The 288,358-nt window shown below is 45.0% G+C and overlaps 4 protein-coding genes, 2 long non-coding RNA genes and 1 pseudogene across 18 annotated transcripts in view; 6 read left to right on the forward strand and 1 right to left on the reverse strand.

Moving 5' to 3' along the window:
* The first annotated feature begins 12,277 nt into the window (after positions 1-12,277).
* PPP2R5A (protein phosphatase 2 regulatory subunit B'alpha) lies at positions 12,278-77,426 on the forward strand. The gene is made up of 13 exons (XM_032318520.1): positions 12,278-13,169; positions 46,724-46,920; positions 49,170-49,271; positions 63,230-63,322; positions 66,957-67,087; positions 68,136-68,195; positions 69,053-69,161; positions 69,686-69,739; positions 73,076-73,126; positions 73,632-73,751; positions 73,834-73,961; positions 74,628-74,729; positions 76,225-77,426. The coding sequence occupies exons 1-13, from the start codon at positions 12,989-12,991 to the stop codon at positions 76,355-76,357; spliced, it is 1,461 nt and encodes a 486-aa protein (XP_032174411.1). The 5' UTR covers positions 12,278-12,988; the 3' UTR covers positions 76,358-77,426.
* On the reverse strand, positions 74,729-241,455 carry PACC1 (proton activated chloride channel 1). 12 transcript variants are annotated; one of them, XM_032318525.1, is made up of 15 exons: positions 241,354-241,455; positions 231,095-231,195; positions 219,946-220,093; positions 196,239-196,414; positions 183,843-183,974; positions 153,499-153,670; positions 132,157-132,358; positions 125,223-125,396; positions 112,523-112,619; positions 91,646-91,855; positions 90,035-90,186; positions 85,241-85,383; positions 84,197-84,341; positions 81,614-81,721; positions 79,028-79,986 (listed from the first exon to the last, which is right to left on the reverse strand). In XM_032318525.1, exons 8-15 carry the CDS (start codon positions 125,250-125,252, stop codon positions 79,825-79,827), a joined length of 1,047 nt encoding a protein of 348 aa, XP_032174416.1. In that variant the 5' UTR covers positions 125,253-125,396; positions 132,157-132,358; positions 153,499-153,670; positions 183,843-183,974; positions 196,239-196,414; positions 219,946-220,093; positions 231,095-231,195; positions 241,354-241,455; the 3' UTR covers positions 79,028-79,824. The 12 variants fall into 12 exon arrangements, with proteins under 12 accessions (XP_032174413.1, XP_032174412.1, XP_032174414.1 ...); XM_032318524.1 differs by lacking the exons at positions 153,499-153,670; positions 183,843-183,974; positions 196,239-196,414; ... (1 more) ...; positions 231,095-231,195; positions 241,354-241,455 and adding exons at positions 130,056-130,227; positions 146,159-146,270; XM_032318531.1 differs by lacking the exons at positions 153,499-153,670; positions 183,843-183,974; positions 196,239-196,414; ... (1 more) ...; positions 231,095-231,195; positions 241,354-241,455 and adding an exon at positions 153,436-153,450.
* Positions 102,432-102,694, forward strand: LOC116576360 (annotated as a pseudogene).
* Positions 123,050-133,351, forward strand: NENF (neudesin neurotrophic factor). Its single transcript, XM_032318533.1, has 4 exons — positions 123,050-123,302; positions 131,051-131,111; positions 131,863-131,966; positions 132,838-133,351. Exons 1-4 carry the CDS (start codon positions 123,126-123,128, stop codon positions 133,012-133,014), a joined length of 519 nt encoding a protein of 172 aa, XP_032174424.1. The 5' UTR covers positions 123,050-123,125; the 3' UTR covers positions 133,015-133,351.
* LOC116576362 lies at positions 136,084-139,864 on the forward strand. The gene is made up of 3 exons (XR_004280120.1): positions 136,084-136,200; positions 136,988-137,165; positions 139,095-139,864. It is a non-coding gene; the product is annotated as an uncharacterized LOC116576362 (long non-coding RNA).
* LOC116576363 lies at positions 217,645-236,498 on the forward strand. The gene is made up of 3 exons (XR_004280121.1): positions 217,645-217,769; positions 235,953-236,029; positions 236,469-236,498. It is a non-coding gene; the product is annotated as an uncharacterized LOC116576363 (long non-coding RNA).
* A 46,792-nt stretch (positions 241,456-288,247) lies between the features above and the next one.
* Positions 288,248-288,358, forward strand: part of ATF3 (activating transcription factor 3) — a 12,822-nt gene continuing 12,711 nt past the window's right edge. For both annotated transcript variants that reach the window (XM_032318570.1, XM_032318569.1), the window contains exon 1: positions 288,248-288,358. This exon is cut by the window's right edge. The gene's annotated coding sequence lies outside the window, so the exon portion shown is untranslated.

Genomic DNA, 288,358 nt, shown 5'->3' on the forward strand with positions numbered 1-288,358 from the left:
CACAGTTTCCTGCTTATTTGCATGTCTAGTAATTTTTTATTGGATATTGGACATGGTATTTCTACATGGTTGAGTGTCTGGATAGTTAAGTTACCTGCAGATTAGTTTGATTTTTGGGGGGAATTTTGTAAGCATTGTTAGGGAAAGTCTACTTCCTTTCTCCCCAGGGATATAAAGAATTGCATTTCCTTTTCCTTTTCTTTTCTTTCTTTTTTAAGGGTTGGCTGTTTATTTGCTGGCTGGTTCAAATGCAAGTTGCAAAAGATTACCTCTTTATCTAGGTTTCTTCTTTTGTAAGTGTCCATGTATCAGCTCAAACTCATCATTTCTAACATAGAGAGACCCTACTTCTTCACTCCAAAATTTTAAAAAAGTCCAGTTTTCATGTATATAAATATATTATTTATACACAAACTGTGTAGAGAATAATGTAATAAACATCCAATCCAATATCTAGTGTATATGTTTATGTGTGTGTGTATAGATATATATATTACAGATACAGTTAAAGCCCTCAGTGTACTGCTCCCAATTGTATTCCTCTTCCTACCCTCCTCTTAGGAAGTAACAAGATCTCTGAATTTGGTGTTTTTAATTCCTATGAATTTTTCATATATAAAATGTTACTTATTATTTAGGAATATAGATATACACACATATGTATACATATATATACACACACATATGTATATTTATATAAAGTTTTAGGTGCATGTGTCTGTACATATATAACTCTATATAAATATACTCTCAATTAAAAGCCTTCAGGACAAACAAAAACTAGAAGAATTTGCAAACACTAAAGCAGACCTACAGGAAATATTTTTCTTTCTATTTTCAATGACAGCCTAGCTGGATATAGTATTCTTGGCTGCAAATATACTCTCTAGATATCCTTAAATAATAAATACTGTTTTCCATGTTTTTAAGCTTCATTCATTCATCCATCAAGAATTATAGTTTTTTCTGAGCTTCTCTCTCTGGATACAGCAGACAAAACAAAGAGACCCTCAATAGAATGCTATTTACCAGGGGCTGAGAAGTCTCTTAGAATTACCTTAGGGGACCAAGTAGACAATACAACTGCTTGACCCAATATACAGCCTTGGTCATCTTGGAAAAGGAGCAATTCTGGCTGAAGCAAGGGTTTGCTCTTTGGTTCTATTCCTGAACACATAGCAGAATTTGGGGGAGAAAAGAAGCTTAAAAGGAAGAACTAACTGTACAACAGCTACTGATGTGACTTCCACCACAACTGCCATCATCAGATCTGCCCCACATGCCATTATCAGCACTGTGGTGTTTTCACTGCATTCTTTCTCAAAGTAAACACACTTGTTCCTGATTTTTAGATGAAGAAACGAAGGCTACAAAGACCTTAATCATGCCTTTCTACTGAACACCAACCCATATTCCAAGTGTTAATGAGCATCTTCACTTGGAGAGTCCACAGTCATGTTAAACCCAACAAGTCTGATATTTCTCTTTGCTTATAGCCTCTCCTCCCTTCATTCCTCTGAGTTGACAACTGGGGGTTAAACATATATCCAGGTCTGGCCAATCACTCCCCTACTCCAAAATCTTTCAACAGCTTCTCACTACCTAAAGAATACAAACTCCTTACCCGGGCAGTCAAAGTCTCCTATAATGGGACCCCAAAACTGTGCTCCACTTTATCTCCTGTTACTTTGCTATACCCCAGCCAAATTAATCTGTTTTCTGTTCTTCAAATATGCCACACATATTCCCATCTTAGCAGCCTTGTTCATGCTGACCCCCACTGGACTGTTCTCCACTTTTCCTCTACATATCTACCCATTGAAATTCTATGCATTCTTCAAGGTTAATTTTAAATGGCCTGTTTCTCCTTCTTACCTGTTCTTCATTCCCTATCAGAATATTATCTTTCCTCCTTTAGTTCTTTCTTTTTTTTTTTTTTTTTAAGATTTATTTATTTATTTTAGAGAGATTGTGAGAGCCAGTGTGGGGGGCAAAGGGAAAGAATCGTCTTCTTATAGACGCCTCACTGAGTGTGGAGTCCTATGTGGGGCTCGATCCCTTGTCCATGAGATCATGACTTGAGCCAAAACCAAGAGTTGGACACTTAACCGACTGTGCCACCCATGCTTCCTTCCCTCTTTTAGTTCTCATTGAATTTTGTTGTACATTTCTTATCTTAACTTATACTGTGACTCTCTGTGTTTAACTTTTCTTCTTCCTGAAACTGTAAATCCCAAGAGAACAAAAGCTTTGCCCTCATCACCTTAATTTTTCTATCACATGGCATATACTTCTTAGCATCTATAAGGAAATAGTGCTATAAATAATTGAATTGATGTAGTACTTTCTCTCTTTTGAAGATTAGTACTCAAACAGTTCATGTTGAAATATGGAGTCCAACATGGGCAAGGACTAGAATTGTATCTTACACAGGTTATGGTTATTCTCCAGTCCTATTCCATATCCTTGATCCAAAGTAAGCTGGGAAATACAATCAGTATAATTCAGAGTGAGGGAGTTAGTCTTAGCGACGGAGGGCAAGAAAAGGCCTTAGCCAGTCAGGAAGTGGGTAAAGCTTACACAGGACTTGCTTGAAACTGGGAGGAAATCCTCAGTTAGTTGATAGATTTTTGCTTCCTCCATAAAGGCACTGTGAAGAGATTATGTCACAGTTTCTGTGAAAGATGGTTAGGATTAAGGACACCGGTGAGCAGGTGAGTGTGTGTAGAGGAGGGCATGTGTGTGCACATATGGTATGCTCAGAGGGGGTCATCGAGCCCAATTTGTGAATGGTGAGAGATGCCTTGTTCCTGATCTTTGGCCCACTGTCACAGCAGTTACAAGAGGCAGCACTGGGCCCTTGTTCTCTCCTGTTCAGTCCTACTGACCATTTGGCACTGGAATCTAGAGACAATTGATGGCGATACATCTTTTACCCATTTGTTTCTGTCATTTAATTTTTTTCTTACAGAGGAAAAAGAAGCTCATGTTATTTGTGTAATTTCTTTCTTTGCTCTGGCCTACTCCAGGATGTCAGCCCAGGCTAATCTTCATCTTTTCCTAAACTAATATATAACATGTCATCACCTCTTTTAAAAAATAAAGATCTAGCTCCCTAGCCTCGATGATATGAAAAAACTCCATTAATTCAACATATGCAGCTGCAGATTCATCTTCATCTGCAGTTTCCTCTTTCCTGACTTCCTCTGACACTCTTTTCTTCCCCCTCCCACAAAAGAAAACTGGCTCAGCCTTTGGACTTTTTGTTTAAGGTCCCCAGTTCCTCTGGTGACCCAATTCAAAACTTTGCCATCATTCGTAATTCTTCCCTTTGACTTGCCAACTCCCTTTAATCAACTCTTTCTAATGTTTCTTTTGTAAGGTCTCTCATATCTATTCCCAAGGCCATTTTTAGTCTAAGCCAGTGATCATCAGGGAATGGAAGATAGGTAAGAACAGGGTTGGGGGGAGGGTTGTATTGGGAATTTGTGGGGAATTTTTTCAAAATTCAGTATAGTTTGAGTAAGCTTCCCAGGTGATGTTGACAGATTGCTTAGTACCAACCAGGCAAGTCTTTATCACCTGGACACCTGTGCTTACCTCCAACTGATCTCTTTGGCTTCTACTTCCCCCACCCAGTGTTCTGGGTGAAAACACTATTTTCAACATGGTATCTATTCTTCAACCATTCTTCGTTTTCCCCACTGACCTCAGGATCAGGTCCAGACTTGTTGATATGCCATCATCAGATGCCACCTTCTTTCTCTGCAGCTTTCTCAAATATGGGTACCTTGGGGTGTTTTTCATTTTCTTTCCTTCTCATTCTACACACTCTGCCCAGAACAAGATTATTACTGATGACTCTCAGATCTCTATGTTCAGCTAGATCTCTTTCCTTCCAGACGGCACTAACTGCTCACTATATGTCTCTCAAAATCAAAGTCCAACTTATTATGTCCATTATATTCCTCCCCTTTGTCTCACTAAATGGCCTGAGTGTCCGTGAGTCACTCAATCTAGATACTCATGAGGCATTCTTTTCTCCTCTGTCCCTTACCTTCCCCCCTCCCCCAATAGATCACCATGTCCTTTTCTTTATTTATAATATCTCCCAAGTCTTAGCTTTCCATTCTACCTCAGAAGCCTTCTTCAGGTTCTCATTATTCCTCTTCTGGCCACTGGTCTACCTATCTCTGGCCTTGCCTTCTGTAATCAGTTCATCTCCACACTGTCAAAAATGTAATTTTACTAGAATGCAAATGTGATCATTTCACTCACCTTTTAAATGTCCTTCAGTGTATCTCTACTGACTTGAGAACAGACCCAATAACTGCATACAAAGCCCTTCACGACCTGTCCTGCCCCCATCTTCTGCCTACTGTATAAGGCTCACACCAAATTCTCTTCAGCTTCCTGATGCATCCCCTTCTCTCAGGGCTTTGCACTTTACATATTCTATTCCCATTTTTTGTAACAGTTTCCCCTTTGTTTCTTTTCCTAACTAACTCCTTAGAGTTCTTCAGTTCTCAAATCTAGAACTTCATACTCTAGAAAGCTTTCTTGCTCCCAATCCCATACATTCTGCACTTCTCTATGCTTATCTCTATCACAATATTTATTATATTATCTATGCTAATTTGTGTTTTTTTTGTTTGTTTTTGTTTTTGGTTCTGGTTCTCTTTCCAGAATCTCTGAAGAAAAAAGCCTGTATTGTGGTTTTTTTCCCCTTTCTATTCCCATAACCTAGACCAGAAAATAGTCCAAAATAAGCACTGAGCGTGTGTCAAGTGTGCGAATCAATGTAGCTTTTCCAGCATTCTCTCCCACCACACCGCCAGAAATCAGCTTCTCCAGCCAACACATCTAACCTCCCGTGTACCTGCCTATGCTCCTCCCTGCCTGCCTTCATACCAGTCCTCCCTTGGGCACTGGTGGACGGTGATACCGAGTAGTGTTAGAGAGGGGAGGCGAGCTGGGAAACGTCCAATGGAGGTTGGACATTTTGAGTTGAGAGACATGCAATAAGCAGTTGAATAGTGCTCTACTTTCCTACTTCCCTGTTTATTTAAGTAATTATGCCCAATCTTCCAGGTCCAGCTTAAATCCCAACTCCTCAACCTCAGCACAAATACCACCTGGGAGCTCCTTCAAGTTTATTCTCAGCTTTCATCAAATATTGTCCTCAGTGAGAAGTCACTCTTCCTGGAGAGATGCCTCATCTTGTCCCCTAAGAGCTCATGCTCCCTTAGGGGTGATAGCACAATATTTAGCTATGGGCATTGTTCATAATAGGCCTGATAAATAGATGTCATTTCTTATTTGGTTTATAGGGTGACCAACTGTCCTGGTTTACCCAGAACCTAGGGGGCTCCTGGGACAAGGGATTTTCAGCTCTAGAACTTGGAAAGTCCCTAGTGAACGAGGACCAGTTGGTCACCCTGTTCGTTAGCTAAACAGCTGTGTACTTCTGTGTGTGCAATTCCATGGTGTTTCTTCTGCTGCATATTCCCTGCTCTGTTTTCATCATTGAACATTAATTAGTATGAGTTCTCCCCACCGACAGTGAGCTTCATGTAGGCAGACTTTGTCTCATTCACGGCTATTCTCTAAGCGCCTGGAGCAGACACACATTATAGGAAGTTAATGGGTATTATTTGAACTAATGAATAGGAAATATTAAGCACCATTATATCTCTTAATAACCCCATTTTCATTCTTGGTAATGGGATTTTGTAGTTCCATAGATACTAAATTGTTACAGTGCTTGGCAATCTTATGGTAGTGATAGTCCAATCCATTTGGTATAATTTGTGTGTGTGTGTGTGAATGGCTTTGTATAGAGTAAATAAAGAGAGCTTGAATTTCCAGTGATTTTTACAAAAGAATAGAGGCCCCCAGAGATGGTAGAATACAAAAAGTTGTTCCTGAACATGACAAGAACCACTAGGACCAAATTCTCAGGGGATCAGAGAGGAGTGTCACACAGATAAGAGAGACTTTAAGAGAGGATCTTGTCTGATCTCTTTCTGCTGAGTTCTTCAAATGAATAGTACCTCCTACACAGTAGGTGTTAAATTTATGGTGGTGATTACATTAATACACAGCTACAGATATTCATATATTTTTTAAAAGCAATATCCTTAGGTGTAGAACTCAATGCTTAGGATCTGAAAACATTGGAGCATTTTCAGTTCAATAGTAACTGAAAATCCCATACTACTCATATTGCTTCTTCAAATCATAGATACCACCTGACACTGAAGAAATAATTGGTTGTTCAATTTTTTTTCAAATTGGTTGTTTTGCAAGTGGGAGCCCAAACAGCAAGCCAATAAGAGAAAACACATTGCTGACATGTAGGATCTAGATAAGGACTTTTATTTTAAGATAGGGACTGCCTCAACACCTTGATGCTTCTTGCAGGTAGATAGAAAGGGAAGACCACTCAGAGATTTATATAAAATCCACATATAAGTGGAACATTAAGAAAACATACAGTATTTTTATAAGCACTGCTTTGTGAAATTTATCCAGAGGAAAGTCATATGTTGAATTTAATCTCTGCTTTTTCTTTAACTATCCACCTCCAGGTCAAATTCTGACACAAGGTGTGGGATAGTTGATTCTGTTGCAATGGAATGTTTTCTTGGTAACATATTGTTTGAAATAAGTAAATTCATTAACTGAGATATGAAAAACTTCTTAGTGATAAATGTGGGGAAACTAATTTCTTGAATGGCAAGTATTCTTTTTTGTTTGTTTTTGGTCTTATCCATGGAAACTGTTTTGTTTAAAGACTCACTTTAAGCATGAATTTTTATGTTAAATTTTCTCTGGTTTACCCCTCCCAAACCAAACTCTGATCTTCATTCCACTGTTTTCACACAAAACCATGAAGAACATATATGATGTAGTCTTTGATCGTTTGTTTGTGTTGCCCCTCCTCACTAAATTGTAAGGTCCATGCTTTATTTATCTTCCCATTCTTAGTGTCTGGCATATTGCCTGGTACCTAGCAGGCACTTGAAAAATGAATTCAGGGTTGAAATAAAGTGTGGAGAGCTTGCTAACGTCAGGCTTTCTAGTCCCACTCTGCAAGGACAAGAGGATATGGCATGAGCTGAGCCTCTTGAAATTATATCCTGGTTCCTTATCCAGGTAAAGGATTGGGTACACAGGGGGTTTTCAGACACGTATAATTATACCCTGCTTAAATAAAGCAAAAGACCTTGTAGCTATAGAAGAGAGAGTCCATGGTAATCATAACATGTAAGTATACCAGCAGGTTTTGTGGGATTAATAATACCTTCTGCAAACCCTATATACTCCTCTAAGATAAATCTCCAATCTAACACATCTCTACTGACACTGCCTTGTCTAAGCTCCTGGTTGACCAACACAGTAGCCGGTACAATAGACTACAGTGAGCTGATTTAAAAATGATAAGATCAACCAGAAACAATTTATAATTAAAAAGCAAAAGTGGTGGCAATTGAAAACCACAACAACTGATCTTGCCCTGTGAACAAAGGACCCTTCCTGAAAATTGCAGGAATTCCAATCATCTCAATGAGCACTTGTGCCTGCACAAGGGCCACAAAGAGAACACAGAGTTATTAGAGTCCTTGAAAACATCTAGGAAAGTGCTAAGTTTAGTTTATGAAAACCAAATTTCAATAAACTTTGATAACTTGCATAGTAAGTTAGTAGTCAGAAGATTTCATTGTACATGGAAACAGAAATCTCCTGTAAGATATATTTTAAAAAGGACTTTCCAGTTTGAACCAGTTTGAGGCACATGAGAAGGTCCTTCTCAGTCTACCTAGAGTCAGGTACCAACTTGACCAAACCTGTACTGGTCAACTGTTGAGATTCCTTCAACTTTCTAGTTCTGTTGATGCAGAGTATTGCAAATATAAATATGTCATGTGAGTGAGTGAATTAATGAATAAAATAATGAGTGAATGAATAGATATGCACAAACCTCTAAGAACTCTAGAAGGTTCATTTAAGTCTGGAGCAATGTGAAATACCTAAAAATCATGAGCATCTGGTTGAGCTTCTTAAAATGTGAATTTATGAAATCTTAAGGAAGTAAACATATTATCTCTCTGAAAGAAGCACATGTAAGAATCTGGTAGCATTGGTTGCCTCTGAGGAGGGGAACTGGGTATTGGGAGACAGGGATGGGAGTGAGACTTTTTCCTGACCCTTTTACTCCTTTTAAACTTTACGTAATGAGTGCATTTTTATATAAAGGGGCAAGGTCTTAAAAATAAACATTTTATGACAAATCAGATACTATCCTGATTTAGGTTCTAACAAAGAGGTAGTGAGAGTCAAATTTTTAAGAAAAATATATAGGACAAATTTTACTTTTGTAAATTTGGGAACATACCACCACTATTTGATTCTGCAGATAAAGCACATTTGTCTGGGGCTCTGTTAGATCACAGTCTGGGAATCATGGCTCCTAAGGAAAGAGAATGTTGACAGCCAAAACCTCGCTTGGATATGTTCTAGAGAATTTCACAGTGATTTGGAAAGAACACTCTCTTTGAGGCACTCTTTAAAACTATTAAAGAACCATGATTTTGGTATTGTGGATGTTGTTGTTTCATGAATTGCTCATTTTCCTCAGCAAGCTAGGCATTATGAATAAAAGAATGAGATCAGTAAGTGTACTTCTGTTTATGAACTAAGGAAATCAAGTCATGTGAGGACAAACCAATCCAAAGAATTTGCCAGTGATGAAGGCTTGGCCTCTGAGTCACTGTACAGCAAGGGTCTTCACAGATGGAAAGAGGCAGGAGATCTATGACATGGAATCATCAACAGTCTTCCTGCATCGGAGGCACAAATAGATTTGTACTGCAACTTGTCTCCTGATAGATGATTCTTAGTAACCAAGTCTGTTTAGGACACAGATACCTTATTTACTTAAGACAGTGCATAAAAAATCATTTGTGTATAAAATTATCACGTGTATAGTGAAAGCTATAAAGCTTCCACTTTCCCAAGCTTTTTCTTTCACGTGTCACATTTAAAACTCATGCTAACCCCGTAAGGAAGAATGTTCACTTTTTTCCTGATGTACACATGTAGAAACCAAGGCTCTTGAGAGAGTGAGTGACTTGGCAGGATCATAGTGCTCGTGAGTAATAAAGTCAGGCCTTTTATTCTTGGGCTATTGTTCGTCCCACCGCCCCCAAGATGTTTGGAGACTTGAATCTGGAATGTCATCCTTTTCTCTTTTCATCTCTTTTCTCTTTTCAGGTTTTGACTCACTCTTTCTTTAAAATTATGTTCAAAATTCTTCCCCAAGGGGCCATTTCAGAAAGCCTAAGTAGCTTTCCTTTTCCACGTCTCTCAACAACTTGTTTCTGGTATCTATTTTCTAGTATCCATTATTATATTCTAGTATGAATTTTAGCTTTATTCCATTGGTTTGCTTTCTGCTATTTATTCCCCCTTCTTAGCCCATTAAATCCTCTTTATTATTAATTATAGTACCTCTGACTTCTAGTTATTTACAATCTTTTAAAGTAATATCCAGAGAATAGTAGTTTCAAACATTTGTATGCATAAGAATGATCTGGGGAGGTTATTAAAGATGGATTTCTCATTGCTTTTCCCATAGGTTCTCATTCTGTATGTCTGGGATCAGATCCAGGAATCTATATGTTATTTTATACAGTTTTATTTGTGAGCGTGAGAGAGCACACCTGTGCAGCGGGAGGGACAAAGATAGATCACAGAGAGGGAAAGAGGGAGAAGAGAAGCAGATTCCCTGCTGAGTGAGGAGCCCAACATGGAGCCTAAGATCATGACCTGAGCCAAAAGCAAGAGTTGGTTGGGATGCTTGGCAAACTGAGCCACCCAGCCATCCCAGAATCTGCATTTTAAATAAGCACCTCAGAGGATTCTGGTGACCACAGAGGATGCAGGTGACCACACTTTCAGACACCTTGCTCTGGAGAACTAAAAACTAGGTTATATACTGTATGTCTATCCTGTGCTCTGTAGGGGATATGGAGGTATAGAAAGACTAACATCTTGATCTCTTGATGTTTATAAACTTTTGGGGGGAGGGGAAGAGCATCGTGTCATCTCCAGTGGTGTGTGATGACAGGCCACGTGGGTGATGTAGACAATAAATGCTTTGGAAATGTAAAGAAGGGAGATACCACTTCTAGCCAGATTATCATAAATGGCTTCATAAAAGATAGGGATTGAGTTGGAGCTTGAAGAAAAGATAGGTTTCAACTGGATGGAGAAAAGGGATTGTTTCAAAATGTTGGAAGAGTAAAGACAGAGGGTTAAGGGAGTACAACTACTTCTAGGGGATCAGTATATGGAATGATGTGTTTGACCTGAAAAAAGTTTACTCAGGGACATGGTGAGATTTATGCCTTGAAAGATAGGTAGGAGTTAGCTTGAGGAAGAGTCTTGAATTTGGACTCTACTTGCAGATATTGGGTAGTTCTTCAAACATGTGAATAATATAATATACCAATGGAGTTTTTAAAAGACTAATCTGGTAGTAAAGTTCAAAGCCCTGAAGTATGTTTAGGGTCAATTGTGCAAATTGTGAGAGGGCCTGGCCTGAACATTTTCGAAACTAGATTCAATATAGTCTAGAGCTTGACTGGATTGTCAAAGCTGCTGTTGAGATTTGAACCTTCCTGAGTGGGAGAACTGCACACAGCTTCGCCACTTTTGAATGTGAGGAAGATGTTTTGAGGTAAGTGGTTTGGTTCTGGATCTAGAATCCAACTTCCTACCCAACGTTGGAATCTTCTGTACATATGCACAGGTACTTTTGCATAAACATATGAAACCTACTTTTATCAAGTGGAAAGCAAAATGTCTGGAGCTCCTGGGAGAAGGCATGGAGATTTGGGCCCACCCGCGCAAAACCCACTAAGCCAAAGGGAGACACCGTTGTGCTTAGTTATTCAATTTTTAAAATTTTCTAGGCTTAAATTTACGCTTAAAATTTTTTTATGCTGCTACTCTGCAAAGGTTTATCAATTTTTATGAAAGTGACAAATCAATTTATGAATTTCGCTGAGCACTAATACTCTGGGTAGTGAGAGTCTTATAATAGTTTGGAGAGAGAACATTTGGTTCCTTTTGCGCACTCCTCAAACAACTCACTTATTTTTACTAAACATGACACGCAAAGCCTGCGCGCGCGCACCCACACCCACCCGATAACCAGTCCTTGTCCTTCAGAAGTCTGTAATCTCCGAGGAAGAGATCACTATGAGTAAACGGCAACCCCCGAATCCACAAGCCACTGATCAGCAAATCTGTACTCGTTCTGCTGCAGAAGCGAAGGCCTCTGGCTGAAGAACGGGTGGGGCTTAGTGGGATGCTAACTTGGGCACGAGAAACCTCTTCCAGCATGGTGCGGCCACGGAGAACTCTTTGAAGCAGTAGGTGCTCGACTGCCCACACTAGGCGCGAGAAGTTCTCCGAACCACAGTGCCTGAACCACTCAAGAACTACAAACTCATTCCGCAACTACTAATTGCGCGGTTTAGTACCAGTGGAGGTGCCAAGGCCCGCCCAGGAATCCAGCGCCCAACTCCAAACCCGCGGACTCCCTCCCTCGCCTTCCCCAGGGTCCCTCCGCCCGTCCATGCAACCGCTCTTTTCCCAGCCCCGACTCCTGCTCCACCCATTTTAGTGACGTAACACCTGGCGCTCTTTCCCGCCCCAGACCTTCAGCCCCATCAGTCGCTGCAGTTCCTCATTGGCCAGGAGATGGGACAAGAACGGGAAAGGGTCCTCGCTTTGCTCTCTAACTGTCCCCTCTAGGTTCTAGCTCTTCTCATAGACGGTCAGGAGAGCAAACACAACCTGCCCCGTGGCGCAGGCGTGCAAGTGCGATTCCTGGAGGCGGGGCACTTCCCTTCTCTACCAGAAGAATTCATCGCGCTGTTGTGACGTAGCGGCGCACCGCTCGCCGTCCTCACTCCCGATTGGCTGTGGCAGAAGTCCGTCACACAACCTCGCCCCATTTCTCAGCCTAACCTCTCCCCTTAACAGACAGTGAAGGAGGCCACGCCTCACCCCGTTCCTGCCGCTTAGCTCTGCGATTGGCTGAGAGAATAGGCATGTTTTCCCACCTCTTACTCCCTCCCGAACGTCCGAGAGGCTGGCGGGACCCTGCGGAAGTTGTCAGTCAATCTCCTCTTTCCCCACCCCTCGCGCGGCCCCTCCTCTGGGCCGCGCGCTCTAGCGCGCGCGCACACGGGCACACACACACTATCCCCCCTCCCTGCGTGCACCCTCCACCTTCTCAAGTTGTAGCGGTCGCCCGCTGGGGTTCTCCGTGGGCGGCGGAAGGGCGCGCGGGGGAGGGGGCTCGGACAGCTCGGCGGTGTGAGGAGCGAGGGTGTGCGCGCCCAGAGCCGGGGCGGCGGGTTACCGCCCCGGGATATGAGGGTCCGGCGCTGACAGGGAAGAGCGGGCACCGCGGCGGCGGCTCGGAAGGGACCCGCGATGGCAGCGCCTCGGGAGGAGGCTCCAAGCAGGGCGGGTTGTGCTGGCAGCGGACAGTGAGGGGCCGGCCGGCCGGCTCGCGAACTGGGCTGAAGAGAAGAGAGGCGCGCTCGGCGTCCGCACCCCCGCGCCCTCGCCTCAGTTGTCCAAACTTCAGGCTCTCTTCCACCCGCCCTCCGCGCCCGAAGTCAACAACTTCTTCACCCCCCTCCGCCCCCGCCCTTGCCTCCGTCAGCCCCGGGAGGTGGCCGCGCGGCGGGGACCAGGAACCCCCGGCACTGAGATGTGGCCGTGAGGCGGCGGCGGGCGGCGAGGAGAAGCTCGGCGGCGCCCGGGAGCCGGAGGGCGGCGCGGCCGGGGGGACGGGGCGAAGGGGCGCGAGCTCTCCGCGCCTCTCCCCCCCCACCTCCTCCTCCTGCGGCTGCCCGTTCCGTGCACGCAGCAGCCGGAGCTGCCAAGCGCCAGGGCCGCGGCGATGTCGTCGTCGTCGCCGCCGGTGGGGGCTGCCAGCGCCGCCATCTCGGCCTCGGAGAAAGTGGACGGCTTCACCCGGAAATCGGTGCGCAAGGCGCAGAGGCAGAAGCGCTCCCAGGGCTCGTCGCAGTTCCGCAGCCAGGGCAGCCAGGCGGAGCTGCACCCCTTGCCCCAGCTCAAAGGTAACCTCCGCGGGTGCGGCTCCGGGAGGGAGCGCAGGGGCTCGCCCCCGCGCCTCCAGAGCCATTTCCTCCAGGGGGTTCCTTCTGCCGCGCTGGGGCTTGCAGTGTGAGTCGTGTTTCCCACGTTGCTTCCCCCCGCCCCCGCCCGAATCAAACAGGTTTGCTCTTCAGAGTTTCGCTGCTTTTCTTTTCCCCGATTCACCTGAACTCTTCCCATCCTAGAAGATGCCAGCACTCCTCCCCACCTGCGCGCTCGCTCACCTGCCCTCGATGATGGCAGCTCTCCTCCTGCTCCCCGCCAGGTAGTTCTTCCCTCCTGCTCTGGGCTGGTCTTTCCCGGTTTGGCTTGAACAACCTGCCCTGCCTTCCGACCCGTGCCTGCCCGAGACCCTCTTCTACTTTGCACACACTTCGAGCTCTTCCTTTACTTTCCCAGTTATCCAGCGTCAGCTCTCACCCTCTCCTCGCCTCCCCTTCCCACGGATTGTTCCCAGGTGTCACGCAGACCGGGGTCTGTTTGCGAGCCTCAGGCAGACAGTGCTTAGGAGTTAGCTTGTCTTCAGATTTATTTATAAAGGAACAAGCGTAGCTTAGTTACTGGGTCGTTAGGCTTAAATGGTATAGTTGACTTAAAGAATAGGATGACTTAAAGTGCTTTATTGCCAGAGCAGATACACACGGTAAATTTGGAGGAGTGTAAGAGAGTTAGTATCGCTTTGCAGTGGCCTGGGAACTTAGTTCGCGAAGCAGGGGTTCCAGGGGCTATGTAGGTTGTACAGTAATTCAGATTCGTCTCCGTGCCTAATGCCGTGCAGGAGAACTTGGCTCACTTACTTTTCCCACAAGGTTTCGAGGATTTTTAATAAAATGTTTCCTGGTGGTGTAGTTTATTCTTTGTGCATTACTCTTTTAATTTTACAATTTTCATGTCTTCGCTTTTGATGAGATAGAAATCGTCTTAGAGCAAGGTGATAATGCTTCTAGACATTTAAATCAATTCTTACACCCAAGAAACCTGATGGAAATCAGATCATCTGTTTTACAAGGCATGGAAATTAAAGATCCCATACTAAAATAGGTAAACGTTGAGATTTTTTTCAATCCATTTCATCTCCTTCAAGATTAATCTGGTTCCTGTTTGTCTTTGGACCTATGCATCCAGCCTTAGTTTGGCTATAGGAGTCTAAAGAAAACCCCAGATCAAATCACAGTTGACCTACAATGGATCTGGAACCCCATTCAGACCCTATACTGCCCTGCCTCTTGGGGTGCTTCTAAATCCAGGACCTCCCACAGCCAGAATCCAGCTCGCTTTTGAAAGGTTTTAAGATATGTGTAGCTTGTGTTGCTGCATTTATCATTTGTTGTTCAGCATGCAAAAATGGTTAAAATTTACGTATCAGGGTCAATGGTAAACCACAATGATAGGCATTGCCAAGATTTGAATACTTGAGTGATGTCATAGCTATAAAAGAATATCATCTTACCTGTTAGGATGTTGGATTGCTATTCATGGATTTCAAAGTGTAAATTTAATTAAAAACGTTTTTATGTCATTGATTTTTTTTCCATTAAATTGTGAAATTGTTTATAATTGAAGGTTTGCTGCTAGCATTTTTCATATTTGCTTTTTAGTAAGGTATCGTGGATCCTTAGTACTGTTTTCCTCATTAATATACTTTCTTTTATTTAATAAAAGTAATTGCATATTAAATATGGTTAGTAGATCAAGCTAGGAGATGCAGCTTTAACACAGTTTTTAAAAGCTTGACAAAAATATGCCGAGTCAGTAATCCTCTAAATTATATGGTGCATAGTTCAACAAGTTGAAGTTGCCATTGAATGTTTTATTTGTAATATTTATTTGGTCACTAGTATAGAAAAAATAAAACTGGAACTTTAGATTCATTCTGTATATTTAACATTAAAATACAGTATTCTTTAAAAGGAAGATTAGGTATTCAAGATAATTTATGCAAATTGGTAAGACCCTTACTTGGATTGCCCACTAATAAGAGCTACTTTTACTGCAAATGCCAAAGTGCTTGAAAAGTGCTTTTTTAAAAAATTCAGTTGCTTCACATGGTACTTTGGCAGTGTACTTGATACCACAGAGTTGTGTGCTTCTTCTGTCTGTAGTAGTTTTTTCCATTTGTGGTCTTAACAAAAACCAGTGGAAAGCCCTTTAGTGTGTGTATGAAAGAGAATTTTTCTTCCTGCTCTGAAATACAATCCTCCTGTGGAGAGATTCAGATATTTGTGGGCAACCAAGATCTTTCAAGTGTTTATACTAACCTGCTTATGTTACACTTTGTCCACATGGATCTAAACTGGAAAGGTGCCAGCTATTTTCCTCAAAGCATACTATGGGTAAGGATTAACAAAATAATCCAACTTTTTCATCTGTAAGAAGTTTATTTGTGCAAAATCATTTAGTAAGTAGGTTGCAGGATTTTAATAGGGAAAATGTTCAGAGAAAACTATTTTGTTATAGAAAATATTTAATAAAAATAAGACTTGTTAAAAGAATTTTTTAAAAACAAACATATCATGTGGGTCCTGAAAATTAAACCGCCTCATTGTATAGCTTAAAAATTTTCTTTCAAAGCACCTTTAAATTTTCTTGTTATGTGAATTTTATAAGCTCCCCCTGAGAGTGAGGTACTAGAAAATAAAAGTAGAAGCATTTGATAAACCATTTTTTTCTGTTTTTAAATTTAAGCTAGTATAGGACTTAATTTTTCTACCTTAAATTTTTCCTCTAGTATCCAACAGTTAGGAAATGTCCAACATTAAAAAAAAATCTGTTATTCACAGTAGAAGTTTATCAGCCTGTTTTAACCTATTTTGTTTAAGTCTCTGGAAGGATTTATTTGGTAAAGTAGTAGATGCCTTACATTTATATAATTCTTAGCATTTATAAATTGGTTCATACTTTCTTTAATTATAAAACAGTATTGTGTATAGTAAGTTTAATAGTCCAAAGAGGTGTAACTCCTAATCCCCGATATCCCTTGCTTTTTCACACCTACTAAGTAATGCTGTTGCATGACATGCCATAGCTTGGTGTGTTTTTACAAACATTTTATTTCATTGGGGCATCCCAGCAACTTTGCAAAACCAGTATCGTTCATATTTTATTGATGAGAAAGTTGAGGCTTAAACAATTTAGTTTCAGGCCTGTGGTTATTTATCTGGTGTTGCAACTGTTACGGGTACTCAGGTCAACTAATTTCAGTATTTTTGCTGTTAACCTATTTTATAAAAATTTGAATCAATATGATAGAGTTGGGTCATTGGGGTCAGTCCTGGGTCAAAGGTAAATTTTTACTCTTTTCTGGCTTTTCCTTATCTGTAAAATGGGGATAATACCTTCTATCTCCCTAGGATTGTGGGGATTAAGTGAAATAATGTAATTAAAGTATCTAAAAATAGGCAAAGAATGTTAGCTTCCATTCTCTTTGATATTTCAGAGTCCGGATTAAAAATATTTTTTTAATGAAGGATTCACATAAATGGTAAACTTTCCTAGTGAACTTAAAGATTTTATTTATAACCAGTTTTAAGATTTGATTTATGTGAAATAAGGTGAAGCTATATCATTTTTCAGCATAAGTATGGAAGTGGAAATAGGGTAGAGTGAAGAATGTTTAAAATATTAAAAGCTGTAGTTAGACGATTTTTACCAAGCAAAGTAATTGAGTTAACCAATAGAAATGTATAGATGTGCATTTTTCCTGAGAAACAGCCGGTAAATAGCAAAAAACAGAATGAAATCTGCTTTGAGATGAAGTGAAGAACCTCCTGCTAAGTATCACTCAGATTCTTTGTTGGTATATTCTTAGAAACTGGGTTCCACTGGAGGAATCCAGGCCAGTAACAGAGATGCTGATTTGAAGTGCCTTGCTTACCTTTAGGAAAAAAATGTTTTTCCCTTGAGATACGTGGTCTTTTAGGGTAACTGGAACAGGAACACTGACATGATCTGAAGTTTCTTAACTATTTTAACTTTCTTGTGGTGGGGGAAATATTGACTCAACTTTTAAGGTTTATGGGTCTTCTCAAAGTTAATACCATTTTCTCTAAATCCCAGATCCCTATTTGTAGTTGGATTGGCATTAAAGGAGAGTTGAAATTCCTCTGAATATATCAAGAAAAATGTTCGCAAAGGGATATAACACATTTTTGTCGTTTTAGGGCTACTTTCTGAAAGTAATGCCAAATTTCTTCTGGAATATTATTTTTTAATAGAAAAATTTTTTAGGATATACTTTCTAGAGAAATTGATAACATAATATCCATTGCTGGCCTCTACATGAAGGAAAAATTTTCTAATTAAGTGTAACATCTTCAGAATTCCTATTTAGGGTCAGATTTCTTTTTCCCCCAATTTTATTACCTCCTCTGATCCTTAATTGAATTTTGGATTATTTTATGAAGTGTCTAATTGAGTAAAGTGATATTGCAGTAAAATGTATTTAGTTAAAATAGTGTGATCTTTGGAGTAGAGTGCTATCCTGTAAGTAGTAAACTTGAATTGTTTTTCTACATCAGCTTAATCATTTTTATTTGTAAGAGTCACATTTTGTCTAGATAAAATCACAAAGATGAATTAGTTCTTAATGAGTTTTTGTCTCTCTTTGGCTGACAAAGGCAAGTTTATCAACAAAAATAATATATTTGGAAATAGATTTTTGTGCTTTGTTTTTGAAATTTAACTTTTTTAAACTGTAAGAAGCTGGTAATGGAGACTAGCTTATTTTTATTTTTGTGTGTAGCACTCAGGTTCTCAGTTGTGGCTGTACACTTGGAGAACTTTAAAAAATATCAGTGCCAAGGCCCACCCTCAAGAGAGTCTAAATTAATTGGCCTAAGATAGGATAGAGGCATTTGTATTTTTAAAAGCTCCCAGGGTGATTCTAACGTGTAGCCAGGGTTGAGAATCACTAATTTAGCATTATCTGTCTATTGATTTAATTCATTAATTGAGACTTTGTCCTTTTCTCTCTGATACTCATGGCTCATTACCCAGCCTATTAACATTTCCTGCCCTCACTTCACCTCCTGCTATTTACTTTTCACTCTCTCAACTTTGCTGCCCCCTGTGGCTAATCAGATGCCTTCCTGAAGGGATGTTAGTTATATTCTGGAGTTTTAGGTATAATGAGATGATGATTCTATAGGATGTTTCTGTAGTTATCATAATTAAAACTCAACTGTTAATCATTTTATACTAGGTCTATTTTTCTTTTCTCTGATTTTAGAGCTGGGGCTGAGTAAAATGAAAGTGAGAACATATCATAGAGGGTTTTTAATTCCATCATTCAGGGTAACATGGTTCCAGCCATTTTGGAGTACAGAACTGGTATTTGCTATACACTAAAGGCATTCTTATGCTTCTTTAAAATTTAGAACTAATATTACTGGTGTATACGTTGAATATTAGGTATTAAACAAATGAACTATTATTCTTGAATTTAACTGTTTTTTTGGTCGTGCCTTGTCCTTGTTTGGCAGCAAGAAATTTTTTTGCACAGTATTTTTACGTCTATCATCTTAATCTTGATTACAGCTTTTTGTTGAAGGTAAAGCATCAAGCACCTGGTACCACTTATAGTTCATGTTCCTATTTTGTTTTTGGTCTTTCTGCTATCCAATTTGAATAAGACTGGTATTTATTGATGTATTGTTTTGAGTCTGTGTTCAGTTGTTATGGAGTAATGTTCTCTGTCCAGAATGAAAGACTTTGAAAGCAGAAGTCATCTGTGTTTTCATATCCCATTGTGGTACCAGATACAGTATTTTGTGCATAGTAAATGTAGTTATGTAGTTAGAACAACTGTTTTGTCGGAGAGAGATTACCTGTTAGCTGTCTTTTGACTGTCTTCCCTTAACACCCCTTCCGCCACCTAATTACTGATGGTGCTTCTTTCAGCAACGTTTGTTCAGTGATGTTTGATGCTGTCTATCAGCAGATTGGTTCTCTTCTATTTTGTTTTTTATTTTAATGTATTTGTGCCTAAGTCTAGTTCAGGTTTTTAAGTAAATAAATTCTGGGCTTTTGATACCATGACAGTAAATACTAAATGTAGAATTAAAATGAAGGATTGTTTGCTCTTGTATTTTACGGTTTGCAAATGACTGGTTTGTGACATGTAATGTTATTGATAGGTTTTTGCTAGGAAACGTGTTGTGTAAGGTTTGTGTGGAAAAGCAGTACTGGGTTGACTCACAACCTGGACATGTGTATACAAACATTAAATGAACTCAAATAATTAGTTTGCAGTAATTTCTAAAATTGAGTTGCAGTCTTTTATAAGGATGTCCTTGAAGGAGATGAAAGGAACAGATTTTAAATATGTAATTACTTTTAATGCATTATTGTGTAACAAGGAACCTAAATGCTTTGCTGAAAGACTTTTACATGAACAGAGTAGGTTTATACAAAATAAACTCTACATGTCTGAGCAGGATATTGACTAATAAGCAGTTTCAGACTTACTTTTTAATGTATATATTTGAAGTCTTCCCTGAAGGAGTTTGTTTATGTGGGCTTTTTGAATGACCCGAGCCGAAGGCAGATGTGAATTTTAGAAATCCTGCAATTTTGATCAGAAATTCTAAAGAAATATATTATGATTTTTGGAGGACTAATTTGCTGAATATGATAGGCTCACATGATAGAATTCAGAGAACCTGTTTCTAACTTGGACACTGAAGGCAAGGGATTTCTTGGGAACACACTCCTCCTACTGGAATGGTGATGCTAATTGCAGCTACTATAACCTTACCATGATGTTATAACTAGTTGAGCCTTCTAGTGGTGAATAGGACCACAGAAGTTATTGTAGTTTTAGCCTCCACTGGGAATCAGTTTTACTCTTGTTCAAAATAAATAGCTTGTCATTTCATCAGAGAAACTTTCTTTAATGTAGGGAGAAAATACAGGGTTTTTAAGCTCCTAGATATTTTCTCAGGTTTTGCTTTGTTAATGAATAAACTGTATGGACAGTACCTAAAAAAGGTTAAATGTCTGAAACAGGAATTTTTTAATGACTGGACTTAAAACTCATAGTTCAGAAGTGTCAAGTTTTAAATATGGCTTCAAAAATTATACATTTTTTCTTTTAAGTGGTTTTGCCTTTGTTTCACACTCATTGGTAAAAGTTAATCTAGAATAACAGCTGTTATCACAAGTTAGTGATTATTTGAGCACATTGTTAATCCCATGCCTTTAAATTAATAAAGTGAAAAAGATACAGTCTTTATTGTAAACTCTGAATTTTGATTTGGCAAAACAGAGTGCTTCAGACAGACCTTTCTAATGATAAACATCTGCTAGAGCCATAAGTAATCATAATTTCTGTAGGAATATGTATCTGCCTTTTTAAAAAATATTATTTATTTGAGAGAGAGACAGAGAGACAGAGGGAGAGAGAATTCCAGGCAGACTCCCTGCTGGGTGGGGAGCCTGACGCAGGGCTTGATCCCACCACCCAAGACCATGACCTGAGCCAAAACCAGGAGTCATGTTTAACCAATGGAGCCATTCAGGCACCGGTGTATCTGCTTTAAAAACAACAACAAAAAAACAAAAAAAAATTTACACATTCATTCTTTTAATTGGCCAGAGGAAAAATTTTGTTTGCCTGCTGTTAAAACTAGATACATACTTTGCCTTCAAAATTTGGTGCAGAAATATTTTTCCTCTCTTTGGTGTTCATAGAGCTTAAAATTTAGAGATTAAAGCTTTACTTAATATAGTGAATAAAATGACTTTTTGAAATTAAATGTCTCTAGGAACTTGTAGTTTGGTGGGGAATATAGACATGTAAGGCAGTTTTAATTACTGCCATGTTTTGTGATAAGAGTAAGCAGTAGGCGGCTAGGGTAAAATATGGGGGACCTGATCCGGTTTTGGTATGTAAGGAGAGAGATCAGGGAAAGTTTCCTGGAGAAAGCAACAGGTACACTGGGACCTAAACAAGATGTTCAGCTGAGACAGATGGGGTCTGAGAGATCCACCTAATGGGCAGTATGAGTGTAGTATATTTGGGGAAGTGCCAACAGTCTTCGTGGCTGTAATAAAGGATACTGTAATAGAGAACTGATGAGAGAAGAGACTGAAGCAACAATTAGGGTCTATACCATAGTCTTGATACCATGTGCTGTGTTTACTCCTGATGGTAGCATGAAGAGTGTACTGGGAGATGCAAGTAAGGAACACTAGTTAGGATGCTGGCACAGTAATTCAGACAAGAGATGAAGGTGGCCTTGTCTAAGGCAGGACTTGGTGAGAGGGAGAAACCAATGATGGTACATTTCTAACTAGGGCAACTAGAGGCATGATAGCAATTTACTGAAAGGGAAAAAGAGAAGAAGATCAGATTTGGGTGAAATTTTTTTTTTTAAGATTTTATTTATTTTATTTGACAGATAGAGATCACAAGTAGGCAGAGAGGCAGGCAGAGAGAGAGAGAGAGAGAGAAGGAAGCAGGCTCCCTGCCGAGCAGAGAGCCTGTTGCGGGGCTCGATCCCAGGACCCTGGGATCATGACCCGAGCCGAAGGCAGAGGCTTTAACCCACTGAGCCACCCAGGTGCCCCGAAAATGTTGTTTTTTTTTTCTTTTTGTTGGACAGATTGAAGTGCCTGTGGGAAATCAAAGTGCATCTGTCTAGTAGGAAGTTAGATATTTGGGTCTGGAACTAAATAGACCTATGGGTCTGGAACTAAATAGACCTATGCTAAGGAGAACAATTTAGGAGTCTTTAGATTAAAGAGGGCATTTGAAATGATTCAAGTAGAAGCAACCACTGAAAATGTGTGGAAAGGAAAGAGGCCAAGGAATATCATCATTTAGATGATGATCAAAGGAAAGAGGGTAATCTCAAGGCAAGAGAGAGAGCTTGAGTGAAAGCCAAGGGAAGAGAGGTAAGAGGAGAGACAAGGCAGTCATCGCAAGAGCACCTTTAAAAATGGGGGAGGGGCACTTGGGTGGCTCAGTTGCTTAAGTGTCTGCTTCAGTTTAGTCATGATCCCAGGGTCCTAGGATTATGTACCTCATCAGGCTCCCTGTTCAGCAGGGAATCTGCTTCTCTCTCTGCCCCCCCCCCCCACTCCTGCTTGTGTATGCACATGCACTCTCTTTCTCCCTCACAAAAAAATAAAATCTTTTTAAAAATTGGGGGAGGGGGACTAGAGCTGTTGACAGTCATACAAGAGCTTAAAAGTTCCATGGGCTTGGTAGTCTAAGTAACATTGGTGACTTAAGAGGCATTCCAGAGGATTGATAGACCTGAAATTTTTGTAAAGTAAGGAATGAATGGAAATTGTTAAAAAGTCAAGTCAGTAAGTATGGACATCTCTTTCAGGAAGCTTGGCAATTAGAAAAAAAATTCATCATTAGCTGTGAGGTGCAGAATGGATTGTATTTGGGATATATCTTAGATTGGACTTGTTAATTATTTGAGGGGAGGAGGAGAAGGAAAGGTAGGAATCAAGGGTGACTTCCAGGTGTTCTAGCTTGGACCACTGAGTGAGTAGGTCTACCACCACTGAGAAGGAACACATTAAAGAAGCAACCAGATTTAGAGGGAAAATCCAGAATTGGATTTTGGAAATTTGAAGTTTGAGATACCTCTTGGAGACCCAAGTAAGAATATCAAATAGATTTTTGGAAGCATGAATCATGGAGTGTCCATTTGGTAATTTCTGTGACTTCTAAAAATTAATTAGAAGATTTTCAAGTTTGCCTGTTAGAAAATGATCATAGTTGTGACTTTGGCTACTTGGTCTTCTGGGCAGATTGGTATTATCTGTTCACTATTCAGTGGAATGTTTGTGTACACCACATGGTGTATGTGTGAGGGAGATCACAAAATATGTTGGGACAAGAGCAAGTGCAAATAAGGTTGGAGTTACTTATTTCCTGTTTTCTGCCTTTAGAGTGTAAGTTAAGTGCTCCAAGACCTGAGATCTGTATCTTCTTCCCCAGCATTTAAGTAGTCAGTTCTTGGTCTTACTACTTATTGGATAAAATAATGAAACAAAACCTATTAAATTGACTTAAAGAAAAACACCATTTTGTGTCATGCAGTGATTCATGATTTTATACTGACTTAAAACTGAGTCACATAATGTTTGCATACAACCCTAAATTTAGCATTTTGTTGATAAAGAAACCAAAAGAGGTAGGTTATATGTTTGTGCAAGTTATATATAGCTCAGTATCTTTTCAGTTGGTTTTTTTATTCTTCTATAATATCAAACTGAAGATGTGTATTGCCTGCACTAAAGCAATAATAATACCAAATTTCTAACAGTACAAAGGAGAATTCATAGTAATTGAACCTCTTCAAGGTATGGATTTCTTTTAGGTCCTGGGCAAGTAGACCATTATTGAACATTTTTCTAAGAATATTCAGTGTAGAGGATTTTTATTTCTTAAATTGTGCTGATATAAAAATACTTCATTGATCTTCTTTGGTGTCTCCCTTTTAGCACAGTTCCTCCCTTTTTTAAGTAATGTCAAATTTTCATTGGAGAACATTTAACATTTGTTTTATGAATGAGTACTGAGACAGAAGATGAAGTGAACTTTTCATCACTCAGCACTTTTGTGAGAGCTAGAGTTATATTTTGGAGTTAAAGTTATAATCTATAATTAGCAGTTTTAATGAGTTATGGAATATCAAGAACTGATCAGACTTTCTACTTATTTCTGCCTCTCTTTTGGAAATGCTGTGTATATTTCAGTTTCTCTTTACATAAGCTCTGTACACAGTTTCGGAAAACTTGTATTTGTGGCCACATTAGCGTAGTCTTTGTGATCATTATTTCCCAATTTGAGGGAGGAAATAAATTGAGGCAAAATAACTGAGACTTGGATATAAAAGTCAGTTGGACTGATTCATCTATCACTTTACTGATTTTTTTTTAAATCTATTTATTTGACAGAGAGAGAGAGATCACAAGTAGGCAGAGAGGCAGGCGGAGAGAGAGGAGGAAGCAGTCTCCCCACCGAGCAGAGAGCCCCAATTCGGGGCTCGATCCCAGGACCTTGAGACCATGACCTGAGCTGAAGGCAGAGGCTTTAACCCACTGAGCCACCCAGGCACCCCTCACTTTACTGATTTTTACTCTGCTGTAAAATCTCCAGAAAAACAAATTGGACGATGTCATCTCTTTAAGTAGTTTTCCACATACATTTGTCCTTCCAGTGAATGAACTGGCCTAAATTTGAATCCAAAATGGAAACAAAATAGTAAATGTAACAGTGCACCTTTTAAGGGGCATTTAGTTTTAATAGTCATATTTCCTTCAGAGGAAATTTCTATCATACACCTAGGAAACTTAAAAATAACCCAGCTTTAACCTAGCTACCAAATACCCAGGCACTGATTTTGGTATTTCATATATTTTGATATCCTGTTTTTAATTTGGACCAACATGGATGACCTTAGACATAACATTTTGATATTTTGAGAATTGCTTCTTCTTCTTTTTTTTTTTTTTTAAAGATCTAGAAAAGTTAGCTTCTCCTGTGGAATAGGAATGACTATTTTAGGATACAATACTTGCTGTGAGTCATGAGTGAGTTTCAGTTTTCATGGTTTTCTAAAATAAACTCACTTAAAGACTATGCCATAAGAAATGTCATATTCTTAACTACCCTATTTCCTTTATAATGGCTTTATTATTTTTATAAAAACTTACAGACTTCACTGTTAAAATCAAGTCAAAAAAGAGTCGTACAAGGATAGAAAATAAAAACTCCCAGAGGAAAAGTTTCTTGAATTTTGAGAATCTTTCTATTTTTTTCCATTAAGTGGGATCATATAATGTATGCCGTTCTGCATGTAACCCGTTACTTACTTTAATTGAATATTATAAATAGCATACTTCTGAGAGGAAAAAATTAAAATTGATTTAGATTTGTTTCTGAGTGAAGTTTATATTTCTGGAAGTACTAAGTAGAATTATTTTAAACCTTGATTAGAAAAATTCCTTATGTTAGGAGGGGGTAGGGAAAGGGTGGTTGGGTTATGGACATTGGGGAAGGTATGTGCTATGGTGAGTGCTGTGAAGTGTGTACCCCTGTACACACACAGACCTGTACCCCTGGGGCTAATAATACATTATATGTTAATAAAAAATTAAAAAAATTTAAAAATTCCTCATAGTAAAAGGAGAGGAAATAATTTCTAAGAACACTGCTGTTTGATTTTAGGGAGGTTGTACATGGATCTTTTAGAAAACCTGATTAAAGAAATGCATCATCTTCTCAGAAAATATTGTATACAATATTGTGTATATAATTTTAGGGTTCTTGGATTCACCACCACCACCACTACCCTGAAGCCCATCTGTGGTCTGATGATGGAAGGAAGTCAGTGTTTGTAGACCTTGAGGCCTGTTCTAGAGACTTGAACAACGTTGTTAAGTTGTTAATCCCTTCCCTTAACACGGTAGCAGGTGTTTCTACAGGGAAGAGTAGTTGCCAGATGGATCCTCATCACAGTCATCAAAACTGAAAATAGCTATAGAGGCATTGATCTGTAAAGATTTGCTTAATACTTCTTGTTCCCCAAAAATTCCAAATGAGAAACAAAATGCTTCTAAAAGCCTGTTTAATTTAATGAATAACAGGCTTTATATTCAAATTGAATTAATAAGCAAAAAACAAAAAAGCAAAAAATGTTTCATAATTTATCACATAGGAAAAAACAGAAACCAAAAAACAAATTGAATTAAACAGATGACATAGATATTCCTTTTATAGGCATATCTGAAAGATATTGCCTGCTTGGTTCCAAACCACCCCAATTAAGCAAATATCACAATAAAGTGAGTCAAATGAACTTTTTATTTCCCAGTGCATGAAAAAGTTATATTAACACTGTACTATAGTCTTTAAAGTGTGCAGTAGCATTATGTCAAATAAAAAAAGTACTTACCTTAATTTAAAAATACTTATTGCTTAAAAATGCTAGTCATCAGCCTTCAGAAAGTCGTAGTCACTGATTGTAGGTCACTGTAACAAATAAAATAATGAAAAAGTTTGAAATATTCCAAGAATTACCGAAGTATGACATAGAGACATGAAGTGAGCAAATGCTGTCAGAAAAATGGTGCCGGTAGACTTACTCAGTGCAGCGTTGCCACAAAGCTTCAATTTGTAAAAAAAAAAAAAAAATTCAGTATCTGCGAAGTGCAATGAAATGAGTTTATATGCCTGTACTCTCTCAAGAGCCTGTTTTTCTGTATTCTCCTTCCAAAAGTCCAAGTTTCTACAATCCAAGGAATTCATATAATAAGCCCCATTAGCTCATCTTTCTTGTTCTTTTCTACTTTATCAGAAGTTGTTTTCAAAGACAAAAGATAACAAGTTAATTTTTTTGAGATTAAAAAACAGTGCCTTATCCTTTTAAAATATAATAGTTGTGGATGTATTCACATTTGAATAGTGATGGAATAAAGCATAGAAATATTCTTTAAAGTTTGGATAGTATTTTAGCAGTTTTCTTAAAACAATATTTGTATATTAGGATTCACTATCAAATTGGTAGGGTGCATGTATGCAGATTTCCTAAAAGGTTATCCCTCCACAGTTCTTTTCCAACCATTTTTCAATTTTCATGAAATCATAAATCCTTAACAAAGTTCTGTTTGCATTGCTGTGAATCACTTGTTAATAAATGTTTCTATTGTTCCTTTATAATAGTTTGATCCTCTAAAGTTTCAAATAAAAGCTGATTTTAGAGTCTTAGTTATTAATGTTCTAGGAGTATTGCCAAAAAAAGCTACATGTCCTATATTCTGTGCCAGTTTCTTAAATTAGAATCTTGGATTGCATCCTCAGCGTGTCACTGTAGTGGTATTGCTGGGTTGCTATGATACAGTGCTTGTTCTATAATTTGTAGCATGAATCCTATATGAGATCCTACTTTAGATTTCAAAAATGTGAGTACCAGTAATTGGAAATATGACACGTTTTTCCTTTAAGGAAAATTATACCTATAAAATTTATTTCTGTTACAAATTATACTTAATCCTTTATTTATTCTTAGATCTAAAATAAAGTTTTAACAATGAACATTTTGAAGTAATTTGGTTATCCTTAAGTTTAGTTTATCACATTGACTTTTATGAAAACGGGCAAGAAAAAAAAGGTTTTATGATAACGAATGCATTAAAATTTCATTCTTTTTCTATAGGGTATTTGAGGTCTTAAGAGAAATGAATAGATTTTCTGGTACCATGAATTTGAGACTATACCAGCAAAACTACATTACAAGGGAAAACTTCAAATTATCTTACTTTATGGAATTTATTCTTTTTTATTCAGTGAACTGTTCTTAAAACCAACCCTACGTAGCCCTATTGATAAAATATTATTCTTTTTCCTTTTATGTGGTGGTTTTTGTGTTTTCATTTATATGTTCCATAGAAATTAGTATAGATGGCATAAAGACAAAACGGGTATCCTAGGCATGTGTTGTGTATACATTTGTGGCAGAATGAAGTTTTTATAATTATTGGTTAGTGGCATTTGACCTTTAAATCATAACTGATCTTTAAACTTTTACTTGATTTTAATGCTTTAAACTTTTAATGTTTTACATATTTGATATGGAAGTGTTTTAGAGACCAGGACTGAACTAAAATTTGTTAAAAGCTTTATTGAGATATAATTCATAAACCATATGATTCACCCATTTAAAGTGTACAATTCAGTGGCTTTTAGTATATGTACAGATATGTACAACCATCACTATAGTCAATTTTAGAACATTTTCATAACCTCAAAAAGAAATGCCATACCATTTAAGTATTACTCCTCATCTCATCCATCGCCTTCCCTAAGCAATCATTAATCTACTTTCTGTTTCTATAGAGTTCCCTGTTCTGGACATTTTATATGAATGGAATCATATATAGTCTTTTGTAAGTTTTTTATACCACCGGCTTCTTTTCACCTAGCATAATATTTTCAGGGTTTGTTCATGTGGTAGATGTTTCAGTACTTCATTCCTGTTATGACTAAGTGATCCATTGTATGGCTTTAGCACCACATTTTATTTGTTCATTCATCAGTTGATGGACATTTGAGTTTCCAACTTTTGGTTATTATGAATAATGTTACTATAAACATTTGTGTACAAGTTTTTTTTTTTAATATTTTATTTATTTATTTGACAGAGATCACAAGTAGGCAGAGAGGCAGGCAGAAAGAGAGAGAGAAGAGGAAGCAGGCTCCCTGCAGAGCAGAGAGCCCAACATGGGGCTCGATCCCAGGACCCTGGGATCATGACCTGAGCCGAAGGCAGAGGCTTTAACCCACTGAGCCACCCAGGCACCCCTGTGTACAAGTTTTTATGTAGGCATATGTTTTAATTTCTCTTGAGTACATACCTAGAAGTAGAATTGCTGGGTCATATGTAATTCTTTGTTCGTTCATTTGTTTAAGATTTTATTTATTTGAGTGAGAGAATGCCATGAGCAAGTGGGACGGATAGAGGAGAGGGAGAAGCAGAGTCCCCACTGAGCGAGGATGCAGGACTTGTTGCTAGAACCCTAGGATCATGATCTGAGCTGAAGGCAGATACTTAACCAACTGAACCACCCAGGTACCCTATAATTCTGTGTTTAATTGCTTGAGAACTGCCACAGTTTGCCACCATAGCCACAACATTTACATTTGTAACCAGTTTATGATCTCTGCCTACCCCCCGCAACACTTGTTATTCTGACTTTTTTAATTACAGTTATCTTAATGAATATGAAGTATGAAATTTTTGTGATTATGATTTGCATTTCTCTAATGACTAACGATGTCAAGCATCTTTTAATGTGCTTTTTGGTCTTTGGTGTATCTTCCTTGTAGAATTGGCACTTCAGATCCTTTGTCCATTTTAAATCGAATTGTCTTTTTTCAAGTTGTAATAATTTTTAATATATTTTAATACAAGTCCCTTTGTCTTCATTTTTTTTTTTAAAGATTTTTTATTTATTTATTTGACAGAAAGAGAAATCACAAGTAGGCGGAGAGTCAGGCAGAGAGAGAGAGAGAAGCAGGCTCCCGCTGAGCAAAGAGCCCGATGCGGGGCTCAGATCCCAGGACACTGAGATCATGACCTGAGCCGAAGGCAGCGGCTTAATCCACTGAGCCACCCAGGCGCCCCTGTCTTCATTTTTTTAATGGTATTCTTTGAAGTGCATGTTTTTAGTTGTTTTTTTTTTTCTCATGTGAACGTTTTTAGTTTTGATAAAAAGTCCAAATTATGTTTTTTTTCTTGTTCCTCATGCTTTTGTTTTCATATCTAAGACTCTTTTCCAAATCTGAGATTAAGGTTTACTTTTATTTTTTCTTCTAAGAATTACTTAGGTTAGCCCTTGCATTTTTAGTTCATTTTGAGTTCATTTTTGTATGGGATATGATGTAACAGTTCAATTATATTCTTTTGCGTGTAACTATTCAGATGTCCTAGCACATTTGTTTAAAAGCCTGTGCTTTCTCCATTAAATGGTCTTGATGCCCTTGTTGAAATCAGTTGGCACATGGTTTTATTTCTGGGCTCCCAATTCTGTCCCACTGATCTATATTCTCTTGTTTCATCAGGACAACACTGTTTTGATTACTGTTGCTTTGTAGTACATTTTGAAATGGAGAAGTATGAGTCTTCTTACTTTGTTCTTCTTTTTCAAGACTGTTTTGGCTATTCTAGATCATTTGAAAATGCAAAAGTTAGGTTATTTATTTGACGTTTTTATTTGTTCTTCTGTAGGTATTTACAGCTACAAATTCCCTTCTAATCCGCTTTAGCTACATCCCATTTGTTTTGGTATATTGTGTCTTCATTTTCATTTGTCCCAAAGTATTTCCTGATTTTCCTTTGATACGTTCTTTGATACCTTATTTAGGAGTGTCTGTGGTTTAATTTCTACATATTTGTGAGTTTCCTAGTTTGTTTTCTGTTACTGATTTATAATATCATTCTACCATGGTCAGAGGACACACTTTGTAGTATTTATGTTTTTAAATTTTTTGAGGTTGATTTTATGACCTGGCATATGGTCTGTCCTGAAGACTTCCATGTGCACTTGAGAATATATATTCTGCTGATGTTGGGTGGAGTATTCTATAGTAAATATAAATTCTATGGTGTTCTATAGAATTGTGTTAGGTCTAGTTGATTTACAGTGTTAAATCTTATATTCCCTTGATCTTCTGTCTAGTTCTATCCATTATTAAAAATGAGATATTGAAGTCTCCAACTGTTATTGTTGAAGTATCCATTTCTTTCTTCACTTTTGTTTTTGCTTCATATATTTTGGAACTCGGTGCACATATTTTTTTAATTGTCACATCTTACTCATGAACTAACCCTTTTATCATAAAATGATTATCTCTAATAAATTTTTTGTTGTTTTAAAATCTGTTTATCTGATAGAGGTATACCACTCTAGACTTGTGTTTGTTTGCATGATACATCACTTCCCATCATTTTACTTTCAGTCTATTTGTGTCTTTGAATCTATGGCTTATATTTTGGAGCATATAGTTAGGTCTCTTTAAATTCAGTCCTTTTGATTGGATTGTTTAACCCATTTATATTTAATGTTATTTGTTGATATAGTGGGATTTATGCCTGCCATTTTACTTTCCTTTTTCTGTGTCTCATGTCTTTGGGCTATATTTTCCTTTTCTGCTTTCTTTAGTATTAGGTGAATATTTTTCAAAGCAGCATTTAAGTTTGTTTAATGATTTTTTTTTTAAACTATATCTTTTTGAGTTTATTTTTTGTGGTTGTTTTTGGGCTTATCCTATACATATTAATAGAATCAACTTCAGATTTATATTAGCTTAGTGCTGGTGAGATAGAGAAACATTGCTTTTATATTCCTTTATTTCCTTTTCCCCCTTTTTAAGGCATATTGTTATTTAGTTATATTTATTAGTGTTCTATACCCAATAGTACATTGTTGTAGTTATTACTTTACCATCAGTAGTTATTTCTTTAACCCAGTACAGGTTTGCTCCCACCCACCTCCTTTGTGCTGCTATTGGCAAATGTATTACGTTTCTATATGGTAATGATCTAACATCATTTTATATTTATATTTATGCATACATATAATGTGTATATGTATATCTGTAAGTATATGTATAATATATCCATATCCATATCTATCTGTAAATATATATATAAATATATCTGTATATATATGTGTATCTGTACATGTATGTATATATTACTTTATATAGTAGGATTTTTTTTTAATCCTTTAAGAGAAAAAAAATAAATGCATTAATACTGCCTTTTATAATTACATAATTAACTTTAGTGGAGCTGTTTTTTGTGTATGGATTTGAATTACTTTTGGTGGTCACTTGCTTTCAGCCTGATGGAATTCTTTTAGTGTTTCTTGTAAGGTAGACTTTGTAGCCTCTCAGTTTTTGTTTATTGGGAATGTCTTTATTTCACCTTAATTTTTGAATGATAACTTTGATGGATATAGGATTTTTGGTGACAAGTTTTTTTGTTTTATTTTGGGGGGTTTTTGGTTTGTTTTGAGCAGTTTGAGTATGTTAGTTTGTTTTCTAGCTTCTGCTATTTCTGCAGAGAAGTCAGCTGTTAATCTTAGCTCTTGTGAGTAATTAGTTGTTTTTCTTTTCCTGCTTTCAAGATTTTCTCCTTGTCTTTTGACTTTCAGCACTTTTATTATGGTGTAGCTGGGAATCTCCTTGAATTTTTCTTTGTTAGAGTTTGTTGAGCTTTCTGGGTATGTAGTTTAGTGTTACTCAGTAAATTTGGGAAGTTTTCAGTCTTCACTTTTTTTCTCCTTGTCCTTTTGTACTCCTCTTATGTGCATGTGGTATGCTATATGGTGTCGCACAAATCTCTGAAGTTCTGTTCATTTTTCTTCACCTTTTTTACTCTAATCAGATTTCATAATCTCTTTTAGTTTATCTTCAAACTTCCCTAATTTTTTCTTCTGACATTTCACATCTACTGTTGAGTCCTAGAGAGTTTCTCATTTTGTTATTGTACTTTTTAATGCAGAATTTTCATGTTTCTCTTTGGTTTGTTGTTGTTAATTCAGTCTCTTTACCTATATCCTCTATTTGATGTGACATTATCACATCTTCTTTACTTCATTAGTTATGGTTACCTTTAGTTCTTTGAATATATATAATGGCCACTTTGAAGTCATTTTCTATTAGTTGCTCTCACAGGCAGTTTCTGTTGCCTCCTTTTTTTTTTTCCTTTGTATATGGGACATAGTTTCCTGTTTCTTTCTTTCTTTTTTTTTTTTTTAATTTATTTATTTTCAGAAAAACAGTATTCATTATTTTTTCACCACACCCAGTGCTCCATGCAATCCGTGCCCTCTATAATACCCACCACCTGGTACTCCAACCTCCCACCCTCCGCCACTTCAAACCCCTCAGATTGTTTTTCAGAGTCCATAGTCTCTCTTGATTCACCTCCCCTTCCAATTTACCCCAGCTCCCTTCTCTTCTCTAACACCCCTAGTTTCCTGTTTCTTTGTGTATCTTATAATCTTTTTTGTTGTAAACTGAACATTTTAGATAATGTATTTTATTTTATTTTTTTAAAGATTTTATTTATTTATTTGACAGAGATCACAAGTAGGCAGAGAGGCAGGCAGAGAGAGAGAGAGAGAAGGAAGCAGGCTCCCTGCCGAGCAGAGAGCCCAATGTGGGACTCGATCCCAGGACCCTGAGATCATGACCTGAGCCGAAGGCAGAGGTTTAACCCACGGAGCCACCCAGGCACCCTTAGATAATGTATTTTAATGTATTATAGCAACACAATACTGGGTACTGGTCCTACCCCTCAGAGGTGGTGTTATTTGTTTGTTTAGTGACTGGTTTAATGTTGTTCTTCAGAGAGGTGCAGCTTTAGGCATGCCAGTAGGCACTCTGAAATGACAGATGCTTTGGACAGGGCTCTCTTTATGTTTTCCTAACTACACCCCCAACTTTAAATTCCAGTGACTTCCACCTTGTTTAATTGTTTTCAACAATGCTCTGGGGCATAAATTGTTGTTCTGATTTTTTCTGACTAATCCAGTCAAATTCAGGCTCCTTTGAAGGAATAGTTCCTGAGGTCAGTGTTTGATACTTGTTCTGACACCAGGAGGGCTTCTCTAAGCTGTTTCCTTCCCAGGTAGTCTCCTGCAAACTAGCTGGTTAAAACCTGTTTCCTCATTGAATCTACACATTTTCCGATTGCCTTTCACCACAACTCCCACTTTTTTTTGAGAGCACCCTAAACTTTGAACTTCTCTGTGCTCTGTTAAAAAAGAAAAGTCAGTTCCTTTGGGAAGAAACTTAATAGCTGTTTTATGGCTTGCTTCCCCAGGCAAAATTTCTGAGTTAGGGCTCCAGAGTTGGGTGATGATAGGGATAATGGCATGTTTCTCCCTGGGTGACACCCTGCTCCAGGAGCTGAGCAGGAGATGGAAAGGCAGCGATAGCTTGAGATCTTTTTGGATCTTTTGGCTTACCTCTTCCATTATGGAACCACCACCTTTATAGATCAGGACTAAGGTAATGGCAGCCCCAGTATTCTCAGTGGTGCTGTACCAAGTAGAGCCTCTGTCCCATGAGCTGGGCAAAAGAAGGGAGTCCCTCTTAACTCCATTGACCCAGAGCTTAGTCTCAGAAATAGATCGCTGTGGGCAGGGTGAGAAATGCCAAAATGATGTTCCTTACTTGAAGAAAGCTATCTGACAGGGAGCTAATGGTAAGAGGGATCCTTGTGTTCTTGGCTAGTGGAGTGGAGTTTCTGTTTAGCTAAGCTGGGAGGAGAGAGGCAGGTAGCTTTGTTCAAAAACACACATTCTTATTATTATTTTATTTTATTTTATTTTTTATTTCCAGCATAACAGTATTCATTATTTTTGCACCACACCCCGTGCTCCATGCAATCCGTGCCCTCTATAATACCCACCACCTGGTACCCCAACCTCCCACCCCCCGTCCCTTCAAAACCCTCAGATTGTTTTTCAGAGTCCATAGTCTCTCATGGTTCACCTCCCCTTCCAATTTCCCCCAACTCCCTTCTCCACTCTAAGTCCCCATGTCCTCCATGCTATTTGTTATGCTCCACAAATAAGTGAAACCATATGATAATTGACTCTCTCTGCTTGACTTATTTCACTCAGCATAATCTCTTCCAGTCCCGTCCATGTTGCTACAAAAGTTGGGTATTCATCCTTTCTGATGGAGGCATAATACTCTATCCCCAGGGGTACAGGTCTGTGAATCACCAGGTTTACACACTTCACAGCACTCACCAAAGCACATACCCTCCCCAATGTCCATAATCCCACCCCCTTCACCCAAACCCCCTCCCCCCAGCACCCTCAGTTTGTTTGTGAGATTAAAAGTCACTTATGGTTTGTCTCCCTCCCAATCCCATCTTGTTTCATTTATTCTTCTCCTACTCACTTAAGTCCCCATGTTGCATCACCACTTCCTCATATCAGGGAGATCATATGATAGTTGTCTTTCTCTGCTTGACTTATTTCGCTAAGCATGATACGCTCTAGTTCCATCCATGTTGTCGCAAATGGCAAGATTTCATTTCTTTTGATGGCTGCATAGTATTCCATTGTGTATATATACCACATCTTCTTGATCCATTCATCTGTTGATGGACATCTAGGTTCTTTCCATAGTTTGGCTATTGTGGACATTGCTGCTATAAACATTCGGGTGCATGTGCCCCTTTGGATCACTACGTTTGTATCCTTAGGGTAAATACCCAATAGTGCAATTGCTGGGTCATAGGGCAGTTCTATTTTCAACATTTTGAGGAACCTCCATGCTGTTTTCCAGAGTGGCTGCACCAGCTTGCATTCCCACCAACAGTGTAGGAGGGTTCCCCTTTCTCCGCATCCTCGCCAGCATCTGTCATTTCCTGACTTGTTCATTTTAGCCATTCTGACTGGTGTGAGGTGATATCTCATTGTGGTTTTGATTTGTATTTCCCTGATGCCGAGTGATATGGAGCACTTTTTCATGTGTCTGTTGGCCATCTGGATGTCTTCTTTGCAGAAATGTCTGTTCATGTCCTCTGCCCATTTCTTGATTGGATTATTTGTTCTTTGGGTGTTGAGTTTGCTAAGTTCTTTATAGATTCTGGACACTAGTCCTTTATCTGATATGTCGTTGGCAAATATCTTCTCCCATTCTGTCAGTTGTCTTTTGATTTTGTTAACTGTTTCCTTTGCTGTGCAAAAGCTTTTGATCTTGATGAAATCCCAATAGTTCATTTTTGCCCTTGCTTCCCTTGCCTTTTGCGTTGTTCCTAGGAAGATGTTGCTGCGGCAGAGGTCAAAGAGGTTGCTGCCTGTGTTCTCCTCAAGGATTTTGATGGATTCCTTTCGCACATTGAGGTCCTTCATCCATTTTGAGTCTATTTTTGTGTGTAGTGTAAGGAAATGGTCCAATTTCATTTTTCTGCATGTGGCTGTCCAATTTTCCCAGCACCATTTATTGAAGAGGCTGTCTTTTTTCCATTGGACATTCTTTCCTGCTTTGTCGAAGATTAGTTGACCATAGAGTTGAGGGTCTATTTCTGGGCTCTCTATTCTGTTCCATTGATCTATGTGTCTGTTTTTGTGCCAGTACCATGCTGTCTTGATGACGACAGCTTTGTAATAGAGCTTGAAGTCCGGAATTGTGATGCCACCAACGTTGGCTTTCTTTTTCAATATCCCTTTGGCTATTCGAGGTCTTTTCTGGTTCCATATAAATTTTAGCATTATTTGTTCCATTTCTTTGAAAAAGATGGATGGTACTTTGATAGGAATTGCATTAAATGTGTAGATTGCTTTAGGTAGCATAGACATTTTCACAATATTTATTCTTCCAATCCAGGAGCATGGAACATTTTTCCATTTCTTTGTGTCTTCCTCAGTTTCTTTCATGAGTACTTTATAGTTTTCTGAGTATAGATTCTGTGTCTCTTTGGTTAGGTTTATTCCTAGGTATCTTATGGTTTTGGGTGCAATTGTAAATGGGATTGACTCCTTAATTTCTCTTTCTTCTGTCTTGCTGTTGGTGTAGAGAAATGCAACTGATTTCTGTGCATTGATTTTATATCCTGACACTTTACTGAATTCCTGTATAAGTTCTAGCAGTTTTGGAGTGGAGTCTTTTGGGTTTTCCACATATAGTATCATATCATCTGCGAAGAGTGATAATTTGACTTCTTCTTTGCCGATTTGGATGCCTTTAATTTCCTTTTGTTGTCTGATTGCTGAGGCTAGGACCTCTAGTACTATGTTGAATAGCAGTCCATTATCACCATTCTTATTATTCTTAACAAATTTTCATAAGTATTCTTAGATGTTTCCTCATTTGCTGTTTGTCTTAGGACCATTTCCAGAGGCTTTCAAAGTTTGTGTTAAAAATAATTTTCATCTGGGGTGCCTGGGTGGCTCAGTGGGTTAAAGCCTCTGCCTTCCGCTCAGGTCATGATCCCAAGGACCTGGGCTCGAGCCCCACATCGGGCTCTCCGCTCCGCAGGGAGCCTTCTTCCCTTCCTCTCTCTGCCTGCCTCTCTGCCTACTTGTGATCTCTGTCAAATAAATAAATAAAATCTTAATAATAATAATAATAATTTTCATCTGTTTCTCTGGGCAGCAGTTCTGATGGAGCTTTTTACCTTGTCTTGCTAGAAGTTGTACTTCCTGTGGTTAAAATTTTAGCTTGTTTTGTAGTAATAATTAGTACCTTACTCTTACCTAGGTATTTATAGCTTTCAAGTATATAATCATGCCAATAAATTTGAAAAAGGAATTAGGAAAATCCCTTGAAATAAATAGCTTTCTGGAACTGACACAAAAAGAACAAAAATCTGGGCAATTCCTATAACTATTTAATTAAATTATTAAAAACCCTATCAAGGACATTTTAAGAAAATGAAGTTAAAAACCAATATCCCTTAGATATAAAAATGTTATACAGAATACTGATAAATTGAATTTAGCCACTATAAATAGGATAATACATCATGATTACAAAGGATTCATGCCAGAATCCAAGGTTGATTTTATATTAAAAAATGACTTTCTGGGTGCTGGATGGCTCAGTCAGTTAAGCTTCTGACTCTTTGTTTTGGTTCAGGTCATGATCTTGGGGTTCTGAGATCGAGCTCCAGACCAGACTCACAGACAGCATGAAGTCTACTTGGGATTTTTCTGTCTCTGTCCCTCCCCCCATCAATGCATGTGCGTGTGTCCTCACTCTCAAAAAAATTTTTTTAAAAGACATGCTGTATAAGCAGTTTTATCATCACTTAACTTAAATAGAAAAATAGAAATTCCTTCTCTATTAATTCCTTTCTCTCTAGTACTTTAATGTTTAAATTACAGCCACCTCATTAACCCTGATCTCCACTTCTGGCTCAGTAAGGCTGCTTGCATTATGAGGCTTCTCCTTATGGTACAGTCTGGAAAGTGCTAACAGAGACCTGGTATGACTGCAGGCCTTCTCTGTTTTCCTTCTCTCAGGGATCATAGTCCCATATTGCCTGTTTTCAAGCATCTGAGAGCAGTTATTTCACATATTTTGTCCAGTTTTTAATAGTTTACAGGAGGAATACTTGTCTGCTGGAAGCATAAATGTTCCCTACACTTTCTGTCATTCTTCCACAGTAGGTATAATGTGATAGTATGGCATTTCATACATAAATTCGTATATATGGTTTTTACATACTTATATTTTTCTGCTTTCCAGTGTGGTTGAATGTATTTTCATATTTATTGGTCATTTATGTTTCATGTCTCCTTTTCTATAGACTTGTCTTTTTCTTATTGATTTATAGATGTTCTTTTGTGCATTCTGGATGCCAATCCAGAGTTGATTATAAAATGAAATATTTTATAGTTTTCCTATTCACATTTGGTCTTTTAGTTCTCTGGTTGGAATTAATTTTTATAAATGGTGTGAGGGAGGGATCTAATTTTTTTCCTTATGAATTATCAGTGGTCCTAGCATAATTTTTTGAATGAAAATTCACTACTGACATTTTTAAAAACGCAACTCTATTATGTATTAACCTTCTGTATATGCACACTAGGATGTCGCAAGTTACCTTATTTTTTCTTTTCCAATGGTATTTTTGTCTATCCCTGTCCCAAAGCATGTAGTTTTAATTAGTATATATAGTAAGATTAAGTCTTTTCTTCTTCATCTTAAAAATCATCTTGACTTTTCATCTTTCCTGAAGAATTTTAAGAGCAACTCTTCAAGTTCCAACAAAACACCCTCTTGATTAATTGCATCGTGTTGCAATCCAAATTTCATTCCCTATATATTCATTGGAGAAGACACTGAGTCTTCTCTTTCATGAATAATGGTATATCTCTGTTATTTATATCTTTTATATATTTCATAAAAGTTTTGTAACTTTTTTCATAAGAGTCTTTCTTGTCTTTTTGTTAGACCTCTCAAATTACTTACCCTGGAACTCAGTCACCATATTTGAGAAAGCTCAGGGCACATGGAGAGGCCACATGTGGGGCTTCTAGCACTAGCCCCAGTTGGACTTTCAGTCAAAAGCCTGAATTAACTATCAGACATGAATGATTTAGCCTTCACAGGATTCCACCTCTTAGCTTTTCTTAAAGCCTCTAACTGAGGCTTTAAGACATCATGGAGCAGAGATAAGTTGTTCTTTCTGTGTGTTCTCTGAATTTCCGACCCAAAGAAACTGTGATAATAACTATTGTTTTAAGCCACTAAATTTGGGATAATGTGTTACTAAGCATTAGAAAATTAAAACAAATATCATTCTGATTATGATTTGGCTGCTTCTTTAGGCCTGCCTAAGGAATACATAACTGGAATATTCTAATAAAGTAGACTGAGGAATGATTTTTCATCCTAAATTAATAAACTGGCATTTATTACTATGTCATGAACTTGGTTAATTTATATTAACTGTGTATGATAAAAAGAAACCATGTATTAGAGCGTATAAGACAGAGGAATGGACTCAGACATTATTTAGTGGTACAGTCTTCCTAAATAAGTTTCATAAACTGACACCAAAGAGTATAGTGTAAAACTTCCTTACCACATTTTCATAAAGATTCTAAATCTTCAAAAAATTTTTCACAAAATTTGCTAATATCAGGTGAATTAGTATAATCAACCAGACTATATACTCAACTACGTAAGTATTATTTTTCTGAAACAGTTTATCCTATGAACCTTAAGGCCTCATGTGACCCTGGTTCTTTTGAGGAAGAACCAATCTTGAAAGTCGCATAGCCTCACTTTTATGACCTAGAGTTGAAAGTTGGATAGCTTCACTAATGCAGTACTGAGTTTGTTCCCTAGAGGCAAGTCACCCAAGTCCAGCCCACATTCATAAAAGATTAAATTAAACGTTTTGAAGGGAAGAGTGTCAGATAATTGTGGACAAAATTTAAAACTAGTACACTTGCTAAGTATGAAATTAGAACCAAGGAAGTTTTACAAATAATGGTATTAGGCTAATATATCCTATTTCTCTCATAGGGGATATAGTCATGTTTAAAGACCATCAATGATTCTGGTAGACTTGAAATCTCTTGGCTAAAGTTTTTTTCTCATTGGTTAGTGTTTAAGGTGGATGCTGTCTTGTGTTTGCTTCTGAAGAGGTTAAAAAATAATGAGAGAGTGCATTCCAAGCTGTGCATATAAAACAGGAAATTTCCAAATGTTTGCATAAATGGAACATGGGATATAAAAGGGGGAGTAATGGGAAATGAACTTGGAAGGGTGATGCCTCTCAGTTTCTCCTCCTCTCTTTTCACCTTCAACTTTCGTTATCTTTACATTACATTTTTAAAGTTGGTAGCATTTTCTACACCACAATTAAGTTTTCTGTAAATTGTGATGGTAAAAGTCAGAAGTCAGTGAGCATGGCTTCTGTCGTGTGACTGTTTAGGCTTCACAACCATATAATGTATTTACATTTCCTTATATAGTCTTTTTAGTATTTTCTGGAGTTTCTAATTGTGTTTCTTTTTCTTGTGCTTTTGACGTACTCTCAAGGTTTTCTTCCATATAATAAGATATCCTATTGATTGGTCCTCCTGTTGGCATCAGGAAGCCATGGAGCTTCTTCTAAATAGCTCAGTTGCTCTGTAGGACTTTACTGCTTTTCCCGATTGATTTCCCTATTTCTGGATCTTGTTTCTTTCTCTTTTTCCTTTATTGCTGCATCATGTCCTCAGGTAATTTCTGAAGAAAGGTTGTGAGGGTGCTAATTTTTCCAAGTATTTGCATGTCTGAAAATGCCCTTTTTGAATCATTACATTTTATTTGATAGTTGGCTAGTTACAAAATTCTAGACTGGCATTCAAATTCAAATGTATAGCCCCATTATCTTCTGGCATCACTCTTGCTGATAAGAAATCTAATGGATATCTGCCTCTGGTTCTTTTGTGAGGTTTATTTTTTTTTTTTTTAATCTAATGGATATCTGCCTCTGGTTCTTTTGTGAGGTTTATATTTTTTATTTTATTTTTTTTTTGAAAGCTTTTAGTCTTTATTCCCGGGCATCTGAAATTTCGAAGTGATATGCTAAATTAACCCTTTTGGGTCTTTTTTTTTTTTTCCCTGTTTATTTAGCTTTCTTTCATGTTTCAAGGTCTTCCTTTAATGCCTGTGATCCTTTACTTTCTATTAATATTAGTGAACATTCTCTTTGTTATTTTAGTGTTACACATACACACACACCTATATTCTTTCTGTTTAGTCTTATTTAGAGTGAAGGGGAAGAGATAAATTTGTCATTTCTAATAAGCATCATGACTCTCTAAGTGGGTAAGGATTTAGAATACAGCTATTAGAGGAACAGTTGATATTTCAAAGACTATAGTCTTATACTTGTTCTTGCATTCTAAGTGATTTGAATCCCATTTTTGTTACAGATTTGTATTGTGATATTGGACATACATGGTGTGGGCTCTAATGTACTTATTGTAAAGCAGTGGCTGTCAGACTTTTTCACTGCAAACTATAATAAATGCATTTCATAAACACATTGTACTCATATAGATGCAACACATTAATTGTGTTAAAGATTTATTTGAGAAAGAGAGCGAAGAGTACATATGTGGGAGTGGAGGGAGAGGCAGTGAGAGAGAACCGTCAAGCATATTCCCCCTGCACAGGAGCCTGGGGGTGGGGGTGGGGTGCTTGATCTCAGGGACCCATGAGATCCTGATCTGAGCCAAAACCAAGAGTCAAATATTTAACCAACTGAGCCACCCAGGAGCCCCGCAACATGTTGATATTTTATATATATTTTAAAATTCTGGTCATGACCCACTAAAATGACTTACTACCCACCAGTGGATTGCAATTCCCACCTTGAGAAACAGTTCTATAGAGCAGTTCCTTAAAATGTGAGCCAGATACATATTCACACTGCGTAATGAAAAACAAATTAGAGATAAGTAGGGAAACCTAATAGGACTTTTGTGAGGTTTCTGTGGGGTTTTGTTTGTTTTAAGATTTATTTTAGAGAGCAAGTGTGAGGGAGCATGTACAGGCTGGAGGGGCAGAGGGAGGGAATGCATCTCAAGTCAACTCCCCACACAGGGTCTTACAACTCTGAGATCATGACCTGAGCTGAAACCATGACTTGGGTGCTCAACCAGCTGCACCACCCAGGCGCCCCAGGGCTTTTGTGAGTTTAAAAGGTTGTGTTAATCTTCAAAGATGAAATGTCTCACTTTCCTAGCATTGTCTTGGTTCTCCTGCCTAAGACAATGCAGGGATTTCTACAGTAGTGAGAATTTTTTAGTGGTATCAAATTTTAGTCTTGAAAAAATAGAACAGTTAAGATACATTTGAAAAACTCACCTTCAAGTTTAAACCAATTATGTATTTTGCAAAGCAAGGCTGCACATCTGTTTTTTAGATAATTCTTTGTGCAGTTTTTCTTGTATTTTCCATTGTTCCCATGTTGGGGATTTAGTAATGTTTTCTAGAAGAGCACTTTAATAAATTCTTAGCTCTGATGCTGTTGAAGAGATAATGTAAATTGGTATTTCAGATCATAATATTTTTAAGTTGTAATCAAATTTCCTTGAGGAATTTTAAAGACTTAAGGCGTTTAAAATTGTTGAATATGATACACTGTGATAATAATTACTGGTAAAAATTGCCGGTCTAAATTACTCTCAAGTAAATACTTAGGGAGGTCAAAATATATTTCTAGGTTTATGACAGGACTGGGTTTTTCTCTTCATTTAAATGGCAGTCACTAGGATTTTAAATACTCATCCTTTATTTGTTCCTGATTTATTTATACATTTTAGAAGAAATTAACAATCCATTTGATTTAGATACACGTCATCATTTCAAGAAGACATGATTTAAACTGCTCCAGCAAAAATTTGAGGTCTCTTCTGGTAATTAATTTTAAGGTGACTAAGCAAATACTGTGTTATACTCAGGGGATGATGCAAAACAATTACACTGTCTGTATCCACCATTCCACTTGCTGTATGATGAGGTACTATAGGTGTTCTTATTTTTTCTTGTGAACTTACATGTTTCCATGGGTGATTTTATTTTTAAACCACTAAGTGAACTTCTGGTAGAAAACACCAGTGGATTTTTCAGATAGAGAATCCCTGGCAAAGAAGCTTTCACCATAGGAACTGGAACGGACAGTATCCACATTGAAAATGGCAAATGGGGGACACCTGGGTGGCTCAGTCAGTTAAGCCTCTGCCTTTGGTTCAGGTCATGATCTTAGGGTCCTGGGATCAAGCCCCGCATCAGGCTCTCTGCTCAGGAGGGAGCCTGCTTCACTGCCTGCTTGTGATCTCTCTCTGTTAAATAAATAAATAAAATCTTAAAAAAAAAAAAAAAAAAGAAAAGAAAATGGCAAACGGATAATTAACATTAGCCCACTAAAAACGACCAAGTCAGAACAATATGTGACATTACTGCCTAAATATTAGACTTGGCCAAACTGAAATATCATTGAGATTAACAGACTTCATTTGCAAGTATTCTTATAATGGTGAAGTATGAAGTGGCCAATGTAGATTTTCTCAGTCCTTTCTATATTTAACAAAGAGAATTATTATGCCTTCTTTTTCTCACAAGTTGTTATTCATATTTATGAAATATAGCCAGAATATTGTCTGATCTTTTTTCAAACTATTGAAATGTATTTTTTGCTTTTCTTTTTTTTCTTATGAGAAAATTCAGAATAAATTGTGTTTCAGAAGGGTACCTAAGAGTTGGGACATAATAACATCTACAAGTGCAAAATACTTCATAACTTCTTGATGAAAACCATAATTATCTTTTCTCCCTAGGATAACCATTATAGAAATGTTTTTGACCTATATAAAAATGTTGGATGTCATGGACCTAGTAGTTTCTAATCTCTTGAAGACAGGAAATTATCTCTAGCTTTCAGAACTAAGGATTGTTTTGAAAGTTAAATTAGCACATATGAAATACTTATTTTTGTGTTTGGCGTGTTTGGCATGAAGGACACACTAATGTTAGCAGTGGTTTTATATTTTATTATGTAGCACAACAAACTGCTTAGTAAGAATGTGTACTTATAGGAAGGGTTAGGTGGAAAAAGATTTTTCTATTCTTTAATACCTAAAAATAATTGAGGATTGGAAATGTCTATTTTAGGGGCACCTGGGTGCCTCAGTTGGTTAAGTGTCTGCCTTCAGCTCAGATCCTGGTCACAGGATCCTGGGATTGAGTCCAGAGTCACCTCTCTCTCTCTCGCTCAAATAAGTAAAATTTTAAAAAAAAGAAAAAAGAAAAGACAGGTCTGTTTTCACTCAGAGACAAAGGAGTTGCAATGTTAACAGATTTCTAAATATTTTTAATGTTTGGGAAGACAGGTGTGTCCTGTCCCATCTGAGCATTAGGTAATGCTAAAATAAAGTTCTGGAGGAGAAAAAATAAATTAAATCTTTAGGTTCAGAAATGAATTACTGAATAGAGAAGCTATGAAAAACATGAATTTCTTTCTAGAGAAGACTCTCAGAGTTAGGTGCCCAGAAAATGAAACTTTTTTTTCTTTGTATGGAACATATTCCTGAATCTTCAATTTACCAATCCTAGAAATCATTTTATGTCTTCTGACATATTAGAGGCTTCTGGCCTGTGCTGTAAAAGAAGAATGCCTTCCATTTGTATTCGGTTTTGAATTATATGCGCTCAGTTTCATGATCATTATCTCATTAATCTATTTAAATCTACCATCAATAAAAATGGTTTTAAAAATCGTCATTGATAAAAATGGTCATTGTTATACATTCTTAAGCATGGATATGATGTAATAATTTACTATCCCTGCCACTTTCAATATCCAGCACCAAGTTGAACTTATTCTATAGCCTGTTTTTTAGTGCATAATCTTTATTCCTCAAATTTAAGAGTTTTTTTCAAGCATCAAATGTATATTTGTTGACTCTTTATATACCTTACACTAGATGTAAAAGAAATAAAAAGGAGCCTTGTTCAGTGAATGATCCTTGCCTTTGAGGAACCTGAAATCTTTTGGTGTGTAAAAAAAAGAAGTATTTGTTAAATACAAGCTTGAAGATAATGCATACTCAGCAGTATGTTTGAGACTGTGAGTACTGTCTGTAGATGTTCAGAGAAGGGAGGGATCACTGTATCCTTACTTACTGTATCCTGACTTACTATATCCTGACTGTATCCTGACTTACTTAAGGGAAATTTTGTGGAGAATGTGAGATTTCTTATCCTTAGAGGGTTAGTAGGATTTGGAAACATAGGGGAGGAAATCTGGTAAGGTATTTCAGGTAGGGAAAAGAGTTAGAGCAAATGCATGGCCTTTGGAGAACAAGAAAAGCAGTGATTTCATGCTGGGTGGGTAGCAGGAGGAAGAAGAGAATTAGGTCTAAAATGGACTCTTGTATGAGTTTGTATTGCTTTTAGCATAAAGAAAAAATAGCTTAAAAATATTTTAAAACTGTTAGAACTGAGTTAGTTTGTAAAGGTATGGCACTTATTTCCTCTATATTCCCCATCACTATAATGGAATTTAATTATGTATGAAAATCTAATATATGTTATAATAAAGATACAAGATTAAATAATGAGGATATAGATATCTTTATAAACAGAAAAAGGTATTACTAACTGAGAAAACTTGTGGGAATTTTCTGTACAGTATGAGTTGAGAAGGATTCTTATAGCTCAAATAAAATAATCATCCCTTCTCTAGTTATAACACATATCCAATCTAATAAGTTTAGCATAATTGGGAAGCTTACAAAAAGCAGAGGTATTCATCTTATGCTTCTTCAAACTAAGTATCAGTGTAGTAGATATCTACATGACTTTTTAAAATTTAATTTCAATTGTCAATAAATTCAAATAATTGAGCTAATTGAAGGTCCTTGTTTACAGACATGAAAGTTCAAAATTGAAGTTGTTATTTTTCAGATGTTGGAAACAAAAGGATTTAATACATTTGTTAGAATCAAATCAATATAGTGTGCCCATAGTTTTGTAATAAGTAGAGGGTAAAACAATAAACATTTACTGAATGTCTATTATGTGCCAGGCACTGTGCTAGATGTGAGGTGGTGGGGAGGGAGAGAGAGACCCAGAGATAGAGATAAAGATCACACTTGTTTTTGTCTGTAGAGGCCTCATAGTTTAGGAGTGTTATACTTGTAAAACAATAATTGCCACATAATGTAGCACAATAAATGTTATAGTAGAGATACACACCTAAGATACACTTAGATAAAAGTGGATTAACCAATTAGCCTTAGTGTCTTAGAGTTTCTGAGGGGAATATGTTTCTGCTGAAATGTAATAAATGGGTAGAGTTCCCAGGGTAGGAATGTGGGGGAAAGGGCATTCCAGGCAGAAGAAACTGTAAAATATTCACAAGTTGCAGGGAATATGGTTTAACCAAAGTGAGGGTACATGCTGGAAAGTGTTAAGAGATGATTGTTGACAGTAGACAGACAGCTGAATTTTGTATACAATCCTGAGGAGTTTGAGCTTCAATTTGTAAATTTTGGAGGATCATTATTGAGTGTGACCAGATTGATTTCTCCTTTTAGCAAGATTTTAGCTTTTAAGATTGTTTAGAAGATAAATCAGGAGTTGTAGTAGTTATGGAAACAGGCAAGAGGAGCAGTTAGGATATCACTTTTGTATGCTAGATGATGATGAAGGGCATTAAAATGGCAGTGGGAATGACAAGAAAAGGATAGAGTGAGATATGTTAAACAGAATCAGTAACATTTAATTGTTGATTATGGGTAATGAAAAAGGAGTAAAAGTCCATTATGTTTTCTGGTTTCTGGCATGAATGATGAGATTAGATGGATGAATTTTTCAGTAGATTTTTATTTTCCCCACTAGATTTTTGAGAGAAGCTTTATGTGTATGAACAGCTTCTAATAAATTAATAAACATATTAACGGTAGTTTCTGAGTAGGTTATTTCTAAGTTTTTCTTTATTTTTATTTATAGATGCTACTTCCAATGAACAACAAGAGCTTTTCTGTCAGAAGTTGCAGCAGTGTTGTGTACTGTTTGATTTCATGGACTCTGTTTCAGACTTGAAGAGCAAAGAAATTAAAAGAGCAACACTGAATGAGCTGGTTGAGTATGTTTCAACTAATCGTGGTGTAATTGTTGAATCAGCATATTCTGATATAGTAAAAATGGTAAGATTTATATAAATTCAAGTAAGATCTAAGGTGTAATTATGAATTACTGAGACTGATTTTTAATAAATGTGCAATAATCAGGGTACTCAAAATGTTTTTAAAATAGTCCATTTGAAAGATTATCCATTCATTCCAAAGATGCTATCATTGCTTATAATAGTTTGAAAATTCAGTAGCCACAGAGGCTGGTGGCTGCCGTATTGTATAGTGCAGATCCAGGGCTTAGGAGAAAGATGTAGGCTTAAGATTACACAGACTGATAGATAATTAATATATAGGGCTGAATTGTCACTAAAGGAGAATGTCTAAAGTGCAAAGAGAAGAACAATGAAAAACTATGGAATTCTCTACATTCCAGATGTTGGGTAAAGGAGTCAGATCTAAAAAATTATATTTAGAATATTTTAATATACTTATAATGTCTGTAACACTTGAATTTCAATAAAAACTCAGGACCTTTAAAAAGTTAAATAACATTAAGTATGAAATCTCTGAAAAATAAATTACTGCTAACTTCATTAAAGTAAGGTTGTTTAGGATATTATTTATTAATAATTCAACCTTATTCTCCAGCAAATGGTAGAAATTTGTTTAGGATGTGATGTTTGTATTTTGGCGCATAGTAACAAAATACAAAAAATTTAGCTGGAGTAATTAGAGAGTCACTGAGTACATAATTGAAGCTTAACTGTTACCCGAGTATAGAAGGTTATAGCAAGTATAATTTGTACTTGTCTTCATTTCCTTCCCCTTGACTAATATATGTTCTGGGGGAAGAACAAAATGTAGTTAAATTTGGCCCTATTATACTAGTTGAGTTTTCTTTCATCTTCCTGAACTAGAAAATACTGGGTTTTTTTTTAATTGAAAATAAAAGCCTTAAAGAATTTTTAAAAGATCAGCTGTAGAGAGAACATTAATCAAAATAAAATTGGCTTCTGAAACTCTCACAGACAGTGAAAAGTGACAGTTTGAAAATGGAAGTATTGAATACTGATAAACTTGGTTTTTGTTTTGTGTTTATCATTAAAATATGTTCAGGGGAAAACTATTTCCATTTTACTGATTTCAAATGGTTTATGTTCATGAATTTTGAAAATATAGGAAAAAGGTACTTTTACTTTTATCTCTGTAAAAGTACTGACTTGAAGGGGCGCCTGGCTGGCTCAGTTGCTTGCACCACCAAACAGCTCTTTTCTCATCCCTTATTCCCTAAACCGTTTATTTCAGGTGACCAACTCCTTAATAGTATGGCCTTAAATGTTTACTAAACCAGTGGTCTCTCAGTCTGTTCCTCATTCTTCAAAGAATTTTGAGTTGGCACCACAGTCTAACCTTTGCTGGTGAAAAAGATGTGAAGTTTATGTTGGTGCTGAGACAATGTGAATGATGAAATTGTAAATACTGTATTTCATTGAATCTGAAATGAAGAATCTCACATCCTGACTTCAGAAGGATAAGCCTTAGGGCGCCTGGGTGGCTCAGTGGGTTAAGCCGCTGCCTTCGGCTCAGGTCATGATCTCAGAGTCCTGGGATCGAGTGCCGCATCGGGCTCTCTGCTCAGCGGAGAGCCTGCTTCCCTCTCTCTCTCTGCCTGCCTCTCCATCTACTTGTGATTTCTCTCTGTCAAATAAATAAATAAAAATCTTTAAAAAAAAAAAAAGAAAAAGAAAGAGTAGATGAACTATGTTAAATTAAATCCCCAGTGGGGTATTATAAACTATGTCTGTAATAGCAGTGAAAGTAATCTGCCCTGCCCTCCCATCCCTCTCCTTAGTGTGGTGTGTATGTATAGGAATAGAGATCTTTTATCAAATTTTTAGATTATAAGGTAAGTAAATGGCTGGATTAGAATATGGAGGGAATTGCAGAAAACTGAAAAGGATCAAGTTAGAGAAAGGTAGAGTTAGGAATTTTATGCTTTTTCCTCCATAATCCTCTCCCTTCCTTTTTTTTTCTTTTTTTTGTTTCCTGTTAAGCAAAACTTGTAAAGAACAACTTGTAATTTAAGGAAGGAGGAATCCAGAGGAAATCTTTAAATCTTTAGTAGGTTGACATCTGAAGAAGTGTCCTAGTTATGGGATAGAGAAAAAAGAAATGCCTACCTTCTTCATGTCTTGATGAGGTTTCTAGGTTTTGAACTAGGCTTATAGTCACAACTCTTAAAGTTATCTTTAAAATATTTTCATTTACATTGTTTAATTATACAATGAAGAATATAAACCTGAATTTCTTTTTCTTCACAGATCAGTGCTAACATCTTTCGTACTCTTCCTCCAAGTGATAATCCAGATTTTGATCCAGAAGAGGATGAACCCACACTTGAGGCCTCTTGGCCTCACATACAAGTATGAAACATATTATATATTGACAATTTTTGCATTTATGATGTTCTGCTGAAATCATGGTGGTTCTCTTTTAAATCTATTTAAAATACTTGACTTTTAGTATGTGTTCTTACCATTTTTTCCCCAAAATGTTTTTACTTTTTTTATTGTGATAAAGTACACTTTTACCATTTAAACCATTTTAAAGTGTACTCTTCAGTGGCATTAAGTACATTCACAATGCTGTGCAACCATCACCATTTCTAGTTCTAGAATTTTTTCATCACCCCAAGTGGAAACCCCCTTTACATTAGCAGTCACTTTCCATTCCCCTAACCCCACAGTCCTTGACAACTACTAATCTACTTTCTTTCACTATGGATGTGCCTGTTATGAATATTTAATGTAAGTAAAATCCTATAGTATGTGGCCTTTTGTGTCTGGGTTCTTTTATTTAACATAATATTTTCAAGGTTCAACAATGTTGTTGCATGTCTCCATCCCTCATTCCTTTTAATGAATGAATTACATTTCATTTTCTGAATATACCACATTTTGTTTATCCATTAATCATTTGATGGATGTTTTGGGTTATTGTAACAAGAGCTATTATAATATTCACGTAGCAGTCATGCACCAATTTTTGTTTTAAGGTGTTCCCCATAAATTTTGATATGTTGTGCTTTTGTTTTCATTCACCTGAAGTACTTTCTAATTTTCCCGTGATTTCTTCATTTTTTAGGAATATGTTTAATTTCTACATATTTGTGACTACCACATTCTTTCTGTTACTGATTTCTAATTATTTCAGTGTAGTTGGAGAATATACTTTGAATGTTTTCAATCCTTTAAGTTCATTGAGGATTGTATTAGGGCCTCATAGACAGTATATTCTGGAGAATGTTTCATGTGTGCTTGAGAAGAATGCGTGTTCCGGGGCTGTTTGGTGGAATGTTCTATAGAAAACTGTCAAGTCTAATTGGTTCATAACGTTGTTCAAGTCTTCCATTTCCTTGTTGGTCTATTATTGAAAGTAAGAGATTGAAGTTTCCAGCTATTGTTGTTGAATTATATATTTCCTTCCAATTCTGTCAGGTTTTTCTTCATGTATTTTGGGACCCTGTTGTTAGCTACTTATGTTTATAATTGTTATATTATCTATCTGGATGGTCCTTATCATTGTAACTCCAGAAAGTTTCTCAAGTTCATTTGTCTGATATTAGTATAGGCACTTCACCTCTCTTTTGGTTACTGTTTGCATAATATATATTTTTCATCTTTTTACTTTTAATGTGTTTCTTTGAATCTAAATTGTGTCTCGTAAAAGTTGGATCATGTTTTTTTAATCAGTTTCAACAATCTATGCCTTTTGATTTGGAGTGTTTAATCCATTTACATTTAATGTAATTACAGATAAGGTAGGATTTACATCTGCCATTTTGTTATTTTCTGTATGTTTTATGCCTTTTTATTTCTCTATTCTCTGTTACTGCTTTTTGTATTAAACAGGTATTTTCTAAGGTACCATTTTAACCATTTTAATTTTTTTTTTTTTTTAAAGATCCCAGGATCCTGGGATCATTACCTGAGCAAAAGGCAGATGCTTAACCGACTGAGCCACCCAGGCATCCCTACCTTTGGTTTTTCTTAACTTTACTTTTTATTTTTTTAGTAGTTAACCCAGGGATTACAGTTAGCATCTTAAAACAATCTAGTTTGGTTAATACTAACTTAATTTCAATAATATACAAAATTTTGATCCTATATACCTCCATTGCCTCCCCCACTTCCTTTGTAGTATTATTTGTGGTTTTATTGTCATACAAATTAGATCTTTTTTAAAGATTTATTTATTTATTTAAGAGAGACACAGTGGAGGGTGGGGGGCAGATGGAAAGGAGAAGCAGACTCCACTGAGTAGGGATCCAGATACAGGGCTCAGTTTCACTACTCCGAGATCATGACCTGAGCTGAAACCAAGAGTCAGATGCTTAACTGACTAAGCCATACAGGTGCCCCACAAAGTAGATCTTTATACGTGCCCACCATGTACCATTTTGTAATTATTGCTTTATGTGGCTGTCTTGTAGAGCAGTAGAATAAATGAGTTATAAATAAAATACATTTATAGTGTCTATTTATGTATAGTTGACCCTTGCACAACACATAACACCAGTTTAAACTGTATGGGTCTACTTAAATGCAGATTTTATTTGATAAATACAGTACAGTGCTCTAAGTGTATTATCTCCCCTTTATGATATCTTAAACAATTTTAACTCCAGTATAGTTAATATACAGTGTTATATTAGTTTCAGCTTGTATCAGGTACATAGTATAGTGATTTACCAATTCTGTACATTCCTCAGTGATCACTGTGATAAGTATACTCTTAGTCCCCTTCATCTGTTTTCACCCATTCCACCGCCCCCCCCGCAACCTGCCCTGTGGTAACTATGGGTTTGTTCTCTATAATTAAGGGTCTGTTTTTTGGTTTGTCTCGTTTCTGCTTTGTTCTATTTTCTTTTTTTAGATTCTACATATGAGTGAAGTTATATGGTATTTGTCTTTCTCTGACTTATTTCACTTAGTACTATACTCTCTAGATTCATTCATATTGTTGCAAATGGCAAGATTTCATTCTTCCTTATGGCTGAGTAATATGCCATTTTGTATGTAGGGGGGTGGATATATAATATTCCTTTGTGTGTATATATACGCACATACCACATCTCTTTTATCCATATTCATTTATCAGTGGACACTTGGGCTACTTCCATAATTTGGCTGTTGTAAATTATGCTGCAGTAAACATAGGGTGCATATATCTTTTTGAATTAGTGTTTTTGTATTCTTTGTGTAAATACCCAGTAGTGTAATTATTGGATTGTAGAGTAGTTCTGTTTTTAATTTTTTGAGGAACCTCCCTACTGTGTTCCACAGTTCCTGCACTAGTTTGCATTCCCCCTTATGATGTATTTTTTTTTTAAGACTTTATTTAGAGAACCCGATGTGGGGCTCCATCCCATGATGTATTTTTTTAATGAATTTTTTTCAGATTTTTATTTATTTGAAAAAGAGAGCACAAGCGGGGGGGTGGGGCAGAGGAAGAGGGAGAAGCAGGGATCCCCCCACCCCCCACATGGGGCTCAGTCCCAGGGTCCTGGGATCATGACCTGAGCTGAAAGCAGACTCTTGAGCAACTGAGTCCCCCACCCCCAGGCGCTCCTGGATAATCTATTGATCTACCTTTACATTCACTTATTCTTTCTTATGCCAGCTTACAGTGTTTTGGGTTGGTTTTGTGGGTCTGCAAGTTCACTGAAGTCCTCACTGTGCCATTCATTAGTGTCTATCTGGAGCACTTCTATTTAGTTGAGACTGAGGGAGGGATAGTCTTTCTGACTTAATGCCATTGTGTGACAGTTCACACTTCAGATGTAATTGGAAAATTGGTAATAAAAACTTATTACAGGGGCACCTGGGTTAAAGTTAAAGTTAAAGCTTTAACTTTAAAGCTTAAACTTAGTTAAACTTTCTGCCTTCAGCTTGGGTCATGATCCCAGGGTCCTGGGATCGAGCCCCTCGTTGGGCTCTCTGCTTGGCGGGGAGCCTGCTTCCTTTCCTCTCTCTCTGCCTGACTCTGCCTACTTGTGATCTCTGTCAAATAAATAAGAAAAATCTTAAAAAAAAAAAAAACATACTACATAGGTAGGACCAATTCTTCCATTAAGCCTCCCCTATTTCTGTCTGGCACTAATTGGGTCATTCAAACTTACCCTCAAATATGTGGCTTTAATGTAATGTTATTTCGGGTTCACCTAGTAGAATCACACTGGCACTACTTTAGTTTATGCTTTAGTAACTAGAACTCTTTAGGCAGAATTCAGGGTAGATCATCTTATACTGCTTAGAAACTGTTACAAAGATTCCATTATAGCCATAAAATATTGTACTCACATGTGTATAGTGTTTCTTTTGCACATGTTTTTATAAATCTAGTCTTTGTGATCATTGATTTTTGTTCTCCAGTTGTCTAGGTAAGATATACTCTGAGAATATCCAAATGACACTTATTTTTAAGCAAGGCTCTGAGGGAGACAGTAAAAGTTCAAAGGACTCTTGCCTTTAATGCTTCAAATAAATTTTATATTTTAAAAATAATGTTAATGACCTGAAATCTGCAGGCAAGCACAGTATGTTTTTCTAGAGAATTTAATGAAGGTTACACATAACCAATGGTACTCATTTATAAGACTGCTGATCATGATTAGCAAATTATATTATAGCAATACCAATAACTATTGAACACTTACATGTTTCAGAGATAGTGACAACTGCTTTATATATATTATCTCATTTAATCCTTTTGGTGACACCATAATACTCACATTTTAGGGTAGGGGGGTTGGTGAAGGGCAGTAAGGAAGGCACTTGATGTAATGAGTATTGGGTGTTATATGCAGATGATGAATCCTAAATTCTACCCCTGAAACTAATAAAACACTGTATGTTAACTAAATTGAATTTAAATAAAAATTTTTAAAAATATTTTTCATATTTTATAGAAAAGCTTATATGAAGCTAAAAGAGATTAAGAATTCTGCCCAAGATTATGTAAGTAATAAAGAGCCAAATTAGGTTTACAACTCAATTATTACTTCAGAGTACTTGCTCTTGATTTTTAAAAGCTTTAGTGCCTCTGTTATAGTCTGGCCCTAAAGTAAATACACACCAATTCTTTTTATTTTTTATTATTTTTTATTTTTTTATTTTTTAAAAGATTTTATTTATTTATTTGAGAGACAGTGAGAGAGAACATGAGCGAGGAGAAGATCAGAGGGAGAAGCAGACTCCCCAAAGAGCTGGGAGCCCGATGCGGGACTCGATCCCGGGACTCCAGGATCATGACCTGAGCCGAAGACAGTCGTCCAACCAACTGAGCCACCCAGGCGCCCCCACACCAATTCTTAATGAGGCTTAGTTCATACCTTTTTAGCTTCATTGTAACACTAGTAAATTAGATCTTCCAAATAATTCAGCTAGCCATACTTTTTCTTTATTAGCCCTCATAAGTGAATTTTTAATGATATGCCTTAGTTAAGTGTGACAGAAATTTACACTGTATACATTGTAATACATAATTGTAATACATTGTATTACAATTTTTCATTGTATATATACAAATTCTAACAAGTATTATTACAAAGAGAATTATTACAAAGCATGGTGAAATAGAAATTATTCTGGTGATAGACCTCTACTTAAATCCAGTTTTTATACTTTTCTACCTGTGTGACCTGGTTAAGCTGCTTAACTTCTCTGCATCTCCCTTTATAATACTGGAATAAAACAGGATTGTATAAGGATTGAATGGGATAATGTATGCACAGAAACTAGCACAGTTTTTTAAACTATACTGTTTGTTTTCTGTTCTGTTTTCTTAAAAGATAAGTACTTCTGGTATGTGGGAAGAAGTGTATTTTTTTGTTTTGAAGTGTGTTTTTATTGTTACCTTTATGCTGATACCTTTATATGATATATGATACCCTTGGTTCTTTCTCTTATTGTTAATTTATTGGTTCCCTAGCATGGACAATACTGAAATTATCAAGTAGTCTCTTCTTCCACTTCCTACTTACCTAATCTCTAATGTAAAGTAATAATCCATTTACTCTCACAGTAAATACTTATATAGCAATTTAAAGCTTCTACTTTCCATACACTCTTCTTCATTCCCTTCCTCAACTTTATATTTGTATTATTATGTAATACTTAACATGGTTAGAACATGTAATTCTTGTATACTACTATTCTGTTACCTTTATGCCCATTGCTTTTGATTAGTTCTAGAGGTAATATATTTAATTTTACCATCAATCCTTATGTCAGAATTCCTCTAATCATTTTTTGGTAATTTGGAGTTCATTATTTTTTTTTTTAAGTCTTTATTTATTTAAGTAATCTCTACACCCAGTGTGGGGGGTCACACTCACAAACCCTGAGAGCAAGAGTAACATGCTCTTCCAGCTTAGCCATCCAGGCACCTCTGGAGCACATTCTTTAGTAGAGGAACTCATGAAAATATTATTCCCTGAGTTTTTGCATGTACAACAGCAGTTTGTGTGTAGCTTTAATTTTTAAAGATCAACCTGATTTGATATAAAATTGTTGATTCATATTTCCTTAGGTACCGTAAATATCTTATTCCGTTGTCTACTGATTTCAGTCTGATTTTCTGTCTCTTATATAAAGACAGGGTTTTTTTTTTTTTTTTTTTGCTTAGATGCCTAAAGAATATTTTTCCTTTAATGGCCCAACTGCTTTACTGGCCATACATTAGTGTCAATTTTTCTAGATAAATTTTCTCAGTTGAATAGTACTCTTTTACTATAAAAACACACTTAAAAAAATTTTTTTTAAAACTTTATTTATTTATTTGATAGGCAGCGGTGTGGGGCTGGATCCCAGAACTCTGGGATCATGACCTGAGATGAAGGCAGAGGCTTTAACCCACTGAGCCACCCAGGTGCCTCTAAAAACTCACTTTTATTTTTATTTCTGAAAAGTTTTCTTCAGTAATAATTTTTAATATTTCTTTTGTTGCACTGCTTTTTTTTTCTTCTTTGGGGGTGGCAGCTATTCATGTGTTGGCTCTTCTTTGGCTCTCTGTGTCTTTTACTCTCTCTAAAAGTCTTTTTTTCTTTTTTAATTTTTTTTTTCCCCTGTTGGACTGTTGTTCATCTTATTTCCATTCCCTTTTTCCTTTTTCGGTTACTCTAGTTGTAAAGCACACTGACAGTGAGTATTAGAGACAGGTGAGAGGAAGGGAGTGGGTATTATATTAGTCAACCAACAATGCCTGCCGCAGGCTAGGATCATTGGAGGGAAGAGTCTGTCTTGGGTAAAATGAGAAAATGATATGTTTTTATGTTTTTAATGACAACAGGATGGATAATGACCAACATAAGCTCTTTTCTTCATAGTTCCTAGGAGGTAGAGAGAAACTCTGCTTTACATGTGGGTGCTAGCTGTTGCTTCCAATTACATTGTTGATTTTTATTTTGCCAGGACTTGTATTTTTAGTGGTCATTGCATTTTATTTATTTATTTATTTATTAAAGATATTTATTTATTCACTTGACAGAGGTCACAAGTAGGCAGAGAAGCAGGCTTTCTGCTGAGCAGAGAGCCCAATGCAGGGCTCGATCCTAGGACCCCGAGATCATGACCTAAGCCGAAGTCAGAGGCTTTAACCCACTGAGCCACCCAGGTGCCCCTCCATTTTATTTTAAAAGACAAAGAAAGAAATTTATATTCTACACTCTTTGGGACGCTTTAAGCAATAGTCTACCTCTTTTATTTATTTATTCTGTCTAGTATATATATGTCTAAATAAAGTGAAAGAGGAATCCTGGGATTAGCAAAAGCTGATAAAATTTTTAAGATTTATCAGCACATTAGAGCTTATAGAACTAGAAAATCTGAACTGGAAAACTTTTTTAATAGCATCATACACCAGTTCATGTAAAATTTGGGACCATAGTTGATACAAAATTAATGATACTATATTTAATAATGCAAAGGTTTTAAAGATGTGAAATTCTCATGAGCTGATTATATCTTTTTTAATCACATGTAGTTGGATAGTCTGAAAAAGTTTCCTCAGTCTTTGAATTTCTGAAATTAGTATCTCCATTAAGATATTTTTATATGCTCATGGAAATTAACAGTGAAAATTTAGCCAAACAAACAATATGCTTTCTATTTTTCACTGGTATGATTTGAACTTTCATTTGAATTCCCTGAAACTAGCAGTTTAACATTTTAGGAGGTAGGTAGTGAGTTGCTTTCAAAATATGATTTTTAAAAAATGGTTTTCTCCCAAGACAGAATACACAGAGAAACACAAATTTTTGTATATCCATGACCCCAGTGAAAAGACTCTGCCCTAGATATATATGTTTATAGTTAATCTTTCTCATAACTAAAATTTGGTGTACAGTTTTAAAATTTGGCAATTAAATGGTCTAGGGGAATCAGAAACTATTGAATCCTGAGTGAGCTGATTTATAGAATCTGTCAGAATATAGTTGCTACATCATTATTTAATCATCTTTTTTTAGGGTGGAATATTAAAGCTGCTCTGATAAATGAGATTATAGACAATTGTAGCACTGAGGAAATTTGCTCAATGAAAGTTTTTCTTTTGTTAATGTACTTTAAATCAGTTCACCCAGAATTTTTTGTTCTATATTAAAAGTTTACATTTTACATTTAGCTTGTCAGATACTTGATTTTAGAAATTGATTTGATGGGATGAAAAACAAACATTACATTAATGAGGGGAATAATAAGCAATTTAAAAACCTTTCAAAATTTTGTTTTCCCAACCCTGTTCATGAATTTCCTAAAAATGTGCTAATTTATAGTTTTTCTTTTTACTTTTTTTCCACTCTGTAATGGAAATACTAATGAGCAATGGAAAAATGGAATAAATGAAATAAAGAAACAAAGAAAAAAGGAACAAAAGAGAAACTGTTCTACTGTTCTAGTAGTAGGTGACTGGTCATCTTTTAATTTACAGAATGTATTAATATATGGTAATTACTAATTAAGAGTTATAAATTATTTTTTATTTCTTTTCTAAGGATTATTGCTTTGTATTTATTGAGGACAAACAAGATTGTAATTCTCTGTATACTGACTTTTAGATAATTAGGGAGGCGTGGCTGCTGTATTAGTCTGGAATACAGGCAGATTATGTAGTATTTAAATTTTCTTTTATTAGTTATTTTCTTTAGTGGCACAGATACTTAGATGTAATTATTTTATGTAGGGTACTGACTAAAACATAGACCTTTCTTTTTTTAGGAATAACCTGTATTTTAGGTACTAGAAACTTCTTTGTGACCTCTACAATTAGAAATTTATACTGGGAACATAAACATTTTACAGTGTACGCCTCTTCACATTCACGTAGCCCTCAGATTGTGTTCAGGCACTTAATATGAAATATCTCATTTAGTTCAGTGTATGTTAAGTCTTACATGAATTCTTTCATATATTAAATCAGTTTTAAAACCTATTTAAATTGGGATGCTTGGGTGGCTCAGTGGATTAATAAGCCTCTGCTTTATGCTCATGCATGATCCCAGAGTCCTGGGATCGAGCCTGCATCAGGCTCCTTGCGCAGCAGGAAGCCTGCTTCTCCCTCTGCCTGCTGCTCCCCGGCTTGTGCTCTTTCTCTTTCTCTCTGACAAAAAAATAAAATCTTTAAAAAATTTTTTAATTAGTTTTCTCTTAATAGAGTTTGTAAAACATTGGGCCACCATATTCCTTGAAGAGAGCCTTTTGTTTATATACAGTTTATTAACGTTTCTTAGAAAACTTTTTGCCTCTCTGGGCCAAACATTTCCAGTTCCTTCAGCTTTTTTGTATAGATCTTATTTTCAGATACTTAAATCATCTATGTTGTTTTTGCTGTACCTTCTTCTAAAATCTTTTATTGGTGAAGATTAGAATTTTATATATTCTAACTACCTAGGAAAGACGTGGTCATTATGGAGTAGAATGGTAAGATTACCCCCCTTTAGTTATCTTTTTACATTTTGTGCTTGCCTTTTATCTTTTAGGGTATTTTTTTGGTTCACAGAAGTAGGAGGACATTGAACATATATGAAATTTGCCAGTTTACTAAAGAAATGAATCCATTGCTGAAAGTATCTGTTGTTCTGTGAAGCACTGTTTCTTAGATTCTTAGAGCAAAGTATTTCTTCATATAGAAGAATATAAAGAAACTTTAGTAATTACACAGAAGCAGTCCTCCACAACTATGATTTTTATTCATTCAGTAAATATTGTATGCAAGGCATTGTTCTAAATATAGGGGGTAAACTAATAAGCAAAATCTTTTATATCCTAGTGGAAAAGAATAAATAATAATACTATGTCAGGGTATGATAAATACAAGAAAAAAAGTAATGCAGGATAGAGTATAGAGAGAGTGACAGTGGGGACACAGGGTGCCATTTTATAGACGCATAGTCTTAATTGTGCCATCTTGAAGATTTTCAGCTCTGTAGATCACTAGTGTTTGCTTCTGTTTGACATTACTCAGCATGTGTTTATTAGATAACCTTTTGTTATCTCTTCAGTGGTGCTAAGTTGGCTGCATAAAAATGATTTGCTGCTAATCTTGACTGGTCACTTAATGTTCACTGTGTTAGGTAAATGATGAAGATGAGAACTATGTAAGAAATAATAATGTGGTATCTGTGATCGGCATATGTTTCAACTGAGTATGTGATTTAGAGGATTCAGCTTGATGATGTGCAAGTCTCCCAAAAGACATGTGATTGCTCTTAATAGTATTAAGCCTTAAGCCGTATATATCTGATGCAGATCTTCAGAGGTAGAGTATATAGGCTAATGCGTGCCATACTTGACTCATGTTTAACCTGGTCCCACCTTACCACAAATCTTAACTTCCACTCAACTAGGCATCTGCATGAAGATTCTGAGCCTCTGATTCCATACCCACCAACCCATACCCTACACCATCTGCTTCTCCAGATATGTCCTGCTTTCTTTAATAAGCCCTTTTTCTTCTTGGCTTATGCACAATCAGATCAAATATAGGGCTCAAGTTGCTGTCCTCCTTAAAACTTTTCTTACTGACTTTATTCCACAATGATAAAACCTTTTTCTAAAGGTCTCCTCCACTCAGTCTGTGCAGAGGGACAGAGGGGGAGAGAATCTCAAGCAGACTCCCTGTTGAGTGCAGAGCCCAACATGGGAATTGATCTCATGATTCTGAGATCGTGACCTGAGCTGATATCAAGAGTGAGATGCCCAGATGCCCCTGTGCCATAAATTTTTGTGTATATACCATTTTATATATTTCTAGTTTTGTCTTCTTTCCCTAACAAGTGAATGAGCTTTTTCAGAGCTGTACAGTGTCCAGTATCTCTTCACACTACGTAGCTATAGGGAAAACTTCTGACACCAAATGTGTTGATTTCCCACACCAAGAAATTTATCACTTCTCTGAACAACTGGGTGTCTTATAGTTTATTCATTTATGACACTAAATGAAATTATGAATTTAAATAAATGAATTTATGTATGACACTATTCATTTATGACACATTTATTCATTTATGACCCAGAATTACCACAAAGGCACAAGTTAAGGGCTCAGTCCCATGAGACCACGCTCTACTTCACATGGTAGTCATGAGTCTTGGTCTCTTGTACTTCTGCCAAGCTGGCTGTAAGTCTGGGGTTCCCACAGCCCACTCCTCCGGTTTGATAATTTGCCATAGCCCACAGAACACAGGGAAACACTTCACTTATTACTACTTGTGAATTTATTATAAAGGATACAACTCAGGAACAGCCAAATGAAAGAGATGCATAGATTAATGTATGAAAAGGGGGCTCCGTGTACCACCCTCCCATCACCTTGGTGTGTTCCCCAACCCAGGAGTTCTCCAAAACCCTTTGTTGAGGATTTTGATGATGGTTCCATTAGGCGAACATGATTCATTAAGTAACTGGTCAGTGGTGACTGAATTCCATTTCCAACCTCTCTCCCCTCCCTGGAGGATGGGGAGTTGGGGCTGAAAGTTTCAACCCTCTCATCATCACATTGTTTCCTGTGATAACCAGACTTTCATCCTCCTGAAGTTAGCACATTAACCTAAACTCCAGCATGTTTGAGAGGGGCTTCTTTTTTTTTCTTTCTTTTTTTTTTTTTTTTAAGATTTTATTTATTTATCAAGAGAGAGGGAGAGAGAGTGAGCACAGGCAGACAGAATGGCAGGCAGAGGCTGAGGGAGAAGCAGGCTCCCTGCTGAGCAAGGAGCCCGATGTGGGACTCGATCCCAGGATGCTGGGATCATGACCTGAGCCAAAGGCAGCTGCTTAACCAACTGAGCCACCCAGGTGTCCCAGAGAGGGGCTTCTTATAAACAACAGAAAAATGTATCCCTTACTCCTACTCAGGAAATTTCAAGGTTTTAGGAGCTCTGTGGCAATAATCACAGATGAAGACCAAGTATATATTTTCTCATATCAAAATCTCACAGTAGGCGAGGATTAGACATGAAAAATGGGCCCTGAGTATGTTGTGCCAGTGAAACTCTGTAGCAGCCTATGAGACTGTACTGACTCTTCAGAGGACTCTGATCATTTTCTGTATCTTTTTGCATGTGTGCAACCCAAAGCAAAATTATTTGTGTAGTTGGTTGATTAGAAGATTATTTATAAATAAAAACTGGTATCAATTTCTGTTTTCATATTACAGTGTCATACCAAACAGCTAAAAGATAATAATTAGACCAGATGAGCATCACTCCTTTGGATAGTTGGTCAAAGATGCACTGGACAGAAACATTTATTCAACTCCCAAAACCGTTGTTAGGCTTAGAATATTTTTGAATTCAGTAGTAAAAATTTGTTATTCTATGGTGAATGATAAGGCCCCAATCTGGTAGTGCTTTTTTTGTGTGTTGTAATGTCTGTAAATTTATTTCTCCTTTCTGTATGTGGCCTGATGATTATCATTTTGTGATCAAAATGTTTATTGTATATTTCTACTTTGGGATGTAGTCTTCCTTTTTTATTTTTAGGGCCTAGATTAATGTGTTGTTTGATAGCTAATAAATTAAGGTACATTTGGGGGCTATACTCCTACATTTTATAGCTATTAGGTTACAATAAAAGAAAAACTTTAGTGTGTTTTTCTTTCTTCTTAAAAGACAGATGCAGCTGTGATGGAGGCAAGTTAACTAAACCTTACTTTTTGTGGTTTTTAAGATTTTATTTATTTGAGAGAAGAGAGAGAGAGACCTCACTAGAGGGCGGGGTCAGGAGGAGGGACAGAGGGAGAAGGAGATGCAGGCTCCCTGTTGAGCAGGGAGCCCAATGCAGGACTCAGTTCCAGGACCCAGAGATCATGACCTGAGCCACCCCTGTGCCCTAAATCTTACTTTTAATTCTTACTTGTGACCACAAATGAACATTTCCTATTACTTTTAAGATGCCTGACACTTTTATATATATGTGTGTGTGTGTGTGTATATGTATATATGTTTACATATATTTAAATGTGTGTGTGTGTGTATATATATATATATATATATTTTATTATTTTTTTTTTTTAAAGAGAAGGGAGTTGGGGGGAGGTTAACAGGCTCTACACCCAGCATAGAGCTCAGTGAGGGGCTCAGTCCCACGACCCTGTGCTCATAAAGTGAGCTAAAACTAAGAGTCAGATGCTTAACTTTAGCCACCCTGGTACCCCAAGATGCTGGTGCTTAAGTAGACATCCTGCTGTGACTTCTAGTATATTCACTGTGATAAACAAACATTCCTTCCTGAACCCTGAACTTAAGTAATTTAGTTCATTACTTCTTAACCAGCTGAGCCACCCAGGCGTCCCTTAGTTCATTACTTCTTAAATGTAAATAAGGTGTGCTGGTTTTAATTCTTTCCAATATAGTTTTATAGAAAGATGTGAAGTTTTTTGCTTTTTATTTTTATTGATACACTTCCCTTACAATTCAGTTTATTCTTATCTGGAGGTTTCTGATCCTGTATTTAAAGAACTCTGGATATTAAATTGAGGTGGGTTGGGAATCCAATGGAAAAAGAACACATTCCCAGTGAGTATGGACTGCAAAATAGTCTTTCCTAGTTAAATATTTTATAGGTGTCATTTTTATTTTCTAGCTCCCATAATTTCAGTTTCAGCAAGTGATATAAAGCAGTAAATCCCCAAATGTACTAGCTTAGGAGGCCAAATTGTGAATATATATTTAGTTTTTAAAAATCTTACCAACTCATCACATTTTCCAATGAGGTTGAAAATCTCCCTCCTAGGGTGGTAGGGGAGGTATATTTGGTATGAAGGGATAAATTAGGGTAAATTTTTATAGTTATCATCTTAGCTTCTATTTGACTTTCTTTCATAGTTGGTGTATGAATTCTTCTTAAGATTTTTGGAGAGCCCTGATTTCCAGCCTAGCATTGCAAAGCGATACATTGATCAGAAATTTGTCCAACAGGTAAGGAATTCTTAATGTCTTAAATTTTCTTATGTTCATCTTAGCAATGATTTATTAACTTGTGATTAAAATAGTCTTTCAGAACTTAAATGGTTTATTTCACTTTAATAGCATTTAATACTCTCGCCAATTAGGGTAAAGGTGAAGTAGCTTTGACAATATCAGAGTATTTTAATCAAGAGTGAGCTTCTAATGAAGTCATTTGAATTATCTTATCCAATACTGAATTCTCAGTTACTTTTAAAGACCAGAAAGCGAGCTTTTCTGCACAGTTTGAAAAAATTTGGTACGACCATTCAATCTAAAGGCAGGAAGCCTTCTTTTAAATTGTTAAGTCTTTGACCTTGAACTTTGACATATGTTTTAAGCATTGTGACTTTGAAATGACAGAGGAAAAGTGGAAATGGAATCATTGTTGGGAGTTTGGGATTAGGCTCCTTTCCTGTTGTTAATTACCAGTGACCTTTCCTTTTTCCTTTCCCCTTCCCACCTTAGGCATTCTAGCTACCCATTTCCTAAGCCACAGATAAATGGGATCTTTAAGAAGAAAAGGAGATAGTGAAACATAGTGTGATACCTTCTTTTTTTTTTTAAGATTTATTTGAGAGAGAGAGCATGCACATAGAAGTAGGGGAAGGAGCAGGAGAGGGAGGCTCAGACAGACTCCCTGATGATCACTGAGCCTGACACAGGGCTCAGTCCCCTGAGATCATGGATCAGGACCTGAGCTGAAGTCAAGAATCGGCTGCTCAAATGACTGAACCACCCAGGCTCCCCCTTCTTTTATTTTATAAATTTGTCACTAGCTATTATTTTTTGGAACCTACCTACTGAAAATTAATTTCTCAGAATGTGTTCATTTTTATTTTCAAAATCTTTTCCAACAGTGTAAAAGCCTCTTTTTAATTATGGGGAATTGGCTGGACCTAGACAAGATTGTGAAGGAGACCAGATCTTTCTAGGTTCATCTTTTTCCTCTGGAAATTTATCTCAGTATGTAAGGTCTCATTAGGAATTTGATACTCTCTTCTTCGAGAGTTACTTGCATTTTCAAGAAAGAGAACATGAGTGAAAAGGTGGTGATGAACCCAGTGCTAAGGCTGGGATTAAAATCGCTAGGACCTTTCCTGCCCTCTTAAACACCAGTGTATGATAAAGATTCTACAAACACGAGTTCCACATATTTGGAATTCACTTTTGATCAGTTATAACTACCTCGGACCTCACATAAAGTATTCTTACTAGTTGCTGTGAGTGTACTGATTAATGGAGAATATTGTCAAGATATGTCCTTCACCCATTCAAGCAGCTCCTCATAAATTACGAAGAAATATTAGGTGTGTGCTAACAGTAAAATTTACATTTCAATCACAAGTAAAGGTAAGATTAGATGGAGTTTTGTTATTTTGGTAATTGCAAATGAATACGTATTTATTTTCTCTTGTAGCTCTTGTGTGCTACAGGAGGAATATAGTATATTGAGGAACTCTATGATCTATCATATTAAATTGTGTTTAAGATAGAAGGGTGAGAGGAACAGTTGCCTTAGTGCTTCTTCAGTCTGGATCTTGAGGTGTTTCTGCTTCTGGATTATTCCACGGGTTTGAGGGGGAACAGGAAGAAAACTGGTAGAGTGGGACCCATTTTCTGCCTTCTCTAAATATATGAATTACCTGAGAAGCTAAAGCCCAATAATTTGTTCTTAGCAGTTTAGATGACTGTACTTTCATACAGCACTTCCTTAGTTATTCTTATTATGTTACTTTTGTATATATCTCAGGTTTTATAATTTGAAATTATTTGATTACATGGTAATTTTAAGACTTAGAAGTACAGGAAAAAAAACCCTTAAATATAAATGTGGATACTCATCATTTCAAGAGAAAAAACACTTGTGTAATTCCAAGTTATATTCAAGTCACAGGATTTCAGAAGAAAAAAGGAAGCTAAGAATTAGTGAGGGCATATTTTATGTGCCAGGCACTGTCCTTATATGCTTTTATATAAAGAACTAGACCATATCTAATTCCACACAGCTAATAGCTGGGAGAATTAGGATTAGAACTAGACTATGATATAACTTTCATTTAAATAAAAACAAGACTAGGTTTGTTTGTTTTTTTTTAAGATTTATTGATTTATTTGATAGCACAAGTGGGCATAGAGGCAGGCGGGGGTGGGGGAAGCAGACTCCCTGGTGAGCTGAGAGCCCAGTGTGGCCCTCAATCATGGGATCCTGAGGCCATGACCCAAGCTAGAGACAGAAGCTTAACCCACTGAGCCACCCAGGCGCCCCAACAAGATTAGTTTTAACCTTCCTCATTTTATCAATGATGAAAAAACTCAGAGGTTATTAATTACCCTTAAAAACAGTTAGATATAACAGCCAGAATGAGAAACAATTTACTGAGAACTAGGTTTGTGTGTGTTTTATTACATGAATTTATATCTATTTATATTTCTAAATAGATTATTTAATACTTCAGAATAGGTTTCTTTAAATAGATTTGAAACTCAGCTATCAGCTATTCTCTAGTTTTTTTTTTCCTGAGGATCAACTTATACTAGATTATATTTGTTCTTGAATTAAACATGTCAGCCTTAACAATGAAGGGCCCCTTTTATTAATTTGAAAGCTTATCTTCTAAGTAAACCCAATATCAGAAACTTGGATCTGAGTGTCTCAAGTGAGTAGGTTAGCCATTTTTAATTAGAATAATTTGAACTGAAATTATTAGGCATATAAACATAACTTCTTACACTCTGGATATTTTTGGCTGGAGCCTCATTCAGGATTTTAATAACCTAGTGAACAAAGAATACAAACTGTAAACCAGACATTTGTTTAGGGGTATATAAATATGACTAAAGTCATCACCACTCTCAAAAAACACTCACTCTAGTAGAAGAGATGCATATGTAAACAATTACATATAATTCAAGTCAGAATGGGAAAAGAACTTTGATGAGGTTCAGAGCTTGCCATCTCTACTATAATTAACAGTATCAAAGTACAGAACACAGAATTTCTTGATGACTTCATATACGAAATTACATTCTATAGATAAGGGAGTATTTTAAAATTTTTCCTAAGAAAATCCAGTGTTTTATTTAAAATATAGTAATACCACTTTTTGATCTGCAGGCTTGATTTTTAGTGTAAAAGCTTTGGTTTGTTCTTTCTAGTAAACCGTAAATACTCATTTGCACATACGTATTTTTTAAACTTCATTTATTTATAATGACTTGCAGTTTGCAAGCTTAAGATCTTTGTATGTAGTTTTAAATTATTAGCATGAAAAATCTCAAATTTCAACACTCTAAAATTATGAGCCAGGGTTAGTCGTCAAGAATAGGATAGAATTTTAAGATGAGTGGCAAGGAAAAAAAAAAAAATCCCACTTTTTTGAAGTTTATATTATGTTGTTTTTGAAATGAAGTGAAAAGAAATACTCCTTAGATTTCTTTAGCCTCAATATTTATCAAGAATAAAATCAACCTAAGGCAGAATCTTTAAGAATCTTTAAAAAATTTTTTTTTAAGATTTCATGGGTTATCTCTAAATCAAATTAGAATAAAGTGAAGTTTTAGCTCAATTATTTTTAAAAAGTAATTTCTCAGATTTTTTTTAAAGCTCCTGGAGCTTTTTGATAGTGAAGATCCCAGAGAACGTGACTTCCTGAAGACTGTTCTGCACCGAATTTATGGGAAATTTCTTGGATTAAGAGCATTCATCAGGAAACAAATTAACAACATTTTCCTCAGGTAAACTGGTCCTATATTCACATATAGTACTTTTTTCCCCCTCCATGTGTTTTTATTCTAGTTCCTTTAGATTAACTTTTAGTATCTGACCTCTCTTAACCTTATTAGTATTTGAGTCATTTTGTGGGTGTCATTTGATTGCATGTAACTTTTTAGAAACTTGCAACCTACTTCTCGTGTAATGAAGACTGTTTTTAATACCTAATACCAATGTTCATATTTAAAATTTATTGAATTTGTCTAGTTACCCATTTGAGCTTTTTGTTTAAAAAATAAGTATAAATACTGTTAAAATAATTTGATCTTGAAAGTACTTTCATTTGTTTTTCTGACAAAGCTAAATTTATATGGAGCCTGTATTTTGACTCCTTTATAAATGATACTGTGTTAAGTAGTTGCTTCTGATGAGATTTAGCTTTAATATATCCACATTTCAGGTTTGGTTGGTTTGTGTTAATGGGAAATCTGGCAAAATTAGGCTGGCATTCCCGTGTTGTAACAATTAGAAACCAGTAACAGCGGTCTCCCCTGGAGAGAGCATCTCTCTGCAGGTCTCTGTTCTCCTCCTCGCCTCGTCTGCTTTACTCGTTTAACACCTCCCCTGTCCTGTAGGCATTTGAGTTTTTTACTTCCTGCTTTAACAGCAAGCCTAATCTTGGAAAGCTAGGCAGCCTGTATAGTTTAGGTTTTGCAACGCTATGAATAAAAATGTTTTTATGATACATGGGTCCTTTTCTCTTGGATTTTCCTATGGGTGGAAGTTTCCTATTTTGAAAAGTATTTCCTTGAGAAGACCCATCTTTCTTTTAAATTTTTAAACAAAATAAAATATTCTAGGTGAACTAATATTCCATTATCATTATGGCTAGTTTTAGCAAAAGAAGTTACTAATTTGGGACAAAATAGTTTTACAAAGAATTCCTGAAGCATGCTTGTATGTTTCTTATAGTTGCCTTTAGGACTGATTTCTTGACCTTCCTGCCTCTTCTCTTAGTTTAGTTTACTAATATTTGAGTTTTTATTATATCTATCTTTATTTTAAATTCAGGTTTATATATGAAACAGAGCATTTCAATGGTGTTGCTGAACTCCTTGAAATATTAGGAAGGTAAGTCAGGGTTTTTTTTGTTTTTAAAGAGATAGCTTTGAATGTTTTATGTATTAGAATCCTAGCTGGGGTTGGAGAAATTATTTCATATTTTAGAGTTTAAATATAGAGCACAAGACATAGTTTCTCAACTGAATTCTTTTTATAGCTTTTAAGCGGTCAGCATATTCAAGTACTTGCCATGCAAGACATCTGTTTTAGAATAGGCCGCCTGCTTCTGAAGCTGTGGCATGTTTTATGCCTGATCTTAGCAGACCGCCACAGAAATTCATAGGATCTGATTGGGAAGAAATGAAGTAAACTATAATGAATCTTTGATAAACTTATAAGAATTCTTGTTGAGACATTGATAGGCCATTCTTAATCTATCTGTTCTTTTCAGAGCCTTTTAGTTTACGTGAACATTTTGCCTTCCTTATTCATCACACAGCAGTATTAACTTGAGAAGATGAGGCCCTCTCTATTTATAGTTAGAGAATGATTATGGAGAAAATACTTAATTTCAGATTTTTCAGCAAAGTAGGGAAACTTCAGAGTTCAGAAAATATTGGAAGTTTAACAGCATTGTGATACTGATCTCCCTGTGGCTTTATGTAGGAGAATAAAGGCAATAATGTATGAAGTGATGGGCTTTATAGAAAATAAAGACAAATTATTTAGTGGGACTTTAATTGGCAGTCCCAGTTCTCTTTTGGGACCATTGAATGACTTAGAGGAACCAGACAAGTTTAAAGATGGGTAAGTCATTCAATACCAGGACTGAAGCAGAACACTGTTCCTTATATACTCATGGATATAATTTTTGGAAATGAAGTAGTAACTACTTAACCCTTCCCCCTGCCTTTTTTTCCCTCCAGTATTATCAATGGCTTTGCATTGCCACTGAAAGCAGAACATAAACAATTTCTAATGAAGGTTCTTATTCCTATGCATACTGCAAAAGGATTAGCTTTGTTTCATGCTCAGGTAAGTTTCAGACATTTCAAATCAAATGAATATTGTTTCAGACGCTGATATAAAGGCAGAGAAATGGAGAAATATTGAGGAAGGAATTGTAGGTATAATTAAGCAATTTGCTTTATAAATTGCTCAGGGCAAATTTTCATTATAACTTAAAAGTATTATGATATTTAGCTTTATTAAATAAGCTCAGTACACTTTAAGTATAAATATAGGAGAGATAATACCAAGTTTTCCTCTTTTCTGGTCTGGGCCCTGACTTTGAAACTAAAATGTTAGCTTTAGTCCTATGTTTCACTTAACTTTACATTCAGAAGGTAACTACTGAAAAAAGAACATCTTTTTTTTAAACCTAAAAGTTTCTTTCAAGGCTAAACATCACACAGTTGTGAGTATATACATGTTTACGTATTGAGATACAGAGTAAACTTTATTAAAATGAGGTAGTCATTTTTGTTAACTAAATGTAAAAATCCGGTATCACGGTTGTTTCATTTAGTAGTATTTATTAACTGTCCCTTTCATTTTAGCTAGCCTACTGTGTCGTACAGTTCCTGGAGAAGGATACTACACTAACAGAACCAGTAAGTGGTCTATTTCTTTGGTTTTGGTTGTTTTTTTTGAAGATTTTATTTATTTATTTGACAGACAGAGATCACAAGTAGGCAGAGAAACAGGCAGAGAGAGAGGAGGAAGCAGGCTCCCCGCTGAGCAGAGAGCCCGATGTGGGGCTCCATCCCAGGACCCCTGAAGACATAGGCTTTAACCCACTGAGATACACAGGCGCCTCTGGTCTATTTCTTTTTATTTCTCTAATCTACATTGTAGTATTTTGTTACAGCTTTCTTTATGTCCTTGTAAAGTTGTCAAACAGTAGTAGTACTAACTTTAGAGTCCTTTAGAAGGAATGTTAATCTGCATTCAAAGAACAGTGTTGGGAGGGGGAATTCTCTCAAGTTAGAAGTTGTGTCTTAAATAACTTAAATACAGATTAATGTTGAAGTGTGTGATGACAGGATCCAGTGACTACAGTGGAATTTTATATGCATATTATCTTCACTGATAATCTTTTTATTCATTCACTTTTTTAAAAGATTTATTTTTAGAGAGAGAGTGCACATATGAGCTGGGGGAGAGGGAGAGAATCCCAAGCAGATTCCCCACTGAGCACAGAGCCCTAAGTGGAGCTCAGTCCCGTGCAAGAGTTGGATACCCAACCAACTGAGCCACCCAGGCACCCCTTCATTCACCTTTTTAAAATTAAAACATACTGTGAGGGTCCCTGGAGTTTTGTTTTGTTTTTAGAAATAGGATTTTCCCTCTTAACAATGATAAACCATATGATAGGGGTTGAAAACGTTTCCTTGCCTTTGGCGATCAAGATGTAATCTTGGGATAAAGGTTGTTTATGAATCGATAGAGCAATTCAGTCTTTGAATTCTGCTATTTGCCTGCAATGAGAAGATTCAGGAGAGAATAAAGATGTTATTATGAACACTGAAGATCCAAGGGAAAAAAGACAGGGAGAAAATAGAAAAGTATGAAGCAGACAAAACAATCTTTTAACATTGATGTATTTTGAGTGAATATTTTCAAGGCATCCTAAATCTAAATATTTAAACTAAGAGTTCTTGAAGAATAGCAAAGGATTTGAAGGATTTAAATAAGGTTTTCTTTATTATAAAGTTATTTAGGCTATCCCTACGCATGCTTGAAAAGATTATGAACTTAGTATTCTTCCTCTGACTTGAACTTCCTATAAAGGAACATATTTCTTCACTCCCTAATACTTAGAGTTTTTGAACTTTTAGATTTGCAGATCTTTCTGGAAACAGCAAAAAAAAACGGTTTCTAAAGACAAATCAGGAGAATTAGAAGCCTAGTACTTACATGAAACCACATAAACCTCTAAAGTGAATTAAAACTTTAATTCACTAAATTAATTCAGCTGAATTAAAACTTGAATTCACTAAAGTGAATTAAATCCATGGTGCTTCTCCTCAGAATTAAGACAAAACCCATAACATAATAAGTCATGGTTCATAACTGAATTGTAGATAGATATAATTTAAATATAAATTAATATGGGGTGGAAAGGGGAGAAGATAGGTGATTTCTTTTTGAAGAGTAGATTGGGGAGAGGGGTAATGGCTAGATAAAGGTCTCTCTTAGGTGAGCTGTGTTAACGGAAATAGAAACAGGATGAGAAGGTAGGAAGGTAAATGTCCAAGTTTTGTAAATGTCCAAAGGAAAAGTTTTCAACTCTTAAAACCTGTAGATATACAGAACTCTGCAGTTTCTACCATAGACCATTCAGCACCCAAATTATGGCCATGATACTTGTTTCAGCCTTCATAGTCATTCTCTAGAAACCTGGTATTCGTATCAAAGCGTCTCACAAATCATAAATAAGATATAGGTACCTATATTTTGTGTGCCTTTATCTTCAATTGAAATTATTTTATTTTCTAAAATGGAAAAGACTATTATTACTTCTGTTTATGAAAATAATTTGTGTTAATTTGGTTCACACAATATAAAATTATAAAGTACAAGTTGGAGGAAATTCCTTAAAATCTTGTCCCCTAAAAGATAACCATCTTCGATGAATATATTCCTAGAAATTTTTTGTATGCATATATATATGTGTGTGTAGGTAAAACAGTGGGACAGTGCTAATAAGGTTTTTCCACAATGTGGCTACCTTTCCATATTAATCTGTTTCATTGTTTTCACTGGTAACATCAAGATTCCATTATGGCTTACCGTAACACACTGAATCTTTATTAATGAATACATGAGTAGTTAAAACATATTGCTGGGTGAGGGGATGTTTAGGATCTTGGAATTTTTCTGTGTCCTATCTGTGATGCTGGTAACAAAGAAAAAATTCTATGTGTGTATAAAAGCCCTCAGGATAGCACACCAAAAAAAAAAATAAATAAATAAATAAAATAAAATAAATTACTGTATATGGATTTTTTAAAGTATTTAATTTTTAAAAACTTTTAGGTGATCTGAAACTCATGACCCCAAGGTTAAGAGTTGCATGCTGTACCGACTGAGCCAGCCAGGTGTCCCATGTATATAAATGTTTAAAAATCATTAAAATTAAAACCATGTTGCTGGGTCGAAAGTACATTGAAATTTTTATATACTCCAAGCTGCCTTCCAAAAAGTTTGAACAATCTAATATTCCAGTCCAGAGTCTGAAGATGCCTTTTCCCTCACCCAGGCCAATGCTCAATATTAAGCTTTAACCTTTTTGCTAGTCAAGTAGGTGTGAAATATTTTTTAAAAATTTTAAAATTTTCCCTTTTAACTTAAAACTGTAATGAGTTGAACTGGAATTTCTGGAATAAGGTATAAGGGGACAAGTAGTAGGGTCTGTTAGTATGTGGTTAACACTTGGTTTAATATAAGGTTTTACAACGTGTTCACTTAAATTTATGATCCCTTCCTTGTATTTTGGTTATCAAGATGGTGCTAGCTATGAAATAAATTGGGAAGCTCTCTGATGGTTCAGATGGTTTTAAGTAAGAGGAATCCTTTGTTCCTTAGTTTCTCCCTAAAATAACTTATCTCCCCCACTCATTATCGTGTTTTTATTTTCTTACTAATGTAAGTAGCACTTACTATTAAAATTACTTCTATGTTTAATGGATAATCTGAGTTTAATGGAAAATCAGGGATCTCATCTGTCTTGTTCATCACTGTATTTCTAGCATCTGAACAGTATCTGGTACAAAGGTACTCAATAAATATGTTGGATTATTTAAAAGTATAAAGCTGAGCAGTTAGACATTAAATAATATTAATCTACTTCAGATTGAATATTGATATAATCACAATTGCTAAAAATTCCCTGGGGTTAACCAACTTCATTGCTTAATTTGTGCTGAACTTTTCCCCTTTTGCAGGTGATCAGAGGGTTGCTGAAATTTTGGCCAAAAACATGCAGTCAGAAAGAGGTAGGTTGTTCAACAACAAAAAAAGCACAATTTTATTATAATTTTTAATCTTAGGGCTAAATTATAAATCATGCTTCTTGGGGTGCCTGGGTGGCTCAGTCGGTTAAGCATCTGTCTTGGGTTCAGGTCATGATCCCAGGTTCTGGGATTGCGCCTATATCAGGCTCCCTGTTCAGCAGGAAGCCTGCTTCTCTCTCACTCTGCTGCTCCCCCCTCTGACACCTCCCCCCACTGGCTTCTCTCTGTCAAATACATAAAATCCTTAAAACAAACAAAAAACATGCTTCTATGGGCTGGCTATACTGTCACTGCCACCAAGCAAGAGGTGGTGGTCTTTTGGGAATTAGACTTGGTGGGAAAGCTGAACATTATAGTAAATTGTATATATAATCAAGACCTTAATTTTGTCCACTGTGTAATTTGTAGGTTAACCTTCTCATTTGTAGTTTTGTATGTTAACATCATGTAATTTATGTTTCTTAAAAGAAAAATTTTTTTAACCTAGGTGATGTTTTTAGGAGAAATTGAAGAAATCTTAGATGTCATTGAACCCACACAGTTCAAAAAAATTGAAGAACCCCTTTTTAAGCAGATATCCAAGTGTGTATCCAGTTCCCATTTTCAGGTATGATATTTTCAGTGAAGCCATTTTTATAATATTATTTCTTTTTTCTCTTGAGTTTTGACATTTCTAAATGTCTTCTTAGGTTGCAGAAAGGGCATTGTACTTCTGGAATAATGAATATATTCTTAGTTTGATTGAGGAGAACATTGATAAAATTCTGCCAATTATGTTTGGCAGTTTGTACAAAATCTCCAAAGAACACTGGAATCCGTAAGTGTCTTTTGTGTTGATGGTGTTATTCTTGTGTTTGTGCTTTTTTTTCTTTTGATCTAACTCATGAAACCTCTACAGACTTGGAACAATATTATTCCAAGGTTAACATCACAATGCTGTTCTATTGTGTACTTGATATACATACAGTTAACTATTAAGTTCTTGGTTTCAATTTAATCTCGCACTACTGTGTGGTCAAACCCAGGTGGGGAGACCAAGCCAGTTTCTGCAGAGGCGGCACAAACCTCATGGGTTAAGCACTCGCAGGGAGAGGCTGGAGCGCTTAAGGTCACATCAGCAATGTTCAGATTGTGCATGTATTCTAACCTCTGTAAAACCCTTATCCTACTTTCTATTTTTCTTACAAGTTAGTCTTTTTTTCTTACAAGTTATATTCTCATCTTTTACTACAGTTAGCTTGAGACAGTAGACTATAGAACAGACATGAAAGACATTTTAAGAATTTAAGCATAATATATAAGGCAGACATGAATTTTGAAATCAGACCATCTCTGTCGCCACTGGCTGTGTGACCCTGAGCAAATTATTAAACCTCTTGCACTTTAGTTTATCATCTCTAAAATGGATTAAGTGGATCAGCCACCATTTAGGGATGATAATGTTACATTTCCTGTGACCCAACACTGCTGATTTTCATTTTAGGACCATCGTAGCACTGGTATACAATGTGCTGAAAACCCTAATGGAAATGAATGGCAAGCTTTTTGATGACCTTACTAGTTCATACAAAGCTGAAAGACAAAGGTATTTGGAATTTTTAATTACCAGGTTATCTATACATTTTAGATTAGTTGAATGTGATTCAATCCAATAAGGTTTCTTGCCCAAGTTAAAATTACAGTGTTTAAGTCAGTTATATCTAGACTTTCAAATTGTAATGCTCAAACTCTTCTAAGTCCTTTCCAAATAAAGAGGTTTCCCTGCTGGTTGGATTGCAGTTTTGATGTGGATTATAAATCCTGTTTCTCCTTCCGAGCCTTAGAGTTCATCAGTCTGGCAGCACCTGCATCATGAAATACAATTTGACCTATGTATTTATGAAAATCGTTTCTCCAGATGGGCTTCCGCAGCGAGCTTTACTCTGAGGCTCTCTGCACAATGTTTAATAGGGCTAAGTTGCCCATTTTAACAAAGTGGTATCTTAAAAGTTCAGCATAGTTCTTTTTTGGTCGGAGGGAGCTCACATAGTCTGCTTCTGGCTCAACTAGGACTATTTTGTTCCTTGCAACAGTCAATATTTTAGAGATGCTAACACATAGCAGCATCGACAAACCTGCCTAAGTGATCACCTCTTTGGAGAACTTCATATATGAAATAAATGAGAAGAAAGTGATTGTTTCAAACATGAGTAACCGCTCTGCCTCCACCCACCCATCATTGGAGGATAATAGCTACCATTTACTTCTAAGAAGTTTATTACCTATTGTTTAGGAATTTATAGTCAAAAGAGATCAGCTTTTCCAATCAGGGTTTCCTGTGGCAGGTGGAACAAGAATAGCTCTTCTTCAGGGCTCTCAGCCATCCTAGTGTCCCTCAGCGACTCTTTTTTTTTTTTTTTAAAAAAAAAAAAAAAAAGCACCTTTCAGGCAGGAAAAGAAATTAGGTATATAGTTTCAACTTCAGGAAGCAATGGGGAAAAAGATGATTAGAATCACATGAAACTTGTATATTTCACATAACTAAGAATCATCATCATATCTACAAAACCCTATCTTTATGACTATATGAACCATGTTCATATAGTCCTTCACAATAATTTGGCCCAAGTTATTCAGAAGTGTTTCTTAGATTTGAAATTAAACAGTTGAAACAAAAAATATTTTGAATTTTGTTTTCTTGACTGGTTAGTGGCTAGAGAGATGATTCCACCCAGAAGTGGCTGCGGCCTGACCTCACAGCCACCCTTCAGTCTCCGGAAAAGGAGGACCATCGCGGCTCCAGTGGTTGTAAGAGGGTTAGGTGAGAAAGTGAATGTAATGAGGGCACAGATGACAGTAGCAGTTGTGGGTGTGAACATGCAGGGAAAGCAAGGAGTGACTCCGAGCTGGTACAGGAGATGCATAGAGGTGTTAGTCACGCAGGACAGTGATAGAATATTAGGTGCTCCAGGTAATTGGCCTCAAATGCTTCAGTAAAGGGATTTAAGGGAAATGTGGGTGAATAATATGTTCCCCAGCAATCTGCCAAACAGTAAGTTCCTTAAAGGTTTCTGACTACAAAAATTTTGGTTTATCTACAGAGAGAAAAAGAAGGAATTGGAACGTGAAGAATTATGGAAAAAATTAGAGGAGCTAAAGCTAAAGAAAGCTCTGGAAAAGCAGAACAGTGCTTACAACATGCACAGTATTCTCAGCAATACAAGTGATGAATAAAAAAAGCCCACCACCTCTGTTGGATAGGCAGTTTTGTACACTTTTTTGAAATATGTAAAAATTATGAAACAAACCTCTCAGTATAATATAATTAAAAGGCCAACTTTTTTTCTGGCAACTGTAAATGAAAAATATGGACTAAACATAGCCGTGTGCTCTTATCATGGCCACAGTATATTGTAACCTCTGTCTAATCATGGATTTATTGTGTCACTTCTCAAGTTTCACAGAAATGAATGAACTTTATCATCTATGATATGAGTGAGATAATTATGGGAGTGGTAAGAATTATGACTTGAATTCTTTTTTTGATTGTGTTGCACATAGAGATAGTATTCTGCTCTGTATATTTTTCCCTTTTATAATGTGCTTTTCACATTGCTGCAGACCTTAGTTACATCCTGGGAAAAAGACTATTTCCTAAAACAAAACTAAGGTGTAATCCTTACCCTTCTCTTTGTTGCTCCCAGAAATATGATGGGGGGAGTTACCTGCCCTAAGCCTGCCTTCATTAGAGATATTACTGCACTCTGGAATTTGAGCAGAAACTTAAATCTCCAGACTTTTTAAAGCACAAAATATAAATAAAAACCGGGAAAGTAAACCAAATTCTTCAGGTTGTTCCTCATGAATATCCCCCTTCATCTGCAACTCCCCAGGGTGGCGAGCCCAGATTCACGGAGGCACCGCAGGTGAGCACCGAGCCTGCCTCTCAGTTCATTCCTCCTCTTTCTCGCAAAGGCTGAAGGCAGGACCTTTCCAGTCCTCACACCCTGCCCTTCCTCCAGTCCCTCCTGCCCCAGGGAAGGAGGCTTTGAGTCCCACAATGTGGTGACGCAGAGCGCTCACTGTCACTGCCTGGCTTTATTTAAAGGAACCGCAGTAGGCTTCCCCTGTAGAGTTCTTGACTCTAGAAAGGTCTTGTATGTTTTCACTTGGTCAAGTATTTCTCACACCTTTTGTTATGAGTACCATTCCAATCTCTACTTGCAGTTGTGTGGAGAACTGTTTTGTAATGAAAGATCTTCACTGGGGGATTGAGCAGCATTTAATAAAGTCTATGTTTGTATTTTGCCTATGTTGTCTTTGCTTTTTCCAGCTCCAAGCTCTGAGGCATCCAGAAGCAGCCTGCTGCCCTTACGTTACGTTCATACGACACACACGACCGCTGCAGCAACCCACCAAACTACATCGGTTTTCCAGAACACCTGCATAAAATTCTAAGTTTTAGGACATCCTTTCATCTTTTATGTCTCTGTTCAGAGAATAGGTTCAAAATACCTTAAGTGTCATTTCAATTAAAACAAGACCACAAGGATAAATCTCAAAATTTATAATGAACACTTCCCTGGGTGAGGTTCACACAAAGTGTGGCCAGAGTCGGAAATGAGGCATTAGTGTAAACTTTCCACTCTTTTGCATTCATGAAAAATTCTAGCCTGGGTCCTGCACACAATTCCAAGGTCACTGTGAAAGCAACTCCTTTCACTCACTGAGGCGCCCAGAGAAACTCCCTTTCGGTACACGGCTCTGTGCGAGGGTCTCATGTAGCGCCTTCTCCCGGCTGCCCCGAGCAACACGCTCGCACCAACTCGGCCGCGCTAGCCCAAGCCAGCCCGTGCTGCTGCCTGCAGGGGGCAGCCCAGGAAGGCAGGGGTGAGCCTACCACGTACAGAACACAGAAAGGCTAGCCCCTACCCCTCCAGAAACTGACGGTTAGGTCTAAATGTCAGTGGCAGGTTTCTATATTTCTTTCACTGGAGAGCAGCCACAGTGCGTTCGGGCAGGCTGGTTTTCTCTTTGACAAGCTAAAAATGCTCACTTCCTAGCTGTCTGCTTATTCTAAAGCACATGTAAGCCGTCTTGCAACTTTCCACAATATAGAAATGCAGTTTCAAGTTTTAGTATGTTCGTTTGAGCAAATTTTATGAGTTAAATACTAAAGTGGTGTGTCATCTTTAGAGATACTGTAACACTCACACACACACACACACACACACACGTTTTCCAGTATTAAGGTAAGCTCTGCCTGCCTCTGCACTTGCCTTACAAGTAAGACTTTACAGAGACAAGATCTAGGCTCACAGTTGAATGTGCATGCTTCGGTGGCAGAGAGTACTCGGGAATATTTCTTTGCACAAGTTTATCTTTAATAATTCAATCGAGTAACAGTGTCTTCCTGAGTGAGACATGAGTGCCCCACTTCTACACTGGAGTTTTCCCTCTTTAAATTACTTAAAGCCAGGTTATAAAATGCAGGAAGTGTTACCAAGTCCTCTTTAGAAGCAAAGGGCATGTAAATAATTTGAAACTCTGGAGGCAATTTCCATAACCTTAAATCACCCCGTGGCTACCGCGTGAAAAAGATGGGAGTACTCACCTCTGTCAAAAGCTAGGCTGAAGGCTTTGAAGGTCACGCTGAGTGCCCCTTTCTCAGATGGGTGCTTTGGTAGGGCAGGAACAGAGCACAGCTTATTCAGGGGAGTACATCTGTCACTCTTCCCCACTGGGCCCACCTGCCTTTCCTTGGACACAGTCATGACGTAACTTGGGAGTCCAGATTGTCCACCTGGGGAGTCCGAGCTCATGAGGCCACTCGCTTGGAGGTCACAGAATGAAAGCGTACTGGTGCCTGCCGATCGAGTAGACTCATACTGGCACACTGACTCCTTTTGCATTAACCTAACTTTTATTTACCTGTTAATAAAATCATCAAAATACACTGAGTAGGCACCTCCTCTGCACACATGTCCCAGGGCTTCTGCATGTTAATCACTGCGCGCTCATACCCGCCTCAACAGATACTCGAGCCAGACACGTAAGTGGCCAGTCAATCCTCAAGATATCTTAGCACTACTTTCTAGAAGCTTTACAAAAGTCCCATTTAAAATTTAACAAATGAGAGAACGTGTCAGAGGCTGGATGATGGAACTGGCTGGTGACGCCGGAGACAACGGATTCTGCCCTTGGGTACGGGGTGCAGAGGGCTCAACATAGAACCTGCGCATCTGCAGCCTCAGGATTTGGGGGGAAAAAATCACACTCTCTGTCCACTTTATAAAAACCTCGGGGTGGTGGTGGGGGGGGGGGACTAAGGTGAAGTGTAGAGCCTGGATTATCCTGTTAGAGCTTAACTATACACCAAACCAAGTAAGGCAGCTTCACAAACCTTCAGAAAACCTGAGACGTATCTAATTCTGTCTTCCACAATCCCTAGTCATATGTCCAAAAATGTTCATTAATAATTTAAATACTTAAATAGGTTGTAGGTTATCCACTGGATCTGCTCCATTAGGCTCTAAACATCCTCTTTCGGGGCCAGGTGAGAAGCTGCAGTCTGGCAGGCTGGTCCTCCCAGCGAGGCCGTGGCAGGTGGGCACAGGGCCGCTGGCCGCTCCGTTTACCAACACAGAAATGACGAGAACGTCCATTGCCGGGGGCAGTTCTACCAACACCACGAGGCCACCTCAGCTTATGTGGTTTGCTGCCTGACCTCTTTTTTTAAGGTATCTCTTCCTAATTTTGATCATCCACTTCACACTCAGTTTGGCAAACTCTGCTGCTTTAAACAAGGCCAGGAAGGCCCCACAGAGAAGGGCGATTGTGTTCCAAGGATTGGCGGTGATTATCTGGAAAAGAGCGACACACACAAGCTTACCGGCGTGCTTCCTCTCTGCTTCCGAGGTCATCCCAGCGTCCTGGTCAGAGCCTCCCACCCCACACCACACACGGCGGGAGGGGCAGGAAGAACGCCTGGTCCCAAAGCTGCCATGGCTGTACTTCCTTCTGACTATACTGTGCAGAGCTCAAGTTTGAGAAGAAAAATACTAATCCCTTCCTCCCCTAAATGGATCCTGAAAAAAAAAAAGTTTCTTAAAAAAGCTCTGCACAAATTAGATACTCAGTACTGAGGTTTAAATTTCTGGCCTCATCCACAGTAAGTGAACTTGCTCTGAGACCAGCTCCCCCCAGAACTGTACCCTCTCCCGTCAGGTCAGTTCCTCTTGTTTTCTTCCCACCTCAGTTAGGCCAACTTGCCCTCCGTCTGGTCCAGGGACAGTCCCCCGTCCTGGACTCCTACCTCCAGGCTGTGCCCTCGGACGCCCCCGGCCTGTGATGCTTTCCTGCTCCCCAGCTGTGCGGGCCGCTCCCAGCTCCCTGGAGCTCCGCTCTCTGACCACGAAGCCAAAACCGAGACCTTCATCCCACAAAAACCCTGGCGGCCACTTCCGGTCTGCGACGAGTCCCTCCAGAGCTACTCAATGCCGAAACCCTTCCAGGCTCACGTCTCCTCTTGCATTTCTGAGTCCCCGGCACGGGAACCACAGCACCTCCAGGTCAGCCAAGCAGGGTGACCTTGGACAAGGGGAGCCTCAGGGCTCCTGGGTACAAAACGGTTCCCCCAGCGCCACTGCTCAGGGCTGGCCCCTCTCAGGTGTGGCCCTTCCTCTGCCAATGGGCGCCTCCGACTGAGTAACAGCCTAAGTGTAAAACGGCTCACGACGCAACTGATGGCACAGAGCTGAAGGCGTTCGCTCCTCCACCCCGAACCCGCACGCCCAGAGCTGCACGCGCCCCTGCGCACGTGGCTCTGACAGCCCACGATGTCCAGCAGGGTGGGACACTAGGAGCAGCTATGGTCACAGAAACCCTCCATGCTCGGGTCTCAGCCACAGAAGGCACTCCCCTGAAGCCACGACCACATCAGGACGTTTGGGGAATTATCTAGCATTAGACTGGGGACCGGCTCTGGTGATGGTGTCTCCCTGGACTGTTCCTTTAGCAAAACTGTCCCATCATTCCTCCCCTCCAGGACGGAGTCTGAGAATCTGGCATTAATTGACACACTGTTAATTTTTCTTTGTACCTTTCCACTCTGACAACAAATAATAAGGATCATTATCCAACAGAGACCCATTAAAAAAAAAAAAAAAGGGATTCCAAAAGCTGTAATCTAGACCTTATCTTAATGCAATTCATGCTTTCTACTCAGTTCATTCACTTAACATTACTCCCAAGCAAGGACTCTGCACTAAGCACCCCGCCGGATGGTAACAGCGACCATGAACAAAAGATGAAGCCCCGCCTTCACAGGGCCAACTGGCTAGTGACGGCCACTGAAACACCACACAGAACACGAATGTCATAAATGACAAACGAATTTGTGCTGCGAAAGGAGACAAGGACAGCCCGCAAGGAGGAGTCAGGGTACCCCGGCGCAGGGAACCCGCTCTTGCGACCCGAAGTAATACTCACATCTTGGACTTTCTGGATGAAAGGATCTTTCCATTCAAAGACGACAAAAAACAACTGAGCGCTCCTTTCGGCGGCTGGCCTCTGGTCATTGTAGTTGACCACGCTGGTCTGGGACGGAGGAGAGAAAGCAGGATTACCTCCCCCGCGCCCCTCCTAGCCTGTGTTGCAGGGAAGGAGACAGCGGTGAGGGGACCTTGGACCGGGGCTCCCTTCACACCACCTTCTGGACGGACAAAGCCAGAAATCTCACAGACAACATCCCGAGACTGGTACCAGCCGAGACCACCCTGGCTTCCGGAAGCCCCTGGGGAAACGAACAGGATCTGGGACGCACAGTGGGTGTTCTGGGTCATCACCAAACGGCCACTGGGCATCGGACTCAGAGCTAAACCGTACTCGAAGGACCACATTAGGCATAATTAGAAGCCACAGAGCCTCAAATTTCAAAACACTTGATCTTTTTTTTTTTTTTTTAAGATTTTATTTATTTGACAGAGAGAGAGAAATCACAAGTAGGCAGAGAGGCAGGCAGAGAGAGGGGAGAAAGCAGGTTCCCTGCGGAGCAGAGAGCCCGACGTGGGGCTCGATCCCAGGACCCTGGGATCATGACCTGAGCTGAAGGCAGAGGCTTTAACCCACTGAGCCACCCAGGTGCCCCCAAAACACTTGATCTTAAAAGCGGAGTATTTCGACCCTTCAGGTCTCTAGGGACAAAGTGCAACCTCCCAGACCTACGCGGCTGTGCGTAGTGGGCGGCTTGCTAAGATCTGGTGCGCCATCACTGAACACTCCACCTGCTGCCACGGGGAGCAAACAGGTCCCAGGGAAGCCGCCAGGTCCAGCCGTAGGGCTGTGTCCACCCTGACCTCGCCCCTTGCCCCACTGTGGGCAAAGTGCTGACATCACCAAGGTGTGGGAGGGACTGAAGGAGACGATACACATGTTAAGTATTTTAAACTTTAAAACACTTCATAAAAAAAACTTTGTTTCTCTTGTTCAACAGAGTTCAGGTCACCCACCAAAAGACTTCCAGTTTAGACAATAACGGAAAGCACAGACATTCTGAGATGTACAGATTCGCTGGGACTTTGGTCCCCTTGGGCTCCGCCTCCTGCGGGGGAGCTGGGCAGACAGGCGGCCCCAAACTGCAAGGGGAAGGTACCGGGTACCCGTTTCTCAGCCACTGTGGGGACAGATGAGGGAGGGCCTAGGGGCTCTTGGAGAAAAGTGTGCACTAAAAATCTAGAATGTGATGGTTAGCTGAAAACTAGGAAAACTTTAAGGACCCATTGCCAGGGGAGTTGCCACATCCTAGGACAGGAAAAAAGCCTGTCTTTTTTTTTTTTTTTTTTTAAGATTTTATTTATTTATTTGACAGACAGAGATCACAAGCAGGCAGAAAGGCAGGCAGCGGTGGGGGGGGTCGGCCTGGAGGGGGGGAAAGCAGGCTCCCTTTTGAGCAGAGAGCCCGATGCGATTCCAGGACCCTGAGATCATGACCTGAGCCTAAGGCAGAGGCTTAACCCACTGAGCCACCCAGGCTCCCCAAAAAGCCTGTCCTCTTGAAGAAAACCAGCTTTAAGCCCTTCCCAAAGGTCTCATCTGGAGCAACTGGAGGTCCCAGGGACAGGGAAAGGGCATTGGCTTCTGACAGCCGCGTCGGTGGAGTCGGTCCTTCTAGTCCAACCCAGCCCTTCCCGATGCTGCCCCACAGGGTCCAACCCAGTGGAACATCTCCAAGGAGGAACAGAGTTTTCTAGAACAGACCCATCTCCTCGCTGCCTCTGCAAGCACCCAGCCACTGATACACAGGATGGCGGGCTCTGGGTGTGGATGTGGGCAGGGGGCAGCCACGGCCAAGGTGGAGGTCCCAGAGGTAGGGGTGCGGCCTTGCTTTCAGTGGTGCCTGACAAACAGCCCTGCTGTGGCAACCGCAATGCTCTCTTCCTCCATCCCCACGGCCAGGCCTCTTCCCCGGGTCTTCTCCCGTCTACCGCCGGGACCGCGGCCGCAAACTCCGGGGCACCTCCGGGTTCCAAGCCAGCGGGCGGAAAGCCTTCAGTCACACTTCCCATTAGGATCATGTTTTGAGCAAATACCCTCCATACAGAGACTCTTTCAAAGTGATGTCACATTGCTATTACTGTTCTAACGTGACACGCCTTTCAAAATATTCAGAAATAGCAAAAAGGATGATAAATTAATACAAGGAGAAAGCTAGGATTTCTCCCCATGCATCCCAACGGATCCTCACGTGCACAACCTTCAGAGGCCTCCGCGTCTCCCCCTCCCTGCAAGTCTCCCGTCTCCGATGCGGCCGGCAGCCTCCAAGGGCCAAGAACCCAGGCTGTGTGGGCTGAGTCACCCGCTCTGCGAAACGCAGGCATCTGTGCTTGGCCCACGTGGTTGGTGGGGACCGATGGTGGCCCAGGGAAGGGCCCGGGGAACACGTTTCCTCCCTGGCACGGGGTCCCTTCTACTCTGAAGACTGCCCAGAGGCCATCTCTTCTGCAAAGCTCCTCTGCACCCCCGAATCGAGGGAGGCGGCGGCCGGCAGGGGACAGCAAAGCCAGGGCCACCTACCTCCTGCCGGAACTCCACCGCCTCCCGCCCGTCCTCTTCCTTCGTCTTCACCAGGGACATCTTGACCCACGTGCGGAAGCCCCCGGAAAACTTCCAGCTGGAATAGGCGCTCTCGCAGGCCTGCATGAAGCCCACCCTGTCTGGGCTGGGAAGACACAGAAGAAAGGGTCCAGTTAGGCCCGACAGCCGGACTCGAACTCCAGCCCCTGCTTCCAGCGGGCTCCTTGGCTGGCACCACCGGGGGGGCCCACTTCCTGCTTCCTTTCCAAGCTCCGTGTCTGGCTTTGCACACGCAGGGAGAGCGATCACCCGGCTCGAGGTGGCCTCTCATGGGGGGAGTCCCTCCTCCTTCCCACCTGCTCCCAGAGCACCGGCCCCAAGTCCGCAGCGGCACCCGCTGGCCTCCCCTCCCCAGACGGGCCCCTATGGCATCTGCCGGGCCGGCAGCTCCAGCAGGGAGGCCCGAGGGAACAGCGGCAGCAGAAGGGGTGAAGACGCCACAGCAGAGGCCCCAGTCCAGAAGGGCGGAGCAGGGGTGTATGAGGAGGGAAGATGGCCCGCAGCCTCAGCCGGGGGAGCGGCCTCTCCTCCGTGGTGACTGCCACCCCACTTTCCTTCCGGGGCGCCCTGGGCTCTGCAGGGCCTGGAGGCCGGAGTCAGGCACATGAAGAAAACACTTGCAATCCCAGTGCCCACTCCGGGCCCCAGAGAGGGCACGGCCAGGCGCCCCCAGCAGACAGGAACTTTCATGCCCGTATTCAACACACACCGAGGGCTAGACATGCTGCCCTGACAGCACAGGGGACACCTGGCCCGGCGCCAGGGACTCGGGGGCGCACAAGGTCCCAGCAGTGACAGGACCTCGCTCTCGGCCCGCGGGTCCGGACACGCGCCACGCCAGACCTGCCGCACTTCGTAAGAACAGGTCTCCCGGGCCTCCGGGCTCCAGGTCAGCCCCTGGGCCGCCGGGTCATGGCCGCCCCGCGTGCCCGCCCCCGCCCCCGCCCCGGGAGGGGCCAGCCCGCTGCGGACTGGGGAGGCCACCTGCGCAGGAACTCCCCGAAGGACGAGAAGAGGAGGTAATCGATGGCGCTGAAGTCCTCGCTGCTCTCGTTCAGGCGGAACTGGAGGAAGACCAGCTCGCGCTTCTTCACCTCGCGGGGCCCCTGCACAATCAGGGCGGATTTCTGCAGACACACAAAGGCCGGAATCAGCCTTGGGGGAGCCGCGGCTGCTCTGCCCTGGACACGTGCGACCGGAAAGCTCCCCGCCCGGCGGACCCCAGAGGACCCCAGGCCACCCGGGCCGCTGTGTGTGCTCACTCCCTCAGCCCCGCGGGGCGGCTCTCCGGGCACCGCCGGACCAGAGCCGAGAGCAACTGTCCTCTGTCCACTTTTCTCAGCGGCTGCCTGAGCTCGGGGAGCCCTTCACTTGGGAAGGACGCTCGGGGGGCGCCTGGGTGGTTCCGTCCGCTGAGCGTCTGACTCTTGACGGCGGCTCTGCTCACGGTCTCAGGGTTGTGAGATCGAGCCTGAGTCAGTCTCCCTGCTGAGTGGGGAGTCTGCTGGAGAGTCTCTCTCTCTGCCGCTGCCCCTCCCCCTGCTGATGTGTGCTCTAATTGATTAATTAATAAAAAGGATGCTAGCTTACATCCATTTAATGTACAAATGTTTTCTTCCAGTCTGTCACTTTTCCATCAAACTTTGTGTCTAATGTCATTTTTTACATTAAGCTTTAAATCTGATACAGTGATATCTGTCGATCTTTTTCTTTATGGCTTCTGGGTTTTGCTGGTCAAGGAAAACCAAAATTACATCAATGGTCTATATTTTTCTTACTCTCTCTTAAAAAAAAAAAGAAAAGAAAAGAAGTGTGTGAGAGAGAGAGAGCATGGTAGCGGGGGTTGGGGGGGAAGGGCAGAGGGGCAGAGTGAGAGAATCCCAAGCAGACCCCCACTGAGCACAGAACCTGACGTGCGGTTCGAGCTCATGACCCTGACTGGACCACCCAAGCACCCCCTCCTGTATTTCTTTAGACCACTTTTTTTTTTTTTTTTAAGATTTTGTTTATTTATTTGAGAGAAAGAGAGAGATCACAAGTAGGCAGAGAGTCAGGCAGAGAGAGGGGGAAGCAGGCTCCCCGTCAAGCAGAGATTCCCATGTGGGGCTCAATCCCAGCACCCTGAGATCATGACCCAAGCCGAAGGCAGAGGCTTAACCCAATGAGCCACCCAGACGCCCCTAGAACACTTTTTAAAGGTTTTACATTCAGACACTTTATGTGCCCGGCTTTCAGTTTTGTATCTGGTAAGAAACAGGGACCTGCGTCCCGCTCCCCAGACAACGGGCAGATGTGGGCTTGCCCCCCGGGTTTACACAGTTCTGTCATCTGACCAGGCAGGTCCCCTCCGCGGCGCTGCTCCCTGTCCCCAAATCCAGCGGGGTGATTGCTGTACACGTGCTCTTCTAAGAGGACATTTTAAAACTAGGTTGTTAAATTCCATGGAAACATCAACTCGGACTTTCAACGGACGACCTGGATTCGCAGGTTAACTTGGGGAAAACCATCTTAACGCCAGTGGCTGTTACCAACGCTCCACAGACACCTGGAGAGCGAGGGATGTCAGGCACGAAGCGTCGCGCACACACTCACTCTAAACTGATGAACTCTGCTGTTCAATTCTTATCCTCACTCCTTTTGTCCATTTGGTCGGTGAACGTGAGAAAGGAAAGTACGGACTTAGTCACCCTTTAAGGCAATGGCTATTTCTTATTTCTAACAGGTTTTGCCTAAAATACACAAACGGAAAGCTGTCCGGCACACACAGATTTCTGACTGTTGCATCCTAGTGGACAGTCCTCTATTTTTCCATCCGAAATAAACCCCCCTCCTGGAGCCCTTTGCTCCTGACTTTCCAGGTCGACCGACAGGAACGCCGCCCTCACTCTGCCTGCTTCTTGCTCCAACTTCCTGAGAGATCTTGGTCCTTTCCATTCCCAGCCCTTCCGCGACATGTCGGTGGCAGCAGAGAACGCGAACTGTTCCATCACCCCCTTCCCCAGTCCCTGGCCTCAGCGGCCTGGCCGCGGCCGCGTGATCAAGTTCCTGGAACATGCACAGAAGGGACTCGGACGCCGTACATGCCCGTCACCGTGAGCCAGGGCTGCCCACGAGGCCCGAGAGCCTGTCCTGCGGATGGCAGAGTGACGGACAGAGGCCATCGCTAGCCTCCCCGCGCGCCCCCCACCCGCACGCCCAGTGGACTCCCAAGAAGCAGACTCCTCTCTGGCCACAGCCACGGTGTCCGTTAGGGGTGCGTGGTTTTGCCCAGCAGCTCAGGCCAGTGTCAGCCCAACACACGGGGAACGCTCTGGAGCAGAGCAAAGGAGGCAAGGGCTTGCCGTCTGGACCCAGGGACACGGCGGGTGGTGAGGAGAGGAACGGGTCCTACAGCCTGGAGCCTGGCGGCCCCCCCTGCGGTAAACATCACTGAACGGAAGGGAGACTAGGAAACACGGGGACGGGGAGCCTGATGAAGCGGGTCAGGGGAGGCCCCCGGTGGGCCACATGCACACAGACCGGTCAGGACGCAAACAGCCTGAAGCCGACCCATTTCCCAGACGTTGCGCTGCAAACAAGGCGGGCGGAGGTGGAAGCAGGATGCGAGCCAACCTCCAAGGCGGGGGGGTGGGGGGGGCCACACTTTCCGATGTCTACGCCAGGCACAGCCACCGAGGACCTCCACCAAGGCCCAATCTGCCGGGAGGCCAAGGCCAGGGGCTGCGGTGGGGCACAGATGCCTCCAACCATGGAGCTCCCTGGGGACCTGCAGAGACACCACAGCTGCCCTGGGCTCACCACGGCCCCGTCCCCACAGGCACTCTCCTGTGCCTGCCTGGCCCTACCTCCCCGCCTCACAGCCCAGAGAGGCCAGAAGCTCTCCCAGCTCTCGGCTACGGACAGCAACAAGCCACAGCCAGCCCCGCTGGAGACGAACCATCACCCGGAGCCGGACGCGCACGGCCTTCAGGGCCATCTCCGTGCCAACGGCTCTCCTTGAGCGCCCTCACCTCGGGGGTGCTCAGAGCGGGTCGTTAAATTGCGTAACGAGTGCAATAGGTGCCGCCGGCGCCACCAGGTCTGGGGACGAGCACGAGGGGCTCCTCAGCGGCACTGCTCAGTTGGGGACGGCCACCCCAAGACCCCCGTGCAGCCCGGCCGTCCAGCGGGGTTTCCCAGAGCAGGCGGCAGGAGTGGGGGTCCGCACAGCGTTCCTGGGGTATATCCTGCTCCTCTTAACGTTCCTAAAAAGTACGTTTCCCTTCATCTAAATTAGCATCCATTCCCACCCTACAGAGTCCATTCCACTGGTCCCTCCTGGTCCTCTTCCATGCCACTGGTTTCCCGAAAACGTCTAACGAGCCGAACTTCTCCACTCCTACCTGAAGGACAGGCCAGGGCGACAAGCACAGGTCCAGGGCGCAGGTGCCCCTCAGGGTTCACTCATGCCCGTGCTGGCCTGCAGCTGGCAGTCCGGGGCCGTGGGCAGGCAAGGCCAGCAGGCCGCGTACGTGGCGGATTTCCCTCCTGGGAACAGAGTCCTCTCCGGTACCTGGTGCCCCGTCGGCCCTGGAGGCCCGTCTCGAGCTCTGCTCCAGTTCTCTCGGCTGCCCTGGCGCCCAGCAGGGAAGCTCCACTGAGCCTCCACAGAGAATGTTCTTACCCAGAAGCAAAAGTCATGCCCTGCAGCTCCCCATGCCCCGGGAGGGCAGGAGGCCCAGGAGGCCCCACCAATGGACGGTGCCATGATGACCGTCCCGCCCGCTGCCCTGACCCCTGCCCTCCGAGCCAGCGGGTGCGGAGCTGGGAGCCGGAGGGAAGGCTTTCCCCTCGCCTTCTGCAGGGTGGGGGCAGCGTGCTGGGTCCAGAGACCCGATCTGTATTTCACACCAGCCCAAAATGTCTTGTCCACTGGTGATACCTGCTCTGGGTTCGTGGGACTGTCATGGAAACGTTATCTCACTCTAGTTTCTGCCCAAGAGGGAACCATTTCAGCCCGATCTTAGGAGGAAGCCCAGGACGAATGTGAACAGAACCGTCCCGGCCGGACTGTCCACCTCCGACCACCCCACGAGCCACAGGTGAGCCCTTGTCATCCGGCCTTTGCGCAGCTCGGCCTCCCGCCGCAGGGGGTGGGGGGCACCTGCCCCTCCAGACACCTGCAGCTGCTGCCTCCACCTTAAAGCCCCTTTCCTTTCTTTGATCTGGAAAACCTTTACTCAGCCCCGTTCAGTCCTCTCTGAAACAAGGACATGGGATGCAAAAGAGAAAATTTACATATATAGGAAATTCCTTCCCTGCCTTCCAAACCCTGTGCGGTTGCCGCCAGGGCCGGGGGTCCTCATTCCCAGACCGGCTTCTTCACGCTGGCCTGTTTACTTCAAAATACGGCTTCCAGGCCCCGTCCCCAGGAATGAATGCTTCCGTTGGCCCCACGTGGCATTTGTGTTGGGGCTCAGGTACAGGACTAATGCCACGACACCACAGTGGCCTCAGCCTGCAGCCCTACATCCTCCCGCCAAGGACGGGCTCATATCACGCCATCGGGAACCCCCGAGGAGCACCCGGAGAACGCTAAAGCCCCCACAGCCCCCTGCCGACTCAGGCCAGCCAGGCATGGCCGTGACTCCACCTGGGACAGTCTCATGGTCGCCAGGGGCCACGGGCCTGCACAAAGGGAGTAGGAGTGGCCTCGTGGCAGACAGAAGACAGGGGGCTGCCGGGCGCCAGGCTGACCGAGCGGCCTGCCCAGGCCTGGCGCGGGGGAACAGGCATTACCAGGGTCTGGTTGGAGAAAGGGTCCGTGTAGTTGATCCTCTGGGTGGTGCAGTCCATGTCACCCGGCTGGCCCGGGCTCCTCAGAGGCGGAATGACCTCGTAATAGTGCTTGCAGCTGAGTAGCTGGGCCTGACCCGGGTACAGAGCAATCCCTAGAGGGCACAGACAGGAAGAAGGGACTGTCAGAAGTCATGGTCCCTACCCACACCCCTAAAACCAAGTCACACACATTTTTTCACTCCCACCAACAGCCCCAGTTCAAGACTCCTCAAGTGACAGCAGAGGAGGGAGAAGAAGAGGGTTTTGGAGGGTGGGGAGCCACAGCTTTCTGCTGCCCTCAGAAAGCCCTACTCTAAAGGAAGACACAATCCCCTTCCCAGAAAGCCCCTCTCCTGGCTGGGGTGCGGGCTTCCTGGCGCCTACACCAAAGCTCACCCTATTTCCCGGCCTGTTCAGCGTACCCCGAGGGGGCCTCCATGCCAGACCCTGGCCATGCCAGCCCCCCATACCACCAACCACCCACACACTGCCTGGGAGGCCCCCCGCTGTGGGACTCCCCACGGCTCACTATGCCTCCTCACTTCCTGCTCTAATGTGGGGGGCTCCAGGTGTGATTCACACCTCAATGGTCCTTCCCTCCCTGCAGCCAGAGCACCTCATTCCAGGCTCTCCTGACGGCAGCCATCTGACCTCGGTGGCAGAACACCCAAGAGCGGTGTGCGGCACCAGACACAGGCCGAGCTCAGAAAGAAACACCCGCAGATCAAGGGACCAAGGCAGACCCACAGAGAAGAGGCACAAACACAAGACAGGCAAGGATGGGTGAAGACGCTGCGAGCCTCACACTTTCCAGAAGCCCAGGCAAAGGCCCCTGAGACTCTGGCTTTGCCCTGCAGCCAGGCCATCCAGAGGGTGAGTCGGGCATCCTGTGGGCAGAGCAGGTGCACACGGCCGGTGCGCACAGCCAGAGCCCTCTGAGCTCCTGCCTCCCGGTTCCTGCCCACACTTCCAGAGCCCAGGGCCAGGCTCACGGCCCTGAGGCAGACATGACCCTCTATGGCAGGGATGGCTCCTCCTCAGGGACTCCCCCCAGCCCCCACTGGGACAGGGAAGACAGGGAGCCCCCTCCCCAGGCAGGGCCCCAGCCACGTCTGGATGGCTTTACCTCCCCTGCCACCCCCCCCCCCCCCCCCCCCCCCCCCGCTCTTCATCACCAGCCTCGAGCTGGAGCCAGGCTAGACACATCCTCTCCAGGGAAGCCCTCTGCCTCACTATACTCACCCCTGCTCCTGCTCATCCCCCTCCCAGAAAAACTCTCTTCTCGTCTGTCAAGGCCGGGCTCAAATCCGGCTCCGTGCGAAGCCTTCCTTGCCCACCCCACTACGCAGTGACCGCACCCGGCCCCGTGCACCCCTCCGTTCTGCACAGGACACGCTCTGCTGGGTACTGACAGCAGCTCCCTGGGCACGTCCTCTACACCCAGACCGTGCCCAGTCCGGCTGTGTGCTGTCCCCCGGCTGTCCAGCACAGTGGGGGAAGGCATCGGGGGCTCCTCCATAAGCCGGCACCCCAGACCTGGGCCTCGCTGCCCGTCCAGGGCAGGGTCTCTACCTGGGGCGTCATAGCGATCCACCTCCTTGTAAGACACCGACATGACGGGGTGCTTGAGCTTCTCTCGGAAGTCTGTGATGGTCTGGTAGACCAGGAAGACGGCCACGGCCATGAGCAGCAGGTAGATGAGGATGAGCAGGACGGAGAAGACGTTCTTCAGGCAGGCCTTGCTGAAGCGGATGCTGCTAGAGGCGGACTCGCTGTCCAGGGCTGAACAGCAACACCAGACGCGTGAGCCAGAGCCCGGCGGCAGGTGCAGCCAGAGGCGGTTGGCGACCTCCCAGCCCTTCCCCTGCTTTACCAAGGAGGCAAGTCATCCGTACCCCCAACCCTCCAACCACCTCAGCCCCTTCCCCCAAACCATAACACGTGGGATGTGTCAACATTCACCAGGCACTTACTGTGCCAGAAAGGGACCTCTGAGCAGGAGAATGCTACTCTCTTTAACACTTCTTTCCTGTCTGGAGGACAGAGTCACAATCCAACTCGGAAGCCGGCCCCAGCCCATCTTTCTGGCCTTCTCCCTTACCACTCTGCTCCTCCAGTGCCTCTGGCTCCCGCTGTGCTAAATGACTTTCTGCTCCTCTGGAGTGCAGAGCCCCCCCTCGACCCCGGGGCCCCCCGCATCTGCCCATCCCTGTGCTTGGCCTGAAGCCCTTTTCCTCCATGACTGACTCCTAACTCACACTTCAGGTTCTGGTTTAGAAAGGCATCTCCTCGAGGAAGCCTTCCCCGACCCATACACTGGATGGAGGACCCCTCTGTCAGTGCTCCCAAGGCACCAGATGTCTTCTCTCATCACTCTGCGACCTCACTGTCCATCTGGACGTCTTCCCACCTTCCTCATCTGTGAACTCATGAGGGCAGAGCCAGTCCTGCCCACGCTGAAACGTAAGCCCCTCACAACGTGCCTGGCAGAGAGCAGCAGATGGCATTGCTATGGTAAGCGACTCAACGGCTGACGAGATGCGTCCCGACGCCATCCCCACAGCCACTCCTGCCTGCTTCCAGACCGTCCCCAACCTTGATCAGCTCTACTAGGAACTAAATTATGTGTCCGCCCAACAACCTTATACACTGAAGCCCTAATCCTCAATGTGATTTCACTTGGAAATAGGGCCTTTAAGGAGATAATGAAGGTTAAATGAGGGCATAATGGTGGGGCCTGGATCCAACAGGACTAGTGTCCTCATAAGAAAGATGAAGGGACACCAGGGACATAGACACACAGAGATAAAGCCCCATGAGGACACAGGGAGAAGATGGCCATGTGTGAGCCAAGGAGAGGGGCTTCATGAGAAACCAAAACTTGATCTTTGATTTCCAATCTCTAGAACTGAGAAAAAAAAAAAAATGTTGTGTAAGCCACCCAGCCTAGGGTTCTTTGGCACAGCACCCCAAGCCGACTGAGACATTCCCATGGTGTTCTCTCTGCATCATCTCTACTCCTCGGTTGAAAATGGAGCTCCCAGGGGAAAAAGCCCGAGTCCCTCCATAGCGGCTGAGCCCAAGGCCGAGGAGAAGTGTGAACCTAAGACCAAAAAAGTATGTGCTTGGCTTCTGGCTTCCACCAATGACAGAGCAGCTTGGTTACACCTCTCCTACAGACAGCAGTTACAAAATTTGGACAAAATACTTAAAAATTATGCGAGGGCACTGGAGAATGATCAAAAGCAGGCAGAAATGAGAAAAGTCGGCCCTGGAAGGAAAGAAAATGAACCTGACCACATTTATAAGTTCGCTTGTTCTGCCGGGTGGCAGTGGACAGAGTTCAGGGTGGGCAGAGCAGGCAGAAAGTTAAGGGGAACTCTGAAAGGGATGGGGAGGGTGAACCCCCAAATCTGCAATAAAATATGTTCAAATTCTTGGCTGGAGACCCCAAGGGGCCCAAGAGGAAAAGCAGCAGGTAGAAACATAAAGAAGTGAGTGGAGATTTCAGCGGCTGCTAGTAGAGGGGAGCCAGGAGTCTGGAACTTGAGTCTCATGACATTAACTGCCTGCTAAGACAAAAGTCCCTCAGAGGGCTGTAACAGAATCCAGAACCTCCAAAATGTATCATTATCATGTTTTCTGTTGAATCAGAAATCAATAGACATGCAAAGAAACAAGAAAATGTGACCCAAACTGAATGGAAAAAGTAGTCTATAGAAACCACAGCCAACTTGGTGAGGGTTGCTGGAGGGGAGGGGGGTGGATGGGTGGGGCGGCTGGGCGATGGGCACTGGGGAGGGCGTGTGCTATGGTGAGTGCTGTGAATTGTGTAAGACTGATGACTCACACACCTGTACCCCTGAAACAAATAATATATGTTCGTTAAAAAAAAAAAGAAAAAATCGTGTAAAAAAAACAAAAAAAAAGAAAAAGAAATCAAGGCCATGATGACTCAGATGTTGCCATCAGCAGACAGGAACTTTACAGCACTTGAAGGAATTAAAGGAAAATATATAGATAAGGAATGGATGAAGAGGAAATAGAGAAACAGAAACTATAAAAAAGAACCAGGGGCACCTGGGTGGCTCAGTCACTTAAGCATCTGCCTTCAGCTCAGGTCATGATCTCAGGGTCCTGGGATCATGACCCACAGGGATTTCCTGCTCAACGGGGAGCCTGTTTCTCCGTCTCCCTCTGTCCCTGCCCCTGCCCCATGCTCGCTCCCTCGCTCTCTCTCTCTCTCAAATAATTTTTTTTTTAAAAAAAGAACCAAATAGAAATTCTAAAGCTGAAAAGTAATGAAATGAAATGAAAAATTCTCTGCACTGTCTTAATAGCAAAGAAGGCAGAAAAAAGAGAGTCAGTGCAGTTGAAGTTAAATGAACAAATGTTAACCAAGTTTAAAAAAAAAAAGACTGAAGGAGACACTGAACAGAGACTATCTAGATAACTGTGGGACAATATTCCACAGTCTAACAACAACTACTGAAGAGAGAAAATGAGTTACAAAGAATATGTGAAAAAATAATGGCCCAAACTTCCCAAAACTGGAGGGAAAAAACATCAATTTGCAGATCCCAGAAGCTCCATCTATGTCAAGCAGAATAAATAAGAAAACGTTCCTAGGCAAGTCACAGTCAAACTACAAATGCAAAGAGAAAAAAATCTTGAAAGTAGCTAGAAAAAAAAAAAAAAGACAAATTACATACCGAATATTATATCTAATGACAAGTAACTTTTGATCACAAATAAGGGAGGCCAAAGACAACGGAACATCTTTAAAGGGCGGGAAGAAAAAAAATTCTGTCAACCCTGAATTAAATTCCAGCAAAACTAACTTTCAAAAAATGAAGGTAAAATAAAGATATTCTCAAACATAAAAGCTGAAAGAATTCATCACCAACACATCTGCACCACGATGCATGTTAAAGAAATTCTGAGAGCCAAAGGGAACTAACACTAGATAAATTTCAAACATACAGGAAGGAATAAAGATCACTGAAATGCTAAATACGTAGGTAAGTATAAAAAGCTGCTTATGTATTTTTAAAACATAAGACTACTAGAGCAAAAATTATACAACATCATAAGGTTTATAAGTTGCAAGAGGGCAACCCCTTCAGGTCCCCTCCCTCCTTGGGAGCTTTGTACTAACACTTTTGCAATCGCTCAAGAAATCACTCAATAAACTTTGTTTTGCTGCCCTCCCCCCGCAAAAAAAAGGCTGCATGAAAGAAATATGGAGAAACAAAAAAAAAATACATGAGACAAACAAAAAACAGTAAACTGGTAGAACCAAATCAAACCATATGAATAGTTACATTAAATGTAAACAGACTAGGGGAGGATCCAAGATGGCAACATAGGAAGACCTTGAACTCATGTCCTCCCATGGTCACGTCAATTCTACAACCAGATATAGAACAATTCCTCCTGAAGAACTGACGGCTGATTGAACAGCTTCTGCACAACAAAAGTCAGAGTCCCTGGCACCCCTCCCTGACAAAGCAGACTAGAGTAGAGGGGGACAGCCCTGAAGGACCCTCAAGCAGATTCACCTATGCTGGGGCACAGAAAAAAAGCTGTGGTTTAAAAGGCTTAAATGACTAAAGATGGAGAAAACCCATTCACTAACCCTAGAGCCTCTGACAAACCAGGGTGGGGGTCAGGGGGATTCCAAGAATTTTCTCTGGGGTCAGAAGTGCTGGGAAGCACCACTGTTTATGTTGCCTCTCCACTTTGGTAGCACAGATGGGAGCAGAGGCTAGACACTCAAGCCCACCTACTGCCTCAGTGAGCTTCAGGCCCCCAGCCCAAACCAGCTCTAGCCATATTCCCAAGGTGCCCCCCAACCCATGCCTGCTCAAGCACCACGTGGCCCCAGACCTCCATCCCATTCTTACCACCAACTTCAGTGTTCCCTGCCAGGATGCTTCCTACAGAGAACACCCAAGGACCCCTAGCTGGCACCCAGTACAGCTCCGGTCAGCCAGTCAAAGCTACACACAGGCAGGTATACACAGTCTGTGCAGGTAAGTTCCTACATGATGTCTACTCTTTCAAAACAGGGAGAGGTAGCTGTTTCACCCAATTCATGAAAACACAGAAGATCAAACAAAATGAGCAGACATATAAACATGCTCCAAACAAAAGAACAAGACGAATCTTCAGAAAAAGAACTAATCAAAACAGAGATAAGCAAAATACCTAGTAACAGTCATAAAGGTGATCACAAGACATAGAGAGGAGTGGATGAGCTGAGTGAGAAATTCAACAGAGACAGAAAATGTAAAAAACAACCAAACAAAAAAAACCCAAACAAACAAACAAACAAAAAAAACCAACCAGAGTGGAAGAATACAGTAACTGAGATGAAAAATACAGGAGAGGACATCAACAGCATTTTAGCAGATGCAGAAGGGATCAGCAATCCAGAAGAAAGGATAATGGAAAGTACCCACTGAATAGCAAAAAGAAAAAAAAAAATTTTTTTAATTTTAAAAATTGAAGACGGATTATCAACAGATGAATGGACAAAGATGTGGTGTGCATACACACACACACACACACACACACACACACACGTATACAATGGAATACTACTCAGCCATCAAAAAATGAAATCTTGACATTTGGAATGACATGGATGGAACAAGAGGGTATTATGCTAAAAGAAATCAGAGAAAGACAATTATCACATGATCTCATACTTAGGTGGAATTTAAGAAACATAACAGGATCACTGGGGAAGGGAAGGTCAAATAAAAGAAGACAAAATCAGAAAGGGAGAAAAACTATGGGACTCTTAATCATAGGAAACAAACTGAGGGTTGCTGGAGGTGAAGGGACTGAGAAGATGGGGTAACTAGGTGATGGACATTAAGGAGGGCATGTGATGTAATGAGCACTGGATATTATGTAAAACTGATGAATCACTAAACTCTACCTCTGAAATTAACAATATGCTATATATTAATCAATTGATTTAAATTTAAAAAGTGAGATATAGCTGTCATGTTAAAAATCTTAATTTTGAAAATATTAAAAATCTTTAAAAAATTTTTTTTAATTTTTTAATTTTTTTTTAAGATTTTATTTATTTATTTGACAGACAGAGATCACAAGTAGGCAGAGAGGCAGGCAGAGAGAGGGGAGGAAGCAGGCTCCCTGCTGAGCAGAGCCCAATGTGGGGCTCGATCCCAGGACCCTGGGATCATGACCTGAGCCGAAGGCAGAGGTTTTAACCCACTGAGCCACCCAGGCGCCCCTGAAAATATTAAAAATCTTAAGTGAAAAAAAAATTGAGGATAGGTTACAGGACCTCTGAGAAAACTTCAAGTGTATTAACATTTGCATTATGGAGGTCCCAGAAGAAGACAGAGAAAAGGGGCAGAAAACTTATTTGAAGAAATAATAGCTGAAAAGTTATCTAACCTGGATAAAGAGATATCCAGAGAGTTCTAAATAAGATGAATTCAATGAAGTCCACAAAAGATGTAGTAATTAAAATGTCAAGGATTAAAGATAAAGAGAGGGGCACCAGGGTGTCTCAGTGGGTTAAGCCTCTGCCTTCAGCTCAGGTCATGATCTTAGGGTCCTGGGATCGAGCAACATTGGGCTCTCTGCTAAGCTGGGAGCCTGCTTCCCCACCCCACCCGTCACTTGCCTCTCTGCCCACTTGAGATCTCTGTCTGTCAAATAAATAAAATCTTAAAAAAAAAGAAAAAAGATCAAGAGAGAATCTTACTTTTTTAAAGATTTTATTTACTTATTTGATAGAGGTAGAGCAAAAGCAGGAAGGTGGGGGAGAGGGAAAAGCAAGACTCAATCCCAGGACCCCAGGATCATGACCCGAGCTAAAGGCAGACACATAACCCGCTGAGCCACTCAGGTGCCCCAAAGAGAGAATCTTAAAAGCAGCAAGAAAAAAGCAAAAAATTACTAACGAGGGAAATCCCATTAGGCTACCAGCTGATTTTTCAGCAGAAACATTGCAGTGCCATGATATATTCAAAGTGCTGAAAGAAAAAACCTGCTATCAAGAAAACTCTACTGAGCAAGGTTATTATTCAGAATTGCAGGAGAGAGAGTTTCCCAGACAAAATTTAAAGTTTATCACCACTAACCTGGCCATTAAAAGGACTTCTTTAAGCAGAACAGAACATAATCAGAAGACTATGAAAGGAAAAAATGTCATGGGTGAAATTAAATATATAGTAAAGATAGTAGATCAATCACCTAGAAAGCTAGTATAAAGGTTAAAAAACAAAAGTAGTAAAATCAATTATATCTAAAACATTAGTGAAGAAAGCCACAAACTAGAAAGATGTAAACTATGATATCATATACATAAAAACAGAGGGAGTAAAAACTTAGTGCTTTTAGAATGTGTTCGAACTTAAACAATCATCAATATAGGTTGCTATATACTTAGGATATTATATATGAACCTCATGGTTACCATAAATGAAAAATCTGAAATAAAAACACAAAAAATAAAGAGAAAGGAATGCAAACATAACACCAGAGAAAGTCATCAATCACAAGAAAGCAAGAGAAGAAGGAACAGGAAAAAAACTACAACAACAACAACCAGAAAACAATAAACAAGATGGCAGTAAGTACATGGCTATCAAAACTTTAAAAGTAAGCAGTCTAAATTCTCCAATCAAAAGACTGAATGGATAAAGAAACAAGACCCATCTAAATGCTGCCTACAATAGACTCATCTGAGACCTAAAGACACATAGACTGAAAGTGAATGGATGGTAAAAATATTTACTGTGCAAATGAAAGAAGAAAAGAACAAAAACAAAAACCAAAAAAGCCCCCCAAACTGGAGTACCAATATTTCTATCAGACAAAAATCAGAACTTTAAAACAGAGACTGTGGCAAGAGACAAAGAAGGGCATTACATAATGATAAAGTAATCCAACAAGAAGATATAAAAATTGTAAATATCTATGCTCAGCACTGGAGTATCTAAATGCATGAAGCAAATACTAACAAACAAAAAGAAAGAAATTGATGATAATATAGTGATAGTATGGCATCTTAACACCCCACTTACACCAATGGATAGATCATCTAGGCAGAAAATCAATAAGAAAACAGTGTCTTCAAACAACACATTAGACCAGATAGACTTAACATATATATATAGAACATCCCATCTGAAATCAACAGAATACACATTCTTTTCAAGCACACACAGAACATTACCTAGAAAGGATCACATTCAGTCACAAAATAAGTCTCAATAAATTTAAGAAGACTGGAATCAAATCAAATATCTTTTCTGACCACAAACTGTATGAAACTAGAGATTGATTACAAGGAAAAAAAAAAACTAGAAAAAAGCAGAAACACATGTAGGTTAAACAACATGCTACTAAATAACAAATCAGTGAATGAAGAAATCAAAGGAATATTAAAAAAAAATGCCTGGAAACAAATGAAATGGAAATACAACAGTTCAAAATCTTTGGGATGCAGCAAAGGCAGTTTTAAGAGAGAAATTTATAGTAATACAGGTCTACCTCAAGAAACAAGAAAAATCTCAATCTAACCTACATCTAAAGAAACTAGAAAAGGAGGAACAAATGAAGCCCAAAGTTAATAAAAGGAAGGAAATAATAAAGATCAGAGAAGATATAAATAAAATAGAAACTAAAAAAAAATAAAAATAGAAAGGAATCATGAAACCAAGAGCTGGTTCTTTAAAGGATAAACAAAGTTGACAAAACTGTAGCCAGACTTATCAAGAAAAAAAGAGTGAGAACTAAAAGAATAAAATCGAAATGAAAGAGAAATTAAAACTAACATAGAAATAAAAAGGATTATAAAAGACTACTACAAAAAATTATACACCAACAAATTGGACGACCTAGAAGAAATAAATTCCTAGAAATACACAATCTTCTAAAACTGAATTAGGAAGAAATAAAAAATCTGAACAGATTTCTCTTCAGATTACCCTGACACAAAAACAAAAGACACTACCAAAAAAAAGAAACTGACAGGCCAATATTCTTGATGAACGTAGATACAAAAATACTCAACAAAATATTAGCAAATCAAATTCAACAGTACATTAAAAAGTTCATTGACCAAGATCAAGTGGAATTTATTCTAGAGGAATTTATGCAAGGATGGTTCAATATCTGCAAAAAAATCAATGGGATACACCACATTAACAAAATGAAAGCTAAAAACCATATGATCATCCCAGTAGACACAGCAAAAGCATTTGACAAAATTCAACAACCATTCATGATAAAAAAAAAAAAAAAGTCTCAACAAAGGGTCAGAGGAAATATACCTCAACATAATAAAGACTATATATGACAAACCCACAACTAACATCATACTCAAGAATGAAAAACTAAAAGCTTTTCCTCTAAGATCAGAAACAACACAAGATGACCATTCTTGCCATTTTTATTCAACCCAGAAATAGAAGTCCTAGCTGCAGCAATCAGACAAGAACTAAAACCATACAAATTAGAAAGGAAGAAGTGAAACTGTCACTTTTTGCAGATAACATGATACTATATATGGAAACACTAAAGACACCACTAAAAACCATTAGAACTAATAAATGAATTCAGTAAATTTGTATGATACAAAGTTAACATACAGAAACCTATATTGCATTTCTATACACTATACAGAAAGTAGCAGAAAGTGAAATTAAGAAAACAATCCAATTTATGATTGCATCAAAAAGAATAAAATATCCAGCAATAAATTTAACCAAGGAAGTGAAAGACAAGTACTCTGAAAACTATAAGACACTGTTGAAAGAAATTGAAGGTAACACCAAAAAATGAAAAGATATCACACTCATGGATTGGAAGAATGAATATTGTTAAGATGTCCTATTGCCCAAAGCAATCTACGGATCCAATGAATCCCTCTTAAAATACCAATAGTATTTTTCATAGAGCTAGAACAAATAATACTAAAATCTGTATGGAACCAAGAAAGACTGTGAATAGCCAAAGCAATCTTGAGAAAGAACAAAACTAGAAGTATCAAAATCCCAGATTCCAAGCTATACTATAAAACTATAGTAATCAAAACAGTAAGGCACTGGCAGAAAACAGACAACAGGTCAACAGAACAGAGTAGGTGGCCCAGAAATGAACTCATGTTTACATATGGTCAATTAATCTACAACAAAGGAGGGAAGAATATATAATGGGGAAAAGACAGTCTCTTCAACAAATGCTGTTGAGAAAACTGGACATCGATGTACAAAAAATAAAACTGGACCACTTTCTTTTACCACACAACTTACATTGTACACAAAAGTACACTCAAAATGAAATAAAGACCTAAATGTAAGACCAGAAACTATAAAACTCCTAAAGGAGAACACTGTCAGTAATCTCTTGGACACTGGCCTTAACAAACATTTTTCTGGACCGGTCTCCTTATGCAAGGGAAACAAAAGCAAAAGCAAACTATTGGGACTACATCAAACTAAAAAGCATTCACATAGCAAAGGAAACCATCAACAAAATGAAAAGGCAACCTACTAAATGATGTATCATTTGCAAATGATATATCCGACAAAGGGTTAATATTCAAAATATATAAAGAATGCATTCGACTCATGTGTCACCCCCCAAAAATCAGATTTAAAAAATGGCAGAAGATCTGAAAAACAATTTTCCAAAGAATACACTCAGATGGCCACAGGCACATGAAAAGATGCTCAACATCACTAATCATCAGGGAAATGCAAATCAAAACCACAATAAGATGGCTAGGAGCAACGAGACAAGAAATAACTGTTGGCAAGTACGTGGAGAAAAAGGAACTCTCATGTACTGTTGGTGGAAAAGTAAGCTGATGCAGTCACTACAGAAAACAGTATGGCGGGTCCTCAAAAAATGAAAAATGGAACTACCATTCCATTACTGGGTATTTACACAAAGAAAACAAAAACACTAATTCAGAAACATAGGTGCACTCTGATGTCTACTGCAGCACTATTTACAATAGTCAAGATACAAAAACAACCCAAGTATCCAACAATAGAGGAACGGATAAAGAAGATGTGAACTATTAGTCATAAAAAAAGAATGAAATCTTGCCATTCACAACAACATAGATGGACCCTATTATGCTAAGTGAAATTAAGTCAGATAGAAAAAGACAAATTTCACTTATATGCAGAATCTAAAAAACAAAACAAACAGAAACAGACTCACAAATACAGAGAACAAGGTGGAGGTTTTCAGAGGAGAAAAGGGTGAGGGGTGTTAGGTAAAAGAGAACTAAATAGACAAAACAGAAAAAAAAGGAACTAAGAGGTTCAAACTTCAAGCCTTCCTGGCAACAAGCTTCCTACAAGAACATGCCCCTTGCAGAGGACCTCCTCTATGCCTCCCTGGAGGAAGAGAAAAGGAAGCATAAGCAGCAGCGCCTGGTGCAGAGCTCTAATTCCTACTTCACCGATGGGAAATGCCCTGGATGCCATAAAATCACTGCCATCTGTAACCATGCACAAACACAGCAGTTTCGTGCATTGGCTGTCCTGTGCCAACTGATAAGGAAGAAAAGCAAAGTTTCCAGAAGGATGCTCCTTCTGACAGAAGCAGCACTAAAAGCAACCTGAGTCAAAATGAGTGGAAAACCATATACATATTTTAAATTAAAAAAAAAAAAAAGATACAAACTTCCAGTTTTAAAGTAAGTTCTGGGGATGAAAAGTACAGCATAGAGAATATGTCAATAATTTTATACTGATTTTGTGTGGTGACGAATGGCAATTCATTGTGGTGAGTACTGTGTACTACATACAATTCTTGAATCACCAAGTTGTAATCTGGAACTAATGTATTGGTCTATAGGTAAACTATACTTCAACTTAAAAAACATAAATGGACTAAACATTCCAATTAAAAGGCAGTGACTTTCAGCCTGGATTAAAAACAGCACCTAACAATATGGTCCCTATAAAAAATGGACTTTAAATCCAAAGATATGAGTATTTGCTTATAATTATTTCATTTTCTTTTATTTAAAAGCACAAAACCACAGGGGCACCTGGGTGGCTTAGTCAGTTAAGTGTCTACCTTTGGCTCAGGTCATGATCACAGGGTCCTGAAATCAAGCCCCAAGTTGGGATCCCCGATCAGTGGGGAGCCTGCTTCTCCCTCTGCTGCCACTCCCCCTACTTGTGCTCTTTCTCTGACAAAGAAATAAAATCTTAAAAAAAAAAAAAAAAGCCACCACCACCATCAACACAGAACTATCAAAGGGTCTTAGGTTAGAGAAAAGTCCTTCATTCTATTCTTCTACAAACATGAATCAAACACCAAATCTATGTGCAAGACTCTGTACTAGGGGCTTCAGGGAGATGCCAGGAGAGGACGACTGACAATCTGTGCTAAAAGTGCCACAGAACTCAGAAGGACAAGAGGATATAAACTGTGAGATTTCCTTTGCTTAATGTGAAGTACAGGTGTGGGGAGAAGGGCAGCGATCAGCAAAGGCTCTGTGGAGGTCACCCAGCACGGTGCCCAAAGCACCAGAAGGACTCTGATGAAGAAATAATTTGGAGTTCATTATTCATTTATTTTCTAAACTGCAAGTCCAGACATCCAGCCGAGGGGTCACAAGCACAAGCTTTCGTGTCAGAGATTTAGGCTCCAGCTCTGCTCCTGACGACCCCAAGACCCAGGACAACTTACTTAGGTCTCCTGTGCCTCACCTTCTTCATGTGAAAAGGAAATAATCATTTCAATTTTACAGGAAGTCTAAAAGGAAGGAGAACGTTGCAAAGTGCTTTACAGAGTGCCCGCTTATTCCATTCATGTTACCGGAGAAATGGAATGTGCCCTCTACTCCTTAAAAAACAAAGCCTTCACTGATAAAGATAGCAAAAATGAACACCACAGCCCTACCATCTCTTAGTAATGATAAATTAAAGGGAGGAAATGCCAAAAACAAAATGGAGAGGCAGAAGACAGTATCTTTTATGTAGCAGGCATGTAATGTTTCCATGCTTGTTAGATGGCTGGATGACCCCAATGGCAGAGAAACGAAGTCTTGCAGGTCTAGCTAGCTACCTTCACCTGCAGGAGAAGAGCCATGCACCCCAGGTCCCTGAAACTCTAAAGCAAATGGAGTCCCTTGCTATTCATGGCCAAATATTTCAGAAAGTTTCTACATTACATGGAAGTCTAACTACATGGAAGTGTAAATTCCCAGAAGTGTCTATGAGGTTCCTTCAGACAGTAAAGAACAGGGTACGGGAGACAATGGATGTTGACAGCCACAAAGAGAACTGAGGAACCAGGAAGCCCGAAGGAAGCCCCTGGGCACTGAGTGGGAGCCACCATGAAAGGTGGCAGCTCTAGTTCTCCAAGAAGAATTACAGCAAGACTCTTTTTCAATCTGTGTCTCTGATTCGACTTTTACTGCTTATTGTTATTAGGGACAGTGTCAGTTTCTGCTTCCTGGTGGCTCTGCCACCTGCTCGCTCTCCATGCTTCTCTAGGACTGTGCTCCACTGTACCAGCAAAGTCCCCTTCCCAGAGAGTATCCGGGATAAGGGAAACTGTCACCCACATCACGGGACCCTGTTGTCCTTCATACCCCGCCTAGAGGTGGCTTCCCTTAGCTCAGGCACTGATTCCTGATCAGCCTCACGTAGCTGGGCTGCAGGGTCACGAGACCCAAAGTGTAGTGGTCTGTGTACACACAGACCTACCCACAGCTCTTCTGCCTGGAAAGCACCCCCACCTCTCGTGGCCCATATGGGACCACAGGTTCACTTTTCAGATTTTTTTTTTAAGTAACCGCCACATCCGACACCGCACTTGAAAGCTTGACCCTGAGGATCAGGAGTCGCATGCTCTTCCGCTGAGCCAGCCCGGTGCCTCCCACAGGTTCACTTCAAAACATTATAAAGAACATTTCCTTGCACCAGGGCCTGCGAACTGTAGTAGCAACAGGGACCAGCTTTCGACATCCAAACGAGGTTTGAAAAAAATCCCAAGACAAAACTGAAGGAACTCTAAGTATAACATCTGAATAGACTTTTTAAGAGTTGGCAGGGACCTAAGGGGCCACGTGGTCCAAACCCACCCTCTATGCAGTGATCTGGATCCCAGAGTCTATAACTGGCAGAGAATGAGAGCCCTGAGGTCCCGTGCCTCTTGACAAGTAGAAGCTTGAGACATTTCCTCCTGGTTAAGCCACAAATCAAGAGGAACAGTAACAGGCATCTGCAGGCAGCGATTCACCCTATGAGAAGCCACATAAACATGATTTGAAATTTTGCACTTTCATGATGCCTTTGATTAGGGAAAGAGGTGAATCCCCCCCACCAACAACTTTTTGAAAATTATTTAAAAAATGAACTTAAGACACAAAAAGATCACATGACAATTTGCGTCACTTGGATTTCTTTGGTAGAGCTATTTGGACAAATCACTTTTGTGGGAATACTGTCCAAGAGGCTCCTCTGTTTCAAAGAAGCCAATGTGAGCTCCTCTCCTGGCCTTTTCTTGATCCACGAATCGGCATGAAGCTAAATAAAAACTGTGAAATTATTTACCATCCACACACGCTGTGGCACTCCAATTCTGCAATAAGACACCATTCTGTCTTACCAGTTTAAAAAAAAAAAAAGTGCTGGGCATTTGTCAAAATATCCTATGCATTCTGCGGTTGGAAAAACCAAACATTGGCTTTTCTGGGGCAAGCTGGATGAAGGGGTTTTAAAAGTATACATTTTTTTTTTTTTTTAAGATTTTATTTATTTGACAGAGAGAGAGATCACAAACAGGCAGAGAGGCAGGCAGGGGTGCGGGGAAGCAGGCTCCCTGCTGAGCAGAGAGCCTGATGCGGGGCTCAATCCCAGGACCCTGAGATCATGACCTGAGCCGAAGGCAGAGGCTTAACCCACTGAGCCACCCAGGCGCCCCAAAAGTATACATCTTTTATATGAATGCAAACTCATGACAATAGACAGTCAAAAATAATGCACGAAACTTTCTTGGGAAAGGTAATCTAGGAGTTTTACAAAACCCATGACAGTACTGCTTCCAAAACCCAGACTTGCCCCAAAATATAAGGGGATATGTGGTGAGCAACTCAACTTCTGAAAACACAGTGGGACTTTTATTCCCAGGAAGGGGGAACTGGTTGCCCACCGTAATCCTGCAAAACTCAACCTTGCAAACAGCATGGGGCCAAGATGCATTCTGAATGCAAAGAAGGAATGAGTGGTCTCCTCCCCCCCCCTTTTTAGTGATGTGGTAGGTTTGCTGTTTTGGTGGGGTTTCTGAGATATGGTTTACATGCCACAAAAATTACCTCTTTTTTTTTTTCTTTTTTAAAGATTTTTATTTATTTGACAGAGAGACATCGCAAGTAGACAGACAGACAGAGAGAGAGAGGAAAGCAGGCTCCCCGCCGAGCAGAGAGCCCGATGCGGGGCTCGATCCCAGGACCCTGAGATCATGACCTGAGCCGAAGGCAGTGGCTTAACCCACTGAGCCACCCAGGCGCCCCAAAATTTACCTCTTTAAAGTGAATATATTTAGTGTTTAGTGTACTCTCAAGGTGTGCAACCATCACCATGTAATTAGCAGAATGTTTTCATTACCCGAACAGAATCTCCATACCCATTAGGAGTCACTCCTCCATTCCTCCTTGTCCCTCGAGACCAATAACCTGCTTCCTGTCTCTGTGGACTTGCCTATTCTGGAATAGTCCAATGGAATCACTCAATATATGACCTTTTGTGTCTGCCTTCTCTCACCTAACGTAGATCTTCAAAATTTATCCATGACATAGCACATATTGGTTTTTCATTCCTTTTTATTGCCAAATAATATTCCATTGTGTGAATATGCCATTTTATTTAACCATTCATCACTTGAAGGACCTTTGGGTTGCTTCCATTTTGGGGCTATTATGAGTAGTGTTGCTAGGAGCATTCGTGTGCGAGTTTATGTGCAGACATGAGTTCTCACTTCCCCCGGATATGTACCTAGAAGTGGAACTGCAGGGCCACATGGTGACTCTGTATTTGAACTTTCAGGAACTGCCAGACTGTTTTCCCCACAGTACATGCCATGGCATTCCAATTCCCAAACAAGACACCAATACATCTTACCATTAAAAAAATCTTCACCATTTTACATTTCCACCAACAATCTCTGGGAGTCCTAATTTCCCTGCTTCTCCACTGAAACTTGTCCATCTGTCTGTAGCCATCCTCACAGGCCTGAAGGTTACACAACCAAACACCTCTCCCTGTAGTGTAGATCTGTATTTCCCTGACGACGGCTGACACTTATCAGTCCTCTGTGTTGGAAAAACATTATTCCGATTCTCTGCCCATTTTTTATTTGGGTTGTCCTTTTATTATTGGATCATAAATTTCTTTCTATAGTCTAAATACAGGCCCCTCATCAGACATGTGATTTGAAAAGTTCTCTCATCCTGCAGGCTGTCTTTTCACTTTCTTGGTAGTGTTTTTTAATGCACTTAAGTTTTTCATTTTGAGGAGATCCAATATATTTTTTCCTTTGGCTGCTGATCTTTGTCAATTCTATTAATATACAGTTGTTTCCATGGAGAACTGACTGTAATGACTAACTAGCCAAGTGTCTTCCTCAATTTTATTTCAACTGTGATATAATAAACTGCTTATTCAGTTAACATGTCTGCTCTCATTTCTCCCTTTGGAGAGAATAAGTGGTTGGGATTCCCCTGATGGAGAGGAAACAGATTGAGGCTCTCAGACTACGGATTGGAATTACTTATCTCGGAGCGTAAAACTGGGAATATAATCCTGAACGTCTGGTGCTTAGCCTGAACCTGTGCTGTGCAGTGCCAGCAGCCTCAGCATCCCAGTCCTGGCCTCCTGTCCTAAGGCTCCCACCGCGAGGCCCTCCATCAGGCTCCAGCTCCCCCTCCTCTCCTGGTCCCCAGACGTGGCCATTCCTCGAGGCCCAGTCTCCGCAGCTCCCTCTACACATGGTCCCAAGCTTTCTTCAAGGCTCCCACCTTCACTGTGCCATTGCTCAGCTCAGCCCAGATACACCGCACCCACTGGGGTTTCATGTGTCTGCAGCACAAGAACACCTTCTCTTGGAAGTACTCACCCCTCCAGACTGAAATAGGTCTACATCCGCCCACTCACCCGGCCTCAGAGTCTTCTGAGTCTCCCTTCTCGCGCTCCTCGCGGCAGCCCGCCACACCAGCCTTTGACCCAGCGCAGTGGCACCGCTTACCCCGCTTACCGGTCTGCTCCAATCCCATTAAATACGCCCCACTCAGTAAAGGCTAAACCCTGCCACACAAAGCCCTCCCGAATCGCACTCAATCTGTCCTTCTGCCTCATCTGCTTCTAGTTCTCTCGCCAACCCACCACTCCAAACGCACCCCGCCACCCAGTTTCCAACGCACCCTGTTTTTATCCCGCGCTCTCCATGATTGCGGGTGCCACCCCTCCTCTTCCCTGGCCAGCCCCTTCTTTTCCACCTAAGGAGAACAGCAGCCACCCGCCATTGGGTGCTTTCGTGTGCTAGGACTGCGCAGGGCAAGCGCCCTTCCTCCCATTAATCCCACTTCCTTCACTAAGGAAGCCCCCTTTTGTTCATTTCTGAAGCCCCATTTCTGTCCCTACTATTTCCTTGACCCTCAATCATTCATTCCTATTGCTCAGAGGACATACATTCCTGTTCCAAACCCCCACGTCCCCCGCTCCTGAAGTACAAATACAAATACTGAGCCCCCACAAGGGACCGGGTGCTCTGCGAAGTAAGCGTCAGAGGTGCAACGAAGGAGGGAAAGACGAAGTTCTGGGAGTGCCTCACAGTCCAAGGGGTTGGTAACAACTCATTAAAGAATTATAGTCAAGGGGTGCCTGGGTGGCTTAGTCCATTAAGAGTCTGACTCTTGACTTTGGCTCAGGTCGTGATATCAGGGTCGTGAGATCAGGCCCTGCATCTGGCTCTGCGCTTAGCAAGGAGTCTGCTTGAGGGGTCTCGCTCTCCCTCTCCCTCTGCCCTGCCCCTGGCTTGTGCTCACTCACTCTTTCTAAAATAAATAAATCTTAAAAAGAAAAAAAAAATTATATTCAATAAGTATGCCCTTTCGACTGTGCTAAATTCAAATTCTACAAAGAAAAAGTACCAAGTGCCAGGAAAGCACCTAACAGGGAGAAAAGGCCCTCATTAGGTTGTTCAGAGCAGGCTCTATACAGGGACGGAGAAGTTCTTCTGCGGGGAACCTGCCTTCTCTCTCTACATGTCCTGAGTCCCTGAAGGTGGACCTTGCCTCATTCGCCTTTGTGGTTTTAGCACATGGAGTAACAGGTGACGGAGTGCAAGAGTGACTCGGGGGGAGGAAGGGGAGAATCTGGGAGCAGAAAAGCAGCTCATCTAGAAACTGAGCCAGAGTCAGGACACCCCGGGAGGCAGCCCTGGGTTCAAATCTCAGCCCTGCCCCTCAGAAGCTCTAAGAATATTACTTAACCTCTCCATGCCTCCAGACTAACCAGCTCCCCCGCAGAGTGGCCATGATGGCTCTATGTAAGCACAGACACAAAGCCCTATGAAGGCCTAGTACCTGAAGGCACCCAGGAAATAAATGGTGGCTACTGTCCTCATTACCATTAGTTGAACTATTGTTCAAGGGCTCAAAGGCTGGAAATGAGCTCTGAGAATTGTCTATCAGGTCATCAAGTTCATCAAGCTCAGGCCAACTCACTACTGAGACTTCTGAGTCTGGATCTTCTATGGTCTACAAAGGAGATGCACCCAGAAGGGTCCGCCAAAAGTACGGGAGGCTCTTGCCAGGCCCTGGAACTACCCAAAATTTACTCTGCTTGAGGTCCGCCTTCCTGCTCAGGCTGACCTCAGGATTTAAGGCCCCAGGAATCAGAGGCAAAAGAGAAGCCAAGGCCAAAGGTTACCAGGAACACTTCCCAGTCTGCAGGGCACTTATCTCTAAGAGGAAACACAAAAGAACTCTTCATCTTTCCAAGCCTGGCCTGTCTCCTCTTCGTCCGGCCATCTCCATGCATCCTCTGTGGACTGGGGACCCGAGGGCAGAGAGCAGGGTGTGCAGCAGGCAGAAGGAGTCCAAGGCCTCATTCTTGGCACTATCAACAGCTCAAGTGACATGGCAAAGAGAAACTGAGGCAGCAGGTGGGCTTAAAGCTGCCACTCACCTGACTTTAAGACGAGGAGATTTTCCTCGGTTATCTGGGTGAGCCCAACACCACCACAGGGCTCTTAAACAGGGAAGAGGTGGCAGAAGTCAGTGTCAGACGATACGAGAAATGATATGAGAAAGACTCAACCGGCCACGGGAGGCTTTGAAGATGGAAAAAGGGCCATGAGCCAAGAAATGTGAGCAGCCCCTAGAAGCTCAAAAAGGCACCGAAATGGATTTTCCCTTATAGCTTCCAGAAAAGAACGCAGTCCTGCTGAAACCTTAATTTTAGCCCAGTGAGACCCATTTTGGACTTCTGCCCTCCAGAGTTGTAAGATAATAAATCTGTGTTGCTTTAAGCCACTAACTTTGTGGTAATTCGTTATAGAGACAACAGAAACTAATATCCAGAGCTAATGCAGATAAATAGGGATGTACCGTTCTCTCCCTGGGGCTTGAGGGCTTCAGAGGTAGTGCCGAAAGCCAGAGTGGGGGCAGACATGCTACTACCTTTTACGCAAGAGGCTTTAATAAAAGATGCTTAAAATACTTCTTAAAAGGCACTGGTGTAGTAGGAAGAGTCCGAGGTCAGACATAGCTGGATTCAGTCTGTTTATCAGCCCAGGGATCTTTCCATACTTTCCTGAACTCCCCTGGGCCTCGGGTCTTCAACCATGAAAATCAGGTTGACCACCTCCCTGGAGGTGAAACCTATGAGAGTTCAGTGGGGCAACGGGTAGGACAGAGCTTGGCTCCAAGAAAGCAGCCAGGAAAGAGCTCCTCCTCCGGTCTCCTCCCTTCTAGTCTTGTGGGGATTAAGCACCAGAACAGAAGAACCCATCTCAGCCCTCTCCCTATAAATGCAAGCATCACGAGGAGCAGAAGCCCACCTTTAATCCACCCAAGAAGCTGGGAGTTAGGCGGAGGCTCCATTCACTTGTTCATTTATTCAACCAAGGTTTCTTGCACGGCCAGGGCCAAGGTGGTGAGGGAAACAGACCGGTGTCTACCTTCACGGAGCCTACGTGCCGGCAGCACCGGCGTTCATCAAATGCCCGGCAAACGAATCCCCCGTCCCATCAGGGATGGCTCCGACAGAGAGGTGTGCAGGCCGCAAGGGACAGGGTTGGAGTGGGGAAGCGATCCAGCCAGGAGGTCGGAAAGGCTTTGTAGAGAACAGTGGGCGCGCTGAGAGCTGAAGAATGATTAGCATTAACTAGATGACAGGCCGAAGACCCTTCTAGGCGGAGGACTAAAACCACGAAAACGCCGGAGAGTGGACGGGAGGGAGGCCTAACTAAAAGAAGGCGAGCGCGGCTGAGCGGCAGAGGAAACGGGGAAGAAAGGAAGGAAGGGGAAGAAAATGACTCTGATTCAGCTGGATGGGCGGCGGGTTCCATTCCCCGAAACAGGAAATGCCAGAAAAGGGCCACGCTGGGATGGGGGGAGACCATGAGGTCAGTTTGGGGTTTAGGGTACCTTTGGGACAGTCAAGCAGAGCTACCAGGGGGCATCTGGATATACAAGTCTGGAGCTCTGGGCTAGTACGCTCTGGGCTAGGAGTGTGAACGCGGCCCCGTGTGCGAGCAAAGCAGGGATGGAAGCAGGGAGGGTGGCCGGGGTGAGCCTGTCCTCCACAGCGACCTGGGGGCCTCTGACCAACATGTAACACCCAAGAGCTAGAAGGAGACTGCGAAGGCGGCTGGAGGGAGCAAGCAGTCTGGGAAGTCAAGTGTTACCCAGGACGTCACATAAGGGAGCAGAGTGTATCCAGGAGGGAGTCCGTAAGACTCCCCAGGATGCGGCCTGACAAATGGGACCCTGCTTGCCCGGCTGGGTGACAATCGTGGGGAGACCTGATGTTCAGGAAGTGAGGCCTATATTCTCCTAGAGGGCCCTGGGAAGTGACTTGGATATTAAGAGGCTCCACTGCTAACTGCCTCCTAGGGAAAAACAAACAGAAGAGCAGAGATCACTGTATCCAACGGCCTGGCCTCAGGAAGTGGCTCACACCAGAGCACAGAAAAGAACAGACACTGGCCTGGATACATTCTCCGTCCCCAGGCTGGTTAAATATGGATAGCTTTCGAACTGGGGCAATACTGGAGACCTGACACCGGGGCACGGGGCAGGGGGGCTCCTCCTCTTCCGCAGGTACCCAGCTGGCAAGGCGCCCGGGCTGGGGCCTCTGGCTGCGGCAACGGCAGAGCACCACTTTCCAGCTCTTCCGCCCCAGCGCTGAACCCACTTACCTGGTAAGACTCCTGGACCTTGGACTCCGTCTGTCTCCTTTTCCTGCCCGTCCGTCCGCTCTGAGTTCTCAACCACCTGATCCAACTCCTCACTCAGCTGGAGGGGGAGCAAAGAGGGCAAATCGGTCAGCTGCATCAGCCCTGCTACTTAGGACTAGAATAAGAAAGCAGAAAGTCCCTCTTGATGGTCACACACACACACACAGTACCACATGATGTAGGGTGTGCTATACCAGTTCTACAGATGAGGACACCAAGGCCCAGAGAAGTGATGTAACTTCCTGTGTGTCGGTTTCCCGGGGCTGCTCTAACAAAGCACCGAAGACCGCGTGGCTCAAAAGAACAGAAGCTGAGTCCCTCAGAGTCCCGGAAACTAGAAATCTGAAATCAAGATGTTGGCAGGGCTGATTCCTTCTGAGAGCTGTGAAGAAGAATCTTTTCCATGACGCTCTCCTAGCTTCTGGTAATGGTGGGCAAGCTTCGGTGTTCTTGGCCTGTAAGGCATCTCATCTCCAATCTCCACCTTCATCTCCACATGGAGTCTCTGTGTGTCTCTGTGTCTCCACACGGTCATCTTCTTATAAAGACGCCATATTGGATAAGGGCCCACCCTACTTCATGATGATTTCCTCTTAACTAATTACATCTGCAATGACCTTATTTCCAAATAAGGTCAGTTTCTGAGGTACTAGGGGTTCACATTCTCCACACATCTTTTTGGAGGGGCGTAATTCAGCCACAACACTTTCCATGGCCACAGAGCCAAAAGTCAAATCTAAGTTGGTCTAGTTCCAAAGCCTATAAACTTAACGGCTTCCCAGAGAAGGAGGAGGAAACGCAGCTAAGAGTCTGTTAAGAGGCAGGAGGAAACAGTGAAAGTGGTGACGGAATTCTCCAGGACTCTGGCTCGCGTCTACGCAGGCCGACTGCAAATGGCAGAACGAAATGGAGAGGGCAGCCCATCCCAGAAACAGATCCTGGTAGCTGGTAACTTCAATCTCCCCTCATAGTGTTCTCATCTGGGAAATGGGGGAAGTGCCACTGAGAGGGATACCGGGCAAAAGGATACAATGATAACCAACAATTCTGATAGCAATGAGGAGGAAGAGGGCAAGAGAGATCAAGACCAGAATTTAGAGGACTTATCACTGAATTAGGAGGGAGGGGAAGGGGATAGCTTTCCTAAGTATTTTCTTAGGTTCACAGTGTCAGCACTTAAGGTCTCAAAACATTTTCACTAAAAATTAATCTCCAGGAGACTTGGGTTAAAATAAAACTCTCATGTATCTACTGGTCTTCAATCTCTCTCTTTTTAAACTGTAGTTTTAAGTAGCCTCTACACCCAACATGCAACTTGAACTTACAACCCCAGTATCAAGAGTCAAATGATCTACCCACTGAGCCAGCCAAGTGCCTCTATCATCCTTTCTATGCATCCACTCCTGCCCCTTAGAATCAGATAAAACCTTCAGTTTGAAGACCTCCAAGCTCACAAGAAAATCAACACGTGGGAGAGGAGTAGGAGGCTGAAGAAACACTATGAGATACGGGTCGTGGGAGCACAGAGCAAGACGTCCCAAGACTCTTGGCTGGCCAAAGAGAAAGAAGGATGTTAGTTCTGAGAAGGCCCAGAGTTCTGTGTTCCAGGCCTTACCCAGGTTCAGCCCAACCCAGTTCCCTTCTTGACCACCTGCAGCCCTAACGAGTCCACTCCGTGCCTGGCCCATCCCCAAAGCCAAATCCCCCTTCAGCAAAGCAGTTTCACTCAGAGCTAGGTCTGCTGTCAGAACAATCCAGGCAGGACTAGCGCAGGCCACTCTCTGGGAGGCCTCCTTCTGAACAGAGCAAGAGACAGGGACTTCAAAATGAGCCACTGAAGAAGGGGAAGGGTCCTTTCGATGTCTTCCATCTTGGGGTGCCCCCAAAAGAAAAGTGACTCTACCTTTGGCCTTGCCCCTAAAAGCAAGATAACTGCCTATATTTTAATAACCATTTTAGAAGCCCTGCTGGGAAAGGTGATACTGCAGGTTGTGTACAACCTGTCTGTACAACCTGTACTGTCTGTAGACAGTGAGGGACATGGTCCTACAAACCAGGATCCCAAAGCTCCCTAGAAGCAGGAGCTGCCCACGCTCTGTTAACAAGAGCCACCATTCACTGAGGGGTCTCTCCCTGCCAAGCGCTGAGCTAAGCACATTCTGTATACCAACTCATTGGTATAGGAGATAAGGCCTATCGCCACCCTCCTTTGCAAATGAAGAAACCTGAAGCTCAGAGAAGTTAAGTGACTTGACAAATGGCCAGAAGCAGAGCCAGGTTAGGAACACAGGCTTTCTGACTTGAAAGTAGTATTTATCCACTATGCTCTTCTCCCTATAAACCTGAAAACTTACAGAGGAAAGACACAACTCATTCCTGAGAATTCCCTCACTGTCTAGAGTATAGAATCTAGAGACCACAGAATCCACAGCACTGGGTTAAAAGTCATCTGGCTCCTTTGGGATAAAGGAGATGGTAGGAGAAATATAGAAATTTGTCCCAAAGTCAGATTCCAGAGCAGGTCCTATACTAAAAAATAGCAAGCCTTAGGCAAATCTCATCGACTTTCAACTAGGCTTCCCCTTGCACTCTAGAGCTAAGCCATCTGCTTGATCCACACAGGATCATTTACAAAGCAAGGAATGTACGTCAATAGTGGTCAGTATTGATCAAGACAACAGGAAGTACATAGGAGAAGGACAGGCAGAATGCTAGACTGATCTGGGAAGTCAGTCTCCAAGGAGCGTGGGACTAAAGATCCCTCCTTGAATAACTGGGGGATGGTGGAATTTTAACCAATGGAGTTTCAGAGACAGTTAAAGAAAAAGAAACTGTGTGAGAAAGCAGAAAAGGGACAGGAAAGCAGGTGCACCTTTGTAAAGAGTGAGTTTCCAGTGTGGTTAGAATATAGGTGGGTGAGATGATAATTGAAGCTATGACTCTGAGCAGCGCTTTGAAAGCTGCTAAGAAGTTTGGACTTGGGTCGTTCAAGAGCATCAGGTTGTAAAAAGGGATGTTGTGGGATCAAGGTAGGGCCTCAAAAGGAACCCGCACAGCATGGGAGACACCAAAGGGAGAGCTGGTAACACAGCATCTCACGCAGCTGGCCAGAGGAGACACAGGGACACAAACCGGAGGACTGAAGATGTGGAACTGACTGAGCTCACAAGTGAGGGGACCACCGTGTGAGGGAAAGCCGGAACCGCAGCCTGGAGCTCAGCACGAACAAGAAAGAGACAAAGAGCTGGAAAGTGATAGTTAAAGTAGTGGGAGGAGATGAGACAGTTAAGAAAAACCGAGCTCGGCGAGAAGCACCTTTGCAAAGTTAGGCGGGCCTCCAAAAACAAGGCATAATTATCGCTGTCATTTACACCTGCAAGGGGCCACGAGGCCTCGGGCTTGCAGAGAGGCTAATGCCTCCCGCACATCCGTTCCAGCCGGGAGAAGGGCGCCCGTGCCAACACTTGTTGCAAAGATCTGCCGGGGTCAAGGCCCGCCCGCGCGCAGCTGCCGGGGTCCGACTCCGCTTTAATCATTCACCTGCTGGCGACCCGTCGCGGCTCCTCCGGGGCCCCGGCTCCATCCCGCGCCGGCGGCATCCGGAGGAGGCTCGGCGTCCCGCTTCCTTCCTGTCCCGCCGCGCCTCCGCACGCGGGGACCCCCTCCCCCGCCGCACTCCTCGAAAACCGCACTCGAGCCACCGGGACGCCCCCCGCACCCCAACCCGCCCGGACGCGGGGACCCCGCTCGGATGCCCCACGGGAAACTTTGCTTCCGCCCCCGCCCCCCAGCTGCCATGTACCTCCTGGTAGGATGTGGAGAGCTCCTGCCGGATCATGGCACTGACCCGAGCTGAGGTGCACCTGAGACCGCTACGGCTCGGGAGCAGCGGCGGGCGAGGAACGCAGCCGCCGCACTTTAAGCTGCCGGCTCCGCGGGGCGAAACCGGTTCGGAGGTGCGGCCCCGAGACCAGGCGGGGCGGCAATAGACGCATGCGCCTCGTTGCCGCCGATACCACGGGAGGGTTGCTGGGAAATGTAGTTCTGGGCAAGAAGCATCTCTCAGCAACTCCGGAATGGCAAAACCTGCGCGCTACCCAAAGCCACGTTTAAGCCAGGCGTTGGACGCACGTGCTCTTTTCACCTCCCACTTCCTCTGTATGTTAGAAGAGGAGGGACGGAGAAAATGAGTGGAAAGTGGAATAAAGAGGTCAGGTCAGATGAGTGGGAGAGCCTAATCTATAAGTGCAAGAGGCAGTCTGGTGGTTTCTAACCATTAATAAATGTCTGCCGAACACTGTATATTACAAAGCACTTTCATTCATATTATGCCTTTGATCCTGCAAGGAACCCTGTAAGCTGGACATTTTGCTCCCTGTTTTACAAGGAAGCTGAGGTACCTTGTTTCGGAAAGGATTTGAGCAAGGCAGTCATAAAGTATTTTTTTGTTGTTGTTGTTTTGAAAAGAATATTATTTAATCCAGGAACAAACTACAGAATCCAAACACTTTCATTATTCCTAGGGCAGATAGTTGGAGTCAGGATGTCTAGGTTTTTGTCCTGGCTTTGCCCCTCTCCCACAGGTTTTTGTTTGTTTGTTTTGTTTTTGTTTTTAAGATTTTATTTATTTGAGAGAGAGAGCAGAAGCGGGTTGGATGGGCAGAGGGAGAAGCAGGCTCCCCTCAGGCAGGAAGCCCAAAGCAGGGCTCGATCCTAAAGCCCCAGGATCATGACTTGAGTTGAAGGCAGGTGCTTGACCAACTGAGCCCTGAGGTGCACCTCCTGCAGATAATACCCTGGGCCCTCCTATCTATGCCTAAACCCTGCCCTGCTCACAGGGCCTTACTGAGAGCCTACAGATCATGCAGGAAAAAACAAAAGTGCGGTTCCCCTGCTGCAGAAGACTTCTCCCCTGGATGTGGTGGGGAATACGGTGTCTGGCTTGTAGCACGGTGGATCTGTGGACTGCATCTTCCCCTCCTCCCACTGCCTGAACTGCCATTCTCTGTGGCCACCCCGGGCCGATTAGTCGTGAGGCAAATAGAGGTCACTTATGCTTTGGTGAATGCTGCTCTGTGTCCTGGGCAGCTGCAGCTCTGCGAGGCCCTGCACGCTCGGGGCCACTCGGGGCCTCTTCTGTCTTCAGCAGCAACCACAGTAGCACCAACCACATCAAACCTCCTGGACCTCCAGAGTATTAGTAGAGGGAAGCCTCCCCCACCCTGGGTTCCCTGGTCTTGCATCTTTAAAGGGACCATATACATAGCACACATACCATATATATTACAGGTACTCAACAATGTTCAGTTTATGAATGGAACACTTATTCCAGCCATTTGACAGTTGCTCGCAAATACAAATGACAACAAACAACTCTTTAGATTCCTAGCTGTGTTAACGCGAGGCTGGTGGATAGAACAGGTCACACAATCATAGAATTTTAGAGCTTGAAAGACCAGAAAAATCTAGTCCAGCCCTATTGATCCCCTCTACTATTTGTTGCTCGGATCAAACTGGAAAATTACAGAGCCCCACATCTGAAGGAGATACTAGTACAATCTCTGACATGGTTTTAACAAATACGGCACCGGGCCCTGGGATACAGAAACAAATGGGATACTCCCAGGTCCTTGCCCTCTGGCTCCTCCATGCTAGGGTGGAGAAACCATGAACACATAAATAGAATTTTCTGTACCAGCTGTCCCCAAGTCCTCTCCTCCCACTCTCTCATGAGCACACACGAATCAGGCTTTCATCCTCTCCGCTCCACTGAAATTTGGTGGTCAAGGTCACAAATGACCTCAGAGTTGTCAAATCAGATGTCCATTTCCCCATCCTCCTCTTTTTTTCATGAGGTTATTATTATTTTTTTTTTGTATAGTTGTAACACAACGTTACATTATTTTTAGCTGCACAACATAGTGATTCAACAAGTGTATAGGTTATGCTGTGCTTACGACAAGTGTAGCTGCCATCTGTCACCATTCAGTGCGATGACACGATCATTGATTATATTCTCTCTCCTGTGCCTTTTATTCTGGTGGCTCATTCATTCCATAACTGCATCTCCCGCTCCTCTTCCCCCATTTTGTCCATCCTCTCTGGCAACTATCATTTCGTTCTCTGTACTTATACGTATGATTCTGTTCTTTGTTTACTCATTTGTTTTGTTATTTATCCTCTTTCTTGATCTGTCAGCTGCCTTGGCCTCGGCTGATACTCTCCTCCGTGTCTGCTTTCCTCCTCTGGCCTCCAGGACCCCACGTGCCTCCCCTTTGGCTCTCGCCTCACTCAAAGCTCCTTCTCAGCCTCCTTTGCTGGATTCTCCTCATCCCCTCAATTCTCCAAGATGGCATTCCCAAGCTAGGGCTCGAGATCTCCCTTCAACTCCCTCCCTAGGGGCTAGGGAAATGGGTTCCTCTTTAGTCTCACGGTTTGAATTACCATCTTTAGTCTCACGGTTTGAATTACCATCTAGATCCCAAAAGATCCTTGTTATGGGTTGAATTGTGTCCTCCAGAAAGGTATGTTGAAGTCCTGACTTGGTACCTCAGAATGGGACCGCACTTGGAAATAGGTGGCTGCAGAGTATTAGATAAAATGAGGTCATACTAAGTAAGGTGATCCCTTCACCTATTATGACTCAAGTCCTTACAACAGATGGAAGACGATGTGAAGAGAGACACATAGGAAAAGTGCCCCGTTATGGCAGCAGCAGAGATCCAGTGATGCCGCTGCCAACCAAGGTGGCTTTAATCATTGCACCCGCTGCTTATAGGTTAAAAAAACAAACAAACAAACAAAAAACCTTTTCACGTAGGGCAGACAGGCCTGTAGCTGAGTTTCCACTGAATTTAGTCAAGAGGAAGCACTGCTGGGAGATTAGAGGGGGTCAGGGCAGGGGAGAAGCCAAGGTTTTTCTTGTTTTTTTTTTTCCAAGGTTTTTCCTGCTCCTGGCAGTGTCCCTTCCATGGCTCCGGCCCCTGACGCAAAGGCTTTTTGTGGTTCTAGCTTCAGCTAGGGGACCCAGGCCCCCAGACTTGCTACCACCTCCTCCTCCTCCCTACTAAGGCTAGAATGTTGTTACTCTCCTGCTGTTTCTAATCTTCTCATTACCTCCGGGATTCTTCTCAGCCTCCTTCATCCCCGTGCAACCAATTATCTTATTAAAAGTTATTCTGTTTCTCTTTGAATAATTTGTATTCTCCTTGCGGGTGATTGATTCATTGGGGAAAATGAATCTGGGTTCAAGTAGGGAAGGGCAATCAGAGGAATGCCTAGAAAAATTCAAGGTCATGTGAGCACGCCATTACACCACAGGTTTATACTTGGTGTCTCAGGGAGAGGAAGGGAGATCTGATGAGTAGAAATTGTAGGGAGGGGTGCCTGTGTGGCTCAGTGGGTTAAGCCACTGCCTTTGGCTCAGGTCGTGATCTCGGGGTCCTGGGATCGAGTCCCGCATCAGGTCCTCTGCTCAGCAGGGAGCCTGCTTCCCTCTCTCTCTCTCTCTGCCTGCCTCTCTGCTTGTGATCTCTGCCTGTCAAATAAATAAAATTAAAAAAAAAAAAAAAAAGAAAGAAAGAAATTGTAGGGAGTATCTTTGGGCTCAAAGAAGTTACTAACAAACGGAACTGTAGAGAGAGAAAGGGCTCAGAGAAGCAGCACACTATAGGTCAGGGATGTTATTAAGGAATGTGCTGCATCTGATGGGGATGATATTCTATTCAAGGGCTTAGAAGGGCCTCTCTTAACCTGGAGACCCTGCGACCCACGGAACACAGATTCTGCACGGAACAGCTTACACAGACTCTCACATCCATGATCATTTTTGGTTTCCGGCACAATTCCATCAAGGAGGCAGCCTGGTGTGTTACTAACACAGAAACTGAGATTCGGAGGGCTGGTGATGGATCCTGTTCAGGTCGCTCTGTATTAGAAGTTCATTCTGTTGCACGGATGAAATGTATGAGCATTTGATATGGTCACTGAGGGAAGGTGTGGCCCGTGGGCTAAGGGGTGACGCTGGGAGGGAGCCTGGGCTTGAATCTTGGCTATACCAACCCCCTGTGACCTTGAGCAAGGTATTTAAGGTCTCTGCACTTCAGTTTCATTATCTGTAAAAATGGGCGGTGACATTGTTTCTTACTTCATAGAGTGAAAGCAAGGACTGAATGAGTTAATACATGTGAAAGTGCTGAGTCAGGGCTTGCACATGGTTTGGTTTCTTTTGCCAGGACTTGCATCCACAAAATGTTGGCAGGACCCAAGAACTCAGTCCTTGGTCCCTCCACTTTCCTATCCATGTGCATGTTCCTGATGATCTCAACTATTCTGTGGCTTTATTATTTTAAGTTTTTCTTTTTTTTTTTTTTTGTTTAAGATTTTACTTATTTCAGGGGCGCCTGGGTGGCTCAGTGGGTTAAAGTCTCTGCCTTCAGCTCAGGTCACGATCCCAGGACCCTGGGATCAAGCCCCGAATCAGGCTCTCTCTGCTCAGCAGGGAGCCTGCTCCCCTCCCCCACCACCCCTGTCACCTCTGCCTGCCTCTCTGCCTACCTGTGATCTCTGTCAAATAAATAAATAAAATATTTTTAAAAAAAGATTTTACTTATTTCAGAGAGAGAGCAGAGTGAGAGAGCGAAAGAACACACGAACAGGGGTGGAGGGCCAGAGGGAGGAGAAGCAGACCCCCTGAGGAGCAGGGAGACTGATGCTGGACCCAATGTGGGGCTTGATCCCAGGACCCTGGGATTATGACCTGAGCCGAAGGCAGATGCTTAAACAACTGAGTCATCCATGTGGTCCCATTCTGTGGCTTTAAATACAACCTAGATGTCAAGGATTCCATGACTTATATCTCTCCCTTGGAACTCTTCCTTCAAATCCAGACTCCTATAGCCAACTGTCGATCTGATACCACTTTGATATCTATGTGTTCTCGAACTGACCAAGCCTGGTCTTGAGCCTCTCCCCCCAGACTTGCTCTTATCACCATCTCTTGTTATCTTAGCAAGTGGCAACTCCATCCTTATGGTTACCAAGGCCAACACCCTCTGGGTCATCCTTGACTCTGTTCTATCTCCCTGACCCCGCATCTCCTCTCAGTGGTCAGCAAATCCCGCCAGCTCACCTTCGAAACACATCTGAGACCCACCCCCCACCCCGCACCCCCGTTCATCACCTGCATGGCTAGCACTCCAGGCGCAAGCCACCATCACCTCTCGCCTGGATTACTGGATTACTGCAGGGGCTCCCTGCTTTAGTCTGTCCTCAACACCACAGAGTCATTCCACTAACATTTTAACTCATTCCTCTCCTCCATTCAGTAAGTGTAAAAGCCAAAATCCTTTAAAAGTGAGCTGTGAGGCCCCACGAGACCTGCCCCCACCTCCTTTCCCTTTACCCTCTGACCTCCCAGACCTCATCTCCCACACCTCTTCCTTCCCACTGTTTCTCCAGCAAGCAGAACACTGCCTTTCCTCAGCATGTATGCACCTGTCTTCCCCTTTGCAAAGAATGTCCTCCCCTCCTGGCTACCTCCCTTACCCCCTTTATACAAATACCTTCTCAGTGGGACCTTCCCTGGTCACCCTGTTTGTTTCTTTGTTTTGTAAGATTTATTTATTTTTTCCAGGGAGAGAGAAGGAGAAGGCACAAGCAGGGGGAAGGACAGAGGGAGGAAGTCTCAAGCAGACCGCCTACCAAGACCCAACTGCGGCTCTGGGAGGACCCATGAGATCCCGACCAGAACTGACTCTGAGTCCGACTCTCAACCCACGGAGCCGCCCAGGAGCCCCTGGGCAGCCCATTTAAAACTGCAGCCCCCCCCCCCCCAATGCTCCCTATCCTTCGCCCTGCTTTGTCTTTCTCCCAATAGCTAAGGTATGTATCTCACTTTTGTCCATTTCATCCATACAAGCCCATGGGATGTAAACTCCATGTGGATACTGACGCCTTGTTCAGCGATGTGTTCCCAGTAACCTGATACAGGGAAGTCCTCAAAAAGTATTTGTTTTATGAATTAATGAAGAAGTCTTTGCACAAATGCCAGCCCTTATTATTTCAGTGCAAATCTGCGGCACGCTCTACCCTTTGCAAAAATCCCTTTGGGGACATAACTGGAAAGGAAGAGAAATCAGCCAGAAGTAAAAGGGAACTTTTAAAAAGATTTTTGAGTAACCCTCTACACCCCAATGCGGGGCTGGAACAAACTTACACTCCCCGCCTCAACCCCCCCATCAAGAGTGACATGCTCCACGACTGAGCCAGCCGCACTGAATAAAGCTGGGGTCCTGGTGTGTAAATACCTCGTCCCAGGTGCTGGAGTGTGGGGCTGTGTCACCCACGAACCTACTCAACAACTACTGTCACGTAGGTCGCTCTCCGCACAGCTTCCAGTCCCGGGCCGCGGAGTCGGAGCTCCAGCGGCGCGGTCCCGAGGGCGCAGGGGCGGGGAGGTGGGCGCGCGCGCGGGGTGGGGGGGGCTGTTCCGGGGCCGCGGGGCGGGAGCGCGCTCAGGCCACCCAGCGGCCCAGGCCGCCCGGCCCTGCTCGGCGAGCGCACCATGGCGGGCCCCGCGTCCCGGCGGCGGTTGCGGCGGCTGGCAGCGCTGGCCCTGCTCCTGGCGCTGGCCCCGGGGCCCCCGGCAACCTGGGCCGGGCAGGTGCCGCGCCCCGCCGAGCGGGGGCCCCCGGTGAGGCTCTTCACGGAGGAGGAGCTGGCCCGCTACGGCGGGGAGGAGGTGAGCGGACGGGAGGCCGCGGGGGAGGCGCGGGCTCCGAGCTGGACGCCCGGCCTGCGGGCTTCCTCCCTCCGGACAGAAGGCCGCGCAGGGACCCGGGGGGTCCGTCCGAGTCGGGGCTGCGCAGACTTGGCCCCGGCCCTGAGCCCGCACGCCCCGGCCCGCGCTGCCCCCTGCCTGCCTTCCGGCGAGCTGCTCCCCTGAGATGCGTTTCGGCTGGTGATCGGCCCCGGGAACCTAGGAACTTTGGGGGGTTTAATGTTAGCATCAGCTGGGGGCAGACCCTTCCGCCTCCTCCGCGGAGTGAGTGGCGGGGGAGGGAGAAGGGAAGTAAAACCTGTGGGGCAGACCCAGGGATGATCTAGGCTTCCCTGCACTTCCTGCCCCGACCTCAAACCCACTTTTACTGCCTGTGCTCTCGGCTGAGAAAGAGCTGGGGAGAGGGCAGAGGGGGAGACCGGAGGTTAAAGACACCCTCCCCCCCAACACACCCACATCAGTCAATAGTCTGGAGGCGTCCAGGAAACTCCTCACAGCCCCCCCTGCCTTTGGGCTGCTGGGGTCCAGTGTGATGATGCGGAGCCTGGGAAGATGCTGCACTCCCCGGTAGAAGGGCCATAGTGGGGCCAATCCGGGAAGAGAGGGGTAAAGTTTGATGCCGAGATCACAGAACCATAGCATGTCAGCGTTGATAGGGAACCGACGTCCTGCTTTTACACACGGGGAAACTGAGGCATGCGCCAGTTAGGGGCAGAACGAGGAAGGGACCATGTCCTCTTGTTAAAACCCTCCAGCCTGGGATCCCTAACCCCAAGTTAGCTAGCCTTTAAATAGACCAGGTTTGAAAGGGGGACAGGGGAAGGGTGGTCAGAAACTTGGCCCTTAGGCAGTAATGGCTGGTTTGAATATCACTGTATACAGACGGTGGTTAGAAGCCCCAGTGGAAGAGAACACAGAAGGAGGGAGACAGGGATGTGACTAGATGTTAAGGGAAACAGAGAACCAGATGATACAGGATCCAGGAATCGTTACAGAAAAGAGTTAACGCAGCAGGCCTACTCTCCTTAGGAAGGCCCGCTGGCAAGAGTGGCTGTTGGCTGATGTCTGGAATTCCAGGGTGTTCCACACTTCCCTAGCAGATGAGGGTGGCTCACTCCGGGCTCTTTATACTGTGTATTTATGTTGAACATTGCTGGACAGAGAGGGCCTACATGGCCAGCTGCCAGTAAAAACCTTGGCCTCTGAGTCTCTAATGGGTAGAGACTAATGTTCTGGGCAGAAACATCGCGCACGTGGTGCTGCATTGTGTTGCTGGTGGAAGAGCCCTGTGTGTGACCTCTCATGGGAAGGACTGAGCATGGGGAAATTCACCCCTGGATTCCTCTAGACTCTGCCTGTGTCCTTTTCTTTTACGATCTCGTATCCTTCTGTACAGTTGTAATACATCTGAGCTCTGAGTACAACTGTGTGCTGAGTTCTGTGAGTCCTCAAAGTCAGTCTTGAAACATGGGAGCGAACTTGGAGACCCCTGGCACAGAACCCAAGAGAAGAGAGAGTTCAAGGTCGAGGGTACTTGTAGCCACAGCTCCAGGGGCTACAGGATGAGGACAGAGAAGAGATCCTGGGTTTTGGGGGTTTTTTAAAATTTTTTATGCTGACATTACGGATACTTAACTAAGGGAAGGAAAGAGGGAAGCTTGAGGTGGGAACAGGTTAAGAAGAGAAGTGTTTTGGGCGTCTATAGGCAGAGAGAGGAAGAAAGTCAGGTAGGAGAGGGGCCGATGAATACTGAGTAGAGCCGTGCTGTTCCCTGAGCCACCCTGGAAGGTTCTGGTTTATGCCTGTTGTCTGGGAAGAATTACTAATGGCACACCCCCTTCACTCTCAGGAGTGTCACTGTTGTGTGACATTATACGGTACCCGAGTTAGAGCTTTGTACCTTTGGATCATGCCTGGCTACCACTCCCTGTTCTTCGGGCTGCAAGCTCTTTGGAGTCTTCCCAGCTGTAAGATGCTTTTATCAGTCAGGCCGGCCCAAGCCACCACCACCTCTCACCGGGATTACTGGATTACTGCAGGGGCTCCCTGGTACACCTGAAACAGAAACAGTAGAAAATAACATATTTGGCTTATTGCAAGGAATTGGTTTATGTGATCATGGGCACTGGTCAGGCAAGTCTGAAGTTCATAGAGCAGGCCAGAATCCCCTGGGCAGTTGCTGATGCCCCAGCCCACCTGAGGTTCTTCTTCTTCTATAGGGAAACCTTAATTTTGTTCCTAAGGCCTTTCAACTGATGCAGTTAGGCCCACCCCAATTATTCTCCTTTACATGGAGTCAGCTCATTATAGATGTTAATCACAACCACACAGTATCTTCATAGCAACACCGAGATACTGTAATTGATCAAAGTTGGCACGTAAAACTGACCATGACAATGGCCATCACAAGAGTGCCTACTCTATGTAGGGATTGTGTGAGGATTAAATGAGATGGTGATATGCAAAGGAGGATAGGCCTGCAGTAATCTTAGCATAGTAAGCCGTTATAAATCTTAGCTGCTACTTTTGTTAGCTTATTACTAAAGTTATAAGCAAGAGGCAGTATAACAGGTCCATAATCCTCTTATGCAATTCAAAAATCAAGCTCTGAACCCAGAAGAGGTTTTTTTTTTAAGATTTTATTTTTAAGTAATCTCTATGCCCAGTGTGGGGTTTGAATTTATAAACCCAAGATCAAGAGTTGCATGCTCTACCAACAGAGCCAGCCAGATGCCCCACAAGGTTTTTTTATTTGTTTGTTTGTTTGTTTTAAGTTATTTAATAGCAAAACCCAACCTGCTCTGAACTCCTTTGGTGACAGAACCTTGTCAGCGCCGACACAAGTCTGTTTATAATGTTCATGTGCTGTCCTTACTGTGAATACTCATGTTCATGTTTCCTGTGCAAATGTTCATCGAGTTGGTTGCGGGGCGCTGCCTCGGACCCCATAGGGAAGACGAGTGAACTTGAGGATTCCCCCTGGTTCAGAGCGGATGTCATCCTCCACCCTCCAAGGGCAACACGATTTTTGCCATCCTCAGAAAATGTGTTTTCCGCCTTCACTGCACGGGAGGATACCAAGGGCAGAGAGGGTCCCCCGCTGGCCCCCACCCCCCCTGATTTCTGGGCCTGGGGCCGGATGGTGCCCGCTCTGTCAGGCGCTATCCTCACCACTTTATTTATTTACTTATTTATTTTTAAGATTTTATTTATTTATTTGATAAGAGATCACAAGTAGGCAGAGAGGCAGGCAGAGGATGGGGGTGGGGAAGCAGGCTCCCTGCTGAGCAGAGAGCCCGATGCGGGGCTCGATCCGAGGACCCTGAGATCATGACCTGAGCCCAAGGCAGAGGCTTAACCCACTGAGCCACCCAGGCGCCCCTATCCTAACCACTTTAAAGCACCAGCTCATTTAATGACCACCACAGCCTCACGAGGGAGGGGCTCTTACCTCATTTGTCATGGAGGAAGGAGGCAAGGGGAGGTTAAAGGAACTTGCCCAAGGTTACACAGCGAGGAGTCCTCAAGGTGAACCAGGCGCTGCTCCCTCAGGCCTGAACAGGAAAAGCAACTACCAAGAGCGCCCCTCTCCGTCCTTGCGCAGTCCTAGAACCGTGCCAGGCAGTGACCTGCCCCACGGGGCTACCGGTTCTAAGAAGATACCAGCGTGCCAGCGTGCCGGGAAAGGTAGTTTGGCTGTGGGAGTTTATTTGGCGGGACTCTGGATCCCGAGCTGGCTGAGGCCCCCTGGGCTTCACAGTTATTCTTCGTAGATGGAATTTGCCTGTTCTCAGCACCAGCTGTCCTCGGAAATCTGTGCTAAGGTCAGGAGGTGACACAGTGACATTTGTTTTCTGCTTTTCTAATACTGAATGATAGGGAGGAGTAAGACTGTGCTTCTTCCAGAAAGATCATTCTGAACAGACATGAGGAAGATACAGACAGTGAAGGCGGTGGGGTGGAGGCTGGAGAATGAGGAGGAGAAACCGCCCTCTCTACGTGTGCAGTCGAGGGACGGCTTGTAGACGGCTGTGTCCGGGCGTACTTCGTGCACCATCCCCCAGGACACACACCCACAACACAAGTTCTGTCAAACAATGCTGCTTCTTACTACGTGTGATGCACCCCAACATTTTCTATTTTCTGTTCCATTTTAAACTTTTCCTTTTCTACTTCATTAAAAAAATTGGTTAGTAAGTCACTAAGTGAATCCACGATCCATTAATAGGTTACCGATGCCACGGCGGTCAGAAAAGAACCCGGCCTCGGATCCTCGGGGGGGCTCCGTTATTTCTGCAGAAGCAAACATCTGCAGCAGTTTCCCTCTTTACCAATGAGGGCCTTTGGCTCTGTCCTTGGCCCCCGGTTCAAGGGCAAGGTTGAAGGCTCAGGGGCCCGCTGTCCTGCGTGTACCCAGTCTCGGGCCTCTCCCTACCTCTCTTCGCCCTGCTGCCTCATCTGCCCTTCCGTGGTCGTTCTCGTGGCCCTCTCCTGTCCCTGCTTGACAGCAGGCGGGGAGGAAGGCCAGACGGTGAGGCAAGTCCAGACCCCGAGGAGAAAGGCGAGGCCTCATTCATGCAGGGGTTCCCCTGGTTCCTGTCCATCTGGGTGCTTCTGACCCACTCCGTGCCTCACTGGTGGTCCTGAGTCTTGTGGATGAATTTCCCAGGCCCCCCTCACCCTGTCCTGGTCCCAGGCAAGTGCGCTGTCTTCGTGCTGTGTGGCCCCCAGTGGGGCAGGCCAGGGAGTGGAATGAACTTGGGTTCTAAGGCTCCAGAGACTGCTCTGATTCCCTCTGGGACTCGGGGCAAGTCTCCCAACTCCCCGGCCTGGACAGCTGCATCTGGAAAATGAAGGTATTGGATAATCTTCAAGGCCCTTTCAGTTTTAACTTAAAATGCCTCTAGAATCCTTATCTGTCACTTGGGAAGTACATTTTTTGTCTGTCAAAATCTAGATTAAGGATCCTGGTAACTAACAAACTGCTAAGGGCTTCCTATCTCTTGCCTTGGTTAATCCTCACAACAACCTGATAAGTGGATACTCTTATAATCTTACTACAGAGGGGGAAACTGCGGCACAGAGAGGTTAAGTAATCTGCCCAAGGCAGCACAGCTTATAAGTCGTGGCTCAAACCCAGGTCTGTTTGATTTGAGGTGACTCCTCCTGTGGGCTCTTGGAAAAAGGCAGACCTCCTGCTGTTACTGCAGACCTGCTGTAGAGATGAAAAAAACGAAGCATCCTTCCAGACGGATGAGAGGGTGGGGAGCCCGGTGGGAAGCTGGTGATGAGCATGTGTGTCTTTATCTGTCTGCAGGGACATTTGTATTTTGGAGTCTGCATTTCTGCAAGACTTCCACTCACCCTCTGTCTTCTCAGTTGCCTGAGTTACCCCCGGGGCCTGGAAACCATGCCCGCTGCTCTGCTGCCAGTGGACTCCCCAGCTCCACAGGCCTGGAACGACCCCTCAGCCCCACTCCCAGCGCACTTGACGTTTAACCGATAAGGCCATTCCTCTCTCTGGAATGTCTGTAACAACATTCCTTTCTGCCCCTTTGCTGGGACTTCTTCTTTGCCCCAACACCTTCAATGTATGGTTTCATGAGGAGAGAGATATTTAATTGTTGGAGTTAAGGGTGTTAGTGATAAGATGCATGTGGTTCTAGTTTATGTACGTGAATGTCATGTTTCTATGCCTCTTTGCATACAAGGAAGGAGTTACGTATTCAAGGAAAAGCGTCAGGATGGAAAATATGACCAAATGCCATGGGTAAAATTATAACTGTTAAAATAGTGTTTAAATTGAAATAAGATGTAACCCCACTTGATAAGCTATTGAAGTCAAGAAATACATAATCACAGTGAAAGAAAGGCCGTTTAAAAAAAAAAAAAAGCAGGCTTCTGGCTGGTTAAGCCATGCCTTTTAAAATGACCCGTATTGGAGTGCTGGCTGACTCGTAGGTAGAGCACACAATTCTTGATCTTGGGGTGAGTTCGAGCCCCACATGGGTGTAGAGATTATTTTTTTTAAATCTTAAAAAAAAAATTTAAATAGGGGCACCTGGGTGGCTCAGTTGATTAAGCCTCTGCCTCTGGCTCGGGTCATGATCCCAGGGTCTTGGGATTGAGCCCCAACTAGGGCTCTCTGCTCAGCGGGTAGTCTGCTTCTCCCTCTCTCTCTGCCTACAGCTCCCCTGCTTGTGCACGTGCTCTCTCTCTGCCCCCCTGTGTCAAATAAATAAATAAAATTAAGATTAAATAACTCTTGGTTGAGGTGGAGCACATGTCCACCAAGACAACGAAGTTCTGGAGACTGTCTGTCCGGAGGTGATAGAGATGTAATAACCAACCACTCACTGAGCTCCTGCGCTGGGCCTACTCTGTGCTCACCTATGCTGTGTCCTTCAGCGTGCCTGCAAGGTCATTGGGTGTTATCCATACCTAACGGTCAGAGAAACTGAGGCCTGTGAAGTTATGTGATGGTGAGATACATTTCCTCGGTCGAGTTGCATACCTTCCCAGAGCCCCAGCTCCTCTCTCTGTGAAATGTAGTCATGAAAACTTGACCTTAAGCCCCACAAGGGCAAGAAGTTTAAGGCCCAAGCCTAGAGGAGACCAAGCAGTGTGCTCTCAGAAATCTAGAAGTTCCTGTGTACCCAGCTGCAGCAGCCCCCTTCACCCCAGCCTAGGAACCGATGGTTGGTGTCCCCGTACCCTCAGTGGGGCTGAGACAAAGGAGGCCTGGTCTTGCGTGTTCTAGAATGTGCCAGTTGCCCCAGCCCAAGTCCACCCTGATGGTAGTTAGGAAATTCGTGCCATCTGTTTTTGCGTTGTTCTCTTCGGTGGTGGTGGGAGGGGATAGGAATTTGAAGATAACATTTTATCCCTATAAATACAGCAAAAAATATACTATGAGACTGTGAGCACATTGGGGAGACAGCATTGCTTGTATATTTCTAGCACTGTAAATGGTTTTTTGAAGAGCAGATTGCTTACATTTTTAATAAGTGATGACATTGTTCATGTACTTTGGTCCAGGAATATAACTCAACAAATTATAAACTAGCTAATAGAAAGATATTCGTAATCCTGCCATTTATGGTTTTAAAGAATTGGAAAGAGCCCAAATACTCAAAATAGAAGAAGAGCCCCCCAACCGGTACACAGTATCACTAATATAAAATAGTGCTGTGTTAGTGACAACCATTTTGGTTATTTCAATACATGGGAATGTTTATAGGAAGCAATATTACCTGTAAGAAGCAAAATATAAAATTGATCATTTATACTGATTGCATCCACGTAAGTACATTAACCAAGATGAAAGGAGATTTGGGTTGATTTTTAAAAATTCACCATTTAACATACTTTGAATTCCTTTCTATGTAGATTTGCTTTGGTCCCTGGGATTTTCTTTTCTTTCTTTCTTTCTTTCTTTCTTTTTTTTTTTTTTCCCCCAGAAAGGTATTGCCATGGGCTTGTCATGATACTTTGTCACTTTTCCTAAGTCTGTGAGTGGACGTGACATTGGGCAGGCAGGGGCGAGCTCCTGATGGGATGAGCTGGCTGAGGACTGGCTCAGGGATGGCCGCTTTGTACCTTCGGCCGCTGCCGTCTGCACATCCTGTGGTGGGACGAGATGTCACCAGCTTGGGCTGGAGAAGCGGAGATCTTCAGCTCCCTCCAACAGCTTCTCTCCTGCTTTCTAGGAGGATCAGCCCATCTACATGGCAGTGAAAGGAGTGGTGTTTGATGTCACCTCTGGAAAGGGTAAGTGGCTCGGCTTTATGAATCCTTACTTCTGGGGAGCTCGGCAGCCAGAGTGGGCACTGGATGTGTGAACAAAGGGAGGGGACACTGGCCAGGTTCTTTTCCCTCAGACGGAGATAACATTCTTCGTCAGTGTTGTACTTCCACAGTGGTTTTCTAATGAGGTCACGCTCCTGCTCAAAAGCCCTCCATGGCTCCCTGCTGCCCATGTCATCAAATCCCAACTTGATGTTTTTACCATGGTTGAAGCAGTGAGAGGAAAAGTGTTGCTTTGCAAGGTGTTGGGATCGCAGAACATGACAGAACATTTTAATGTCACTTCATGGTTTCTCTAGTGGTAATTACCGATGATATCATGGCAGTTTTGTTATGGTTCATTGTTACCCGATACCAAGCAAAAGATGTTGAACTGAGGAGACTTGGCTTCCACCAACATTTAAGAAGACTGAGCATTCTTCCTGTTTGCATTTTAAATATTTTTAAGAGATTGTTTTCACTCTAGATTTTTTAAAAATCACCTTTCAGTCCAGCATGTGTGACTTATTCCAAAGTCTGCATTAGTGGAACCCAGCCTGACGGCAGGGGCTGGCTTATTGGGCTTCATGTCTTCTCTGCTTCCCCTCTCCGTGGGCCTGGAGGCTTCGGCAGCACCGGATTGGGCTCAGAAGCCCCCTCCCCCACCACAGACCGTCTCCTTGCTGCCTGGCGTGCATGTCCACACTCACGACTTCTTCCTTCTTCTCCACTGCAGAGTTTTATGGACGAGGAGCCCCCTACAATGCCTTGACTGGGAAGGACTCCACCAGAGGGGTGGCCAAGATGTCTCTCGACCCCGCAGACCTCACCCATGACACTGTGAGCCAGATTATGAGCCTTTGTCAAAATGTCCCACCTGCCTTGGCCATGGCCTTTTTCACCTAGGCAATAGCAAAGCTTCCTAATTAGCCTGTTGATCTTCCGTCCACTCAGTGTGGCCAACTGTTTTCTTGAAACAGAGATCTTACTATGCCACTCCTACTCAGACACCTCCCAGACTCCCCAGTACCTGCAGAGTCATGTCCAAGCTCCCATGAACTTGGGACCTTCACAGTTTGGCTCCAACCTGCCTTGGTGGTCCCCTCCCCCTTGCAGTCTGCACCCGCCACCCCCAGGCTCATAGGTTTGCTGTTGGTCTCGGACACCCATTCCGCAGGCCGCTCTGGGCACGAACAGGGTTGAGAAGCAGAGTATCCTTCATGTTCATAGTCCTATGAAAGAGAAAACAGCATTGACAGAAGCCATTTGAGGGCCTCAAAATCCCAGCAGGGGGGCCGGCATTCACCCAGCTGTGCTCAGATGAGTCAGACTCACAAACCACAACATTACAGAAAGATTCAGGAGCCAAGGAAGGGGAAGGGTGTATGAATCTGTCACGGGAGAGGGGTAGAGGGCCATGAAAAGAACGTGGGTGCAGACTGCGTAGCGTGTACCCGACCCTGCCCCAGACTGGGTGTTCTCTGGAGTCATGAATTCCCACATCAGTCAAACAGCAAAGGGCCCCTGCCCCACCATCCCCCTACACACAGGGGTGGTTCTTGAAAAGTCGGTTGGTTGTTGAGATACGTTGTCGCCAGCATTAGGGGTGTGGGGGCAGGGGGGTGGGGTGGTGAGAGTCCAGTGCAAGGCATGACTCACTCATCCCACCCCCCCACCCCTCCCCCGTGTCGCTTGGGCTTTTCTCCCCAAGACGGGCCTCACAGCTGAGGAGCTAAAATCCCTAGACGACGTCTTCACCAAAGTGTACAAAGCCAAGTACCCCATCGTGGGCTACACGGCCCGGAGGATTCTCAACGAGGACGGCAGCCCCAACCTGGACTTCGAGCCTGAAGACCAGCCCCATTTTGACACAAAAGACGAGTTTTGATATTCCATCCTGGGATCGTGTTCCTGATGGGGGGCGGGGCAGGGAGACCCTCAGCTGCCCGAGCCTCTGGGCACCCGGACCCAAATAAAGCAGACGTTGAACCGGGAACCCTGAATGCTTGTTATAGTCCTTGGTCGAGTGTTCTGTCCCCATGGCACCTCCCCCACCCCCGCACACTGACCAGGCGGGTCAGGACGGTGGGGCCAGGAGCGCCCTCGGTGTCACCGTGGAAGTGACTGACTGCTTCAGATTTCTGTTTTTTTGTACTTGAACCAGATTCACTGTGACCATGTTTACTTTAGAATGAGCACGAAAATAAACTTCTTATTTTTCACAAGAGAAGATTCTTCCCCACACGCCCTCTCCTTGAGGCCTCATCTGCTCCACGGGCAGGGGCAGCCTTGTGCGTGGGCCGCCCCTTCACAGTCCTGCCTGCAGTGTCCCCACCCCTGAGGGGCCGTCCTCGCCATCCCCACCCGGGGAAGGTACAGTGGGAGCGGTGGGGAGGGGGACGCCAGAGGGGCTGGCTCGACACTGCCACCAGGACAGAGTGACCCCCTGACTGGCTTCAGCCCCATCTGGGCTGGAAAGTGGTGGCCAGGGCCTTGTGGCCGGAGCCTGGCCTGGACGTCGCCCCAAACTTGGTAAGGTCCATGCAACACGCGGGACTCGGATTAGATTCCATAAGGATTTCATTCCTTTTGAGGGGGGATTTTTTTCCCCTCTAAGGGACACTGGCCCTGTCTGAAGACATTTTTATATGTTTGTTGTCACAGCTGTAGGATTCTACTGGTAGCTCGTGTTAAACAGCCTACAGTGCACAGGACAGCCTTCCCTCCCCAGACCAAGAACCTCTGGCCCAAAGGGTCTCATGTGTTGAGGCTGAGAAGCGCCACGTTAAACTCATCCTGGAAATTTTATAGTAGAGATGAATTTCTTTGACAGAAACTAAATAGCATCTCTTCCCAAGAGAGAATTTTTACATTAAGTGGAAGATGCTCCTAAGGGGACTGAATGTTCAAAATGCTGATGCTGGGGCCCAGCCCCAGGGCCCCAGATTCCGGATTTCTAGAACATGGCCCGGGAGCTGCATTTTTAATGAGCACCCTCCTGCCCCCCTCCCCCCAGGAGACTGTGACATGAATGGGCTCGGACAGACTTTGATAAACATTACCTTCTGTCTCACCTGTCACCTCAGGGAGAACCTACCACAGCCTTTCTGAGGACCAGGCTTAACCTCTGCCTGGTTCTTCCATGTGTGCAGACTAGAGACTCTCCCGGTGAACTCTGGAGTCCCACTCAGAAGCTGGGAGCTTGGTGACCACCCACCCAAGAGTAAAGGGCCTGGAACTTATCAGACCAGACTCTTTGGCCTGGAATTCAGAAAGGCCTTCATGTGGCCAAGGTAGTCTGTACCCGGACATGTGGCCCCAAAAACACATGACACTTGAGTGCACACAGATGGTTACAAGTTTCTGGAAACACCTGAGTGAGGACTTCTTTTACCAAACACCTGCAACCCACTTCCTGCCTTATCAGGCAGTGATGGGGGAGGAGTCCCTGCCTCAAAGCCTGGGCTGCAGGCTGGGAACTTTCCAGGACCACTGTCCTCCCCACGCCCCTCTCTCCTTGATGTCCCACCCCTCACAGCAAAGCATGGTTTCCCTCAAGGCTTCAGGCTCCCCACTCCTGGGGCAGTTCCGCCCACTTCGCTGCCCTATACCCCAGCAAGGGGCTTCTCTGAATCAGAATGTGTCTCATTCAGAGATTCTAGGACAGAGCACACAGAAACCCAGGCAGCCTGGAGAGGCCCCACACAGGGTGAGCGCAGCTCAGGGAAGGGAAACCCAGCTGGCCCTGTCCCTGGGCCCACTCCACGGATCGCTGTGATTCCTAGAGACCACCTACAGGGCCCGACTCTGAGGGAGGGCAGCTTGAGGGCACAAAGGCTGCACAGGCTTTTCCAGAAAGGGCAGGCAGGCTGCCTTCGGGTGGCAGGGAATCTGGCCAGGCAGGGGTTGGCCCTGCAGACGTGCACCCAGGACATGCCACATAAGCACGGCCTCAAGAATTACTTAATACCACGATGTGTTGGTCACCTCTGATGCCCCATTCGCAGCCTGTCGGCCCCCCACATGTGGTGGTATCTCTCAGTGCCAAGTTCAGCCATTTTCCCCTGGGCTTCTCTGCCAAGCGAGCCGTCTAAGCCATTCTAGGGCACTCCAGCCGGCAAGGGCAAGGAGCTAACATCCCAGCCCCCCGGAACACTCCTCCACCAACAGGGGCTGGAGTCTGCAGAGGCCTCCCCGCACTGAGGCTCGTTCTTTGGGCTCCTGAGAGGGTCTCAGGTGGGACTGAGCCCCAGCTGCACACAGAGGTGATCCGCTCAGTAACGCCCCTGGACCTGTGTTACTCCCCTCAGTCCCCTGGGCCTCAGCCCAAGGATCATTTCCCAAATGTCTGTCCCTGCGCACCAGCCCCTACCCAGCAGCGGCACAAGCCAGGGTAAGACACAATTGACTTCCTCAGACACCAATGGATCGCCTTAGGCCAAACCCGGGTTTACTAGTAGCACCTCACCCCTTTGCACACTTACCAGTTTCCTAAGTCTCCTTCCTGCGACCACAGCTGTGTAAGTAATGACCCCCAGAACTTACTTGTGTGCAATGGCTCCTCCTCGTGCTCGGAGGTGCAGTGGCCAGTGACTCTGCGAGGGCACCGTTGGGGATGCGGGTCCGTCCCGGCTGTCTGGGGCCTCCGCCTGAACGAAGAAGCGGGGCTCGCTCACATTTCCCGGGGGTGGAGCCGGTCCTGGGCCGGAAGTTCCATTCCTCTCCCCGCATGACTTCGCACGCAACTGGGCTGTCCCTCCTTTTGTGACCCGACCTCTAGCGTCAGACAATGTCACCTCCACACCTCATGGCAGCCACAGAGCCCGCCCAGGGTCAAGGCACACCAGGCCTATTTGGGAAAATATGACATGCCACAGGCCCCTTGCTCCTGATCTCACGAGATTCTTACAAAAGGAAATACTCTTGTTTTCAGGTTTCCTGTGTTTAGCTTGATTGCCCGGCACGTGGCAGGTGTGCAGTCCATTGCTTTCGTCTCGTGGGGAGAGACAGGTTTCAGGGTCAGACTGACGGGTACGAGTCCCCATTTCATCTCTTACCGCCTCTAGAGTCCCAGGTGAGTTTTTTTTAGCTTCCCAGAGCCTCAGTTTCCTAATGTTTAAAATGAGAGCCGAAACTCCCACTTCACGAGGCTGGTGCTAGCACCGGATGTGCCATGTCGTAATGCCCCGAGCAGATTGCTAACACCTGCCGGGTGCCACTTCCTCTTTCCTCTTCCCCTCCCATTCGACTCGGGACTGAATGCTTCTCAGACTTCCCAGCAGGTTCACAGACCGACATGAGAAGAAATCGTCAGTTATGCGTCCAGGGTCTGGGCGATGGGCTGGCTGGGAGAAATCAGGGTGCCCAGCTTCAGCCCATTCTCGTCCCCTCCCCAGATACTTGCCGCTCAGCCCAGAACTTTGAACAGTAACCCAGTTCTGCTGATGATATCTCCCTCCCGCAGTTCAGGCTCTTTGGTGTCTCAGATGCCCTGGAGATTCTCCCAGAGTCCCAAGGGCTGTGGAGAAACATCTGCCCACCTCCCCCAAGAGTACTGCCTGGACCGCTGTCTTGCTGCCCGAGGCCTAATATCAGGTGTGCCTGGGGTGTGCCCCCTGTGGTGCAGCTCCCCACCACACCCGATGGTTTGGGTGCCTGCCGACCATTCACTTCCCCTGGGGTTGGGCCCTGCCTCACACTCTAGAAGTTAGGTGACTTCCATTCCAGAGGATGCCTTACTCGCAATGTCCCCAGGCCTTTGCACATGCTGTTCCCTCTGCCTGGAAGGCTCTTCCAACTAACTGCCTACTCTGTCACTTCCCTCTTGCTTACGTCACCTACAATACCTTGTCCTGGCTTAGATACCATCTCATCAAGGAAGCTTTCCCGGACCCCTCCCTGCCAAGATGGCGCCCGCATCAGCACCGATTCTGCTGCCCCACGACAGTGTTTTCATTCGTCATTCTTGCCACCAGCCCTGTTCTCAGCTGTCTCACCACCACCTAGTGCAATGAAAGCCCAGCACCTTCTGCTTGATAGGTGAACAAGAGAATGCACTGGTTCTCCCACACGTGGGGTACCCCTCGCCTTGGTGACCCTCCTCACCCTTCACTCGGGGATGTAGGTCCGAATTCTGGGCCCCATCCTGGGCCAGCACCACAATGCCCACCCCGACCAAGGCCTCCAACAGAGCCCACTGGGCATCACCTCCTCCTGGACCAACCATGCCTGAGCCTTTCCAAGGCCCTGTCATGTGGGCAACATACAAAAATAGTCAGTGGTTCCCCTGGCAACCACCACGGCAGATGGTAACCGGCACGGACAGTCTTGGAAAGCTTGGAGGCCGGGAGGAAAAGGAAGCCTGCTCCGACTGGTAGCTCTCCTGTCTGGGCCGGGCAGGGGGCCATCCAAGCTGCCTCTCCTCCCCTCTTGGCTTCCTGGGGACCACCTGTTCTGAAGCCCAAAGGGAAAAAATGGGCTAGGGGAGTTGCCCACCTGCCCATATCATATGCATCCCTGGCAGTCCCTGTGTTGTGCCTCTGTCCCCTCCCGGTGGGGTCAGTGAGTCCTCCTCTGGCTGCCCGGCCTTATCCAGATGAGGTCACCAGCAGGAGACTCAGTCTTGCTGCCAGAGGCCTCATTTCAGGTGTGGCCATTGTGCCAAGCTGTCCCAGGCCTCACCCGGAGCATCTGGGTCTCTGCCCAAGTCTTGGGCTCCCTGGCTCTCGGCCCTACTGGCCCCCTCTCCAGCCAGGCCCACGGCCTTGTTCTTGCCAGGCCTCCCCCATGGCTCAATCTCAGCCCCGCCTGAGCCCTGCTCCTGTCGCCACTGAGCTCCCCTCCAGGATGAGTGTAGGGCTTGGGGCTGTGTGGGCTGAGGTCCCGGAGGCCCTGGGGTTTGGGATTCAGGGGGCAGGAGCTGCCGAGGGTGCCAGGAGAGGAAAACAGAAGAGTATGGCTGAAGGGTGAGGCCAGAGGGAGCTGCTGACCCTCTGCAGGCAGCTGGGCTCTAGCCGAAGCCCCCAGAGGGAGAACCAGCAGCTGAGAGAGGAAAGGGCGAGGCAGGACTCGGAGTGAGCTGCTGAGGCGTCTGCAAAGGGAAGCCCAAGGTTTCCAGGGGGCAGGTGGTGGATGTGGCCCTACTGGGCACTGGCCTGGCCTGGCCTGCTCTCTTCCCAAGAGCCAGGCTTTGCCTCCCCAACTCACCCCCTCGTCCTGGGACAGTGACCTTGCCGCATCCTCCTGGCTGTGTCACCCCCACTCGGCCCAGCCCATTCCTGAACTTGCCCCTCGCGGCTGCCCCTGCCTCCTCCGCCCACTCACCCCACTACTTCACGGGGCTGCAGGCCTCTTGCCTGAGTCCCCTGCCTGTCAGTGGCCTGGCAAGCGTGGCACTTGCTGGTATCTCCCCAAGGGAGGCGGTGGGGCCTGGGTCCACCTGTGGGAGCTCACAGCTGAGGAGGCAGCCACAACCACCCCAGAGACGGGAGAGGCTAATAAGGGCCTTGGGACCAGCGATGCCCACATGGAGGGCAGCTGAGCCATGGCTGGGGGCCGCTGGGGCTCACGTTTCCACATTCCTGGTGCCACTGCTCAGGGCTCCCAGGTAAGGGTTTGACCTCCCCACTGAGCAGCTTCTTGCCAGCTAGACCCCAGAAACACACCTGTTCCCCTCCTGCCTGAGCCCACTCAGCCTCTCTTTCCCATTTAGTCATGACCTTCCCCTTAACTCTCAGCCATAATCCTCTCTCTGGTCCGCACCACCACATCCTGTCTCACCATCCCCTTAAAGCTCAGGCAGTCTCTTTTCCACAGCGTATTAATTTCACCAGATTTCACATATCCATTCCCCCACCAAGCGTCTGTGGACTTCATGCCCACTACGTGCACAGCACTAGGCCAGGTCTTGGGGCTGGGGTACGGTACGAAGACAGGAAAATAAATGCAAGGATTGTCCTTGCTCTTAAGGGTTTCCAAGGAGAGCGGTGGACTGAGCTGCAAAGAAGTTTCCCTGGCCCCAGGAGCTGCTGACCTGCGGGGACCCCAGCCACAGGGTCCTGGGCGTGACAAGGTGGGTGCATGAGGCTGCGGAGGGACATTGGGATTTTCATGGAAACTTCAACCCACAGTGACCACTTGCATGGGACGACAGTGCCTCCTGGTGGTTGATTCATGGAACTCTCCAGCAGCTGTTCTGTAAAGCCCAAAGGATTAAGCTCTCAAGAGCTTCTATTTTTGGTTCCCAATATTTCCATAATGAAATGCCTACAGGAGCAGCCAGAGGGCTTCTCAAAGGGCCCGAGAGCTGCACGGCTGAACTCCCGTGATCTGCAGCTATCTGCCCTCCAGCGGTCAGACCGGCGCCTTGCTCTCAGGTGCGGGTCTCTTTTCCACTGGGTTAGACCCAAGGGTCTCAGGACAGTGGCTCTGTTCTCCGTGACGAGTCTGGCCTCAGAGGGAATGCCGTGTGCACATTCAGCGTGACGTGTTGGAAAGAACACTGGGTCCAGGGTCAGGAGGCTTGGGTGCTCGCCCCACGTCAGCCGCTAACTCACAGCGAGAAAATAATCACGGTGAGAGCTGTGTTGATTCGGTATTTACTGAACCAGCCACTGCAACAGGAGCTTTAGGTACGCTGGTCCTCACAACACACCTCTGAGGTTGGGGCTATTATTTCCATGTTAGAGGGGAAGAAATCAAGACATGGAGAGGTTAAGTAAGCTCACAATGTGGGGGCGCCTGGGTGACTCAGTGGGTTAATGCCTCTGCCTTCAGCTCAGGTCATGATCCCAGGGTCCTGGGATCAAGCCCCACACTGGGCTCTCTGCTTGGCAGGGAGTCTGCTTCCTCCTCTCTCTGTGCCTGCCTCTCTACCTACTTATGATTTGTCTGTCAAATAAATAAAATCTTTAAAAAAAAAAAAAAAAGCTCACAATGCATGGCAGTCAGGACTCGGACTCACGGTTCTGGAGACCAGCTATGCTCCACTGAATTATGGACCTAAAAGAATCAGAAACCAGAGGCAGGATCCACAGAGCGCTGCTTTCAGATGTTCCCCGGGTGGCGGTGATGTGGAGTCACCTTCAGAATCGATGGGGCCCTCCAGCTCTAGGCTTCACCGAGCCCAGGGCCATCGGGGGTTCGGGAGGTGAAGGTATGAGGAGGAAGGGTTGGGCCCTAATCCCCACAGGTGTACAGCAGAGCACAGGCACAGCGGAAACCACACCGAGGGCAGAGAGATCCTCCTGCCTGCCAGCCCATCCACCTGGAAGCGGAGAGCATCTGCCTTCTACAACACTCTCCTCCGTGCTGTGCCACATATCCCACAAATTCATAGACCCACCATTTTTTACAACTCATGGAGAACCACTTTTTTGGGCAGGGGGGTACAGCAAGCCAGCAGTGGGGAGAGGGGCAGAGGGCGAGCAAGAGGGAATCCTAAGCAGACGCCGGCTGAGCGTGGAACCAGACACGGGGCTCAATCTCATGACTCTGAGATCACGACCTGAGCCGAAGTCGGGTGTTTAACCTGCTGAGCCACCCAGCGCCACACCACCCCCCCCTTTTAGAACATTTTATATTTTTAAGTTGGTGCATTTGGCAAACTCTTATTGAGACCTACTGTGTGCCTGGCACTGGGTTAGGTCCTGAGTCCGTGGTGGTGAAGGAAGCCAGCATGGCCCTGCCCTTGGGAGTCTGCTATCAGGAGGAGACAGGTGATAAACACACGATTCTAAAAAGCAGAATCACACGCCATGATACGGGCTGACAGGAATGACAACACAGGGGTCGGGGAGCAACAGGGTGGCAGGGGCCCTAATAAGGCAGCACGGGCTGGGAGAATCTGCCCGAAGAGGTGACAGTTAATGGAGACCAGAACTGCGTTTTTAGCTTATACCTTCCATTGGTAAAGGACTTCCCCGTGCTCAGGCACAGAGCCTGCTTCTCTCTGAGTTCCTGGGATCCTCCCGCTGGACAGGGGAGCAGGCATTGTAACCTTCCCTCTGCCGGATCACCGGATGTCCCTCCAGGGATGGAGAATTTTGAGCTTCTTTTTGAGAGAAGATCTCAAAGCAGGGGCTGTCTTGGGGGTGGGGAGGTAATGGGGCCCAGGACCCGCCAATTCAGAAATCAGAGAGGTCCCGGGCAGTCGGAGCCTTGAACTCCGCTGTGACACGAAGAGCGGAAGTCAGCTCTGACAGGCACGGGGCAGGACTCACACTCCAGTCTGCAGGGAAGGAGCTTGGGGTCTGTGCCCGCCACCCCCCACTGCGCGCGCGCGCACACACACACACACACACACACACACACACTTGCACGAGAACACACTCCAGCTCAAGCTCACGGCTGTGCTGATCTTCTCGTTCCCCCCTTCCGTGGTGCCGGAGCTGACATTGGGCGGACCACGCGTGGCTTTGCCAGCGGCCGCCTGTTAGCAATCCGAATCTCAGAGCAAATCTCAGAGCAAATCCCTCCATGCAAATTTCAAGAGCACCTTTAGGGCTTTCTTAAGAAATATGAGTACTTTGGCTTTCATTATTACATCAGATCAAAAAAACAATTCAAAGAACAGTTTTCATTTCCTGCTATGATGAACAATAAAACCAAGTAGAAAAATAAGAGTGTATTAAAAAAACAGATACTCAAGTACTTCTCAGAGGACTTATACGCATTTTCTTCACTACATGCATACTCCTACAAATGACTCCGTAATCTACTATGAGAGGTGGTTCTTCACCTATGTAAGGAACTTCAGTAAATTTTTGTTGAATGAGTGAACAATATGGAAATGGATCTATGACTTTAATTTGTGCTTTTTCTTTAATTTTTTTTTCAAGTAAGAGCAACAGTAAACATACTGAAGTTCCTGTTTGTCCAGATCCTAAGCCCATAGAACAGTGATTGCTACAAACATTACCCGTCATAGCTAATAATCAAATTAATGTGCATTTATCAACCTAGGAAGAAAAACTATCATGTGGCAGAACTAATTCTAATCTGATAATTGACTGGACTTCAGTCACCTGTGACATGGTCAAGAGAAGGAAACTGGGACTACTAGGTTTGTAATGACCTCACTTACCGATGAACCATCTTTGAACCCTCACTCCCACCCACCCCCCATTGAAACCCTGCTAAAAACAGCAGCTGCAGTCTATCTTCCCCCTCCTGTTAATCTGGCTCTGGAAATGTATTTAGGCTCCAAGTTCAGAGGAGAGAACTTGCAAGCAGGAAAGAGTTCACTAGGGCGCGCCCACAAATAGAGGGCGCTGGAAAGCTGGGGGGCACCTGCAGCTCCCTGGCTCCCTGTTTACCTCTGGTTCCTCTGGAGACTCCGGAAGTATTTCTTCACCCCAGCAGCACCCCAGAGACGTCAACACCGGCGGGCACGTGTCCCCAGTCTGATGCCTCCGTCTGCACCCAGGCAGGGAGCTCCCCGTTTCCCTTCGTTGCCTCTGCCTGGGATGGCGGAGCTTCCCGCAGTTGCCACCTCTATGACGCATTTTTGGCATTCTCTGCCATTAGTGTCAGGTGACCCGAGCCATTTTCTGGCCTCTGGGGGCCTTTTGTGCCAGAGCGGACTCAGGGAAGAAGGGCAGACCCAGTTTCGTGAACCCTGCAGGTGGTCAGTAGCTGGTGGCCCCTGGGAACAAAGCGAGACCTCCGCTCCCCCCGGGCAGGCTTCTGCCTCTCCGGGAGAAGGGACAGTGAGGAGAAAGGGGACAAGTGCCATCTCAAGTCCAGGTGTGTCTGGCCCACCTCACCCCACCCCTGCCTCCTTGCTGAGCTGCCCCTTACCCCAGCCTGGCCCGGCTACACAGCGCACCCGGGAGATGAGACCATGGGCTCCTCTATGGCTCGCAGTGTCCCTGGGAGGGTTTGGGGAAGGGGTGGTCGTTCTGGATGTCTCTCTGTGAGTGCGGTCTGGCCCTGCCTCAAGCCCAGGCCAGAGCAGAGGTCTCTGGAAGACCCGCAGCACAACTAAGGCACAGCCCCGCGGCCACCCGCCCCAGCAGCAGCCCCACAGGGCTGGCCAGACAGCAACCATGGCCTGGAAAGGAGAACCATGCAGGTCCTGTGTAGGAAAGTCCAGCGGATCGTAGACACTGAGCTAGCCGAGGACACCCAGGTGAGAGCTCTCGAGCGAGGTGGCCAATGTGAGCAGAGCTTGGTGGGGAGGGCGGGAAGCTGGGCAGAGTTGGGAGATAGATGGCAGGAGACTTTATTCATTTATTTGACAGACACAGAGCACAATCAGGGGGAGGGGCAGAGGCAGAGGGAGAAGCAGACTCCCCACTGAGCAAGGAGCCGATGCAGGACTGATCCCAGGACCCTGAGGTCATGACCTGAGCCCCAGGCAGACCTTAACCAACTAAGCCAGGTACCCCTCTTAAAAATCTTTCATGGGATGCCTGGGTGGCTCAGTGGGTTAAAGCCTCTGCTTTCGGCTCAGGGTCCTGGGATCGAGCCCTGCATCGGGCTCTCTGCTCAGCCGGGAGCCTGCTTCCTCCTCTCTCTCTGCCTGCCTCTCTGCCTACTTGTGATCTCTGTCTGTCAAATAAATAAATAAAATCTTAAAAAAAAAAAAAAAATCTTTCATAGCTACTAGCTCTGTTGATTCTCAAACATCTGGGACCCCATCTCCCTTGCAACACAAGTCTGGAATAAACAAAAAATGGTCACATGAACAGGAACTAACAGTCTTTCTCGGGCTTTGTGTCTCCCTCAGCCCCTGTGCAGGGCCTCTGAGCTCAGGAGCTGGTCCTTCCCTTCCAGCTCCAACTTTCTGAGGTGACATTTACAACAACTGCCCTCAGTGTCCCCAAAGCCTCAGGGGGTGGGAGGAGCATTGCGGTAGATGGGGCACTGCCCATGTGGGTACCGGCTCCCACAGGCTGAGCCAGGCAGCCATGGTGCCCAGCACCCTTCCTTATTTATTTATTTATTTATTTAAGATTTTTATTTTTTTAAGATTTTTTTTTTCTCTCGGGATAAATGCTTTCTTTAAAGACACCTGTGGACTCCTGGTGTCCTAACTCACAAGACATGTCTGAATCTCATAGCAAATCCTTCTATGTGTCAGTGTTATTATCTTCATGGTATGGGTGGGGAACCTGAGTCCCTGGACATCAGAGGATTTGCCTGAGGTCACACAGGGCTTCAGAGCCCTAATACCTGGTCAGTCCCATGTTCCCCTCCCCATGTCGTGCTACACATCACCCCCCAGCTGGACAGAGGCCATTTCAAGGTGGCCACCCCGACGGTCCAAACCCAGTGGGTCTAACATGGTGCGTTGAGGTATCACAGCAGCGACTCCCCCCCAGACCCTTCGGCAGAGTCACCTCCAGGGCTTCCAAAACACGGATGCCAGGAAATCCTGACACGCTAGGTCCGGGGGAGCCCAGGCAGAGCAACCCTATGGCTGATTCTCCTCATTCAAGGTCATTATAGTCTATCAAGTCTCTGACAACAGTGAATGAGCCAATTCCGAACCTTTGCCCTTGGGGGAAATACAGGGTTAGGTTCCTGGGAGCCTCTGGACACAACTTTTCATCAACTGAACCATCAATAACCTTGTTTTATGTGTGTTTCTGTTTAAAGACTGTTAATACAAACAGCGATTCATTAATGTGGAACTCACACCTGCACGGAGCCTGGCGAATACCCCTCTTCTCTCCGCAGCGCCCATGACAGCCTTCCTGGGCTTGGCAGCCCCACACGGCACTGCAGGGCTGCCCTGGAGAAATCACCAACAAACCCCCCTCCACACACACAGCGATGGCCCCACTTAGGCAGTGAAAAGGATACTTCCTTCCGGCGGCGGAGGTGAAATGAGCCCGTGGAGTGTCCCCTAGTGACCTTAGCGGGGAGGGTCCCGACGGCCAGCTCAGATTTTCCCTCTGCATGTCAACCGCACACGACCACAGAAGAGCCCTGAGCACTGACACATTTTAGCGAATAGGTAAATTTGCAAATGAAATCCACGAAAAGTGAGCATCCCTTGTGTCTGCAAAGCTCTGTTTGCCGGGTGATGGGCTGTGTCTTATGCACCTGGTAGGGGAAGTTGGGCGGAGGTTCTAGAAGGTGCAGCGGACAGACTGAGGGGTGAGCGGGCTGCTCGGAAGGGTTGGGAGAGTGTCCACAGGGGGCCTCGAAGCCAGCCGAGCAGCCCCTGTGGGTTCTAGGCTGTGACTCTGCCCTCCCCTCACACCCCACAAACCCTGGACCTCCACTCCCCTCTGCAAGTTGGTGGCTCAGGATTCAGAATCTGGTTTCTCTACAGAAATCGGGTCTGGAGGGCTGGTCCTCAGCCCGGGTCACAGAGGCCCATCTGACCTAGTGAGACAAAGCAGTGGCACCGTCGGGCCGCGCGTCTAAGCTCTCACCACAGCTCCCCACTCCCACCCCCCAGCCTCCTCACGGGGCTCAGGGCCTCCAGCTGGAGCCCCAAAACGCAACGAAGGGGGAGGGTCCTCACAGGCAGTCTCAGGAGGAGGTTGAGGACAGGTGTGCTGGGTGGGCGAGGTCTGTCTTTTGTCAGGCGTGGTGACAGCCAGGGTGAGTGTTTCCAGCGCGGAGGGGGCACAGGCGTCAGGATGGGAGGAACGGGGAGCGGAGAGGAAGCTTCCCTCCACTTGCCACCCGCTGGGTCCCAGATATCCTCTCGGGTCGTGGGCCTGGGCCTGCGGGGCCCCCGGCAGCTCTGCAGACATTTCCAAGAGGGGGTGTACAGCTGGGCCCGTGTTAGAGCCGAAGCCAAGGCCTGACCTTGTGCGGCCTTGTTAGCGCTCACCTCCGGAGCGGGACCTGGGGGAGTTGGGACGCCCTCGTCCACCTAGAACGGATGCATGACTGAGCACCCCACCCCTGCCTCAGACCCTCTTGTTTGCCCTGTTCCCCCCCACCCCGGGACCAGCTGAAGCAGGGGTGCAGGTGGGCGGGGGGAGCCGCGGGCACAGTAGGGGGTGGACCCCTGAAGACGCGGCCACCAATACACACACCACCTTGCGGTCTGCGAGAACGCGGCTTACCTTCTACTCAGATTTCTTCCGCAAGGCACACCACGGCCTTCTCAGGCTTCGGAACACCCCTGGTTTGACCCGACTCCTCGCTTGCCGCCAGACAGAAAAGGGTGGAGGCCTGACCCAGCCTGTTCCCCAAGCAGGTTAAACGGAGTTCACAGTTAGATCTTGTTCAGGAAGCTCTGAGGCCCGGGCTCTGAGGAGGACTTGGATGCTGGTCAGGGAGTGCTGGGGAGTGGCCTCAAGGGACGGATGGCCGATGCCTGCTCCAGGGGGGATGAGGGCTTTCCCGGCATTGAGGAGGGATGAGGTGTGAGGGTCAGAAGGCTCTAGAGCGGAGCTGGGGAAGGGGAATCTGAGATTCCCAGGCTTCGCACGCCTGGCCTTAGCAGCAGTGCCCGCCTTCCCTGAGCCCAGCCCAGGCATGGAACTTGGCCTCCTGCCCGCCTTCTACTCTCATTCACTGGGCTCCCAGCGCTGTGCGCAGGAAGGGAGGTGGCCCTTCTGGGGGGCCCCGGCCCCGGTTATTGCAGAGGATGACTGGGGTCGAGAACCTGTGCGGAACCGTGACACAGGACAGCAAGCTCCTTGAATCCCTATCGCCAGAAATCTTCTTTTTGTCCTTTAAGATTAATTAATGAGAGAAAGCAAGAGAGAGAGCGCGCACACAAGCAGGGGGAGAGGCAGAGGGAAAGGGAGAATTTTCAAGCAGAATCGGTGCTGAGCACAGAGCCCAGACATGGGGCTCGATCTCACGACCCTGAGATCATGACCTGAGCTGAAACCAAGAGTCAGATGCTTAACTGGCAGCCACCCAGGTGCCCCACCACTGTCTCTTTTTAAAGGGTTTCATGTTTACAAGCTTTAAACAATTTATTCAGTTAAAAAAAAAGACAAAAAAAAACCTAATTGATGACTGTCTTATTTCTTTTCCTCCCTCAACGTCGAGAATTAACTAAATGGGTCCGTTCCTGCCCTCTCCTCCTTCCTCCTTCTCATTCAAACATTTTTTAACATTTGCTATACACCAGGGGCTGAGGACAAGCTGGTTCCTCCCCTAAACTGATGCCTTTGCTCTGAACCCCCTCTGGCTGGCTGCCCAGGTCCCACTGCACGCCTCCCTCACCTCGACCGACGCCACCACCTCTGGGAAGTCCTGGGGGGTTGCGCCCCCACACCAGGTGCCGTGCACAGCCTGCCAAGTATCCGGCATGCCTCTAGACCCTGTCTGGCCCCGGCTGAGGACTGTGACCTGCCTTCCTGGGAGAGGGGCAGCTTCTGGGCTCTTCCTTTCTCACTCTGTCTCTCCCCAAAGAGCAGGAATCCCTTCTCTTCTTCCCTCTGGATACTTGGTCTACGGTTCTGACCAACTGTCCTGAGGTCCCAGGGGAAGGGACCCTGGGGCCCAGAGCAGGATTTTCAGGGGAGAAGACTCAGAGCTGTCCCTCGCCCCTTCCTCTCTGTCACCCTCGACCTCAGCCTGGCGTGCACAGGGAGGCCACCCCAAGCGGGCTTTCCAGGATTCTGGCTGGCACAGAGGGGTTGCTGAGCGAGGACACGGAAGGCACCTCCAAGGCAGGGAGAGCCCAACCAAGAGCACTCCGGGATGGCTTTTAAAATGGGTGTAATGAGGAGAACCTGGGAGTTTTTGCAGGTGGCCCCAGGGCCTGGGGAGTGAGGGGATGTGTGGCCCAGTGGAGGAGGCAGGGCCCAGCCTGACCCTCCGGTCAGTCAAGTAACCTGTGTTTTTATCAGGCTGCCGTGTCTGCTTGCATTTAGAAAACGGGTTTCTGTAGCCTCAAAGATGAGCAAACCATCAGCTTATGGGAAGCCCACAGCTCTCCTCTGCTCAAATGAGCCTCTCATTGCCAGTCAGGGGCTGCGGCCCTGTGACCTCAGACGGCAGCCCCAGCCCTCTGCTGCTGTGAGCTAGAGAAGGCAGGCCCAGGGCTAGCTCAGGGCCACGTGCGTAGGAAGTGCTGATGAGAATCAGATCAGGCCGGCGGAGAGAGATGGGGCCTGGGTGCTTCCGCTGCCCTTGGACTGGGGTAGGGGGTGCTGGGATCCCAGATGAAGGAAGAGAGACCTTGCCGAGGAGTCCAAAGACATGGGTTTCGGTGCTGGCTGCCACTCACCATCATGGGGCCCCAGGGGACCCAAAGCAGATGACTCAATTTCTTTATCCATGGGATGGAGGTGGCACCCTCCGCCCGCACCTGCAGGTTATACCGAGGAGCTCCGTGTGCTTCGAAAACGGTCAAGTTTTGCTGTTCCCGTGCAAGGTACTGCTACGGCTCTGGGCACTGACCCCCGGTGGCAGTCAGGGCCGGGGCTGTCCTGGGGCATTTGGAGCAGTTCCTGGACTGGAGCTTCTGAGTTGAGCTTTACGAAAATCAGAGGGTCACCGGCTCAGTGATGGGCAGGGGGTCATTCGGGAGGTCATGCCCACACCCACCATCCTTGGTACCATGTGGGCTTTTGGAGGTTTTGTTAAAAAATGGAGTGGGTGTCCCTAGGCACCCCGAGATGGCTTCAGGGCCCTTAGGAACAACAGAGCTTTTCTGTTAGGCACAACATGAGGCCTTTGGCATCGGCCCCAAGACACAAATTTCCTTTTCCACCCTTCAAGCAACTGAACAAATCTGCCTGCCTTCAGGCCAGGGGAAGCAGGGCAAGCTGCGGCCTGCCTCGTCCCCAAGGTGACAAAGAACCAGGGGTCAGGAGGACAGTGAGTCCCAGGATGCACACGCACCCAGGCCTGCCCTGCCCACAGGCACCTTGGGAACATTTTTGTGTTACAGAAGTTGCTCATGCTTGTGGGAAGGAACAATGTGAGCAAGAAATATACAACGAGAAGGAAACTCCTTCCCATTCATGGCCTCTGGCCACTCTTACGCTGGGCCCGACGATCCCTAACTTGGGAAGACCAAGGATGTGAACTGATGTGCCCTTCAACCTGTGGGTGTGTCAGCTGATGTGTATTTCCTTGTGACAGCCCCAGCTCTGACCCCAGACCTGCGAGACAATGAGCTCAGGGCTTGGTTTCTGCGAGTGTGGCATCAGTGACAGAGATGACCCGAAGCAAATGGTAATCTGAAGCCAGTTCCCTTTGACGTGGGTTTTTCTAAGTTATTTTCTAAGGTGTTGTTTGCTCCAGAGTTAGCTTTACAGATGTGCCTGGTGACTGTTACTTGATGGGGACTCAGGGTCCTCATTTTGGTCTAGGAGGCACGATTTTTTTTTTTTTTTCCGGGTGAAATGCTGACACTAAATTACTTTACATCTTCAGGGCCTCAAACTCCAGTGTTACCAGGAATTCCAGTGACACCGTAATTTGTCAAAAATGCGTCGAAGTGAGTACGAGGGTATCAGGCAGTGGGGACTAGTGGGGCCTGTGGCAAACCACAGGCCAGCTGTGAGGAACAACAAAAGCAAGAGCATCTATATATGATATATCTCCATGGCTTGTGGCCTGGGAGATTGACATCCCACGTGAACCTGCTAGGCCCTGGCTGACCCCACAGAGAGGTGCTCCACGAGGTAAAGAGTAGCAGTAGATATGATGAACCCTTCTCAGCCCTGGCTGCCCCTTGGAGTCACCCCCCACACCCCCACCCAGATCTCTATCATTCTTAGCCCATGTCTTCTAAAGGGGGATTTTGAGGGATCACCTGGGTGTCTCAGTTGGTTAAGCATCTGCCTTCAGCTCAGGTCATGATCCCAGGTTCGGGCTCCCTGTTCAGCAAGGAGTCTGCTCTCCCTCTCTGGATCTCCCTGCTTGTGCTCTCTCTCTCTCTCTCTCTCAAATAATAAATAAAATCTTTAAAAACAAACAAACAAATAAATAAATAAATCGGGATTTGGATACAGAGCCAGGGACCTGCTGGCTGATACTGGACCTGCTGGCCAGCGAGCTCTGCCTTTCTTCCCTCATCGGTCCCCACCTGCACAAAACCCTCCAAGTCCACCTGGGGACACTGTCCCCTTAGCTCTGGGACATCACCGCTCTCCTCCCTCTCCAATAAGGGAGGCCCTTGTGTGGAACAACCAAGAGGTTCCTACTACTGAGTCAAGACTTAGCCAATACGAACCATGGGTGGACAGGCCGAGGACTCAGAAAAGAGTGACACTGTCCCAAAAGATAAGGAGAACACAGGTGTCATGAAACAGATCCTGGGCTTTGGAATCAGGCAGACATGGGTGAGCCCCACTTCATCACTTACCAGCTGTGTGACTTTGGGCAACACACTTAACTTCTCTGAACCTCAGTTTTCCCATTTTAAAAAATGGGAACAGAACCTTCCTTGTATTGTTGCTGTGCAAATAAAATTCGATCGTGTATGGGAAGGGCACTGTCAGGCCAACAACAGGAGCTCTGCACACAGGCTCCGGACAGGATACCGGAGGTGAGACTTCTCCTTAGCAGTGGCATGACCTCGGGCAAGCTGTTTCATGTTTTTGTGCAGAATTTCCTTATCTGCAAAATGGGTTCACTGCTGTTCTCAGAGGGCTACTGGAAGGATAAAGTGCGATAGCACATGTCAAGGACTTCAACCGTGCCAGGACTCCGCCACAAGTATATTATTGATTATTATTATTGATTATTGACTAACTCCATTCCGGCATGGTGAACACTGTCTCCCGGACCCTCCTGGGCTGTGTTTCTGGGATATGGAATGGAGAAGTCGGAGCCTGTTTCCTGGTTTGCGGGCAAGGCTGATCATATTCTCCCCACATCTGTCTGCCTGGTTCCTTTCTCTGATTCCCCTAACCTGGGTAGTCTGTCATTTTCACCTTCTATCCTATTGTCTGTGACCTTCCCAGACACCTGCCGACCAACACACCCTGGGGTCCTGGTGTGCCTGGGAGGCCCCTGGGGCTGCCCTCTGGCTGAGAAGCCCCCTTAGTCCCCACAGAAGACGAGCACTGAGCCACACGCCCTCCGCTGGCCAGCACACAGGCCAGGCGGGCTGGGATGAATCACTTCCCACGCTGTGCTGTCATCCATGCTCCAGCCGGAGGTCCTGTGTGCAGCTTCTGTGTATAGTGTTTCTTTCCATTCCGTGATTCAGAAAATGCCACTCACTCAGCCATGTGATCCCCTAATCTTCTGCCAAGGAACTGAGTGCAGAGAGTTGCTGGAAAACCCTTGAAGGACAGGGGAGGGCAGCTGTGTTTGCAAGAAAGCGATCTGAGCCAAGAACCCTGCAAGGTGGAACTCCTGAATCCATCACTGGGAGAAGAGTACTGGGGGGCTCAGGTGGCATGAGGAAAAGACCGGATCATGAGAGCGTCTGTTGGTGTGCACAGGTCCCCAGCGTGGCTGTGGACACAGATCTCCAACCGCCCCACCCCCAGAAAAATAATGTGATTCTTTTGTCTGACCGCAAATGTAAAACTTGCTTAGGCCAAAATTCTGATCAATACAGAAAACTGTAAAAAGGAAAGGACCTATCACTTGTATACTATGACCAGATGCTGTTTTTATCCATTGAGACATTGTCCATATGTCCTCAGGCTCAGAACTGACAGTTTCTGGTCCTTAGAGCTGCTGGACATAGCCCGGCTCTGCTCCTGGCTCCCTCCCCAGTCCTGAGACCCTGTGCCTGAAATGCCACGGAGAGGCTGGCCGGCTGGACCCCAGCATTTGGGTGGGGTCTAGGCTCAACCTGGCCATGAGTTGGCTGGGTGCCCTTAGACAAATCACTCTGAGTCCCGTTTCTCTATTCAGTTAAAAAAGGGATAATAATTGGACTGATTTGTTGAGAGGATGAAAAGCGTGAGTGTGAGTGAAAACTGCAAACCCCCCAATGTCTTCAAATATCGGAAGTGCTAGCCCGGTGCCTGCCCCCCTGCTACGGCTTATTCAACCCCAGGATGGGGCTGAAGCAGCCCCTGCTCCACCACTGAGCTGACTCTGCCCACGCTGACCAAAGGCCTTCTCCAGACACCCTCAGGACGGGCTCAGAGCGGGGCCGTCTCAGGCTGGGGTCCCCAGTCACACCGGCACCACGCCTGAACATGGCCAGGCACTGAGGTGGGCAGGCACCTAGTTCAGAAACATCCAGAGCTCTGTTTTGTCACCAGGTTTGCCCCGAGACCGCTCTGTTCCCTGGCCTCCCACACAGATGCTCACTCTGGCGCAGGCCGGGCTCCTCTTCGGTGCCACTCCTGCTCAGAAGCACTCTCTGACCTCGGGGACTCTGTGGCTTCCCCAGCTTGTACCATTTTTATGTCGTAAATGACTTTTAGTGGAGTCCCCAGCACGAGAAGAGGCTGTGAACGTAGACTCGGACAGTGACGACAACGTAAGGACATGAGTTCAGCTGCTCCAAACTACCCCGCATATTCGTCTCACCACATCTCACTACACACGCAAGAACTCGCTTGCTGGGCATCGTCCCCTTTCCTATTTACGGAAGGGTTAAAGGAGGCTCAGGGGACACATGGCTCTAACTAGCACAGCTCCCCAGACCCCGTTTCCTGTGCCCCGGCCTCCCCGGCTTCCCTCCAGCAGAGCCAGGTGGGACATTGTTCTGCTTGGATCCTTCTAGTCTGGAGGCAGGAAGCCCTGGGGGACCAGCAGCCCGTCCTGACTTAGCTCCCCTGGGAGAGTGAATCCGAGCTGACCAGGCGGCCAGTCGGTCCCTGTACCCTATCTGTGGGCGTGAGCTCGCGGGCTGCCCCTGTGTGGACTCCAGAGATGGCAACGCTTCAGTCATATGAAAACAAGACCTGCCCAGTTCCTATGTCTGGGTGTTGACCTCAGGTCCCCTGAGCTGAGGCCCTGCTCCTGTTGTGTGTCCTGGGGCACCTCTAGGCTCCCCTGAGCCCCGCAGGAGGTGGGCCTGGTTGTCTGCCTCCGTCCGGCCCCTCCCCACCTCCCGCTCAAGTTCATTCTGCCTGCCCCTCTGCTCTCTGCCCCTCTGCCTCTCTGCCCCTCTGCCTCTGTGCCTCCCTCCAGTACCACACGCTCCCGTGCTCCACTGCAGCAAGGACAGAGGATCCAGCGTCTCTCAAAGCCAGCCTCGGACAGAGGAAGGGAAACTGAGAGGTAGGTGGTGGCCATGAAGAGGAGACAGCGGGCAGGACAAGGGGCCCCGTGGGAAGCGAGAGGCCTGATGGTGGGGGAAGGCAGCGGAGTGATGGAGAAATGGACGTTGGGGTTAACCAGGAGGGGCCCTCTGGCCACTCACGGGCTGCCCAGAGTGTTGTAATCATAAATAATATGTTGTAATGATCATAACCACCTTGACAATGGCAGGTGATACAAAGCGAGCACTTACTGTATGCTCGGTATGGGGCTAACGTGCCCTACCTGGACCCCTTCATTTGCTGCCGAAAGTCACCTGCCCACGCAGGTGTCCTTGTCATCCTCCATGTCACCGATGAGGCGGCTGCAGCTTGAGTCGGTTCAACAACTTGCCCGAAGGCCTTATTTCATCAGCGGAAGATGTGGGATGAGAAGCGAGGCTGTCCGAGCTCACGTGCCACTCTCCCTAACTTCTGTAAGAGCTGCTTCTAGAAAAAATAAGAACAAAGATATAATCCCCTGTGCCCAGAAGGTGGCTCAGGAGTATCAGGTTTGTTGAGGAAAGAGGAATGTGTTACAGACGTGTCAGGGTATATCCGGCTTCAGTATGAGGACCCCCTGTGATCCCAGGGTCTGGGAGGCTCGCCAGGGTCTTGCTAATGGTGGCGGGAGGCAGTGGGAGCAGCTAAACCAGGCCACACCACCCTCCCATCCACACACTCGTGCTTTCTGTATTCGTACCTGGGATGCGAGGAGGAAGCCCAGTAAATCATGCCAGAACTGGCTGGTGCGGAGCACGGATGAATAAATGGCAAATTCATAAACTGGGTTTTTTAAATATATATTTTATAGGAGGATTTTAATGACAAATATCCACTAGGGAAATATAGCTTAGTTTGGCTAATGTATGTTAATTCATAATGTATGTTAATTCAAACAATTTAATTCACTGACAGGACTCAGGGTTTAGGCGCGTAAGTTAAGCAGGTCACTGGAGTGTGAGGGGGGTCATTGTCTGTGTGGCTCCTTTGCTCCATCACGGGCGGTATAGACGAGCTGATGGAAACTCACTTTCCGTCATCTTGTGCAAAATACAGGTTGCAAAACGGCTGCAAATAAGTGTTGCAAACGCAGAAGAGGAAACATTTAGATGTGTGGCTCTTTAATCTTTCTGACTGGACTCATGATAAGAAACATATTTCGGATCATAGCCAAGTGCCCGCACATACCCACAGGTGCACCCAAAGAACACACATATCCCTGAAACAAGTTTTAGCCATACTACGTGAAATGCACCTGGTATTTTTTATTTTATTCAATTTCATTTAAATAAAATGTGATCTGAGATGTACTAAATTGTTTTCATGATCTCTAATGTGTGGCAACTCACAATTAAAAAACAAAAAACAAAAAACTAGCTGACTATACCAATAACAAGTAAAAAGAACAGAGCTGAGAGGTTGTCTTGAGTCCCCTTGGGGTAGCAACGTCCCCAGATTGGAGGCTGTGCCCTCGAGTTAGTGCTAGTGGGGACTCTGCACCCTCTGATCTTTGGGAAACAGACACTGTGGCAAACACTGGGACTCGGAGCAGACCGGAAAGAAGTTTCCAGGGAAGAAGGCAGAGGTGCCCCTCCAGAGTCAATATTTAATTGGGATTCATTTAGCCGTAAAATGATCTTCAGGGAGGGAGGAAATGGGCCAAATGAGGGTGGTGAATGGGATAGAAGGCAGTTAAAGGCAACCTGCTCCCCAAAGTAGTTTTGGGCACTGCTGTGTGATCAGCACAAAGAGGGAAGGAAATAGCCAGTGGTTGCGAACAGAGACTCAGCCTTCTAATCCTGCGAACGGGGCTGGGCTCTATGCCTCAATTTCCTCATCTAGAAAATGGGGACATAATACTATTCAGTCCTTAAGGCGGTGACCTATCAAGAAGGGGGCTGACCTGCACACACAAATCAGGCTCCAACTCCTGCCAGGAAGGTTGGCATAAGGCTCAGAACAGCTCATGCTGAGTGGTGTATAATGGGTGATGAGTGAACTCCAAAGCTGCTCTATGGCCACAGAGGCGGCTGCTTCAGGGGAGGTCAAAGGTGGGATTCCAAACACTTCCTCCCAACGTTGGGGTTGCGGGTGGGGGGTCCTCAGCCTCAATGGCACTCAATAAATTCATTCTGAGAGCCATCATTACATAAATCCTCCTTCTTGCTGGCTGCCTGTTGCTATGTCTACCTGTGCAACCTGAGGTCACTGCCTGCCAACCACACCCCCACGCTGCTCGGGCAGCTCTCCAGCTCCCCAGTGCTTGGAGCCCCGGGGGGGAGCCAGTGCAGGGGTGGGGCCAGGCTACGTGAAAAGCCTGGGAGTCCTGCAGAATCTTTGCTTAGCCGGAGGTAAAGATCCCTTGAATACTGTAGGTCTCCTGTCAAGATTCTACATCTCAAAATGTGGGGCAGGTGAGTGGCTTCCTTCTACTCCGCATAAGTTGTGGGTGTGAGGGGCGGGGGACGATGTGGGTGCCTGGGGGCTCAGGTGCCTCTTGGTAACCCCAACATTACCCAGTATCCCTGGCACAACGTCTGGAATGAACGAGTAAAGGAAAGGACGGAGACGTTTCCTTCTCTCCAGCCCCCCTGGCATGGCTTTGTCAGGTCCCTGGCCTCTCTCGGCACTAACTGGGCTCCCGCTCCCAGCACGTTCCATATTCCATATTCCACATTTTTGCTAGAATGATCTTTTTAAAGTGCAGTTGTGATCGTGTTACCTTCCTTTCTCCCTACAGGACACCCCTGTTTAACCTTTGGCCGGTGTCCCGCTGCCTAGGATGCATTTCCAAGTCCCTCCACCGGGTAGCCTCTTAGCCTCGCCTTTCCCAGCCCGTACGAAGCCCGCGCTGCCGCCGCGGGTTCCACCGAACGCCGGGACTCCCCTGATTGCGCAATACAGCCTCACGCCTTCGGGCTTTTGTCCACACAGTGCTCGGTGCCCGGGCGGTCACGGTCCTGCCCGCGGGCTGGCCCCGCTTTGGAGAACTGCCATGCTCGGTGGAAGCACCGCGTGCTCTGGGAGGTCTTCCCCAGCTCTGGGGTCCCAGGGGCTCCTTCTCCTGGCTCCCACAATTGTCTCCCCTGGATCGTTCCTGGGAGCACCCCCAAGGGCTTGACGGGCTTCCCGGCTCTGGCCACTAGAGGGCAGTGCGGTGCAGACGAGCGTGGGGCCCGGCCGCGGCCCGAGGGTGGCCGCAGAGCGCGGGGGTCCCCCGAGGCGGCCCCTGCTCGCCTTCTGTCCTCACACACCTCAGTGTTTGGGGTTTGCCGTACCTCCTGGGACGTCACACAGCCCCTGTGCGGCTCCCGGCCTCTGCCGCTCCGCCTTCTCTCCTTCATGCCCAGGGCTCCCCAGCTTCCTTCCGTGCCTGGTATTTTTCACCGCCTTTCCTTTCCTCGGCCTCACCCCACCCTTCCTCGAGAACTTTCAGCAGCTCCTGATTTTTTCCGTATTAACTCTACACATCTCATTTGCGGTTTCCTTCGTTAATTAACTTTGTTAATTAAAATACTGCCACTTCAGTAACAATGAAAAATGAAAGAAAAATAATTCCCAAGTCCATTCCATGATTTTATGTTTTGCTCTCTCTTATTCTGTGTGTGTGTGCGCGCGCGCGCGCGCGTGTGTGTGTGTGTGTGTGTGTGTGTGGTTGTGGTCAAAGCATCGATACAAACTTGAATTTAACAATTTTGTCTTATTTTGAGATAGTAGACAATCTTTCAAATTACCATTCGGCTTTATAATATGCATCACTATGAGGGAACGTGAGCTTGGGTCTCCAGGCCGTGCTCTCCATCCCACCATTCAAACCACAGTGTCTCCATTTCGAGGCTGCTCAGAGCCAGCCCTCAGAATTTGTGTGGAACAAATTGGGGGGAGGTCCCAAACCCAACTCATCACCAAAATCACAAGGGTGTCAGTGGGACTTGGAAAATGCCTCCGTCCAGGGCCCATGGTGTTTCAGATCGAGGGGGTCTGGGCCAGGGCCTGCACGGAATCGGCGTATCTCTGACTGGGTGTCCACACTCGCCAGGGCACCAAGGAAGGGAGCAGTGAGGGCGAGGCCCGATGCCCTACCTGAGAGTGCTCTTGTGCAAACAGCAGGAGCTCAGCCTGCTTAATGAGCTGAAGGGAAAGAACACTGGATGATTCAGAGAACTGACTAGAGGCCTGGCAAACCAGGTTCAGGGCAGTGGGCAGGGCACTGCCAGGGGAGGTCCGGCAGCAGAGAACACAGTCACAGACACTCGGGCTGGTCAGGACGCCTATGAAGGTGCCACGACCAGTGCTGTGGATGGCTGACTCTTGAACCCACCGCCACGGCTACACATCGCCTCTAGCTGTCTGTCTGTCCCTTGAGGGTCAAAGCCCAGACCATAAGCATTCCATGGGCCGAGACTGGGTCACACACAGGCCTGGAGGACTGTCTGTCCCTCCCTGAGGCCATACAGCAGTGGATACCCTAACTCGGAAGGGAACTCTAATGTGGGCAGGCAAAAATCAACAAACGTTGTCTACTGAGAATCACCTGCTCCCTCACCAAAATGAACTCATCTGGGGGTGCCTGGGGGCTCAGTCATTAAGCATCTGCCTTTGGCTCAGGTCATGATCCCAGGATCCTGGGATAGAGCCCCACATCAGGCTCCCTGATCAGTGGGGAGTGTGCTTCTCCCTCTACCGCCTCTGCCTTTCCCCCTGCTCGTGCTCTCTGTCTCTGACAAACAAATAAAATCTTAAAAACCAAGATTTAAAAGAAAAAACAAAGTGAATTAATCTGGAAGGCATTTAGGGGTTGACTTGATTCTCTAAGGAGCCCCTTCCCTGCTTTTCTCAGGGGGCATAAAGAGAGAGGGGTATGCATGTGCTTACCGTCTCCTCATTGGTTCCACAGAAACCACCAGCAGAACCACGCCAGCCGACTGGCTTGGAAGAGGGTGCTCCGGTGTGGGCCCCAGAAGGATGGAGCTGGGAAGCAGGAAGGAGGAAGGAGGAAGCACAATAGTGCGGCTCTGTCACACGCCTTCGCACAACAGTCTGTCAGCAAGAGTCAAGGTTTCAGTGAAAACAAGGTGTGAAGTAACCCGTGTTGGACTTAAAATCAGGGGGAGAACAGGCATAGCTCTTTGTCGTAAATGAGGCTGCTAATCGAGTTATTTTGACCCATTTTTGGCAACAGCCTATCCTCACTGCCTGCGACCCGCATGGACACCCAGGATCCAGGCACGGTTCCTGGGGGAGGAGGCCTCAGCCCTGCTTTGGGGAGCAGCACCAGAGATGGGAGAAGGAAAACAATATGGTGTCATGGCTTTTCCTAAAACAAAGGTTCCTAAACAGGACTGCACAGCCCCAAGGAGCCCCGGGTCTCCTGTGGGCGCAGGTCCAGGCAGAGAGTCACCAGTCAAAATATAAGACACTCAGTTAAATCTCGATATCAGACAAACAAAAAAATTTTAGTATGTTCCATACAGTTTTGGGATCTACTTATACCTTAAAAATCACTTTTCTGAAATTCAGACTTAACCATATTTTTACTTACTAACCTGGCAACCTTACTTAGGTGTGCTGCTTTTCTTTTATTTACCTTGGGGCTTAGGTTAAATTTTTTTGGAATCAAGATTTTTGCTGCCAAAGGCACGAGAGTTTTAAAAGTCATGGCTAGATCTTTGTGTGTGTGTGTGTGTGTGTGTGTGTGTGTTTTTTACATTGAAAAGGTTAGGTTTGGGCGCCTGGGTGGCTCAGTCGTTTAAGCGTCTGCCTTCCACTCAGGTCAGGATCCCGGGATCCTGGGATCGAGTCCCGCGTCGAGCTCCCTGCTCAGGGAATCTGCTTCTCCCGCAGCCCCTCCTCCCACTCGTTCTCTCAATCTCTCTCTAATAATAAATAATAAATAAATAAAATCTTGAAAAAAGAAAAAGTCAGTTGCAGCGAATGTTCCATGTTCCAGACATTCCTTCGCCCAGCGTCCAGGTGCCTCTGACAGTGCAGGTACCGTTGCAGACGACGGGGCTAAAACAAGACAGGGCCACTGCCTTCCAGGAAGTCGGCCGAGTCACCAAGGGAGACAGCAGGCCAGCCACACGACCTCATGTTGCTGGAAGTGCAAGGTGCAGAGAGAGGGAGTTGACACCATGCAGGTCTTGGCAGAGCAGTCAAGAGGAAAGCAGAGCAGTAATGAGATGTTAACCAGGAGTTGCCGCCGGCACTGCGGCCTCCACGGGAGCAGGAGCTTAAGTTGACGAGCATTGGCGTGTGGGGAGACACTGCCCCTCTTGGACTTTCATTTTCCTCTACCTTCTAGTTTAATAATGACTCAGTTAAGACTGATGCAATAGTAAAGCAACCATTTTGTGTTTGGTTGGCTTAAAAAAACCTGACCCCGGGGCGCCGGGGTGGCTCAGTGGCTTTAACCCTCTGCCTTCGGCTCAGGTCGTGATCCCAGGGTCTTGGGATGGAGCCCGGCATCAGGCTCTCTGCTCAGCAGGGAGACTGCTTCCCTTCCTCTCTCTTTCTGCCTGCCTCTCTGCCTACTTGTGATCTCTATCAAATAAATAAATAAAAATCTTAAAAATAAAAAAAATGACCCCAGCAAGATATTTCCTAAGGACATCTTTAGGATGGAACAGCAGAGTCCATCCTTGGGCTGGAGAGGACGTGGTCCAGGAGCCACCTTCAGCCGTGTCCTTGAGACTCTGTCCCAGCTCTTACTGGCAACAAGAACGTGGCCAAGAGAAATGAAGGGATTCCGAAGGAAAAGAAACATCCAAAGGACAAAACCGCTCTTCACCTTATTAACTCCTAAGCAAACACCTCGGCCCAGAGTGTAGGTGAGTAAACCAGAAGGAACCCACGTCTGTGGGGGGCAGAGCTGCTCTCTATCGCCCAAGGAAACAGCAAGGGCAGAACGAGAGTTCTGTTACTACAAATACTGCTTGTTGTCTTTTCTTTTAATCATTAGGAAAAATTATTTCCTTTCCAGAAGAGTCTCTTTTCTGGGAACTGGGCCTGGCTTTCAGTGAGTGTGGCAGTCTTTCAGCCCCCAGTTCTGGATTGTGGGTGCCTGAGGGGCTTACAGTGGACAAGGCCTGAGGCTCGGGTAACTCAGCCCTGGAGCTCGGTCACACTTGGCGGGGAAGGCGTGAGCTCTCCCGCATGTGACTGGGCCAGCCTGGGCTCAGCCGCCCTGTGGGCTGTGGAAACAAGAGACGGTGCTGTGTAAGCCCAGCACAAGCCCACGTAGCCCAGCGACGCGTGAGCCAACCGCAGGCCTGTGGAAAGAAGGCCGCCTTCCCCTGCTCCCACGGGGAGCTAGAAATAGCGCTCTGCCCTTTGTCCCTGACCAGCTGGGGCAACTGCCTGGCGTGGGTGTCATCGACCACAGGCCCCTTTGTTCCTCTCTCCCACATTGTCCCTCTCCGTGCCTTCCTCCCTGACCTTAGCTCCCCACCCCTGGACAGAGAGGACGGCAGTGCGAGCCCACAGTCTGGCATGGGGGCAAAGGTGGTTTCTCACACATGTTTCCACACCCTGGAATGTGCTGCTGACGACCGCAGCACAAGTGTCTCCTCCCTGGCCTTGGCACGGCCACCCTGCGCCTTCCTCACGGGCGCTGACCCTGACCTGGGGCCATGCGGAAACGTCTGGCTTCTTGCCAGCAGCAACCTCAGTGCCAGACACATGCCTCCAGGGCTCTAAAAACCTCCTCCACGGACCCTGGAGGTGAGGATTACGGCGCATCTCATGCCGCCTCCCGTGTGCACGTTAGGCACCGGGGCGGTTCCCCCGCGGGGCCCCACTCTGTGACTCCTGCTTCCCCAGGGCTCAGCTAATGGGAAGCCCCGGCAGGAGATGGAAGGTGGCACAGGAGTGGAAGGAAGCACTGATTTCTCTGGAGGTCGGCACAGCCTGGCTGGTGACCCCTCTGGCTGAAGATCACAGCGCCCGTCGGTGCCCTCTCTACATTGCTACGTCTGCAAGTTCCAGAAGGGCCTTCCTCCTTCAAGCCTCCAGCCTCTGGGTGATCACGAAGCTTGGCAGTTCCTGGCTCTGCACGGCCTCCCGTGATCTCCTACAGCCTGCCCACCTCTCTTATAAATGCCCTTTAAGTCACCCACGTCGAAACTGCCATCTTTCTATTGCCGTAACCACGCAGTGTGAGTGTGCGTGTACATACACGTAACACACACATACACACAACACACCAGCATGACTGCAAAAGTCTTGGGAAGTAACATTGACCCTTACTCCCCACAACACACTCCGACTAATATGTGTGACTCTAATTGTTACAAATGCTCATCTAACCCAGAAAGCTGATGCCATGGCCCACCTCTGGGTCTCCATTCCTCGGTCTGAAAGCACTGCTTAGGACCAGCCCAGGGGAGACAGACAGCTCTTGGCTGGCCGGGGTGCAGCGTCTAGCAGAGGTCAGCATGGAACACGTCACGGAGACCATCAGGTGACTGCAGAATGGATGTCATGTGGGGCTCCCCTTGGCAAAGGCTAGACTCCCCTTTGGGGGGTAGTTCCTTTCTGTGGTCATCCCATTCCGGTGCTGGGTTTCCACTTTGCAGGCTGGAAACCCGAGTTGGTCAGAAGCCTGCGGGATGGATGTGTTCAGGGGTGACTCACGACAACACGAGTGTGAACACCAGTGCTGACTCAGCCACTCACAGTGAGGATACGACCACGAGTGGGCTGAGGAACCACGTTCACCCATCAGCACCCTTTCCTGGCAGGGGATTCTCTCTGGAAGGTCAGGCTGTCATCAGAAGGGGCTTGGCCCTAGAGCAAGGGAGGGCTCAGGCGTGGGAGCACACCTGGGCGGCCTGAACACCTTCTCCCTGGGATGTCCGTCTCACTGCCACTCCTCTGACCCCCTGCCTCTCCTCTGTCCCCACACTCCTGCTGACCCAGCCCCTCTGGTTGACCCATTGACTTTCTTGTTCCGCTCCCTTCTCTGTCTAACAGTTGACGCTTCTAAACTTCAGTTCTTGGTGGCCACGGCTGGGGGTGGCTATGTCCACCAGGGCCCCCCACGTCGCTCAACAGGTAGCCAGCACATGCGATTAGGGAAGAGCAGGAGCTCCCTCTGCTTCATCTTCTGGGTGGTCCAGAGGTGTGGACTCAGTGTCCAGCCAATCGCCGATAATCATAAATGCGTTATCTGTTTGAGTGATTTGTAAAAAGGGAGGTGCGATGCTGGGCACCTTACTGGCAAATCTCATTCCTGTCCTATAACAAGCTGATGAGATAGTACCAGTTTCCCCATTTTGTACAAAAGGAGACTGAGGCCCAGACAGGACAGATGACTTGGCCAAGGTCATAGCATAAGCCAGCTGCTGAGTGGTCCTAGAGGCTGTTATGAGTATACACGTGTGCTCTGGAAGGACAGAGAAGGTTCGGTGCTGAGGGAGGGGTGCCACCTGGGGTGCCACCTGTGCCTGCTGACAGACATGGTCCGGGGCCAGCCTCTTGTCAGAAGGAAGGCCGGTGGGAGCCTCAGACCACAGGGAAGTTGACTCCATGAACCATGGCCGGTGACTCAGCTGCCTGCCTGATGGACGGTGGACGGACGTCAGTCCTCACTCTATGGCCCTTCCCTTTTTCCCCGAGTAATGACAAATCCTAGCTCTGTGATCTGGTTGGTTACCATAGAAACTGGAAAACATTTGATAATGTGGGTCCTCTGGGACAGGTGCCCCGAGCAGGTCTAGGAAAAAACAACCCTTTCCTGCCCCTTCACCCCGAATCCCAGGCGTCTCACCTACTTGGAGCAGATCAGGTAAATGGTCCAGGGCAATTACACCACTGTCTGGCTCCAGTGATCCTGTCTGAACCAGGAAGTCTGGGGAGGTCACAAGTCTGTGTGCCCGTGGGATCTGGCCCAAATTCCTGCCGGAAGCAACTGGATCCCAAGCAACCCGGTCCACTCGGCAGACTCTCACATGGTGTGCCCCACGCCACATGCCTGGGCCCCGTCCCAGACTGGGGGACATCTGAAGAAGGGAGACACCGGCCCCGTGCTCAGCCAGCTCCTGGTCACTAGGCACAGGACACACACCTAACAGGGCTGTCAGGTCCCAGGGCACATCAGGAATCACCAGGGAACAGTGAGGAAGGGGGCTGGGGAGTGGGCTTCTGGGAGGGGAGGGGTTTCAGTGGAATGAAGCCCAGAACTTCACATTCCCAACAAACCCCGAGTGTGGGGCCACCCTGAGTCACTTGTCCATGAGGTGTCATGGATGACCACTGGGGCCAGGAGACTCGATTCTTGTCCAGGCTCAGGCACCTGTGCCTTCTTGGGCTGTGGCTTTTCCATCCTCCCATCCTCCCCATTGCTGGTTCAAGGCTCCCTGGGCCCCTCCATGTAGAGGGCTCGGCTCAGACGGCTTCACAATGATGCCCCACCTCCCCTAAGATTAACAGGTTCACATTCAAACTCACTCCCCCTGCCCAACCCCTTGCCCAACACTGCCTCTTCCCTAAAATACCAACATTATCCCATTATTGAGCCATTCTGCATATCCAGATCCACTCAAGTCTCTCTCACGGGGCCCTCCCTCTCCTCCCCACGGCGGCCCCCCTGCCCCGGGTCACCTTGCATGTGACCACCACAGCCAACTCCCAGATGTGCTCTTAGTTCCATTCACACTTTCTTCCCCAGTTTTTAAACCTACTCTCCAAGGATCAGTATTCCTGGGGATCTTGACGTCTGCCCTAATTTCTAGCATCTTCAATTTCTTGTTGGCATCGCCCTGAGCATTCAGACTCAAATGTCTGGGACAGGACCCACATCCTGCCCCCACAGACCTTCTATTTCCTCTCTCGGTTCATGGCCCAACCCAGCCGCAGACCCGGAAACGCCGCTGCCGGCCTGCTGTCCTCCTCCTTCGCCCCCCCACCCGCTGCGGAGCAAACCTGGGGACACGGCCCGGGTGCTCTCCCCAGTCAACTCCCTTGGTGCTGTTATGGATGCCGTCGCCATCTCCTGGCTGGTTCCTGCCTCACGGCTCTGTCACCTTCAAGTGCCTCCAGGCAGGGGTCCGAATCCACTTTCTGACACACAGGTCTGTCATGGTGCTCGCTCTCGGAATCCCTCGATCACCTCACCGCATCACAGTGACATCCCGGCCCCTCGGGAGGGCAGGTGAAGGCTTCCTAGGCTGGCCCTCAGTCCTTCTTTCCAGCCTCACCTCCCAACGTGTTCTCTCTCTCTCTCACACACACACACACACTCACACACACACATACACAACACACACACCACACCAGCCTGCTAGTTTCTGTTTCTTGGCCTTTAGTAGCTTTTAGTAGCATTCTTTGTGGTGACGCTTCTGCCCTCTCCCTGCTACTCAGGGACCCCCACCCTTCCCCAAGACCCCAATCCCCCGCCGATGTCTTCCCAGCCCCAGCCCACACCCTAGGTCCAGGGAAGAGTTCCTCACTCCCTCCTCTGCGTACCCACAGGACTCGAGCACTTGCCATACTGAGCAGCAAGTCTTGTTTCTGGCTGCCGTCAATGCTGTCTGATTCCTCTTGATGGCTTGAGTCCCTCTAGCTCCAGTTAGGTGCTCTGGGAGCACAGCCCGAGCCCAGGACCCACCCTGCAAGCCTTCCTCCTCCTGACCTCTTCCTACCTGGCGCTCAGCATCTGCCTCAGCTTCCCCACCTCTACCCCCAGCCTCAGTCTGGGAGAGCAACCGGCGCTTGGGCTTTTGACCTGCTCAGGGCAGGGCCAGGTGTCCCAGGGCCCCACCACCAGGGCCGTCCTTCCCGCTGGTTCTTCCCCTACACAGTGGGTCCCACCATCTTCCCATTTCCCCATGCTGCTTTGTACCTAGTAAGAGGCCCCCAGTGTTTGTCAAAGTATTGGGTCTGCCATTCCCTGTGCAGAGCCCTGAGGTGGCTCCTGGGGACTGTGAGAGCCTGGGACCACAGGAACACAGGGGGGCGGTGGCCCCTGTGTTCACTCTCTGATCGTGGGGCTCATGGAGTTTATGTGGCTGCAGAGGGGTCCCCTCAGCTCTCAGGTCAGCCACTCCATAAGGAAACAAACCCAGCTTCCCGTGCCTGCTGGTGACCACCAATGGCTAGAAACTTCCTCAGCTCCCTCCTCACCAGCCCTCGGTTCCTTCCTCCCGCTTCGGCCATCCTTCTTTTCATCCTTTCCATCATCCCAAAAGCAGAGACTTCGCAACTGCCCCGCCTCCCCCTCCCCAGACTCCCCTTCTTCTCCAGTCCTCATCTTCCTGCCTTTACCACACCGCCTGGTTCTTCCAGCCCCGCCTGACCTGCATACTCTCCAGGCAATCACCCGTGCAATTCTCTTTCCCCAGAACCCCTCCCTGCTTTTCTCCACTGATCCAAGTCTGTGGCTCTGGTCTCCCCCTTCTCGGGAATTCTCTGACGCAGAACTGACTCCCTTACAGTCCTGTTGCAACTGGCAAGCATCACACCATTTAATATTTAATTATTCTCTGCGCTTGAAAAAATGCACAGTAGTTTTCTTTCCCCACCTCAATAATAAGCTTCTTAGGGGTAAATCTGTTTTTTTATATGGTTGGGGAAGGCCCTAGAATATAGGCCCTCTTTGAACTCTTTTTAGCTTCTTGTTCAGCACACAGTTTCCATGGGGTCATCTTTCCTGGGCGACTCTGAAAATCTGGCACAGGTTACTGGAGGCCTCAGGCCACAGGCTTCCTGGACTGAAGATGGACGGACCAGAAGCTCAGTGTCTTCGTTCCGTCTGGCTCGCTGAGAGGGTTCTCTGAAGCTCAGAGAAACTAGGACGGTCACACTGTGGGAAGAACTGTAGCCCTACTAAGTGGTAACTGAGGCATGACATCCACGAGCTAGAGCTTTCCTGTGATATTTTCATGACCCAGGCGCCTGTGCCCAGGGAGGTGAACCATGGGTTCCTCTGCTTGGCCTCACGGGGCAGCCTCCCTGAAGCTGGGGCAAAGGGGGAGAGAAGCCAGACAATCCGAGGGCCTTGTCGTGTCCCGCTTGGCACTGGGCACCGTGACTGCTCCCTCCCCGGGGCCTCCAAGCATGGCGGGCTTTGGAGAGGGGCTTTGGCAAGCTGATTGCAGTGAGAGAAACCCTGGAGAATTTTGAGTTAATCTTGCCAAACAGCTTCCTTTAGGTCAGGCATGTCCACAAGCAGGTCCATGAGCACCTGGAGCCCTGTGCCTCCTGGGAACAGGCATGGCAGGAACCCGGGGCGCAGGAAGGGCTCAGGGTCAACATCCAGGGCTCCTTTTTCTCTCTCACTCCCTTACATCCCCTGCAGATTCCACACCTTCATCCTGGGCCCCTCACATGACCTTTTTTCCTGCCAAACCCCCCATCCCTTCACGCCCCACCTTCTCTGCTGCAGCTGCCCATCCAATCGCCCGGGCACAGACTCACCAATAACTTCTCCCTGACCATCTGGGCGCTGCTCCCCCCGCCTCTCCCTTTCCTCCCTCTAGGAAGCAGGCCACGGCTATGGCCCCTGGAGCTAGCGAGTGGCGGGGTCCTCTGGAGCCCACTTCCCTTGGGCCACAGCCTGGACGGAACCATCCACGGAGCATGTACGGCGTGGGCTCTGGGGAAACAAGGGGGGCAGACACGTGGCGCGTGGGCCTCGGGGTCTGGTGATGCAGCAGAGGAAGTGGTAAGCAGGCAGGCCACTGCGATGGGCTGCGGTAGCTGGAATGTGCTGGCTGCCGGGCCCAGGGGGCACCCAGGCCCGTGCCAGGGAAGGCGAGCCAGGGAAGACACTGTCCAAGGGAAGGGAGGCCTGGAGAAAGGTTGCTGCTGGGCTATAGGCTTGGGGGAAATTCTATTCTACACACAGAGAAGCCAGACAGAATGGGGGTTCTTGGGGGCACTGCCAGGAGGTGGACACGGCTCTGAAATGAATGAACGAGAAGGGGAAAGAGGCAGGGGGAGACTCGGGCAGCAACCCCAGTCCAGGAGAAGAGACTGGGCTCCATCCAAGAGCCGTGGGAAGTTGCGGAAGGGCCTTCCACAGGGAGTGATGATAATGTTGAGATATTCATTTCTATTCGCATAGTGGGGAAAATTCATAGGGTGGCTCACTCTTGCCCAAATTCACGTTCAGAGGATGCACTGAAGAAGAGAGGCCTAGAGGTCCCCCCAGGCCCACAGTGAGCAGGGCCAAGCTGCCCTGGGACCACTGGGGGAAATAGGGTGGCGGGGTGTCCACAGAGGGCAGGAAGCAGATAAGCTGAGGCTCTTAGGTTGTGACTAATGGAAGTAACCCACCCGATGTGACTTAAGTGGAAGGGGACGTTGGTTGTAAGGATGTGGGGCCAGGACAGGACAACAAGAGGCCCTTAAGAGGAGTCCTGATTCGGAAGTGGGGCGTTTGCAAGGTCTTCCCTCCCGTGCCGGCCTCTGCCCACCTACGTCGTCTCTTCTCTTTGCAGCCCTTCCTTCGTCCCCTTGGTGCCGGCAGAGTGTGCTTGGCCCCGGCCCTGCAGGTGGTGAGTTACAGGCTGGCTCTGGGTTCCAGATCCAAGTTCTCGGGGAGAGACTCTGAGAGCCCCAGAGCATCTAGTGTGAGCCCCTAGGGCCGGGGTGTGCCAGGTACAAACCCAGGGGCTGGGGCTCATGACGGGTGCTGGGTAACCCCCAGCATTCTCTGTAGGAGCAGACACCCCCAAAGCTCTGAGTCAGTATGCCATGCTCTCCGCCCCTCCTGGCTATACAGTTCTAGAAATACACAGATTCCTATAAGCCAAAGGACTTTAATGACAATAGCTAACCTCTCTGAGCACTTACCCTACGCTGGCTACTTCGCGAAGTGCTAAGTGATTCACATGTATTCTCTTACGTAATTCTTGTGGCCCGGGGAGGTCGATGCTATTATTGTTTCTAATTTATAGACAAGAAAATGGAGGGGCAGAGAATTCTGGTTGAGCTTTCCAGCTTGTGAGGCATAACACCTGTCTTAGGGCACAAAGGAAGAGGAAGGCTGCCCTCTTAACCAGCGGGGTCCTAATAAAGGTTCACCAGCCAGCAGTCTGGGGTGCCTGGGTGGCTCAGTGGGTGAAGTATCTGACTTGACTTTGATTTACATCCTGATCTCAGGGTTGTGAGGTCAAGGCCGGGCAGCTGGGAGTCTGCTTGAGATCCTCCCCCTCTGTACCCCCCCAGGCTCAAATAAGTAACAAAACAAAACAGCAATCTGGGGAAAAGGCTCTGCTTTGTAGTATTTGCTGTTTTCCAAGGTGTAAATACTCCCACCATGGCTGATTTCAAGCCACCAGCTTCCCAGAGCCAGTCTGAGCTGACTTCTGCACACAGTGACTCTCGCCCCTTCTGGGGGACAGCTATGGTGGTGTCCAGGAGCTGTGTGATTTAGAGCAGTGGTTCTCAAAGTGCGGTCCCTGGACCAGTTCATCAGCATCACCTGAAAACTTGTGAGAAAGGTGAACTCTCTGCTCCCACCCCAGCCTGAGTGAACAGGACAGCCCCGGAGCTGGGGGCGGGGAAGGGGCTCCTGTGTCTTCGCTGCATCCAAGTGCGGGACTGCTGGGGCCAGGGGGTATTGTGTCCTTTTGCAAACCCAGCTTGTCCTAGTTTTTATCCTGCAGCTGGGAGAAGGGGGTTCATTTCCAGCTCCTTGGCAGATGGGCAAGCTGAGGCTGAGGGGTAAAGGTGTACTGGAAAGTGATGGGTGACTGAAGTGGGTTAAGACGTCACCCTGCCAGCTCAGTCTCCCTCCGCGGGTCTGTAAAGCGATGTGCCATGGACCCAAGGATGGGAAGGCTGAGCTCTGACTCCAGGCAAAGAGCCAGGGCAGAAGGAAGGTAGGGAATCCCAAGAAATGAGGAATCCTGAGAAACAAGGAAAGAGGCCCATGAAAGCCATGAAGGCCCATGAAAGCCAGCAGCGCCCAGCCCTGGCCCTTGGAGTCTGGTCCAGATCTGAGGTAAATCCTGGGACTGAGGCAGGAGGGGCTGGACCCGCAATCTCTAGTCTCAGGTCTCCGCAAGAAGACCCAAGAGGGCTCCTGGGGCCGGGGCGGGGTGGGGGGTGTCCTGGGTCCACAGCCCAGCAAGCTCTCTGTGGGACAGACCAGTCTGCTGTCTGCTCGTCTCAGCAACTTCCCTCAACCCCAATCCAGATTAACTATTAACCAAAGACAAACAAATCGAGAGCCAAGTATCAGAAATGATGCAAATACCGGGTCAGCCCCGGGAGGCCTTGAAACACCTGGGCAATCAGCAAGGGTGAGAAAGGCTTGGCTCATGGGGTGGGGACAGTGGTCACGTGATGCCTCCTGTGCCCTCTGGTCACAAGGGGGGAGGGGGTTCCCCACTGAGCTCCGCGTTTCTGAAGGAGAACCAAAACACAAACAGAAACTGTCCTGTCACACTGAAATCCGTAAGTCATGTGAGTTTCTCTCCCCAGAGCATTAGTCACAGAGCAAAGATTCAGAGCCGGCATTACTCAGCAGAACCCGGGGTGCTGGCCCACTTTTGCTCTGGCTGGAAAGTCGAATTCCAGTTACTCTCCTTTCAGGAAAGCACCTGTGTAAGAAAGTTTCCTCAAAGGCATCTGCTCTAGAATTTCTTTAGCAAAAACCCCCAGACCCAACGCTAGCCTTCCTCTCCTGGGCTACTGTGTCTCCGTGGTGTCTCAGCTGGGCTTGGCCTCCGTGTGGGTCCCCAGGGAGAGGCAGGCTGCAGGGCCACCGCTCCTTCCTTCCAACCCCCAGTGGCCCGTGTGCAGGAGCTTCAGATATTTCTGGTTTAAACACTAAGGGGAGTTTTGGGGTGTCTGCAGATAAAGCATTCTGCTCAGCCAATGCCGAGCAAATGCCTGATAGGGAGTTGAAGGCTTTAGGGAGCAGGGAGGTCTGAGGTATCAGGAAGGAGGGGGCCATGGCCCACTCCATTCTCCTGCCCCCATTCTTCTAGGCTCTCATCCTTTGCAAAGCAATGGTTGATCACCTGGACTCCTGCCTCAAAGCCATGGTGTGGGCAACACCTAAGAGGGCAGCCAGGTCACTGCCCTCAAGGGGCTTACATTCTATTTAGCTATCACAGGCCAGCACAGTAAGCCACAAGAGGGAACAGCAGGCCATTTACCACAAAGGCAAAGCACCGAAAAGCCTGGATGGTCCCTGTGCTAGACACACTGCATCTGGATTCTAGTGCTGCCACTCCCTAGCAGCTGTGTGACCTTAGGTAAGTTGCTTAAACTCTCTGAGCCCCAGTCTACACATCTATAAAGTGGAGATTAAAATTCCCAACTCAAAGGGCTATTATGAAAAACAAAATAATGCTTACAAAGCAGCTGGTAAAACGCGCTGCATTCCCAGCAAAAGTGCAAGAGGGTTCCCCTTTCCCCACACCCTCTCCAACATTTGTTGTTTCCTGCCATGTCAATCTTTGCAGTCTAACTGCTGTAAGGTGGTCTCTCCGTGTGGTTTTGATTTGAATCTCCCTGATGGCTAGTGATGTTGAACAACAGCCAAACTGTTGAAGGAGCTCCTCAACAGATGAAGGGATGAAGGTGTGGTCCATATACACCACGGAATATCACTCAGCCATCAGAAAGGATGAATACCCAACTTTCATCTGGAGGGACTGGAGGAGATTATGTGGAATGAAATAAGTCAAGCAGAGAGAGTCAATTATCATATGGTTTCACTTACTTGTGGAGCATAAGGAATAACATGGAGGACATTAGGAGAAGGAAGGGAAAAACGAAGGGGGGATATCAGAGGAGGAGACGAATCATGAGAGACTATGGACCCTGAGAATCAAGCTGAGGGCTTCAGAGGGGAGGGGGCTGGGGGGCTGGATGAGCCTGGTGATGGGTATTAAGGAGGGCACGGACTGTGTGGACTACTGGGTGTTATATGCAAACAATGAATCGCGGAACACTAAAAAAACCAATGAAGTACTGTATGGGGACTAACATAGCATAATAAAATAAAATAAAAACTTTAATTTTACTAAATAAAAAAAATGCACTGTACACAGTAGGTACCCGATACACTCTAACAGTCCCCTTAATTCCATTTTGGACCAAGATGGGCTATAAAAAATGAACATTTATGTCTGGTCTCTAAACTTGGAACAGATTAGAGGCAATAAAGTGAAAGGAGGCTTAAAAAGAACAGGGGAAAATGAACACTTGAAGGCCTAACAATGGGGAAATACCTAGAAAGAGTATAAGAGCAGATGAATAAATAAAATAGTAACTGGGGACCATATAGTGTGGGAGCCAACAGCTGCCTCTACCCCACAGCCTCCAGGGCCATCCTATCCTAGGACCGACAGCAGAGTAGATGATGTTCACAATGAAACCATGTTCAGTAGCTTCTAAGAAGCCAGGGATGAGGGGCACCTGGGTGGCTCAGCCGGTTGGGTGTCTCTCTTTGGCTCAGGTCATGATCCCAGGGTCCTGGGATCAGAGGGGGTCTGCTTCTCCCTCTGAAGGAGAACCAAAACACAAACAGAAACTGTCCTGTCACATAAATAAATAAATAAACAAACAAATCTTTTTAAAGAAGAAGCCAGGGATGAGCAGGGATGTGTTCTAAAAATATTTTCATCCAAAATATTTAACTTTTTTTTTTTTTAAAGTATGGGGCTGGTCCATTTTCAGGTGTCCAGAAAAGCCACAATTTCCCAACGGCTGGATTAGCTGCGTTTGCACTCTACTTTTCATATATTTGTCACAGATCTCAGAATCATGCGGAGCACGTTATGGGGTCTTACAAGGCTCCTGTTTACTGATAAACCCATGTAGTGTTGGTTTGCTCTGTTTGCCATTTTTTAGCCATTTTATGCATTAACTGTCTGAGATCAAGGACAAGCTCCATCTTCTCTTTGAAAAGACAATAACCATCTCCCATCTCTCCTGACACTCCCACCAACCTGTCTCTCCTCTTATATTCCAGATTTTGGTTAAGGGCACCATCATCTACCAGACAACAGCAGGAAGAACTCCGGTCATGGAATTAGCAGGTAACTGCAGTTCCAGGTCCTGCCTAAAGGGGGCGCTCAGCCATAGCCTCTGCGCTGCCGCCCAGGTGCGCTCTAACCCCTGAGCTTCCAAACCGCAGGTGAAACCTGAGGCCCTAGGATTTCCCTGGTTTCTGGATACCCCTTTAGGTGTGGGGAGTCAAGTTCCTTACCACTTGAGCCACGCAGAAGACTTGGAGGACCGGAACGTGGCCCCAAGCAGAGGGTACCCAGAACTTCACTACTGGTCACTTCGTCCCAGGCAGGAATGTTCCCAGGACACTGAACTGCCTGGTTTTGCTCCTCACACGCCCAGCCACTGCCCAGCTCCTGACAGGCAGCAGAGTCGGCTGGCTGCTGTCCTGGACAGGAAGGACCTGGTCGTGTGCACCGGGCCCACTGCTCCCCTGCCCTGCTGGTCGTCCCAGCCCGGAGCCGACCTCCCACCTTGTCCTTTGCCTTGTCTCTGGGGCCGCCCACAAAAGATGCTCTCATCCCAGTTTTCCATGTGATTTTTTAACTTTTATTTTATGCTAATGCTTTTTTAACGTGTAAAACAGGTGACATTCTTCTGGGAATTAGCCATAAGTAAATAAGATATCTTTATGTTCAAAAATTGTCACTTGGAGCAAGCTGGGAATCTCTATTCCCTACTCCTTCTGAACGCAGTCAGGGTCCTGGTCTGGATACACACTGTCTGGCCGTTTACCACAAACTTCCTTTCCTTCTCTCAGAGGCACCCTGAGACCCGGAAAGTGAGCCCAGAGGGGAGAAGGGCTTGGGGTGGATTCTGGAGTTTGAACCTAGATGCCATTTACTAGCTGTGTGACCCTGAGTGAGTTACTGAGCCTTAGGTTTTGTTAGCCTTATCTTTAAAATGGGCACTGGAACTGCTCTTTCAAGTGTGAGGGTGACACCTGTATTTACCCCCCTGTACTTAGCAGAGTACCGGGCACATGGTGAGTTATCTGATTCCACTGTGGTTCTTTTCTTCTGTGAAGTCTTCCTTGATTATCCCAGCTGGGGTAGAGACAGCGAACTACCCGCTCCAACCCTACTCCCCGCTTTTCTTCACTAACAGTATCCCGGTTTATTTACGGGCAGCAATGTGCCCAGTTAAGAAACTACATTTCTCAGACTCCTTTGCAGTTAGGGTATGCACAGGTCACAGGTAAGCCCAATGAGGTGTAAATGACTATCACTGGGAGGGGATTCTGAGAAAGCCCATTAAAATAGGTGAACTCAATGGCGCTCTGACTCCCCTTGTCTGGAATGTAAATGCGATATTTGAAGTCACAGGGGCTTTGTCACATGACCACACAGCTGCACTGAAGATGGAAGTCACAGCCCAAGTATGGCAGAGAAAGAAAGTAGAAGGAGCCTGGGACACTGAAGGCGTGGTCCACTTCGGGGACCTCACGTAAGACTTCAGGGCTTACGTCACATGAGGGAAGAAAAACCCAGCTCTCTGAGATTCCTATTACATGTAGCCAGTGTAGTCCCTATGGATATGTGGGCGCGGAGGGCTTGCCCTCTTCCCTGAGTGCCAGTCGCATACGGTCACCATAGCATTCGGGGAGATTTGGGTCATAAGCAAAGCAGCCTAACAATCTAGGCTTTTAGGGACCCCAAGTGTGAGGAACAGAAAGTTTCAGATTCCCAAGGGGTCTTTGCACCCCACAGCTGATGGTGCTCTCGAGCCCTCCATCGCCTGGTTCTTAAGGGAGGAATGCAAGGCTGATGAGTGAAAGTCACACTCTTGGCAGTCCTGCGGGATTTGTGACCTCATAGGCAGTGTGATGGGGGAATGGACCAGCAGAGGCTGGTGGACCTCCAGCCCACCTCCGAGGTTTGGGAAAACTTAGTCCATTTTGTTTATAAGCGCACGGGTTGTAGACCCTATAGAGGTACTGAGTCCCACGGCGGGCAATGTACTTATTTCTTCACATGTCCACATCCGTATCCCCAGAGCTCAAGCTCTCAGGTACATCTAAAGGCATTCACTGTACACCCCCCCATGCAGGTGTCTGGGCTAAGTGCTGGGGGAGCTCAGGGATGAGAAAGACCCAGGGCTTGCCCTCAGGGAGGGAGTCAACAATCTCACCGGGGGATGCATAAGCATATACAATTCTCCTGGGAGTAGATGTGCAAAGGCAATCATGGAAGTAGAGAGAGAGGAGGAAATACAAAGGAGGTGGGGTCTGGGGCCTCGAAGGGGAGCTGCCTCTGAGCCGGGCTTCGGAAAACCAGTGGCCTTTCGAAGGTGGGCAAGGTGGGGAGGTCCCGTCCAGCCTGAAGAAACAGAGGGAACAGGTCACAGCAAGGTCACCAGCATGGAGTGATTCCAAAATGGCCACAGCCTAGCGAGGCTATGGTGGTGGGAGCAGTAGACAGTGAACCGTGGAAAGTAAAGCGATGATTGAGTTTGAAAATAAAAATAACGGCGGCCAGCCTGCTCGGGGTGGGTGTGAGGCACCAGCCACCTTCTAAGTACTTAATGGGAATTAACTCACAATAGCCCGAGAAGGTGAGGGCTGCTGTTCTGCCCATTTTACAGGCCAGGAAACTAAGCTCTCGCCAAGGAAAGGTGAGACATTTGCCCAATGTCAAACCTCTGAGGACAGCCCAGTTTGGCACCAGCGTCTACTCGTAGTGATTAAGCTATAGTGAGAAGGGGTCGGACTGTGGTGGGCGGGGGTCTTAAACACCACCCTAAGGAGTGTGGTTTTCCCTGCACAGATCTGTGAACTATACATGGGGCCTTCAGAATTACATTTGTGACTTTGATGAATCCCTCTGGGGGAGGAAGGCCCGGTGGTGGGACAGTGAAGGTCGGGGACCCATTAGGAGGCTGGAGTCCAAGAAATACTTGGAAAAAGCTGGCCTGGAGCAGGGCCAAAGAGACAGACAGGTGGGGTCAGAGCCTCTCTGCAGAGACAAGCCAGGGCCAGCGCTTGTGAAGCCCTCCGTGCAGGACGTATTATTACTGAGGGAAAAAGATGAAGGTTTTAAAGGGACGTTGAAGGAGGCGGAGGCGCCTGGGGGAAGGAAGGCTGTTCAGAGTTTTGCTTTGTTTTGTTTTAGAGAAAGAGAATGCAGGCATGGGTGGAGGTGGGGAGGGGCAGATGTCAGAAGGAGAGAGAACCTGAAGCAGGCTCCGGGCTCAGTGCAGAGCCCAAGGTGGGGACTGATCTCACAGCCCTGAGATCAGGACCTGAGCCAAAATCAAGAACTAGATGCTTAACTGACTGCACGAGAATAATATCTTGTGATATGTGAAAATCACACGAAATCCAGATTTTGGTGTCCATAAGTCAACTTTGCGTGGGACACAGACAGATGTATTCATGTACATATCACCAGTACGTATCACCTGCTTTCCCACCACAACAGCAGCTGAGTTATGCGAAAGAGGACTCTGGCCCTGCAAAGCCAAAAACATTCACTATCTGGTCCTGCACAGCAGAAGTTTGCTGGTCTGACATAGACTCCTTCTGGAAAGCGGCATAAGAGGAAACCACAGCAATTGCCCCGGGGTAGGGGTGTCCAAAGGACAGAGTTGGAAAGGAGACTTCCTACAGTGGAAATTTTGTACTTCTTGAATTTTAATCATGTGGATATTTAACCTATCTTGAAGCTTAATTTGAAATTTGAAAAAGAGTAGATCCTATTTCTAATCCTGTCCTGAAGGACAAATAAATGAAGGCAGAAAAGGTGGCCAGACTCTAGCCCTTCAGTGCTGGGTTTAGGGGAGGTCACAGGCCTCCAGCCAGGAGAGGTCGCAAGGTGAGCCTGGACCCGACCTCAGCCTTGCTCATGCTGAACGACCCAGGACGGCTCTCCCTCCGTGTGGGCGAGGGATCCATGTTGCTCCTGTGCCCAGAGGCTCTGCCCCGGAAAGGGGCCAGAAGACTGGCCTCTGCCTCTCTTCCTGTTGAGGCACGAGGGAAATAGACAAGTGTACCCAGACCATGGCCTCATCAGTAGCTGAGAAACAAGGAGGAGAACAGACCGGGAAGGTGAAGGACACGAGGAGTCCTAACAGTGGGTCCGACTCTTCCCTGCCATCCCTGGGACATCAGATAGGGCATTCTGCCTTTGGGGCCCAGCTCCATCCCTGTAGGCAGGCCCCTGGACCAGACTCATAGTTATCCACCTGCCACTTTCCTGCCCCATTTGCCCACTACGTAAACTACTAGGTATTCCCTTAAGACTTCACAGAGGCCCTAGATGAAAAAATGACTACAAACCAGTCAAAACAATAGTCTCACCTAGATGGCCTTTAGGACATGCAGTTCTGTCACTCCATAACTCTGAAAGCCACACCGCCTTCCCATGAGACCAGCCCTTCAGGCAGGGAAGTCAGGAGAACAGCCTTCAGTCACTGGCCAAGCTGTGGGGACACCACAGCCCTGAGTGACGACCAGTCTGGCAGGGTCGTGGAGGGCAGGAAGCGGCTAGAGGGGTCAGTGGGCTGGGCAGAGGGCCCCTCTTGAGCAAATCCAGGCAGATGCACTAACGGCCCAGTGCTGGAAAGAGCTGTGGTACTTGCATCCCCAGAGGGCTGGTCCCTAGGACGTTCCTGGGGGGCTGGTGGGGAAGAGATGGTCAGTGGAGGTGTCTCCCCTGAGCAAGGCACACGGCGGCATCGTCCTGGCCCTCGTGGTCAGGAATAGTGAGCCCAGAGGCCGGGCAGCATCCTCAGAGAGCACGGGGTGTAGATGGTCCATGGTTTCCCTCAGGGTCATCTCAAGGCTGGAAGCTTCTGTTCTCCCTCCTCTGGACCAGCCCCTATGCCTCGTTTAGGACCCAACTCAAAACTTGCCTTTTGAACACAGGAGTCCATCTGATGGGGCTCAAGGTGGCCAAAATTGAGGCAATTTCAGTAGCAAAATAAATAATCAAAATAGACTATAACATAAATTAAAGGCAAAATAAGAAATAATGGGTCCATCCCTATATAGACAAGTATTTCTAAAGAGATTTTATGTATTTATTTATTTGAGAGAGAGAGATTGTGTTCTCTCGTGAGAGAGCATGAGCAGTGGGTGGTGGGGGTCAGGGGAAGCAGAGAAAGAAAGAGAGGCAGACTCCCCACTGAGTAGGGAGCCCAGGACCCCAAGACCATGACCTGAGCTAAAGGCAGATGCCTAACCCACTGAGTCACTAGACAGGTCCCTAGACAGTATCTGAATAAATAAAAGGGAGAAGGGAAGCTCTTTTTTACAGCAAATTTCCAATGAACAGATGTTAGAAGGAACCATGGAAATAGAAAGCTACCATTTGGCAAACACCCACAGTAATGATTGTTTTAGGCAGGAATCATCAATGGAAACAAACATTCATGGGTGAAAATGTAATGAGAAGCAGGATGTTTACGTATCTCAGAGTATTTCCCCACAAGGCGCTTGTTAAATGCAAAGATGAAAATGGTATCTTGACGGTGGAAAACCTAAAAGACACTGCCCTACCCAGGGCATCAGAGCCAGAGTAAGGGGTCATACGACATACCGGCCTCAGGCACCACCCAACACAATGTGCTGGGAAGGGCACTGCACTGCTTCTGTGGTGCTCCTTCTTGTTTGTTTTTGTTTTTTTAAGATTTTATTTATTTACTTGAAAGACCGAGAAAGAGCACATGTGCATGAGCAGGCGGAGGGGCAAAGAGAGAGGGAGAAGCAGGCTCCCCACTGAGCAAGGAGCCCGATGTGGGGCTCAAGTTCAGGACCCCAAGATCATGACCCGAGCCAAAGGCTGACGCTTAACTGACTGAGCCACCTGGGCACCCACTTCTGTTGCGTTGTTGCCGAAACACACAACCTGAGGAAACACCAGTCAAACCCAAACTGAGGGACGTCCGACATCATTGCTAGTTCCGCTGTCCCAGGCTGGAGGAGCCTAAGGACAGACGGCAGCCACGTGCCATGAATGGGCCTGGATTGGCTCCTGGACCCACAAAGGACATTAGTGAGGCAACTGGTAAAATCTGAATGAGGTTTGGAGCTCATGTTGATTCCCGTTTTGAGGACAGCGCTGTAAATCTGTAGGATGTCAACATTTGGGGAAGCTAGATGAAAGATCTTCGGGAATTCTTTGTACTATTTTTACAACATTTATGTAAGTCAAGTTATTTTGGAAAAAAAACAAAACACAAACTTTTCCTCTTTTCTCCTACTTCCTCAGAGTAATTTCCTCAGCTGTGGGCAGCCAGCTACTTGGTATGTGGTATTTCTAGTATTTGCTTACATGTCTGTCTCCCTCCAGCTAGGAGTCCTAGCACGGCGACAATGTCTCTAATTAGAGACACTGTGACTTAGCGTTATAGTGTCTCTAATTTTCCTTTTGTCCTCATCTTACAAATCTTATTTGGATGGAAGCTGGCTGTCGGTCTTCCCCGTCAAGGAGCCCCCTCCTTGGCCCCTCTTCCTTCTGCCACTGTAAAAATTAAGCGCTGCTGCTATTTCAGTTGCTTGGACCAAAATCCCGGGGGTCCTCCTCGGTGCCTCGATTTCCTCCCATCCCAGGACTGCTAAGTCCTGCTGGGTTTCTCCAGAGTTACCACCACCCAGACCATCCCTCCCTCGCACTTCTCCGTGGAACGTGAGCCCCACTTGCTAACTGATCTCCACCTACCCAACCCCCTAGTGCCTTTTCCACGAAGCAGCCAAGGGAGCGTTTGCAGGGGAAAGTCGGGTCGCACATCACTCCCTGCACTGGCTTCCCACTGCAGTTCGCGTGAAACCCACATGCCCAGCATGTCCCATGTCCCAGGGCTTCCTCCTTTGACCTCTGCTCACCTTGACCCTCTCCGCCCTCACCCCCCCTGCTCCAGCTTCCTGGCCCTGCCAACCCTCCCCTCATAGAAACGCCGAAGTCCATTTCCATGTGTGGCTCTTCCGCAGACCTCCTCGGACAGCCTTCTTCTCCATGTGCAGGACTCAGCCCGTGTGTCCCCTCCTCAGATGGGCCTCGTCCCCTGTGTTACCTGAAGTAACCCTGTTCTCCACACACGCTCCGTCCCTCTGTCAGTTCGGTTTTGCGTAACCAAGCACCACCGACCGGGTGGCGTAAGCCACAGAGATTTATTTTCTCACAGTCTCTGAGGCTAGAAGCCCACGATAAAGATGTCGGAGAAGCTGGTCCCTTCTGAGCACAGGGAGAGAATCTGTTCGAGGCCTCTCTTCCAGCTTCTGGTGGTTTGTGGCAATCTTGGCTGTTCCTCAGCTTGTAGGAGGATCACTGTGATCTCTAGCTTCATCTTCTAGGGCATTCTCTCTGTGTATGTGTCTCCAAATCTCCCCCTTTTCTATGGACGTCAGTCATACTGGATTGGAGCCCCACCCTGGTCTCACCTTTCACTCGATTACCGCAGGAAAGATCCTTTCTCCAAATAAGGCCACATGCAGCAGGACCTCGACATGTACCTTTTTGGGGGAACACAGTCCAACCTATAACAACCTCTCACCCTGTTTTGTTTAGATCCCTTATAACCAACTTAATTATCTCATTTATTTGTGGTCACTGTCTGTGTCTCCCCACTATAACATAATCTACGCGACGGGAGGATCTGCTCCGACTCCAGTGCTAGGGCCTTTTCCTGCCCTGAAGACAGACACTCGCTCCTGGTTCCACAACGTGAATCAGGATGCCTCCCTCAGGCTGCCCCAGGTGGGAGGAAAGGCCTGGAAAGGCCTGCCAGCATGCACCTTCCTCGGACAGCCAGTGTGCTCACTCCACACCCATCACCTAGCTCAACGTCCCGCCAAAGATTTGTGGCATCTGGCCCTGGGCCCAGCCACGCATCTCAGAGCCCAGGAATTCTCTACACATAGTCAACACTCAGTAAACACTTCAAATGAATGAAGGCCACACAGTTTGGGCTTTGACCCAGGCTCCCTGCCCTCCAGCCAGGGCGGCATAACCTGGTGGTTGAGGCCAGGAATGGTGTGGCTAGACTGCTTGGATCTGCCCCTTACGCTGAGACCCAGGCACATTACTTACCCACTGTGCCTCAGTTTCTCCAACTGTAAAATGCAGATAATTATAAAAGTACTTCCCTGGTAAATTGTATGAAATGAGATCACAAGTGGTGAACAGTTTCTTGCTAAAGGAAAGTGCCCGAAGCTGACCCAGGCCTCAGATTTTAAGCGTGGTCTGAGGTCTGGGAAAATTCCTGGTGGCCAAAGGGACCAGAGCCCAGGGAAGTGTCTCTGTCAGCTGAGACTCAAGGGGCTCAAGGTTTCTGCTCAGTGACCCTCTTCAGAATCCCCATGAGGCTTTTGACTAAAATGGGGAGATTTTGACTCTAAAAGCCTTACTCAGTTACTGGGTTGGGTGGGCCTTGGAATTTCACGGGTGCCTCTGGCTGACTGAGGAGAAGGACAGGGAGGCTGTAAGTCCTCAGACTCTTTCTGAACCCCTCACATGAGGAGTGCAGCTTCCAGCTGACTCAGCAGGCCAGTTTCCTTGGAATCGGCCACTCTGGTTCAAAACTCTTCGTGTCGCAACAGGCTCGCAGCCACCCCCGGAGAAGCTGACCCACCCCTCAACTTGCTTCTTGGTTTAATACCTATATATAGCCAGAGTTACAGACCTTTCTATATATGTATGTATTTAGAAACCCACAAAGCTAAAAATACCCCCTCCCATGTGCCATTTCTCAGTTTTCTGTAGTTCCTTATTCTTATTTTCAGCTCAGGAGGTTGGAAATTGCCATCAGGATGGGGTGACCTCCAGCCGTGGGTGGCAGGGAGACCAGAGCGCGAGCTCTGCTTGGGAGATGGAGGGACCCAGTCCCAGCGCCAGCTCTAAAGTCAGTGTGCTGTGATTTGGGGGGATATCCTCTCCCTCCCTAGGCCTCAACTTCCCTCAGCGGAAGGGGGAACTGGACTTGATCTAAGGTGTTTTCTTGCTCTTCCTGTCATTGGCTAAGTGCAGTGGTCCGCGGGAACGGTGGACAAGGACACACCAGAACCACTGACTGCTGTTCTTTCCTGCATTTAACAAATATTTATTGAGCACTTACTGTGTGTCTGATAAAAAACCTCCACCTTTAGGGAACTTACATTCCATTTAGGGGAGAAAAATAATAAGCAAAATAAATAATGTACACAGTATGTTTGGTGGGCAGTGTCACGGAGAAAAATAAAGTAAAAAGGGGTGACAGAAAATGGGGGGGGCAATTTGAATGAAAGAGGTTAGGGAAGACGTCCCTGAAAAGCTGGTGTTTGCGTACGGATGGGGAGTGAGGCTAGTTCCAGGAGGCAGGGGAGCAGGCAGGCAGACACCGGGGGTGGGGGTAAATGTCCCAGCAAAGCTGCCAATGCCAAGGCCTCCGCGTGGGGGTGTACCTGGTGTGCTGGGGGCCACGGCAGCTGGAGTGGGGTGAGCAGGGGGCGGCTAGGGTCTCCATGGAGAGGTGACAAGGACCACCTATGGATGGGGTTTGAGCTGAGGAGGGAACTCAGCTGACTTTCATTTTCCCAGGATAGCCTGGCTGCCAAGTTCACAAAACACTGCCGGGCCCAGGGGTGGAAGTAGAAAGAGCGTGAAGGAGACCACAGCAAACCCAACAAGGGCCCTTGGTGGCTCACGGAGGGCTGGTGGGGGTGGAGGTGGGAAGAGGTGGCCAAAAGTCACAGGTATGTGGTTCTGCTGATGGCTTGGGAATGAGCCTGTTAGAAACAGAAGCCGAGGGACGCCTGGGTGGCTCAGTTGGTTCAGCAGCTGCCTTCGGCTCAGGTCATGATCCCAGCGTCCTGGGATCGAGTCCCACATCGGGCTCCTTGCTCCGCAGGGAGCCTGCTTCTCTCTCTGACTCTGCCTTCCACTCTGTCTGCCTGTGCTCACTCTCGCTCGTGCTCTCTCTCTGACAAATAAATAAATAAAATCTTAAAAAAAAAAAAAAGAAAAAGAAAAAGAAACAGAAGCCGAGAGAGACTCCAAGGGTACTGGCTTGAGCAATGATGGAACTGCCAAGAGCTCACATGGAGCCGAGTGCGGGAGGAGGAAATGCCAGGAGCTCAGGCTGGACCCGCGCTAAGAGTGATGCCCATGAGACCTCCCAGAGGGGGCGCCGAGTGGGCCGCTGGATGTAGGAGTCTGAAGCTCTGCAGGGAGTCCGGGCTGCGGAGCCGCAGAGTTGAGAGTGGGCCCCACATGTGTGGCACACAAAGCCACAGGCCTGGGTGACAGTGTGGGAGGTCCACGCGCTGCGCTCTGGGACTGGGAAGTGAGAAGGAAGGACAAAGAGGACAGAGAAGAATCAGCCCGGGAAGCACGGCTAACCCCTCCCCCGGCTTCAGTGCTTTATCTGTAAAGGGCAGGGCAGGGGGGCGGCTCTCTGGCTTTCCCTCCCACTCTGATACCTCTGCTTTTAAGATGTGGAATGCAGGTGAGCCCAGATCGTAGCAGAAAGCTCTTGCTAGGTCTTGTGTGGGATGCCTGTGGGACCCCGGTTCCTGACTGAGCTCCCTGGTGCAGGAGCATCTGTGGATGGCCTCATGCTGCTGCTCACCGGGAGGGGTGAGAGCTGGCGGCCCTGCCCCAGCAAGCCTCCCGCAGGCCCCACCATGCAGCAGGGTGGGCCAGGGCCAATGGGTTCTCACCTGGGCTGAAGTGGGAGGAGCCAGCTTTTATTTATTTATTTATTTATTTAAGATTTTACTTATTTATTTAAGAGAGAGAGAGGGGTGGGTTGCATGAATGGGGCAAGGGGCAGAGAGAGAGGGAGAGAGAGAAGCAGACTCCCCACTGAGTGTGGAGCCCAATGTGGGGACTGGATCCCAGGACCCTGAGATCATGACCTGAGCCGGAGGCAGATGCTTAACCAACTGAGCCACCCAGGCGCCCCAGGAGCTGGTTTTATTCAGACACTGCTTTCTTAAAAAAAGAAAAGCTTAACTTTTCTCCCATGAGAAATGATCATGCACATGATTTTGAGCATTTTTATAGAAAATGAGGAGGGTGGTCTCTGACATGTCTTCCTGCTGTTCTCTTGGGAACATGAAAAACAGTTCTTTCTTGGCTCACTCACAGGTGATGCCTAGGTCAGGTTTTTTTTTTTTCCCCCCTTGGGATTTCTAGATCCAACTGTGGACTGAGCAAAGTGGCCCAAAAGCAGAGTGGAGTCGGGCTGGTGGGATTCCAGGCCTGGGACAGCGTGGGCTCAGCCCTGCCAGAGTCCCTCGCTGACATGTCCTGTCAGCCCACGCACGGAGTGGTCCTCGGCGAGCCCACGCTTCAGCCCGGCCAGGAAGCTCTTGGTTTCCTGCCACCAGTTAGTCACTCCCATTGCACATGCACCGTGCTAGCATCTTACACGTGTTCACATATCTACACAGAGAGAGAATATACGTGTGTGTGCACGCGCACGTGCGTGTGTGTAAACACACTGAATCCACAGGAACCCTGCTGTAACACCTCGTCACAGCTGGATTCACACGCGCCATGAGAAGCTCCAATCTCTGCGGCTTCTCGTTAGCCTCACCGTAATGACGCTCCAAGTTTTGTGCTGCAGAGTTCTTGGGATGCCACCTCTGCTGTTCTGATTAGGTTCTGCAGTATTATTGTTCCCTTCTGAGCAGGAGAACCCGGAGGCTTAGAGAGATTAATTTACTTACCGGAAGCACCTCGGGCAGTTGGAGATCTGGACCCGGCGTCCAGACGCTGTAGCTCATGGGCTTCGTCTTCTTGCCAATGGTATCCCTTGGGCCTTTGTGATCAACCCACTTGACAGGAGGGGACATTGAGGCCTGGAGGGGAGAAGTGCCTTGCATCAGGTCACATGGGCTCCGACAGTTGAGACCAGGCCCAGAGGCCTTTCAGAGGCTGCCATCGCTCATTTAATAGATATTCTGAGTACACACCATGGGCATTCTACGAACACAGGGGTGGGCACGCTTTTCCCAGCACCCCCAGCCTGGTGCCCCCGACGCTCATTGGCCCTGTGACACTCACCACGGGCAACATGGACACTCACTACGGGCTAGGAGAAACTGTCCTGTGGCTGGGAATGGCTGGGGAGGCAAAAATGCACCAGCAGGAATGCCATCCTTAAGGTCTACGAACCGCACCCCTGAATCGCATGCTGCCTTAGACCACCTGCCTCCCCGCGGGGGGCCCTCCCTCTCCCTCTCCACCCACTGGTATTCCTGGCAACTTTCAAGGCCATGTCTGGTTCACTTGACCTCTGCTGGGAAGCCTCTCCGCAGAATCCAGGCCTGTTTCCTCTCCTTAGCACTCAGTTTCCAGGCACTTCTCTGTGGCTGGGTACTTGTTTGTATTGGTGGCTGTCCCCCTAGGCAGTCAGAAAGCCCCCCAAGGGCCAGGACCATGTCTGGTTGAGTCTTGTCCTGCGTGCCGCCCCAAGCACCCAGGCCCATGTGCTGCAACTCAACTTGCAGCATGGCTTAGGAGCAGGACAGTGTTTCCAAGTGGGAAAGACAAGAATTCAGAAGGGGCGGAGGTTCCTGGATCAAAGAGTTGGGGTCACACTCCGCTGTGCAACACAGGGAGAGATGATGCACAAGGAAACCCAAGAGGCATTTAGGAAGAACAAACTCAAAGGCACATGAACTCAAAGAGACGAATTCTGAAGAAGGGGACACAAGGACCACGCACGGGAGACAGCGAGTCTTCTGTCTCGCTAGACCCATCAAGGGAAAATGTGGAACCTGAGTTGGATCCGGACTGTGGAAGATAGGGACTGTCCGGGCAGACACTCCCTGCAGGCTGCAGGAGGCCTGGGGGTGTGGACGGGGGTGCCCTCCCCAGACGGGGAGCAGTGGGAGCAGGGGCACTGTATGGTGCTTTGCAGTTTCCAAAGGGCATTTTACCTGAATTTTTGGCTCACACAATTTTTACTGTGTGTCTTTTGGATACTACTATCATCTTCATTTTATGGATGGGGAAACGGCTTGAAGCCACTTGCTCAAACTCACTGTGCTAATAATAAGCACCAGGCTGGGCTCAAAGGTGAGCCCATGTCCCTCCGTCCCTGCACACAGAGCCCCAGTGGGGAACGCACAGGAACATCCTTTCCTATCAGGGACCTTGTGGAGACATAAGGAGTGTATTTTTGTGGCAGAAACTACTCTGATTTCACGAAGTCTGTTTGCCTTTCTTCCTGGGCTCACAGCTACCTTCACTTCCAGCTCTTGCCACAGACCAGAGCTCAGTGGCCATGCAGAGGGAAGTGGCCACTTCTGGTCTGGCTCATGATTGCTTCCCATGTGATTCTCTGCCTTTCCTTTCCTCTGCCAGTAGGATGTCATCGCCAAGGGTAACACGGAAGCTCCGTGTCAAGGGGGGAGCACCTCCTCGGCCTGGGCTCCTGGATGACTGAGTTCCTTTCCCTCCAGAAAGGGTCACCAGCCCTGCACAGTTAACTAAGACTTTATTATGGCAAGACACTGAAAATCTGAACATTATCTCACCTAGAGGAGCATGGAGATGTTTTCTGAGAACCACAAGATGTTGCAGGATTGTAAACCACTTTGTCCTGTTTGTATTTTAAAATCCAAGGCTTTCTAGCCTGGGGAAAGCCATGTGGAAGGGCCAGTTTGGGGTGCTCTAGGACCAGGGAGAGTTCCCCTCACAGCAGGGCCCCAGGCCCCCCTGCTTCTACGGCACTGCCTATCTGAAATCAACTCACTCTCAGCACATCTGAGAAACTGAGGCGAGGGACCACCCAGGAAAAAGCCCCTCCCTCGTTGTGCAGATGAGGTCATGGAGAGAAAGAGACCTGCCCAAGGTCACACACCCCCCCCCCCCCCCGGTGCCGTGTACACACAGGCAACATTCATCATTGTCACAGTGGACAAGTGCCTGCGGTCACCATTACCCTAATCACTCCAGAGCAGTGTGCCTCTGCTCCCACGCCCTGGTGCAGCCCCTGCTCAGCCTGGCTCTGGGCTTGACCATAAGGTCTGCTCTGGCCAATGGAACATCAGCCAATGTGATGCCAGAGAAGGCACAGGAGCACGGGGACATGCGCTCTCTTGCTGCTGGGGCCGCCCTCCATCCCCCGCTACGCCTACTGTCAGGAAGTCTGGGTGCTGGTTCCTCGGGACCGGTCGTCCTCAGCCAGAGGGCACTTCCATCCCCCAGAAAACAATGGCCTATGTCTGGAGATCTTCTTAGTTGTCCTAATTGTATATGGTGTTGGCGGCATGGGGGTGCTGCTGGAATTGAGTGGGTAGAAGCCCAGGGCTGCAAAATTCTCACAGCGCCTGTGGCGTACCCAAAATGAAGTCCTATCCAGTCCCAAACGTCGACAGTGACTGCCCTCAACCAACCCACCTCCGCTGCCGGCCTCGTGGGCTGCAGCCCCATTAGTGAGACCAGCAGGATGGCCCTACCGATCGCAGCCTCAATCACTAACCCACAGCACCGTAAGCAAAAAGACAGTGGTTGTTTCAAGTCATTACATTTGGGGGTAAGTTTTTACGCAACCAGGGTGGCTACAGGACCCCTTGCTGGGGATTTGCACATACTCTCCATGTGACACAGAACGCGGAAGTGGTTGGGTCCTCACGCAAAGATATTTATCCAGTTTGGTGCCGTTTCTCCCACCCCACCACACGCACACGCACACCCCCCCACACACTCACACACCCCTGTCATGGACTAGCTGCTGTATTAAGTATCGTGTACGTATTCATTTAATCTTTGTCACGACTCCTTGAGATACTGCCTCCACTTGAGGCTCAGGGTCATTAACCTGCCTGGGGTCCCATGACCACTACTCCGTGCTCTCTCCTGTCAGTGACTCTGTTTCTTGGCTTCAATGTGTCCTCAGTCCTCCTGAGGCCCAGCTGCGTCCTCCCCTGTCCCTAGACCGCAGCCCACTAAGATGGTCGGCGGCTGCAGTTCCCAGATGGCCACAGGTGTGTCTCTTGTGACACACTCTGCCTTGAGACAGGACTCTCCAAGGGGGTGAGTGTGAGCCACAGATTCTGGAGTCAGAATCCGATTTCAAAACCTAGCTCCAATATTCATCCGCTGCGGGATCTCGAGTGCTTTCCTTAACTTCTCTGAGTCTCCATGTCCTCACTGACTGAACAGGGTCACATCGTCGGTACACAACAGTCAGCGATCTGGGGACACAGGGTGAGACGCTGATGGTACCGAGTCCACCAGCCAAGTGAATGAGATCCCGGGTCTCCGGGAACTCTCGGTATAACGTGGAGGGAGACACTGACAGACACAGTGAGAAGGGAAATCAACAGATGACTGAGGACATTTGAAACGTTGTCTGCCGGAGGAAATGCTCGGTAGATACCAGCGGAGCCTCAGCTGCAAGCGGAAAGTGGTGGATTTCTTTTCCTTCTTTTTTCTTCTCCTTCCTTCCTCCCACTTTCCCCTTCCTTCCTTCCTTCCTTCCCTCTTTTCTTCTTTTTTAAGTGTAAGAGAGACACGCCAGCAGGGAAGGAGCCCAGAGAGAGGGAGAGAGACTCTTAAGCAGGTCCCACACTGAGCGCGGAGCCTGACAGGGGGCTTAACCTCTCGATCCTGAGATCATGAGCTGATATCAAGAGTCAGATGCTTAACTGACTGAGTGACCCAAGCACCCCTGAAAGTGGTGGGTTTCTAAGTTCATGGCTGCGAAATTACTCTCCCACTGGGAAGACCTCGGGGAAATAAAGAGGAGCTTTTTTTCAGGAAGAGAATGGGACTCTCTGGCACATAAGCATTTCCGTCGCGCTCTCTGGCTCGTGTTCCTTCGGCTGCTGCACTGTGGAGGCTGCCGGCCCAGCGCCCACAGCTGGATGCTGGGGCTCTAGAGCCAGCTGGCCCCTCGAGCAAGTGCTTGCCTCTCCAGCTCCCATCCCCCATCTGTCCGGTGCGGATGACGACTGAGCCTACATCACGAGGTCACGGTAAGGACTGAGTGAGAGAGCAGCACCCAGCAGGTGCTAGGTGGTGGGGAAACACGAGCCCGTTATTCTCATCCTGCCTCAACAACCCTCCTGCGCCCCTCCCCAAGCCGGCTCTCAGAATTCTAGAAATCCTGGCAGCCAGAGGACCCGCATGTTCCCAGCTGTTACTGAACTCTCAAGCTGAAGGTCACCTACCGCACCCACCCCCCTTTCACGCACTCGCCACTTTGCTCTTTCTGATTGTTATTAATTGAGAACAAAGAGAATGTATGATTACTGTACAAAAATTGAAATATACAGAGAAGCAAGAAGAAGTGAAAAGCATTTCAAATCCCACCACTCGGGAGTGTGGTTAACGTTTTAGGGTCTCTCTCTCCAGCCTTTTCCTCATTCAATATATTTGTTTAAATGAACACGTGTGTATAGTGAGGCCAGGGGGTCGGCGTCCTCAGCCTCAGGCCCTCCTCTGAGGCCCCCGTGGGTGGGTGGGACACCAGGGCCCTGTGGGCAGCTCTAGCTCAGGACCCAGGCAGATGGGGGGCAGGACCCCTCTGCTTGAGGCCAGCATGCTCCCACCTTCTCCCAGCTCCGCGAGGAATGCCCCATCTTCCTCGGTGGCAACTTTCTGTGTGGGACAATTGTGTCAGAAGGAAACCCGCCCACCAGAAGTCCCCTGGGAATGAATCAGGCCTTTATGTGAAAAAGCTGCTCCCGGCACCCCCGAAGCTCCTTCCAACCCGCTCTGGAAGCCGACCGTGCGCCGCTAGTAACGGAGATACTGAGCAGATGGGGTGGGGGCCTGCCGGAGGTCTGCAGGCTTAGCAGCAGCTGGACAGCTTCCTGGAATACACGAGGGTGACATTTCTCCATTCTTTCTCAACTCCTCCCAAACCCTGGGGAGTGGATTTTGCTTTCACTCTCTACCACGGAATTTCTCAGGAATCTTAAAATCCATAAAGGTTATCATTTACTGAGCACGTACTCTGTGCTGGGCCTCGTACAGAAATGATGTCGGGTCCTCACCTCATTCTGCAAGGGAGATGGGGAAACTGAGGCTGGAGCTTGACCCGGGCCTGCCACCAGCGAGGGTCCAGAGAGATTTAAACACGGTGATCAAACTCTTGAGCCCACACTCTTGATTTCCACATAAAAACTAATGTTGGTCTTATTCACGTGACCAACGTCCATCGTGGAAAATCCAACAGGGCTGAAAGACACAGCAGAAGCCAGCCCGACCTTCTCTGCTCCCCAGAGACCACCACTTACAACTCAGCGGCAGCTTGTTTTTCCTGCTCTTAACTCCAGATTTCAAAATAGTCACCTAAATTCTATTGCTTAGATAATATGAGATTAAGTCACCCCCACACCTCTTTCCTGTTTCTTAGTTTCTTTTTAAAGCAATTTCCCCCCAATTCCTTTAGCGGATCTGCCAGCGGCTCGGTGATCATTTTCCCACCACTCACCCAGGTTGAGTGTCAGTCCTTCTACTGCCCTGATCCTGACTCCATGGCCCCGGAAACCTCCCCTCCCCAGGCTGGCTCCTGGCTCTTGTCCCCTGAGACTTCCCTCCGACTTTCCTTCACAGGAGCCCCTGATCCTGGAGGCTGTGGCTTCTTGTCCCGATGAGCACAGTCTTGGAGCCCCTCATGGCCCCTGTGAGGTCCATGCAAACCCACCACAGGGCACAGGGCACCATCTTTCCCTAAGGTGGAAGGCTGTCTCCCCACCCCACGCCCCATCCACCCTCGTCCCCAGTCTGTGCTGACCCTCTAGTGGGGGTCTGGGGACGTAGGCAGGCCCAGGGCTGCTGGGGCCCAGGTCCCCAAGTTAGCTTGTCTCAGCGGAGGGCCCCTTCCCCACGCCTCTCACCACAGGGATTCAGTGACTCACTCTGAATAAGGCGTCATAAATTTCTTCTTAATAACACACTTGTCACTGAACCATTCCAACAATTTGGCATGGCAAGAGATCTGGCTCCAGGCGGCAGGGCGGAGAACTAATCTGCTTATAAAGTGTTTCCCGCGGAAGACTGGAGAGGGGCAAGGACCACCCAGTCTAGGTCTCAGGTGTCCTGCGGAGCTGGAATGACGACACCCACATTACAGTGAGGGACGCAGAAACTCGCTCCTCAGGCCCAGCAGGGCAGACCCTGCACCTCACCCCCAGCAGGCAGCACTGTGGAGGGGCTGTGATGGTAGACGGCTCCGCTTTGGATCCTGGCTCTGCCACTTCTAAACCAGACCACCTTTGGCAGGTTCCCTGATCGCTCCAGCCTCTGCTTTCCTCATCTGTGAAATGGGAATAATCCCTAGTTCATGAGGATTTTGCAAGATTCAGTGAGGTACGTCAGGAAGAGAACCTTCCACATGGTGCCAGCTCACGGCGAGTGCTCTAAGTGTAGCTGCTGGTATCACAGACTCCCGTCTAGGGTCACCTGCCTCCCTCTGGCTCAGGACCACCTCCCTTGGCTTCCTGTTGGCCTCCTTTGGCTCTCTGTCCCCTCATGCTTTATTGCAAGCAAAAAAAGGTAGCCACTCCTACCTTACATAACTTAATGATCTCGACTAGTATTTGAGGAAGGTGGTACTATCCACAGTTGACAGGGGGGAAACTGAGGCTGGGCGAGTTTGGGTGACTTCCCCAAGGCCCCCGCTAGAGGCACGGCAGAGGCAGGATTTGGGTTTATTCTCCCACAGAGCAGCTCCCCGGGGAAGCCCCCGGTCAAGGACCAGCCGCACCAGAGACGTTCCGGAAGTGGTCGAGTGTTTTTGTCACTGCATCCTTCAAGGGCTGTTCACTCTCTGGACTCTGGCCAGTGGCTGAGGAGGCGTGAATGAGAAGGCAGAAGGAGGCCCTCCGCTGTAAGGTGCTATGAGGCAAGCAAGCTGTCATTTACTGAGCCCTTGCCATGTGCCCTCCATGCTGTCAGCTGTATGTCTCCCTCAATCCACTCTCACTCCCGTGAAGCAGGCCTAACGCGGCTCCTACATACAGGGGAAAATGACGCACAGAGTGGTCAAGTCACTGGCCCTAGTAGGCATCTAGGTGTTCGCCTGTGTTGTTCTGCTCTCCACCTACTGCCTCCCATCAGGGTGGCCTGAAGTTGGGCCACAGCACTCAGTTTTGGGAACCACATCCAGGCTAAAGGACTGTCACCCCCACCATGGGCAGAACTGACAGACCCTGCGTCCCTTCAGGAGCCTCCTGGGTCTCTCACTAAGCATCCTGGAGTTTCTATGTGCTGGCAGAGGAAGGGGATCCGTGAGGGGCATCTCCTGCTGCTTCCGTGCATGGTTTGGGGACAGAGGTGGCACCAGCCCCGGCAGCAGCCTCCACAGGACTCTCCACCTCAGAGCTGCCTCTGGAGAGTCTGCAGCGGGGCCAGACTTCATTAAACAGCAAGGCAGGTCCTGGGGCGCACAGGGTCCTCTGTCTCTCGCCCGACTACACATGTCCCACCCCTGCTCCCCGAGGTGGGGGCGGTGTCCCTGAGAGCAGGAGCTCGGCCTCATCCTGCCCTGCACCTCCATCACCCAGAACTGTGCCCAGCCCTCAACAGACATTTGCTGACTGGCAAACACCAGCCAGCCCCAGTGACAAACAGAACCAGCGTGGCAGGACCTTGCTGGGTTGTTGAAGGGTGAGGGGTCCGGATGGCGCCCGAGACAGCTGCTGTGTGGAGAGCGGAGGCGGGGCGGCGCAGGCAGGCTGGACAGAAGGAACGTGTGACAGAACCCGACAGCACTAGTTCAAGTGGTTTGAGGGCAGCTGCCCACCAGAGAGCAACAGGCTGGCCAGCTGCGTCCTGGGCCCAGGCCGTACAGCACCAGGGCTGCTAAAGGGCCTCTGGCCCCAACACTCCCTCCTCGGCCATCACTGCTCCCATGTGTCCACCAAGAGGAGGGGCTGTGAGACAAGGGAAACCATCCGGACTGGCAGTGACACGGTCTAGGTTGGAACGATGATCCCCTCTCTGATGTGTTTTTCCCCTAGGGCAGGTCACCTCGGGACTGTCCCTCCACCTGTGGACTGTTCCCTCACACCTCAACACCTATAAAATGGAGATGTGTCTCCCTCACAGGTCATGCTGTGGATGAGAGAGCCCAGAACGTGTGCAGGCCCCCTTCACAGCTGAAGAGCCTAACTCTGTGGAGAAGCCACACCCCTCAGGTGTCTTCCCAGTGCAGACTCTCCACACCCCAGCTCAGAGCCCAGGGCTTCGTCCTCCACATTCATGGCCCCTTCCCTGCCCACCCTCCTGGCCCCAGACGTGGGCTCCCTGGGGAGCAGTCCCTGACACAGAAAAGGAAATAATTAGCATAATCACCAATTCCATTCTCTCCACTCTCTTCTCTGTGAAAATAATTTGCTCCTCTGGCAGCTACCAGGCCAGGGGGAGGGTGAGGCTCAGGGAATTGTGGAATCTCAGGCTAATTAAGTGGAAGGGATGCTCTGGCTCGAGGGAGACAGGCCGTGCGCTCCTGCTGCTCCACACACACGAAGCACAAAAGCAGCCTCTGGAAAAGGTGGAGAAGGCACGGAAGGATGTGAAAATCAGAGGGCGGGAAAAGGAGACGGGTGTGAGATTAAAGGTTAAAGGGCAAAAGGGGCGCCTGGGTGGCTCAGTGGGTTAAAGCCTCTGCCTTCGGCTCAGGTCATGATCTCAGGGTCCTGGGATCGAGCCCTGCGTCGGGCTCTTTGCCCAGCAGGGAGCCTGCTTCCTCCTCTCTCTCAGCCTGCCTCTCTGCCTACTTGTGATCTCTGTCTGTCAAATAAATAAATAAAATCTTTAAAAAAAAAAAAAAAAAAAGGTTAAGGCAATGGATGCATTTAGCCCAAAGGAGAAAGAAAGGAGGCAGGCGGCTTCGCCATCCCTTCCTGAGTTGTAAAAAGAATATTCCTCCTGGGTCTTTCCCTCCTCAAGCCTGTGTTCTCTTGTCCTCAGTCCCTTTATCACACTCATCTTTGTTTTCTATTTACTTGTTGATTCATGGTGACCTTGACTGAGAACGTGCTCGGTGCCGGACAATTTATCAGCTTCTAGAGAGGAAAAGACGAGAGTCTCTGCTTTGCAGGTCCAGTGGGAGAGATGGGCTGCCTCACTCCCTACACGAGGGGACCCCAGCCACGCACACTGCAGGATGGAGGTATTCTAGGGCCTGTCTCAGGCCTCGGAGGAAGGAAAGACCGAGGCCAGGTGCTCTGGGAGCTGAGGAGCAAAGTGGGCCTCTCTGCCCTGTCCGGTCTTCAGGGACAGTTTCCCTCAGGAGATGAAGCCCAAGGGGAACCCTGAAGAATGAACCTGGGGACCAGGGGAGGCAAGGTGGGAGGGGCACTGCAGGCGGCAGGAGCAGCCGAGCGAAGGCCCAGGACACGTAATGCAGAGTGTGTACAGGCAATGACGAACTGTCCGTCTTTGTGAGGCAAAGGTAGAAACAGATGTGGTAGGAGCCGCAGCTCGAACACCAGGCTCAGAGCCCAAGGCCCTGGACGCTGTGGCAGGGAACTGGCTTCGTCCAGAAGCAGCGCTACCCCGAGTGTCTAGGACGGCACAGGGTACATGCCGTATGGAGAGACAGCCCCCTCCCTCCCAGCTAAAGGTGCTTCTTGGTCAAAAAAGTTGAATGATGTTGAGTTCACCCAGTGGTTCTCAACTGAAGGGCACTTTGCAAATGGGGACACCTGGCAGTGTGTGCAGATGGTTTTTCATCATTCAGGGCGGGGTGCTACGGGCAACCGGTGGGTAGAGGCCCGGAAGGCCGCTCACCATCCTCCAGTGCACAGGACAGCCCCCTGCGAAGACCCTGCCCCCCTCGGGGTTGCCACAGCTCACGCACAGGCCCTGCCAGGTCACTGATCTCGGCCGTGCTACGGTCTGTTGGCTAGTCTGTCTCCCTCAGCCTGGACTGAACAAGGTCTGGACGGCTGCCAAGTCAGTATGTGTGGGTGGGAGGAGGGAGAAAGAGAGGAGAAGAGGAGGTTTGGGCAGGCTTGGGTGGGGCTGCACAGGGTGGAGTCCAGCTGGCGGGGTGTACCCCTGCTGGCGGGGTTGGCGGGTACCTGGAGGGGGTCCTTCCACCCTAGCAGCTCCAGCCACCCACAGCTGGGGACCTGGGAATCAGACCCAGCTCTGAGGACCTGGCCAGATCGGAGCCGGGGGTCTACTCTGTACTGGGCACGTGGAGGGCGCTCCCATCAGCATCTCCTGCTGCCAGCTTTTTCTTCACTGTTCTGTTTTTCTCCATTGCATCTTTTAACCTATTTTTCATTTCTTCTTGCTCCCTTCCCCACCTCAGAATGTGGCTCCATAAAGCAGGGGCTTTTCGTCTTTTATCACTCACTACTTTATTGCAATATTGCCTGGAACAGGGCCTGGCACACAGTAGGTGCTCAGTTAAACTGTGTGGAAGCACTGAATGTCTGAGTGCGGCCCTGCTCGCAGCCGGGAGAGCCTGTCTACCACGCGCGATTCCTCCTCCTCTGTACCCGCTGGGGTGAGGCTGGGGGGTCCCAGGAAGCCCGCCTCCCGGACCACGCAGGATGTGTTCATGGTCCACAACATGAATTCAAAGCTGCTCTGGGGGAAGACGCGGGAGCTTCACAAGCACACCCTGGATATTCCCTGAAAAATCCAGGATGACGGACTGACCATGACCCAAGGGAGGAGAGAGCACACTAGGGTGATGTAAAAGGCCACGCCAGCTGGCAGCCAAACGAAGTTACAGCCAGTTGACAAGACAATGGCGCAAACAAAGGCCTCCCTGCCTCCAGGAACTGCTGCCAAGCATGGTGACACACGGGGCTAATCGCATCTGAGGGCACGGCACTGCCCAAGAGCAGCCTGCGGGGCTGGCCGGGCTTCAGTCACTGCCGGCTTGCCTGAAGGAGCTCATTCATCACCGTGCGGGGCCAGCACGGGCGCCCTGATTACACACAGGGAGCAAGGACCACGGTGGGGAGGGCACATCCCTGCTGGTCCCCTTGGAGACACATGCAAGGAAATAAAAAGCCATGGGTAGAAAGAGATGTTGGGGACAGCCAGGCCTGCCAGCAAACGCTGTGTCTGTGGGGGGCTGTTTACCTCACGGACTGGGACCCATAGGGCTTTGGTTAAGCTCGGGCTAATGGCTCATGGGCTCAAGGCCTGGTCTATTGGCAAAGGTTTTTAAAAACCTGGGCTCAAATCCCAGCTAACCCTCCAAGCTAGGGTTCCAGGCACTGTCATTTTGAGCTCTGTGGCCTCAGGCCAGTCATCCCAAGGTGTATGTGAGTGAAGACAGGGTTTATATCTGCTCAGCTCGCCTAACAGGTTTACCGGGAAAATTTAAAAGATGGGGCAAAAGGAAGCACCTTGGGAACCACAGAGCCTGGAGTGCAGGAAGGCATGGGAGCGGTGCGGCCAGGTCCCCCACCCTGTCCCTGGGCCGGGGGGTTGTGGAGGCCCGCACAGTAGCCCCAAAACAGCAGCCACCCACTGGAGGGTGGCCTGTAGTCACCCATGGAAACCAACTGGCTTTCAGGACACACCCTTCAGCTGCAGGAGATGCCTTTTCAGATCTTCAGGTGGTTCTTAGAATCCCACTTAAGACCCCCTGGTGGGCAAGCTTATGGACACCCCCAACACACACACAGTTCATGTGGCTTGTTCTCAATGCTTACTTTAGGCAGTACATTTATAATCAGCTCCATAATCACAAGGCATTTTCCATTTTGTGAAACTCATACGGATGTAATCCTTCATACCAGAAGACCGGCATCATTATGCTTATTTTACAAAGCACAACTTTGGAGAATCAGAGAGGTTGGGTAAGCTTCCCAAAGCCACACAGCCAGTCTGTATCAGAGACAAGCTTTGACTCCAGGCTTCTGATTGGAGGTGAGATCGGTGCCTGCTGGGTAGACGGAATTGCCTCTCCTTCCAGTGTCGCCGTCAGTCTTCTTTTTTACGGTCTTTGGTTTGGGGCTCATTTCTGTTGTTTGCATTGCTTAACGACTTTCCCTGACAAATCTAAGCAGACCCTCTTTCAGAAGGGGATTCCCCTGGACCACAGAATTCTCCCTGGGAGAAGAGGAGTCTGGCAGTTTTCTGAGCAGGTGCCTTTCCACTAGGATACCGAGCAAAGCGGGGCACCTTACCTCTCAGGCACCATGCTGCCTTGGAGGACTACAGATGTGAGTCTTCCAACATCTAAGTCGCGGACATGGTGGTTACCGTAGATCTCCTGGGTGTGAGATGATGGACACTCTCTCCCCTTAAAGTAAGCACAGTGCATGTACTTCCCCGTGGAGAGCTTGTGTCTGGATTCTGAATGCTGGGAATAAAACAGAGGGAAGAGAACTTTCATTTATGCTAAAAATGAGCGCGCTCTCTGATTTTCAAACGAGAGTTCACATATTACCAATCCTGTTCACATCATTACCACCTCTAATTCTTACCATAGCCCTTTGAGAGTAGTTATAACCCTGTGAGGCATTATAATTCCCATTTTAAAGACTGGCGACACTGAGGTTTAAAAGGGCATGGGTGACTTGTCCAGAGTCACACAGCTCATGCATGGTAGAGACGGACTAAAGACCTGCTTCTTCTGTCTACAGGTTCAGGGCTTTTCACAGGTGGCAGCATTTTCTTCTTTCCATGGGTGAGACGTTTACTAACAGTAAATTCCAAGGTTGACTAGAGTCAGGCACTTCTAACGGGGATCGCTTTAAATTCCTTGTAACATGATTACTTTTCTCTTCTCTAGGAATCCTGAAATCAGGCTAATGGCATCTAGTCTATGCTTATCACAGACCTATGACACTGTGTCTTAGCAGATGTCGTGTGAGGACAAAATCACGTATGAAGAGACTCACCGGTCACCACCTGAGGTTAGATGACTGGGCGCTGCCTGGGACTCTGCCTTTAGAGATCCCACGCTGGGCTAGTGTGGCTTCAACAAGCACTCACAGAGCAGCACGAGCTTTCTCGAAGGATCCCACACATTTGGGAGTACGTGTGTGTCATAGTCCCTATCTTCGAGGAGTTTACACTTTGGTGGGAAGGTGAGATTTCTTACAAGTTTTGAATGGCAATGTACAAAATGGGAGGGAGTGAAGCGCCCATCTGTTTGACACATAGCCCAGAAAGGCTTCCTGAAGGAAGGAGGTCTCGAGTGCGTCTCGAGAATGGGTAGGACTTGGAGGGGGCGGTTTTCCAGGATGAAGTGCCAACAGCTGGTGGAGTGTGGGGGGACATGTGGCTCCAAGCTCTCTGGCCACCGTGTACACATTCCCCGAGTCCTGGCAGAGACAGGTTTTAATCTCTGAGCCTTTGTTCCCTCTTCTGGAAAGAACCTCTCTCTCTTGCTTCCTGGTCTCCCTCTCTCTCACGCCCCATCTGCCTGTCAACGCGAGTCGGGTCACCTTCCTTCTGTTAGGAGACCACCTGTGCCCTCCTACGGTGCTTTGCCTTCCTTTGCACGCCACTGACCGTGTGGCATGAAGACGTGTGTGTAAGTCTGTGAGCCTTGAGAACAGGGATTCCCTGCTGTTGATTTTTGTACGGCCATTTGTTGAATAAATACAGATGAAAGACGGCAAGGTAGGCGGCATGAATAACCCTGCGAGAATCCTGCTGCAGGATCGTGTGGGTGGACACCTAGGAGCAGTGTGGTCCTGGGCCACTGCATGTATGATGCCTAATAAATCTGAATTACTGTTTCTTTGATGAATGAGTGCTTGGTGGACTGACCGAGTTATACACACATCATGATGAAAATCCATCCTCACTATTCAGCTAAAACTTGGTTGACGTTTTAGTTTTCCTTCAAATCCTCGAGGCTTAAACCAAGGGAGAGTCAAAACGTGCAGGGCAGCTGAGCAAAGTCCAGGGGAGTGGGTCAGGGGCTGGAGCTGAGGGCCTAGCATCAGCCGGCAGGCGACGGGCAGAGTCTGGAAAGGCAAGAGAGGCACTGGAGATGCCAGCAGGAGCCACGGAATCCAGTGTTTTCCTGAGGACAACAGGGCAGGAGTAGACCTCGAAGCAGGGTGTGTTATAGATTATTTTTTTCTTCTTGTAAATAGTATTTATTTATTTATTTATTTATTTGTAAGAGGAAGAGAGCGAGCGAGTGCGTACGCACAAGCAGACAGAGGCAGAGAGGGAAGCAGGCTCCCTGCCGAGCAGACAGCCCAATGAGGGACTCGATCCCAGGGCCCTGGGATCATGACTGAGCCGAAGGCAGAGACCCAACCGACTGAGCCACCCAGATGTCCCTATTTTTTTCTCCTTTTAAAGACAGAAGCCCCTGACTGAAATGGAGAGAATGCACCCGAGCAGGGCAAGACTTAAGACCCAGAAGACTGGTTCTGAGGACATTACAGAAGCTGGGAATGCAGGCTGGTGCAGCCACTCTAGAAACAGTATGGCGGTTCCTCAAAAAGTTGAAAATACAGCTACTCTACGACCCCAAAATGGCATTACTGGGTATTTACCCCAAAGATACAAATGTATTGATCTCAAGGGGCACGGGCACCCGAATGTTTATAGCAGCAATGTCCACAATACCCAAACCATGGAAAGAGCCCAGATGTCTATCAGCAGATGAATGGATAAAGAAGATGTGGTCTATATATGCAATGGAATATTACACGGCCATCAAAAATGAAATCTTGCGATTTGCAATGACATGGATGGAACTAGAGGGTATTATGGTAAGAAAAATAAGTCAATCAGAGAAAGACAAGTATCATGTGATCTCACTGACATGCGGAACTTAAGAAACAAAACAGAAGATCACAGGGGATGAGAGGAAAAAGTGGAAACAAGATGAAACAAGAGAGGGAGACCAACCATAAGAGACTCTTAATCTTAGGGAACTAACTGAGGGTTGCTGGAGGGGAGGGTGAAGAGGGAAGAGGGTGGCTGGGTGATGGACACTGGGGAGGGTAGGTGTTGAGGGGAGCATTGGGTGTTGTGTAAGACTGATGAGTCACAGATCTGTACCCCTGAAACAAGTAATACATCATATGTTAATTAAAAAAAAAAAAAAAAAAAAGATGTTCCAGAAGCTTGGGTGTGAGCTGGTGGAGGCTGCTCTAGTGGTACTGCTCAGTGGTACTACTCCAGCTGCTACAGGGACAGAGAACAGCAGAGGGGTTCGTGAGCGGGCAAGAGCTAGCATGGACAGGACTAGTGACAGCCTGGCCTGGCCGGGGGCCGGGGTGCTGGTGATGCCTGTATAGGAAAAGGAGCTGAGACTGGTCTGGCTCAGGAAGCTGGGTGGATCCTAGTTTAGTTGAGGGCAACTGGAGGCATTCAGGCTGAGAGGCAAGAAAGAGTGAGTTATTTTTCTACACGTAGGCTATGTTCTGAGTCTAAATTATATGATTTTCAGAGACGTAGCTATACGTAGATACTGATATATTATGCTTTCTCAATTAACATAATACTTTCCCACATAAATTACAGATGCTTCATAAACATTACTTTTAATAAGGAGCAACTGGGAATAAATACGTAACTTGTCAGAGCCGGGCGTGCTGACAGAAGAGGGTTTCCCGTGCTGCAGAGGACAAGAGGCCAGCTGGCCCGCCCACAGGTCCTCCGGGAGGACCTGTTCTCAGCCTGGTGAGTGATAAAAGGAACCCATGGACATCCTACAGATATACTCAGGGGGCCCTGGGGGGTGCACACCAGCTGCGGTGAGGTCTTGGTCACAGATGCATAGGCTGCCAAAGGTATGAGGGACCCAGAGAGCAGTGCAGGCCTCAGCTGATGGAGGGGGGTGGGCTGGGGGAGCCTTTGTGACTATGAAGGAGGGTCTGAAGAAAACGTCCCCAACAAGCTGGGAGGAGAAAACAAGACTGTCCTTGAGAGTAATCGGTAACCTCAAAAGCTGAAAACAAATACTATCATTATTACCCACATTCAAAACCATTAATTCAAAACTGATGAAGTTTTCCTGGTATTCATCTATAAGGCAACAGGGGTAGAAAGGAGACTCTGTGCTACACTCCCCTTCGGATCTTTTGAATAATTCAGCTGTAATTAAAAAAAAAATTAAATCTGTGCAAACCAATTCTCTCTTGTTCATTGACAGTAGTGATGGAGAAAGAAGTCAGACCACAGGAGGTTTTTTGACTTGTCCAGAAAGAAAGGGAATGACTGCATCTCACAGTGACTTTATTCATTCGAAAAGCATGATGTCCATCCCTAGAATAACACTACATGTTCACCTACTGAATTAAGAGGAAATGAGCCAGAATGGCTTTAGGGGAAAAGGACATGGCATTAATGTCCAGGACTTAAATTCCAGTTGGGCTAACCTTCTTGGTGACTCAGTTTTTTAACCTGTAAAATGGGTATAGCAAAACCTACCATGAAGAATCATTGAGACTTAACTGGGAGAACTTCTGAGAAGGCAGCTGGCACCAATGACCCCCAACTCCATCCATGTCTATTCATGTCTATCCAACTCTATTCACTGAAGCTTAGGATACCAATTTTGTGCAATTATTTTTTTTAATTATATAATAAGTCATCTCTGGAAATAAGAACCCCTGGCTCGGATGGGGTGACCAACTGTAGGCTCGAGTTCAGGTTTGCCCATGACTGTTCCCGTTTTAGTATCAAAAATCCTCCATCTCAGAAAATCCCTCAGTCCCAAGCCAACCAAGAGGTTAGACAACTTAGCAATTATGGTCGTCAATGATGCCATCAAGAACCAAGTTACTTTTTTTTTTTTTTTTAAACTTGGCCCTTCTGACTGTTGCTTATTGTATCATGGCTGCAAGATGGCTAATGCACTTCCAGCCATCACGTCTGCATTCCAGGTAGGAAGGACAAGGAATGGCAAAAGGATCAAAGTCTTTCTCTTAGAAAGGTCTGCCTCTTACTCTGGAAAGAAAGCTTTCCCTGAAGATCTGCGCTTACACTTCACTGGCCAGAACCATTTCACATGGCCACCTCTAGCTGTAAGAGCAGCTGGGAAAACTGAGGACAGGTGACCTTTGAACAACGTGGGGATCAGGGGTACCAACTCCCTGTGCAGTGGAAAATCCATGTATAACTTCTGACACCCTAAAAACTTACCTACTAATAGCCTACTGTTGACCAGAAGGCTTACCTTGAAACTAAACAATCAAGACACATTTTGTATGTTTTAGGTATTACATGCTGTATCCTTACAATAAAGTGAACTAGAGAAAAGAAAGTGTTATTAAGAAAAAGAGAAAATACATGTAGAGTAGTGTGCTATAAAAATTCCATGCTGAATTAGACCCGTGCAGTTCAAAGCCATGTTCTTGAAGGATCAACTGTATTTTGTTTCCAAGCCCGCCACAGAGAAGGCAGGAGAGAAAGCAATGAGCGGCTCTGGGTGGTCAATCTGCAGTGTCCGCTACACCCCCTCCCTCTTTATGACCCCCGGCCAATGCCCAGCCCCTACGATGAGGCAGGCAGTGTGCTAGGATTTTCAAAGGGCAGAAAGATGAATACCATACAACCCTCATACCAAGTAAGCGCACGGTCTGGCACAGTCTGACATATGGCACAGGGGAGTACGTCTGAAGGCAGCCGGGAGAGAGGAGGAAGCGTGCCGGTACATCTTGCCCAAGATGCGGGTGGGAATGACAGGGGTGCTGGGTTATCCCAGGCAGTGATGAACACGATGCCTCTTCCAAGTAAGGATAAACCCAAAGTGAGGGCAGCACTTGGCAACAAGAAAGCTCCAGGAAGAAGAGCCAGTAGATGTGAGAAGGAGGAATGGGTGTGTAGGGTAAGTCCGTGTCATCTCTGAAAATGACCCGGCTTTGAGGGCTTCGGTTGTTGCTATGGCTTTAGGGAGCCATTTCGAAAAGAGGGTGACCTCGAAGCCCACCCACCAAAGGCCTGTAAGAACTCATGGAGATAAGTCACCAGAGTAAATGAGATTCCAAACCCACCCTCAAGAAAGAGAAAGGCAAACCCATATCATCTGAAGATCCTGCTGGGTCCCCAAGCCCTCACCCTACCCCTGTTTCCTAGCCTTTCAGCCCCTGAAGCCAGCCCCCTCCTCTCTTCCAGCCTCTCTGCTCCCCCAGCTCTGCTGTTGGATCCACCTCCAGGCTGGCCTGGCCAGCCCTCGAGCCAGCCAGTGCAGAGTCAGCGGCCCCAGTGGCCGACCAGCACCCTGCCTGACGCCAGCGACTGCCCAGGTTTCTAGGCGAGCAGCAGCGCGTCCCACCTCACCTGGGCAGGGTGCTGGCCCAGACCACAGTACAGCTCCCTCCCTCCCTGCTCTCAGGCTGCAACAGTCTGTAACCACCCTTCATAAGCCTTACTATCTCATGGAAGCAGCAGAAAACCCCGCAAGGTGGGGACAAGTATCTCCAGAGGCTCAGGAGGAAATGAAGTCGGGTACCCTGCCCCAGATGACTCAGCTACTTAGTGGAAGAGGTGGGACTTAAACCTGGGTTGGATTCAAAGGCCTCTGCTTCTCCCACTGCTGTGCACCATTTCTCTGTACACAGCTGAGCTCTCTCTTCCTGGTCCCCTTGGCTGTAAACTTGTCTTCACCCAGACCCCTGGTCCTGATGGCATCCTCTCGGGGAGGGGCTTGATCGCTGTAGCCTTTATTACTCCAGCCAACAAATATTTATTGAGTGCCCCGTTTGCCGGGCACTGTGCTGGGCTGCTGTATGATTTTCCGGCTGCCTGAATTTGCCCACAGCTAGGCCCACCGACCTCCCAGGACCATCAGATGCCAGAACTTTGCTCTGTCCTTGGGGCACCTTGGCAGAGTGGCCTGTGGCCAGCTTCAGCCAGGCCCAGCGGCACAGCTGGACCCCTGTTCATCAACCCCGTGCATCCATGGCCCACCCTGGCTCTGCTTCTTGCCCTTTGTTGCCACACCAGTTTGCAGTCTGGGCCTGGCATGGTTACCTCTGAGGCTGTCCCAGTCATGGCAATGCAGCTAGCCACTGCTGTCATCAAAGTCAGGGGTTCTGAGGATGGGAAAGAGTTGAAACAACCACCAGGTCCACCTGATTCTTGATAAACAACATGATGAAAGTGGAGATTACAAGAGAACATAATGAGGGGGGAGAACATAATGCCAATAGTCACTCTCCTCACTGTGGAGGGTCCTAGAGGGGAGCCATGGAGGCACAAGAAACAGGGACTTGGGGTGGGGGAGGGGTAAAAGGAGTGAAACCCAAGTTTACTCAATGTAACTGCATTTTTTTTTTTTCTATTTGTAGAAGTAATACCTGGGCACTGTGGAAAACTGGAAAGTACTAAAAAGCATAAAGAAAAAAAAGAAAGTAAAAAAAATTGGTAATTACTAAAAGTATAATGAAAAAACTACAACCACTGTGTGATTCCATTACTCAGAGATGATAACTACTGTTACCATTTGGTGTGTCTACCTCTAGATTTCGGTCTATGCATGTATGCGGATTTATTCTGTTCATACTATTTTGTACCAATATTGTCTCACTTAACACTATATTGATACCCACCGGACCAAGTGTTTTAGGAAAACCTCCTTTCCAGTGGCTCCACGGAATTCCATTCTATGGGTGTGCCGTAATTTATTTGGGCTGTTTCCCCTCCACCCCCATTTTGTCCTAAGTAAGTGAGGTTGAGATGAACGCCTTTGAACCTAAGTATCTGTGCGTGCGTCGCAATTTTCCCTTGGGCTGAGCTCTGAGGGACACAGTGTGACAAACCACTTCGGCATGATCAGTCTCTCTGGCCAGAGACCAAGGCTGGGGGAGGCACCTGTCACCACCAGGCTTTCTGAGCAGGAACTGTAGGGATACCCAAAGGGGGACAGGCCGAAGCAGGGGACACCCCAACGCTTCACTTCTCTTACAGATTTTCTTTGGAGGCCCCTTGCTTTACTACTCGGAACCCTTCAGCTTAGAAATCTGCTGAAACCAGCTCAAGCAGACAAAAGAAACGGAGACAAGCATGTCAGGCAGCAGCCTTGCCAGTCCTCCAGAAGAACACCAAACGCCCTCTCCCCACTCTCCTCTCCCCACGGCTTCTCACGGACCAGTGCAGCTCCAACTTGAGAGTGCATCAGAATCATTAAAACGTCAAGTGCTGGGAAGCCGATCCCCAGGTTTCTGACCAAGCCTGTCCGGGGCAGGACTGAGAATCTGCGTTTCTAATACATTCCCAGGTGCTGCTGGTGCGGCTGACCCAAAACCACGCTTGCAGAACCAATGCTAGAGCACAACGTGGCTGCTGGTGCCAGGCACACACCCTCCAAGACTGCTACCATGCCCTGGTCTCTTAGTGAATGCCGTCCTCTCACCGTGATCCTGCCTCGTGGCACCCAAGCCAGAATGTTACCACCTTCCATCAGAAAAAGACCTCCCTGCCAAGAGGATGAGGCCCAAGAGGGGGCTGAGGTCGCTAAGGCCTTTTTCTGAGAAATGATTCCATCTGTGCTCAGGTGGTTTCTCTCAGTCTAACTTGCTTTCCTAGGGCCTGACTAGACGTCAGATGCCACACAATGGTTGGGGAGCATCTCCCTGTCTCAGAACACTGGCTCCAAAGGGCCCCTCCAGTCCAGGTACCCATCAAGCAGGGCTTGCTAGGGAATCTGGGTGACCCTCCACAGTATACGGCTGCAAGTAAGGAAGGGCCCTTCCCTGGGTCTTGGATTGTTTGAAGTCTCACTAGACAGTGACTCTGAGAGGCAGCCGACAGTGGAGAACTAACCACCCACCAAGAGGCCACAGAGGAGCTCTGGTGAAAACAATATGATATCATGACAGGTCCTGAAAGATTGTAAAAGAAGAACCAGCATTTACTGCGCTACTCCTTACGCCAGGCGCCAAGAAGTGTACGTTGATCACCTGATTTAATCTTCCCTACAAACCTGTAAGTGCAGAGCTGGGAAAATGCGTACTATCAGCCCCAGGGAACAGATGAAGACGTTAAGGCAGAAAGGCTAGGGTACTTGTCCAAGCTCACTCGGGCTCTTAACAACCACTGTACAGCTGCTCTTGGGAGGAGCCAGAAAACTAAAAAAGGGCAAAGGGGAGGAAACACACACACATGTAGCCCTCAATTCAATCATTCTATCAACACTCCAAGGAGGGGAAAACGATCCCATTTTCTAGGCAAGAAAACTGAGACTTAGTGAAGAACCTTTCCAAGGTCACACGGCTGGTGAGAGCTGCCCCCAGGCTTTGGAGCACAGGCTTTGAGCCCCCAAAGCCCATCTGCCCCCCCATCTACCACTGCGCTTCCCAGGGGCCGTTCCTTGCTGCGGGTGGGGGGGGGGGGACGGGCGGGCTTTGGCGTAGGGGGCACTGGTGAGCTATGGGTTGTTCAGTGGGCAGGGACAGCGGGGCCACGTGCCTGTGAGGAATAAATGCTTGGGGCGAGGAACGGCACATAATGGCATATTCTTGAGTAGACTTCCAGGTAGGCAGTCAACAAAATCACATCTGAATATGGTGACAAGCAAAAGTGATTACAAAATTAGCACACATTAAAAACTCAGGATATTACTATTTAAGATTCCGATTTATCATGTATATGTAGGCATGTATCGCATATACACACATATGCCACATGTAAGTTATAGTTGTAACAGCCTGGAAGAAAGTACACTATCTAGTTAAGCAGACTTCCCAGGACAGAAAACTTATGAAAAACTTTTGTTTTCTTTCTTACTTTCCTTTCTGTATTTCCCAAACACATGATCTTGCATGACTTTTACAGCCACGAAAAGAAATCAGGTTTGTTGACAAAGAAGCAAGAGCAGAGCTTCTTTCCTGACACCGTCCATCAGGGAGAAGGTGAAATCCCTCATCCCGCCCGGACCCTCTTCCTTTCCTGCCTTCCTGCTTCACAAGTTGATCTTCCAAGACTTTTCATTTGTGAGATGTGGCTGTTTACTTTATCTGTTCAAAAATAATTTTGTGGGGGTGGGAGAGAGGGCCTTCAATGGTTTGACGGGGTCTATAGTTTAGCCATGCTGGAACACACACGGGAGCCCTGGTCTCCTCAGTGTCCCGCCCCCACCCCCCCGCCCCAGGGGACCAGGCTGATGTGGGTGTCGCTCCACCCCAATCCTTGGCAGACTTCTGAGCACATAACCCCTGAGGCTCATTTTTGCTCTCTCTACACCTCTCTCTGCCCTTACATGATTGCCTCCTTAGAAAGCAAACCCTCAGACTTAAGTTGAAGTTTCTATAGTCTTTAAGCGCTTTAAAAAAGATCAAGCCAACCTGGAACTTAGTGATTAATAATTATAAAGTCGACTCCATTTTTTAATTTTTTATGATTCTGCTCTCATACATTTTCATTTGTATTTGGAGGATTTTGACACAGATGCTGAAGTATTATTTTTAAGAAATTCTGGAGCTACATAAAAAGAAACCAGGTACAAAAAATGACCACTAAAAATTGAAACAAAAAAGGAGCTTTGACTTAAAAACTAGTCCTTAAGTTGACTTGACGAAAGAACTCCAAAATCTCCCCCGCCTTCCCCCTACCTAGATTTGAAAAGGACCCTTCCTCCTCCACTCTGTGTCATATTTTTAAAAGTCTTGGGCCCGATTTTCAAACCAAGTTCTATATTTTTAAGGGTGACACAGGCCAAGTAACCAGAAGTTGGCCTCGGCTTGGAAACCCTCCCGGTTCTGGTAAACATGCCATCACTAGCTCCTTTCAGGATGATGAATCCTATTGATTGGCTCAGATCGGCTTGTGACCCAGCGGTGGTATTAGACATTGGCTATAAAGCATCTCCTTATGAATTTTTCATTGGCATGAGCGTGGAGAGAGCCGGGCAGTTGCCTCCCCGAGTGCTCACTCTCCCTCCTCCTCTCTGGGTCTCAGGGCTGATGATGCCACTCTGCAGGACCTCGTTATTGGATCAGAACGATTAGCTTGACAGTCTGATTTTCTGAGTCGAATCCAATTTCTTCTGCAGGTGCAGCAGGCTTACGAGTAGTCATGTGCTTTCTGTTTCGCGATGGCATCACAGGGTTACCAGCAGATGCGGTCAACTGAAGTCATTTCCCATTAACCGTATTCCCCGTGATACTAAGACAATGTGTCACTCTGCAGTTGCATTCCCAAGCATTCTTTGGGAGACAGAGTGCTTCCAGCGGCTCACGTAAAAGCTGACAAGGACGCAAACTCTTGAGAAACACTGTGTCAGGCACTTTCAAAAAACACCTTAGCTCACGATTCTCCTAACAATCCGGAGAGGGGAGGAACATAATTCTCCCTTTTACGCTGGTAGAAAGTGAAAGGCACTGAGAAATTTGGTAGTCTCTCCGAGTTCATATTGTGGATTTATCGAGCTCACACGGAAGGAGATTGGAGGATGAAACCTCCAGACTTGATCAGGTGGCCAGAGCTAATCCAAGAGTCACCTTCTTTTGATAGAGCAGGGAGAGCTTCACTCAGAGCAAACCTGTGTCCTGATACACCCTCCGCGAGCTCTTATACTCTAGATCTGGACTGCATGAAAATTTCAAGTTTCCATGTCCAGAAATAGAGTTTGTTCCTATTAGCATCTGTAGCCAAGTGAAACTGAGTTAAAGTAAACTTCAAGCGCCAATTTAGGGGCGAAAATAACACAAGGTCAGTAGGGTCAGCGGTGGTTGGAGAAGAGTGGAGGGGGAAGGATTAACCGAGTGTGGATGAGCTTCTCTCTCATGGGGGGGGCCCTCTCTCTGGTCCTGCTTCCTTTGTAAACACGGAGGCACTCTGAGAAACCTTTACCACACGGTGAGCGAGCGCTGAGTCCCTGTTCTATGGCTGAGTCACTGTCAACGGCTGAGTCACTATTCTACGGTTGACCACTGCCAAGTATTTTGTTGTACACATAAAGAAGGAAGGAAAAGAGTAATGGAATCAGGCAGTGCCGTGCTGTAAGTGAAAGCCAGAATTCCTCCCGGTTTCAGTCTCTGCTAAGGGAATCTAGACTGTACTCAGGAATAGTGGCTGATTTTTTTTTTTAATATTTTATTAATTTATTTGACCGAGAGCGAGAGATCACAAGTAGGCAGAGAGGCAGGGGGAAGCAGGCTCCCGCTGAGCAGAGACCCTGAGATCATGACCTGAGCCGAAGACAGAAGCTTTAACCCACTGAGCCACCCAGGTGCTCCAATAGTGGCTGATTTTAACAAGGTCTATTGTTCATCTCGCTGGCAGCAACCCGCATAGCTGAGCTATGAGCCTCTAACTGCCAAAACCAGGAGGCCAAAGGAAATCTTTGTATCCATCTCTGTGTGCTTATTAGCACAGCACAAGTGTGCCACGTGTTCTTGATTTCTTTGATAGAAGTCGTGAGGTAAGACTGAAGACCAGACATTAACACATACCTAACAGGTCCCTTCTCCAGAGGACCCCTGAAAGGATTACATGGAGATGCCTAAGACGATGCTGTTTTTGCTTCTAGACATGAGGCCTTTTCCTAGACCTACCCCCTTGATTTTAAACACTCAAAATCCTAAAAGACTCCCAAGGAATTCCAAAAGCTGGTTACCTGAGCCAGACTGAATAGAAAAGTCAGGTTGTGGATTCTTCAAAACTCACTGAACGGGAAACTTTGTTGGGATGATCAAGGTTTTCTAGACAGTGGCTGTTAGCACATCGACTTCGTGGATACTAAAGATTTGTAGGACAGGATTGCTACTCTTCACTGAGTATCTCTACCAACCCCCTGGTTCCCATGCCCTCAGGACTTAGCTGAACTGTACATCTCTTGGTAAATTTTTAATCGAAGGAGGTAGATAAAGTATTGCATTTAACTCAAGGATAGCTGTTCTGGAATATCACACCTGAAAGGAACTCCCACCTGTCCTCTTAATTACTGTCTAGATCCGCAGTCCTCAGTGGACCTCTTCTCTGCTTCCTGATGTTGTATCCTGAGGAAAGAGCCTTTAGGAGAACACCATGACCTCACTTTCTTATAACCATGCTCTTCTAAATTTTTGGAAGTTCTCATTTCCTTGTAATCTAGACTTTCCTTAGTAGAGTTAACAGCTAATAATAGTCCCCCCCAACTCAAGATAGTCACTAGTTAAACCAAGTGGTATTAAGAAGGATAAAGTTCAACCAAATTCGTTGAAGCTTAGCTGCGCCTGGGTGGCTCAGTGAGTTAAGTGTCTGCCTTCGGCTTAGGTTATGATGCCAGGTCCTGGGATGGAGCCCGCATCACACGGGGCTCCCGAAGCCTGCTTCTTCCTCTCCCACTCCCCCTGTTTATGCACTCACTCTCTCTCCTTCTCTGTCAAATAAATGAATAAAATCTTAAAGAAAGAAAGGGAAACTTAACTGTGACGATGGAGGCTAAATGGCAAGAGAGCATCTTGGAGTCATGTGAGTCTTCAGGGGCCACAGTCCTGGTCTCATGACAAAGATGACACAAGATGACAGGGCATCTGGGGAGGAGGTCTGCATCCACCTTGCAGTTTATGGCTGAAAAAGTGGGTTGACTCTGATGACTATGGTGAGCTCTTCCTTCCTCCTAGTCCAAAAAGGTGAGTGGTAAAGCATATCCTGGTCTTGACGTGGGTCTTCACATGAGTATTATAGATGGTGAGCCTGGTTTATTTTCTGTTTTGGTGGAAAATGGTTTTCCTAACTAGTGTGGTGATCGTGCCGCAGAAGAATGTTTCTGCTTCCAGCTCAGAGAAACAGTGGGAGGGGAAAAAACAAACAAACAAAAGAAAATCTTTTCCTTCAGGCTTTTAGGAGAGCTTGCTACCTCCAAGTTAGCGAATAGCTTTCAGGATCACCTATGTAACCTCATTCACCCCTAAGACCTCCACATCTGCCATGGTCAGGAGGGCATTTCACTGGCCCACAGGAAGGCAGCCCTCATACTTGGGTTGTCTACAGGTCTGTCCCACAGGCTGGAGGTTGCCTTCTCTTCCCCACTCTAATGAAAGCCAACCTTCAAATTCAACTTAGAAAGAAGGCCCTTTCTGCTATGTCACCCCCGCATTATTGTAGCTTTGAAGTCTTTAGTAGACTCATCCCACCATTAAGCAGAGACCGTAGTCAACCCCCAGGTCACCCTTTAACCAGATCCCAGTGCCTAGCACAGACCAGGGATCCACGATGTCAGTGATCCGAGTTAATTACTCTGGCTCTGTCTATTGTGTGGTTCCTTGCTGGCTCACATGTAGTTTTTTCTGACATGCTGTCTCTTGCTTTCCCTTGTATTTCCGTATCTTTATGTTCTTGTACAGAATCCAGTTCATACTGCTGGTCTAGGAGGTCGTCAGCAACTGTCTGTTGACTGGCCATTGCCAATGGAATATATGGTGGGATGCTATGTAGCAGAAAGACATGAAAGTGGACTGGTGTGTAGTTTGAAAATTTGGGGCGAATTAATCACTTAATGGTGGAGCATCTACAAAGAAACCAGTCAAACACCTGTATCTTTTCCCTTTCCTCCAGCCTGTTTCCAGCAATTTTTTTTTTAAGATTTTACTTATTTATTTGAGAGACAGAGATCACAAGTAGGCAGAGAGGCAGGCAGAGAGAGAGGGAAGAAGCAGGCTCCCTGCCGAGCAGAGAGCCTGATGCGGGGCTCGATCCCAGGACCCTGAGATCATGACCTGAGCGGAAGGCAGATGCTTAACCTACTGAGCCACCCAGGTGCCCTCCAGCAAATTTCTTAAAACACAAATCTGTATCTATTCCCTTTGTCTCATACCTTGTCCATTTAATCTGATTTTATTTCCCACGCTCCACACAGGTGCACACTCTCTGAAATGCTCCCACTAACATCCAGATGAACAGTTTTTCTTAAACTCTATCCTCACTAATCTTCCCAATGAATCTGATGTGGCTGTTAATTATCTTCTTGAAAAATCTCCTTCCCTCGTCCTCAGACTGATTGGAATACAGTTTGCCTCCCATCTCTGACTAACTTTGTACCTGTTTGCTTTGTTGGCTCCTCTTGTGTCTCACTTAAAACATGGTGTGTCCTAAGACGTGTTCTCAACTGAATGTCTCCTCCTTGTCTGTACCTCCTTCCCGGTGATCTCAACTACTCCTACGCTTTCAATTAACACCTCTGTGCAGATGCTCCCCGATCTTCACTGCCCAATGGATCTACAGAGTTCATCCATATTTCAACTGTCTGCTGGACCACACTGTCTAGATAATCCTTTTAGTCTCTCAAATGCAGCCATTAAAAGTGAACAAACTGTCTTCTCTTCAAACTGGACCCTCCTAACTTCCCTATGAACACTTATGAAAGAAAATGCGCCGCTGACATTTAAATATATCCAGAACTGAATAATCGTCCACTCCCTCATTTCTCTCAATCCCATATCTAAGGAGGTGACATTCATTCATTAACATATGCAATGAGCTGGCATTAACTGACTGCCTACCAATGCCAGACTCTGGGGATGTGGTGTGGAAAAAATAAGAGGGGGGAGGGGACAGGGAGAGGGAGGTCTTATCCCAGAGAACTTATTATAAGGGAAGGACAGAAAATTATTCCTTCATTTAATAAATGTTTTTTGAATAACTACTAAAAGCCAGGCACTGTTCTGGGTACGAGGTCCTTCAATCCCACCTCTGCAGTGTCTTTTTCAGTTGAGTTTAGGTCTGGTTAGAACTTGTAGATCAATTTTTTTAAATGGGAAGAACAGGCTTGTTGCCTTAGTATTTTATTTTTTCTACTAGTAATTATTATGTTAGCTACTGGCTTAAAATAGATACTTTTAAGAAGTATTTGTTTATCCTAAACCATGCCTTTCCTTTTTCCTTTTTATATTAAAATTTTGTTTCTTTACCTTCCAAAGTTTACTAACTTTGATTCTCTATCCTCTGTCTCTTTTGTGCTTCAACTCGGCCCAGATGCCAGCATTAGACAACTACTCCTACAACAGAACTCTAATTGCTTCCTTGCTTTGAAATGTTTGAAGGCTCAGCAAATACAATCTCGATTCTGCAGTCAGGAATTCAAGACCCCCATTCTGTGACTGAACCTTGCTCTAATCTTTCATTCTGGTCTTACCAATCAGTCCCTTTCATGTATACCTGCCTTCTATTCAGATAGGATTATTCAGTGTTCATAAACATAATCCACACTTTCTTGTCTCACCCAAAGTTGTGCCCTCCAAGTGGAATGTCATCTGGTCCACCACTACTCTCTTAAGTTCTTCACTTCTTTTTTTTTTTTTTTTAAGATTTTATTTTAGAGAGAGAGGAGAGAGCGAGCATGAGTTGGGGGAAGGGCAGAGGGAGAGAATCTCAAGCAGACCCCATGACAAGTGGGGAGCCCAACTCAAGGCCTGGTCTCATGACCTTCAGATCATGACCTGAGCCAAAACCAAGAGTGAGAAGCTTAACTAACCGAGACACCCAAGGGCCCCAAGATTGATTTATTTGAGAGAGAGAGAGAGAGATGGTGTATGTCAGTGAGCATTGGAGGGGGAGTAGCCAAGGAAGAGAGAGTCTTAAGCAGACTCTGTGCTAAACACGGAGCCTAATGCATGACTCAATCTCAGGACCCTGAGATCAGGACCTGAGCCGAAACCAAGAGTCAGAGGCTTAACCTGACTGAGCCACCCAGGCACCTCTCAAATTCTTCTCTTCTAAGTTACAGCTCACTTGCTTTATCATTATAAAGATGTGTGCCTTATTCTCCCTAACAGCTTGCTAATACATGGAGGACTGATTCTAATCACATTTATGACAAGTCTACCATTACCCCACATACAACTTGCAAAGGGGCTTTCTCATTATGATTGCTGAATAAGTATTTACTAAATAAATTTTACCAGAAGCAATTTTCTAACGGTTTCATGTTTGTACATTATTTCTTTCCATCATGATTATAAAGCCTTTAAGAGCAGGGTCCATGTTCCCTCCTTTCCCTCTGTTTTCTACATGGTTCTCGTATAGATATACACACAGAGAACAAGTATAAATGTTAGCAGAATGAACAAGTAATAAGTTATGTGTTTTCATAGAAAAACACAGTATTATGTTAAAATCTGTAGTCCTATTCTACAGTCTAAGATTAACCCCATGTTTGGACACTAAGAAAAGAAAAACAAAACTGGACGCACCTGGGTGCTCAGTGAGTTCAGCCTCTGCCTTCGGCTCAGGTCATGATCTCAGGGTCCTGGGATCGAGTCCCGCATCGGGCTCTCTGCTCAGCAGGGAGCCTGCTTCCTCCTCTCTCTCTCTCTGCCTGCCTCTATGCCTACTTGTGATCTCTGTCTGTCAAATAAATAAATAAAATCTTAAAAAAAAAAAAAGAAAAGAAAAAGAAAAACAAAACGGTAGCTGGTATATTAACATCCATAACATTCTTTGGCTTTTTCTAAGGTTTTATTTATTTATTTGTTTGTTGGCAAGAGGGAGTGCAAACGACAGCATGCGCACATACAAGAGGGGTGAGGAGCAGAGGGAGACGGAGGGAAGAGTCTCAAGCAGACTCCCTGCTGAGCGCGGAGTCCGATGCAGGGTTCAATCTCATGACCCTGAGAGCACGATCTGAGCTGAAACCAAGAGCTGGACACTTAACTGACTAAGCCAGCCAGGTGCCCCTCTTTTTTTGTGTTTCCTAAAGAGCTATTGCTTCTTTATAACAAAATCTATCACTTTTTATGTGCTTATTTTATAACTCTACTTTACTGAACTTCACTATTCGTTCTTTAAAAAAAATTATCTTGGGGCGCCTGGGTGGCTCAGTGGGTTAAGCCGCTGCCTTCGGCTCAGGTCATGATCCCAGGGTCCTGGGATCGAGTCCCGCATCGGGCTCTCTGCTCAGCAGGGAGCCTGCTTCCTCCTCTCTCTCTCTCTGCCTGCCTCTATGCCTACTTGTGATCTCTCTCTGTCAAATAAATAAATAAAATCTTTAAAAATAAATAAATAAAATAAAAAAATAAAAAAAATTATCTTAAGTTTTCTTGGTAATCATTATTTGTAAAGATAATTTGTCTCTAAAATAGTTACATCATTTTCTTCTTTTTCTTATCTTATTGCATTAGTTAAAATTTCTAGATCAATATTTTATAAATGGGAAGAAAAGGCCTTTCCCTTTTACTGTTTTGTTTTCCTACAAAAAATGATCATGTTAGCTTTTGGTTTCAATTAGATGTTTGAGAAGTATTTGGGTATCGTAAACCACTGTATTTAACCTGTCCTTTTGATATTAAAGTTTTATTTGTACTCTTACCTAATTGCTCTTTTAGACTGGGCTGTATAACTTAAGTGAAGAGGAGACTGGGAACTGCTCAGTGATATGACCAATGACAGAAAGTGAAGCCAGATCACTTGTATCATGAGTCGTATGGCCTGCCTTCACTGACAAAATAATCAAGAGAATTATGAATATGGGGTAGCCTTTGTACCATTTAGATGTGGACTTTCTGGGATAAAGGTGACAAAATATGAAAATGCTAGTGAACGCTTCCATTCGACAAACATTTATTGAGTGCTGCTGTGTGCCAGACATTATTCCAGTGCCGGGCTGTAGGAATGAACATGACTAAGTCCTTGCTTTCATAGGGCTTTCATGCCAGAGAAGGCAAATGATAAATTAGCAAATAAATGAGCAAGATATTTTAATATTTATGTGCTATAAAGATAATAAAATAAAGTATTAGAAAGGGCCTCACAGGATGGTTACTCCAGCCGAGGTGGTCAGAGAAGGCTTCTCCAAGAAATGGTATTTGAAGAGAGACCTAAGTGATAAGAAACAGCCATCTACGTGACGATGACAGGGAGACCACTGCAGGTAGAAGAAATAGCTAATGCAAAGGCTCTAGGGTTGATCTTGGCATTTTTCAAGAACAAAGAGAAGGCTGAGGAGAAGCACTTGGAAGAAGAACAGCAGGGTCTGGGTTTGGAGTGGTAGGAGGACCAGATGATGGTGAAAAATCTAGGTTACGTGTACTCACAGAAATCATTTTTAAGGATGAGGATAATAATACGTTTGTTAAGATGAAGTCTATTTACGATGCAAATTATAAACATTTATAGAATTAACTCAAATCTTAAATAGGAAATAGGCCTAGATAAGGCAAACAAACTTTCTCCTACATTCTCTACATTCAACATTCTCATTCACTTGTGTTTTGTCACCTTGAGTGGCAACAAAGATCTTAGGACGATAGCATGCGTCCCCAGGAGCAAACTTTTCTTATGCAATAGACTGTGAGCCACTATCTTGTTGCTGGTTTAGATGACTCAGAGAGATAGATCATCCCAACCAATTAGCCATGGGTTTTACAGAGCTGAGGAATCACATCATCTCTACTAGCTGCAACCCTCATGGTAAGTTAAACAAAACCACATGACTTAGTTCCTTTCTTTGTAATCTTATTTGGAGAGAAGAACCAGCAAACAAAACACTTTCTCGGTCCCTACTAAAATTCTCCAAAAATAAAGTATGTAACAAATGGGTCTGCGTGACTCAGGGTGGTCACTGGCCATGTGTCCTGATTTAGACTCTGGGGCTATTTTTGATTCGTCATCACTGGCTGGCCGTTTGGTCTCCGACCAGCCCAGGACACTGGTCAAAGCAGGGCTTTGTCACAGCACAGAAGCTTGTGGCCAAAAACCTGGCAACTTTCTGTCCCTTTGAGAAAGGAGAACATTGTATCCCAGTTGTGGCTGGATTCTGCTGCCTCCAAAGGGCCAGTCAAGCTATTGTTATGTTATAGCTTCAACTGTTCAGATGATGATCATGTTTTTGGAAAGAGTGGCTCAGCTCACATCGCTTCTTGGCCTTTTGGCTAAGATCAAGTGTGGAAAGAGTGGCTCACCAATGAGATCTCTGGGGTCCTGGGGCTTTCAGGGTGATGACAACCAGAAAAAAGCAGGGGCAGTTTCCTCTCCTCAAACATCACCAGGAGGTCCTCACCCTTCAGGCAAGCCACGTGCTCAGCACAGGCCTGGAATAGAGTAACCGCCCCAATAAGAGTCACCGGGTTATTTCTGTATTTTGTATTTATCTGGCCCCCAAAAGGATTCTTTGGAAGTCTCTGGAGCAGCTCTCAAAGATCAGCCCGTGAATTAGGCCCGTCTTTTTCTACTGGTCTCCAGCAAAATGAGAAAAAACTTTAAAATTTAGAAAACACACACATGCATATGAGACAGTTGCTTACTTATCACTTCTTAATTGCCTTTGCACTGATATTTTTGTCCCTTCATGGTATGTTTTTCTTTTTCTTAGAGAGAGAGAGTATGTGTGCACACAGTGGAGGGGTGGTGCAGAGGGGCAGAGGGAGAGGGAGAAAGAATCTTAAGCAGGTTGCACGCCCACCACGGAGTGTGTCTGTAGGCTCCAACTCACAACCCTGAAGTCATGACCTGAGCCAAAATCAAGATCAGCCGTTCAGTCACTTAGCCACCCGGGTGTCCTCTTAGTAGGTCTTTCATAAAGTTCCCATGGTCTTTCAGTAAAAATGTTGTTAGTATATGGTAGTAGCTGTTGTTTAAATGTTTACTTGGCAACATTAAAATGCCAATCTCCCCAATTTTTCGGAAATTCACTGATGTCTAAACCCTAAATCTGGGACCCCTCATCTAGATGTTTATAGCCTCTATGGCCTTTCTGATCCCTACTATAACATTTAGGATGAAGAAATGCTCACTCCGCAATCTATCAATGTACATCCTTCTTCTGTGTAACTTCTTATAACTGAAAACTAGAGACCTGAGAGGAAGAGAAGGTGTGGGAAAAATCTCAGGAATAAATATCGGTTATTCACATTAATGTCACTAGTATTTATATTAGTCCTGAAGAGGGACAGAAAATAAGGCAAAAAAATAAAACAGAAACTTTTCATGTGACAAGAGTAGAAGATCAAGAGGTTTTCTAATCAGACATCAACCTGTGAGTGATTTGCTTTGCCACAATATGAGCATAACTTAAATGTTAAATGCTTCCATCTCTGCAATGTTTGCCATCCCTACTTTGCAAATATAAATGGTGCTTTAGGTATTCCTTTCAAGAAATATTTAATACCGCATGGAAAATGTAGATTTTCTGTAATTGAATCAGTCCAAATCATTGCTTAGATTATGCTTCATGATGTAGCTCATAAATAAGAATGTACAATAACTAATTGGCTATTTTAATCCTAGTGGGATATTCTAGCTAGAGCACAGGACTCTAAGATTCAGATCTCGTATTCAGCTAAGTCACCGACTTACTGTATCATGTTGGGAAAATTGCTTAAGCTGATTCTATTCTATTCTTTTTATTTGAGACAGTAAAATTTGTAACTAATGACCCATCATTGAGGATGTTCACAAAAACAGATTATTACAAATGATGGGCCTCATCTACTCGAAGGGTAGTTACCTGTGTATTTGAAGGTCATAAAACTACCATCCTATATCTGTAACAAATAATTACTAGCATAAGGAAAGAATACAAATTTGGTTTAATAAGTTCATAATGACATTAGTAACAGCTACCATGTATCCAGCATTATTAGGGATCAGGCATTATGCTAAATGCTTTATCAACATTATCTGGTTTACCCTTTTAGGAAGGCACTGTTACTAACAACTTAACAGTTCAGGAAATTGGGGCTTTTGGAGATAATTCCCCATGAGTAACGCATGCGGGGCTGTGAGGCCTCTTGGGACACAGGGAGAGCACGGACTCCCTCAGAATCTGTGTGTGGGCCGAGTGGGCTCAGTGGTATGGACTTCCCTCCCCAACACCTAATAAGGTAATATTTTCCTTTTTATTCCTCTAGTTCCTTCTATAAAGAATTCTTAATTTCCCTTTGTTTTTTGTCATTTGACTTTCATTTCCTGTTTTGGGTTTTCTTCAGTTAACACCCCGAGCCTTCAGTCCTGCCCTCTCTCACTCCTCTTCTAAGTGGATGTGACCCAAGTTCCAGTTTTGAGGCCTTTTCCTTCGTGTTTCAGTTCCTTTCACGGTCTGCGTTTAGCAAGTGAAGTTGCCTTTTATGGTTTCCATCTCTTTTTCTCACTTTTTTTTCTAGTTTTCCTATATTCTTTTGCCATATATACAAGTGCCTTAAGGGAGTTTCCTCTGGAGCCCTCTGAACTTCAGAAAGAATTTTCTGATTTACATTCAGCAGTGCAACATTTTATTTATTTTTTAAATATTTTATTTATTTATTTGACAGACAGAGATCACAAGTAGGCAGAGAGGCAGGCAGAGAGAGAGGAGGAAGCAGGCTCCCTGCTGAGCAGAGAGCCCGATGCGGGGCTTGATCCCAGGACCTTGGAATCATGACCTGAACTGAAGGCAGAGGCTCTGACCCACTGAGCCACCCAGGTGCCCTGTGTGTAACATTTTATTGAAAAAGACTATAAATACCTACAGGTTTTGTGTTTTGTTTTTGCTTTTATAAAGCAAGGATAAATAGTGACAGAAAGAAGGATGGCAGGATCTGAATGTCATTCGCTGAGATGGAGAGAAAGAGAGAGAGAGTGTAATGGCCTCCACTGACTCTAGTTTGGAAATTCTGGACTACCTGTATGATTTCAATACTTAGAATAATAGAGCTCAGGCACGGAAACTGTCATCACAACCTTAGATATGTTGTTAGGTAAATTCTGTTTTGTTTTGTTTGTGAACAAGAACATTGTTCTACCCAATGCGCTTTAGATCCTTATTATTGGGAATCCAGCTTCTAAAAGGTTTAATAAACCGGCAGGGCCCCGGAGTGTATGGAAACAAATACCGTACTAGAAGCAGGAGAGACATTGGTCTCCTGGTTTTACTAGAACTAGCTGTGTCACTTTAGGCAAGTGGTCTCTCTCCTCTGAGGAGAGGAAAAGTCCTCTACTTGTACAATGAGTTTTAAGGATTAGGTGACCCACCACTAAGGTCTATTCCTGCTTTACTATTCTCAGTACAAGGCATTTGTTCCCTTTCCTATAAAAACGTACAGTTTTCATCAGCGAAAGCAAGCTCTGGGGTAAGGAAGACCATCAGTAACTCCAGCTTCTTCACAGTTAGATCTTGGTGAATAAAACTTTCAAGCTTTCCAGACACTTGTTTTCTAGAGTATGTAAAATCTGTTATATCCCTTTATGATTGTGATTATATATGAAGCAAATACCTTGTTTAGAAATTATCTGAACTACACTTACAGAAAGCAATGCATTTTTGGTTTGGGATTTTGTTTTTGTTTTCTCATTAAATAGGAGTTTCACCGCTTAACCTGAAATATCCCAAAAGTCTTCCTGTCTTTGAAAGCATACTCAAAAACAGCTCAAAAAGAGCTTTTGTGGCTTAAAAGATTATATAGATACTAAGCAAAACATTCAGAAGAAACTAAGTGCCCTAGGAAAACTTCTCTGACTCCAGCATTTAGAAAGCTGGCATTGTTCTAGAAGATATAAGTAAGGAGGAAGACCTGGCTGCCTCTATTTCTAGATAATGAAGCTTTCATAGGATTTTAAAATTGGGAAAGGTCTTAATGATCATCTAATTCAGCAGAGGCATACCTCTCAACATTTCTGCCATTTGGTCAACCATCCTCTGCTTTCACATGTCCTATGACAAAGAACTTACCACCCCATGCTATAGATCATTCCACCGAAAGACAGCCTTACTCATTGACAAATTTCTTCTGTAAATAGCCCTTGAGCTAGGGTTGCTGGAAGCCACTCCGAGCCACAAACTGTGCCAAATACTTACTCTTTGTTAGAGACCTGCCCCTCATATTTGTGGGGTCTGGGGCAAGAATACAAACAGAGGACCAATACCGTACGTCTAAATGTGTAAAAGTTATAAATCAAACTGGCAAACTGTTGGGTAAACTTATTCTGTAGATGTACTTTGACAAAAACACCTTCCATAGACTGAATTGTGTCATTCCCCCTCAAATTCATGCACTGAAGCCCTAACCCTCAGAAAACACTCACCAGAAACTCATCAGCAAACAACCTTGTGGCCCCTGGGTCTTGGACATCCAGTCTCCAAAACCGTAGAAGAAGAAAGATCTGTTGTTCAAGCCACCCAGGCCGTGGCATCTTGCTACAGCGGCCCAAGCTGACTAATACAACACCCAAGCTGAAAAATCGGAGAAAGCTGTGGTTTTTTTACATGAGCAAAATAAGAAAGGCAACAGAATTTCCTTATTATTTCATACATTTGGGTTTTCTATTGATGAGCTGTATTGGCTGAGTAATAAAATAAAGACATACATAATTCATAAATGCTATATAATTACCTTCATTTCAGTAAAATCACTTGGTACGTGGTTATAACCCAGATCTTCACAGAATTTATGTTCTGTTGGACCTGAACTGTGTCAGTCACTGAAGCAGATGTTCAGGGCTGCAGGCAGTACCATGTTAGGGCTGAGCACCGGATCCCAAGAGGTCCCCGTGTGTTCTTGAGTACTGTGTGTGTGTGTGTGTGTGTGTGTGTGAATTTACAGGGCCCTCTGAAGCCCACCACCCAGGACAGAAAGCCTCTCTTGCCTGAGACTGAGGTTGGGATGCCATTTTATTTGAACCCAAACCTATAAATATCACATACCACACCTTTCAGCCGACTCTATATTTGGATATCTTTGAGGTACAGAGTTGTCTTAGGGTATGAGTACCATGTAGAGTTTCAGAATTTTTTCCTGTACTTGAGGGCATTTTATTCAAATGCAAAACACACTTTATACACCAAAGTGCAGAAAAATAAAGAAATGAGCAAATCTGACTCCGGGCAACCAGAACTAAATCCTGTGATCACATCATCCTATATACAGGCAGGTCTTGATCTCACCCCACATCCATCCATCTCTGAGCCACATTTGCCAAAAAGCTGAAAGTTAGATTCCGATAGCAGAACAAAGACAAGTTAGGATCTCCCCTCTGGCTCCCCAAAAATCCCCCCACCAAAAAAACCCTTATGCATTTATCTATACTTAGGCAACTATCTTTTCTTTTACTTAAAATATCATTTTCTTCACATGAACAGAACAATAAAATAAGGTGCACTACAGATACTGATTCTCTTAGCTATTCAAAGTCTCCTCTTATTTCCTTTCTCCTAAAGGGGATATAAGAACTGGGTTAATACCCGCTCTTGGTTTTTTTTTTTTTTTAAGTGAAAAAAGATGTAAAAATGAAAGTAAAAATCTTTCTCTTTATTCTTAACTGCCAGTAACAATTACCAGAGTTAACCATGGCCAACATTTTCTTGTGGAACTTTCCAGAATTTTTCTAGGCATATACAGGCCTTTTTTTTTTTTTTTTTTTAATCAATGGGATCATGCCATCCATGCTCATCTGAATTTTACCTTTTTTTTTTTTTTTTACCATTACAATTTATCCTGAAGATATTTCCATTTTATCACACAGAGAAAAAGCTTATCTCCTAAAGCTCTGAAAACAAAATGAGATAGTTACTTGTCATTAACACCTGATCTGGGGTATATTGGGCTCTCAAAAAATGTTAGTTTCTTTCTTCCCTTTCAAATTTTCCTTTTCCTCCTGCACAAATTTATGATTGTGATCATGGAAGATTTGGTCACGTATATATAGATGTAGGTACAGAAAGTCACAGAATTTCAGAATTTAGAGTAGATGGCTCTTACAAATTACTTGACTTACAGGGTGGAGCCTGTACCCAAACCAAATCTTTGCTTTCAGTTTGGTATTCCTTTAATCCTTTTTCACTTCTAATATAATTTTGATTTTTATCTATTTTTCATCTTAAATATTAAAGTACATGCAAAGGTGTTAAACAATGATAATACATCAACTTGTGTGTGCAGCTTAAAAGCAACAAGACAGTAATTTTCATTTAGAGACGGTAACTCAAACCAAAGATAATACTTGGTTTATTTGAAAAAATATTAATTGTGGCAGAAAACTCAAAAGGGTTAGTTCTGGGAAGGACTCAGGGTCTGCAGTGTGAAAAAGACTTACTTCTTCCGCTGTCTGAATCTGTTTGCATATACATTTGTGTTTCTGCTTGAAAAACTAGAATACGCCGCAGATAGTCTGGCAATGTTTGGTAGCCTCGTGTTTTGCCTAAGGATACATTCCTCAAAGCCTTTAAAATGCTAATGAAGGAGTAGAGATCAGGAGTTCAGGAAGGAAAACAGGTAGGTTAAAACCAAGAATCCCGGAGAGTGATATTAACATTGGAAAGGGAACAACACTTGGGAGTTCCCAGTGGAGGATAAAGGGAATTATGATAAGAGTTTACACCCGGCAACTTGGCCAGTGAATTTACTTTGCAGTTATTCTAAAAAATACAGGTTTGTTTGAGAATAAGAGAGACGCATGGGGGGAGGGGGCAGTGTAAAAAGTGAAATTACTCCATTTAATCTGGCTGAAAATTTTAGAGAATAACTTATCAGACCAACATAATAGTGATGTCAAATAAACTCTTTTTTGCTCTGAAGAGACTGGCTTGTTTTTCTCCTAAACATATGATGATCTAAGGAAGCTGCCTAGAATGAGGTTAGGCAATCTATCACATGACCCAAATCCCCCAGCTCAGACTCCCTTTGGAAAAAATTCTGAAAGACTCATGTTTACATCACAAGGATAGAGAGAAGGCAAAACACAGAAGGAAGCAAAAAAAAAAAAAAAAAGAAAAAAAAGGCTAAGGCTGAAGTTTTGGCAAGTCAAGTACTCTGTTATTTAAAAGTCCTTTAAAGCACAGAACCATAGAAGTGGAAGGACTCTTAAAGGTCACTGGGCCCCCTCATTTTCCAGATGAGGAAACAAACAGGGGCCCAGGGACTCATGCAGGTCTCACAGACAGTCAGAGAGGCCCCAGTCGTGGAATCCACAGCTCCCCAGTCAGTGCTCTGGTTATGACTGGCCCCTCCTCCCATAGGCTGTTTATTTCCAGTGGCCTGATGTGCACTCATCCTATGCCTACCCTGCTTTTAAAAATGATTCTATGTTTTTCTTTTCCCTCTACTAATCATATGAAATTATCAATCTAATACAAGGAGATCGTATATCTTTACTTGAGTAGACACCTCAGCTATGTAAAGACCCGTCCTTTATGAAAGGTGTGGGAAAATAACGACAGTCCCTCAAATCGTTCTGATCCTAGGGTACAGAGATGGAAGAGAAGGTGGGTGTGGAGAGGCAGGCACCTTACTGAAACATTCATACTACACCCAATTACACACACACACACAAACCAAGCATACCAAGCACACCAAGCATATAGACAAAAACAGACCATGCCCATTCAAAGGTGTGAAATAGAGACAGCAAGAAAAAGAGGAAGAGATCCTTGATTCATTCCAAAGATCTATGCCTTCAGCAAAAATTTACATGTACATTATTGTTGATTATAGGTTCATTATTGTTGATTATAGGTATAACATTATACAGCAGAGCCTTAAAGATTATTCATCTTGCTTAACAAACTTTACACTTGGGATTAGTAAATCCCCAATCCCTGACAACCACCATTCCACTCTTTGGTTCTATGAATTTGACTATTTTAGAGACATCGTATTAGTGGAATTGTGCAATATTTATCTTTCTGTAACTGACTGACTTCTCTTAGTATAATGTTCTCAGGATTCATCCATGTTACCACATATCGCAGAATTCCCTTCTTTAAGGCTGAATAGTAACCCATTGTGTGTATAGGCCACACTCTACCCATCCATCTGTTGATCGACAAGTTTACACTCTTTCCATACTCTGGCTATTGTGACTAGTGCTGCAATGAACATAGCAGTGCTAGTATTTCTTTGAGATCCTGATTTCAATTCTTTCAGATACTCTGAGGTGGGCTTGCTGGATCATATTTTACTTTTATTGAGAATATTTTGAGGAAACTCCGTTCTGTTTTCCAAAGCAGCGGCACCATTTCGCATTCCCATCAAAAGTATGCAAAGGTTCCAATTTCTCCACATTCTCACCAACACTTGTCTTTTGTTTTGTGATACTAGCCACTCTGAAAGGCATGGGGTAGCAATTCATTGTTATTTTCATTTGTTTTTCCTTAATGATCAGTGACATTGGGCATTTTTTCCATATAGTTGGTGATCTTTACGTCTTCTTTGGAGAAATGTCTTCAAGTCCTTAATGTATTTTCTTAATGTATTTTCTAATCAGATTATTAGGTTATTGTTGTTGGACTTTTAAAATTTTTTTACTACTGAGTTGTAGGACTTCCTTATATGTTGTATCAGTCAGGATTCTCCAGAAAAACAGCATCAATTTTATACACACACACACACACACACACATATTTGTACAAGAAAAAACTCATTATAGGAATTGGCTCACATGATTATGGAGGGGCTAAGAAGTCCTACAACCTGCTATTGGCAATCTGGAGAAACAGTCAAACCAGTGGTATAATTCAGTAGGTGTTCAAAGGCTTTAGAACCAGGGGAACCTATGGTATAAGGCTTAGAGTCTCAAGGCCCAAGAACCACGAGATCTGATGTCCAAAAGCAGGAAAAATAGATGTCCCAGCTCAAAAGAGAGAGAATTCACCAGTCCTCCACCTTTTTGCTCTGTTCAGGCCCTCTATGGATTGGATGATGCCTCCCACTTTGGGCAAAGTGATCTTCTTTACTCAGTCTACTGATTCAAACACTTAGCTCTTCCAGAAACGCCTTCACAAACATACCCAGAAATGTTTTACCAGATATCTGGGCATCCTTGAGCCCAGTCAAGCTGAAACAAACTAGCCATCTCATCAATTCTGGAGATTAACCTCTTATCAGTCAAATGGCTTGCAAATATTTTCTCCCATTCGACAGGATGCCTTTTCACTGTTGATTATTTCCTTTGTTGTGCAGAAACTTTTTAGTTCAGTGTAGCCTGGCTTCTTTATTTTTTATTTTTGATGCCAGTATTTTTAGTGTCACATTCATGAAATCACTGCCAACGCCAATGTGATGAAACTTTCCCCTTCTTTCTTCTACGTGTTTTACAATTTGGGGTTTTATGTTTAAGTATTTAATCTATTTTGAGTGGATTCTGTGTATGGTGTAAGGAAAGGGTCTGATTTCAATCTTTTTTGCATGTGCATATCCAGTTTTTTCAGCACCATCTGTTAAAGACATTATCTTTTCCCCACCCTGTATTCTTGGCCCCTCTGTCAAAGACCAGTTCATAGTATATACGTGGATTTACTTCCATGCTGCTGCATTTGGCTTGCTAGTATTTCGTTGATGATTTTTGCATCTATATTCATTAGAAGTCTTGGCATGTAGTTTCCTTTTCTTGTGGTATCTTCATCTGGCTTTGGTATCAGGGTGACGCTGGCTTCATAAAATCGGTTTGGAAGTATTCCCTCCTCTTCAGGTTTTTGGAAGAGTTTGAGAAGGATTGGTGTTAATTCTTCTTTAAATGTTGGAGAATTTACTAGTGAAAACATCTTGTTCTGGTCTTTTGTTAGGAAGTTTTGGATTACTGATTCAATACCCACACTGGTAGTAAGCCTGTTCAGACTGTCTACTTCTTCATGACGTAGTCTGATAGGCCGTATGATTCTACAAATTTATCCATGTCCTCTAGGTTATCCAGTTTGTTGGTTTACAACGGTTCACAGTATAATTTTTCTTAACATTATATGATGTGCTTTGTATCGTGACAAGTTTTGACTTAAAGTCTATTTTTTCTAATGTATGTATAGCCACCTCTATACTCTTTTGGTTACCATTTACATGAAGTATCTTTTTCTTCCCTTTACTTTTAGCTTATGTGTGTCCTTAAATCTAAAGTGAGTTTCTTGCAGATAATATATTGTTGGGTCTTATTTTTTTGTTTTTTTATCCATTTTCTGCCTTTTGATAGGGAATTCAATTCACTTACAGTTAATTATTGACAGGGAAGAATTTATTATTGCTATATGGTTGTTTCCTATTAGTCTTGTACTTGTCTATTTTTACGTCTTGTTTTGTGTATGGGTATACATACACACACGTGGATATATATGTCTCTATGACTCTCTATATATCCATATATTTCTATACATATGTCTATATCTATATATTGCATCGGTATGCTTTCTCTTTTTCTACTGTGTAACTACTATGGGAATTTTGTGTGCATGTATGGGGGGTTACCTTGGAGCTTACATAAAATATTTTATAGCTATAACAGTCTATTTTTTAAAAAAGAGATCTTATTTTTAAGTTATCTCTACAACTAACATGGGGCTTGAACTTGTAGCCTTGAGATCAAGAATCACACGCTCTTCCAACTCAGCCAGTCAGGTGCCCCTGCAACAGTCTATTTTACCTACTTGAGTTCAATTGCATATAAAAACTCTATACTTCAACTTCTCCCCCAATACTTTTTTACTGTTGTGAGAATTTACATTCATTCATATTGTGTATCTTTTAACATTTTTTTTAAAAGATTTTATTTATTTATTTGACAGATAGAGATCACAAGTAGGCAGAGAGGCAGGCAGAGAGAGAGAGAGGAGGAAGCAGGCTCCCTGCTGAGCAGAGAGCCCAGTGCAGGGCCCGACCCCAGGACCCTGAGATCGTGACCCTAGCCGAAGGCAGAGGCTTAACCCACTGAGCCACCCAGGTGCCCCTCTTTTAACATATTTTTAAGGTATATTTTAATACTTTTGTCTTTTAACTTTTATACTAGAATTAAAATTAATTTACCCACTACTATTACAGGAATACAACATTCTCGTTTTGTCTATGTATTTACCTTTATCGAGGTTTCATACTTTCTTATGCTATTATGTTGTTATCTAGCATCCTTTCAACTTGAAGTATTCTCTTTAGCATTTCTCCTAAGGCAGGACTAGCGGAGATGAACTCTCTGAGCTTTTGTTTGTCTGGGAAACTCTATTTCTCCTCCCTTTTTATGACAGACATTTTTGCTAAGTACAGTAGTCTTGCTTGGCTTTCTTTTTTCTTTCAACACTTTGAATACATCATTCTACCCTCTTCCGGCGTGCAAGGTTTCTGCTGAAAAATCCACTGATAGTCCTATGAAGGTTCTCTTGAACATGCCAAGTTGATTTTTACTTGTTACTTTCAAAATTCTCTTTTTCTTTGGCTTTTGACAGTTTGTGTGTCTGAGTGCAAATTTCTTTGCATCCATTCTTTCTTTGCATAAGCTTTCTGATCCTTTCTCTCTTCCTTCCTTCTCCTCTGGGGCTTTCATAATGAATATAGTACTATGTTCGATGAGGTCCCATAAGTCGCTTAAGTTTTCTTCACTCTCTTTCATTCTTTTTCTTTTTGCTCCTCTGACTGAATTATTTCCAATGACTTGTTTTCAAGTTCACAGACTCTTTCTTCTCTTTGCTCTAGTCTGCTATTAAGCCCCTCTAGTGAATTTTTCAGTTTAGTTATTGTGTCTTTCATCTCCATGGTTTCTATTTGGTACTTTTTAAATATTGCCTATGCTTTGCTGAAATTCCCACTTTGTTCATGCATTTTTCCTCTTGACCTCAGAAAGCATCTTTATAACAGTTATTCTGAATTCTGTCAGGTAAATCCTATAACTCCATTTCATTAGGGTCAGTTTCCAGAAATTTATTTTCTTTTTTTGTTTGGAACACCTTTGCCTGATCCATCATTTTCTTTGTCTGTGCTGGTGTTTATACATTGTACAAAATAGGCACCTGCACCAGTGTTCACAGACTGACCTTGTATAAGAGAAGACTCCCACCTATTAACCCTGCCCAGGATCTGGGGGCAGGGGGTGTGTCTGTCAACTCTTTCCCTCCACAGGAGAAGCAGGAAGCTGTGGTTTTTGTGTGCTTGCTCTGTGCTAAGTCAGGGGTGGGGAAGCTATTGTATCTATCATCCAAACCACAGTCCCTATTCTCCCTGAGGTGGTTAGATAGCATCAGACCCATCACAGCTCCAAGACTGACATCTGATCGCTTTATGCTTAGCAGGAGGGAAGATCTATGACATTCACCAGCCAAAGCTGCTGTTTCCATTCTCCCTCAGGTAGCTAGATTATGCTGGACTCATCAGAGTTCTAAGACTTACAAGACAAATCAGTCCTCTGGGAGCTCCCTGGGAAATTCCAGGGTGCTGGATGCATAAACCACTCTTTTCCCTAGGAGAAGCTGGGAGTTAGGGTTCTCCTCTTGATTGTATGGCACTGTGCTGGGAGCAGGGACTCTGGTGAAAAGGGGTCCTGAATATTGGCTTTGGTGTGCCTGGTTTCATTTTCACCTAGGGTGCAAGAGCCTTACAATTAGTCTGTAGATTTTACATAAAGTGAATCTGTTTGTGAATTGTTGCTGACTTAGTATGTTTGTGAGGGAAGCAGGATCCAGGGCTTCTAACTTTGCCATCTTGCCAACATTGCTTCTGGAAATTCTTGTTGTATAGATTTTTCTAAAGTCCAAATACTTTACCTAAATTTGGAAATCTTTTTTATTTACAAAAAAAAAGCTACTCTTCAACATCTGTGATATTTTCTCACTTAACAAAACTGATTTCTAAATTTATGACAGTTTTACTTATAAAAATACATCATTCAGTATTTCAGAGATCATTGTTTATAAAACATATCAAGTTCAATAAAAACATTTTTCTATTCTTATGAAGAGCCAAAAATTACCAACAGTCATAAAAAATAAAAGAACTGGTTAGATATATTTTTGCGGAAATAACAAATGTTGATTTAACAGAGAAGAAATATTGTTTCACCAAATCTTTATTTAATATATGGAAATTTACTTCAGGTCAGAACAAAAATGTCACCATGGACTTTACTGGGATACCACAGCATATTCTAGTCTTTGGTTTCAAGCACTTCTAGATTCTATTAAAGACAACAGAAATGCTACCACAGTAATAACTGACCTATAAGTGGCAGAGAGGCAGTTTATTATTTTGAAGTATAATCCTATTAATAAGCTTCCTGGAAAAGAGCAGGTAATAATACTATACAAACATAAGTCTACTTTTAAGGTTTCAAATTTTAGGGTATCAGATTTAGTTATGTGTAAATAAACATATTCTGCTAGACACAAAAGAGTTAATAGCAAAAACTTTTATCTAATGGTTAGTTCAAATGCTATTTAAAAAATACACTCCTGGGGTACCTGGGTGGCTCAGTGGGTTAAAGCCTCTGCCTTCAGCTCAGGTCATGATCCCTGGATCCTGGGATCAAGCCCCATACTGGGCTCCCTGCTCATCCGAAAGCCTGCTTTTCCCTCTCCTACTCCCCCTGCTTGTGTTCCCTCTCTCACTGTCTCTCTCTCTGTCAAATAAATACATAAAATCTTAAAAAAAAGAAAACCACTTCTTTCTAAGGTTTATTCAATAACCAGTGAACTATAGCTTAAATAATGGCAAACACTCAATGAGTTATAAAAATTATGCTTGATTTTCCATTAAGAATTATTATTTTTTATGATATTACTTATTTATTTGACAGAAAGAGATCACAAGTAGGCAGAGAGGCAGGCAGAGAGAGAGAGGAAGGGAAGCAGGCTTCCTGCTAAGCAGAGAGCCCAATGTAGGGCTCGATCCCAGAACCCTGGGATCATGACCCAAGCCGAAGGCAGAGGCTTTAACCCACTGAGCCACCCAGGTACCCTCATTAAGAATTATTATTAATGGAGGGGCACCTGGGTGGCTCAATGGGTTAAAGCCTCTGCTTTCGGCTCAGGTCATGATCCCAGGGTCCTGGGATCGAGTCCCGCATCGGGCTCTCTGCTCAGCGGGGAGCCTGCTTCCCCCTCTCTCTCTGCCTGCCTCTCTGCGTACTTGTGATCTCTCTCTGTCAAATAAATAAATAAAATCTTTAAAAAAAAAAAAAGAATTATTATTAATGGAAAATATATCAGATGAAAGCATAAGGGGTTGAATTTTTCAAAACTGACAACCGTACAGGTGGTGCAGTAAATTCGCATCCGCAGTTAGGGGGATGGTTAACTGAAAATTCTAGTTAGTTGTCCAAACTACAGCTTCTAACTAAATGCGATCTTAATTACTAATATAAATTTGGTTATAGGAAATAAATGTTTATGAAAGATTGCTTGATGGACATGATATCCTAAACGTTACCTGTTGGAAGAACAGGGCAATTAAAAAGTTTTCTATCCAAATTGAATTCAGAGTTAGATTAATGGGAGAGCCAGAAAGCCTAGTCTGAATGTACTAAAACATTAGTGGAAATATAATGCATTAGAGAAAATTGCGTTTATCAAAATCTCTCTCAGAAACTGAGATAGGTGGAGGTGACTGGGTGGCTCAGTTGGTTAAGCGACTGCCTTCAGCTCAGGTCACGATCCTAGAGTTCCAGGATCGAGTCCCTCTTCAGGCTCCCTGCTCAGCAGGAAGTCTGCTTCTCCCTCTGACCCTCCACTTCTCGTGCTCTCTCTCTCTCTTTCTCCCAAATAAATAAAATCTTAAAAAATATATGTATTAAATTTAAAAAAAAGAAACGGAGATAGGACAGCGTATTGGGATAAGACATTTGGGGTGGGGCACGAGACCGCCAGTGAACATGCTCCAACATCCAGAAAGTTGCTAAACTGCCTTTTACCGAGCACAAGTGCAGTTATAAGAACATGTTTTGCTTTAAGGGGGCAAGTTCAGGAAAAGAGCTAAATTATTCAGGGTAACAGACTAACCTACCAACCTCCTTCTAACCTCCTGTGAAGTTTAATGGGATGTCAATTAATAATATCCTGACCAGCCATTCACATGCTCTTGGCTCAGCCTGGGGAGTACTCCTGAGTCCTTACAGAATTGTCTTTACTTAGTAATGCTTTGGGACCATAAGGTACACTCTAAGAAAGTCACATGAAACATAATATTCTACCATGGGGATAAAGTTAAGAGTGAAGGATCCTTTTTATAAGATCTACAGTAAGTCTTTTTGGAAACAACCACTTTGTTTTTATCTTAAGGACATTATGGAATTTGCAAGTGAGCTTACCTTCCCTTTTGCTTTGGATGATGGGACACTTAAGGGACAGATTTGCCATCTCATTCTTGAAACAGGTTCAGAGTATGTGTTTCTTACCTCTTGTTTCTTAACTTCTATTTTCTTAACCAATTTTTTCTTTCACCTGTACTCCTTCAATTTTTTTTCACTCTTCTATGCTAGTAATATTTTTGAAAGTTACCTTTATTCCTTTGCAACTAGCTGGAGCCCCTGATTCCAGGCTCTGAGGCCTTCCTCTTGGTTAATCACTCATTTTGACAGAGCACCGCCTCTAGCAGCTGCCTGAGATAAGGGCAAAATGAGAAATAATTTTTTTTTGATATCTCATTTATTTGAAATTGTCTTTCTTCTACCTTCACCCTTGATTTTGGCTGCCATAGAAAAGTCTCTTTTTCTGTGCTGATTGGGCATTTAAAAAGTAGCGTTGTTTCATTATGTTTATAATTTAGCTGTTCTAATATCATTGTACTGATCAAATTATTTAACAACCGTAGGAAATCAGAGCAGGCAAATAATTGAGCCACTGTTTTCTGAACCTTAATATTATATATTATATACAAAGTTAACACCGTATAAGGGAAACTCTTGGGTTCTATTTTTCAAAATATTAAGAACCTATTTTTTCCCATGTTGTTTGTATAACCTTACACCTTTCTCTTTTTTATTGTAGATGCCATATGCCAAGCTGGCTTATATGAGATAAGATTACTGACCCCTTTTGGGGCCTCATTCTGTTTGCTCATTCATTCATCATTCACTCTGTCAATATCTCTCCCTTTCTCAATTTCCCCATCTGGTTTCCTTTCTCTTCACCATTGTCACTCTTCTTTCTTTCCTCCGGGAAAACCCCATAAATGAAAATCTATAACTAACCAAAACACAGATTGGGAGAGCAATGACACTGCTTGAGCCCAAGGCTCGGAGTCAGCCACCTCCCCTCTGCATTCTAAAAGCGAATTCTCTCTACCACTACAGACGGACAGCTGTGGTACCTGATTTAAAATACCTTAAGATTTCAGGTTGAAAGAACTGGGCTATGAGCAAGACACTGTGCCAGGTGCTTTCATCTCAAATTCCTCCTCACAGCAGTTCTAATAGAATTCTGTGGGTTTGTTTACTGTGGTTTTATAGGTAAGAAAGAGGATACTCATAGAAATGAATTTGCTTTAAGTTCTACAGCTAAATAAATGATCAATCAGTATTCAAATGTAGATCCACATGAAAAGATGCTCAGCACCACTAATTATCAGGGAAATGCAAATCAAAACCACAGTGAGATATCACTTTATGCCTGTCAGAATGGCTAGTATCAAAAAGACAAGAAATTACGAGTGTTGGTGAAGATGTGGAGAAAAGGTAACCCCCACGCACAGCTGGTGGGAATGTAAATTGGTACAACCACTATGGAGAACAGTATGGACGGTCCTCAAAAAATTAAAAATAGAAATACCATATGATCCACTGGATTATTTGCCCAAAGAAAAGAAAACTATGAATTTGAAAAGATATATGCACCACTATGTTTGTTGTAGCATTATTTATAATAGCCAAGTTATGGAAGCAACCTAAAAGTCCGCCAATAGATGAATGGATAAAGATGTGATGTATATAATTACACACACACACACACACACACACACACAAAGAGGAATATCACTCATGTATAAAAAAGAACAAGCTCTTGACATTCACAACGTTGCTAGAACTAGAGGGTATTATGCTAAGTGATATAAGTAAAACAGAGAAAGACAAATACCGTATGATTGTACTTCTATGTGGGATCTAAAAAAACAAAAGAACAAGCAAACAACAACAACAACAAAACCAGACACAGACTCATAAATGTAGAGAACACACTGGTGGTTGCCGGAGCAGAGGGGACTGGGGGGGATGGTAAGATAGGTGAAGGGAATTATGAGATACAAATTTCCAGTTATAAAATAAGCTGAGGGGATAAAAAGTACAGCCTAGGGAATACAGTTATTAACACTGTAATAGCATTGTATGGTGACAGATGGCAGTTACACTTATGGTGGTAAGCACAGGACAGTGTATAGAAGTGTCAAGTCACTAGTGAGTTTTGAGCTAAAACTAATATAACATCATATGTCAAATAAACTTCAATTAAAAAAAGGATGAAAGAAATTTAGATCCAACTCTAAAACCTAGGTTTTTAACTGAGTTTTAAGTTTTTTTTGTTTTTAAAGATTTTATTTGACAGACAGAGATCACAAGCAGGCAGAGAGGCAGGCAGAGAGGCAGGGAGAAGCAGGCTCCCTGCTGAGCAGAGAGCCCTATGTAGGGCTCGATCCCAGGAGCCTGAGATCATGACTTGAGCTGAAGGCAGAGGCATAACCCATTGAGCCACCCGGGTGGGTGCCCCTCAAGTTTATTTTTAATGGGAAAAAGTTTTGCTTGCAGGGAGGATAGGTTTTTTTCAGGAATGTTTGATAGTATTACTGTAATATTGCCCTTTGGGCACTCTGGATATCTTAACTTGATTTGAGGAAGAAAGCAACTTTAAAGTTGAAAGATCATCTTTTAATCATTAATGTTTACATTAAATTGCATTATAGCTGGAGTTTTAAAATTTATAAGGTTAATTTTCACCATAGCTATAATAGTAATGAAAATTTCAAATGTTGTGATCCCTAGATCACAAAGTTTTCAAAGGCATGTAGGTGGAAGACTGTTTTGGTAGAGACTGCCTTCATAGATGAACTGCGCATACATTTAATTTACCTTCAGATAATGAAAAAAATATTCTCTTGTTAGCATATAAAGTATTCTGACATGCCAAATCTCCTCATGGTTGGTTTTTTATGTTTCAGTTAGGGAGTGACATTTTTGCTGTGTATAGACTACTGAAAAAGGACAAGTTATCCCTGTACTATTCCAGCAGTTTAAAAAAGCTTTAAAAGAAATCTGCAGTTGACCCCTGAACAACATGGGTTTGAACTGCACACATCCATTTGTACAAAAATTTTTTACAGTACTGTAAAAGTATGCGGTAAAAGTACAGTATTTTCTCTTCCTTATGACTTTTTAAGATTTTATTTATTTATTTGACAGAGAAAAATCACAAGTGGGCACAGAGGCAGGCAGAGAGAGGGGACAGGGGGAAAGCAGGCTCCCCGCAGAGTAGAGAGCCTGATGTGGGGCCCGATGTGGGGCTTGATCCCAGGATCCTGAGATTATGACCTGAGCTGAAGGCAGAGACTTAACCCACTGAGCCACCCAGGTGCCCCTGAGTTTTAAGTTTTTACCTAGTACTACCAATACTCTCAACATTTACTTGAGAAAATCTTAGTCATTCTCAAACTCCTTTCTGTTCAGCTTGAAACAACAAAAAAAAATTCATCATTTAATTAATATTAGGCTTTTTTTGTATGGAAGAGATGGTAATAAACAACAAAGATGGCACTGCCTTGCTCTGCACTTGCTTTTTTCACAAGGGCAGAGACAATATTCATTTTTAATATTCAATGAAAAGACTAAAATACAAACTAGCAAAACAAAATGCCTTAAGGATTTAGTTACATCAAGATATTTGAGATGGAGGGGCCACTGGGTGGCTCAGTTGGTTAAGTGTTTACCTTCAGCTCAGGTCATGATCCCAGGGTCCTGGGCTTGAGTCCCACATTGGGGTCCTTGCTAAGCAGGGAGCCTGCTTCTCTCTGCCCACTGCTGCCCCTGCTGTGCTCTCTCCATGTTCTCTCTCTGACAAATAAACAAAATCTTAAAAAAAAAAAAAGATCCTTGAGATGGATGTGGGGTGAAAAAAGGTAAACATAGATCATGGAGATGGAATAAAACAATAAAATCAATCCTTCACTTTATTTTGTTTTTAACACTTCTATCCAATCATTTTAGAGTAATATACTCAAAACTTAGGTTTGCCTCAGTTACATATGCCTTCCCATTAAAGTCATGACCTGGTTTACAACAACAATGGCCCAAGGCCTTTCGCTAATTTTATTTAAGATTTTATTTCCAGGATAAGAAATTAACTAAAAGGGGGCACAGGTGAACTTTCTGGGATGGTAGAAATGTTCTCTCTTGATTGTGGTAATGCTTACATGGCTGTGTTTGTCAGAATTCATAGAACTTCACACCTAAAAGAATACATTTTCCTACATGTAAATCACCTCAGTAAACGTGACTTGAAAAAAAAAAAAAAAAGCCTGAACTCTTTTTTTTTTTTTTTTAAAGATTTTATTTATTTATTTGACAGAGAGAAATCACAAGTAGATGGACTCTTAACCACTCAGCTAAAAATAAAATAAAACTTAAAATACAGTTTATAATTTAGGTGTAAAACAAATCTTATTTATAGGAGTGAAGCAGATCTAGTAAATTTTTGTATTTATTTATAACACTAATAAACCAACTGGATTTTATATAATTCAATATAATAATATCAACATTTTAAAATAGGATATAAAAAAAATGTTTTGAATTTTTTTTACAAAGTAAGGATTTGGACTGCAAAATCTTCCTTTTAACCGTAATGTTGCTAAGGCAATGCTCTCTATTTTTTAAAAATCTCAAACAAAATAATCTAAGCCTATTAAAAGTTTCAAAGATTTAAACTGCCAGAATATCACCATAAAAGCTGCTTACATATTATGCTGGAAATTCTACATTTAACAGTTAAAGACAAAGAATTACCTGCTAGCTTTATTAACTGATAGATTCCACTATGTCCTAAAACACAATTGTAGCTCTGCTTCTAAAAAAGGCAAAGAAAAAAAAACATGATTGTTTTCAACAAACCTGGATTTAAAAAGACAACAACAACACTATTAAGAACACAGGAAGGGGTAATTAAGTTATGTCTCCCCTTTATTAAGGTTTCAATAGATGAAAAAGCATCCAAGAAACCATTTACAAAGGTCCCCGCCTCTAATTAATTAATTGTTTTAGAGACCAAAGTCACTGGACTCTGTCTGGGAAAACAGTCCCAAATTACACATCAAACTTCTCAACTTAGATTTGTAGAATCTCAATTTGAATACCCTCTGTTTTTATTCTATCAGATATACTGAAGCCAACCACGTAGGTTTGAATTAAGAGGGCTAATGTGATTCCAAGCCCTGGAGACCCTGGAACAAAGGTACTTGTATAACAGAAAGAACTTTTTCATTTTGATCAAATGAGTATAACTCTGGCAGATGTCATTGATCAATCAAAAAATACACACCTGATTTTTTTTCTAATATGGAAGCAAAGTGTTTTGTTTTGTTTTGTTTTTAGAAACCACACCTATGTCTTGAATGGTAGTGTTATTTAATAATCAGACCGATTAGTTGCCCTACCTCTTGCAAATCTTTTTTTTTCTCTGTTTTATTAAATTTATTTTTTTTAAATAGCAAAGTGTATTTTTATTTACGACTGTGATAAAAATGCCCTTTAAGTTCACTGGGTTTGGTAAATTAACTTTTAGAAGAATGAAAAATACCTTATGTGCTACTATCCATAACATCTAGAATAATTGCCGTCTCCCGATATCTGTCTTAACATTCTCAATTTTTTGTTTTGTTTTGTGTTTTTAGGAAGGGAGAAGGAGTTCGAGGAGGGGCAGGAGAGAGAGACAGAATCTTAAGCAGGCTCCACACCCAGGATGGAGCCCAGCGCAAGGCTCGATCTCATGACCCTGAGATCACGACCTGAGCAGAAATCAAGAGCGGGATGCTTACCGACCGAGCCACCCAGGCACCCCAACATTCTGTTTTAAAAACTAGACAGGCTTACCCATATCTTTATAGCAATAAAGTCTGATTTTGTTCATGTGCTTATGTTTTCTCTAATGTTTTTCACTTTAATAATATAAAACGATAAAAAACTGCATAAAAATCTGAGAAAGTATTCAAAGCCTTACTTCACTGGGAATGACTACATTCTAGATATTAAAGGACAATTAACTTGCTAAGAACAAATGCTCTAAGGCTGTTTGCGAAAAAATGTTGGAGCGGTATCAGGACATCCATGATGCCTACATAAGGTACCCTAGGAGGTAACAGAACACTGCCAACTAGGCAAAAAAAATTACTTTAAGAAATTTATTCTTTCCAAAATTGAAATCAAGTAAATAAACTGAGTAATAAGTATTTATTAAAAGTACATAGATCATGGAAGTATTTTTATATCTGCTATCTCTGGGAGCTAGGTTCACCAGTCTGAAACTCAGCCAAGAGAAGTCCTTGTAGTGACAGTTGCTTGTGTTGGGGGAAGAGGGTTGAAAGGTCAGACCTCTAAAATGACAGTGACAATGAAGGCAGGAGTGAGTCAAGAGCAAGCAATAGCAAAAGTTGGTCCTAAAGTGGCAGCTGAGAGAAGAGAAAGTCGTGGGCTCACTGGCTTGGTGCCTTTCAATGAGGACACGAATGGGACCGAACAAGGAGTCAGGTAAGATTTGCTAGTGTGGAGGGAATTAAAGGGTTCTGTGAATAGAAAATCAGAAAGCTTGGAATAGAATTAGAAAGCTGGAGAGTTATTCTAAGGAAGGAAGTGCCTATGTTGTATGTGCTACTGGGGGAGGGGATTCTGAGCTGTTACTAGTATTTAAACACCTGCCCTAATTAGGTATGTTCATCAGCTGTCAGTGTGATGAACAGTGACAGACATTCCAGATAAGGGGGAAACGCCCAGGGTTAAAGTTACTTTGTAAATCCTAGAGTGAGAGGGAGACTCTGGGGCATAACATTATGGGATATGGGTTCGCACCCCATGAGCTCTGGAAATCAAATAGGTCTGTGATGGTTAACAAATGTATTAATTTGACTGGGCCACAGGGTGGTCAGATGTTTGGTCAAACATTATTCTGGATGTTTCTGTGAGGGTGTTTTTGGATGAGATTAATATTTCCATTGGCAGATTAAGTAGTTGCCCTCCCTAACGCTGGTGGGCCTCATCCAGTCAGCTGAAGGTATACAAAAACAGACACAGATTCTCCCGACCCCCCATCCCCCGTGAGGGTGAATTCTTCCTGCCTTTGGACTTGGAAAGGAACCACACCGTTGGCTCTCCCAGGTCTCCAGCGTGCCGACTCACGTGGCAGATCTTAGGACGTACCAACCTCCATACACGTGAACCAATTCTTTACAATAAATCTCTTATGCACACATATGTAATATTAACTGAAATAGTTTCATACAGGATTGAGCTCAGAGACTGGCACACAGTGCTCAATAAATGGAAGTCGTTATTTTTATTATAATAGAAGGCTCCATTTTGAGAAAAAATCCAAGTGAAACAGTGCCTAAAAATGGTGAGGAGGGTGGTATGAAAGTGAGTAGGAGTTTTCAAAGCTCAACCTAGTCAACAGCAAAGTGTCCCCATTAGGTCTTTCCTTCTAGCTTTCTTTCTTCTGTTGTCATTAAAGTTACTGTTTTTCATCACACTCATGGAACTCTTTGTCTGGGAAAACATAGCTGAACCGCTTTCTAAAACCCTAATTAAAATCTTGTTAAAAATCTTCCAAATATGGGGCGCCTAGGTGGCTCAGTAATTAAATGTCTGCCTTGGGCTCAGGGTCCTGGAATCAAGCTCCATACTGGGCTTCCTGCTCAGCGGGAAGCCTGCTTCTCCCTCTCCCACTCCCCCTGCTTGTGTTCCCTCTCTCCCTGTGTCTCTGTCAAATAATAAATAAAATCTTAAAAAAAAAAAAACTTCCAAATACATATCACTCTTTCTTGACTTAAACATAATGCATATTATAATGTGGACCTTCTGATTTGGGATTTTGCAGAGCTATTAGATTATTATGGAAAATATCAGTAGCCACTGTAACATACTATATATGTATTTTCAAAATTAGATCTTTGATAGCAACTTATTTTTTCATTGGTCTTCTGTAAAATCGAGTGTGGCATCAATTCCAGCTTGTTGAGTTTTGGCTAGTAAAGTTTGACGGTAAAAATCCCCCTCTCTTTGACAGTGGTAACTTATAAGGTAGAGAGTAAATTCAATCTCTTCATTTTATATCCTTAAATCTTCTCTCAGGGTGGTAGGAAGTATTGTGCAGAAACCAAATCTACTTCAATGTAAACATTCCATTTAGCAACCAGTTGTAACTATCCCCAGAAGGAGAGCTTCTGAAATTCCTGATTTGGGAGTGGGGAGGGCCGGAGAGGGAGAGAGAGAATCCCAAGCAAGCTCCAAGTCCAGTGCAAAGACTGACATGGGGCTCAATCCCACAACCCTGAGATAATGACTCGAGCCAAAATCACGAGTCAGACACTCAACCAACAAAGCCACCCAGACACCTCACCTATTTAAAACAAAAAAATAATAATAACTATTTCCCTGTGATGAGGACCTAACTAACCCAGTGTGTGGATTATAGTTATGGCCTGGAGAACAGGACAAAGTTCTACCACCTCCAGTCTAAAGGCTCACCACACTGCTTAGATCCCAAGATAATTTAGGGTTTGATTGTTTTATTTTGTCTTCTTTCTCATGGGTGGTGGTGGGGGGGAGTGGGGAAAGGTGGGCTTAGAAAAAAGGAAGCTGTGTCCCTTACTGCAACAACACAGGTGTGCAGCTCAATCCCCTTAATTAATACAAAAACTCTCCCTTCCCAAAATTTGCAATCTGCTTTGGGAAGCCCCACATTTATTCAATGAAACAAAACACTATGAAAAATACAGCTCTTATTACATGCTAGCACTGTTCCAGATGCCAAAGATACAAAGACAGACACTAGTCCATAGTCCCAAGAGCTTGGTCTAGTGGGAGAAACAAACATGTAAGCAAACAATCACAACATAGTGAACAATTAGTGAGTAACAGATGTCGCTCTAAGAAAACAGGTACAACTTGGGGGCAAAGAAGACTACAAAAATGCTAACAGGCTGCCTACAGGATGCAGGTGGCCTGTCCCAAGGATAAGTATTTTTAAAGCAAAAACTCAATTTCCGGACTAAAACAACTTAATTTCTGAACGTGAGAACGTTTATGTTAAGGTTCTTATACATTATATACGAACAGAACAATAACCTACACAAAGGGAAATTAGCTCAGTTTGAGAACGTGATTCATCATCATTCACACCTGCTCCAGTTAAGTCCCTCCCAAAATAGGCATTACATTGAGGAAAATGTGGTAGCAACTGTAAGGTATTAGGACAAAGACACTCCTGTTGCTATACCAACAATATAAAACAGTATGCATACTTCCGGACAGATTTGTTAGATCCTAAACTGTCCCTCCTTTTTAAACTGTGTTAAGATGGATACTGAATGGGGAATAAGGCCCTCAACGCTTGCAGTTTCCATATTTATTATCTGAAAATCTCCAATGTACAAAGGCCAATGTGGTTATTTTTGGAAAACAAATGAAAATCACACATTTGGATTTGGCATTTCTGTCATTCATTCAAGTCATGATCTGCAAAGCTACCTTTATATCACAACTAACTTTCCAACGCTTCTTAAGAAAAGAGCACATGAAAAACTCAAGATTACAGCCCGACAGTTAACGTCCCCTTATTACCATTTGACATTTCCCGGTTTATCATTACATTTAGTACTCTTCTGTAATATCCAACCCTCTTCATCTAGCAAGGTCAAAGCGTCATGAGCAGTGTTTTATAAGCTGCCTACGGAGACAAACCCTGTGAAACCTGAGGATGCCACACCAACAACAGAATGCAGGTCACCGTGACACGGCCGACCACTCTGCAAAGTCAAAATCTCAGTTCATTTTACGCTGACAGCGCTTCTTTCCAGAACTTTCCCCGCCCCCAACAAAAGAACAGGGGAGTGTCTATTTCACAAGGTGTCTGGCGCTACTTTCTTTAAAAGGAGGCTTTTATGTGTTTCCTAGAAGGTCACCTTGGTAAGCCGGGTGGGGGGGGGGTCGGGGGTGGGGACCGACGACTCGGGAAAGAGAGCCTGGGGTTTGCAGCATCAGGTCCTCACCCGGTGACCTCCAAGCCCCTGAGCCTGGGCTGAACCTAGAACGACCACCGCCCCTCCCACCACGTAGGAAACATTCCCTCGCAGTGCCACGCCCAGTTCGGAAGCGGGTGTCCCAGGAGGTCCCCCCACCAAGCGCTGATGGTGCCACCGGCCACGCCCGGGGCCCCCCGAGTTCGTAAACGCTGACTGATGACCCCCGACGGCATCGGGCCCCCGCCTGTTCTGACCAGCCCGCACCACACCCCGTCCAGCGGGGAACTTTCCAGAACCCTGGACTCTCCGGGAAGTCCCGAGTCGCGGAGCAGAAGGGAACTTTGGCTCAATTACTGAGCACCTACTCTGGGCAGGGCGAGCGCGGGGCCGGGCTCGCACGCAGAGACCCTTGAGGCGCTGCGTCGGGAGGCGCCCGCGCTCCACCCTCCGGCCGGGCCCTCATCCTCCAGGAGGCCCGCCAGCGGGGCGAGCAGGGACGGGGACAGCCGCCCCCAGCCCGCCTAGACCCCTCGGCCGCCTTTACCTCGCGCGACCCCACCGAAGCCGCCGAGCTAATCTTAGAAAACAGCGCGGCGCGCGCTCACGTGCGCTCGTCCGCGGGCGGGGGGCGCGGTTCGGGTGAGTCATGGCCCCGCCCCTACTCGCCGAGGACGCGCTGACGTCAGCCGTTTCCCCGAAGGGTGACGTCAGCGCGCCTCGCGGAGGCCGCGAGGCCGCCAGTAGAACGTTCACTGAGTTTCGATACCTTAAAGGGACCAGGCGTCGGATTGTGAAAGGTCTGAAGAGGTGACTCCAGTCACCCAACCGTGGGGTCAGAGCCCATCTTCTATCCTTTGTACTGAGAAGTGTTGACTGCTGAGATGGTGATGAAAAAAAGGAGAGCAACTGAGCCTCATTGGAGGCTGCTGAATGCCCCAGAACCTCCTCCTGGAAGCCCTCCTTGATTAACCAGAATCTTATCTTGACCCCAAAGTCAGAGAGTTTTCCATGGCCCTTGACTCCCTATCCCTTCACTTACAAGCCCTCCTCATATGCTTATATGTCTGTTGGTAGGAAAAAGCTGTGGTTTGAATGTTTATGTAATCCATCAGTTTGGGCCAGCTTGTCCCACTTATCACTGTTTTTTACTGTATCCTAAAGTGTTCTTAGTCATGTGATCTGTAACAAGTTACATAACTCTGGATGTGACACTGGTGAACTGGTCTCCAGACCCTCCTCTGATGCTAATTTTGCCTGTGGAAGCTTCCAGAACAGGAGCCCTGTCTGACACTGGGCCACACGATGCTGTCACAGACAACCTCACAGAGAGGTTTGCCATGCTGAGGTTTACCATTAGGCAGCTATTTTCATTACCCTCCTTGTGCCCCTGGTTTAATCCCCAAGCTTTCTCTCTGAGGTAGGTATTATTGTCCCTATTTTAATATGGATGAGGAAGGAAATCGAGGTACAGCAAGATTAAGTATGTTTCCCTAGGTTACATAGCTAAAGAATGGCAAGCAGAAAACCATCCCCAGGTCGGGGGACTCCCAAGTCCAGGTTTTTAGGGATAAAGGTGGGCTGTGAAATATATCTTATTTTGTATGTTGAGTCCCCTACAACCAGTTTTCCCCTTATAACCCAAGCCCAGGGCCTCTGAACAAGTAACAACTGCATACCAGAAAGTGCCCAGAGAAGGCCCAGCCCCAGGGCCTGCACAAGGCTACAGCAAGTGGGGAGGTGCCCGTCCTTCGCTTGCAGGACACTGAGAGTGAGTGCCTCCTTGAAGTTTGCCCCCAAGGCACCTCACCCCCCTCACTCTAGTCCCAGCCCTACCAGGCCTACCCTGGACTCTGCGATTCCTCTCCTGAAACTAGAGAGGCCATCCTGCCTACGGCGTCCTCCCCGCACAGCGGCAGCCAGCTCCTCCCTAGTGCGTTTCTCCTGCCACAATCCCCTCCCCATAAAACCAGCAAAATTTCCCACTGGAACGGCATCTTTATGCCAAAAACAAATTAAGAGTCACCAAGAGCTTCTCAAAGTTTTGAGCAAAATGCAGGTGCCTGTGTGGGTGAGCTGCTGTCACTCTTCTCTTCTGACAGTCGTGACTGGTCCTTGGCTGAGTGTCACGCCCACACCCTCAGAGTCCATGGGCCAGGTCTAGCAGAAGCACCTACTTTCCTGCAGCTCACCCCTCAGAAACATTAGAAACTGACCCCTCTTCCCTTGGACCCAGTCTCCAGCCATTACAGAGCTCTCCTCTGTGTGTCCCCTGCTCTTGTCCTCTGGGTCATGCTGATGGATCAATCCCTGTTTGCTGCTCTTTTTGCTCTGCCGGGTTCTCTGGAGCTTGTGACTGAACATGTCCTGTGTTCTTCTGGCAAAGCCTCGGGAGGAGATGGAGGAAACCACAAGTGGTCTTAGCTTCAGGGGGTGGGGGTTGGGGGTGGGGGACTGTGGGGGCAGCTTCTTCCTCTGTGGGGCTGGACACACAGACATAGCAGCTCAGAGCAGTAGGGTACCTTCAGACCAACCAGTCTAGCCCTGTTCTCTACCTAAGGGAACTAAGGTCCAGGTGGGGTGACCCACCTGGACTCGCATGGCCTGTGAAGTAGAGAGTCTTAGTCAACTGACCTTGTGCCCACTGCTCTTTCCACGGATCACAGCTCGGTGACGAGTCTCCAGTGGGACAATGGGCATTACATGTGCATGATAAACTGTGACATGTCACATACATGCTGAAACAGAAAACAGACGGTGACATGAGGTAAATACAGAGATGAAATCGTAGGGACAAATCGCAGAACGCAGTTCCTGAGGACCCCTGGCTCTTCCCTCCTCCCCTTTCCTTCTCTGTCCCATCCAATCTCAAGTCGGGTGAGGGGATGATTCCTCCTCAGACCTAGGAACCATCGCCCAGTGGAAGGACACACTGAGTGGGATTGCCATTTTTAAACCTTCAGTAATCAGGATCTGGTGTGTCATTTCGAATTTGGTTTTTTTAAATCTCCCAGCCTTCCCTTCCCATTATTTTCCTATCCCATAAGCCCCATTAAATGTCATTAAGAACCATAAATGCGACCGGCCACTCATGTGGGAGGATTGTCATCTCCAGCAAACAGCCCCAGCGAAGAAAGGAGCAGGAATCCTGGGTCTGTTCCCACCCGTGCTTCTGACTCACTGGATGACACACTCCGAAGTGTTGCTTTTGTTGGGGGAGACGTGCGGGGCATCCCACACGGCTGCTCCTCTCACAGAGAGGAAGGATCGGGCAGAAGCCATCCAGCCGTTCCCACCACAGGGGAAGCAGGGGTCCCTGAGTGAATCCAGCTCCGCGGTGACTGCTTAACAATGGCCCGCGGGGTCAGCCTGGAACGCTGTCCCCTGTGAGCACCTGCCCCCGATGGGGCCAGTAAAATGGCTTGGACTGGATTATGGCACTTACCCCTCATGACCTCGTTCTCACTGGTCAGGAATGCACCCTAGTGATTCCTAACTCCACTCTAATGACTTGTTGTAGATCTGCCCTCCAGGAATTTGTTTGAAATTTTCTTTATTTCTGTTCCAGCCTATATACTCTTCTCAGGCAACGAGTAGGTTTACCATTTATGTGAAAGCACTTCAGTCCTAAAAACCAGAAAGTGCTATATAAGAGTTTTTTTTTAAAAAACAACAATAATAATTTAATAATGATCATATAATTTTATATTTAATAAATGTAAGTATATTATAATTTGATGATAATAATAATTAATTCAGATGGTTTCACAGACTGACTTTCAGTCACTCATCATGTTTGACTTTATTTCTGTGCACATGCACCCTTCCCCCCATCAAATAGTATTTCTCAAGGGAATGGGGCGCTGTGGTGGGTAACTCCTGTCCCTTGTAAACTTAGGCAAATACATTGAGTGTCCTCTGTGGACTGGCCATCTAGGACCAACATCTAGTTCGTGCTCAAAAAATGCTTGTTTGGTGGGGACGCCTGGGTGGCTCAGTTGGTTAAGCAGCTGCCTTCGGCTCAGGTCATGATCCCAGTGTCCTGGGATCGAGTCCCACATCGGGCTCCTAGCTTGGCAGGAAGCCTGCTTCTCCCTCTGCCTCTGACTGCCGCTCTGTGTGCCTGTGCTCGCCTGTGCTCGCTCTCTCTCTCTCTCTCTGACAAGTAAATTAAAAAAAAAAAAAATGCTTGTTGGGTGGATGGGGAAAGAGATGGAATAGGAAAAAGAGAAACCCATGTGGTAAGTGGTGGGACATAGTAGGAATGACCATACCGGGGGCTGAAGAGCAAACATTAGTATACTCGGCATGGAGGGGAAAGGGGACGATTTGATTTTATGGTACGTGTGCGTGTGACAGCCCTCCTCAGATCGGCCCTAGAGCTCATCCTGGAGGAATAGATGTTTCCCAGGCTGCTGAAATGATTCATAGACAAGAGACACCAAGGTCCCCCTCCCCGGCAGGGGCTGTGTGGGTAGCAAGAGTGAGGAGGCGGGATGGGGTCCAAAAGAGGAAGACCAGTGAACCACACCGGAATAAAGTTTTCAAAACCAGGGGATTCTGTGGGTGAGTGGACAATTGAGCTGCGGTACACAGAGTCAACAGAATATTACTCAGTGCTAAAAAGAATTGAGCCATCAAACTACGAAAAGACATGGAGGAAACGTAAATGCATATTACTAAGTGAAGCAAACCAGCCAGAAAAGGCTCCATACTGTGTGATTCCAACTATGTGACATTCCGGAAAAGGCAAAACTATGGAGACAATAAAAAAGATCAATGGTTATTGGGGGTTGGGAGGGAAGGGATGAATAGGGAGAGCCCAGAGGATTTTCAGGGCAGTGAAAATAGTCTGCATGATATCCTGATGAGGGATCCCTGTCGCTATGCCTTTATCCGTGCCCGTAGGATGCTCAGCACCAAGAATGAACCATATTGTAAACTACGGACTTTGGGTGGTGATAATGTGTCAACGTAGGTTTATCTGTTATAACAGAAGCTCCGCCCTGGTTGATAGTGCGGGCACCGGGACTACGGGAAGTCTCTATAATTTCCTGTGAACCTATAACTGGTTTACAAAATGAAATCTATTTTTATTTATTTATATTTTTTTTCAAGATTTTTATTTATTTATTTGACAGACAGAGATCACAAGCAGACAGAGAGGCAGGCAGAGAGAAAGAGGAGAAAGCAGGCTCCCTGCTGAGCAGAGAGCCTGAGGCAGCGCTCCCTGGGATCCTGACCTGAGCCAAAGGCAGAGGCTTTAACCCTCTGAGCCACCCAGGTGCCCCCAAAATGAAGTCTATTTTTAAAAAATCCAGGTGAAGTGATTACACCTTTCTGTTAAGAGTCTGGTCCACTGTGGCGTCAGAGACTTGAGCTGGAATCTGAACCCCACCACGACCAGCTCTGTAACTTTGGGCAAGTTACTTAACCCCTCTGATCTCAGTTCCTCTAAGTCTGCAGGACTGTAATGCCTTCCTCAGAGCATTTTGAGTATTTCATTAAAAATTTTATGTAAGGCATCTGACCCAGCACCCTGGATATGCACTAGGATAAATATATATAGTGCCCCCCCAACTCTTCTCTAATGTCTGTGATTATTAAACATACCAAGTTCAAAGTCAGGACAGTGGAAGAAAGCTGTCTGGATGAAAGTGACCTTCTACTAGGAAGGGAATCTGTGTGTTGTGGGGGGGGGGGGCAGGGGCTGTGTGGTCTCACATGCTCAATCAGAAATGCTGGCCACAGAAGGTCAGCCGTGAACTTGAGCCCTGGGAGGCAGTATCAAGCCCCTCACTCAGCTTTCTACCATGAAAAGGTCAGGGTGATGGAAGGCTGTCATATTTAGATGATGGCTCGTAGGGAAGCCTCGGTGAGTTAGTCACCTATGATATGACATCATATTGCCACTCAATATAGTAACAGCTGTTGATTGCTTTGGGGGGCAGGGGCGGGGTCAGCTATTGTCGACCAACCGTACCTCCAGGATAAATTGGACGGAACCAGCCAGAAAGACATACCAAGAGGAGAAATCCTCCTCTAAATAGGGCGCTCCACAGTTGCCTCAGGATTTTCGGCACCTCACCCCCAAATGTGAGTTTTGACTTTTCTTTGTCTTTGGGGCCAAGCCAGGAAAATGTCCTAGGAGAAAGTTGTGTGGTGAGGACGCCTTCAGCTGGGGGATTACCCACCACGGCCAGGGTCAGCGCCGCCCTGTGGAAGGGTGGGAAAGTTCTGTACACCAGGTGCATGGTGGCTATGTGGCACTCAACGTCGTGGTCCCAGGGAGGGGGTTGAAAAGGCCTGGAGTCAGGGTGCTGCAGAATCTCGAGGTTGGATGGGGCGTTTTGCCTCTCGCAGGTTACCTGACAGCGGTGGGGTCAGGTCAGCACCCCGCTGAGCAAAGACGTCCTCCCTGTCTTTGAAATGAGCCTGTGTGAAGCCATAGTTCGAAGGTATCACCGACCAGTGCTGTAGTTAATCTGAGTTATTAATTAGTCATATCATAATGGAAAGTTGCAGGATTAACTGGTTAACCCCTTCCTTCCCATGTATTCTCCTCCTGGACGTCTCTGGCTCTTGTGGGGTCTTGTGCTTTGGGAATAGAATGCTTTGTGCCCACTGGGTAAGAGGCGTATTAACCGGAGGGAGCAGACTGTCTCTGTCTAAACTGAAGTAAGTCCAGAGTGAGGAAGTAAGGAGGTTGGAGAGGAAAAGCCCTTGGACCAAAGGCCAGGAGACCTAGTTTGCAGGTGGTTCTGTGACTTTTGGAGCTGTGTGACCGTGGGCAAATCACTGCCTCTTTTCAGATTTTGGTTACTTGTCTAATCTGCAAAAAATGTGTTCTTGGGAATCTTCCAACCCTGACCGACACATTCTCATCCCCTAAGTGTGGATTCACTGTTCTGTTGTTGGCAGAGTAGAAAGGGCCTTGAATCCGGGGGTCTGGCTCAGGCAATCATTGTGTGACCTTGCACAAGGACACCCCTTCTGTGAACCTCAGTTTTCCCACCTGTAAAACATGGGTTATTATGAGACATGGGTACAAAAAGGAACCCAGAAGGCTTCTCAGAAGATGTCCTTCATTCGGCAGGGCAAGAGGGGTGTGAGGCTAGCTGAGAAGGGCATAGTCAGATTACTGGCAGGTTGGGAGCACGAGGAGGTAAAGGTTGTGGTCAACCAGGGAAACTTCCAACCCTGTGCTGCTTAGTTCCTCTTCATTTCCCAGCAGCCAGGGGAGGGGAAACAACCGAGAGTTGTAAATGATGCTGAAAACAGCCCAAGAAAGTGGCTACAAATTCTTGTCTAAAGAGTCATGGCTGTCCAAGGGGGCACAGCACCAAAGCCTGGGGTTGCCGGAAGCCCAGCAAGGGTCTGGCCTCCTCCTTCCTATGGATGTGTGAGGGTCACAGTCCAGCACCTCCCCGCCCAGCATCACTTCCCACACCTCCGAGGGGAGCCCTGGAAATAACAAATCATGACTGTATATTGACCAGAGTGACCCATCTCAACTTATCTTGTCAGGAAAATCACAGATCTTCTAGAGAAACTCTCCAAATTCCTGTTTATTTTTTATGTAAATGGATTAACCTAGGGTTAGCTATTTTACTTCGACTTTCCTTTTCACATGGCCACGAAAATGAAATTGACACTCCAGGGAAGCCATGTCCTGAGCCATAAGTGTAAGTTTTCTTCCCTCCCACCAAAAGGGGGTTTCTCTTTTACTTTTTATTTTTTGCAGCCTCCGGTTCTGGGGTAGAGAGGCCCTCAGGAGGTTCGGCTACCATAGGAACGGCTGGCCGTCCTCCTGCTGACTCATCTGACATTAACATAATTATGTTTCGGGAGTCAAAGTGATTTTCAAACTATGAGTAATGCACGGTATTAGAGAGTATGTTTACAAGGCAGCGGGCATTTCAGCACTAAAAAAAACCCAGCTGCTACGAACAGCTGAAATGAGCAAAGGAATAAGAAAATGCTCTCAGGAAAAACCACGTTTTCCTCTGGGCTCCTCGTCTTTGGGAAGGATTCCAATATGAAAAGCAGGTGAACTCAGAGGTCCCCAAGGAGGGATCCAGATCTAGCATCGCTATCTGAACACCCAGAGATCTGATCATTTTATATGAAAAAAAAAAACTTTTTTTATACTCTTAATTTTTATATACCCAACTCTAGGGAACAACGGGTTTAAAGACTTGAGCAGATTTCTTAAAGAAATCTTTAAGACTTCTTAAAACCAATGCATTTCCCGGTATTGTAATAATTGTCTAAAGTTGTGTGAAGAAATGTTCTGCCTCTGAGGCAGGAGCAGGGACGGAAATCATTTCCCCAGTTTTCAAGATGGGGAGTGGAAGCCTGTGGGGGACAAGGTTGGAGTCAGTGAATGCCTTCTTTTGTCAAACTCATAAGAGAAACGTTTGAGAGCCATTGAGTACGGTTAGCCAAGGATTTAGACCCAGGAGGGAAGAGCTTAGACTCCAGTCCTGTTCCAGAGCTGTGTCTGTCCCTTGCCTCTGTTTTCCGGACTCTTAATGGGCATATTAATAACACTTGTTCTGCCCACCTCGGAGAAAGACTCTTGGACTCTGGGAAGGCAAGGATAGCATCTCTCCGTAACTGTAGTCCCACTACCCAATTTGGAGCCTGCAGAGTTTAAGTGTTTGTAAATACTGGCAGGATTAATGAATGAGATAAGAGCTTTGAACACCAGAACTCTGCTTTTCTGTTTAGTTGATCCTGCATTTAGTTCCCCCTGACCAAAGCCCGAGGGTGTGGGGGGTGGCATTCAGCAAGTGGGGCCATGCGGGGAGACAAGTCTACTGACGGCACTAACACTGATAAGGAAAAAGAACTGCTCTTATTCTTGGGGACCCAATGCTAAAATCAGATGAAAGTAGAACACTCAACTCAGCAACTCGCTTTGAGAAGGTTCATTTAAAAGCATGACAGTGATTTAATTTGCTTATATGTTGGAGGTAGATTAGGAGATCGTCCGGCTTAATTTCACCTGCTGATTCTCGAACTGCTATCAGTGCAAGTCCAATAGCTATAACGTGGGCTCGGGGTCAGCACATTGTGATAGCAAGGGACAGATGAGCATTGGGGCTGGAAAAGCCCTTAAAAACAACAGTTCCACTCCCAGACAGGTTTTTCAAGGTATAAAAGGAAAGGAGAAATTGTGAAAAATGTACTGTGCCATTTTTTCCCCATGGGAAAAACATCCACTTGATTTCATATGTGAGGACAGATTTCTAAATTTTGATATGGGCTTACAAGTGTGGCTATAGCTTTTTATGACATCTGCATCAGATGACTCTTCTCTTGTTCTTTCCATTCCTGCTTTGGCTTCTCTGCCTTTTTCTCCTTTTTCCTCTCCCTTCTGTCCCTCAGTTAACTCCTTCCTTCCCTTCCTGTTCCCATTTTGCCTTCCGCCCCCAGCACTCCTTCTCCTTATGTACACTTTCTTAAAGCTTCTCCAAAGGAGTCACTCGCGTGGTGAATGGTCAATAGCATTTAAAAATACATAGATAAAGAAAAGGCTCTGAACTACTAATAAACTGTTCATAAATAAATAGTTTATTTTTAAGTTACCAAGCGTAATCCCACCCAAAAATATTCCTATTCACTTAGGAATGTCTTTGATGAAGCAATAAGAAGTAATTAAATATTGTCCCTTGAGTATACACCCTTTTGAATGTTCTACATTTGCACTGCAGGAAAAAAGAGGGGACCCACCAAAGAAAGACACCCACAGAGAACCTCCCGCCTGCTCTTAACTGAGAGGCCCAGGTGTGTTCGCGTAGCCTCGCTGGATGGCCTGATCTCTCCTTCCCCCACTTGTTAATATAATATTGTCAGGCTTCCTTTAGGCAGTAAATAGAAGTTGGTCCATTCATGGCTAATCAGTGTCCAAAGTAGTTGTTAGAGAGAACTGGGATCTGCTGTTTTATCCCAAACATCAGAGGACCATGCCGGGAGAGAAAACGTGTGCGCTCCCAGAGGCCATCACTTAGTGCTTCTAGGCTAGACACCCTTTCTGGTGGGTAAGGTTCCGAACCTCACTAGTCTCTTCATATCAGAGCCACTGTCCGGGGCATTCCTGATTTCACAGCCCCGGTTCCGTCATCTGGACAGGTACACGGATGCTTGGCAGGCTGAGAACTCTAATTTGGGTTTGAATGCCATGGTCACTGTTCCCCAGGATGCCTCAAGTAAAACGCTCCTTACTCTTGATCCTGATTTATTTATTTTATAAATATTTGCAAATAGTTTAGTGTTCATTTAACAGCAATAGGTTGCTGAACATTTGAGATACAAATGTTTAACATATATTCTAAAAAAGAAATGTTGGCTCTTTAAGCCCCTTAAGAAAAAAAAACCAACTTATTCTGAATGTCCCCCCATATTGTCCTTTTCTTGATTTCTTCCCATCTTCCTTCTCTGTATCCTTCTCTCTCCCTTCATCTCCCCCCCTTCCTTCCTTCTTCCCTCTTTTTTTGTTTTCTTGTGTTTTGCCTGTTTGGTACTTATGGTAGATGTCTTTCTGAAAAATATATCTAGGAGTTAAGAAAAGCTGATAGAGACTACCTAGGACCGATAGAGACTTTGGAAACCCAGGACTGATAGAGACTTTGCATCACACATGTCTCTTTTACTGTTCCAATTTTTAATCATGCACACCTATGATTTTTCCCAATTAAAAAAATAGTGAGTGAGGCAGTGTTTCATACCCTTCCTGTTTTGAAGTGTTTTCTTTCCCAATTTTCATGCCAGTCTATTTCCTCCTCACCAGAAGTGAAAGACAGAAATAGCTTCCAAAGGGAAGTGGGGAAGAAGGGAGGGGAGAAAGAGAATAGAAGCTAAATGTTTCTGTGACCACAGCAGGGAGGTAGGGGAACAGGTTAGCCCAACAGGATCAAAGAAGGGTTTTGTTTGTTTGTTTGTTTGTTTTTAACTCAAGATGTAAACATCTTCCCAAACCATTAAGTATTTTCCTACAACATAATGTTTAATGGCTATAAAAGATTCCTAAGTTAATTTATTGCCTTTGTGCTGTAATTTATTTAATTAATACTCTACGTTAAACATCTGGGTAATATCTGATTTGTCATTATTACAAGGAGTGCTGCAATCAACATTCTTGTACTAAAATCTCTGTGCATAGCTATTCCCTTTTACTTTAAATATGTCTTCTCAAGGAGAATAAATATATTTCTCAAAGGAAAATACATCAGAGTATACAAATCCTAGACCTTTGATATATGTCACTCCTGAATTGTGTACGTTTCTGTAAACATAAAAGAAATTCCCCCCATGTTTGTTAACAAGTTTTATTTCCTATTTATGAATTTCCTGTTCCGAACTTTTGGCCCTATATGGGTTGGTATCTTAATACTTGCAATAACTTAGATTGTTTCCACACATATCAAATGCACAGACAAAGGCCCCCTTGTCTAATATTTTTAAATAATAACTATCCTCTGGCTTGATACGTGCACTTGAATGTTAATTATATTTATATATTTTTGACATATGAAGGCATTTAGATTGAAAGTGACCAAATCTATCAATGTTTTCCTTTCTGAAGAAACAGCTTTTCCATATAGAACTTTCAAAATTATTTCCTATTTTCTTCCAATCAAAAAGCTTTAAAAATCCTTTTTATTTTCATTCCAGTGTAGTTAACATAGCGTGCTATGTTAGTTACGGGTATACGATACAGTGATTCGGGGATCCCATACATGACTCAGAGATCATCAGGACAAGTTCTCTCCTGACCCCCTTCACCTATTTCACCCACCCCTCTGCCTCAACATTCCCCCTGGTAACTGTAAATTTAAAGTTCATATACTTTACATATTTACAGAGAAATGCACAAATCTTAAGTGGACCATTCACTGAATTTCAACAAATGACAAATGCACATACTTATAAAGGTTTAGAAGTCCAAAGGGTATGAGTTGTGTTTTTTTTAAGCTGATGGTTGCACAGATGTAGATATTAGAAATCATTGGATTGTATGTACACTTTAAAAGCGTGAATTATATGGTGTATGAATTATATCTAAATAAAGCTGTTGAAATACAGAGAGAAATTAACATTCATTCATCCCAGACACTCCATAGCATCCCTTTCCGGTAGACCCTCACTCATGTTCTACCTCAGAGGCAGCCACCGGTTTTAATTTTTTCATCATAGATTGTATCTGCCTATTTTAGAACTTCGTATAAATGGAAACACACGGGATGAACTCTTTGGGATAAATTTTCTTTCACTCAACAGTTTTTAAAAGCTCATCTGCGTTAGTGTGTATCAGGAGTTTGTTTTGTTGTTGTTGCTAAGAGTAATATTTCAGGATGTGTCTATGTTACAGCTTGTTTCTCCATTTTGCTATCAGTGGCCCCCCGGGGCGGTGCCCAGTTTGGGACCATCATGAACATTCTTGCCCTTGTCCTCTCATGGACATATGCTTTTACTTCTCTTGGGGAAATACCTTCGGGTAGAATTGCTGGATCATAGAATAGGTGTATGTTTAGATTGACAAGAAACTGCCAAACTTGTTTCCAAAGCGATTGTACCATTTAACACTCCCAGCGACAATGCGAGAGAGTTCCAGCTGCTCCTTTTCCATGCCAACATCTGATACTGTCAGTCTTTTCAAATATTAGCCATTCTGCTGGGCGTCCAGTGGTGGCTTATTGTAGTTTTAATTTGCATCTCCTTGATGCCTAAAGTTTTTGAAACTTTTAAAATGTGTTTCTACTTTTCTTTTAGTTTTATTTGAATAGTTTTGTATTTTATACATAATTACATGTTTATCCACCTAAAGTTATTTCAGTCATGATCTAGAGTAAATCTTTAAATTTATTTTTTCTAAATAATCCATGAAACCAGAATAGTTTATTAAATAATAATTTTACTCCTATTGACTTATCATGCTTTCTTCATTAGAGATGAAGCTGTTATACATAATTATGTGGTCTCAGAATACCTACTCAGTTAGAAAATATGAAAAATTGATTTGCACATTTGTATGTTTGTCCTTTTGTCAACTGCACACTATTTTATTGATGCTTCCTTTTTAATGTGGTTTAATATCTGGTAGGGCCTCTTCATTATCATTCCTTTTCATGCTCAATATTTTCTTTGCCGTTCATACCTAATTATTCTTTCAGTAAGTATTTGAATGATAATGTCAAATTCTAAAGTGAATCTTATGGATATTTTTATTGAAAGCATATTGAGCACACAAATGGATTTGAAAAACCCTGCATCGTGGCCAAGGGATTTAGCATTTAAATTTTCTTCTACATTTCTCAGTAACATTTTGGAGTTTTAATTACATGACTCTTTCACTTTCTTATGAAAGCTATTCCAGGGTATTTAATAGAGATTTTCAATATTATCATTGTTGCTTTTTGTTATTATAACTTGATTATTTTTCATTGTATTTTCTGAGTAATATTTCTATAGAGAAAGGCTATGTAGAAAATTTCTATGTATAAAAGCTACTGGCTTTTGTGTCTCTTTATTTAGCAGTTTTCTTGAACTCTCATACTACTAAAGATTTTTAGTTGAATTATTTTTTTTGTTTTCAGGTATAATTATTATCAGCTACAAAAAAATTATAAATCCGTGTCCTCCCTTGTAATACTTGCACATCTTATTTTTATATATGTACTATTTAGTTGCTCAGAACTTACTTTTATTTTTATGCATCTTATTTTTATTATGCATCTTATCTTTATATATGTGTTATTTAGATGGTCAGAACTTCCAGATCAAAATTAAATAAAAATGTCAATAGATGCTATCCCTATTTTGTTCCTGATAACTGGGGTCACTCTTTATACATAGAGAGAAATACCATGTTTGGTGATTTTTCAGTAACAATCCCTCTTTGTGTGACTGTTATTATCTCGCTTCACTGTTATCTGTGTTTAGATTTTCTTCTCCAAGTTCATTATTTAGATTTCTTTCTTTCTCTTTCTTTCGTTCTTTATTTCAGCTATCTTTTTTTTCCTTCCTCCCTCTTTCCCTTCCTCTCTTTCTTTCTTTCCTTCCTTTCTTCCTTTCTTCTTTCTTTCAACTATCTTTTCTTTCTTTTCTCCTTTCTTTCCTCCCTCCCTCCCTTTCTCTCTCTTTCTTCTTTTCCAGGTGTTGACATCAGGGTTATCTCTGTAAATTAGGTACTTTTTCTATTTTTCAGTGTTTGGAAGTAATTATTGAAGCATAATACTTACCCATTCCTTAAGAGCTGAAAGATTATTCCCTCTAAATGTTTCAGGCCTAGACAACTTTTTTTTTTTTTTTTTTTTTCTGGAGAGAGTTCTTTCCTTCTTTTCTCTTCTAGTTTTTCTAGCTTGTATATTTAGGTTTTATATTTCTAATTTTGGTAATGTATATATTTCCCAAAGAAATAGTTTTCAAATTTAACTTAAAATTTTATAAAGTATTGTCTTGTGTTTAAAATATCTCCTTTTCTGATGCTGGACCTTTCTTTTTATTTCTAATTTTTTTTATCACAGCGGTTATTTTCCTTCTTTACCCTCTCTAAAGGTTTGTCTATTTTATTTTAAGGAGCTCTTAAATTAAGTCTATAAATTTTCCTATATTCTAATTCATGTAGTTTTGGTTTTACCTTTATTAGTATTTCTCAGAAGTTTTTGTCATCATTTTTGCAAATACTTACATTGAATATTTCATTTTCCCTTTCCTTGAACATAATAAAACATAAAGATTATAATTTCACTTTTCAATATACTTTGACAAAATTTCGTAACTTTGTATATAGTGTGTTCTTATTTTAATTATCTTCTAAGTGCCATGCTCCTGTACTTTGATTTTTGTTTTAATTTTTATTCTGTCCTTATACTTTGTTATTTTAATTTTAATTGCTAGTATTAATAGCTTGTTTTATTATCCTGAATTCAAAGAATTAAGCTTGTATAATTTCTCCTCCTTAAAATATTTCCCCTTTTTGGTATATGCATTGTAAATACTTTCTGCCATTCCATAATTTCTTTCCATTTTGTTTATGGTGTCTTTTTGTGTGTGTGTGTGCATCAGAGTTTTTTTGTCTTACTGTGATCAAATATATCTCTCTGATTTTATTGTTTGTGTGTTTGTGTCTTATTAAAAGAAATCTTCCCTTACTCAGTGATAGTAAAATGTATTTTCCTATGGTTTCTTCTAAAAGTTGCAAACATTTGCTTTTTGCATTTAGGTCTTTAATCTTTGTGGCTGGTGTGAGTAGAACTCAAGTTTCTCTTTCCTCCCTTGATATGTTGTGACAACACCTTAGCCTTAGGTAGAGGATTCCCTTGTGTGTACAGGTTATTTCTGGGCTTTTATTCTGATCCACTCATCTGTATGTCTGTCTCCTGTGCCAATACACCACAGTCTTATTACCTCTTCTCCTTCAAACTTGCCTTGACTCTCCTTGTCCCTTTCATGTGCATTTCAGAATTAGGTATTTAAGAATCACACACAAAAACACCCATACACACACATTTTGGAGATTTTTAAAATCCAAATCGCATCAAGCCTATTGGTCAATATGGAGAAAAATGACATTTTTACATTACTGAATAATCAACGAACATGGTATTTCTCTCTATGTAGTTAGGTCTTTATATTGTTCAATAATAACTTTCCTAGTTTTCTCCATAAAGTTCTCTTACATTTTTAAATTAATTTATCCCGAGGTGGCACATAATTTCTGCCACTACTGTGAATGGGATTCTTTTTTTTTTTCTGTTATATTTTCTAATTAGTTATTATTGGGTAGGAATGCTATTGATTTTTGTGTGACTGTTATATCTCACACCCTTGCTGAACACTTTTTACCTCTTTGAGTTTCTCTGTGAATTTTCTGTAACTCTTTATGCAGGCAATCACCTTTTCTGCAAACAGAAGTGTTCTCTTTCATTTTCCAATCCCTCTCTGTCCCTCTGTCCCTCCCTGTTGCTCTCTGTCCCTCCCTGTCTCTCTCTGCCCTCCCTTTTCTGTTACATCCGTGAAGACACTCAGTACAATATTCAGTAAAGACTTAGAACTGGTATCCTTATGTTATTCCTGACTTTTTTGAAGCTGTCTCTAACGTATCACAAGTTAATGCAATATCTGCTTGTAGAATTTTGATATATGGCCTTAGTCAGGTAAAGAAATTACCTTCTATACCTAGTTTGCAAATATTTTTTTAAACTGTGAATAAATACTTTGTTCTATATCTTTTCTACATTTATCAAAATATACTAAAAGATATTTTAAAAAGCTTTTCTCTTTTAGTATATTAACTTTAATAGGTTTCCTAGTCTTGAATTATGCTTTCAGTTTGAGATTAAATCCTGTCTGGTCACGGTATGTTTTTAAAGATTTTATGTGTATGTGAAAAGTGAGATTAAGTTATACTTTACTCATACTTGTCTGGCTTTAGTTTCTTAAAAAGTAAATTATGTCTTCTTCCTCCCTTTTACCCCCATCCTTTCAAACAGATTTTTAAAATGACATTTATCTGTTTTTTGAAGTTCTGATGAAACCGTTAGGGCTTAATGTCTTTGGACATGGGAGAAATTCTGGTTACCAGTGTAATTTCTTTAATGGCTAAGGCTTTGTTCTGGTTTCATCTGAATACATTACCAAACTTTTTCTTTCCCTTAAAAATTATCTTTCTCTTCTAAGTTTCCATGTTTATAACCATGATGTTGTTAATAGTATTTTCCAGTTATTTCCACATCTCCATTCTATTTCTAACCTCTTTTTATTCCTATTTTTTGTTTGTGAGGGTTTTTTTTTTCTTTTTTCTTGGTAACTTTGGTCAAGTTTTATCTATTTCTATAAGTTGTTTCCAAAAACCAGCTTTTGGTCTTAGTCATCTTCCCCAAATACTATTTCTTTAATTTTTTTCTCTCATATCAATTACTTTCTTATTTCTAGTTTAGGTTTCTCTGGTGTTCTTAGTTTCCTAAGTCGATCACTTATTTATTTATTATCCTGTTTTTGTCTGTTTTTTTTTTTTACTTTGTTTTTTAAATACTATATATATATATATATATATATATATAAAAGATTTTATTTATTTATTTGACAGACAGAGATCACAAGTAGGCAGAGAGGCAGGCAGAGAGAGAGGAGAAAGCAGGCTCCCTGCTGAGCAAAGAGCCCGATGTGGGGCTTGATCCCAGGACCCTGGGATCATGACCTGAGCCGAAGGCAGAGACTTTAACCCACTGAGCCATCCAGGTGCCCCAAATACAATATATTTTTTAAGGTATTAAATATTCGTTATTCTCTTGGCCACAACAAGGGTCCTGGCACTTTTTAGTGATCTGTTGAACCCTTCTCCCTCTCTTATTTTTGTTCCAGAGTTGTAGTTTCATCCTAGTATTTTTTACGATTAGTAGTTAATTATGTTTACCAAAATATAATATCCTCCAGTAGTTGTTTAAGTGACAGACTGTGGTTGGGAAGCTATCTTGGTCTTTGTATGTCTGCAATGTCTTTGCTTGTCAAGGTATAGAATTCTAGATTGACCATCATTCTCCCTCTGCGTGTTGAGCACATCCTCATTATTGTCTTCTGGAATCTATTGTCTAGGAGAAGGCTGCCCTCAGAGATGAATTTCCATTCTTCTGTGAGTAATCCAGCTTTTGTCTCTGCTAAATTTCTGATTGTCCTTATCCTTTATGTTCTGCACTTTTGTAGCTGTGTGTTTAGGGATGGGTTTACTCATATTTCTATGCTTGGTACTCAAATGTACTTTTGATTTGAAGTCTTTGATTCTGAAACGTTCTGAGTAATGATCTCTTTAAACATTGCTTGACTGGCATTCCCTCCTTTCTCTTCTTTCAGAATTTTCATTAGATGATGATCACTATCTGTCCTTCAATCCTCCATGCGCCTTAATGCTTTCTCCTCTCTGCCTAGATGCTGGGTGTGTTCCCCACACCCACTTCCCCTTCACGACTCTCTCTTCAATGTCCTTCGGTCCAGAAATGTTCCCATCCAGGGTACTTAAAATTTCAGTGATTTTATTATTCATTCCTGAGATGTTTAGTGAACTCCTTTTAAGAAAATTAACCTGGCATTATTTTTACCTAGTTTGTTTTCTAATGTTTAATTATTTCTTTTATCCATCTCTTTGACACCTCAATGTACTTATTCTAACGCCTTTGTTAGGCTGATCTATTTTAAAAAATGTTTTTATATAGAATGAAATCCTGTCCTGATTCTTGACTCTGATCACAGTCTTTCTTAGCATTAGATGTCTTCGTGTATTTTGGAATTCAGGTTTGCAGGCTTATTTCAGATGGAAGTCATTTTGGTTTTGTTTTCTTTCTCTCTCTTTCCCATTCTGTGCTCCCTCCTTCCTTTTCTCCCATAGTTGCAATTGTCCCGGCCAGACTTTCCAGTTCCCAACCCCAAACCAATGTTTCTGGTGTCGTTTCTGCTGCGTGGTGATGACAGGGACACAGCAGATCCAGTCACTGACCCATTCCCAATTGGCAGGCTGTGTCTATGTCCTCCGACACCCTTAGGCCTGCCGCTTCTAGCAGCTGGAGCCCAGGCAACTCTCCAGAGCAGTTTCTCAGCCTCTCTTCCCACATTTGGGAAACTCAATTCCATGTGCCTCTCCCACCATAAAATCATAAGCTCCATAAAGAGAGGGACTCTATATATTTTGGTCATCACTGTATACCCAGCGAACAAAACAGTGCTAACACGTAGTAAGCTGAATAAATGAAGGATGGCTAACGTGTCACCATGGAAGAAATACACCTGTGAAGCTGAACTTGCAGCTTTGTTGATTTGCAGTCCCCCCAGAGGGTGGTCAGCCTAACAGAGAGGATAACTTGTGTCTGTAGGAGGGACAAGACACAGGTGTAAGAGTTCAGAGAGCGTGACTTGAGGGTGGTTCCAGTCCTTACTTAGCTAAGTCACCAAATCATCCTAAACCTAGAATTTGTCTTCTATAACATGGACATCCCTTGGTGGGATGGCAACAGCCGATCCAGAGGGCGGCTACTCTATTAGTCTGGGTTCTGCAGTCAGACTGAGATCTCTGGCTGGCTGGGGGAGATAAACGGTGTGACCGAGAAACAAATTCATGGTTTCAAAGGCATTGAGATTTTTAGAGTTGTTTGTTACTATAGTATATCCAAGGCTATCCTGATGAACACAATTACTCACCTGTATCTCTCCTCTCACAGATTTTGCGTTCTGTTGGGGGAAGGATGCTCTTTTTTTCACTACTGTTGCCCAATTTCCAGTTTAGTATGTAAATATGATCATTGTTCTTTACTTTTACTACTAGGGACAAACATACTAAAAGTCAGTAATTATCTCATATTTGCATTATTCCAATTTTCTGAGAAAATTGTGACATTGTTTAGGACACTTAGCACCATAATATGGGACACCTGGGTGGTTCAGTTGGTTAAGCATCTGCTTTGCCTCAGTTCATGATCCCAGGGTCCTAGGATCAAGTCCCACATCAGGCTCCTTGCTTGGTGGGGAGCCTGCTTCTCCCTCTGCCTCTGCCTGCCACCACTCCCCTGCTTATGCTCTCTCTCTGATAAATAAATAAATAAATAAATAAGATAATACTTTAAAAAGTGTCACAGTGCCCTTTCTGGAAATGGGAATACAAAACTTTTGACCTGAATATAGTTTTATTTTTGCATTATTACATGATTACATGCCTGAAAAACTCAGTGATGCCAACAGGGGCCAACATGTTTAGGTCTGCCAGCCCTGACAGGAAGTGCTCACCGATTTTGATGTCCTGTGAGTTCTTGGTCCTGTGTTTCAGGGAGGTGGGGGTGAGGCAGGGGGTGCTTACACTACTTTCTGCCCTTAGTGCACCCACCTCTAGTGGAAGGTCCAGCCTCCTTCCTGGTCTGCTCTCCACTGCTCCCTCAAGATAAAAAACATGAAAACTGAGAGCTTGGAAGAACAATGACTAGAACATTCACTTTTGAGTAGGTATCTCCAAAAAGTTGAACACTGCCCTAAATAAAGTGCATAAGCCCCATGGCATCTCTGATAGGGGTTGAGAGTTTTGTGTCATTGTTTTTAATCCACAGAAGCATGTTTTATGGAATTAAAAATGCAGAAAATATTTGTGGTTTCACAGACATTTGCTGTGCTATAAATATTACACGTTATGGTATAATAATTGGTTTCAGAGAAATAAACAGCATAAATGAAATATGGCCAATAGTGTGAAAATACACACCATACAAACTAAAAGCACAAAACAGTTCTCAGTATCCTGAGGGGTACTTAATATATACATGGGAAATACCTCACACATGTATACAATAAAAGCTTGGCAGTGGTTTAAAATTTGAAGTTGCTAGGTACATGGTCTCTGAATAAAGAATATAGTTACATATTCTTGGAATTGCAGTTTTATTCTTGTCAATAACATAGACATTAGAACTCAACTAATAGAATGTTAGAGTCCTCTTTTAATGGATATAAAAAAATCAGTTTATAAAAAGCACATTGGTCATTTCTGAGTAAAAGAGAGCTTCTAAAATATATGAGCAGAGCCTGAAAACAATTTTCTCTGAGGCTAGTGAAACATCTCTCTGCCTACCATTTATGGGCCTTCCAGATTAAGCAGGTAAAAATATACAATGCTCAAAGAAATGGGAATTTGAAACAAAAACAAAGATTTTAGTATAAGTATATCCCAGATGTTTTGTGGGACATACTTATGCTAAAAATTATTTGTTGTTTATCTGAAATTCAAATTTATCTGGGCATCCTGTACTTTCTCTGGAAGTCTTAGACACCTCACTTTTTTAAACCCTTTTTTTTTTGCACCATCCTCTAGAAGAACCTGGCTAGCTTTTGCCCCAAACTCCATAAATTCTGTATCAGTGAGTTTTCCTTAATGTGTTTTCACTTACACATTTTCAGGTTTATAAAGAAACTAGGTTCACCAGCCAGTGTCCCTCAAACCCATTGCACTGTTCTGAAGCAGCGTGGCCTCCAGAACTTCTGCAAGGGGAGGGTTATGTGGACTCTCCCCATAATGCCTATTTTAGTCACAGTCATTAGCGCTGGAGAAAAAACACTCTGGTCATGAGATTCACCTTCTGCCATATCACAAGAGTGTCAGTAAAACCAAATGCCTGAAAGAAAGTGTGGGAGAAAAGATCTCTCTCCTGAGCTGAAGATTCTGGAAGCCTTCTGGAACATGCCCACATGTTTTTAGTCAAAATCTCTGACATCTTTTCTTGCGCAGAGATTGAGCAACACTTTTTTTTTTTTTTTTTTAATTAAGTACCAGCTCTATTTCTTTGTCTCTGGCATCCCCAGTTTTTCTTAATTAACATATAATGTATTATTTGTTTCAGGGGCACAGGTCTGTGATTCATCGGTCTTACATAATACCCAGGGCTCATTACAACACATACCCTCCCCAGTGTCCACCACCCAGTTACCCCCTCCCCGAACCCCCTCCCCTCCAGCAATTCTGAGTTTGTTTCCTATGACTAAGAATCTCCTATGGTTTGTCTCCCTCTCTGGTTTCATCTTGTTTTGTTTTTTCCTCTCTTTCCCCTATGATCCTCTGTTTTGTTTCTTAAATTCCACATATAAGTGAGATCATATGATAATTATCTTTCTCTGATTGACTTATTTCACTTAGCATGATACCCTCTAGCTCCATCCCCATAGTTGCAATGGCAAGATTTCGTTTTTTAATGGCTGCATAATATTCCATTGTATATGCATACCACATCTGAGCAACACTTTAACCACAAAAGAGACTGGGTGATTTCAGTCAGGTATTCATTCAGGCATAGCCATGAGACTTAGAAACTTAGGAGAACCAGGAGGAAACACCAAGGTTACTGAGTTTGTGATGCAAATACCTTGATTTATTTACTCCTCATTCCCACCTGCTCTAGCATGGCCCCACTTTTCAACTGGGAAACAGAGGCTCAGAGGAGTCAAGCCATTTGCTCAGAGACACATAAGTAGAGGCAGAGCCTGGATTCCAATTCAGGTCTCTGGGGCTACAGAAGGCAGAGCCCTATTTCCATGCTACCAATCTTCCTCTCTCAGAGGAGGCGGATGCTAAAGAATACTAGAATTGTAGAATGTTCTAGAAGAAATTACAGGATGTTTGTGGGGTAGGTTCATTCCTAACCAATTTTTGAGAGAAGAGTGGAGGTCATAATGTATAACAAAATGCAAATAGGGTTCAGAGCCAGACATACCTGGGTTTAATTCTGCCTTTACCATCTTTTTAGCTGCAAGATTTTATTACCTAATTTCTCTTTGTCAGTCAGGATCCCAACAGGAAAATGATGGCACACACAAGTGATTTACCTGAGGAGAGTTTAATAAAGGGACCATTAACTGAGACTTTGGCACCATTAAGGAGTTTGGCAACAAGGGATGGTGAAGTACCGAGAAACTAGTGAGAGCAGGAAGCCATTACCATGCCAAGCCTGAAGGGCAATGGTGGGGGAGGGAATATCTTATTGGATCCTGTTGAAAGCTGGAGCCATGAAAGGGGGGCCGCCTGACAGGAGCCATGGCCCTGGAGGAAGGCAGTCACTATCTCAGCACCACACCTAACAGTCCTAAACGTAGTCCTAACTTCGACCTCTCTTTTCCTGTCCAGGACTCCACTGTAGGTGTCTGTAGAGAGGGTCAGCCTCCAGGGGCCCAGAGCAGGGCTGACAGGGAAGGAAGGGGGTGGGGCATTATAATCAGAGAACAATAACATTCAAACTGAACTTCCGTTTGCTTTTTTAAAATGGGAATCCCCGTATCTACCATTTGGTGTAATGGTGAGGATTAGCCATGGGTTTGACTGTCTCCTTCAACAAGTGTTTGCCGAGCACCTGCTATGTGCCAGGCTCTCTCTCATAGATACAGTGGTGACCAAAACAGAGAGTATCTCTGCTGTCATGGAGATTATACTGACAGGAAAGCCAGACGTCACATAAGTATTTACAAGGGGAGGACATAAAATATCACTGGAGGGCACTTAATAGCTATAATTATTTTTTTTAAGTCTTCTAAAGAGGCCCACATCACATAGCATTTGGTCATTTCATATACCGATGTTTATGAACAACTTTTACTATCAGGATGGAGCTCCCCACCTTACTATAAATTTCTAAGCACCTGCAAAGGAAAAAGCAGGTATTACTACTTCTATTACTCAGGGTTCTCTGAAGACACAGAAACAACAGGAAATTAAATGGATGGATGGATGGATGGATGGATAGATAGATAGATAGATAGATTGAAAAAATAGGTAATAAGAATTGACTCACATGATTATGGAGACTGGTAGGTCCCAAGATGTGCAGTGAGCAAACCAGAGACCCAGGAGAGTTGGCCATCTAGTTCTAGTCAAAAGACTGTCAGACCTGAGGCCCAGGAAGAGCCAGTGTTTCAGTTCAAATCCCAAGGCAGTAAGAAAATGATGTCCCCGCTCAAAAACAGTCAGGCAGGAGGAATTCTCTCTTACTGGAAAGGTCAGCCCTTTTGTTCTCTTCAAGCCTTCAACTGATTAGATAAGGCCCATTTTATGGAGGGTGATCTGCTTTACTCAGTCTACTGATTTAAAAGCTAACCTCATCTACAAACACCCAGAATAATGTTTGACCCAGTATCTGGTCACCCCATCAGCCAGTTAACGTGACATAAAATTAACTGTCACACTTACCCTGGAGTCAAAATTCTTCATTCAGTTGCACCACTCTTTTTCCTTCCTGAATAAATATGGCCTCCCTCTTTACCTGAGTTTCTCAGAGTGTGACTCCCATGACACCCGCTTGAGACTCCTGTGGGAGCTTGTTCACCATGCAGAGAGCAGGCCCCACCCAGGCCTTCTGTGTGAGGGTGCCTGATAAGAGACCTAAAAATCTACTAATTTTTAAGCCCTTAATCACCTACTATGCCCCCTTCCAACCTGCAACACCCCAAGAGGAGGATGTGAAGAGGAAGCCTCCAAGGGAAGGTCTGTTGGTCATTGATATCCATCCACCTGGCTGCCTCCTAAATGACCCAGGGCCTGTTGTGGCCTCTGAAGCCCTCTGCTTCTTCTCTTTCCCAAACTTGATGGGGCCTCTGGCCTCCCTCACCTCTCCTGGTTCCTGCCTGTGAGCAGGAGAGGTCTTGACTACTCTTTCTGTCATGCACACTGTGAGGCTGCCCCAGGCCATGCCCCTGGATGCCTCCCCACCCATACCTCTTCTACTCTCACACACAGGCTTCTCTGGGAAGTCACCTGTGGATGTGGGATACAAGTATCCTCTGCTCTGAGTTTCTGCAGTTTTCCATGGAATTTCTTTTATCTTTTGACTGCAGACTAGCTGACAGCACATAGGAGACCCACACAGCCAGCTCCCTTATTTCTACATCTCCTGCTTCTCTTTTCTCTACCAAGCAGGTAGAACTTTATTTGGGGCAAGGGGAATGTCATTTGAAGGAAACACTCTTCTTGGCCCATGGTACTTTCTTCCTCTCTACTGCTCAAAGTGCAGTGTTGATGGTGTGAAGGTAGCTTCAGGAAGGTACCATCAGCCCTAAGTGTGGTGCCTGGCACATAGTAAGCCTTCTGTGAGATTTGATGAATGAAGGAATGATTGTTATCAGTATGTGTTTACCATCTTGGATGAGATTCTTGCCCAGAATAACCTTGGAGAAAGTGCCAAGGAACTTAGTTTGGTTAAGAGTTTCAAATGTCGATTTTAGCCATTCTGACTGGTGTGAGGTGATATCTCATTGTGGTTTTGATTTGTATTTCCCTGATGCCGAGTGATATGGAGCACTTTTTCATGTGTCTGTTGGCCAACTGGATGTCTTCTTTGCAGAAATGTCTGTTCATGTCCTTGCCCATTTCTTGATTGGATTATTTGTTCTTTTGGTGTTGAGTTTGCTAAGTTCTTTATAGATTTTGGACACTAGTCCTTTATCTGATATGTCGTTTGCAAATATCTTCTCCCATTCTGTCAGTTGTCTTTTGATTTTGTTAACTGTTTCCTTTGCTGTGCAAAAGCTTTTGATCTTGATGACCGTATCATGCTTAGCGAAATAAGTCAAGCAGAGAAAGACAACTATCATATGATCTCCCTGATATGAGGAAGTGGTGATGCAACATGGGGGCTTAAGTGGGTAGGAGAAGAATCAATGAAATAAGATGGGATTGGGAGGGAGACAAACCATAAGTGACTCTTAATCTTACAAACCAAACTGAGGGTTGCTGGGGGGAGGGGGATTGGGAGAAGGGGGGATGGGGTTATGGACATTGGGGAGGGTATGTGCTTTGGTGAGTGCTGATTCACAGACCTGTACCCCTGGGGATAAAAATACATGTTTATAAAAAATTAAAAAAAAAAAAAAAAGAGTTTCAAATGTCCACTGCAAGGTAGTTGTCCCCTCTCCTCATGAGTGAGAGCATTGCTCTCTGTTAGCCAGAGGCAGCCCAGTGTACAAGAAAATAAACACATAAATTTCTGCACCGGGAAGGTGAAAAATAGCCAATGGTCATGAACAGTAAGCCTTAAAAAGTGCCTTGTGTTAGTGTCAGTGCTGTAGCCTGACTCTTGGGGAATCCCAAGATGTTAATAAAAAGCCAATTCCCAGTTTGACCCAAGTCATCATAGTGTGCTGGAGAGCAGGCTGAGTGACCTCCTAGGCTGTCCTCTCCCTGGGCAGAGGAGCCCTCTGTGCACTTCTCTCTTTGAGCATCACCAGGAATTTTCTGTCTCTGACAAATGAACATTTTCTTTTTTTTTTTTTTTAAGATTTTATTTATTTATTCAACATTCAGAGATTACAAGCAGGCAGAGAGGCAGGCAAAGAGAGAGAAGGAAGCAGGCTCCCCGCGGAGCAGAGAGCCCGATGTGGGGCTTGATCCCAGGACCCTGGCTGGGATCATGACCTGAGCCGAAGGCAGAGGCTTTAAACCACTGAGCCACCCAGGCACCCCACAAATGAACATTTTCATTGACTCTGACATAAGTTTGCTTTTCTCTCTAAGGTGGGGCTGGTGAGTTGGGGCAGGGAGAGAAAAAGGAAGTTGCGTTTGGAAAAGAGATGACAACCATTTGAAAGTTAAAAACAATAGAAGCTAAAAATTTAACAAAGTGATGTATTTTAAAAACTGTTTGATAGAATCATATGATAATATAATGTTCAAATTACACATATTGGTATTCAATAAATTTGAGGGATAAGTATATTAATAAATAAAGAATATTCATACCCATGAGCTTTAAATAGACTCTCAAAAGCTGGCCTAGGAACTAAAATAGTCCTTTCTTATACTGCTTCCATAGGAAAATATGTTTTGCTTCCAAACTACTCACTTGTACTGAGACTTTTGCAGAAGCTGGGGTTGCTGCCATGGGGGTGGGTTACATGGCAGTTGCCATAGCCTAGGCCTCCGGTGACCAACTCACATGTTTAGAAGCCCACAGGCTGGGCTCATGGAAACAGTCACTGGCCAAAGGGACAGAGTCTCGCTAATATGGAAATACCTCAGAATGTGAACCTACAACAGAAGGCGGGAAATGGTAAATAAAATCCAGCCTTTCTGTTTCTAAGTTAGCTGCAACTTCAGTTAAGATGGAGAATTAACCATTCATTCACTCACTCACTCATTGAAAACACATGCACATTTCCATTCTCTCTTTCCATAAGCCTCCTGAAAATAACACCAAGGGATAAAACAACAACAACAACAACAACAACAACATATTCACTTATAAGGACAGGAAAGATAGGGGGATAGAGAACAGCTAACAGATGTCAACAGGATTGCAGGGGATGGGGTGGGGCATATGTGATTAGTTTAGGAAAGCAGAAGAGTCCAAGTGAGGTGCCTGCCAGAGGGGTTGGGGGTCTCTCTACAGAACCCCACCAGGCTTAGTATCTGGGGGCAGAAGTAACTGTGGGAGGTGAGGGTGAGGGCAAGGGTTGAGGCTGAAACTAGGGAGACTTATAAATCTGAATCAAGAGGGTGACCTGTAAGTGGCTTCCCTTACCCCCCTAGCCAGGTGACTACTCCTCCCACCTTGAGAAGCTTCTAAGGAGAAATTAAAACTGGAGAGGCTTAGGATATGAAGACTGTAGGCAGGGTGTGGACGTGGGGATTATGTGAGGCTACACATTCTGAATTTCAGGGCACTCAGCACACTTCCCAACCTGCTCACAGACAGCCCCCACCAGAGGGAAGTCAGAGAAAGAACTTGGACTTGCTACCATCAAGGTCCTCCAATGAAGAACCACAGGTCATGCGCCACGGGTATCGCCACCAGACACAAGGCTCGCCCCACGCAAAAAGTCCCAGTCCTCTCTCTTTAGTGCCTTGTTTTCAACTATTCGATTGGGTGGGCAGTGATCATTTGGGGAGGGAGATGAGAGGGACAGTTACTCTCTTTTTAAATTTAATTTTAATTTGGATCAAAGTAATACATGTACCAAGTTAGAAAGTCCAACTAGTCTGCAAGGCTCTGTAATGAAAAATACAACTGTCTCCTAACCCAGGCAACCCCACCCTTGATGTCCATTTCCCAAAGGCTATTGTTTCCCATTCTTTAGCTGTTTTTTTCCCCTCCACACTTACTAATAATGTGCTTATTATTTATAATTGCTAATTTCCTGATTTCTCCATTTTGGATATTATTTATTAACTTCTCACTTTGGACATTTTGGATTTAGCTCTCTTCCCCATCGTCTTCGTAATCCCTCCCTCAACTGCTCAAAATAATGCCACAATTTCATTGTTTTCATAGTTGGTCAAAAATCTTCTTTTCAAAAATACAGGTCATACAGGCACATGATTTTTTTTCTGTGACTATGTAGACATAGTTATATTCTGAAAAAGAAAATTATTGTCCCAATTGAAAGCCAACTAAAACACAGCATCACTTGGAGCAGAAGAGAGAATCCATGTAACTGGCTTAATGAGGCATTCTCCTGTAAGTGGCAAGAGACAAAGTGACTTTGACCGGGCAGAGGAAATAACAGTCCTAGCATACTCCTGGGCATCACAGTAATTCAGATTTACATGGTCATAATAATACGGACCCTGTCTATTTGCTTTCCACTCTTGAAATCAAACCGCCCACAGAGCAAGGAAGACTTGACCATGGTGCAGGAGCTGATCGTAGAAGTTCCATTCCTGATGCTCAAATAAGGGTGCAAATGACAGGTAATGGGAAGTAGAGCAGAGAGACGGATAGAAGGGAACTATGTTCATATCCTCAGCTGACATAGTGGGCAGTCCAAATGTGCTGCACTGATAGAAGAAGAAAAAGGATTAAGTATGTCATACACATGTACAGAGGGAACCAATAGAACTAAATTAAAACCAGAGAGCTGGGAGCAAGGAAGTAGGAAGTTAAATCCTCATATTTAATGGAGCTGAGTCAAGAGACAGTGTCTTAAACTGACCAAGAAATTGTTTTAAAAAACAATCGGAATATTTTTTAAGTAGTTTTTTAAAGAGGTGGGTGGAAGCCGTGGTCTCTGGAAAGTGGCATGTGTCTGGGGTGAGCACTGTGGGTTTTCTCCCAAATGACAGGATTTTTTAAAGTTTTATTTTCTGTTTTTTATTTATATTTATATTTTATATTACTTTAGCTTTTCAAATGGAAAAGAGGGAAATGCACATGTTTTGAAAAGTCGAATTCACTGTGAATACAAGAGCCATATAGTACATGAGTCCATTTTGGACTGGCAATCTGTATTATCATTCCTTCAAAAATTGCACATTTTCCATGCACTTCTTTAAATGGTCATGTAAGCTTAATGGGTCTCTTGTTGAGAGACTTATGAAGTTAGCATTGGATACCAGCAACATGAAAGCAGTAGATAATGTATTTTTATAGCTCTTAATGTTGGCTACAAGATAAGTGAGCCGACCACTCAGATAATGAGGACAGTCTGCCCAGAAATGGGAAATATCTCTTTGTGATGTATCTTTGTGATGTAACTGGTTTCTTATACCAAACCCAGTTTATCATCTGGAATCTTCTTTTATTACCTAAGCAGGTCTCTCTTATTTGCTCTAGTCCCACCCATTTCTGCAAAGCTGGAATTCAATTCCATAAATTCAATCCAATAAAGGAGATTCCATTCAAATAACTTTGGGCCCCACAGCTAGGTGTCTCACATTGTGTGTAGATAATGCATTTCCCTTCATCATCTCTCTTCTTCAAAGTCTAAGGTCAAAGTTTTGAGTCAGGAGGGAAAAGGACAGTGTTCATCTTTGCCAAGAACGTGCCTCTTAGGAGGCTCTCAATTTGTTAAAAGAATGAAATTCATAGCGAGACATATAAAAGCATCCAAGATTTGACCACAGCTGGTTTCTCCAGCCTCTTCTTCCCTTCCATGTCCTTGCATCAGGAGGCATTCCTTTGTGTTCTCTTGCCTTTGCATATCCTGATTCCTCCACCTGGAATGCTTTTTTTTCCCACGGTCCTAAAGCAATGTCTTCAGGACCCGCCATCTTTGAAGGAGCCTCTCCCTGCAGCCTCCTCAAGCTCCTTAGCAGACAGGACCCCCCCTCAAACATTTCCAGCAGACTGGAACTCAGTAGAGGTTTATCCCATTGCTCAACTGACATTCCTTTACTCAACCATTGTCCCTAGGACCTTATTGAGAGGAAAATCTAAAGTGATAGCTTGGTTTATACCTACAAGAAAAAATATAATCCAGAAGCTCATCCAACTGGTTGAGAAAGACAAGAGATGTTGCAGCAAGGGCAGAGGTCAGGAAAATGTTGTCACTGACTTCTGAAGAAGCAAGCAGTCTCTACACTCTGATGGTGCGTGGATCTGTCGGGGGAATGAAGGAGAAGCTCTTCACAGCCCTGCACCAGACCAGGTCCTTTGCATGCGTCCTCTCGGCTGGGCTCGGGTATGTTTGCCAACAGATTTCCCCTGAATTCGTTAACACTTGAGAGTCAAACATTTTGCTGTCATTTAAAACCTTCTAATTACAGAAATTTTCAAACATTATGTATCAATTCTCATATGCTCATAACCCAGTTTCAGCAATGATGGCTATTTTGCCAATCTTATTTTATCGATCTTTCCCCACCCCTTTTTATGGTAGAAGGAGGTAGGAGTATTTTAAAGCAAAGCCCAGGCCTGTCAGGATATATCTCTAACAGGTACTTTTTTAAAAATTACGGCAAAGTATACATAACCTAAAATGTACTATTTTTCCATTTCGAGTGTATAAATTCAGTGGCGTGAAGCACGTTCACATTGTCAGGCCACCACCACCGCCATCTCCAGAGCTTTATCATGATCCTAAACTGAAACTCTATACCCATTAAACACTACATCCCCGTCTCCCTTGACCATGGTCCCTGGTAACATCTATTCTATTGTTTGTCCCTATGGATGTACCTATTCTAGGTACCTCGTACAAAGTGGAATCGTATAACGCTTGTCCTTCTATGTCTGGCTTATTTCACTTACCGTACTGTCTTCAAGGTTCATCCATACTGTAACATGTATCAGGATTCCATCCCTTTTTAAGACTCATAAGGACTTTGTAAGTAATAATCACACCAATAATCCTATTACACCACAACAAGAGAGGTCCCTGGTGTCTGGGGGTCCCACATCTAGGGCTATTAAGATAGATTGACGGGTTCAAGGGCTGTCAGCCAGATCCACCCGCTGAATGATGCGGCATTTTAAAATAAGTGTTAAGTCCTTGTAAGTGATCTTACGCATACATATGTGTCTGCATCTCTCTGTGTATTTCTATCAGCTGCCATGCTCAGCCCCACAACTGTCTTCTGTTCGTTCTGTAGATCTTCAAAACTCCCTGCTGTTCCTGCTCAATCTCTGATACTGAATAGCCACTCCTAGGATTCTTGAGCTGGCAGGTTTCATTCCATACAGCTCCCTATTTCCAGTTAACCCTTGAGTTGCCTACAAACGGAAACCCACCCAGAGCCACACAGATCCACCTAAAAGGAGCCTTCTCCCACCTGCCGTGAGTGCTTGTTCTAAAGACTAAGCTTCACAGAGAGTCAGCCTGCCTTCTGCCCAGTCTGGGCAGAATTCTGTTTCCTCTAAGTTTGGGGCTTGGTGGGGCTGAGGACCTCCTTGCAGACAGGCTCTGGGGAGATGATGCACGAGGCGAACACACATCCTAGATAGCCTACATGCTTCATGAACCTAACAAAAGATTGGTAAGGACTAGACTATGTTTTATTGTAACTTCCCAGCTTGGGGTTGTTATTTTTCTTTTAAGATTAAATACAGATAAGTTGTTTTTCAAAAGTCAATATTCAGAGAATATGAATTACAACGGACCTGACCATTTTCCAGAGTTCGGAATGGACATTTGCTGGTTCTGTGTCCATATAAATTAGCAGAGACCAACAGGTGCCAGACTTAAAAAGTCAGTCTATCTCTTCCACATTCTGCCTTATTAGGAAGGAAGGATGCAGCAACAAGAAGGGAGAAGACAGAGCAGAAACAGAGGGGCAGGAGAGCCCGAGATGAGGGTGGCAGGAGGGAAGAGAGGAGCTTGAGTCTATAGATAGAAACAGAGCACGAGCCAGGATGCTGGATGCTAGATCAGCTATCCAATGGAAATAAAATACCAGCCACAAATACGAGCTGTGCATACAATTTTCAATTTTCTAGTAGCCGTATTAAAGAAAGTAAAATTAAACAAGTGATATTCATTGTAACAATAATTTATGCAACCCACTGTATTCAAAATGGCATTTTAACATGTAATTAATGTGGAAATTATTTACGTGCTATTTTATTTTCATTTTTTGTGTATTAAGTCTTAGATCCAATCGGTATGTTATACTCACAACACATCTTGACTTGGATTAGCCACAGTCAAGGCTCAATGGCCACATGCAGTGGGTCATATTGGACATTGCCCTAGATCTTGACCCAATGGCTCAGACTTTTCTCTCAACTTCTAGTCTGTAAAATGGAGATGAGTCTCCCCGTCCTGATTCCTTTTGAGAGTTGTGTGAGATGCACGGAGCTAAGAGGTGTGAATGTGCTTTGTAGGCTAAAGCTGCGGGGCCCCTTGCAGGCTCCTACCTCAGGAGAAGAAGAGAGAGTGTTGCCAAAAGTAACCTATGAATCTATTGCCTGGTCCCTGGGACTTAGCATGTGTGGTACCAAAGAGAAGTGGGGCAGGAGCTCACAGATATCTCCATCTTACAGACCAGTTACATTTCACAACAAAAATCAGGATCATGCGGATAAGGTTGTCAAGTGTTGTTTTACCATTCACTGTCACATCCATTTTGTTTGTTTAAAAAACGAAAGGATATTTTAATACTATCCCAAGCTCCAGGGATGGCAAGATGAGAAAAAGAAGCTGCTTGCTCCTGATGAAGTCACAGAATAGTGGGAGGAACACACAGGCAAAAATGTGTATAGAATGTATCCCCTAAAGACTCTTGTTTGCAGGTATCAAAAAAACCTAGTTCAAAATGGCATAAGCTAAAAGGGGGAATTAACTGGCTCGGGTCACTGAAGACTGCATGGTAAATGTGGCTGCAAGCCCACCTTGATGCCTGTCGCCTCCTGGCTCAGTCCTCTTATCTCGGGCTCCATGTGGCAACCCCAACAGTCCCTGGCTCACAGCCCCTCATTCAAGTCCAGCAGGAAAACCAGGGAACCTCCATCTCCAGCAGCCGCAATGGAAAGAGATCCGAGCAGCTCATTGGCTCTGATTGAGTCCTCCCCCCATTCTTGGACCAATCAGGGTGGCCCCTGGCAGAGTTTGCTCTGTGTGGTCACCCGATGCTAGTGGACCAGGAATGCGAGGGGGATGGCTTTGCAGAGGCACCCTGGGAAACTGTTACTCGAACTGGGGTGGAGAGATGCTGAAGGGTTAAGAAGCAACAAAGTAGACAGAAAATTATGGGAATGCGACAAAGGTGTGACCAGGGCTGGCTGCGTGAGCCTTTGGTCTGTGCGGTCCTGCTTTTAAAAGGTCCCACACTTGGTTCAATGCTCTGCTGCCACCAGCTTGAAATTTTTAAGAATTTGGGAACAAGGGGATCCACATTGTCATTTAAAGGACAATTTACGTGCTCATCCTGGCGACTTTGGAACTGAATTTTCTTTCTTTCTCTCTTTTTTTTATGATTTTATTTGTTTATTTGACACAGAGAGATCACAAGTAGGCAGAGAGGCAGGCAGAGAGAGAGACAGACAGAGGAGGAAGCAGGCTCCCTGCTGAGCAGAAAGCCCGATGTGGGCCTCGATCCCACGACCCTGGGATCACGACCTGAGCCGAAGGCAGAGGCTTTAACCCACTGCGCCACCCCAGGCGCCTCTGAAACTGAATTTTCAAAGATGAAATAGCAATTTTCCAAGTGGAAAGGACTAAGAGGTTGAAAGGTGCGGGAGGAAGTTCCAGGCGAGGGATTAGCAGAGGCAACCATGTAGCAATGGGAAAGGTTTCTTGGGGGACTGAAACCACTAGCGTCTCAAGGGGTTGGGGCTTACCGTTCCGGACTGGAGGCACCCCAGATGAGCTGGAAAGATGGGGTGGTGGTGGGGGGCGGTTGCAGGGAAGGACCTGGTGTGTCAAGCCAGGAAGCTGGCACTCAAACACTATTTCTCGTGTGAATTAATAAATAGAAGTCAAGTGAGTTACACTAGAAAAGCTATTTCCTTTTTAAACCTGCATTATTCCAAATGGCCATTATAAAGGAACCGCCCCCATTCTCCTCTTTGCTTTTCCAGGGCAGAGGAAGGCTAACTTAGCACCGTGCAATATTGGCGCCTACTGATCTTTATCAGCCGCATGTTAACAAAGTTTGCATGCCACCTCCGTGACTTCACCGCCCAAATATTTATGAATCAGAGAGTTGTTTCTAAGAACGTGTTTTCCGACTGTTTATAACAATCGTAGTGAGCTGGAATTACAAAGATGACGTTCTAAAACCTAAATAGAACAAGCCTCAGTTGTGTGGGAGGGAGTTCATTGCTTTGGTGATAAAAGAGAAACACAGACGGTGACTCAGGTGGAACACTGTTTCATTTTCATTTTGTGTTTCCTTTGGTTCTACATGTCAGGACATGTTGCAGAACCCAGGCAGAATGTGAAAGTTAGAATCAAGGCTTTACCTGCGAGAGGGAACCCACAGCGTCCCCTTTTCAAGGCTGACATGAAAGGGAGGGATGACGTCCCTCCACACATGGCTGGTCATGGCCAATATTTTCCTCCCACATTATTGGTGGGGGGGAGGCTAAAGAGGCAACAGGGGTTCTTCTGAATTGAGTTTTTTTTTTTAGTTTCCCCCATAGCCTTAGTTCAATTTCAATTTCAATGAATAATTAATGAAATTAATATTCGGATATTTGCTCAGTGCTGAGTGTGGAGCTTCTGTCTGCCTTGTTCATTCTTGTACTCCTAACACCTGAACAACACCTGGCATGTGGCAGGTGCTCAGTAACTAGGTGACAAATAAGTGAATATATTTGTTCCTCACAGCAGTCCTAAGTGGCTGTGACAGCTTTCCAGATCAGAACCCAGAGACTGAGACTATGTGCTGGAAGTTGAGGGAAGGGGATGGTGTGTCCAGGCAGGTGTGTGCAAGGCAGACAGAGACAGTGTGAGGCTTCCTCCGTGACTCGCTTCTTTGTGACCAACTGTGGTTCTCTTCTGTAGAAGCCTTGCTCAATAGAGAATGACAACAGGAGCGAAGGGACTCTTCAGCTGTAACGTCTCCATCATGATCATCACCTTCCTCATTATTATTGACTGTAGGCACAGAGCTTAAAATTGTAGGATTGAAGAATTATAAGGAACTTCAGAGTTTACCATATTAGAAGATAGGTAGTTGGATGGAAAGATATATAAATATATAGATGATAGATAGATAGATAGATAGATAGATAGATAGATGATAGATAGATATGACCACCAACATCCCCTTATCAGCCCTTTGAGGTAAATCTTCCTATCTCCATTTTCAATGTCCCAGGTCAACAAGTATCCAAGCTGGGGCTCTTATATTCTCCCAGAGCCATCCTGTTAGCAAAGACTCCTTGATTAACACAGAAGGAATCTGACCTTCAGAAGATGTCGCGAGGTTATTTGGTTAATACAGAAACAGGACCTGAACCCCAAATCGATGCCATTTCCACTTACCCGATGTTCTCAATTCAAAATGAATACCCTTTGGATTTCTTCCTGTTTTGTTGATATCAGTCAATGCCAGGGTTAGCAGGACAAAAACAACTGGAGTTTATTGAGAAGTGATAAGTCATTCCATTTCCCTCTTAGAACTACTTTATTTTTTCCCGTGTGTTATCTCAGTCCCTAGCACATGGTAGGCATTTAGGAAGTGCTTGATAATTAAGGCAGGATTTGATGTGGATAGAATCTCAGTCCTTGGTATCTTTCAGTGACAAGACTAGAAAACGGTAGGAAAGTATACCTTTGAAAAACACAGGATGATACTAGCTTTTATCTTCATTATAATATAAAATTGATGCTTTTGTTTTTTAAGAATTAACATTCTCCACCGTAAGAAAGTTAAATAATTCAGATATATATATATATATACATATATATATATACATATATATATGTATATATATATATATAGGGAGAGAGAGAGAGAGAGAGAGAGGGAAAGTGGGGGGAGAGAAGGGAAAAAAATTACCCACCTGTATTTCCACCAACTCGAACAAAGCATTTGCAATATTTTATGGCAACTTATTCTTTTTTCTCTATTCATGTATTTTATTATTTATAGTTTTTATTGAGTTGTGACTGTTCTGTATTTACAATATATGTGTCTTGCCTTTTTAAACTTACATTATCCTTTTAGCCTTCCCTAAGTTATAAGCTCTTTGTAAGCATCTTTTTTTTTTTTTTTTTTTGACAGACAGAGATCACAAGTAGGCAGAAAGGCAGGCAGAGAGAGAGAGAGGAAGAAGCAGGCTCCCCGCTGAGCAGAGAGCCCGATGTGGGGCTCGATCCCAGGATCCTGGGATCATGACGTGAGCCAAAGGCAGAGGCTTTAACCCACTGAGCCACCTAGGCACCCTGTAAGCATCTTTTTAAACAGAAACATAGCATTGAAAAAAGTAGACTCTTACTTAAATTGGCATCTACTTTATCAATTCTCAGTTATGCCTGGCTAGGAAGCACTGACTTCTCCTGGCTCCTTTGCTAATTAACCACTCCATTGTTAATTAACCACTTTATCTGAAAGCTAGCTGGGGTCAATATTCTTATTTTTGTATTAAGACTTATTTTTTTTAGAGCTATTTTAAGTTCACAACAAAGTTGAGAGGAAGGTACACAGATTCCCCATATGCCCCTTGGCCTCACGCGTGCACAGCCTCCCCCATTGTCAACATTCCCCATCAGAGTGATACATTTGCTATATTGAGGAATTCGCACTGACAAATAATCACCCAATGTCCATAGTCTACATTAGGGTTCACTCTTGGTCTCATACATTCTGTGGATTTAGACACATGTGTAATGACATGGGTCCTTTATCACAGTATCATATGCACCATTTCACTGCCCTAAAAATTCTCTTCCTATCCATTCCCCGATTTCCTACACACACACACACACACACACACACACACACACACACACACAGGCTCACCACCTCTAGCCACTACTTATCTGTTCACTGCCTCTGTAGTTTTGCCTTTTCTGGAATGTCATGTAGTTAGAATCATACCGCATGGAGTTCCTTCAGATTGGCTTCTTTCTCATAGTAATATGTATGTATGCTTTCCATGGCTTGATAGCTCATTTCATTTTACTGCTGAATAATATTCCATTGTCGGTCATATCCCAGGGTATCACATTTTTTATCAATTCACCTACTGAGGAACAGTTTGGTCAGTTCCAACTGACTAAGTCCAATAGTTTGGACAACTAGTAATATGCTATAAACATCCATGGGAGGAAATAAAACTAGCCACAGGCAGGTTTTTGTGTTGACAGGTTTTCAACTTCTTTGGGTAAATACCAAGGAGTGGAATTGCTGGACTGTATGGTAAGAGCATGTTTGGTTTTTTTAAGAAATCACCAAACTATCTTCCGAAGTGGCTGTAACATTTTGCTTTCCCATCAGCATTGAATGAGAAAGCCCGTTGACCCACATCTGCACCAGCATTCGGTGTTGTCAGTGCTCTGGGTTTTGGCCATTCTAATAGCCGTGTAATTATACCTTATTAATGATTTAATTTGCATTTCCCTGATGATATATGACACGGAATATCTTTTCATATACTTACTTGCCATCTGCATATCTTCTTTGGTGAGGTGGCTGCTAGGGTCTTTCTCCCATTTTTTAAAAATTGGGTTGTTTGTCTTTTCATTATTGAGTTGGTGTCTGTATCATTGGCAAAAGCCTGAGGGAAAACAGAGGGAAGCTGTGGAACCAGTGGGGGCAGATTTGTATGGTACTTGGTAATTAATAGTAAGTTGCCAATAATCTAGAACATTCTACTTTACACCCTACGTTAACCCCTACATTGAGCCCTAGGGTCCAGCCTGACTACCCTTCTTCCTTCTCTCCCCTAAGTCTTTCTGTCATTTTGATGTCCTCAACATGCTGATGCCGGGGCCCTCCCTTCTTAGACATCCTCCTGCTAAAAACTGTCCCCAAATGACCCCACTAGGCTCTTCTTGGCCCCTAGGACCTACATTACCAATAGGCCCCCTTCTCAGCCCCTCCCACCTCTCTGCCCTTCTCTGCCTGTCCTGACACCAAGCTGCTGCCAAAATCCAAAGACAGCTACCTGGAAGTTTCCCCAGATCGTCCTCTCCTGTTCACTGACCCTGCTTCAGTTCAGGCATCACTGTTTCATGTCCAAGGCCTCCCAGGCACCTGCTTAGGACACTAGTAAAGTGGGCGGGGGCAGTCCCCCAACTGTGAGAAGTTCAGCTTTAATGAAAGAATCTTGCATTTTGCAATGAAAAGATCTGTATACTTTCAGCATTATGTTTTGTGAGTAATTGTTACTGTGAATGAACAAAATGTCCAGAGGAAGGACACCATCAACTTCTTAGCTCACGTGGCCTTTGATGGTGGCATCTGACCAGTGTTGCAGCTTCCTGACCCCTCCCCCCGCACCTCCTCCGTCCCCCAGTCCACCTTCGAGCCCGCACTGGTGCTCTTCCTAAATGTGTCCCTGTGTCCGTCTACTGCCGAGGGTCCCTGTGACCCAACCCTGACCTTTGTCCCTAGAACACCACCCAAACTGATTATTATGACCTTCTAGACCCGTTATAGTGTGTGCTCCCCTGCCTCTTCCCCAACTCCCCCTCTCCTCCCACACACCCCTCCTGAGCAGCTGCCTTGCCCTTCTCCAACCATGCTACAGGTGTTCACAATTCTATATTTTTATACACTGCATGCCCATTTATGGTGGGGCTGGCATGTGTCGGGACTGGTACGGGAAGCTGGGGATGAGCATAGAGATGAGCAAGGCACAGCTCCCATCTTCCTGGCACCCAGAGCCTCTGCACAGGCTTCTCTTTATGCCTGGAATGCCTTCCTTCCTCGTCTGCCCAGAAAATGCTCAGCTTTCAAGATCCAGCTCAAATGTTACTTCATCCATCAGCCTTTGTCAGCTCTCCTGCACAGAGCTCTCCTGCCCCACTTTTATGCTTATGATATCAGCCTATAACTACCTGTTGTCAAAGTCTGTCTCCTCCTGAGCTGTGAGCACCTGCCAGGCAGGGAAGCTTCACCGTGTATCTGTAGCTCTCAACACAGTACCTAGCATACAATAGGTGCTCATTAAATGCTTGTTGAATAATCTACATATTCATATAACATACACATGACACTTGCTATTGCTGGAGACTGTTTCATGCATGTTAATTAGCCACCTAAACAAGATTTAAAACTCCTCAAGGACAAGGAATGCTCTTACATTGCCCTTTGTAATCCCAAGGTGTCTACACACAGTGCTGAGAGCAGGATCTGGCAATAGGACACATTTGAAGAACTGACAGATAGGTATTAACTCACCGGAGTGACTCACTCTGCCCTCAGCCACTCCAGTTTCAAGTACAAGTTCATCATCAGATGATTTCAGTTCATCGTATTTTGGGAAACAGAATAAAAGTCCAAAAAGCCCTACTCAGTTTACGCAGTCAATGGCAGAACTTATGTTTGTGGTTAAAGCAAATTACGGAATAATTGCAAATTTGGCAGACAGGATAGTATCACCGAGGGCGCAAGGATATGGAATTTGTCAAGTGAGAATCTTCTGGGACTTGGGGTAAGGTCAGCTCTGGAAGGTTCCATGTGTCCAACAAGACGTTGGTAAAGGAATGGTGCCCATTTTCAACAAGGGAAGGAAGGCTAAAGAAAAGCACGTGTAAAGCTTTCTAAGATGCGGAGGAGGGTACAGCTTAATACAAGTTTTCAAAGAAGCCAGCGTTTGAATGAAGAGCCTATGAGCAATTTTCTTAACGTTTCTGACCTTTGGTTTCCTTATCTGTAAAACTGAAATCGTGATACCTACCTCAGGTTATTATAAGGAGGAAATAAGATACTAGGTATTTTTAAAAGTGCTTACTGTTGTGTCTGGCATGTAGTATGTGCTCAGTAAATAGTAATGACTAAATATTACCTGGCTTCACACTGATTTTTTCTTTTTAAAGATTTTATGTATTTATTTGACAGACAGAGATCACAAGTAGGCAGAGAGAGAAGGGGAAGGAGGTTCCCCGCTGAGCAGAGAGCCCGATGTGGGGCTCGATCCTAGGACCCTGAGATCATGACCTGAGCCGAAGGCAGAGGCTTTAACCCACTGAGCCACCCGGGTGCCCCTGATTTTTTTTTTTTAATCTGTTTTAAAATCAGTCAGCCAGCCTGAGAGAGCGTTCCTTTGGAGTCCAGATGTTTTTAATCCATTAGAATTCTTTGTGACTTGTTAGCTTCCGAGGTAAGGTGGGAGAAAGGAAAAAAGTAACATTTATTGACTCCCTCCCGCATGGAAGGCTTGAGGGCGTGCTGTTCTTTAATCCTTGGGTATCACTTTGTACAACTGATATTGTCCCATTTTACAGAAGAAACTGAGGTCTTAGGACCCACCCAAAGTCAAATAGGAGGTTGCAGTGGAGAGATTTGAACCCAGTTCTGAGTGCCTGTCCAACGTTTTTTTTCTGTCATCACTGCCTCCTACCCTCTGTTGCCCACCTCTTCAGCTCTGGGAATGCTGCGCACAGCCACTCCCGACCACAGGGTGTCCCTGAAATGTTGTCTGTGGCTGTTACAATCAGCTTTCTTTACCTTGGCCCCAGTCTTGGCCAGGAGAGCATCTCCCCGGACAGCAGGCAGAAAGGGGGCTCAGAAGTCTGGCTACTAAGGTTCCTTCCAGTGTAGGAATTGGTGATCCTGAGGCCACGGAGAGCCGTGTTCGCTCGTAGCGCCATGTCCCCCAGTGTCAAGTGAAGACCCTGAACCACATCAGAGCTTCCCAAGATTTCCCATGAACACTTGCTGAGAGGCAGGAGGTGTCCCGGGGAAGCACTTAGATGGGCGCAATTACCTACCCTCTCTGTGCCTCAGTGACCTCATCTGTAAAATGGAGATGTTCACAGTACTTCCACCATAGGGCTGCTCGGAGGATTACTAGCAGTAAGTGTACATGAAGGGCTTAGCTCACAGCCTGGAACACAGTGAGTGCTACATCACAGCATTTGCTGATATTATATTACACTTAAAGGCAGAAGAGTGGGCACTAATCCCACCCCCCACTGCTGGGTCCTAGGAATGTCACTTTCCATGTCCCATTCCAGACCCAAAGTGTTTGGATATCTTCTCCCTTTCTTTAAAAATTTGTGTGTGACTTACATTTCAACTCAATGTATCCACATTTGTTTAATATAAAATAATAAAGTGCTTATTTTTCTAAGATTTATTTATTTTTAATTTAGAGAGAGAGAGAAGGTGGAGGCAAGACAGAGAATCTCAAGCAGACCCCTCGCTGGGCGACACGGGGCTTGATCTCATGACTCTAAGATCATGACCTAAGCTGAAACAGCTGCTAAACTGACTGAGCCACCCAAGCACCCCAAAATAATAAAGCACTCATTAACATACACCCGCCAGCAAGACCTCTTTTGTTTACCTCCTGGCTCCGGTGTACAAGAGTGTACCCGTGTGCCAGCTCATGCCCAATTTGATGGAAGTAGATGACTCTCAGTGTCCCTTTGCCTCTGGGGTCTTATACTTTGGAGAATCAGCACTGCCAGACTCCAGGAACCTGCTCCAGTGGCCACCCCCGTGGTATCACCCGCCTGGTATCACCGAGGCCACCCTTGCCACTAAAGCCAGCACAGAGATCCCAGAGCTGAGGTGCTACTTAAGCCCCAGTGGACAAATGGCCTGGAGGGCACAGGCAGAAGCACCGCTCAGCTGCTCCCTTTCCATATCCCTCACCCACCCCTGCTGCAGCCCGGATTTTCTGTTCGAAGGTGGACAGACAAAACCTAAATGGGTAGGGGTAAGTAGAGAGCAGAATCATTAAAGCAGATGCTCCCCAGGGAAAAGCACCTGTAGGACTCATTTGTTTGTTTGGGTGTCAGGAAGCAAAGAAAATGAGCAGATGGCCTCAGTTACTGGGGGTCCTTCCAGCTTTCACTATGCCTCTGTGGTCCTTGAAGACAGAAATCAAGACCCCTTTCTGATTTCCATTTAAACAATGGGAGCAATGATGGAATCTGATATCCCTTTCCCCAAAATAAAGATTTAAATTTGTAATAGCATTCTAGCAAAATATTGGGAACACCGTAAATACTAAAAATGAGGAAACGACTAAGTAAATCATACTACATCCATGGCCCTGAAAAATTATGGTAATGAAAGGGAGGCTAGTGGTTACCTCTGGGAGGTAGAGAGAGGCAGGTGTGAACCGGAGTGGTCACATGGGCGCTTCTCAGTACATGTGCCGTAGGTTCGTGATGTTTGTTTTATTATTAAAAGGGGTATAAAAGTTCTATATAATCATCCATATGTATGCTACATTTTTTAAAAGATTTTATTTATTTATTTGACAGGCAGAGATCACAAGTAGGCAGAGAAGCAGGCAGGAGTGGCAGTGAGGAGTGTGTCTCCCCGCTGAGCAGAGAGCCTCAGAGACTCTGAGATCATAACCTGCACTAAAGGCAGAGGCTTAACCCACTGAGCCACCCAGGAACCCCAGGTAATGAAATTCTACATCTCACAATAAAACAAACAATATATTTCTGAGAAGAAAAAATTACGGTAATAAAGAGCACATACAATTCACAGTAATCACCAAAAAGGCAAATTTAATTTCATGTAATCTCCATCCCAACTACGCTCTTAAAAATCACATGCATGAGGAAAAACTGGAGGGAGACACACCAAAATGCTAACAAGGTTGAGCCTATGGGCACTCTTTTCTCTTTCCCATTTCCCAAATATTATAATGGTTCTATACATACATATAATGGCTTCTAATTTTGATAGATAGACTGATGCAAGGAAGAAAGGAAGGGAGGGAGGAAGGAAGGAAAGCTTCCCCATTTAATTATTTTCAGGTCACTCTCTCGTCTGCTATCTCATTGATTCTTGCACACCCCTTTGGGGGAGTCAGTGTTAAATAGTTCTATTTCATAGACTGGAACACAGATGGAGTGTTTCTGACCTGCACTAAGTCACTCCGTTGGCTAGAAGGAAACCTCCGAGTGGGTCCCGGGTCTCCTGAGTCCTGCTATCACCCAGCAGCTGGGACTTCATCTTGGACACCCAGAGCTCTAGGGTCCCCACTCTTAAATGGGAATAGCTGTTACCTGGGCTTTGGCCACATGGTCCAAAGTGAGGGTACCTGTGGCAGCAGAAGATGGACTACGTATAAGGATGTCCCCAAAGGTGCCATCCCCACCCAAAGTCCTCTCCCACCTGCTCCTTTCTAGCAAGGCACCAAGTCCATTGGAAATGGACAGACAAAACCTAAATGGGAAGGGGTAGGTAGAGAGCAGAATCATTAAAGCAGATGCTCCCCAGGGAAAAGCGGAAAATGTGGAGAACGAGAGAGAGAAAGACCAGTTGTCAGGACCACAGTCTGTTTGAGAATCAGGTTGGACAACGTTTCCCAACTCTAGTTTTTGGAGAGGAAGAGTGTTTCCCGAAATGGGTCTGTCCTTGTGCTAGTCAATATCTTCCTCTTGCCACTTCTTTCTCCCTCCAGCCCTCTGTGGAGAGGCTGCCAGGGGCTTGCTGGATGACTTCAGCAGGTGTCCATTCAAGACCCTCAGAGCTCAGCCCGGCGGGGGAGGGGGAGGCTCACTTCAGAGAAGGTCAGGCCGTAGGGAGAGGGAGTAGTTTTCTCAAGAATACCAAAGACAGAAACAGACCAGAACCCAAAGCCCCTGCTCCCAGCCCACAGCACTTTGTACTGGACCAGGGGGACCTTGACGCACCACTAAACAGGTGCATACCAGAGTTGTGTGGGTTTTGTTTTCTGTATAGAGTCTTATCCCTGCTCCCCTGAAGGCCATCATTTCTGGCTCCACGTCAACCACCACTGTCGCTACTGACTAATGGGACAGAATGGCCTCTGGGAGAGATGCAGGAGTTTCTCCTAGAAAGCCCCTCTTGATTCATAATTAACGCCACTGAGGAGTGGCTGTGTGCCCCTTCCTCAGGGGATCCTCCCAACAAGTTTCTGCGTTAGGTGCTGTTACTGCTGCCATTTTCCAGCTCAGCTGAGAGACAGAGAAATGACTCCTTCAGGGTAACACGGCTGCTGAGTGCTGAATGCGGCATCCGTGGTTCACCTTCCATGCTTCAGAGTCCAGTATGGGACGCTTCCCTGGTTCTCGGGGATGCCCATTGTGGAGACTCTTCGATGAGTGACTCCCACATTCTAACTGACTTTACCATAAGTGTGGGCTTTGGAAAGCAGAGTAGAGAAGAAAAATTTCCTCTCCAATCCCTTTCTGTGGTGAAGAAGTGGGTGAAGCCAGGACAGGGCTTGTGGTTCCTGGCTGTTTCCCTGATTCTGTTCTGAACTTACCTGTCCAGAGCTCTGTAAGCAAATACAATCTTGGGGTTTGGAAGAATAATGTCATGGGGGACAGAGTTGGAAGGGACTGTTCCCTGGACTAAGAAACTGCCAAAATCTTTAAATATCCCTTGCACTATTTTTTTTTTTTTGGCTCCCTGCAGTGTTTTGGTGTTTAGATTCCGTTGCCACGAGTGGGCTGTTTTTAGCTGCCTAGTTCCGTCCCCACTCCTTTTAACTTTTTTCCCTTCCTTTCGCACATGCCCCGGCATGAAGTTTCCAACTCTTATCGCAGCAAAACATACTAAGGCTGGTCTGAATGTGGATTCCCTCGGCGGTTCTGCAGCGTGGCACCTCAGCAATATTCAAATTTCTGCTTAACCCTCTTCTCCCGAGCCATACGAACCCTCCTCCCCGGATAATCCCAGCCCCGCGCCTCCGTCTCAGAGGAGGAGGCGTGTTTTGCCTTTGCTTAGAGGAGCGTTTTGGTCTGGGAAACTTTTCTGGCCCCTCTTCTAGATGGTACAGAGTGCGCACGCTAGACGTCGGTGGCTTTAACTGAAGTCAGGGTGAAAGAGCCATTGATCACTCCTCCTGCGGTGCACACCTTGGGGCTCTTCCCCAGCGTGAATCCCTCCCAGTCTCTCTCCAGCTGGGCGGGCATTTCGCAGTCCTCCCGGGGGGCTGGGGGCAGGGAGGCAGGCAGCCCTAGTTTTTGTTTTCCTTGGATAAGAGTTTCTTTCATTCACAAGGGGTGGACTGACTTCTCTGTCAAGATTCTTATCACTTTTAGAGTTTCAGCGGGACTGGGAAGCAGAGAATGCGAGGCTCACACTTCTGTGAACAGCTGACAGCATTTTTCTGTCTGGGGGGTGACCTGGAGATTCAAAACCAAGACTTAATTTGAATGAAACAAGACCAGTAAAAGAAAGAGGAGTTAAGATGATAATAAAAACAAACAACTAGGGTTGTAGACTTCTCTATCGTAAATTACCCTTCTCTTGCATTGTTTTGTGGAGGCTGGTCTGGCTGTTTGTTTACCCTACGCCCTAAATTGAATTTCCCCACAATCACAGGACTCAACCACAAATCTGGCTTGGATGTATTAAAATGTAAACTGGTTAAAGATTTCTGTAGGCATTTCGGGGAGAGGAAAAAAAAGAGGGGGAGGGGTACATCACATGTTCTCCATCTCCTTGTTTCAATTTATGATGGTGCAATTTATTCCAGAACAATAGATAAGTAGATATAATAGATGCGTAGAAAATCCCAAATAGTTTTCATTTAAATGTATAAACGTTCTTCCTTCTGGTCTTGCAGCGTTCTAGAGGTTGTGCCGACACGCCCGGGGTTTACCTGCCCGCGCGTCTGCAGGAGGGTGGGGTGGGGGGTGTGGGGCTGGGTGCGAGGGGGTGGAGGGTGGGGCCAGGGGAGCCGTTACCTGGGCGAAAAGTAAAGCAAAAACAACCGCCCCACGCTTCTCGCGCGACGCAGCTGGAAAGCCGCTCAGGTGCAGGGCTACATCCTCGAGGATCCGGTGTGGAATCCCTGGGCTCCCAGACCCGCTGGAGGCGGGGGAGGGGGCTTGCGAGACTACCCTCCGAGTTGTCTGAGGCCGGAACCTTGGCGAGGGAGTGTTCTGGATGAGGTTCGGACTTTGGGGGCAGGAAGGCGGGTGTGGGGAACCTGCAGTTTCACATGCAGCTCTGAGGGTCTCTGCCCCCCAGGCGGTTGGGCAATCGGAGAGGCTGGGGAAAGGACAGATATTCCCAGGTGTGTGTAAGTGGGAGTGGAGGAGGTGGGGACGACCCCTCCATCACCGCCAACTGTAGGGGTGCAGGTGCCGATGTGGGGCTGCTGGAGGGGGCCCGGGCTCCAGGACCCTTCTAGTTCTTACTTCAAGTTACCAAACTATGACCTTCGATCGCCTCTCCCAAGAGCCAGGTGAAAGCAGGGGTTTTTGCCCCTAACCGTGCCCCCAATACCCCACAGGCGCGCGTGGTCCACCCCACCCCGCCCCGGGCAGGTTCGAAACTTCGCGAGCCACACTCGCGTACACGTATATTCGTCCTTGGGCAGTTGAGAAGGTCCCCGGTTCTGCCACTCTCGAAGCGGAGACAGCTGGGGTCGAGGAATCGGAACCCGGAAATCGTTTTTAAGGTTCAAATCCAGTTCTGTTGAAGCCCCAACGAGTATCTGGAGCCATAGGACCCAACCTTTCCTGACAGCCGGGCTGGAGGGGCGAAGGGACTTCTGCTACGGGGCCTCATTTCGGCTGCGGTGAGTGCGCCCCGACTCCCCGCCGTCTTGCCCCAACCAGTTCCGCTCTGGGAGCAGAAAAACGCGTGAAAGGCGAAGATGGGTTTTCCCTAAACGTAGCCTAAGAGGGTGGCGACCCCCCTCCGCCTGGCCCGCAGGGATCAAAGCACCTTCTCTTTCCTCCTCGTCCCGGCCGCTCGGTTTCAACCCCACTCTTAGCGCCCAAGTTGCCACTAATTTTTCAGCTCCTCTCCTCTTTCCATGTTCTGCTCGTTTCACTAAGAAACTGCCCGTCAATTTCAAACGCTATGTGGTTGTTAAAAAATCCTAATCGGCACGGTCCTACCCCCTGCCCCGGCCTCGGGGACCCGCTCCCCGCCCGCCCGGAGACGGTTCCGCGTATGCGCTCCTGCGGGGTGTGCCCGGGCGGCGGGCTAGGGCGCACGGTGCCGACCGAGCGCTGCCCTCCGCGACTGGGTTAACGCGCGGACTTCTCGCGGGCCAAGCGGCGGAGGTCAGCCCCGGCGGGTAACTGTGTGGGTTCACGCAGGGGTCTTTTGGGCGCACCTCTCCCACAGCGGGGGCTACCGCTTCTAACCCTACCCTGTCTCCCAACTTGGGAAGGCGGCGTCTGGGGGAGGGGGAAAGGGGCCCAGAAAATGACCACGCATTTTAGAGAAAGGTCGTGCCCGCTTCCCAGCCTCACCTAGTTTGGGTTGCGGCCAGGCCCCGCCCCTCCATCTCCCCCCAGTCCTCCAATCTAGCGGAGGGAGAGATGCCAGCACAGTGGAGTCATGCCGCTGGCTTGGGCACCATTGGCTCATGCCTGGAACACGCAGCGGCGAGTACGCACATCTGGCTGCCCGCCCGGACAGCTCCGGTCCTGATATGGAGAGAGAGGGCGGGCGGGTGTGCGTCCGAGAACGAGACGCCGGGAGAGTTTGTCGCGGCCGGCTCCTCCCCGAGCTTGCATCACCAGTCCCCCTCCTCCCTTCCCCCTTTGGCCCCTCCTCCATCCCTCCTCCCAGCCTAGCCTAGTTCGGCTGGTTCTCGGGGGAAGCTATTAATAGCATTACGTCAGCCTGGGACTCGTAACCAGGAGTAAGCTGGCTCGCCGCCAGCCCGAGGGCTATAAAAGGGGTGATGCAACGCGCTTTGAGCCACAGTCGCACGCAGCGAGGCGCGCAGTGCCCAGCGCTCTCCCGGCGCCGCCGCCCGAACCCGAGCACACCCGCCCGCCAGTCCGCGCGCCGGCGGTGA

The sequence above is a fragment of the Mustela erminea genome, chromosome 17, assembly GCF_009829155.1.
Source record: "Mustela erminea isolate mMusErm1 chromosome 17, mMusErm1.Pri, whole genome shotgun sequence".
In the NCBI taxonomy this organism is placed as follows: domain Eukaryota; kingdom Metazoa; phylum Chordata; class Mammalia; order Carnivora; family Mustelidae; genus Mustela; species Mustela erminea.

Coding starts and splice junctions, on each gene's coding strand:
- PPP2R5A (XM_032318520.1), top strand. CDS start 12,989: ATGTCGTCGTCGTCGCCGCCGGTGGGGGCTGCCAGCGCCGCCATCTCG. Junction 68,196..69,052: donor CTCCTTGAAATATTAGGAAG/GTAAGTCAGGGT, acceptor TTTTCCCTCCAG/TATTATCAATGGCTTTGCAT. Junction 73,962..74,627: donor TCCAAAGAACACTGGAATCC/GTAAGTGTCTTT, acceptor TTTTCATTTTAG/GACCATCGTAGCACTGGTAT.
- PACC1 (XM_032318522.1), bottom strand. CDS start 116,399: ATGATCCGGCAGGAGCTCTCCACATCCTACCAGGAG. Junction 90,187..91,645: donor GGATCGCTATGACGCCCCAG/GTAGAGACCCTG, acceptor TGTGCCCTCTAG/GGATTGCTCTGTACCCGGGT. Junction 81,722..84,196: donor CGGTGGAGTTCCGGCAGGAG/GTAGGTGGCCCT, acceptor CCTCCGTCCCAG/ACCAGCGTGGTCAACTACAA.
- NENF (XM_032318533.1), top strand. CDS start 123,126: ATGGCGGGCCCCGCGTCCCGGCGGCGGTTGCGGCGGCTGGCAGCGCTG. Junction 131,112..131,862: donor TGATGTCACCTCTGGAAAGG/GTAAGTGGCTCG, acceptor TCTCCACTGCAG/AGTTTTATGGACGAGGAGCC. Junction 131,967..132,837: donor CAGACCTCACCCATGACACT/GTGAGCCAGATT, acceptor TTTCTCCCCAAG/ACGGGCCTCACAGCTGAGGA.